Here is a 288,358-nt window from a genome sequence, read left to right on the forward strand (position 1 = left end):
ACAACATATTTTTTTAATTGATCACGGCCGTTGTTGCAGTTTGCAAGAACGGCCGTGATTAATTCAAAAAATACTTTCAATTAAAAGTGAATGGGATCCTGGCTGAAGTGTATTCACATAGTATACACTCCAGCCGGGATCCCTAGCGGCCGCAGCGAAAACTGACATGTCAGTTTTGTGTGGTTGCTAATTGGAGAATGCGGCTCCGGCCGCACGCTCCGTTGTGTGCAATGGTGAATTGGGATGTGGGCACACATGGATGAACCCGCATCCTAATTCACCAGAAAAAAAATGTACCCGGCCGGTACTGCAGTACCAGCTGGGATAAGATTCACTGACACTGGCCGTTCTGTGACAAGGCTGGGTCACAGAACGGCCGGTGTCTTACGATGTGTGAACCCGGCCTTAAAGTATACCTGTCACAAAAAATCAGGTCATCAGGCATGTAAAAAGTTATTGATCACAGCGGGTGTCAATGCCGAGACCTTCTCTGATCAGAAGATATAGCCGGAGTGAGATTGCAGGAGCACAAACAACTCCCTGACCAGCTGCTCATTCTGTCAATATTTTCTCAATGTAAGTCTATAAGAAAATATTTACGGAATGAACGTCCAGCTGGGGAAAGGATCGCGCTTCCACAATCGCTCCCTGGCCATATCTTCTGATCAGAGAGGGTCTCGGCAGTGATACCCACTGTGATCAATAACTTTTTACATGTCTGACGACCTGTCAAAAGTTATTTTTAGTGACACTGCCAATTTAAGGCTGTGTTCACACATAGTAAAATAAAAGCAAATAACAATAGTAAAAGGCGACCACACAATGTCTTCATTTGGCTGTTTGACGGCCTTTTGTATGGCCGCAAAATGACGGCTGTCCCAAAAAAGGGTCCGTTAAACGATGAAAAAAGACGTTGTGTGGGCGTGGGTCTTAATATATGTCACAATCACCAGTCTCACAGGAAGAATTCATCATCTAAAATGAATAATCTAAGCAAACTGAATAATAAAAACACGATCCACAATGATCTAGTTTACGGGCTATGAACCAATCTGGTTCAAAGTGATGTGATCGGTGTGATCGCTAGCTAAAAGACTGACAATAGCCTCTCCTACATGTTTCCCCGCGACAGCAGCGTCCTCAGGGAGAATTGCTATCCTTGGCCAATAGGTATAAAATGAGGCCGTATTTTTCATGTAATAATGTGCTAAATTCTGGAATGGAAAGTTATACAAATCCCACTATTCTATCTGTATAAATTCTGCATGGGTTTTCAAGGTCTCCACTTGCAGTGATTATGGTCTCTGACCTTTGCAAAAACTTTTGACATGTCACAGAGACCTGTTAAACGTTTTTATCGCTGAGCATATGGGTGTTCTGAGCCCCACCGATAGCTAGAATTAACTGGGAGAAGTGCCTGGCTAAGTACTTCATTACGTAGATGGCTGCAATCTCGGTTTGGACTCCTAGACCTACAATGGAGTCTGTCACCTGCTGCCAGACAGAGATTGCAGTGAGCCAGGTAATGAAGAGCTTAGTTGTGAGCAGGGGCGTAGCTAAAGGCTGATGGGCCCTGGTGCAAAATGTTAGCTTGGGGCCCCCCATCTCACCCGATCAGGCAAAGTCCTATCTAACATTATATCCAATTACTCTAATGTGCCACCATGTTCTAATGCCCTGTCACTGCCTCCACCTCATGTACTGCACTACTGCCCTCTATAATTAATGGACTGTACTGTGTCATTGTCTAATCATTGTATTCCAATCTTTGACTCTACAGCTGGAAAACTACAACTCTCATCATAAACTGCCAGTTGGAAACAATGGGGGTTGTAGTGCTGCAACCTGAAGAGCCACATGCTGCAAAACTACAACTCCCATTATAAACTGTCAGCAGGGCATGATGAAGTTTGAACTTCTGCAACCTGGAGAAGTCACCTGATATCACCTGCAGTCCTATGTAACACCACAGATAACAGTGATATCCCTCTGAGTACAGATAATGTAGTAGTCATCTGCAGTCCTATGTAACACCACAGATAACGCAGTGATATCTCTAAGTACAGATAATGTAGTAGATGTCACCTGCAGTCCTATGTAACACCACAGATAACACAGTGATATCTCTGAGTACAGATCATGTAGTAGATGTCCCCTGCAGTCCTATGTAACACCACAGATAACACAGTGATATCTCTGAGTACAGATAATGTAGTAGTCACCTGCAGTCCTATGTAACAGCACAGATAACACAGTGATATCTCTGAGTACAGATAATGTAGATGCAGCACAAGCTGGAGCTCAACGCGGTAAAGATACGGCCATAGGACACAGCTTGGGCCGTCAAGGCAGATGTCTGGAGGAGGGGGCGCTGGTACTTGCTGTCATCTGATTAGGTAAGAGGCCCAATCAGATGACAGCATGTGCCAGCGGGTGCAGCGGGACAGATTAGCGCAGTGCTTCCCAACCTTTTCCACCTCGGGGCGCCCCTACTAAATGATGTTCTACAAAATAAGAAAACCGTCATACAGTGACTCACAGGTGACGTCTTCTTTGATCTGAGGCGTCACTTTCCCTTTTCCTCTTCATCCGGCCCAGACCTCCAAGATGATTCCTTCCAGATACGTTTCATCCCCTTAGAACCTGCGAGACAAACAATTTAGGCTCCGCACATTTCTAGCAACTTCCTTCCCTTCCTCCCTCCTGTAGGCTCCCATAGTAACTGCGCTGTCTGGTGTAATGTGCAGTAAAGCGTGTAGGAATGTGGGATGCCTCCTGTATGTAGGATTCCCTGCTGTGCCCCCATGAGCTAATAATGCCCCCAGAGGTGCCCCCATACAATAATAATGCCCCCAGAGGTGCCCTCATGAGCTAATTATGCCCCCAGAGGTGCCCCCATGAACAAATAATGGCCCCAGAGGTGCCCTCATGAGCTAATAATGCCCCCAGAGGTGCCCTCATGAGCTAATAATGCCCCCAGAGGTGCCCCCATGGACTAATAATGCCCCCAGAGGTGCCCACATAAACTAATAATGCCCCCAGAGGTGCCCCCATCAACTAATAATGCCCCCAGAGGTGCCCCCATGAGCTAATAATGCCCCCAGAGGTGCCCCCATGAGCTAAAAATGCCCCCAGAGGTGCCCCCATGAACTAATATTTCCCCCAGAGGTGCCCCCATGAACTAATAATGCCTCCAGAGGTGCCCCCATGAACTAATAATGCCCCCAGAGTTGCCCCCTATGAACTAATAACGCCCCCAGAGGTGCCCCCATGAGCTAATAGTGCCCCCAGAGGTGCCCCCATGATCTAATAATGCCCCCAGAGGTGCCCCCATGAACTAATAATGCCCCCAGAGGTGCCCCCATATACTAATAATGCCCCCAAAGGTGCCCCCATGAGCTAATAATGCCCCCAGAGTTGCCCCCATCAACTAATAATGCCCCCAGAGGTGCCCCCATGAGCTAATAATGCCCCCAGAGGTGCCCCCATGAGCTATTAATGCCCCCAGAGGTGCCCCCATGAGCTAATAATGCCCCCAGAGGTGCCCCCATGAACTAATAACGACCACAGAGTTGCCCCCATGAACTAATAATGCCCCCAGAGGTGCCCCCATATACTAATAATGCCCCCAGAGGTGCCCACATGAGCTAATAGTGCCCCCAGAGGTGCCCTCATGAGCTAATAATGCCCCCAGAGTTGCCCCCATCAACTAATAATGCCCCCAGAGGTGCCCCCATGAGCTAATAATGCCCCCAGAGGTGCCCCCATGAGCTGATAATGCCCCCAGAGGTGCCCCCATGAACTAATAACGACCACAGAGTTGCCCCCATGAACTAATAATGCCCCCAGAGGTGCCCCCATATACTAATAATGCCCCCAGAGGTGCCCTCATGAGCTAATAATGCCCCCAGAGTTGCCCCCATCAACTAATAATGCCCCCAGAGGTGCCCCCATGAGCTAATAATGCCCCCAGAGGTGCCCCCATGAACTAATAACGACCACAGAGTTGCCCCCATGAACTAATAATGCCCCCAGAGGTGCCCCCATATATTAATAATGCCCCCAGAGGTGCCCTCATGAGCTAATAATGCCCCCAGAGTTGCCCCCATCAACTAATAATGCCCCCAGAGGTGCCCCCATGAGCTAATAATGCCCCCAGAGGTGCCCCCATGAGCTAATAATGCCCCCAGAGGTGCCCCTATGAACTAATAACGACCACAGAGTTGCCCACATGAACTAATAATGCCCCCAGAGGTGCCCCCATATACTAATAATGCCCCCAGAGGTGCCCCCATGAGCTAATAATGCCCCCAGAGGTGCCCCCATGAGCTAATAATGCCCCCAGAGGTGCCCCCATGAACTAATAACGACCACAGAGTTGCCCCCATGAACTAATAATGCCCCCAGAGGTGCCCCCATATACTAATAATGCCCCCAGAGGTGCCCACATGAGCTATTAGTGCCCCCAGAGGTGCCCCCAAGAACTAATAATGCCCCCAGAGGTGCCCCCATACAATAATAATGCCCCCAGAGGTGCCCCCATGAACTAATAATGCCCCCAGAGGTGCCCCCATACAATAATAATGCCCCCAGAGGTGCCCCCATACACTAATAATGCCCCCAGAGGTGCCCCCAAGAACTAATAATGCCCTCAGAGGTGCCCCCATATACTAATAATGCCCCCAGAGGTGCCCCCATATACTAATAATGCCCCCAGAGGTGCCCCCCATACATTAATAATGCCCCAAGAGGTGCCCCTAAAAAAACAAACATCCTACTCACCTAATCTGCGCTGTGGCTGCAGGCAGCAGCTCTCCTCCTCCTCTTCGGGCTTCATCTTGCGAGCCGCAGGGACGGGACTTCCGGCAGATGTGATGACGTCACATCCTCACGCCTGCCGGAGAGGTCACGTCTCGGCCTCCCATAGGCTGCTGGTATGAAGTGACGGCAGCCTATAGGAGAGAATACAGGAGGAGGACGCTGACAGGTCCTTCTCCTGTATTCTGATCGCTTTAATGTTCCGCCCACTCAATGTGCGGGCGGAACATCAAAGCGATCAGTGCATCCCGAGAAGCTGCGCGGCCGCAGCTTCTCGGGATGCTTAAAGTGACACTGTCACAAGTGGCAAGGGGGGCTGTGCGGGCTCCACTAGCGTAGGGGCCCGGTCGCCATGGCGACCCCGGCAACCCCTATAGCTACGCCACTGGTTGTGAGCTTCTCCCAGCTTGTGTCAACAATTGGTGAGGTCTCACTACTCAGACCCTGACCAATCAAAACTTTTCACATGTCTCACTGAAAGGGGTACTCCATAAATAAAATAGTTTTCAAATCAAGTGGTGTCAGTAAACTGTACAGATGCCCTGGACAGAGGTAGCAGCAGGGATCACTTTGTCAGAAAGGAGAGTAAACACTGCTTCCTGCAGGACATACAGCATCTGATAAGTACTAGAAGACTGCTCAGTTCTCGTGCTGTTTATTCTGAAATCCTCTGTTGTCCTCCTCCCAAGCACCAATTGGCCCCCTACGGCCCCCCAATGATCATGAGATTGGTGCTCAGGGGTGCTCCTAACAGCCTACCGGGCAGAGGATTTCAGAATAAACAGCATGGGAATGGTGCTGAGGATGAAGGTAACAAACATAGCTTCATCCTCAGCGCCAACTAGGGAACTATCAGTAGGTTATCTTTCTCTAATTTGCTCATATTTCCTCTTTAAAAACTATTTTATTTCTCTGGAGTACCCCTTTACATTTTTCTTTTTCCTTTTACTGCGTAACTTTTCTGGTTTATTCCTGTTTTCTTTCCAGTTGGAGCTTATAACTGAGGACATAGACACTGACTAAAGTCATAGATCAGTCGTACAAAACAAACCCTCTGGGCCAGAATAAATAAGCATATAGTTTAATAACGCCAGCAGAATGAGGTATAAAGAGTATTGTTTTCTTTGCAGCATCTGCTATAGTCATCAGTGTAGGGCATGGATTACCTTCCATAGTATACGGGTTTCACCTGGAATTACCTTCCATAGTATACGGGTTTCACCTGGAATTACCTTCCATAGGATACGGTTTCACCTGAAATTACCTTACATAGGATACGGGTTTCACCTGGAATTACCTTACATAGGATACGGGTTTCACATGGGATTACCTTCCATACGATATGGGTTTCACATGGGATTACCTTCCATAGGATACAGGTTTTACCTGGGATTACCTTCCATAGGATACAGGTTTTACCTGGGATTACCATTCATAGGATACAGGTTTTACCTGGGATTCCCTTTCATAGGATATGGGTTTCACCTGGGATTACCTTCCACTTCCATAGGATACGGTTTTACCTAGGATTACCTTCCATAGGATGCGGGTTTTACCTAGGATTACCTACCATAGGATATGGGTTTCACCTGGGATTACCTTCCATAGGATCCGAGTTTCACCCGGGATTACCTTCCATAGGATACAGGTTTTACTTGGGATTACCTTTCATAGGATATGGGTTTCACCTGGGATTACCTTCCACTTCCATAGGATACGGGTTTTACCTAGGATTACCTTCCATAGGATACATGTTTTACCTGGGATTACCTTCCATAGGATACGGGTTTTACCTGGGATTACCTTCCATAGGATACGGGTTTTACTTGGGATTAACTTTCATAGGATATGGGTTTCACCTGGGATTACCTTCCATAGGGTATGGGTTTCACCTGGGATTACCTTCCATAGGATACGGGTTTTACCTGGGATTACCTTTCATAGAATATGGGTTTCACCTGGGATTACCTTCCACTTCCATAGGATACGGGTTTTACCTAGAATTACCTTCCATAGGATACTTGTTTTACCTGGGATTACCTTCCATAGGATACAGGTTTTACCTGGGATTACCTTCCATAGGATACAGGTTTTACTTGGGATTAACTTTCATAGGATATGGGTTTCACCTGGGATTACCTTCCATAGGGTATGGGTTTCACCTGGGATTACCTTTCATAGGATATGGGTTTCACCTGGGATTACCTTCCATAGGATACGGGTTTTACCTAGGATTACCTTTCATAGGATACGTGTTTTACCTGGGATTACCTTCCATAGGATACAGGTTTTACCTGGGATTACCTTCCATAGGATACGGGTTTTACTTGGGATTAATTTTCATAGGATATGGGTTTCACCTGGGATTACCTTCCATAGGGTATGGGTTTCACCTGGGATTACCGTTCATAGGATATGGATTTCACCTGGGATTACCTTTCATAGGATATGGGTTTCACCTGGGATTACCTTTCATAGGATATGGATTTCACCTGGGATTACCTTTCATAGGATATGGGTTTCACCTTGGATTACTTGGGATTAATGGGATGCCAACACAAAGGAGAAGTCCAGCGATCTGAAAAATTTCACAGTCGGCAGGGGCTGGTTAGAACATAATAAACAATCATTACGTACCTCTGCCCATCCAGTGAAGCTCTGGTTTACAGGCTCCAGGACCCCTGCCGAAAGGCATTTTCCCCCGAGTCCCGATGACTTTATGACTGAAGGGGAAAACCCCCATCCTGGGTTTATAGATTGGCGCTTAGCCAATCAGTGACTGCAGTGGTGTCCCGCCTCAGTCACTGACTGGCTGAGCGGGCAGTCCTTCAATCAGGTTGTGACATTGGCTGCGCAAGAGATCCCAGAGACCGACGGGTGTCCTGAAGCAGCAATCCAGTGCTGGAGAGGCAAGGGGAGAGAAGAGTTGGGGTTGTTTGTTATGTGCCCCCCTGCCCCTGCTGGATGAAAAAAAATTCTAATCTCAAAAGTCAGTTTTTCTCAATAATGTAAATCAATGGGAAAGAAACTTAGTGCAGTATGGTATATACATTAAGTCACTAGCTAAAAGTATGTTTACTCTATGGCATAGAATAAGGACAAGATGACGTTTTGCATATGTTACAACGTACTATTTTGTCAAATTGTACATTGAGCTTAATGACATCAATAACAAATGTATCAGATACTAGACCAGCTCTACTGACTTGCATATATCTCTTCGTCATCCAAATATTTCCTTAAAGGGGTTATCCAGCGAAAATCTTTTTTGTTCAAATCAACTGATATCAGAAAGTTATATAGATTTGTAATTTACTTCTATTAAAAAATCCCTGACACAGTGCTCTCTGCTGACATCTCTGAATCCCCATAGAAAACCTCTCTCATCCGGTGACCGGAAGTGCTGATGAGAGGCAGCACTTAGGGAGAGCTCCGGGACTGGCCAGAAGACCGGGGATAATAAGCCGAGATGTCAGCCCAGCAGAAGAACTCGAAGAAGGAGAGGAAAGAGGAAGCCTCCAGGACCACAACGAGAGCGCAGCTGAAGGAATCGACGCTGCAGAAGAGGAGAGAAGAGGGAAAGGAGCCCAGCAGCGCCGCGCGTATAGAGACCGCGGCCATCTTGGAGGAGGCAGCGCTGCACCCGACACTCGGAAGTGGCCCGCCGCTGCGAACAAATGTCCAGATTAGCAACGGAACCGTGAGTGCCGGGCTCGTAAGACCCCGATCTCCCCCAGCAGCCCCTCAGCTAACACATAAATCAAAAGGGGACAGCGGGACAGGTTACATTGAAGCGTGCCGAGCTGCCATATTGGATGGGGTAGCGCAGCTACCGGCACCCGGAAGTGGCCCGCAGCAGCGAACAGCTGACCAAATAACAGCAGGAACACCGAATACCGGGCTCATAATACCCCGATCTCCCCCTGCAACCCCTCAGCTACCATATAATCCAAAAGGGGACATCAGTTCAGAGTGCATTAGTGTGGGCCGAGCGGCCATATTGGATGAGGCAATAATGCTGCAGGGGACAGGAGGCAGCCACATACAGACTCCAGACTCCAAATCATTGCAAATAAACATGAGCAGCATAAAAGAAAATACATATCTAAACCAGACAACTGCTATAATACCCCACAAAACGAATAAGGGGCAGATAGTGAGTCACAATACAGAGCACTCGGCTGCCATCTTGGAGGTGGCATCACAGACAGCCACAAGGAAGAAAGTTCAGCCCCATACACATACACAGGGGACCTATGATCTAACAACTGCCTCAGGTCATGAGCTATCCTGCCTCCACACAGACCCTCTCTCTCAATCGACTGACCATATTGAAGCTATCCATCTGATAAAACAAAGAAGTTCAATAGCTTCAACAACTGTGATGATGCATGAGAACGCAATTAAAAACAAGTCACAAACGTATAATGAAACTACATATGCCACCATGGTTAGAGATGGAAGACAAGCAAGCGCAGACCACAGCATTAACATCACACTCCGTCAGAACTCCGATCTCTCACATATTACTCATCAAGACCGTCTGTTTTACCCAGAACACTCTGACAACATTCTACAGAAGCCCATACAACAGAAAAGATTGTCAAGAGATTTTGATAATGAGGATGACTCATCCACACCCATTGACTCTGATATTGATGAAGAACCACCAATTAAAAAGACACTCAATAAAACGCCAAAAAAAAGAGACCTAAACAAATCCATGCACCCCAGCTACTACAGCTCCTCAGACGATTCATACGCATCCTCTACTCAGTCAGTGATACATAACCGGTCACATGTCAACACAAAAGATGCCCTTTCTAAAGAGAACGCCATTAGAACTCTACAGGGCCATCCAGAACTCCAGGCCCTTCTGGCGCTGATCCCCACAAAACAAGATCTTCAAGCTCTGGCGCAAGATATGAAATCACTATGGCGCAAAGACCTCACACAAGTGCAAGAGAAAGTCACCAACGTAGAGAAAAAAACATCCACAATAGAAAGCAAGCAACACAAGCAGGAAAACCAAATACAAGAGTTAATCTGTACTACGCAAGCTCTTCAAACCTCCCAAAAAATGATAATATTACTGATGGATGATATTGAAAATCGCAATAGGCGAAACAATATCAGAATAAGAGGTCTGCCAGAAGAGATAAAATCAATTGATTTGAACAGAGTTCTGATTTCAATATTTTAAAAAATCCTAGACAGACCGGTTGATACCCACATTGAATTAGACAGGGCCCATAGGGCACTGAAACCCAGAGGGAGTGATCCAAGACGACCACGCGATGTTATATGCAGAGTTCACTTCTATACTCTGAAAGAAGAGATTATGAAAAAAGCGAAAACATTGGCTGACATAGACTTTAACGGTAACAAAATCCAATTCTTCACAGATCTTTCCCTGCTGACACTACGACAGAGATCAACTCTAAAGCCACTAACACAAGCCCTTCAAGAAAGAAACCTACAATACAAATGGGGCTTCCCCTTCTCCCTGACTGTCAGAGCCGCTAATGGATTGGTAACGCTCAGAGAACCGAAGGACATCCCAGGATTTCTGAAGACGCTCAATCTTCCCAACATGAACTTGCACGAATGGGTAGAACTACATCACACCATGGTACTACTACCCTCAACTTATATCTCACAAAGAAGATATGATCCCGGCTTCAACTCATCCAGCATCCCGCAAGACATGGCCCCGTCTTCCCAGAGACAGATGAAGAAATGATCATTCAAGATCTCATCTTTCTTTCTCTCTTATTCTATCTCTCCTCGTTGAGCAGCTTACATTGTTATGGTGCGTTCACACCTACAGGATCTGTAGCTGATTTTCTGCAGCAGATTTCATTTAAATAACTGAACACAGCATCAAATCTGCTGCAGATCCTGTAGGTGTAAACGCACCCTTAAAGTTGATATTGTGTCTCATGTTAGGAGAAGAATAGCAATATCAGTAATCCTTTCCTAATCAGTTTTCCTAGTGAAAACATTAAAAGAACTGCATGATTTTGCCAATGGACATGTAATTATAGGCGGGGACTTCAATACCCCCCTCAACCCCCTCCTTGATACATCGTTGGGAAAAACCCGTCTCTCGTTCAAAAAAATTAGAATATTACAGAAAACTCTGAGGGAGCTCAAAATCTATGATGCCTGGAGGATGTACAATCCAAATATGAAAGACTACACACATTACTCCCCGACAAATAGCTACAGCAGGATTGACATGATTCTCGCATCACACAGTGCTTTGAGCTCCCTCAGAAATTCCCATATCGGTAACATTCTATTGACAGATCATGCCCCAGTCTTCTCAGCGTTCAGCTTCACAACAAAAAAAACCCATACATACAACTGGAAATTAAATGAATCCCTACTGGGGGACATGATCTGCGTCTCCGCAATAAAAGATTCTGTAGAGGTATTCAAAAACTGCCCCCACAATAAAATGGGAAGCTTTGAAAGCTACTTTGAGAGGGACACTGATTTCACAGGGCTCTAGAATCAAGAAAGACAGAACAAGACAAATAGATACACTCCTAGAAAAAATACATTCTTTGGAAACTTCTCATAAAAAAACTCTTTTGGAAAGTACATTGCTTGAACTTAATGCCTCCAGATCCAAACTTAAAGACCTTCTCTTTAAGCAATATCAAAAAACGATACAAATCTGCGGAAAAAACTTCTACATCTGGGGCAATAAGCCTAGCAAGCTACTTGCCAATGCTCTAAAAAATAAAAGAACGTCACTCACAATTCCCTCCATCAAAACCACAAATGGAACTTTGTCCTACAACTCGGAAGTGATAGCGGATACCTTTAAAAACTATTACAAAGAGCTATACCAATTGCCAGCCCCCAATAAAGTCAACTCACCCCTACTTTTCCCACTTAATCTAGAACAGTACATAGAGAAAACCAAGCTACCCACCGTTAATAGAGAAATCAAACAGCAACTAGAAGAAAACTTTACCATTGAAGAATTAAAAATCATCATAAAAGAACTACCAAACGGGAAAAGTCCAGGCCCAGACGGATACACCACCAAATTCTACAAACAATATGCAGATTTGATCGCCCCCCTTATAGCAGAGTCCTTTAACTTCGTCTCGGATTCCAACCCCTCCCCCCCCGCATTCCTAGATGCGTTCATCACAGTAATACCGAAAGAGGGCAAGGATCATAATATTTGCGCAAATTACAGGCCGATATCTTTACTTAATATTGACACGAAAATATACGCAAAAGCAATAGCCAAAAGATTAGCACCTCTCCTTGAATCTCTAGTCCACCCAGATCAAGTAGGCTTCGTCCCGTGCAGGGAAGCAAAAGTCAATACATTACGAGCTTTTACTTTAGCCAGATATATACATAACTCCAAAAAAAGATCTCTTCTCCTTTCTCTTGATGCCGAAAAGGCATTCGATCGCGTGGACTGGAGATTCATGGAGGCAACGCTGCGTCAAATAGGTCTGGGCCCTAATATACTTTCCAAAATAATGTCACTATACACCCTTCCCAGCGCCAAATGGCATCACATCCAACAAATTTGCCATTAGAAATGGAACCAGACAGGGATGCCCTCTATCCCCGTTGATATATGTTTTATGCATTGAGCACCTTCTGATAGCTATCAGAAACAATCCAGACATAACTGGCGTCACAGTAGGAAGTAGGGAACATCTTTGCTCTGCATACGCAGACGACCTCCTGCTTTTCCTTACAAAGCCACACATATCTCTTCCATCACTAATGGCCACCATAAAAGAGTTTGCACATTTCAGCAATTACAAATTGAATATAACCAAAAGCGAGGCCTGGGGCATCAATTTCACTGTAAAGGAACTGAGAGACCTTAAAACTAATTTCCACTTTAATTGGCGTAACAAATCTCTAAATTATCTAGGCACCCGCATCACCATTTCAGAAAAGGACATCATAGAAGAAAATTTCGGCCCCCTTTTGAAAAAAATTAAAGAGGACTTACATAGCTGGGAGGAGAGGAATTTTTCTTGGTCAGGGAGAATTAACATAATTAAAATGAATGTCCTACCGAGACTTCTATATCTCTTTCAAGCGGTCCCAGCTATGCTACAACGAAACTACCTGGCCAGGATAAATTCACTTCTCTGCAAATTCATTTGGTCCAATAAACCCGCCCGTCTACAAACTAATGTACTAATTAGGCCCAAAGCTGAGGGTGGCTTAGCGCTCCCCAGTATAAAGCACTATTACTATTCTGCCATCTTAGGGAGGGTTCTAGAAGCATTTCATCAGAGACATAAGAAATTGTGGATTAACTTAGAAGCGGCAGTCACAAATTTTGATCCAACAGCCATACTTTGGACCCCCAGAGATATCTTAAAAGACATTATATCACTTCCACAATCCCCAGTTAGCTTTTCAATCTTAACATTGACTAAATCCCATTCCCAGGATCTTCTAGGCCTATTCAAATCCGACGGACCCTTGGTACCACTAGGGAAAAACCCAAGATTTATACCAGCCCTTCACACTGATTTTTTCATGGGTATTCCTACAGACGAAGGTGTTACCTTCAGGGATGTCATGAAAGGAGGAGAAGTGCTTCCCTTTGACAAATTGCCTTATGACTCTAACAGAAACGAAGACTCATATATAAAAGACACTAAACAGTACCAACAGCTATCAGACTTCATACTTAGACAGAACTCTAACCTTCATTTAGCTAGGAAACTCCTACCTTTTGAGCAGCTATGTTCCTCAAAAAACCAAACCCACAAAATCATATCAAAAATTTACATGATACTTTTAGCTAATCTAGGTGACGCACGTCCTGAGTACTTCCAGAAATGGGAAAAAGAATTAAGCGTCACGTTCACAGAAGAAGAGGTTACAAAAGCCCTTTATGTGACACACAAAACCTCCTTGTCTTGTAATCTGCAAGAGAGGAACTATAAGGTCCTAACCAGATGGTACCTAGTACCAACCAAGCTGAATACTATCTTCCCTAATTATAAAGATGAATGCTGGAGATGCGGAAATGAAAAAGGGAACATGCTGCACATTTGGTGGAGCTGCCCCAAATTACGACCTTTTTGGGACAAAATCCTAGACACCATCAATAAAATCACTGATATTCCAATTACAAACTCCCCAGAACAAGCATTGCTGTTGATGATACCTGTTCCCCTACATCAATGTAAGCACTCATTGACAGGTTTCCTGTTGGTGGCTGCAAAAGCTATTATAGCAAGACTTTGGAAAACCTCCACTATACCTTCGATCTTGAAATGGATGGAGGAAGTAGACAGTTATCATAGATTGGAGGAGCTGGTATCTGAAGACAGGACTGCTAATAATAAAACATTCTACACAAAATGGTTGCCATGGACCTCATTCAGAGAGAATACTCTATTATCAGATACACCACCCAACTCAGATACTTCAGATGAACAAGAGAATGCAGGCACTACAGACCGATAGAATATATGGAGACTCTGTAACGCCAACGTAAATTTCTATTAGGTAAGATTACTTGCTTTCGTGGTTCGTTCTTAAACACATTTCTGTCTAATGGGATTTTTGCTCTTCTCTTTAGCAATCCATAACTGAGTATCCATACACCTCCCTTACCCATCCTCCCCCTCCCTCCTTCCCTCACCTAACCCCCCCCCCCCCATCTTGTTGGTATCTTCAACTGTGATATGATTAGCTGATATTTTGACTTCCTTTATCTGATATTTGAATTTTTCTTATACTGTTTAAAAAAATTTCTCCCCTTAATAAAAACTAAATTTGCTAGAAAACCTCTCCTGTTCTGGACAGTTCCTGCCTCGGCCACAGATGTCAGCGGAGAGCACTGTGTCAGAGTGAAAATAAAACATTTCCTGCATGACATACAGCAGCTGATACGTATGGGAAGACTTGAGATTTTTTAATCGAAGTAAATTACAAATCTATATAACTTTCTTGATTTGAAAGCAAAAGATTTTCGCTGGACAACCCCTTTAACAAAAAAAAAAAAATAGAGGGAGGGAAAAAAATAAATGAGCAATGAAACATAACAAAAACATGAATGCAATGACAATCAACTTTTTAGGTTGGTGACAAACAAAAAGAAGCAGCAAAATCAGGTTTTTCTACGTGTCGAGTCCAAGCTGCCTATACCTTTCTGTAAGCTTTCATGCCTCCGTGTGCCTCGGCCACTGACTCCTCAGCACGTTGGATAGATTGAAGTTCAACAAACCAGGGGCGTAACTAGAAAGGGCTTCATAGAAAACTTTTCATTGGGACACCCCTCTTCCCTACCGGTAAGCTGCAAGTGTAGTCATAACTGTAGGCGCTTGTCAGGAGTAGTGATGAGCGAAGTATTCGATCAAATAACTATTTTGAATAAAACGCAGAAAATATTAGATTCGCCCTAGCAAACATGCAGGTGGGAGGGACAGGCACTAGAAATAAGCAGGACTTTAAAAAAAACTCTAAATGTGACTGGCTGGCTAAACTACGTCACCTCCAAAATATAAGAATAGTGATTTCCGATTCGTGTCACTTGCTGGTTGGAGCTAGAAAGGGACAGACTGTATACCAGGGAGAGAAAGTTTTTAGGTGAAGTTAGGTAGGAAGGGACCCCCAAAAGCCCTTGTTAGGGCTAAAAGTATAAAAAAACTTATATTTAGAAGCTGTTGTGAGACAGGCAGTGTGTTCAGATATCTACTTAGCTCATCTACTTAGCTCATCTCTAATCAGGAGTGCTTGCAGTTAAAGGGACAATTCACAGAACCCAGGAGGCCTTCTCAACCACTGGGTGCTAAAAATTATGACAGCTTAGGGGGCCCAGTGTATTGTATGAGTAGGCATTGGGGCCCCCTTATGTGGTGGTATAGTGGTAGTGGTGCTATAGTGGTAGTTACACCCCTGCAACAAATTATTCCCGCAAGTAAGGTGGTTGAGTAGCCTTCCCGTGTCAGGGTATTACCGCTGGTCTCAGTGCACCCTTCTTATGAGACACCAATGTGCTCAGCAACAAAGATAGCAATGTCACTAGGTAAAAGCAATGGGACCTTGTCTGACCATGCAAAACATGCAAAATAACGTCTGTTATTTTTAAATTACGGACGTTATTTGCGCTATGAGGACCATTGTTATAAAAGGTAGCCGTCATTTTTACAAGGTTCACACCTAACTTAGCTCTGCTAGATCTGTATAGTGGTAATAAAAAAAAAACTGCTGCAAGGTTTAGGATCTTAGTTATATGTGTGTACCATGGGGAAAAGACATATCTGAAATTCCTACAGAAACAGATGAATAAGAATAAGACAAGTCTGGCCACAGTCCAACCATTATCAGGAGCACACATGTGTAAGCAGCCACCCCTTGATTGGGCTGCTATCTGGCTGGTAAACCAATGGCCGGGCTGCTATCACTATCAGGAGGCCAGGGTGGTTTTGATTACTCAGTGCAGATCAGCCCAGGGAGGAATGAGCTGCTGGCTGCTGGGTGGCCCATGTGATCAAAAAGGGACCAAAGAAGCTTAAGAGAAAATCTATTGAGACGTGGACCATCTACTGACATCCCCGGGCAAGGGTGGTCACCTGCCTAGGGAGCCATGGCTCTCCAGCCTGTGGGGGCACAAGTGTTGGTGATTGCTAGTATTGGGGTATAAAGGGCACTTGCCTCGGAGACCTGGACGAGCATGCACCACTTTTAACTGCATGACAACAAAAATTGTGACAGAGCAGAGAGCCATGATGGGGAAGGGAGGGGGGGTCATTTTGGTTCAATGGGAAATTATTATTGGCGGAGGGGGGGGGGACAGATCTACCAACCAATCGGTAGACCTACGAACCCAATGGGAACCCCCTACCTACATACCAAATAATGGAGTGACCCACCTAACGAGGAACCAACTTACTTAAGAGGAGAACCTACCTAATGGGGGGCCCTACCTGCTTACCTCATTGGGGGGGGGCTACCAACTGGGTTTACCTACCTAATAGAGGAAATTTACCTGCTACTGTCTACCTGCTTGGATCTACCAACCTAAGTGAGTGGATTGACATATGCACATGCCCCCCCAACCATCCCAATGATGCACCTGCAAAGCCTACACTGTGTAATATGTTTCTCTACATTGCTTCCATCTAATGGTAGAACTGTAAAGTGCTTGTGTTTCCATAGGCTTCAATTAACCCTTACAATCTAATGGTTGAGCTTCTCAGAACCTGTAGAGTAGTTGTCTACTTACATGGAGCGGTAAAAAATCGTGGCTGGACCGGGTACAGACACTTGAACACATTGCAGAAATGAAAGGAATCACGGCCAGGCCAGGTACAGAAGCTTGAACTGTTACAGCATACATAAGTGTAGGGCCAACAGGGCCCAGTCTCCTGAGTGAGACATCTTAGCTGGTCAGCAGAGCGTCCTTAGTTGCAGCATCAGCCACTTACATCTTATGTGGCTGCTCGATAGCAGCTCGACGCCAGGCTTGTAGAATAGCGGTCTTGCGGACCTCTTCCGGGTCTGGGGCCCCCTCCGGGGTGACTAGAACAGTATCCGCCTCATCAGAGGAATCCTTCCTGGCATGGGACAGCTACAGGTCCTGAGGTGGGGATGAGGCGGGATAGGTGGGGGCGGAGTCATCACTTCTGGTGAAGCGCAGGGGACCTACGTGGGCACCGGCCTCCTCCAAAATGGCCACGCCGGACACGGGAACAAAAGTGTGCAACATTGTCCCCCTCGGACCTGGTGTTTTGTGCCTGTAGGTGGCGCTGAGACTTTGGCTGGCTTTTGTTGAGTTTTTCCGCACTTGTGCAGGCAGGCTTGTGCGGGCAGACTGTTGTGATCCGCTTTGGTGGGAGAGAGTACACAGTTCTTTGCATGTTGCAATACACTTCAAAAATAGGCTGCAACAAGGTTTGAATCCTGTTGTAATGCCACTTCTGTGGTGCGCTACTATAGTACTGGCCCAGTGATAGTGGTTGTCGTGACGCCTGTGCTTGTTGAGCACACAGGTGTGGTGTTGGTACCTGGTTTAGATATGGCCAGTTTAAGCGGTTCCCCAATGGTCGGTGCCCTGCCGGGCTGTGATGGGTCCCTTGGGCTCCTGTCACAGTGGTCCGGTGTGGGGAGATGACACACCTGGACTGTCGATAATGCCACCCAAGGGGACAGTGACCCAAGGTATATAGCTAATGTGTATAGGTGCTGGTGCAATAATGAGTCCCAGTAGAATAAATATAATGGTTTACTAAACAGTCTCTTGCAATACAGAATACTCTGGTAGTGAATAACTTCCTTTGGTACAGACTGAGTTTCGCTGGATCGGTGCTGGGAGATATTTTAAGTGCTGATGCAGAATAGAGGTAGATGTAGCGGTACTCGTGTAGCTTAGCGTAGAGCAGTGAAGAGAAGAGGAGTTTGTTGTGAGGGTTCCAACCCAGGGTAGTAATGTGCTGTGCTGGAATTCTTAAAAGAAGAACACTTGAGAGAGAGAGATACTTGTGCCTGTTTTTCGACTATACTGTCGCTGACCACCTTTTGCCCTGCAGTGTCGGGGTACCCGTCCTACCAGGGTGACACAAGCCCCAGCCTTGGTTACCTGGGGGTAGCTAAGTGTCCGAAATTATCCGGTGTCACCCACGCTGTGAGATAGAATAAGTAGACCTTTGTTACGGTAACTTTGCTCTATCAGTTCCTATGTCTGAGGATACTGTCATGCACTGTATAAAGAGGTTCTCGGCGTGGGCTGGGATGATCCCCGACTAATCCTCCTTAGAGTGTCTAGCACTGCATAGTGACTTGGATAGATAAGCTAAGAAAACTGAGTGTCTCTGGTTCCTCCATACACGTGTGTCTTGATTCACTTCACACTAGATTGTCTGGACTGTCCCGGACAGGGGTCCTGACAGAGCCAGGTTCTGGCTAACTTCAGCAGGGATGCCTACTCTGTGTGTGTCCTCCTCCCCAGAGAATCAGAGGGAAACTGATGCTACACTTACTCCCACCAAGTGACTACTTCCTATAAGAGTGTGTAAGAGCCCCTGTGAGTGGTGGAAAAGAAAGTGTTCAGAGAAAGAAGCTTAGGGATAGGTAGAAGAGAAAAAAGTACCTCCATTGGGCCACAAGATCACACAATACAGAAAAACAGTAACCCTGGGTTCACTACAGCTGTGCAACAAATACAAGTTCACATACAAAATACTGACATCTGGTGGTGAAACCAATAAATACCTTCATTACCACCTGACTTTGAGTGAAGGGCTTTTGCAACAGGTGCGGTACAAGGAACACCCGAGGTGGGACACCACATAGTGCCATATGGGCACTCCATAGATCAGTGTAGATTAGGTAGTAGATTACTGTCAGTTTTTATTTTGTCTATACTACAATTCGGACTCCCTGAATTTTGTTCTTAATTTGAACATGAAGTCCTCTGTATTTTCCTTGCATCCATGTTAAGTTTAGTTGGGAATACCATTTGATTGTGTCGGCTTTAGCTCTAAAAAAGGCTGAGAAGAGGGTTTTAGATTGGTTGCTGTTGCAAGGTAGTAGATTGATGCCGTTTGACACAACTACCTATTTTTGTCAGTCTTCTAGATTCTCGTCCTCAAGTAGAGCATCATCATTACTGTTGAGCGGACTTGCCGAACTGTTCGACTTCTGCAACGTCCTCCCCTCCTGAACCCTCAGCATTTGACTTCTGGAAGTTAGATGTTACCCTAGGGCTGCCAGGAAAGCATGGATACAGTCTATGGCCATATCCAAGTTTTCCTGGATTCCCTAGGGCTGTATCCAACTTCTCCAGCTGCCGCTAACCAAATGCCGAGTGTTCAGGCTCAGAGAAAACGTTGCCGAACCTGAACAAGTTCAACTAGTCCGCTCAACAGTTATCATGGTTGAGAAATGGGACCAAACTGTGACAATATTTGTGTCTGCTATGCCCATGCCCTAGGGGCCACTCCGCAGTATAGATAGTGCTAACAGGCAGGAACCGGGGCAGCTATAGGATAATGTGGTCATGGTGTAGGCACGAGGGTGATACAGCTGGAAACCGGGCTCCTGACCATGCAGGAATACTGGGCATGCGATTCTTTGTTGTCCTTAGTCAGGGCACCAATTATCACACCAATGCCAAGGTTCAGAAACAACGGTAGTTGTATATTTATTGTAACGGTGGTAACTAGTAGTAACAGTCTCTCCGGATGCAACCGGGAATAAGGCAATCTTGAATAAAGCAGAGTAATGGGCGATGCTGCAATAGGCTGTGAGAGTAGCGTGCTGAATGATGGGAGTAGTAGTGACGTTGAGATGCTGAGTGGAATGAGACTTGAATGAAATACTTGCTGTTGATGATTAGAGAAGATGATGAGAGGAATGACTGAAGAATCGACACCCAGATGAGAATCTTGAGACTTGAGACAGGAACACAGCCAGTGGCCTGGAGCAGCAGAGCACACGCAGGCCTTTCTCTTAGCAGGGAGAGAGGACGGACAGAACTTGTCTCCTGAAGGTGGAGAACAAGACTAGACTGCACAGGAACAGCAGAGCAACACACCCTATCCCCTCTGGGACAGGAGATAGACTCTGGTAGAACAGGAAGTCACATGGTAACCCCAGCCAAAAGCTCGATGACCATTGGTGTTACCATGGAAGCAGGGCACAGTCACTTGACATCCAGCCATTGCATCATCACACCATTAGGTATATACAAAGAAATATACATGAGAAGTACCATACTTGAACACTGGGAGGCGGCATAATACCATTAGGCACTGATACCTGAATATACATGTAATAAATGAATGAAATAGCAGACCTGAATACTGCAGGGGTGACACAATACACGCAGTTTGCAGTGGACCATAGCTTTCCAGAACAGAACTGGTTATAATAAAAGTATGAGAATACGAAGGGCTGTTCTGGGACACTGCATGTCCACCTCTCAATAAATCCAGTAAATCCCCCTATTTGAGTCTATAATCTTGCCCTGCTTGAGGAGATCAGGGAGTATACTGCAAAAAAAGATAAAAGAACAAATACACAGCACATCATTGGGTGAGGTCCGTGGAGTGCAAGGTTCTTTAACCCCTTAACGACATCGGGCGTAAGTATACGCCCCCGCAGGGTGGGGTTTAATGCAAACGGGCGTATACTTACACCCGATGTTTCCCCGATCGCTGTGTGTTCACACACAGCGGTCGGGGAAGATGGCCTGCTATAATGTATAGCAGGCCATCTCTGCTCGTCGGCACGGGGGGTGATTAACCCCTCCCGTGCCGACGATCGCTGCTATATGCTGATCTATACAGATCAGCATATAGCAGCTGAAAACAGCTTTCCGGGTCATCGGTGACCCGGTGACCCGGAAAGCAATGGCGATTGGTGCTGTCCGAGACAGCACCAATCGCCATTAGTGTCCCCACCAAAGATGGCGCCGGTGCCACCCCCACAATCGCCGTGATAGGACGGCCAGTACTGGCCGGCCCATCATGGCGATCAAACTGTAAAAAAAACAGTTTTGTCGCGTTCTGCACCCCTCAGCTAGGTAGCTGAGGGGTGCAGAACAGGTGTGTGGGGTGCAGGTGTATCATACTCACCTGATCTGGGCGTCCGGAGCGACGATCTGCGGTCCGCGTCGTCCTCGCGTCTTCTTCGGGTCACTTCCGGGTTCGGTCGTCCAGCGTCGGAAATCTTCGTAATCGCTCGGGTCCTCGTGTTCGGCGGGCCTCGGTAATCTCCGGCAGCGTCGCTCTACCGCCCCCTAGCGGCTGATCAGTGAATATCATTCACTGATCAGTTGCTTTGGGTTAAAAAGATTTTTTTTTTTTCCAATTTTGATCAGCAACTCCTCCTTTTTGGCGTAGGGGCGTTTTCCCCCCCTATATCCTACCGCCACTGGCTGCTGATAAGTGCCGCACATAAGTGCGGCATTTATCAGCAGCTCCTTTCTTTGGCGAAGGGATATTTTTTCTTACTGTCAAAAAAACACGTAAAAAACACTACACTACACCACACTACATGGAATAAAGTTTTACACTACACCACTACACATTTACATACCCCATATAGGTGTTTTCGGTGTCGGACGCATACGTTATTATTGCCTCCGACACCGAAACAGCCAGTGAGGATGAATGGGGGGATCCTTCTTTCCTCCATTCATCCTCATCATCCAGTGACGTGTCTGGGGGTAGCGTAGCGTATGCTGCCCCCCAGACACGTCTTTTCCGCCAGTACCGTCCCAATAAGAGATGACGGTATGGTGTGAAATTCTACAAACTCTGTGAGAGTACCTCAGGGTACACTTACAGATCCAGGGTACGTGCACACTACGGAATGGAGAAGGATAACCCTTTGTGCATTCCGCAGCTGGCACCCGCTGGCGGACTGATGGAGGCGAGCGTCTCCACCAGTGTCATAGACTCCATTCTATGCACGGGCGGATTCCGTCGTCTGTCCAAAGAATGAACACATTGGACAGAGGGCAGAATCCGCCCGTGCATATAATGGAGTGTGACACGAGCGGAGACGTGCGCCTCCATCAGTCCGCCGGCGGGTACCAGCTGCGGAATGCACAAAGGGTTATCCTTCGCCATTCCGCAGTGTGTACGTACCCTTAGAGTGTATGAAGGAAGGGACACCCGAATCCAGCCCCAGATGCCACCCCCCCCCCCCGCCCCCCATCCTCCGAGTTAGTGGGAAGATAGTTTGGGAACTTATCTTCCCACTGCTGGATAAAGGTTACCACCTGTACAGGGATAACTTTTATACCAGCACCCCCTCTTCTGGTCCCTCACTGCCCGAGCTACTGTAGCTTGCGACACGATCCGTAAATATCAGAAGCAGTAATAGAGCCCTAATATTTAGCAGCCATGGAGCGGACCCAGCGCTTCTGGATATGAAGGACCCCGTATCGCACCAGGGAAACATTTTCCAGGTGACGTCCCCCACACTGGAAAACAGGGGACCCCAGAAGAAGTGCAGAGTGTGGCGTAACAGGGGGATCAGGAAGGACACCATTTTCCAGTGTGACACCTGTCCTGATCCCCCCGGCCTCTGCATACTGGATCGCTTCAAGGCGCACCACACGTCACTGGAGTTCTACATTATCTAAATTCTGTCCCTTATTCCTATTTCAGGGGTCACGTTGATCCAGGGATTATTCTGATCGCCATTATGGAGTCGGGAAGGAATTTTTCCCCTGTGATGAGGCTACTGTCGTCTGCCTCACGAGGGGTTTTTGCCTTCTTCTGGATCAACACAGGTTGAATTTGATGGACAACTGTCATTTTCAACCTTATAAACTAATAATTGGCCTAATATCCCCAAATAAATTAGAATGGTCCCTTTTCCCCAGCTAAATAGGTATGGCCGCCATTCCCATTAGAGGATGCCATGATGCAATTACAAAGCCTCTGTGCGGCCAGGACAGTAGAAACCCCCCACAAGTGACCCCATTCTGGAAACTATACCCGATAAGGAATCTAACGAGGGGGGCAGCGGGGATATGGCCCCCTGGTGACGGCCACATTTGGGCCGTGAAAATGAAAAAATTGTACTCAGGGGAAATTACCCTACACGTTTTGTGTTCACTTTCTTTTTTAACCCCTTGTGGAAAAGGAAAAAATCAAGGCTAGACCAACATTTAGTGTAAAAAATGTTTAATTTTTACACTAAATCGTTGATCTTGTCTTGATTTTTTCATTTTCACAAGGGGCTAAAAGATAAAAAAAAATACTAAATGTGTAGAGCAATTTCCCCTGAGTGCGGAAATACCCCACATGTGGACATAAAGCGCCATGCGGGTGCAGGGTAAGCCTCCAAAGGGAAGGAGCGCCATTTGGCTTTTTGAGGCTGGATTTGGCTGGAATGGATTTCGAGGGGCCATGTTGCATTTAAAAGGCCCCTGTGTTGCCAAGACAGTTGAAACCCCCCACAAGTGACCCCATTATGGAAACAACACCCCTTAGGGAATGTAACAAGGGGTGTAGTGAGCATATGGACCCCACTGGTGACGGGCACAAATGTGGAACAATATGGCGTGAAAATGAAATATTACATTTTTTACACTATAATGTTGGTTTAGCCTTAAATTTTTCATTTTCACAAGGGGTTAAAAGAGAAAAAAACACACAAAATGTGTAGACAAATTCCCCCTGAGTCCGTAAATACCCCACATGTGGACATAAAGCGCCATGTGGGCGCAGGGCAAGCCTCCGAAGGGAAGGAGCGCCATTTGGATTTTGGAGGTTGGATTTGGCTAGAATGGATGATGAACGCCATGTCACATTTACAGAGCCCTCGTGCTGCCAAAACACTGGAAACCCCCCACAAGTGACCCCATTCTGGAAACTACACCCCTCAAGGAATCTAACAAGGGGTGCAGTGAGGATATGGACCCCTTGATGACGGGCACATTTGTGCCGTGAAAGTGAAAAAATTAAATTTTTCCCTTTCACGTCACATTGTTCCACATTTGTGCCCGTCACCAGTGGGGTCCATATGCTCACTGAACCCCTTGTTAGATTCCTTGAGGGGTGTAGTTTCCAGAATGGGGTCACTTGTGGGGGGTTTCCAGTGTTTTGGCAGCACGAGGGCTCTGTGAATGCGACGTGGCCCTTGAAATCCATTCCAGTAAAATCCAGCTTGCAAAGGCCAATTGCCGCTCCTTCCCTTTGGAGGCTCGTCCTGCGCCCGCTTGGCACTTTATATCCGCATGTGGGGTATTTCCGTACTTGGGAGAAACTGCGCTACATGTTTGGTGTTTATTTTTTTCATTTATCCCCTTGTAAAAATGAAAAATGAAGGCTAGAACAACATTTTAGTGTAAAAAATAGAATTTTTCCTTTTTTACACCACATTGTTCTGAAAATCTGTGAAGCACCTGTGGGGTCCAAATGCTCACCGCACCCCTTGTTACATTCCTTGAGGGGTGTTGTTTTCTAAATGGTGTCCCTTTAGGGGTGTTTTTTAGGTTTTGGCACCCCAGAGCCTCTGCCAACCTGAAGTGGTACGGTCAAAAATGACCAAATATAACGGAGGCGTTGAAATTCACTAGGCGCTCCCTTATATCTGAGGCTTGTGGTTGCGTCAAATAGCACAATAGGGCCACATATGGGGTATTTCTATAAACTGCAGAAACGGGGCAATCAATATTGGGGTGCATTTCTCTGCTAATAGGTTTATCATTATGAAAGATATTGGATTACAATAAAATCTCTGCACAGAAAATAAAAATTTTCAAATTTCTTACACACTTCGCTTTTATTTCTGTGACTCCCCTAAAGGGTTAAAAAACTTTCTGGATGTGCTTTTGCAGAGTTTGGGGGGTGCAGTTTCTGAAATGGGGTGCTTTGTGGGGCTTTCTAACATACAGGCCCCTCAAATACACTTTGAACCTGAACAGGTCCCTACAAAAATCAGATTTTGAAATTTTACAGAAAATTTGGAAAATTGCTGCTAATGTTTTAAGCTTCCTATTGTCTAAAAAAAATGAAATATAGTTTAATAAATGCCGCCAACATAAAGTAGACATGTTGCTAATGCTATTTAATATATAATTTATGTGGCATAACCATTTTCTGTATAAGCAGAAAGGTTTCAAAGTTTGAAAAATGCATTTTTTCACAATTTTTCACGTTATTTTGGTGTTTTTCATAAAGATTCGTTATGAGTATCGACTCCATTTTACCAGAAATGTAAAGTACAATATGTCACGAGAAAACATTCTCAGAATCAGCCGGATAGGTAAAAGCATCCCGAAGTTATTAATGAATAAAGTGACACTGGTCATATTTATAACATTTGTCTCTGTCCTTAAGGCCATTTCAGGCTCTGTCCTTAAGGGGTTAAGGCAGTCCAAGGCTCAACACTGACATGTATTTTTTGTGCGGAGGGGCTGCAGCATGCGCAGTACTTTGATAACATGCTGAGGCTTTAGAAAATTCAATCTGTTTTCCACACATCAGTACTTGTAGAAAGATGATCTTTAAATGGGATAATTCAAGTGGCATCTTCTTTATTGAAATAGGACAACACATTTTGAGAACAAAATGTTCTTTATAGGTCCATACAAACAATTTTACAACAAATAAAAATATAAATACAAATCGTCACCCGGAGCTAGAGGGAGATATAAAGTTTAATAAAAATACCAGTATGTATAAAAACAAGGGGAAACTCTGCTTATACATGTATGACATACATTGAGGGTAATGGAATACATTAGATTTAATATGTCCTTAGTGGCCTCACAATGACTCATTGACGGAGTACAAATCTTCATGAATGAGGCCATACGGGGCTAATAAAACTAATAAGATGAGTTTATATAAAGCTACTTGTATATTTTATCAGTTTTATTAGCCTTGTATGACCGCATGTCTTGTAACCTGGTGTTTTTTTTTATCCTGCATTCTATTTGGTACAATAACACAATGCCTGTGTACAATGTGTATACATCACTATATGATTACTGGATAGCAGTAATATTGGTCTTGGTATAGCGGTTTTTAATAGTTAACAGCAAAAATAGTTTACTTTCAAATCAACTGGTTTCAGAAAGTTATATAGATTTGTAATTTACTTCTATTTAAAAATCTATAAAAAAAAGTTTTTTAGTACTTCCCAGCTGTCCTACAGGAAGTGGTATATTCTTCCCAGTCTGACACACTCCTCTGCTGCCACATAAAAAAAAACCTTCTCCTCCTCTGGAACGTTCCTGTCTCGGACAGAGGTGGCAGCAGAGAGCACTGTGTCAGACTGAAAAGAATACACCACTTCTTGCAGGACATACAGCAGCTGATAAGTACTGCAAGACTTGGGGTTTTTAAATTGAAGTAAATTACAAATCTGTATAACATTCTGAAACCAGTTGATTTAAAAGAAAAATATTTTCGCTGGATAACCTCTTTAACAGTATGTTAATATCCTGTATTCCTATGTGTTGGTAATAGTAGTAGACGTATTGTGGCGGTATTATTTGAGCCTTGTGTGGTTGTTTCATTGGTCTGTGTATAGTGTTTTTTTCAGTAATTGTATAGAGGTAATATTTAATTCATAATATCTGGTCCATGAAGAGTGGAATCTTTTAATAAGTTATGTTCAAGGCCTCCATCACAGAATCCATTTGAATTACTGTAAAAAAAAAAAATAAATAACATAGTCAACAACATTTTTTGTCCAAGTAAAATCCATTGAAATGATGTACACCAGATGGAAACTCAGCGAATCCCATTAAAATCAATGAGGTTCGTTGAGATATGTTGGTGTACATTCTGAAGCGGACAAGCCAGCTCTGCTCACTACTATTATACAGAATCTGCTATAGGGGTCCTGAAGGAAGCCTCAGATGCAGATGTGAACCCTGCCATACAGAGCAGAAGAGAAAACATGAATTAAAGCTAGAGCTGGACTGGGAAAAATCAGCACTGGAGTGCTGCAGGGTCTGACATTGGCCCTCCGTTGGCCGTTCCCATCGTCTTCCTGGGCTGGCAACTCCCACTTCCCTGTGGAGGGAGTCGCCAGACCAGGAGGAAGACAGAATCAGCCAGCAGAGGGTACAGGCCCAAAATGCCAGATGGCCAGTCTGAATTATGTTCTATTCCAGCTAGTGTTTTACATTATATATATATATATATATATATATATATATATATATATATATATATATATATATTTATTTATTTATTTTTTATTTTTTTTATGTATTTTTACATCTTGTTATGTATGCTATTGTATGGATCATGCTTTATATGAATTTTTATACCTATGTTTTATTTATATGTTTGGCTAAAGCATGGTAAGGGTTAAAGCTGATTGTTGTTGGAAGCTCCGCCCATTTTACCTACATCATTACTTCCATTCAGTATAAATTGTGGTGTTTTTCTGTTATGTAGTATGACTCTTGAAAAAGGAAGCGGTACGGTTCCGAAATGCGTTCGGTCTTTTTAAGAATAAACATTCCTTGGTTGGACACCTACCTTGTCACCATCTGTGTCGGACCTGCGCCCTATTACCTGTGTTGTGTGGTCAAGCAGATCAGTGCTTGTTTACTGTTATTATCGGGCCCCCATCGGCCCGTGTAATACTACCCTTAGTTTACTTTAGTAATCATTGCCCATCTAGGATTTAATAGGATATCTAGTAATGGTTTTAAAGTCAGCTTCTGCTTAATCCTTGGGCCTTTTATTAGGGGTACCTTACTGTGTAATAGCTTGGGCCCATCTGAGAATCCTCTGGTACTCTAGTGGGCCAGCCTGACCTTGAGCAGTAGGGTAACGTTAAAAAGCTTTCCAATGTGCTACTATAATACTAGTATCTTCTTATGTAGCAGAGGCGGACCTATCACTTGTGCAGCCTGTTCAGCTGCACGGGGGCCCAGGCCATTAGAGGGGCCCACCAGGCTCAGACTCTAAAGTGTCAGCTAAGCATGGCACATGTCTGCAGTGGGTCCCCCAGGCGGCATCAGCACCCGGGAAGTGCGGGCCCCATGGGGGGGCCCCTTTAGTGACTGGATGTTGTGCCCGGTCCGGGATTGTTCTCCTCCTGCACACTGTTGCTGACCCCCCCCCCCCCCCCCCCCCCTCCTGTACTCCAGTGTCCGGCATACCTTGTATGAGGAGGAGAGAGCATGTGATGACAGGGGCTGGAGGGATCCTGCAGGGTTATGGCTGCCAGGGACAGGATTGTAAAGAGGAGCAACAGCTCTGACAGTGAGTGGTTATTGTCAGTGTGTCTGTCAGGCTGCTGGAAGTTGTAAGATAGAGGATGGACGGTGTAAGAGAAAGCACAGAGCCCCCCCACCCGCCTCTGAGGCTGATTGTAAATTTAAGCCTTTTTTTGCCAATAAATGTGCGTGCCCCTCTCCCCCCTGCAGCATGGTTTTGTATTTCATCTCCCCTCTAAGCTGCCACATACAGTACGTTTCCCATCTGTGCAGCCACATACAGTACATGTATCCCACCTGTGCAGCCACATACAGTACATGTCTCCCATCTGTGTAGCCACATACAGTACATGTCTCCCACCTGTGCAGCCACATACAGTACATGTCTCCCACCTGTGCAGCCACATACAGTACATGTCTCCCACCTGTGTAGCCACATACAGTACATGTCTCCCACCTGTGTAGCCACATACAGTACATGTATCCCACCTGTGCAGCCACATACAGTACATGTCTCCCACCTGTGTAGCCACATACAGTACATGTCTCCCACCTGTGCAGCCACATACAGTACATGTCTCCCACCTGTGTAGCCACATACAGTACATGTCTCCCACCTGTGCAGCCACATACAGTACATGTCTCCCACCTGTGCAGCCACATACAGTACATGTATCCCACCTGTGCAGCCACATACAGTACATGTATCCCACCTGTGCAGCGACATACAGTACATGTATCCCACCTGTGCAGCTACATACAGTACATGTCTCCCACCTGTGCAGCCACATACAGTACATGTATCCCACCTGTGCAGCCACATACAGTACATGTATCCCACCTGTGCCCCAGCATTGATTAAGGGCCCATTAGTTCTATCCCCTATTAGTGCTGTTCTGGGGTCGCATCCACACTCTGAGCTATATACTCTTACCCCCCCTTACCCCCGCACAGCATCCAGTGTACAATGCACCCAGGACCCTCCAAGTACAACAACTGCAAACACTACAACTCCCAGCATTTACTGCAGTTTGCAGTCCTCAGGATATGCTGGGATTAGAAGCAGGCCCGCTTCTGCCATGAGGCGGAATGAGTATTTCGCCTCAGGCGGCAGATTTTGCGGTCCTGCAGGGGGCGGCATGCCGGCTGATAATCTGGCGGACCGGGCAAATGCCCACTGGGCCGCCCAGATTATCAGTTGTAGGGCCGCCTGCCGGGCCCCTCCAGAACATACACTACCGCCCCCACCTCCCTGGAACACCCAGGGGACGCGGCCGCCGGAGCTCTTCAAGGCGGATCTGCCGCTTTAAAAGTAGGGGGCTCCGCTACCACTACCTGTTCTAACCAGTCCATTGAGCTTCCGGGACAGGTCACCTGATGCACGCCGGCCCCGTAAGCTCACAGCTCCAGCCCCGTGCGCCGCACCTCTCCCGCGGTCCTGAGCAGTCAGCTGTTACATGTATGCCACTGAGCAGGAGACTAGAGAGGTGCGGCGCGCGGGGCTGGAGCTGTGAGCTTACGGGGCCGGCGTGCATCAGGTGACCTGTCCCGGAAGCTCAATGGACTGGTTAGAACAGGTAGTGGTAGCGGAGCCCCCTACTTTTAAAGCGGCAGATCCGCCTTGAAGAGCTCCGGCGGCCGCGGCCCCTGGCTGTTCCAGTGAGGTGGGGGCGGTAGTGTATGTTGGTGGTGGGCTTGCCGCGGGCGGGCGCGCGGGGGGGGGGGGGGGGGGGGGGGGGGGGGCGGGGGGGGGTTTCGAGTGCCAGTGAGGGGGGCGGCAGCCTGAGGTTTGCCTCAGGCGGCACAGACCCCAGAATCGGCCCTGATTAGAAGTACAAATAAACAGACAACTCAAGGGGTTGTCCCCTCGGAAACTACAACTCCCAGCATTCTCTGAGAGCTTCATAGGTGTAAGGCATTCTTAGAGTTGTAGTTATTGTTATTCCGGGAGTTGTAGTCACAGATACATCAGTGCAGGATGGGACCAGGTCTGCCTGTCGTTTCTGACTGGTTCTTTATTTGGGTGCCCCCCATGATCAGTTCTATTGGTGGACACAGGTACCCCAGTCCTACACTGGGGCCTGCACAGACTAGAGTACAGTCTTTTAGTGAGCCCTGGCATCTGTGCTGTAGGGCCCTCCCGAGACACCAGGACACATGTACCAGATACTCGGGCGGACATATGTGAGCGCCTTCAAGGCAGAAAGGTGGCGAAACGAATGGGTTATTGGGGCACAAACACATTGTTTGCACAGGGGCCCTCTGCAGTCTGTGTCCGCCCCTGGGATGTAGCATAAGGATTTACTACTAGGCCCCAGTGAAAAAGCTGTAATAGGCCCCCAACTACATCGTGCCATTATAATACTCACGTGACAGAAGGGCCTTCGGACCCCCTTAATATTTTTTTAAAGCGAGTGTACTAGCAGTACAATCGCTTAAAGTTAAAGCAAATGTAGTGCTGGTACACTGGCTTTAAGACTAGGTTCATCTGCTACTTCTATCGCTATCCTGAGGTCATCAATACGTTCAGGCATAGTTCAGCACCAGCCACTTCCTCAGCTTTCTAAATCCTTAAGACAATAGAAATATACATTGCTGTATGTAGCTATTTTGTCATATGACTTGAAATTCTTTCAGTAATATTAAGTGACCCTCACTATGAGCAAATAGCGTATTATTTATATTTCCAATGCGTGTTTGGTTACGTCGTGTGTATGAGACTTGCAGACTGGCTCCACACTGGGATTAATCCGGCTTGTGCTACAGGCTCACAACCTGCTCACTTAATGATAACCTTTTACAGTGAAGTAATTACTAGTTTGGTTCACTTAAAAGGTTTCCTAAACAATTCAATTACAATATATTACTAGGTCGTCACTTGCCAGTCAGCGGTGGGTCAACTGCTGGGGCTCCCGTGATTGGCCAGAATAAAAAGACTACAGTGCTCTGTAACCTGACCACTGCATCGGTGAGGGTCCTGCTTATTATTACATTGTAAAGAGTCCTTTAAAGCCTTCATTCAGATTGAATAATATTACCTCCTTCTCAGTGGCGGTCTTTGGCACCAAGCACCCCAAGCGATCGCTTGGGGCCCCCAACATCCAGGGGGGCCCCCACGCCCCACTCTTGTGCTCAAGACCGCTGGACAGGGCCGCTGCTCCACTCGCTGCTGCCATCTGAACTGTAACTATGAGCACTCGTAATGAGCGCTCACAGTTACATGCAGCAGCAGCACTGACAGGGCGGGAGCCATTGGCTCCCTTCCTGTCAGTCACTCTTGTGGCCGCAGGAAGGGTTTTCCCTGCAATCACAAGTGGCAGCTTTGTCCGCATCGGCGCCAGGACAAGGGGAGTGCGGCCTCTTGTGATCGCAGGGAAAACCCTTCCTGCGGCCACAAGAGTGAAGAGAAGAGGAGACGCCCGGACCCAGGTGAGTATAAGTGTTTGTTTTATTGTGTTATATACTATATGGGAGGGGGAGCACACAGGGGTCTGTTTAACTGGGGGAGTGCACATCGGGGGCCTATATAAATGGGGGGGAGGACACAGGGGGGCTATATAACAGGGGGAGCACACAGGGGGCTATAGACTACTGGGGCTTCACAGAGGGGTCTATATACTACTGGGGGCAGCACACAGGGGGTCTATATACTACTTGGGGCAGCAGAATGGGGTCTATATACAACTTGGAGAGCACACAGGTCTATATACTACTGGGGGAGCACACAGGGGTCTATATACTACTGGTGGCGCACACAGGGGGTCTATATACTACTGGGGGAACATACAGGGGGTCTATATACTACTTGTGAGGCAGCAGAATGGGGTCTATATACAACTTGGAGAGCACACAGGGGGGCTATATACTACTGGGGGAGCACACAGGGGTCTATATACTACTTGTGAGGCACACAGGTGGTCTATATATAACTGGGGGAGCACACAGGGGTCTGTATACTACTGGGGCAGCACACAAGGGGTCTATATAATACTGGTGGGGCACACAGGGGGTCCATATACTACTGTGGGAACCACACAGGGGGTTTATATACTACTGGAGGAGCACACAGGGGTCTATATCCAAGTGGGGGAGCACACAGGAGGTCTATATCCAAGTGGGGGAGCACACAGGGGGGCTAAATACCCCTGAGGGAGCGCACAGGGGGGCTATATACTTGTGGGGGAGCACATATTATAAGTGTTTGTTTTATTGTGTTATATACTATATGGGAGGGGGAGCACACAGGGGTCTGTTTAACTGGGGGAGCGCACATCGGGGGTCTATATAAATGGGGGAGCACACAGGGGGGCTATATAACAGGGGGAGCACACAGGGGGGCTATAGACTACTGGGGCTTCACAGAGGGGTCTATATACTACTGGGGGCAGCACACAGGGGGTCTATATACTACTTGGGGCAGCAGAATGGGGTCTATATACAACTTGGAGAGCACACAGGAGGTCTATATCCAAGTGGGGGAGCACACAGGGGGGCTATATACTACTGGGGGAGCACACAGGGGTCTATATACTACTGGGGGATCATACAGGGGGTCTATATACTACTTGTGAGGCACACAGGTGGTCTATATATAACTGGGGCAGCACACAGGAGGTCTATATACTTCTGTGGGAGCACACGGGGGGCTATATATAACTGGGGGAACACACACAGGGGTCTATATACTACTGGGGGAAGCAAACAAGGGGTATATATTACTGGGGGCAGGACACAAGGGGTATATACTATTGGGGGCAGCACACAAGGAGTATATATTACTGGCGGTAGCGCACAAAGGGTTTATACTACTGGGGGCAACACACAGAGGTCTATTGTTTTGGAACGCGTGTCGAGGGGGGGGCCCCAGACATAACTTTGCTTGGGGCCCCAGAAATGCCAAGACCGCCCCTGCCCCTTCTGAATATTCCTGCAATTTATCATAGAGTAAATTTAATTGAAATGTATGCAAATTACTAAACAACTCTTGGGGGGGGGGGCGGAGGGGGCGAAAACTCAAGTTTAAGCCATCTTCACATTTTTTTTCAGCATTTTTTTTCATTATAAAAAAAGCCAACAATTTCTAGAATTTTTTCATTGTGTGCATTACATTATGGAAAAAGTCTTATTGGTTTTTTATAACATGGTTTCCCAAGTGCTAAAAAGAAGCCAAGAGGAGGCATTCCAGGAATAACCTGTAATATTATATTCTTTTCCACCCGGTACATCCTCTTTAACCTGAACCCACGGATCGATCTGCGCCGGCACGGGGAAGCCGGTGCTGCGGTCCGTTTTTCGGAGCGACGCCCGGTTCCCGTGCACGGCCCCGTTTGATCCAGCGGTACCGGCCGGTGCTGAAGCACTGGAGGTCAGCCGGCCCGCCCCCAGTGGGAGGGAATTCCCTCCCCTGCATGATTCGGCTCCATTCATTCTAAGCGAGCCGCATCATACAGGGGAGGGAATTCATCCGTGGGTTCAGGTTAAAGAGGATGTACCGGGTGGTATATCTTCTTTAAAGGGGAACTATCAGCAGGTTAGACGAATCTAACCTGCTGATAGCCTCTTATAGCGCTGGGGACACTGTGGATGTGTATGTGTGCTATCTTGCTCCTTGGCGCTGATCTCGTGCTGTTAGTCGGGGTAAACTCTGCTCCGGAGCGCCCTTAGGAGCACTGCCGCGTCACCCAGCCCAGCCCTTCTAATGATTATCAATGAAGTGGGCGGGCCAGATGACGTGGCAGTGCTTCTAATGGTACTTTTACACGGTGCGAAAATTCGCCCGATCGCACGATTAATGATTTTGAATGAACGATGTTTTTTTTTATAATGATCAGCGTTCAGACGGAACGATACATGGTACAGAAGATTCGCTATGCGATCGTTTAAGCCTATCTCACACATAGGGGAAATCGTTGAAAGAATGTTTACACTGAACGATCTGCGAATTTTTTGCGAACGATCAACGATGATTTAAAAACATGTTGAAAGATCAAAATGAACGATTTCTCACTCGTCGTTTGATCGTTTGCAGCGTTTACACGTACGATTATCGTTCGAATTTGACCGTTATCGTGCAAAAACGAACGATAATCGTCCCGTGTAAAAGGACCATAACGGTGCTCGGAGCAGAGTTTTTATCTACAGGAAATATGTTTGTGAGCTGGTTTGGGGCACTGGGGAGCGTTCCCCGGCTCCTCACCTGATATTTTGCTTGTACTACACCTCTTTTTTTTGTAATGATGTCTTCCTCCCTGGTCCAGATCTCGCACTTGTGCTGTAACAGCAGCCTGCTGCCATATTGGGGATGTTACAGCACGAGACCTGGGGAGGCATTGCACAAGCCAACAATTGGGCGGGATAGTGGGGAGGGGCCGGGGAACACCCCCAGTGTACCAAACCAGCTCATTAGCATATTCCCTTTAGATAAAAATACAAAAAGACTGCGCCATGGACAAAGATGGTAAAGCAGCTCTGGAATCTGCTCGGCTTTCTCTACAGGTATATAACAGCAGGTTTGAATGCACGGACTTGATGATAGATTTCCTTTAAGCCCTTAAGGACAATGCCAATTTTAGATTTTCCATTTTTAACCCATAAAACATATTGTGAATCGGAAAAAAAATTATTGAAAAAAGAAATTATGGGTAGGGGTTCTAGTAGTTGGACCGCCAGAAACCATAAGGTTAACCAATATCCTATACACAGAGGAATACCAGAAGTCTGTAGTACACTTGTATAAATGCGCAATTTATTGTCACACATATTTTGCTTCTACCATAGTCATGTGACTTTATTATTATCTCCCATGGGATAATAATACACATTTGAATGTCACCTGTTTCATACATGAATTATCTATAATAATCACCCGACAGGTTTTGATGATAAAATATTTATTATTCATGATGGGAGTATGATATTTCCCATGTGACCTCATTATGGTAGTATTTAAATATTTTATGCCGCTCTCAATGACATAAGTTTGGGTCATCACCTGGAACAGTCACCTAAATTTACTAATGTGTCTCCGTCAGAATTTCTCATGAAAAAGTGGTACAGGGGACTTTTCTCCACATTTTTTATACATTTTAGACACTTTTCCGCCTGGTATGAAAAAGTGCCATGGCTTATAGAAAAAAATGGGTGTGGGCTACTTTGTATAAAAAAAAAAAAAAGCACCTGAATGTGGAAAATTAAGTAATAGTAAAAGTAATAGCTGATGAATACTCGCTTACTAAGCCAATTACATGGCTTAACCACCGACATTTGCCTGCCGGAAGGTGTGCCGCTCTGCACACCGTCCGCCTCCGGTCCCATCCGCTTCGCCCTGCAAAATGCCTTCTGCTCTGCTCCCCCCCCCCAATATGCCTGCTGGGAGGTGTGCCGCTCTGCTTCCTGTCCGCCTCCGGTCCCGTCTGCCCTGCCACCATATACCTGCCGGAAGGTGTGTCCCGCTCTGCCCCCTGTCCGCCTGCGGTCCCGTCCGCTCCGCCCTGCAACATGCCTCCTGCTCCCTCAGCCTGTCTGCTCTGCTTCCCCGTCCCCCCACCATATGCCTGCCGGAAGGTGTGCCGCTCTGCTCCCTGTCCGACTCCGGTCCCATCCGCCCCGCCGCCATTTGCCTGCCGGGAAGTGTGCCGCTATGCTCCCCCATCCGTTTCTGGTCCCATCCGCCCCGCTGCCATATGCCTGACGGGAGGTGTGCCGCTCTGGTTCCCCGTCTGACTCCGCCCCCATATACCTGGCGTTCATTCCATAATTTCCCTGAAAGGGGTCAGGGATTTAATCAAATCACTGACTTTCTTCAGGAAAATGATGGAAGGACGCTGTTATTTCATTATTTCCCGGGATTTGATCAAATCCCTGGATTCTATAATTTCACTGCATAATATATGTATCTCTCCACGCTCTCCGATGTCTTCCTGGCTTCTGCCCGCAGCCCCCAGAAGAACTGCAGAGCCAGGCCCTGAAGTGACAGGCTGCTCAGCCAATCACTGGCCATGGTACTGTCCCATCTTGGCCAGTGATTGGCTGAGCGGCCTCTCATTCCAGAGACCTGATGTGAAGTTTCACTGGCGGCTGCAAGCAGAAGCCAGGAAGAGAAGGCAGGAACATTGTGGAGCGTGGACAGGTATGTATAAATTAATTATTTTCTTTCCACATTCATCAGCTGGCAATTGTGCATCACTATTGCACGTAGCGATGAGCATCAGGACTAAGAGACATGATCGTTGTAATTGTCTTTATTACACAAAGTGATAATCTGCAAAATCGGCCTGATTCAGCAGATCATCGCTCCATGTACTAAAGCCCTAAGGCTGCACTTTGGGGGAGAGTTATCAAACTTGGTGCAAAGTAGTATTGTCTTAGTTGCCCCAGGTAACCAATCAGATCCCATCTTTCATTTTTCAAAGAGTCTGTGAGGAATGAAAGGTGGAATCTGATTGGTTGCTAGGGGCAACTGGGCCAGTTTCACTTTACACCAGTTGGATAAATCTCCCCCTTAGTTTTAGTAAATGTGGCCCAGTGTCCCTATTTTTTGTACATGGCATCCGGCCTGCGAACCTCAAGGCTTTGATATCCATCTAGTCTTCCATTCAGACCACGATCCTGACATGTTATACTTCACTTTCAGGAGCGGATAGTACATTTGTACTTACACACTAGATATTCTTGCACTTATTTAGTTTCTACCGTAGTAACAGGCTACATTATTATTATTTTATATTGGATAATTATGCAAATATAAATATCACTTGTTTCATACACGAGTTACCCATAATTATTACCTGCCACATTTTGTATTTTATGATACCTGCGTCATATTTCCCATGTGACCTCAATATGGCTGTATTTTAATATTTAATGTCTGTCGTTTCTATGGTAACTCTCTTGGTGGGATGCCACTTCTAATGTCACCAGTTTGGGTCCCTATCCTATACATTTAGTGTCTGGACTCTAAACCCAGTACTCACCTGACATGTTACTCTTAGGGCCCTTTTCCACGGGACGATTATCGTTCAGATTATCGTTAAATCGTTCAAATCTAAACGATAATCGTTCTTTTAAATAGCAGTTAATGATTAATGACCGAACGAGAAATCGTTGATCGTTTAATAAGACCTGGACCTATTTTTATTGTTTCTCGTTCGCAAATCGTTCGCATTGAATAAGAAGTCGTTTGATCATTTGCCGTAGTGACGAACGCAATAGCGACGACAAGACGACCGCAAGAACAGGCTTGGTCTGGGTACTAAACTTGGTTCTGGTATTTACCGTGTTTCTCTGAATATGACGCAGGATCTTATATTTTTTTCACCGTTTCAGAGAAACATGGTATGCCCCTACCTTGTAGCCACACTCTATACAGTAGTCAGCCGCCATACTGTATGTACTCAGTGGCGTAACTACCAGGGTAACTACCTGGCACCCGCCCCCCCCCCCCCCCCCCCCCCCCAGTCAATCATTCTGTTTTGCTTGTGGTCACAAGAGGCTGACTCCGTCTTCCCCCCGGCTGATGTGGGGCTGTCGGGGGTGTCCCGTCCTATCCCCGACAGCGCGCATCAATGAACTCCCTGTGCCTCTATTGAGAGGGGGCTATCTATGAGGGGAGAGGGGGCCATCTATAAGGGGGGGGATCTATGGGGGGGAGAGGGGGTTATCTATGAGGGGAGAGGGGGTTATCTATGAGGGGAGAGGGGGCCATCTATAGAGGGGGGAGGGGGCTATCTATGAGGGGAGAGGGGGCCATCTATAGAGAGGGAGGGAAAGGGGTTATCTTTGAGGGGAGAGGGGGCCATCTAAAAGGAGGGCATCTATGGGGGGATAGGGGGCTATCTGTAAGGGGGAAAGGGGCCATCTATGAAGGGGAGAGGGGGCTATCTATAGAGGGGGGAGAGGGGGCTATCTATGAGGGGAGAGGGGGCCATCTATAGAGGGGGGAGAGGGGGCTATCTATGAGGGGAGAGGGGGCCATCTATAGAGAGGGGGGAGAGGGGGCCATCTATAAGGGGGGATAACATAGGTGGCCATTTATAAGATGGACAACATAGGTGGCCATTTATAAGGGGGGCAACATAGGTGGCCATTTATAAGGGGGACAACATGGGGGGCCTTCTATGAGGGGGACAACACAGGGGGGCCATCTATAAGATAGAATACACAGGGGGGGAATATAGTATATGGCATACACAGAGGGGGACCATCTATATGGAGGCTACACAGAGGGGGGCATATACTATAAGGGGGATCACATAGAGTCAGCCTACCCACTAAATGAGGGTGTAAAGGGACCAGTACAGATGTGCAGTTAGTATAGAGATGAGGATGGTGCCAGACTGAGAAGCCTAATATGTCTATCTGGCAGATTCTGTGGATTCATGGCTCGGAGAAGTTCTTATGATGGCCCACGACAGATGGAGAAGACGAAAAGGGAAGAACTCCGATCAGAGAAGACGTCCCCGGTGAGTCACCTGATGTAACTGCACTCTAATTTATATGGTGTATACAACCTGTGTAGAGCTGGGTCTGCCTCTATTTGCCTGGATGAGGTGATAGTGATCTGTGTACAGTGTATCTTATGCAGTAGCAGCGGTGGTGGTATCAGTCAGTAGGTGGTAGTGTTAGTCAGTATGTGGTGGTATTAGTCAGTAGCAGCGGTGGTGTTAGTCAGTATGTGGTGATGTTTGTTATTTGTGATCTGGTACTGTGTTTTATTGGATTTAGTATACAGGATTTGGTCAGTAACAATATGGTGGTGATGGTAGTGGTTGTGGTGTGGCGGTAATATTTCCTTCCTATATGCTGGTAATATTGATAATATTGGTCTCAGTATACAGGATTTGGTCAGTAACAATATGGTGGTGATGGTAGTGGTTGTGGTTTGGCGGTAATATTTCCTTCCTATATACTGGTAATATTGGTCTCAGTGTACAGGATTTGGTCAGTAACAGTATGGCGGTAATATGTATGTTGATAATATCTTCTCTTCCTATATGCTGGTGGTAGGGTGGGGGAGGGCCAAGTTGACCAGGGCACCAGGAGACATTAGCTACGCCCCTGTATCTACTGTATGTTGTTAGGCCCCTATACTGTAAGTTGCTCGGTAGTTAGGCCTCCATACTGTGTACCTCCCTCTCCACTTTAGTTCTTCCCCCATACTGTATATATTCCCCCTCTGCAGTAATGCCTCCTCCTATACTGTATACCTCTCTCATACTGTATACACCCCCTTCTGCAGGTAGTCCTAATACTTCATCCCTCCGCTTTCTTTAGTTCTTCCCCCTATACTGTATACATACCCCCTCTGCAGGTAGTCCTAATACTTCATCCCTCCGCCCCCCTCTATAGTTGTTCCCCCATACTGTATATATTCCCCCTCTGCAGTAATGCCCCCACCCCCAAACTGTTTCCTTGTTATGAGCTTAGTTCTAGTACTATGATCTTGTTTCTGATTATGCATTTATATACTTTTGTGCACATCCTAGATCTTACCTGACCTCTCACACTATACAACCTGACAACTACTCTTTTTCTCCAAATGCATATAGCATGGGGTGCTCTGACCATAACAAGCTGCGGATGAGAAGAGGAGTGCAGAACGGCGAGGCTGAGCAATGCGTGACCTGGTGAGCAGTGACAGCATGTTGGCATGATAGTATCAGCTGGCAACCCTGCAAAATAACAGCTAAAAGTTTTCTCACCCCCGGCTACTTATGTTCTCCCCATATGCTGCAAATGTGGTCCCACCTAAAACATGAGACCATTGCAGGATTTTTCCCAAGGACCATTTAAAGTTCTTAAAGGGGTACTCCAGCAAAAATCTTTATCTTTCAACTCAAATGGTTTCAGAAAGTAATACAGATTTGTAAATTACTTCTATTTAAAAATCTCCAGTCTTCCAGTACTTATCAGCTGCTGTATGTCCTGCATGAAATGGAGTTTTCTTTTCAGTCTGACACAGCGCTCTCTGCTGCCACCTCTGTCCAGAGCAGTAACAAATCCCCATAGAAAACCCCTCCTGACATGGACAGGGGTGGCAGCAGAGAGCTCTGTATCAGACTCAAAGGAATACACCATTTCCTGCAGGACATACAGCAGCTGATAAGTACTGGAAGACTTGAGATTTTTATTAGAAGTGAATTACAAATCTATATTACTTTCTGATATCGGTTGATTTAAAAGAAAAAGAGTACCCCTTTAATATGTCCCTTTTACCCTTTTTTTGTAATAAGTACAATGTAATATGCGTGTTCATTCAAACACATAAATCCAGCTAAACACACAGGAATAAGGCTTGCAAAATATTTTATTAGAAATAATAAGAAAGTTAAGTTAAAGAAGAAACCTTTGAATTGTCTGCACAGCCTGGAAAACATCCTAGTCCCATATGAAGAGAAGCACATACTCCATTCATTTCATACAGTAAAGACTATGTCTACCCCATCAGGTCTCTATGAGCACGGGTCTAAAACTGTGTAAGCTTAAACCCAACATAAAGTCACTGAAGGAAAAAAAAAAAAAGACAACCGTATATAGATTTAATACCAAATATCAGGATATATACATAAAAATCACCTTAATTACACAGCAGTAGTGATATAAAGCACAAAATACTATTGCTTGGGACAGTTGAAACACTGTGTTTTGAGCTGGGTGATTCATTGGGAGAAGGCATGCAGTGGGTGGTGTATACATGTATACTATTTATTGCTGCTCTCGATGAATTCTCTATTAATGCAAGCATAAAAAGTGATAAAAAAAAAGGTTTGACCAAAATTTGAAAAACAACTAAATGGCGCCACTTTGCCTATAGGCTGTGTCTGGTATTGCAGTTTGTCCTCATTATAATAAAAAGGAGCTGAGATGCAATACAGGGCACAGCCCATGGGTAAGAATAGAACCTAATTTTAATAATTCAGTAATTTAGTCCCCAAAAGATCTATTAGACCATGGCTATAGGGATCACATTATGTATATACTGTGCATCCGTGCATAGAGTTTGACCATGTGATCCATGAAATTTATTCTTGGTTACCAAATTACTTTGCTTTAAAGCTATAAGAACAGATTTTCATTGTGTTTTACTCATTGAGCAGCCTTATTTGTCTCTCAATGAAGCTACAGTTAAAGGGGGGTTCCATTAAAACATAATTTTCCATATGTTGCTGCCCATAGTGAGACTAACAATTCATTCCATACTTGTTATTATCTATTCAGTCTCCTTCCCCCGGTTCTCAGCTGCTGCTTTGTGCTAAAACACAATAATCTGTGTGTGAGCTTTGTTCTCTGTCTCCCCTTCTTCCCCGCTCCCTTCTGAGACGGCTGATGTAAACAAGTCTCTGGGAGGCTTTATCTGCAACATTGTAGCTTCTTTGTAATGCTGGGAGGATTAATCAGTAACTTGACCTCAGATTAACCCTCCCAGCATTAGAAAGAAGCTACAATGTTGCAGAAAAAGCCTGCCAGGGACTTGTTTACATCAGCCGTCTCAGAAGGGAGAAGGGGAGGAGGGGGAGACAAAGAGAAAGGTTCACACACAGATTTTGTGTCTTCAGCAGAAAGCAGCAGCTCAGAACTGGAGGAAGGAGACTAACCAGATGATGACAAGTATGGAACGAATTGTTAGTCTCACCATGGGCAGCAACATATGAAAAGTTATGTTTGAGTGGAATACCCCTTGAAAGGTTTTGAGGAGCAGAGTGACAGCGACATCATGATATATATGACTTTATAATGACTGGAAAGTGGAGATATTGCACTGTGCATCTAATGTACCATCCCTCCCTTTGCTGACTGCATCACATTGTGGGAAGTATCACGGCATCCTGTAAAATCTTACTCAGCTACTGTAAGTGAGCGTCCCGCTCTAGTTTAACCACCATGTCTAAAACTTCACGACACTCTCTATTACAGCCGGTCTGGGGACATGTCATATATGTCATATTGTTTGACCCAACACAGGACACTACATGTTGTACAGTTTCAGCTGCTCCTTCAAGTCTCCGTCTGACATCATTCCAAAGGTTTCTTGGTTGTTTTCCATCATCTTAAAGATGGCACCCAGTTGTTCCCTCTGTACCCTGGCAAGGAAAACACATGATGTAGCTCAGTCCTATGGGAAAAACTACCACTTCAACCTGCAGAGCTTGCAATCTAACTTTGACTGGAAATCTATCCGATTTAAAGGGGTTATCCAGCGCTACAAAAACATGGCCACTTTTCCCCCTACTGTTGTCTCCAGTTCAGGTGCGGTTTGCAATTAAGCTCCATTTACTTCAATGGAACTGAGTTTCAAAACCCCGCCCAAACTGGAGACAACAGTAGGGGGAAAGTGGCCATGTTTTTGTAGCGCTGGATAACCCCTTTAAAGGGAATCTGTCAGGTCCACATCACGTTATGATGTGCAGACGGCTTTTATGGAAATAATATACATGGTACCTTCAATAGTGCTACCCTGCTTCAAAAAAATAGTGTCATAGAGGCGGGCCCTGGGCCCCAGAAGTGCCATGAGCCGGCATGTCTCCTCCCTTCCCCAGTCTGTATATCCCTCCTTGATAAATAGTCAGGGATTGGATTCCAGCGACAAGCCTTGTCTGAAAGCCTTGTGCTTGTGTCATGGATATGTATGTGGCCTACTACACACTGTGAGTTTCCTTGCTGTGAACAGTGGACAATCAACATGCATCTGCCGTCATTTGTATTAATGACTCCTGCAGGGCTTGGCTTCCAAAACCAAGCCTTGTTTATAAAAACAGGGCTCGGTTCTGGAAGCCAAGCCCTGTCTTTCAATCAAGTAGAAGGGGGGGGGGCTTAGCAGTACTTGGCACTTTAAGGGGTCAGGATCGCCCCTTTTACTCTTGGCTCTAGACACAAAGAAGCAAGGACAGCACCAGTGAAGACTCTGCGTCTTATTGCTATACCATCTAACATAACATGACCCGCAACTGACAGATTCCCTATATTGTATAAACCGGTGGCCAACATAGTGTCATGTTAACTGTGCTACTGTAAGCAGAGAACATTGTACACTGAAGAGGTGGTCATTTTGGCTCGTTAAAACACAAAACTCTTATACTTTATCAATTGTAGTAGCGACTATAACAGTACAAGTGCCATGTAGGCGGCATATACTCTCATGCAAGACTTGTTCTTCACTAAGGAGACACGTACTGGAGACTTTGAGCAAGACTTTACTCCTTTCATTGAGTCGGTAATGATGACGGGTTACCACAGCTATGGAGCAATAATTACGTATAGACATTAGACAATCTAATGCATATGGGACGAATAAGATGTTTTCATGTTGGATATTTTTAGTGGAATGGTGTAGAAAACATCTATTGCACCTAGTGTCAGTCACTTTTTCAGGAGGGTACCTGTAGCAAAATTCAGCGCGGTCATGCAGCATTGTATAGTGAGTTGTATAGGGCAGTATAAAGGTGTGGAAAATAACATGTGTGAGGAGCTGAGGACATGTGGAAGCCAATGGAACTGCCTGGTCATGGCTTTCTAAGTCCTAAACGTTACATAGACTAGCTAGCCCATCGACTTGTATGGTAAGATTATCAATGACAGGGGCTAGCACTGCAATCTGTTCACATTATGCCTATCTTTCTCCATGAAGCTATATGTCATTATAAGGCATGGCTTGCATAGTTTTACAACAGATATTGCACTCAAAGTTTCTTTTTTTTTTTAAAGCAGAAATACAATGTAATCCCCTCTCAGTGAGTTATGGATGCCGGGCAGGCAGTCGTGCAAATCCCCTTGAGCCAAGGCAACTCTTCTCTATACCGAGCTAGGGAATACTGCTGGAATCAGGTAGGACAAGCCTCTGTCCCTTTAGGACTGGATGAGACCATGCATTGTATTTAGCCATATCATCTTATCTCATCACTTATTTTCCATTTTTCTCCCTAAAAAAAAGTTGTGTTTTTTTTTTGTTTTTTTTTGCTGATATAATAGTGTTGGATTGGGCAGATCTGATCTTTTTCTGTAAATCTCTTTAGCTGGACTGTAAGGATAACTTCTTATCATCTTCATCTCTGTAGAAAAACAAAAACAAGAGGGAATGACTCGATATCGCCACCATCACTGGAAAAGTAGGGCGGTCTCCCGCATTACACAAGGCCTCATGCACATGACGGAGCCACGTCCATGGAGGCACACAGAGTCCCTGCAGCTCTGTACTACTGTGCTGCCATATGGTGTCTCTGTACATTGGAGTTATTCTTATATATAAGATGGTATTCATGTACAAAGGCACTGCAGGGTCCCATAAACTCCTATGGGTGCTGTATCAGAGGTTGATACTGATGCATGCAAGAAACCTTACGTTAGGCATAGGCTGAGAGGTTTACCCTGGATTAAATGACCATTCATCACCCTGTCATCCTAAACCACCTACATGCAGAGATCCTTGCTGCAATGCCTGGAAAACCTTTCACATTGTTTGGGAATTTCTTATTTCCATTGGTCATTGGCACAAACACTTATCTATGATCAGCTTTATATTCAATTCTACATAAGACCTACATAGGTAAAACTGGAAATATATACAGATTAAAGTGTAACTGTCATTCCATTTTTTTTTCTTTCAGAAATCAACCAATTTTAAGAAACTGTAATAGGTTTCATTAGGCAAAAAAAAAGCCTCTTTCCGTACTCAAAAAGCTGTTTTGCCGCCCCCCTCACGTCTTATCTGTGCATTATCAGGCAAAGTCTTCTACATTACAGAGGAGCAAAGTGAAGACGGATTTGCTGAGTCTCATTATAACCTATAGAGGGTGGAGGGGCCGAGGGGGATGGGTGAACAGGAAGAGGAGACAAGCAGCTGTATAGTTTGGAGACTGTCTGGGCACATAAAACGCTGGATTCAGAAGTCAGAAAGGTCACTGCTTATCTGGGAGCTTGGTGAGAGAAGATTGCAGGATGTTGTTTTGTACAGCCCTGCTTTTCTCCTCACCGTGCTCAGTCATCCCCAATCTCTATAGAGCATAATGGATACAGAAATCCTGCTTCTGAAGTGAGGGGGAGAGGTAGAAAAACTTCTTTTTGAGTACAGAAGGAAACTATATTGATATTTATTGATTTTGGAAAAATTACATTTAAATCGCAGTTACACTATAATTAAATTTTGTCCTGATCATCACTAACTAGTGTTGCACAAACTCTCGGCATGGAGATGTTGGATGCCGCTCTAGGGAGGTCTGGAAAATATGGGTACAGCCATAGGCCTAGGGCCGCATCAAAATTCTCCAAACGCCGGGAGTCAATTGTAGAGGGTTTTCATTCAGACGAACGTTGCCGAACCTGATCATTTGGCAAGTTGACTCAACACTACTCATGATTAGAGATGAGCGAAGTTACAGTAATAGCAGAGCACTTTGTTATCTCCGCAAACTCATCAGCCGGCTGCCTTATAACTGACGCCGCTCCATGCCGCTCCTCCCCGGGTGCTGGGAAAAGCTGGATCCAGTCCTGGGAAACCTCTCCCAGGCAGCTGGATGATGAGCGGAGTGTAGAGATAACAAAGTGCTTCTTTATTACTGTAAATTCACTCATCTATACTTATGATCCTCTACAACATGGAGACTCTGTTCTCCCATCATAAAATATCGCTAATAACAACTAAACTCTGCTAATGATCACATGACAAAGACAAGTAAGAAAAAAAATTAATATAGATTAAAGGGATAGTTCAGCAAAAAATCTTAAGTCTTCCAGTACTTATCAGCTGCTGTATGTCCTGTAGGAAGTGGTGCTGACACAGTGCTCTCTACTGCCACCTCTGTCCATGTCAGGAACTGTCCAGAGCAGCAGCAAATCCCCTAGAAAACCTCTCCTGCTCTGGACAGTTCCTGTCACAGACAGAGGCAACAGCAGAGAGCACCGTGTCAGACTGGAAACAATCCACCACTTCCTGCAGGACACACAGCAGCTGATAAGTACTGGAAGACTAGAGTTATTTTTTTTTTTTTTTTATAAAAGTAATCTACAAATCTATATGAATTTCTGGTGCCAGTTGATTTGAAAGAAACCATTTTTGCGAAACTACCCCTTTAATTGTAAATGAAAGTAAATCTCTATGGCAGTGTCCCCCAGCCTGCGGCTCTCCGGCTGTTGAAAAACGTTGTAACATCCTTGGGCTATCAGGGCCTGATGAGAGTTGTAGTTATTCAACAGATTGTAATCTATAGGTTGGAGAACAATGCTCTATAGTTCTGTAATGACATAGATCTACAGTATACATTACAAGTCTAGCACTGTGGGAACGACTATGGGGATTACAGTCAGACCTTCATTACAGACAGGCGTTCTGCTCTCTCAGATAGTGGACATGGGGTGGGGGGATTCTTGTAGCATAACTAACATAGGCTAAAGAAAGAGAAGCAAGCCCACCCAAGGGGAGGGGAGGGTGGTCATACAGGTTATGCAGTAAGCACAAAGAGAATAAAGCTGACACTGGAAACTGCAGAGATTGTAGAAGCAAAGGCAAATTTTTAATAAAGACCTAGAAAAAGTTTTTTGTTTTTTTTTTTACATATAATAAGTAAGAAAAAAAAACACCTTTTTTTTAAAGTGTAACTGTAATTTTTTTTTTTTTTTGCAGAACTCAATAGTACAAGCAATTTTAAGAAACTGTGTAATATGTTTTATTGGGCAAAAAAACAACAACATATTTCTGTACTCAAAAAGCTGTTTTCCTATCTCCCCTCACTTATCGGTGCATTATCAGGCAAAGCCTAAAGAGCTGGAGGGGGAGAGGTCAAGGGGGATGAGTGAGCAGGGAGAGCAGACAAGCAGCTGTGCAGTTTGGAGACTGTCTGGGCACATAAAACGCTTGATTCACAGGTCAGAAAGATCAGTGCTTGTCTGGGAGCTTGGTGAGAGAAGATTGCAGGATGTAGTGCTTTGCAGGGCTGCTTTTCCCTCAGCCACTCCCCTTTACATACAGCATAATGGACACAAATACTGCTTCTTCTGAAGTAAGGGGGAAGGTAGAAAAACAGCTTTTTGAGTACAGAAGGAAACTCTTTTGCTTAGTAAAACCTATTACAGAGTTTCTTAAAATCACTTTTACTATTGATATGTATTGATTTCTGAAAAATGACATTTAAATGACAGTTACACTTTAAGTCTAGGAAGCCTGTGCCTAGCTGCGGCCCTATAGAGATGGGTGTTGCTTCTTGACTCTCAAAACATCTTTTTGTATTAATATATACATGTAAAGCAGCTTTATGCATTGAGCATGGAGAGGAATATTATGGTTCTGTACGCATATTATCCAACAAGGTCTAAGCACAAGCACAGTAAATAGACTCCAAATCCCTACCCAACCCCCATGGGGCACCACTGTGGATCACACTACCAGGCAATAGTGTGAATTTTGACGTGTCAGTGCTGTTGTTTTCTCCATGCAATGCTTTAGTTCACACAGTGCATTATGGTTAATGACCCGATGGTATTTTTTTTCCTCTGCTAGGATTTTTTATATATTCAATTTAAAAACAGAATAAACTATAATAATTCAGAATCACTACAATACCTCGTTCATCAGGATGGGTTGCATGGGTATTTGGCACTGGAGTGGTAAAGGTTCTCTATATTTTCTTTATAGATATTGGAATTTTTAGATTTATAGCTCAGTGTAGTGATACATAGTGACCACTTGAGGGCGATAAAGCTCCATGTATTTAGCCTAAAGTAAGCTGTAAAATGTAAAAGGTTGGCACCAAGTAGTCCCAATGCATTATATGGCTGCCAACCCTTGTTTACAGCACCCGGGGTTGGTCGATTTCTGCACCAGACATGGTTATTTATCCATGTGAGTGTTCTGTTCACTAAATAAGGAATCTATTATATAGGGAGGCAGAAAGTACAATAATTCAAAGCAAATGATTTCCATGATAACAATAGAATAGGGAACCGCAAGTAACAAAACGTATTTGTCTTGTCTGAAGGCGTCCGCTCTAGGAAATGAGAACCTTTAGCATTCCCAGTGCAGGAGGTATATAGTAGTGATGGGCATCAATGGAGGGTGAGGGGAGATAGGGTTATGTAACAGACACGTTAATGAGTTTTACTGGAGTCTAAGTACTAACACATGGGTTGTAACATCTTACCACATGTAACAGTGCGTGGGCACTGTACGTGTTACAGGGATGTGAGATCAGAGGTCAACTCAATCCTGAAAGGCAAATGCACGATGCTTACCACAGAGCGGGGCATCCCAGGGGGTGCACATATTATACATCATAATCATAATGCTAGCAGGCCCGGGTCACAGTATTACAGTGGAAGTAGTCACAGTATTACAGGAAGGATTACCCGCCGCAGTATATAGAGAGTGTAAGGGGGAACCTCTCCTACAACATCCTACATTATAAGTAATGAGTGCATCTGAGGAAAGCCTTGCCCTCCAGTATATATATATATATATATATATATATATATATATATACTACCATATATACTAGGTATACTGTTACTTAGGGCCTGTACACACAGCAATACCCTGTATAGTCGGGAATCCATAGAGGCCTACTTTATGCTTCAATATAATTAAAGGGGTATACCGTTTAAACATAACTTTCCATATGTTGCTGCCTATGGTGAGACTAACAATTCCTTCCATACTTGTTTTTATCTATTTAGTCTCTTTCTCTCAGTTTTCAGCTGCTTTTCTTGCTACAGACACAAAAATCTGTGTGTGAACTTTTCTCTTATGGCCCTATTCCACGGAACGATTATCGTTCGTTTTCGGACGATATTGACCGCTAAGGACGATAATCGTTCCGTGGAATAGAGTGCAACGATCAGCCGACATCGTTCATGTCGGCTGATCGTTGCAGTCGCTTGTTTTTCAACATGTTGAAAAACAAGCGACTGATATAGCAGCGATCTGCTGCCGTCGCTCCGTTGAATAGGAGCATCGGCAGCAGACGCTGCTGTATCCTATGGGCTGCTTGGACGATCAGCGATCCTCCGAGCAGCCCCCCCGCAGCTCCCCGCCGCCCCTCCCGCACTCACCCGCTCGCTACAGCCGCGTTGAATAGCGGCGGCAGCGAGCGGCGAACGAGGAGCAAACGAGCGCTAATAGCGCTCGTTTGCTCCTCTAAAACGACCCGTGGAATAGGGCCATTACCCTCCCTTCTGAGACGGCTGATGTAAACAAGTCCCTATCTGCAACTTTTTTAATGCCGAGAGGGTTAATCACAGTGAGTTTATAAGAAACTTGACCTCAGATTATTCCTCCCAGCATTGCAAAGTAGCTGCAGAGTTGCAGATACAGCCAGATACACAAATTGTTTACATCAGCTGTCCCAGAAGGGAGGGGGGAAGAGGGGGAGACATAGAGAAAAGCTCACACACAGATTTTTGTGTCTTCAGCAGAAACCAGAAGCTCAGAATTGGGGGAAGGTGACTGAATAGATAATGACAATTATGGAAGAAATTGTTAGTCTCACCATGGGCAGCAACATATGGAAAGTTATGTTTGAGTGAAATATCCCTTTAAGTGCCCATATAAGTCTACTGATATACAACACACATCATGACCTCTGTGTGCCTGGATAGGCCTACCGCAGTCTATGGCCTTTATATTGCATATCCATCTAATACCGCTATGTTCATGGGTCCTCCTATTGTATTATTGTACTTATAGCTCAATTTGGTGTTGGGATACCCGTACTCATCCATATGGGACTACTTTTTTCATATGTAAGATAATTTCTACATAAGAGAATATGGTTTTATCCCTGGAAATATGATGCACAGAAAGACAAAGCAGTGGTGGAGTATACGGCTTGTATCTAGTATTTAGCCGGCCAGAGCGTAGCACCTGTACCCTTCAGCGTACACATCTATGGCATGAATATCTGACGTCAACCATTCAGCAGGATATAAGGCAGGGACATATGTGTAGGTGAATAATAACTCAGTCAGTGCTCAAGTTGATTGCAAGCTCTTGTGCAGGGTCACTAGTATAACAGCCTGTTATTCTGTGCTCTATCATACACCAGAGACAAGGACCTACCATGACCAATAAAATGCTTTACGGGCCAGGACATGTAGGGGGTACTGGGAGGGATGGACTTACCTCTGTTCCTCCTCTAGCTCCTCCTTTGTTAGCATTTTCTCAAAATCGCTACCCCGCAGTTTCCCTGGAAAGTATTTAAAGGATAATGCCTCATCGTCTGAAAATAGAAAGACAAAAAGGGAGTGACATGGAAATATCCAAAAATATGACCGTCACTCCCTACCATGTGAGTGGGGATGGGACACCAGAGAACAAATGGTTCCCAGCAGTAATATATATATATAGCCGTGATACACAGAGAACTTTACATCTGACTAAAACTATACATCAATTATCAATCAATTATCAATCATCAATTTGTAATTTACTATAAAAAAAAAAATCTCAAGCCTTCCAGTACGTATCAGCTGCTGTATGTTGTACAGGAAGTGGTGTATTCTTTCTAGTTTGACACAGTGCTCTCTGCAGCCATCACTGTCCATGTCAGTAACTGTCCAGAGCAGGAGCAAACCCCCACAGAAAACCTTTCCTGCTGTCTGACACCCAATGATTAGATTACCCCACCAAGGCCTGCTGGGTGGCTCAGTAAACCTTTATAGATATACTGGCCTTATGATGGGGTGAAGGTAGCATTAAAGAGGTTGTCCAGCAAAAAATCTTTTGCTTTCAAATCAACTGGTTTCAGAAAGTTACATAGATTTGTTATTTACTTTTATTTAAAAATCTCCAGTCTTTCAGTACTTATCAGCTTCTGTATGTCCTGCAGGAAGTGGTGTATTCTTTCCAGTCTGACACAGTGCTCTCTGCTGCCACCTCTGTCCGAGACAGGATCTGTCCAGAGCAGCAGCAAATTCCCATAGAAAACCTTTCTTGCTCTAAAAAGTTCCTGTCTGGGACAGAGGTGGCAGCAGAGAGCACAGACTGGAAAAAATACACTATTTCCTGCAGGACATACAGAAGCTTATAAGTCCTGGAAGACTTGAGATTTTCAAATAACAAATCTATAAAACTTTCTGAAACCAGTTGATTTGAAAGAAAATGATTTTCGCTGGAGTACTTTAAAATCTGAGCTCCTATAAGATATAAGCAGCACTACATGAGTTTCTTATATAGTGATAGTGTAAAGCCTTAGCACTGGGGCCCGGGAGCTTCTATGAGGAATAAAACAAATACTCTGTGGTTTATATTGCTTCACATTCCTTGAAATGCTTCTTCTTTTTGAAGTCTAAGTTAATACCCAGCGCTTTTCCATTAGTCTTTGATTTTACGTCTCAGGAGATATAACACATGATGTTCCATCCCATGCAGCCTCCTGACTACTGGAGTAACACCAAAGCTCCTAGTAGCTCGAGCTGTCTATTATATAAGTAGTCCTGGAATCACAGTCCAGCAGGGTATCTAAGCTCATGGCTTCCCCTATAGCTAAGATATGATGGAACCTGTATGTGGAGATATCGACCTCACACTGTGTTCACTCTTGCATTATTTAATTGTTGTCCAGAAGCCCTTTATTGCGTTAATGCAATGAAACATACCCTTAAAGGAGAAGTCCCATGAAGTAAAAAAATCGGTTGCAGGCAGGGGTGTGTGAGAACATAAATAATGTATACTTACCCGTCCCCATGCCATTGTATCGCCGCTCTCTGTGCAGTCACCGGAAGTAATTTTTGTCCAGGTTCTGTGTACATCACGGCCCTTCTGCTGCTGAAACGTCACAGTCCCGTTGATGGACTGCCCCCTCAACCAGTCAGTAACTGCTGTGTTGTCCCGCCCCTGTCACTGATTGGGCGAGAATGGGTAAGTATACTTCTTTATTATGTTCCTGGCAGTGGTGTAGCTACCATGATGGCAGATCACGCAGGTGCTACTGGGCCCAGGTCAGGCCCTGGCAAAGCATGGTTCCATCATGGTAGGCCACTCTCAGAGCCCTTTCCCAATCTCAACAGCACCACCACCCTGGGAGGCAATAACAGCCCCCCTTATACTTGCAGCACTCACCCCCCAAGGGGAGGGGCGGGAGGTGCTGTTAGTGGCATTTCTTCATTCTCTTTGCCTTCCCGGACCTGTCAGAGCACCTTCTGCCCGGCCCAGGACTGGCAGGGGGGGGCACGCACATGATTCATGGGGTGGCCCTATACAGTTTTTTGCTATGGGGCCTCCTAGCTACACCCTGGTTCCAGTACCTGTCTGTATACCTCTGATTTTTTTTTACTTTCATGGGACTTCTCCTTTTAAATGTATCCCCGCCCCCCCACCGTCAAAAACAATTATTGTCTGACCACAGCTGTCACTCTGCAGTGACAGCCTGCTCAGCCAATCACTGGCCTCAGTGTTGTCTCATCCCAGTCAGTGATTGGCTGAAGTGGCGGCTGCGGTCAGCGGGTGCCCCCTGAGCTCCTTGGTCGATCGTTGTCATTACTATACAGGGGAATATCTGTTTGATTCGGCAGATAATTGCTCCGTGTAATCGGGTATTTACATAGTCACCTATGGCCGTCCCTTCATGGGTAATCTGGGATATATATGGGTGGTTAACCTTGTGGGAGCTGCAATTGCAGGTATATATAATTTTATAAGAATTTGGCAGCAGGGGGCAGTACAAGAGGTCTTCTGATTTTAGAGAGGGGTGAAATGCTTAAAACGCTATTCTATCTTATATATTAGACGGAGTTACCCTTTAGCTGTCGGTGTGTTCGCTATGACTTGTGTACCACAGCAGGTAACTAAATTGCCATTCTCGGGAGCAGGGCCGGACTGGGGCTGAAAAGCAGCCCTGGCACACAAACCCCACCAGCCCACATATATATTCCCCACACATGTTGAGCAGAAATTTTTACATATGTGAAGTATTACTCCCTGCAGACTATAGAAGAGTATACAGCAGTGATATCCCATAGCAGATGTACATAGATGCTGAGAGTATACAGCAGTGGTCAGACAGTCACAGGTAGAATACAGAGCCATTACAGAGGATCTTTCCCCACTCCTGTCATTGTGCTGTTCCCCTATCCGACGCCTAAATAAATTATCTCAGACTGCTGACTAAATGGAATTCACAGACGCTGAAACAAATTCATAACCTGGACCCCCAAAAAATGTATGACACAGGCCTAAAATGCATACCCCAACATGTAACTTCACACCCCAGGCCACATTAACTTATACTGCAAACACCAAAGGAAACACAGATCCAAGACTGCCTCTCCCCACACAGCTCAATCCCCTCAACCTCCAATCTCTCGAGTGCACCTCCTCCGTACTCCTCCATTCTCTATAGTGTGCACCACCTCCGTACTCCTCCATTCTCTATAGTGTGCACCACCTCCGTACTCCTCCAATCTCTCGAGTGCACCTCCTCCGTACTCCTCCATTCTCTATAGTGTGTACCACCTCCGTACTCCTCCATTCTCTATAGTGTGCACCTCCTCCGTACTCCTCCATTCTCCATAGTGTGCACCCCCTCCGTACTCCTCCATTCTCTATAGTGTGCACCCCCTCTGTACTCCTCCATTCTCTATAGTGTGCACCCCCTCCGTACTCCTCCATTCTCCATAGTGTGCACCCCCTCCGTACTCCTCCATTCTCTATAGTGTGCACCTCCTCCAGGTAACACAGAGGGGACACAACCAGAGTGACACTGCCAGGAGCCACACTGTGTGACAATGTGAGTGCGATGTGCTGCATCACCGGCTCTCACACACACCTGTCCTAGCTGATCTGCCTCTTTCTTGCACAGTAAACGCTTAGGGGAAGATTTATGAAAGGGTGTAAATATACACCTGGTGTAAACTGCCCACAGCAACCAATCACAGCTCAGCTTCCAGCTCTAGTAAAATATAAGAGGAGCTGTGATTGGTTGCTGTGGGCAGTTTACACCACGTGTATATTTACATCCTTCTTCTATGCCCCATATTTTTCACTTCAAGTCCGATCTGTGCCCCATATATTTGATTAAAGCCCCTCTATGCTCCAATTACTAGTGTCCCCCCCACAGTGCCCCCACCAGAGAAAAAAACAAACAAACAACAACTCTCCTGTGACCCGTTCCTGCAGCTCCTCTCCCAGCAGCGCGTGTCTTTTCTCTATAAGGCATCAGTGTGACTTCTGGTGCTGCATGGTTTTGCTAATGGCATTGTAGTCCTAGTCCCACACACTACTTACCCCACCTGACCCCCCCCCCCCCACACACACACACACACTACCCCACCTTAAACCCCCCCCCCCCCCCCCCTAGGTAATTTTGACTACAGGGCGAATCTTGATAAAAGCAGTGTGTGTATTATGACATGGAGCAGTGTTACTCAACCTTTTTCAAATTGAGGCAAAAAAGTCATTCAGTGACTCACAGGTGACGTCTTCTTTGTTCTGAGGTGTCACTTTCCCTCTTCCTCTCCATCCGGCCCAGACCTCCATGATGATTTCTTGCAGCTACAATTCATCTCTTCTGAACCTGCCAGACAAACATCTTAGGTTCCGCACTTACAACAACTTCCACTTTTTTGTGTCATGTGCAGTAAAGTAGAGATGAGCGAACCGGCTGAGGTTTGGCTTTGTATGAACCTGAATTATCGGTTTCTGATTCCCGCTGTCTGGACGCTCCGTGGAGAGGATGGATACAGCCTGAGGACCGCCTGGAAAACTGGGATACAGCCATAGCCATAGGCTGTATCCCAGTTTTCCAGACAGTCCTCTGGCTGTATCCACCCGCTCCACGGAGCGTCCAGACAGCGGGAATCAGAAACCGATAATTCAGGTTCTTACAAACCCGAACCTCAGCCGATTTGCTCATCTCTACAGTAAAGTTAGTAGGTATGTGGGTTGCCCCCTGTATATAGAATCCCCTGCTGTGCTCCCATATAATAATAAGGCCACCTGTGCAGTGCCCCAATAGTAATAATCCCCCCTGTGCTGTCACCATAGTAATAATCCCCCCCCGTGCTCTGTCCCATAGTAGTTATCCCCCTGTGCTGTCCCCATAGTACTCCCCCTGTTCTGCACCCCCATAGTAATCCCCCCGTGCTGCACCCCCACAGTAATTCCCCCTGTGCTCTGCTCCATAATACAGCCCCCATTCCCCCCCCCCCCCCCCGCATTGCCAAATACAAACAAAAACATTATACTCACCTTATTCTGAAATACAGCGGGTCCTTCTCTCTTCTGATCTCCTCGCAGGCCGTATCCTCCCAATAAACTTGCGGTCCCGTGGGCTGTGGGTGGGCGGCACTATCGTCAGTCTGAGCATGATGTTTCGGAGGGGCGGCCGCTGACAGGGGCACACTAATTAAGACCCCCCCCCCACACACACACACTCACACACTACCCTACCTGACCCCCACACACACACTCACACATTAGCCCACCTAACAAATCCCCCCCACACTCACTACCCCACCTGACACTCCACACACACTCACACACTACCCCACCTGACAAATCCCCCACACACGCTCACACTACCCCACCTGACAAATCCCCCACTCACGCTCACACTACCCCACCTGACAAATCCCCCACACACGCTCACACTACCCCACCTGACAAATCCCCCACTCACGCTCACACTACCCCACCTGACAAATCCCCCACTCACACTACCCCACCTGACAAATCCCCCACATACGCTCACACTACCCCACTTGACAAATCTCCCACTCACACTATCCCACCTGACAAATCCCCCCACACATACTCACACTATCCCACCTGACAAATCCCCCCACACATACTCACACTATGCCACCTGACAAATCCCCCCCACACACACTCACACTATCCCACCTGACAACCCCCCCCACACACACTCACACTATCCCACCTGACAACCCCCCCCACACACTCACACTATCCCACCTGACAACCCCCCCCCCCCACACACTCACACTATGCCACCTGACAAATCCCCCCACACACACTCACACATTAGCCCACCTAACAAATCCCCCCCACACTCACTACCCCACCTGACACTCCACACACACTCACACACTACCCCACCTGACAAATCCCCCACACACGCTCACACTACCCCACCTGACAAATCCCCCACTCACGCTCACACTACCCCACCTGACAAATCCCCCACACACGCTCACACTACCCCACCTGACAAATCCCCCACTCACGCTCACACTACCCCACCTGACAAATCCCCCACTCACACTACCCCACCTGACAAATCCCCCACATACGCTCACACTATCCCACCTGACAAATCCCCCCACACATACTCACACTATCCCACCTGACAAATCCCCCACTCACACTACCCCACCTGACAAATCCCCCACATACGCTCACACTACCCCACCTGACAAATCCCCCCACACATACTCACACTATCCCACCTGACAAATCCCCCCACACACACTCACACTATCCCACCTGACAACCCCCCCCACACACTCACACTATCCCACCTGACAACCCCCCCCCCCCCCACACACTCACACTATGCCACCTGACAAATCCCCCCACACACACTCACACATTAGCCCACCTAACAAATCCCCCCCACACTCACTACCCCACCTGACACTCCACACACACTCACACACTACCCCACCTGACAAATCCCCCACACACGCTCACACTACCCCACCTGACAAATCCCCCACTCACGCTCACACTACCCCACCTGACAAATCCCCCACATACGCTCACACTATCCCACCTGACAAATCCCCCCACACACACTCACACTATCCCACCTGACAACCCCCCCCACACACTCACACTATCCCACCTGACAACCCCCCCCCCACACACACTCACACTATGCCACCTGACAAATCCCCCCACACACACTCACACTATCCCACCTGACAACCCCCCCCACACACACTCACACTCTCCCACCTGACAAATCCCCCCCTCCCCTCTCCACTCCTCCACCTGACAATCCCGCCCCTGCCACCGCCTCCCCCCGCCTGTCCGAATCGGCGCTTCTGCCACCTCACCCCTCCGTGGCCTGCTCCTTCCACCTCAGCACGCTTTTTTCCGTGCGGCCCGCTCCTTTCACCGCAGCCCGCCCCTGCTCCGGGCGTGCTCAACCAATCAATGTGGAACAGGAGCGTGGGGCCGCTGCGACTGGCTGTTGTGCATGTACAACGCATGCGCCACAGCCAGCTGCAGCGGCCCCACGCTCCTGCTCCGAGTTGATTGGATGAGCACGCCAGGAGCAGGGGCGGGCTGCAGTGGAAGGAGCGGGCCGGAAAGAGAGGAGCGGGCTGCGCGGTGGGAGGAGCGGGCCGCATCGGTGATTTTTTTTTTTTATTGTGCAACCCGGGCGGCCCACGGACTGGTAATCCGGCCAGCCCAGCGGGCATTTGCCCGGCTTGCCAGATTACCAGTCCGGGCCTGCTCGGGAGATCCACTCCAATAATAAGTGTTAGAGCACCTGGTGGCCATACACAGAGAGGAATAGGAGCATTCACACCCAGAATCCCCGGGGATCTCTCTCCATCATCCATTGTAGATAATCTGAGACAGCTCCCCGAGGATGCAGGGTGTGGAGGGGTGTAGATGTGCTCACTGCTACTTCTAGTCTTTGATGCTTTGATTGACACCTAAAAAAATACCGAAGATCAGTGATTCATGTATTGCCCAATAAAGCTGCTCCTGCCCTGGACAGAGGTGGCAGCAGAGAGCACTGTGTCAGACTGCAGAGAAAACACCACTTCCTGCAGGACATACAGAAGCTGATAAGTACTGGTCGACTTGAGATTATTAAATATAAATAATTTGCAAATTTATATAACTTTCTGAATATTTATGGCCCCTCCTTGGACCCGTCATGTCTGCCTCTGGTGATGTGCGGGAAAATGGCACATCATCGGGGTGGGGTAAGGCTGGCATTTGCTCCCCCCCCCCCCTCGCCTTCCACCAGTCATATGCCTAAGGCCACCACTGCGCCTATGCCTTTAACTACAGGCGCTCCTAATGAGCGTTTATAGATCAATGTGGTCCACTGACAGAACGAGGAGCCACTGGCTCCCAACTCTGCCAGCCACTCTTGTGGCAGGCCACTCTTTTTTTAAGGTGGGATGCCTACAGTGGTAGGTGAGGCTTATTACAGGTTGGATGCCTACAGGGGTGGGGAAGGCTTACTACAGGGAGGATGCTACATGAGGGAGGTTACTCTATGGGGAGGTTACCTGCAGGGGGAATTGGGTTGCCTGAATTGAGGGTTTTCCTACATGAAGGGGGATTGCCTTTGGGGGGATTGCCTATAGGGTGGGTATTACCTATACGGGGATTGCCTATAGTGGTGGGGGTGGGGGTGGTGGTTGAAATAGCCTACAACTGGATTGTGGGAGTGGAAGGTTGCTTCATGTGCCAGTGCTGCTTTTTAGCCCCAGTCCGGCCCTGTATGGGTATCAAGTGTATGGGGACCCTTAGGGCCCTATTCCATCGGACGATTATCATTCGCATAATCGTTAACGATAAACGATCCAAACGACCGCTATTACGAAAGACCTGAAATCGTTCACCCATTTACATGGAAAGATAATCGTTACTTATGATCGTTCTTGCGGTCGTCTTGTCGTCGCTATTGCGTTCGTCACTACTGCGAACGACCGAACGACTTCTTATTCAATGCGAACGAACGAGCAACGATAAAAATAGGTCCAGGTCTTATTAAACGATCAAAGATTTCTCGTTCGGTCGTTAGTCGTTAACTGCTATTCAAACGAACGATTATCGTTTAGATTCGAACGATTTAACGATAATCTGAACGATAATCGCCCGGTGGAATAGGGCCCTTAGAGTGTGAATGGGACCAGCAGCAATACTTATCCCAGCTGGGATAAACACAAAAAAAATGCAAGCACAATTGGTGTAAAACCTTTAAGGGCATCACAGGCCCTTAAAGAGCTGGTCTGAAGGGTCTAGAACTATGGAGCCACCGTGGTTCACAGCAAATGTTGTGTTGGAGGGTGAAGTTCTCAGCTGTATGCCCTATATGTAGTAATGCTGACCAGGACAGAGTGGCTTGTTGGTGCCCCCACTTGGCATATGCCCATCTTATGGCCATGCATATCCCATATCTGCCCCTGGTATGTATTGTCCCATTGCAGTGACATCATCTCTGGCTCCGATGCAAGGTAACACTACGAAGCTTATGTCATCACATTTACTTTCTGTGATCATGCACTCTGGCATAGAAATGGTCAGCTAGGTAGAGAACCCGTCTTTGAATTCTCCATAGTTTTTTCTTTTAGGCTGACAACCATGCCATTGTGTGGATCAGAAGGGCTCCATTTATGGGGTCACTGGCTCTACCGACACCTCCGCAATTTTGTACACAAAGCTTCATCTGAGCTTTCTCATTAGTGTCTGCTTGTTAGCAAACAGACTGGCGGTGCCCACTAAGGGAAGCCGTGCCAACGGACCTGTGGGCGTCTACATCTCCGCTCCTCAGAAACAGGAGACGCTCTCTCTGAGCCGCAGTCACTAAACATACATCTGATTATTAAATCCCATTTGCCTTGATACATGTGGCAGCAGACGTGTGTCCAGACTGGGACAACAATTCAGGGATTGCTAGCTTAGTTAGCTGGAGATTATTCTGGCTGATAAACCGTAAACTGTAAACCGTGTCATTGGCGAACATAGGGGGGACATTTATCAAACATGGTGTAAAGTGAAACTGGCTCAGTTGCCCCTAGCAACCAATCAGATTCCACCTTTAATTTTCCAAAGAGTCTGTGAGGAATGAAAAGTGGAATCTGATTGGTTGCTAGGGGCAACTGAGCCAGTTTCTCTTTACACCATGTTTGATAAATCTCCCCCATTGAGTCTGAATAATTTGCTGAGCATTGTGGAGTTGTTGCATGACCTAACTTTAGGGTTACACAGGGATTTTGGAGAAAACGGGTGTTGTACTGGGTGGATTGTTCTGTGTCGCAGCTAAGGGGGTTGTGTTGAGACCCACAAGTGATTTCGACTGCTGGAATGGATTTTCTTGGGACAATTAGGGGTATTCAGGAGCTGGTGTCTCTGGTGTGTGACACGTGGCACCCAGAGTAAATATCTCTTGATCTTCGCCAATTAGGGGTTGTCACATGACCATCTTTACTTATCCAAGCTGCAATGCAACATGGTCACAGACAAATTCTCAGCTGATATCTCCTCATGTTATAGGGCCAGCGATCAGTCATAGTTGGCTGATCCCTCAATTGTGACAATTCAAAAAGTTATCGTCTGTCAGCTGCACATCTCCCTTTGTAATAGGAGATGTGCAACTGACAGCTAAATAAGGCAAAGAGCAGCACAAACAATCTAGCATCTGTAGTTCTGGTCACATGATCATGGAGCTGTGTAATAGGCTCTATAAAACGTGGCCTGGGACATGTAATGCACCCTTAAAGGGAATGTATCACCTACATTTTCTTTTACTGATTAGAGTTAGATACTAAAAAATATTCTTTTATTCCAATCTGTTTCTATTTTCTGACAGTATTTTTTTATTATTTCACTATTTGTACATTGTTATGTTGGGCTGCCATATTGTCTGGGCTGTTCTAAACAGCATTCAGTGATATGCTTTACAGCAAGCCTCATGGACATAGACAATAGACAGAGTCTGTGAGAAAAATGGGAAACATTACTGAACACGCTCTGTGACCTTTGAAGAGGTCATTCCACAGGGAGCTGCTATTGTCTCCTCTATCTACCGGTGTCACATGTCGTTGCAATGCTGTACAGATCACTTTACAGCAGCCTCCTCTTATCAACACAGACACAACAGGAAGTCTCAGCTGAGTTTTAGCCCCAGTGGTGAGAATGGGAACTGCAAGATCTCAGGATAATTTTATAATATAGATAGAATAATGGAAAATTAGAAAAAATGTCAACAAAAAGTCTTTAAAAAAATATTTAACATAAAAACATTATTTAAACAATAAGTCATTTTCTGATGACACATTCCCTTTAAGAGACACCCATAACTGGGATGTACAGGAATGAATAAAGGAGAGATTGCAACATAGGTACAGTATAACGTAGTTTCCAGTGTTGGCCTTTGTGGTGGCAACCTATGCAAGCAAACAGAGTCCATTAGTCACCAATGGTCTAGTAGCCGTGGCTTATTACTGCCATAATTTTCATCATTTATTTTATAGCAGTACTGTTTTAATTGGGCACTGTTTGTACTGTTGTTTGATTGTTTTATATATGGATCTGTCCACTACACAGAACATAAAAACATCAGAAAATAGGCTAATTTAAAACACAGTTGTTATGGCACCATAGAGACCGGAGGGCAGGATGTTCTACATGAAAACAATAGCCTGAGAATCTCGCTCACCTGCGTCATCTGCTTCATTGATCTTTAAAATCTTATCACTTTCTGTTTCAAAGTCTTCTTCCTGCAAGAAAAACATGGACATGAATAAAGTAGTTCCATTCTCGTGGCTCATGTGCAATTCAGGGCTGCTATTTAAACTCAGCCAGGTCTGTCACTCATTGCCTGAGTGTCAATGTTCTTTGTGCATTCCCTGATTACGTTCTGTCTGGCTGCTCTTCCTCTTTCCCACTTTGATCCCTGTCTAATACTTTAAGTTTTTGTGGCTCTAGTCCCAGTCTAGACTTTTAGATACTTCTATGATCTGCTACTAGTACTTATGGTATAACTGCTGGTCCTGGCTACTTCTAAGCAGACTTCTAGGCACTACGTTTGGTACCTGCAATGTTACGCCATATTATGATCCAGCCTGTCTCTAGATTCTGTCTTCTTCTGGTAAGAACCCAACCCCACAGTGGCTTAGCTACCATAAAGGCAGGGTAGGCAGTTGCTATGGTGCCTGTGCAGGAGGGGGGCCTGGGTGAGAAGGTAAGATCATGTGTCCTTCTGCTTAATCCCTTATGTACTGCAGTGTGTAAGTGACCCAATGTTACCTTACATGCTGCAACACAAAAAAGGGTTAACAAGCAGAAGACAAAGATCTCTGCTTTACTGCACTGATAACCTCTGACCTCTGTAGGAAATGAAAATGTGCAGAGGTCAGGGGTTATCAGTGCACCAGCAGTAAAAAATATATATATATATATATATATATATATATATATATATATATATATATATATATTTATATATATATATATATATATTGCTTTGTGTTGTGCGTAGGGGAGGGGGGCCCCTTAAAGATTTTTGCTATGTGGCCCCGTGAATCCTAGCTACGTCCCTGCAACCCCGATCAATTATTTTAGTGGTCAAACACGAACAAACAAGGAAAGAGGTCATCTCCCCCAGCACCTGTATTGTCCAGCTCCAGATCATGTGGGAAAGAGGGTGGGGTGCAGGAGTCCTGGCGTTAGTTAGACGCTGTATTCATGTAGAACGGATAAGGCAAGGTTTAGAAGGTCAGCATTTCCATGTAAGAAGAAAGATTAAAACATAACTTTTAATTCATTAGTGCAATGTTAAAACCAACGTGTTTCGCGCCATATCGCTTCATCATGGTGACCATGATGAATGACCATGGGAGTGCTGACCTTCTAAACCTTGCCTGATCCGTTCTACAGTTATTTTAGTACTTGTGTAATGCGTTTGGATCTAATCATGTTAGGATTTTATGTAATTTGCCATGGGCACACCTAGGTGGAATCAGGCTATAAATACTTTGTACCTCTCATTAACTATGGACATATAGAATGATAATTTTCCTATATAACAATAATTATATCAGATGATAAAGGCTATGTTAGCTAAAACACGTCCACCATGTACCTGCTTTATTTACACTGAATAAATAAGCATTTCTTCATTAGGTGAGTGCCGAGATTCTTTTTTTGTATATGAAAGGTGACCTCAATAGCGACCCTCAATAGCGACCCTAATCTTTCCTGAATCACCCTCAGAGCTCTATGTGCTCACTTCTCCATTCAGATATCCACTAGTTCTTTATTTATAACACATCTCTTGATAGGATCAAAGAATAATGACCCCGGTAGAGTCACAATGCAGTTCGCCCCGTTCTTCTGCTATTGTTCTTGGGTGTTCAGCTGTTACTTGTTCCAATAAATCATTGTATTTATTAGCATGTTAATATAGGGACAGACCATTTTTATGTAATGAAGACATGCACAGGACTAGGTATTGTAGCGTCAGGTCCACAAACCCAAGCCCACAATTGTAACTGAAAATCGGCCAGGCCCACTTACCATACGGGGAAAATTTTATGATTAAATGTCACTGCAGCACAGACACTACTGAAGATCCCCATATACTATATAATGTTGTTGGACATACTACAATTCCCATCAGTTCCTGAATGTCTATAGCTGTCAGGGCATGCTGGGAGTTGTATTTTACAATCTATGGGGTTAGGTGTTATTGTTACAATACCCCAGAACTATGTAATATCCAACCCCCTAGATTGGGAACTACAACTACCATCATGCCCTGACAGCTATAGGCCTTCAGGAACTGTTGGATAATTCTGGGGTATCCATTTTACCTTAATTAAAAAAAAAAGTTCTTTGTTGGGAGAACTACAACTCCCAGCAGTCCCTAAAGGTCTATAGCTGTTAGGGCATGCTGGGAGGTGTAGTTCTGGGAGGTGTAGTTCTCAATCAATGGTGATGCGTGTTACATAGTTCTGGGGTATTCATTTTACATGAATAAAAAATGCAACACCCAACATAGATTGTGAACTACAACTCCCAGCATGCCCAGACAGCTATAGACCTTTAGGAACTGCTAGAAGTTGCAGTTCTCCCTACAAAATAATAATAAAAAAATTTGTAGGGAGAACTACAACTCCCAGCAGTTCCTGAAGGTCTATAGCCGTCAGGGCATGCTGGGAGGTGTAGTTCACAACTTCCTATTTTATGTTATTTTTAAATTCTAGGGCCCCCGGCTTCCCATCTTCGCTTTATTAAAAGGATCATTTTATTTTTAATTTTTAAACATTTCCTTCCTAGTGCGTGCACTCACTGCTCCTCATGAACCGTTACTGCCTGGCGGGCAGTGCCCACTTGTTACAAAACTGTCTGGCGCGAATCAGGAAATGGCACGTCCCCAGGGCTTGCCCTCACTTTCCCAACGCCAATGTTAGGGTAGCGCTGGGGATGTAAGGAGACGTGACGTCACAGCAGGCGGGCCAAAAGAAGAAGAGGAGGCCGAACTGCACGGAGACCGACAGCTGACCTGTTAAATTCCTCCTAATGCTGCAGCACAGCCAATCACGTGAGTTGGGGGGTAGGAAGTAGCCAGGTGGGCATGTAGGGGGTCAGGACCGGGCCGGAGGGGGGAGGCCCCTCTGGCATTTGGCAGAAATGCCCTATGGCCAGTCTGGGCCTGGACTAACCCCTCCTCCCATATTCCCAAGTTAACTACCAACCCACCCCCTTCCTATTGTCCGAAACAAACACAGAAACATTGCTTGGATGAATTTTGCCACAGCAGCCATTTTATTATGACAAACAACAACATTTACATATATATATATATATATATATATATATATATATATATATATATATATATGTAAATTTAAATTATGCAAAATACCAAAGATATCAAAACATGGAAAAACCTCCTCCAACATCCAATTCCCATAAAGAAGGGGAGGTCATTGAAGGCTGACAATTTAGACCAGACAATCCTGAAGGGGGACCGCCTCCCTTCCAAAAACCCCAAATAGTAAACTCCCGCTATAATGAAAAGGTAGGGACCATACCCTTGTCATGAATCCCTCCTGTAACCCAGTTCTTAACACCAACTCCAAGGACCTCCACCTGTCTAGCTGCAATGACCCCACATGGCTGCATGGCCCTAACCAACCTAAGGAATCAACCATCCAAGCCCCAAATCCTCTGCCAATCACCAACCTTTAAGAAGAATTAGAGACATTCAAGAATGTAGTAAATGGGGAAAAGGAAGACGAACTACCCAAAACTATCCGAGGACAAAGGGCGGGAGGGAGGGACAGCTTGCCAGACCGCGTGGACTGGCTTTTCCCGCCTATAGGCAGAATAAATACCCTCTGATTACCCTAACTCCACCCCCTCTTACTCTTCCCGCTGCCTACATCCCCAGTCATGTGGGCCTTCTCCTATTAGCCCCTGGCCCGGCTTTGACCCTTCTGGACTACAAACAGAAGTGCAGAAGTTGTAGGACTCCCTGTCCCCTAAAGTGGCCCAGGCCAGTACTATAATTCATGTATCATTACAGATTTTGTATTGGAGTTCAGGATTCTCTCTAATGGTTCTTCCTGATGTCTAATGTTCATCTATTATTAATAAGAGGGTGAAAATCAATAGAAATGTGATTGCAGATATCGTTGGGACTGATGTCCATGGAGTACATAATGTCTCTTGGTTTATTTAACAGCAAATGGTTTAAACTAATGGTGTGTTTACACAGACAGATTTATCTGACAGATTTTGGGAGCCAAAGCCAGGAATGAATTTGAAAAGAGGAGAAATCTCAGTCTTTCCTTTATGACCTGTTTCCTGTTTATAGTGTGTTCCTGGCTTTGGCTCAAAAAAATCTGTCAGATAAATCTGTCTGTGTAAACGCTCCATAACTAACATAGTTATCACCTGTGGATAACTAGCTGATTGGTGGGGGTCTGATCTAAGGGCCCTATTCCACCGGACGATTATTGTTCGTGTAATCGTTAACGATTAACGATCTCAAACGACCGCTATTGCGAAAGACCTGAAAACGTTGACTCATTTCCATGGAACCATAATCGATACTTATGATCGTATTTGCGATCGTTTTTTCTTCGCTATATCTTCGCTATTGCGTTCGTATCTACTGTGAACGGCTGACCGACGTCTTATTCAATGCAAATGATATGCGAACGTTTTGCGAACGAGGAACGAAAAAATAGGTCCAGGTCTTATAAAGCGATCAACGATTTCTTGTTTGTTCGTTAATCGTTAACTGCATTTCAACCGAACGATTATCGTTTAGATTCGAACGATTTAACGATAATCGTCCGGTGGAATATGGCCCTAAGGGACCACCACCATTCACAAGAAGAGAGAAAACATGCAGCAGCATTCAGGTAACCCTGTCTATGTAACTGGCCCAGGACAAGTCGATGCACACTGGTCAGTCTGGAGAGTAGTCCTTATGCGGCTTTGGCATGGAAGGATTTGGAGGCGTGAGCATTTTGCAATGTTCAATATGTTATCAGGAATCTGCTCAGTCAACACGCGTCAACAACTGTGACAACTGCCTTTATAATATCCAGAGACGGGGGCTATCAGCGGGCCGATCACACATACAGGACTGTATGCCAAAATAGCTGAAGAATGTCCTAATGAGAGAAGAATGCAAAACTGGCACCAGAGCAAACTATAATAACAGAACCCAGCAGGCACCATGGAAATTCCCTTTAAAAGGGTACTCCAGCAAAAAAAAAAAAAAAAAAAAAGATCCTTCAAATTAAAGTTATATAGATTTGTAATTTACTTTTCTTTAAAAATCACCAGTCTTCCAGTACTTATCAGCTTCTGTATGTGCTGCAGGAAGTGGTATATTCGTTCCAGTCTGACACAATGCTCTCTGCTGCCACCTCTGTCCATGTCAGGAACTGTCCAGAGCAGTAGATGTTTTCTATGGGGATTTGCTGCTGCTCTGGACAGTTCCTGACATGGACAGAGGTGGCAGCAGAGCGCGCTGTGTCAGACTGGAAAGAATACACCACTTCCTGCAGCACATACAGAAGCTGATAAGTACTTGAAGACTGGGATTTTTTAAAGAGAAGTAAATGATAAATCTGTATAATTTTCTGACACCAGTTGATTTGAAAGAAAAATATTTTCGCTGAAGAATCCCTTTAACAGCTTTCTTTTTGCAGACAACCAATTTCTTCTCCATCCCTGTTACCACTTATAAGTTTGATCCCTATCTGTCAGCTTGTTGCGTCAAAAGTCTTTCCTAATGCTAGCCCTCCAATCCTATAAAATCATTGGACTACAAAGCAACTTAATGTATGAGCCCAGCTTCATGTAGTGCATGCCCAGATTGCCATGGGCCATCATTAGTAGGCCATGGCATGTCTCCATGTTTGCCTGGTCCAGCCCCACAGATGACTGATGTATCCTCCTCAAAGACACTGACTCACTTTCTGAACTCCAGCCACTAAAGGCAGGGATATTCAATGTGAATATATAATCCGGCTCTTACTCATTGTTGAACAATCTAATCTCACATCTCTTTGCATATTGTGTTATATTTTTGGACTTGATGATAAAAAAAGAAACAATGGTAAGATGGATGCCAGCGTATATTACATCAGGGTGGTAGGGGAGTCAACCTGCAGAACACAATGACATACATACACTGAGGCGGGTGTTATAGACAGATATCAGGCTTATTGTATAGTGTCGCTTGGACCAAATGGCTGGTATCAAGCGAATGGGCAGAGCCTATTTATTAACCCAACATTGTGGCAACGAGCTAATATTAAGACTAAATGCGTACGTATCAGCTGCTGTATGTCCTGCAGGAAGTGGTGTATTCTTTCCAGTCTGACTCAGTGCTCTTTGCTGCCACCAACTGTCCAGAGCAGGAGCAAATCCCTATATAAAACCTCTCCTGTTCTCCAGACTGGAAAGAATACATTATTTCCTGCAGAATATATAGCAGCTGATAAGTATTGTGGGAGCGGGTTAGGTGAGTATTCATTTTTTATTTGGGGGGTTACTTTAGTATATGAAGGCCCCAAGTGGCTTGTGTGAGCCATTAAAGGGGTAGTGCGGCGTTTAACATTTCTTCACTTAATAACACAAATTACAAAGTTATACAACTTTGTAATGTGTGTTATTTAAGTGAATGGCCCCCTTCCCCATGTTCCCCCCACCACGAAGTGTTGGTGCATTATACTTACGTGTTCGCTGTCGCCCCCGGCCACCATCTTGGGTCGACGACTTCATCTTCGGAAGGCCGACCCGACCGCTCCAGCCGTCCCTCATGCCGGCCCCCCTCCACTTCCGGGGTGGGGGGAACACTGGGAAGTTTTATAACTTTGTAATGTGTGTTATTTAGTGAAGAAATGTTAAACGCCACACTACCCCTTTAAGGAGGGACCTCAACTGTGTTTGGCACTACCACTGAGAGGAGGGCACTAAGTTGACACTTTTACTGTGATGAGACAGAAGAGGCACAATTAATTTTAGAGGGTGTTATTAAAGTGGTATTCTTATGACAATTCATATAGTTTATAGGATCAGTCAAGTTTTTGCAGTTAAATTCATTTAGCAAACTTGCCTCCTTCTCCTGATATGCTGCTCTTTCCCTCCCTTTGTTGATAACTCTAGGTTACCAACCACCACTCTGCTCTAAAAGCAGTGGTCTGCCTGGTCACTGTATATAGATATAGTATACATATTATTATATATTATATCATAAATATACACTCTTTCTATACATCTACACTATGGGAAGATTTAAAACACGGTGTAAAGTGAAAAAGGCCCAGTTGCCACTAGCAACCAATCAGATTCCACCTTTCATTTTCCAAAGAGTCTGTGAGGAATGAAAGGTGGAATCTGATTGGTTGCCAGGGGCAACTGAGCCAGTTTCACTTGACACCATGTTTGATAAATCTCCCCCTATATGTATACATATCATCCCCCTCACTGCTTTTAGAGCAGAGTGGTGGTCAGTAACCTAGACAACGAGCTGTCAACAATGGAAGGGAAAGAGCAGCATATCAGGAGAAGGAGGCAACTTTACTAAATGAATGTATTTGCCAAAACATTACATTTTATCCTACAAGTATAACTATATTAGCTGTGGTAAAAATGCTCCTTTATGGACAGTATTGGGTCACTATTACTAGACGGAGAACATCAAGGAGGCACTGCTACTGTGAGGGGGGCACTGAGGGGGCACAAAAAGGTAAGACTACAGGAACAGTATAGGGTTAAGCAGCAGAATAGTACTGTTTAAAGGCCCAATATGGGGCCATCTACGTAAACCAACGAGTGCTGATCAGGGACATGGGCCCTCATTGCAGTTTCTTTACAAGGCATGATTAATCGCTCTGCTGGGCCGCACAAACATAAGCAATCTATAGTATATAGAAGGAAGTAATGTGGCACTCACCCAGAGATAGCAAACGATCCAAAAAGTTTATTCCATGTGAACAGTGGTTATCAGGTGTGTAGAAGCAAACAGGCCCGTTCACTCGTCCACACCTGATGACCACTGTTCACATGGAATAAACTTTTGGGATTTTTTGCTATCTTTGGGTGAGTGCCATGTTACTTCCTTCTATATTCTATTGATTATTCTGGCTTACTTTGTATGACTCTGGGATACATCACCATTCATTAGCTCCATAGCCTCCCATTTGTTTGGGCCCCAATGCTAAACCTGTAACATCTGTACTACTGGTAGGGTCTTATGTGGCTAGTGGGCCTGGTCGGGACTGATATGACTGAACACCCTAAAGCTTTGCCCAATGAGGGAATGGAGTATTGTGGATAGAGTCAGATCTTCTCTATCTGCAGTAGGACCAGATATAGTGACTGCATAGGCATCCATTAGCACTTGCTTCTTGATCTCTAGCAAGGATGGCTTGGGTCTACAGGGGTAGCGGCCATGCGACTACCTGACACATCCAATCTATGGCCGTGGCACTAGACACTATTCTTTGACCTCACATACAGTAACCTCCTGTCATTAGAATTAGCTGGCAGGGAAGATTTAAATGGTTTAATCTTTTCCAGTCCGTAATCTGCTTACTTCCTCTGTCAGGTTCCAGCCATACTTTAGATTGTGCAAGATGCAGATAAGACTAAAGTCTCGGCAATGTGATATCTAACGCTGGAAATGCCTGGGGTTCCCCTGACGGTGCAATTGTACTACGACCCAAACAAGGGCCCAAAGACGGGAAGTACAGAGGCACAATGCAGCCCAGGGGGTCATGAGGCTGGAAAGTCTGGTTCATTCGGGTGGGATCAGGGTTAAAATGGATTTATCATTCGTGGAAAAAGTGAACTTGTGAGATTCTGCGTGATTGTGAGTCAGGACTGAGAGAGGATCTTTGCCTTGTAAGGCTGGAGCTCTGCTGCACTGACTCACATGGGAATGACAAGCATTAACCATTCCAGGGCAGCACAATACTGAAGCCGCTACAACCACGTCCAGTATTAGGCTATGTTCCCACACAGTATTTTTCAACCAAAACCAGGAGTGGATTGAAAACACAGAAAGGCTATGTTCCCACACTGTTAAAAAATTGAGCGGCAAATAATTGCCATTGTTTTAAAATTATGGCTGTTATTTGCCATTCACTCCACTTCTCCATCGTGTCCTATTTTATCTTATGCCAATATAAAAGGAGGTTATCCAGCAAAAATCTTTTTCTTTCAAATCAACTAGTTACAGAAAGTTATAAAGATTTTTAATTTACTTCTCTATAAAAATGTCAAGTCTTCTAGTACTTATCAGCTGCTGCATGTCCTGCAGGAAATGTTGTTTTCTTTTCAGTCTGACACAGTGCTCTCTGCTGACATCTCTGTACCAGACAGGATCCCCATACAAAACCTTTACTGCTCTGTCTTGGACAGAGGTGGCAGCAGAGAGCACTGTGTCAGACTGAAAAAAAAAAAATCCTGCTGGACAGGCAGCAGCTGATAAGTACTGGAAGACAGGAAATTTTTAAATAGAAGTAAATTACAAATCTATATAACTTTCTAAAACCAGTTGATTTGAAAGAAAAAGATTTTCGCTGGAGTACCCCTGGGGCCGAATGATTTATGATGCATATGGTACAATTCTGTCACCCATTGAGTGGAGTGAAATGGTGCAAATATGTTCCAACTTTTTAAAAAGTCACAATAAATATGTCTAGAAACCTTAAAGGGATTGGCCAGGTTTAGAAAAACAATGGCCGCTTTCTTCTAGAAACAATGCTACTCTTGTCCTTAGTTTGGGTGTGGCTTTGCAGCTCAGTTCCATTGAAGTGAATGGAGTTGAAGTGTAATACCGCACACAACCTGAGGACAGGGGTGGCGCTGTTTTTGCTAAAAAAAAGCTGTGTTTTTTTAAATCCTGGTTAACACCTTTAAAGTGGTGGTCTAGGTTTATAACATCGATGGCTTATCCATAACATAGGCCATTAATGTCTCATAAATGGGGTGTTCGGGGGGAGTTGTTGCAGAGACCCCCATATCCAGTATACGCCCTGCTCTGCCCACAGTGTGGTGTTGGTGCAGGTTATTGCTACTCAGCTCCCACTCACTTTAACAGGAGATGAGCTGCAGTTACCTGTGCCACCACTACACAGTAATTCTGAATGCCACCATAGGGTTCTAGGGGGCATCCGTGCCAGATTTCTGGACAAATATAGGACATGTCCTATATTTTCTGGACCTATTTTCCGGGCCATGTACCCTTTAGGAAAAATCTTAAAGGGTATCTGTGCCCAAGAGAACCCTGTGGCTCAGGAAATCTATGCTGATCTGGGAAATCTATCCTGAAAATCCAGATAGATTTTCCAGACATGTGTGGCAATCTTTACCCCAAATGGGCCGTGCCTGTGTGCAGCTGCACCCAAAACATCTTTGCAAAAAAAAAAAAAAAAAACACCCCCCAAACGGAGTGTGCGCGTGGCTGCACCTGAAAATAGAAGGCTGGACGTTGCTAATAAAAGATTGTTTTGGAAACACTTGTTTGGGTCTGTTACCATGGCAACAAACTGACTGCCAAAGTTGTTTACTTGCCTGCCAGGAAAGTGTTGGTGATGTCATCAAGGCCGTGATGTCACCAAGGCTGTGCTGACATATACAACTGCCAGAAAGGCTAGCAGTTCAGATGCAGCCAGGCAGCCAAGCAGGTAGGTAAAAAGGTAGGTTGCTTACAAGGAAGATGTAGGTAGGTGCCGTTGAAACCGTTTAATTTGGATTTCTCAGGGACGATGTGTGCTTCTGCATACCGCTCCAGTTGTAAGAATTTAACATAGTTTTTCTTTAATAAATAGTTAAGAATTTGTAGCTATCCATCTATAGATAAGCAGATAGATAGATAGATAGATAGATAGATAGATAGATAGATAGATAGTAATGCCACCATCAGGGCCTGAGAGACATCCTCCACTGCTACTGCTGTGTGGGTGAGTATATGTATCTGTGTGTGTGTGTGTGTGTGTGTGTGTGTGTGTGTGCTAATGGAGTGTGTGTATGTGTGTGTGTGTGTGTTAGTGCTCATGTGTGACTGAGGTAATACTACAGCTCCCAGCATGCTCATGTATGGCTGTGGTATATCTACAGCTCCCAGCATGCTCCTGTTTAGCTGCGGTAGAACAATTCCTCTCAGCATGCTCCTGTGTGGCTGTGGTAGAGCTACAACTCCCAGCATGCTCCTGTGTGGCTGTGGTAAAACTACAACTCCCAGCATGATTCTGTGTGGCTATGGTAGAACAACGACTCTCAGCATGCTCCTGTGTGGCTGTGGTAGAACTACAACTCCCAGCATGATCCTGTGTGGCTGTGGTAGAACTACAACCCCACCATCCTAATCCAACCCCAATGCTCCTCCCCGGGTCTGAGACAGATGAGCAGTATGATCCACTCCACCTCCTCCTCATGGGCAGAAACAGTGTCATCCTCCAGCGGCAACAGCTCCCCGCGGACCAGATATAGCAGCAGTATATAGTCCGGCCCTCCACCGCTCTGAGGGACAGTGAACTGGCCCCCTGTGTAAAAAGTTTGGGGACCCCTGCTATGAATAATTAAACCAAAATAAGCAAGGCCCACTTAAAAAATGGGGGACATTATTGCATAGTAATAATGTTCTCTTTTGCCCATAGCAACCAATCTCAGCTCAGCGTTCAAATATTTATGAGCCTTGGCTAAATGAAAGCTGAGCTGTAATTGGTTGCTATGGGCAACAGAGAACATTCCATTAATATAGTAGATCTGCCTCCTATCAATTTGTGTCTACAGTGCCTATGCAAACCTATGTGTCTCCATGGTTACAGGCAGGTAGCAATATTTGGTGGGCGGACCATGTATCCCTGCCCTTCCCACCTCTACTAGGTATGCCATTTTACTTTTCACCTTATACAGCAGAAGCACCCACCTAATATACTCTCTCTTTTATGTGATTGTCCAGAAGATGGCCTGAAGAGGTAATGCTTCGGGCGCCAAAAGATGTTTGGAGAATTATAGGCCATACATGCTTCTCTGCGAATTTGGGGATAAAAGATATGTAAAGTAGCTCTCACCAAGAAGGAAAAGAGTTTGCTCTCTGGTGCCACCTATTGGAGGTAGCATGCCTCCACATAAGTGATTCATTCCTTTAAGAAGCCTTAGAACATGACTGGGGATTTTAATAGCCAAGCCAGAATTTCTCCCAAAAGAGAAGTTACCCGTCTGTAGGCAGCTGTTTCCGGGTTGCTGTCCCTTGTCACGGGAATAGTGAGTAGATAATAATCCCACAATCCTGTAGATACTGGAATGACCTAGCAAGTGTGTGTTTATAATAATGGCATGTCATTACGCGGTTGTCGATACCTCAATTTGCCCTATTTGTTGGTTAAGCTGGTGCATGATCATTATGTGGCTGTCGGCTTAAAGTGAAGATCGACTTTTCTAAGCCTTCATGAGTTCACCCAGAGAATAGGTACTAGGGACTATTTATAGTGCAGCCAGCAATGACATATGGCTCCCTACAGCAACGGTATAGCCATTCTCTCCTAGGCTGCAGCAGAAGGCACCATAGGCTCCCCGACACTGCAATAGCTCATTGCTAGGGATGTAATCCCTTCATTATTAAGGCATTATGCAAACAATGGTAATTGGGATCAATAACATATAAATCATGAATACAGCAGTCACTGTATTGTCCCATACTGTGCACAGATCCATAAGTTATTGTACAGTCTTATGCAGACATTAATTCTTGATTTGGTTCAAATAAAGGGATATTCCACTCAAACATAACTTTTCATATGTTGCTGCCCATGGTGAGACTAATAATTCCTTCCATACTTGTTATTATCTATTCAGTCTCCTTCCCCCAGTTCTGAGCTGCTGCTTTCTGCTGAAGACACAAAAATAAACAGTTTGTGAGCTTTTTTCTCCACTTCCCCCTCCCTTACGAATTGGCTGCTGTAAACAAGTCCCTATCTGCAACTTTGTAAAGCTGGGAGGATTAATCACACTGAGGTCATTAGTACGTTTACCTCAGATTAATCCTCCCAGCATTACAAAGAAGATACAGAGGTGCAGATAAAGCCAGCCAGGGACTTGTTTATATCATCTGTTTTTTGAAAGGAGTGGGGAGGAGGGGGCGACAGAGAGAAAAGCTCTCACACAGATTTCTCTATCTTCAGCAGAAAGCAGCAGCTAAGAACTGGGGGAAGGAGACTGAATAGATAATAACAAGTATGGAAGGAATTGTTAGTCTCACCATGGGCAGCAACATATCAAAAGTAATGTTTGAGTGGAATACCCCTTTAACGTTACAATCTCAAGGAAATTAAAATTAGGATTTACATCTAAAACGAATAGGACGGTCAGATTTGCCAATGTCGGGAGAGTCAGTTATCTGTAAACGAATGAGAAGTCCATACAAGTAGAGCTGCTGGAAGTTCTGTCTAAGCTAACAGCTATGACTTAATGTTTAACACCCAACCCCAAATAAGGCATCTCTAACCCTGACGTGGTCATGTAATCCCCCGCGTCCTGCCAAAACATCTGGATTATATACGCCGTATGTGTGCGGCGCGTGGACCTGGGTCAAGCACAGGCGCTTTCTTTTTACCTTTAGATCTGACACCTCCACCCGCTACTTGTGAATTCTGGTGTGGCTCTATGAGCAATATATTCTGTATTATGAGACGATAATTCCAGCCAATTTTATACAGCTGTGGCACTCCAGCTGTTGCAAAACTACAACTCCCATCATGCCCTGACAGCCTTCGGCTGTCAGGGCATGATGGGAGTTGTAGTTTTACAACAGCTGGTGAGGCGCAGATTGAGGAACGCTGCTCTATGGTATATATTTCTTCATGATAGCCATTATAGCGCTCACAGTAGCCATAACGCAGACTTCTATAAAGCAATCTTGACTATTTAGACTGTGATATAGCTATTTCTGTATAGTGCAGTCATTCAGGTGTCCCTTAAAGGGGTACTCCAGCAAAAATCTTTTTCTTTCAAATCATTTAATTTACTTTTATTTAAAAAAAAACTTATCAGCTTCTGTATGTCCTGCAGGAAGTGCTGTATTCTTTCCAGTCTGACACAGTGCTCTCTGCTGCCACCTCTGTCCATGTCAGGAACTGTCCAGATCAGTAGCAAATCCCCATAGAAAACCTCTCCTACTCTGGACACAGGTGGCAACAGAGAGCACTGGAAAAAATACACCACTTCCTGCAGGACATACAGCAGCTGATAAGTACTGGAAGACTTGAGATTTTTAAATAGAAGTAAATTACAAATCTATATAACTATATAAAAGATACAATACAGGCGGAGTAGTGTAGAGGTCTGGGAAGCCTGTAACGCCTAGAAGAGTCCTGCGACCGCAATGGGTTACATGGTAGGAATGTGAACAGGAAATGAGCAGCTCCTGGGTATGAGACCAAAATTCCTAACCCAGAGGGCAGAATGCAATGAAAACAAGGCCAGACAGACTGCAGCTAGCGGCTGTATACACATGGCGCTTTAGAACAACTGTGCCACATTCCAGGGGGTTACAATGGCGCACAGAGAGAAGCAGAAGCATGCTCGCTACAGTCCCGTATACACATGCCGCACATCTGGCACAGCTCACCTTCATATTATGGGAATTTTATGGAAAATCCCATGTGCTATTGTAACTCATAAAGTTATCCCAACTAAGCCCCAGAGAGTTATTGGAAAAAAAATTCAGTCTCGTAACATCTGCACAAAAGTACAAAGAAATAAAATAAGTAATTTGTGACGGGAAAGTCTTAAAGTCATATATATATATATATATATATATATATATATATACGTATCTTCACTGTAAGCGATATAGATATATATATATATATATATATATATACCCGGACAGGAGGACGTAGACTAACACCACTCTGTCCACTAACAATAGGAACGGCCAGCCGGGGCGGGTGTGGGCAGCTGTGCACCGTCTGGATGCCAGTTACACGCTGGCACAGAAAGTTGATCTGCCGCCATGTTGACCTGTCTCAGATACAACGTACTTGGACGTATCCAGAAAAGAAGAAAAGTAAATGGAGCGAAGGCGTTGATGGTGGGAGATGATAGCAGCACTTTGTATAACTTCTTTGGCATTGCGGCGGGCACTGGGCATAGGGAGCCACCACTATGTAAAGTTGTAGATTAGGACTTATAATAGGTAGACTGGACAGGTATAGCGTCTCCCCGTCTTACCTTACTGTCCTCTTCTTCTTGGCTGGAGTGACTGGAAGGGGTCCTCTCTTTGGCTGCGCACTCCTCTACTTCGGCTTCATTTTCCTTGGCTTGTGGCGGCTCCTCAGCCGTGCCAACTTCTTCCACAGAGGTTGCCCCATCGCTCTCCGTCCTCTCACCCACTTCATCCTCTGCTATAAGATCCTCTTTGTCTATCTCTTCAGTCTCGGAGGGTTCTTCTGTCAGCGTCTCCTTCTCCTCCACTTGGGTAGCCTCATCTGGCTTCTTGTCTTTGGCAGCTCGGAGTTTGACTATGAGGGTGGCGAGGATGACTGCTAAAGCTGTGACTATCAGGGGAATGGTCATAGAGAAGTCTCCGGCTTGCTCCATACTGGCTGGGATGAGAAGGCTTTTGTTCTGTCTCCTGGCAGAAGCTGTACTGACTGATCCTCTCTCCTCCCAGCTACCCTGCCACAAAACAGCTGTCACTGTCCTAGCCCTGCCTCTTCCACTAGGATCCATGTCTCTGCATCTCTCCGCCTACCCAGACTGTATACAGCAGACACGCTCCAACTGCATCCTCCTGGGCTCCATTCACGCAGAGTGCTGCAAACACGTTTTTTTTACCATCAAAAAGAGCAAAAGTCTATTTTACTATAAAAATTTGCAGAAAATGTACGCTGCACGAATGCGCTGCACTTACTTTACTGCCATTGCAGATTGTAAATCCCCCTGTAGTCTGATCCCTATGGGATCTTCAAGGGTCTGGGAGAGAATTGTCATTTGTGCCTGTGTGTGATGTGTCATTTATTAAAGAAGTCAGGCGGATTATAAGATCCTGCAGGGACAGGGGGACATTGATTACAAGGACTAATGCTGCGTTTATACGGAACGATTATCGTGTGAATTTTCGCGATAACGATCACATTTGAGCGATAATCGTTCCATGTAAACACAGCAAACGATCAAACGACGAGCGAGAAATCGTTCACTTTGATCTTTCAACATGTTCTTAACTCGTCGTTCGCTGAAAATTCGCGGGTCGCTTTGTGTAAACAGTCTTTCAGCGATTTACCCTATGTAAAAGATGGGCTTAAGCGATCTTAAAAACGATCGCAATAACGATTTTACTTACGAATTTTCAAACGATTTTTCTAACGATTTATTCGTCTAAACGCTGATCGTTATAAAAACCAAATCGTTGCTTCAAAATTGTTAAACGATCGATTGGGCGAATTATCGCTCCGTGTGAACGTAGCATAAGGGCCCTATTACACAGGACGATTATCGTGCGAAAAATCGTTAAATCGTTCGAATTTAAATGATAATCGTTCTGTGTAATTGCTGGCAACGATCGAAAAATCATTCATACGTCGTTGATCTGAACCTAAAATTATCGTTAATCGTTTGCTGTAATTCCACGTTCGCTCAAGTTCGGCATTTTTTCACTAATCGTTCAGTGTAATTGCACATTGTTCATTGTCTTTCTGGGATCAGAAGGAACGAACAATCATAGTAACGATCGCAATAATGATTATAGTAACGATCATAACTAACGATTATCGTTCTGTGTAATATGGTGAACGATTTCAGGTTAACGATAAACAATCTCGTTTGCGATCGTTTATCGTTAGTCGTTAATCGTTAAAAATCGCTCAGTGTAATATGACTCTAACTTACCTCTCCCCTTGCCCACGGTAAGTGGCCTCGGGACCCCCGCCGAGCTCCAGGATCTCCGGAGCTGACACGTCATGACCCGACTCATGGACTGGCCACTCAGCTAGTCAGTGACTGGCGTAGGGCGGCGCTCAAGTCCCTGATTGGCTAAGCGGCCAGTCCATCAGCCAGGACAGGACTCCTCCCCCTTGAGTCTTAACGTTATCACAAATTAGGGGAAAATGCCCTCTCACTCACCCTGGGCACGTGCGTACTTGTAATCAATCCCCCCCCCCCCATATTTTATAATCCACCGGACTTCTCCTTTAATAGGGAGCACGTGCGGTTGTTTCTTTGTACAACAGAAGGTGTGATTTTACAAGGCCACAACCCTATTATAGATCAGGTGTTTTTGTGGGGGGTTTTTTTGTATAAAATGCACCAGGTTTTTCTCCAATTCTTTGTTAGGCTATGTTCACACAAGGTACGGACAACAGCCGTTGTTGGGTTCTCAAAAACAGCATCGAGTGTCATACAACGGACGTTGTTGCATTGAAATCTGCATTGAAATCAATGCACAATGGCCAGAAATAATTGACAAGTTGTCTGTACAACGGCCGTTGTTTGCCTTGATTTCAGTACAACACATTTCAGCATGAAAAGCACGGCCGCTATTTTCACAGAATGAACATTGTGTGAAAATAGCCTTAAAGTGTATTAGAGACATGTCAAATGTTTTGATAAGTCGGGTCTGTAGGGAGAAGAGTGGGGCTCAGTGCTTCTCTCTGTATCCCTTTGTCTTGTACCCAGACACGATTTCTATAGAGGCTCAACTTCTACTGTGAGGACAGAGCAGGGAGATAACATGCTGCCCCCACCCCCTTATTTTTAAAGTGATAGTGCCCATTTAGATGCGTCTAACTAATCACGCCTCTTTGTCAAGTATCCAACAGAGAAGTGTTAAAAACACCATAGTAAATTGTTTTTTTTTAAGCAAAAAAAAAAAAAATGAACTTTTCACATTTTCGAGAAAATGCAACAGAAAAAAAAAAAGTACAACACTCTACAAAAACAGCATTAAAAAAAAAAAAAAAAGATAGAGGAACACTTTTTCTTCTTTAAAAAAGCATTTTTTTTTAGTATGCATAATTCTATGTAAAGGTGGCCATGACAGGTTATTCAGGATTAGGAAAACCTACCTGTTTTTTTTCCCCAAAAACAGCGCCACACCATCCTCAGGTTGTTTGTGGAATTACAGCTTGGCTCCATTCACTTCTCCGGAGCTGAGCTGCGGTACCACATACACACTGAGGACAGGAGTGGCGCTGTTTCTGGAAGAGATATATGCTCTCTAAACCTGGATAACCCCTTACACGTGCAGGTTCCAGTGTTTTCATGTATTTGTAGTGCACCTTCATAGGATAAACTGACCGCAGCTAGCCCTCATTTTGTTGGCTACAGCTGGTTGTCTCGCCTAAGCGAGCGCTAAACCTAAACAGCTGCTAATAACATCACACATATGTAGGTCAGTGTTTGTGGAGGCTCGCGGAGCTATTCCGGATTGCTTCGCTGTAATCCCAATGTTAGCCCACTTCATTTGGCATCTCACCCACATGACGTGGCTGATAACAGAGAACAAAAGTGCCCCTTTAAGCACCACTTTAAACAACTTTATTTATATATTATTATGATATTCCAGAGCACTGCAATTCCCATCATGCCTGGACAGCCAAAGCTAAAGCATGATAGGAATTGTAGTTTTTTTTGATATGACCTACTGAACATTTTAGTTGGAATGTCCCCTAGTGGCTCCTGTAGTTTTCTCTGTTGTACATACATGTCAGTGAGGGTCACACAGCCTGAATTATCCCCATAGTGATCACGCCATAGAAATACGGAATGTTTGCAATGTGTTACCAAGCGATGTCTGTCAGATAGTAAAGGGCCATTGTATCAAGGCTATTAGAGGTTATTACAGAGAGCTATGGTGGTAGGATGGGAGCACTGCTGGCAGTCAGATGTCACCGCCATACGACTGATAACGGCCAGGCCGGAGATGCTTCCTCTTTCCGGAGATTATTGATTAACCTATTGCTGTATACAAAGCACTGTGACTATGGGAGAGAAACATGAGGCGGATAGGGAAAGAAGAGATCTGACAATATAATACTGAGGAAAATGGCCGACCAATCTCCCTATCCCATAAAGCAGGGATGGGGAACCTTCGGCCCTCCAGCTGTTACAAAACTACAATTCCCATCATCCCTGGACAGCCGAAGCGTTAGCTTCGGCTGTCCAGGGATGATGGGAATTGTAGTTTTGTAACAGCTGGAGGGCTGAAGGTTCCCCATCCCTGCCATAAAGCCTAATATTGAGATGTTATTATGGCCGTTATTACAGACCTGAATTTGACTATTTCCTGGACAACTGAGGCCAATGTTTCTAAGGGACAGATTGGAAAACCATATATTATAAAGGTATACGTGTCTATAGCTCTATAAACCATTAGTGTATACCCTGAGCTGTAAAATAATGGTAATACTAATCACAAAGCGCTGCTCTGGCTGTCCAAGCATGATGGGAATTGTGGTTTTGCAACAGCTGAAAGGCAGATGGTTCCCTGTGGAGTTTCTGGATGGTTGGCCGCCCAATCTGACAGCTATCAGCCAGGTCATCAGACCCACGGTAAGGGGCCTATTCCAATAATGGAAATGAGCGTTTAGTAAGTGCTCGTTTACTGGGCCTATTACACGGCCCGATAATCGTTTAGCAAGGGCTGCAGGGACATTGTTACCGATGTCCTTGCAGCCCTTGTTAAAACACCATACATTACCTACACATGTTGCAGGGCTTCTCCTGGGCTTGTTTTTCCCCCCGGTCCCGCATGCAGCAGCATCTTCGGTGCGGCCTGTCTGAGCTGACAGACCGCTCAGCCAATCACTGGCCACGGCGGTCCTGGCCAGTGATTGGCTGAGAGGTCTGTCAGCTAAGACAGGCCGCACCGAAGCTGCTGCTGCGCGCGGGACAGGGAGGAAGAAGGAGCGCAGGAGAAGCCCTGCAACATGTTTAGGTAAAACATGGTTCTTATGAAATCGTCGGTCGCCTGCCGCACATCGATATTCCACGCAGAGATGCGCGGTCGGTGCCCGATGATTTTAGGTTTGAACCTAAATAAACTATCAGTAGATGACACGATCATCGGCTGATCGTTGTCTCTATTGCACGGAGCGATAATCGGCCGAATCGGGCCAATTATCCCTCCGTGAAATAGCGCCGATGCTCGTTTACTGAGCAATTACACGGACCGACTTTCATGCTGCATGGACATGGTTAGATTTTTTAGTATGACAGTTTCCCCTATAAACATAGTGGCCTAGATTTACTACAGCAGTAAAGAAAGCAGAAGCTCTCAACATCATAACTATAACCAGGGCTAGGATTACAGATAGTCTACTGAAAGGTCACCTGCTTAAAGGGGTTTTCCAGCGTTAGAAAAACATGGCCACTTTCTTCCAGAGACAGCACCGCTCTTGTCTCCAGTTTGGATGCAGGTTTACCAACTTGGTTCCATTAAAGTGAATGGGGATAAACTGCAAACCGCAACTGAACTGGAGACAAGAGCGTTGCTGGAGGAAAGTGGCCATGTTTTGTAGCTTTGGATAGCCCCTTTAAGAAAAAGCTTGGCTACTTCTATGCGGCAACTTTGGTTGTATGACAGCAACAACCAAAATAATTGCTGTGATTTGTAGTCACTTTATTACAGATGGAATTTGATGCTTCAAAAAAGGAATAAAAAAAAAAAAGCTCACAACCAGGTTGCAGCTGTATGCTACTTGCCTTGAGGTCAATGGTAAGAGACGTGTGCGACTTAAAACCAAGAATCCATGAAAGATGTCACTTTAGTCACAGTGTTACACTATTCACTAACATTCTGTGTGACGTTGCTGTGTAGCCCTAGCCTTGCACATGAATATACTTAAAGGGGTACTCTTGCAAAAAAATCTTTTTCTTTCAAATCAACTGGTTTCGGAAAGTTATATAGATTTGTAATTTAATTCTATTTAAAAATCTCAAGTCTTCCAGTACTTATCAGCTGCTGTATGTCCTGCAGGAAGTGATGTATTCTTTTTAGTCTGACACAGTGCTCTCTGCTGCCACCTATGTCCAGGTCAGGAACTGCCCAGATCAGTAGCAACTCCCCATAGAAAACCTCTGATACTCTTGACAGTTCCAGACATGGACAGAGATGTCAGCAGAGAGCACTGTGTCAGACTGGAAAGAATACACCACTTCCTGCAGGACATCCAGCAGCTGATAAGTATGGGAAGACTTGAAATTCTTAAATATAAGTAAATTACAAATCTATAAGACTTTCTAAAACCAGTTGGAGTTGGCCCTGTGGAGAAGGAGCAGTGCCATGTCCTGCTAATAGTTTCAGGTGCTATGTAGCAATGAAGGAATCTGACACATATACTAAGCTGATCGTCCACCTCCGATGAAATACCAATGGGCTTTCCCAAAGACTGCTGTGCTGAGTGTGAAATCCGCAGCACGCCGTAGAAAAGCGTGCATGTAATATATGCAGAAAATCTTCGGGTAAATTTGCACGCTATTGAAAGCACATGTTATGCAAATGAAAAGAGAACCCTGTATAACGTGTGGGGAAAATCTGCTTGTATTTTATAGAGATTAACATGCCGCATGCCATAGCCCTAGTGACTATTTCTGGCAAAGTGCTCCATATTAGGGCTCGTTCCCACTGAGCAAAAGCAGCTGAATTTCTGCGCTGAATCAGCGCTGAAATTTCAGCCGTTAAAATAGGTGCAGAGCTAATTTCCATTGTGTTAAATGGAAATTCTGCTCTGCAGTTCACACAGTGGAATTTCCGCACTGAACTAATCCGCTTTCCGCCAGAAGAATGAACATGTTCATTCTTCCGCTAGCGGAAGCCTATACAAATCAATGGGGCTCTGATTTTCTGTTTCAGCGCGGATTCAGCGCGGATTCAGCGCGGAATACAAGCGTAATACAAGCGGAAATTACTCGCTGAATCAGCGCGGAAATGGGGAAAAGGGGGGGGAGGAGGATTCTAGTATATGTTCTGGTATAGTCTAGTTTACTCACCAAATACTCGCTGAATTTCAGCGCTGAATGCATGCGGATTCAGCGCGGATTCCTCGAGTATTCCGCGCTGAATTTGTCAAGAGCTGATTACGAGCTGAACACTTTCCTAGCAGAATACGCAGGGATTCTGCTTGCATTCTGCTTATATTCTGCTCGGAATTCAGCGTCAGTTGATTTCAGGCGGAAATATTTCCTTGCGTAATCCGCTCCTTTTGCTCTGTGTGAACGTAGCCTTAGGCAAGCCTGAAGGATAGTATATACTAGAGTGATCCGCTTGTTATCCTCTATCTCAGGAGTAGGGAACCTTGGCTCTCCAGCTGTTGCAAGACTACAACTCCCTTCATGCCTGGACAGCCAAAGCTTTAGCTGTCCAGGCATGATGGGAGTTGTAGTTTTGCAACAGCTAGAGACCCAAAGTTCCCTACCCCTGCCCTATCCTGGTGGTATATGTTAGGGGTCCTCAACCACGGAGGCCAGCTGTCCGGACCCTGGCTGCAGCTCAGTATACCTGTATACGGAGCTGCGCTCTGCACAGTAACTATGAGCACTCGTAACGAGCGCTCATTATTACCGTAACTCAGCATTGACAGAGAGGGAGCCATCGGCTCCTTCCCTGTCAGTCACTCTTGTGATCGCAGCTGTCACAAGAGGCCGCTCTCTGCTTCTTGTTTCGGTGCTCGACTGACGTCACTGGAGCACAGACAACAGGACAAGGGGAGACCGGCCTCTAGTGGCTGCTGCAGTGCGGCCACAAGAGCGAAAAGAGGAGACGCCCGGACCCAGGTGAGTATAAGTGTGTTTTTTTTTTATGTTATACTTTATTGGAGGGGGAGTGCACGGGGGGCTATATACTACAGGGGAGAGCGCACAGAGGGTTATATACTACTTGGGGAGAGCTCATAGGGGGGTTATATACTACTGGGGGAGAGTGCACAGGGGGGCTATATTGGAGGGGAAGAGCGCACAGGGGGACTATATACTACTAGGGGAGAGCGCACAGGGGGGCTATATACTACTGGGGGAGAGCGCACAGGGGGGCTATATACTACTGGGGGAGAGCGCACAGGGGGGCTATATACTACTGGGGGAGAGCGCACAGGGGGGCTATATACTACTGGGGGAGAGCGCACAGGGGGGCTATATACTACTGGGGGAGAGCGCACAGGGGGGCTATATACTACTGGGGGAGAGCGCACAAGGGGGCTATATACTACTGGGGGAGAGCGCACAGGGGGGTTATATACTACTGGGGGAGCGCACAGGGGGGCTATATACTACTGGGGGAGAGCGCACAGGGGGGCTATATACTACTGGGGGAGCGCACAGGGGGGGCTATATACTACTGGGGGAGAGCGCACAGGGGGGCTATATACTACTGGGGGAGAGCGCACAAGGGGGCTATATACTACTGGGGGAGAGCGCACAGGGGGGTTATATACTACTGGGGGAGCGCACAGGGGGCTATATACTACTGGGGGAGCGCACAGGGAGATATATACTACTGGGGGAGCCATCACCTTTGTACCTAATTTCAAAGTGCTGGTGAGAGAAAAAAAATGCCAGTTTTCCCACTATTTAGCATCAATTCTGTATGTAAATAGTTCAACGTTTGTGAAAAGTAACAAAACACGTTTACTACTGATGTTCAGCTCGGACCTTCACCTGACAATAGACCCCGCTAAGTGGACCTTCACTAAAAGTTGTTGAGTACCTATGGTATATGTTATATACCTATAGACACAACGCGCTCCGTAATGCACCCCCGCTCACCCAGAAACAGAACAAAGACGACGAAGCCTTAAACTCAATTTTTATTTTTTGTTAGAAAACATTATTAAAAAAACGGAATACAAATGATAGAGGGAAGGGACTTAAATTAACAGAGATCACAGACTGGAAGATAAAAATACACATTTCTGGGATGTTGATATAATTAATGAAGACGCCGGCGGCCGCGGTTCATTTAGATTGGGATCAGACTGCCGCTCAGGGACATCTCCCAGACTCTTTCTTTGCTCCTCACTCCTGGAGGGGGAGAGGGTCCCGGCTGCGTATTTAGCGTTCTAGATTTCTAGGGGAATTATTAATTAAATCACTTCAAAGCCGCAGCCACAGAATAAGACGGATCCTGATGAGAGAGGGTTGAATCGCCTGCCGGGGGTTAATTATATAGTGTGAGAGACATAATCCATATTAAGTGCTCAACCAGGTCTACTTCTTCTGTTGGAAAGAGATGGTAAGGCCATGTTCACATCTGCACTGTTGCTGTATACATTAGTGTAGGTATTCATTTACATACTGTACCCATTAACTTTGATGAGAAGCGGTCATCACTTTCATGCTGCCTGAACCGCATGTCATCTGGGCGCTTCTTCCCCTCCCCCCACAAGCCTTTACCCATAGATCTCTCTGTTTGAATATAGGGAAAGCTGAGTTGAGACTAATGGGGTTGAAAGTAACTGCCTGAAACAGTTCTGACAACTCATGGCTCGGGCAGTATGAAAGTGATTAAATATTTATACTTTAAGGGGTTATCCAGCGTTAGAAAAACATGGCCACCTTCTTCAAGAGACAGCCCGACTCTTGTCTCCAGTTTGGGTGCAGGTTTTGCAACTTGGTTCCATTGAAGTGAATGGAGCTTAATTGCAGACCACAACTGAACTGGAGACAAGAGTTGTATTGTCTCTGGAAGAAAGTGGACATGTTTTTCTAATGCTGGATGACACCTTTAATTGTTCCTATTATGATTCCTGAAAAGTAAAATGAAGCAACGTTCTACTTAGTCTTTATAAGAAATTTCCTACCATTTAGCTGCTACTCAGAAAAAAGGCAAGATAAATAATTTAGATGAATTTCCTGCTTACATACAGGCTGGAAAGAGAGAGAGTGGAGAGCAGATATAAGGCAATGTGTAGGGAAGACTCTATATAGGCTGTGTACAAGTACAGAAAGAAAATAAAGCTCATACTGAAAGCTGTAGAAGCAAAAGTAAGCAACATTTTTAATAAAGACCAATAGAGAAAGGGTACATTCAGGAAAAAGGCTGGAGTTAATGGGTCCATATTTTTGATGTAATCCTAGCTGTATGACGTTAGTCTATAGGCTGTGTGCGGTATTATAGCCCTTTCCTATTCGAGAAAACAGGGCTAAGCTACAATTCCAGACAGAGCTCAAGGACAAATGTGGTGCTTTTATTTAAAACATCATTGGTGAAAGATGAATTTAGGTGGTAATAAACCCTAGAGCACTGATCCCGACATATGGCCATCCAGCTCTTTCACGACTATGACTTGGCTGTCAGAGCATGCTGGGAGTTGTGGTTTTGCACAGGTTGCGGACAGTGCCCTAGAGACTCCTCAGGGGCCATTACACATCTAATAACATTGGTCTATATCAGGGTAAGGGAACCTTCAGCCCTCTAGCTGTTGCAAAACTACAATTCCCATCATGCCTGGACAGCCAAAGCGAAGCTTTGGCTGTCCAGGCATGATGGGAATTGTAGTTTTGCAACAGCTAGAGGGCCAAAGGCTCCCCATGCCTGGTCTATACCCATGTATACTTCTGTATGTTCAGGTGAGACCGTAAGTTATAGCAAATTTTGCTGCCAGACGAGTACCTACAGACACATAGTATTGACCACCAAGCAATGAAGTGCTGTCTAAAAACGTTACTAACACATTAAAAAGGAAAATACCCAATGATCTTAAATTTCCGGATAAAATAAAATGTCAATCAGTTTTGCCTATGAATAGACAACAGTACAGCATAAATCCAAGACAAGACAGCGGAGGCCAAATAAGATCAGCAATGTGTTATCTCCATATTTAAAGGGATTTTCACAGAATAAACGTCAATGATAACTCACTGGGAAAATCATGACTATAAGAGCTGTTAGTTTTATATACAGTGATACTAGCCATAAACAGTCTCCAGTACAATCTTTGGTAAACTACAGCAGGTTATGCCCCAAAACGTCATACGGATGGGGTGTAGTTCAAGAGGGGAGATGTAAGGCCACTTGAAAAACTATAAGGGTCGAAAAAAATAACCTCATACAGGTCAGATCAGTAGAGGCCTCTCAAGCTGGTCACCTCAAAAACATATTGGGCCAAGTACTTGTTATAATGGTTTTATCCAGGGTTAGATAAACTGCTAAGAACAGCGACCCCCCTGCCCTCAGGTTGTGTGTGGTATTGCAACTTGCCTCCATTCAGCAAAACTGAACTGCAATGTCACCAACACACTGAGCGTAAGAGTGGCGCCATTTCTGGATGCAAGCAGCTCTATTTTTCTAATCCTAGACAATGGACAGACAAGCGTACAACCGCCACTAAAAAGATAGCCCCAACAAAATGTATATGGGCCGCACCATTTTAAAGTGAATGTACCTGATCGCCCATGTGTAGAACGTCGCCAGAACGGGGAAGCCTGTGCAGCAGTCCTTTTCTTGAACCGCGGCCCGGTTTCCGTGTACGGCGCCATTCTATGCATTGGTATCGGGCTGGAGGAAACTTCTGCCCCTCTATGACGCAGCTCCATTGATTCCAATAGAGCCGTGTCATAGAGGGGCGGGGGTTTCCCCCCAATGGGGAGAGTACCTGTGAATAGAACAGCGCCGTACAAAGGAACCGTGCCATGGTTATATATAAAAAAACAAAAAAAGACACGGCGGCACGGGCGCCGTTCTATACATGGATAATACTTAAAGCGAATGTACCTGATGGTACATTCTCTTTAAATCAGTAAAACAAAGATTCTTTATTAAAACATATGATGAAATACATATATACGATCTAGTTGAATAAATAATTGATCTGTATACAGATGGATGTCAGGAGGTAAAACACACAGGTAGCAGGGGAGAATCACAAGAGGCCAAAGATATTTCAGGTATATAACATATTGCACATAGACCGACTGTACAGACAAAGCGCTAAGTGCAGAGTATGGTACATAGGATCAATGGCAGTATGTGAGTATATAGCATGGATGGGGAACCTGGCTGTCCAGCTGTTGCAAAACTACAATTCCCATCATGCTTGGACAGCCAAAGCTTTATGCATGATGGGAGTTGTAGTTTTGCAACAGCTGGAGGATTATATTATATATATATATATATATATATATATATATATATATATATATATATATATATATATATATTATATATATATATATACTGTGTATTGGCACCCAGGCCCGCTGTAAACAAGGATAAAGTGCCGAGTGCAATGTTTGTACAGAAGGGCCAGGAACAGCGCACAGATACACCTTCACTCAGGACAAGTTATAAAAGTTGCCAAGACACTTACTAACATGCAGTCCATGTGATTCTCACTCCTGTAAACACACTCGTGCTTACAGGAGTGAGAATCACATGGACGGCATGTTAGTAAGCGTCATGGCTCCAATTGGGAAATATTTACAACTTGTCCTGAGTGTAGGTGTATCTGTGCGCTGCTCCCGGCCCTCCAGTACAAACATTGCACTCGCCACTTTATCCTTGTTTACAGTGGGCCTGGGTACAATACACAGTAAAAAAAAAAATATATATATATATATATATATATATATTATATATATATATATTATTTATATTATATATATATATATATATATATATATATATATATATATATATATATAAATAAAACTACCAACTCCCATCATGCCTGGACAGCCAAAGCTTTAGCTTTGGCTGTCCAGGCATGATGGGAGTTGTAGTTTTGCAACAGCTGAAGGGTTGAAGGTTCCCCATCCCTGGTATATATTATGAAAGGTCGCTCAATATCTTAAATAAAATAAACTAGATAGATAGATAAATAGTGTATTGCACCCAGGCATGATGGGAGATCCTATGTACTCTGTATATTCTGCACTTTGTGTGATGTTATATACCTGAAATATCATTCACCCCTTGTGATTCTCCCCTGCTACCTGTGTGTTTTACCTCCTGACATCCATCTGCATACAGATCAATTAATAATTCAAATATCTTTCAAATAGATCATGTATAAAGGTATCTTTGTTTTCCTGGTGTGGCCCATACACATTTTGTAGGGGACATCTATCTAGTCAGCTTATATGAGCCGTCTCTGATAATCTTGTGCTGGTATAAAATGGAAAGTGCTCCACTAAAAAGAGCCTATGAACGCTTCCTACTAAAACCAAGAACCATATTTTTCATCGTGAGGTTCACCACAGATCAGATTCACATACAAGTAGTAGAAAAGGAATCATTTCAACTTAATGGATTAGAGTTAAATCGTAGCTGTCACCTTTTTTTTTTCGACATGTCGACATGGAGAAGCTGGAATGAGCCAGAAGAAGTACCTAGCTGAGCGCTTCTCTCCCCAGCTCTCTGCAGGAGATGGGCTACATAGATTTACTATGGAATCTGCATCCTATAGGCAGCACAGTGAGCCGAGGAGAGAGTCTGAGCATCCAGGCCCCAACCAATCAAAACTTATGACATCTCTCCATAACAGGTCAAAAGTGTTTTTTTTTTGTTTTTTTTTAAAGCAATAGTGACACTTAAAATGTTACTACCAACATTTCTGTGATTATTATTAAAAGATGCAGGATTTTTAGATTTATCCCCATAAGCTGAAGGAGACCATCAAGTGGTAATATGTCTGAAAGAATTAAAGCCTATGAGACAGGCGTAAAGGAATCTTGGCTCTCCAGCTGTGGCAAAACTACAACTCCCATCATGCCTGGACAGCCAAAGCAGCAGTTGTAGTTTTGCCACAGCCGGATAGCCAAGGTTCCCTATCCCTACTATAAGCAAACAAAATTGCAATCTGGGTAGGGTCTTGCATTGGCAACTTATGAATGGTCATAAGAACCGTTTACACTGTACATGTTCTTTCAGTTAAAACATCATTAAAAGTATCATCCCTTAGTATATATGTATTCAGATGCCCCTCAGATTACAGCGAAGTGTTCCCCAAGCTGTGGCTCCTTAGCTGTTAATAAACTGCAGATCCCAGCATACCCTGACTGCCATCAGCTGTCCATGCATGCTGGGAGATGTAGTAGTCCCACAGCTGGGGGGAGTGTGTTGCTCCAGTAAGATGCACCAAAGGCTGTCAGGGCATGCTGGGAGTTGTAGTCTAGGGAGTTGAAAAACCTCAGAACATGAAAGCCAATGATAGATGCCAAGTGGCAGCTTCAACCTACAGGAGCCGGAGTTTAAGCCGCTGATCTATGTAACGAGTGACAGGGTGGACATTGTAAAATCCATGTATTGTATTCTGGTTTAGAACCTATACAGGTATATTTCCCAAGATGCAATGCTTCATCTATGAAGGTCTTGTGGGGGCTTCATAACCATTACCAGGCATGATATCAATGGAGTACAGGAGTTAGTATTCATACCAAAGTCTTTGTATCTGCAATGTACTGTACACAATGGTGGCACTCGGCTCGCTCTGTAGACTCCTAGCAGCAGTTTAGGGTGAATCAGAAGAGGGACCCCGTCCCGTTGAGATCACGTGCAGGAGCCATTGCTGTCTCTGGATGAAAGGCTGTGATACGGCTGTCACCTGGAGGAGCTGCGCTCTTTGCTCACGCAGTCATCCTGTGTGGTGCTGTCTCCATTCCCCATCCCGCTGCACGTTCTCCTCTTCTTCTTCCGATGTGACATTGTCTCTGCTCCAGAGCTGGATTCATCCTGTGGGTAGAAGAAGAATATAAGCCTAGATGATACACTCGTTTATGAAAACGTTTGAAGGAGAAGTCCGGCGAAAATTTTTATTGAAGTATTGTATTGCCCTTTAAAAGTATACAATTTACCAATATACACTTAATACGGGAAATGCTTAGAAAGTGCTTTTTTCCCTGCACTTTCTACTGCATCAAGGCTTCACTTCCTGGATAACATGGTGATGTCACTTCCTGGATAACATGGTGATGTCACTTCCTGGATAAAATGATGATGTCACGACCCGACTCTCAGAGCTGTGCGGGCTGTGGCTGCTGGAGAGGATGATGGCAGGAGGACACTGTGGGACACTGGGCACTGGAGGGACACTGAGCATCCCTCTGCCATCATCCTCCCCAGCAGCCACAGGCCGCACAGCTCCGGGAGTCAGGTCGTGACATCACCATTTGTATAACTTTTCCGGGGCAATACAATTCTTTAATAAAATTTTTGCTGGACTTCTCCTTTACTGTGTCTCTATCTCTAAGAAAACCAAAATTGACATGACCTATAGACTTGAGATTTTTAAATAGTAGTAAATTACAAATCTATATAAAACTTTGTTAAACCAGTTGGTTTGAAAGAAAAAGATTTTCGAGAGTTCATGATCTGATGTGCAAAAATGATCTAAACAAAAGTCTTATCACTAAAACATGGCAACAATGTGACTGGAGGAGCCATGTGACATATCAGATTACTAGGACGGTGGCTGATAAAGTGCCGTGGCTCTTCCTCACCAGTCAGCACTTGGTGACTAATATGGCCGTCCATGTGACCAGCTAAAAAGTCATCGCTGCCTGTTATGAGACAACGGGATTTGTAAGCCATATAATACATTAGTAATATGTAAGTGAATGTCTGAGCCATCCTGGAAACTCATGTCAGGAGCTTCTTCACTCATTGACCGGAAAAATACAAAAACAAAAATCAAAAAAGAAAACAGAAAACAATAATGCCGCCAGACAGAAAAGATGTAGTCCTGTCTCAGGCAGATGTGTGAATGATTATAGGGTGAGGTCCGATTACACACTGGGTCTTACCATAAGGAGGAGTAAAATGCTTCCTGCTGCCCTGTTATATCTGCTCTCAGAGGCTACTTTGGGGTAGTGCACCTCCTACTGAGAGATCAATGACTGATACACATGCCTCGGTAAATATCAAAATATCTGTATTGTAGACTTTAAAAGGTGAAAAATCATCTGGCTGAAGGTAGCAGGATTACCAAGTTCTAGTTGGTGGTGGAAGCAGTGGTGTCATAGCCTATTGCTTTCACAGCAACCACCTTCACCTTCATATGCAGTGGTGGGGTCATACACTGACCCCTGCTGGTGTGATGAAATTGAATGACACACTGCCCCCTGCTGGTGTGAGGATGTGGAGTGACACACTGCCCCCTGTGGGTGTGATGATGTGAAGTGATTCACACCAGCAGGGGGGGGGGGGGCGGTGTTAGGTCAGGGGTAGGGAACCTTGGCTCCCCAGCTGTTGCAAAACTACAACTCCCATCATGCCTGGACAGCCCAAGCTTTAGCTTGGGCTGTCCAGGCATGATGGGAGTTGTAGTTTTGCAACAGCTGGAGAGCCAAGGTTCCCTACCCCTGGCATAGATCACCATTACATACAACAACTTCCATATGATTGGCGCAGTATTCCATCTGATCGTACTTATGGAGACACCTGGTTTTAAGTGGACATCGTGGCTGTAACATTCTTAAAACACAAACCCAGGGATGTATGAAATCCATATTGTAGCTACACGCTTGGTGCGGAAACTCCTAATCATATTACTTCCGCTTGTTGCAGTTTTTAGATGCAGGATTTAGCTTTAGCGGAGAATCTGTCACAACAGATCAGCCCACGGCCCCGGACAGACTTGTAGAGACATCAGGGCGGCTAATGCTTATTACCATGTGCTGCCAAGTATGTGGAAGCTACTCCAGCTACTTATGGAGGCTCCCACAGTACTTTATAACCTCACCTCTGATCCAGATTCTGAAGAGCTGGAGGACGAGGAGCTGGACGAGTCACTGGAGGAGTCAGATGCAATCCCAGTCGACTCCTGTAAATCCACTGTGTCGGCCAGTGCGGCCAGCTCAGGACGCTCCTGCTTCAAGATTCTACAAAGGTAAAATCAAACATAACATAATATATGCATAAAAGCTAATAAAATAGAAAAAACATGAGGTAAAGTAAAACTGGCTCAGTTGCCCGTAGCAACCAATCAGATTCCACCTTTCATTTTCCAAAGAGTCTGTGAGGAATGGAAAGTGGAATCTGATTGGTTGCTAGGGGCAACAGAGCCAGCTTCACTTTACACCATGTTTGAGAAATCTCCCCCAAGATGTGCCGGGATATTGTGCTTCATATTGCAATTAAAACAAACTATATAAGGGTACAAACCCACACACTGTATACACAGCAGATACGCAACAAATACGCAGCAAATACGCAGCAGATTTGTTGGTACAGATTTGATGCTGTGTTCAGTTATTTAGATATAATCTGCTGCGTTTTTGCTGCGTATTTGCTGCGTGTTTGCTGCGTATTTGCTGCGTATCGCAGCAGTAAATACGCTGCTTATACGGTGTGTGGGTTTATACCCTAAAGAAATCTTCTCACTATCCTGTGTCTGCCCAAAAGACTCCCCCATCTGCCCTGTGTACACCCATCCACCTCAGGATTTTCTTTAAAGAGGTAATTCTCTGGTCCCAGCAAGTGCCAGAGATTTGTAATTTACTTTTATTAGTTTTCCAGTACTTATCAACTGCTATATGCCCTGCAGGAAGTGTTGGATTCTTTCCAGTCTGACAAAGTGCTCTCTGCTGCCACCTCTGTCCATGATAAGTACTGTCCAGAGTAGTAGCAAATCCCCATAGAAAACCTCTTCTGCTTTCCACACTGGAGAGAATACACCACTTACTGCAGGACATACAGCAGCTGATAAGTACTGGAAGACTGGAGATTTTTTTTTTTTTTTTTATACAAGTAATTTACAAATCTCTGCCACCAGGTGATTTAAAAGAAACAACCCCTTTTAAAGAGTACCTGTCACTACAAATAACTTTTGACATCTTATCACACCTGACAAAAGTTATTGATCACAGCAGGTCTCGCTCTGATTACAAGATATAAACGAAGAGGGATTGCGGCAGCAAGATCCACTCCCCAGCCGGTCGCTCAATACGCCAATATTCTTCAATGTAAAGCCCCGATTACCTGGGGTGATCTCAGGGAGCATGCGAGTGCCGACCTGTCAGATCAGGGCTCACTCCTTGTTCCCCTGCTCGCTGCTGGTTCTATTACACATGCCGACAATGAGCGGTTAAGTGCGGGGGGCTCCCCGGACGATCTATAGATAGGAAATAGCAGTGGTCTTCTGCTTCCTATTACACGGAGCGAAATAGTGCGAAAAAGTGCTGAAAGACAATGATCAGCTGACATCGTTCATGTCGCCTGATCGTTGCCTTTTATTACACAAAGCGATTATCGGCTGTAATGGCCGATAATTGGCCAGATACGGCCGATAATCACTTAGTGTAATAGGGTCTATGAAGTCTATGAAACAATATTGACGGAATGAGCAGCCAACGGGGGAGTGGATGGCGCTTCCGGCTATATCTTCCTATCAGAGCCGGTCTCAGTAGCGATGACAGGTCCATAAGTTATTTGTAGTGACAGTGCCCATTTAAGTTCTTGAAACAAACACTGGGGGCAGAACTGCTAATTGTCATTCAATTTTAAGTTTAAAGTTCCCTTAAAGGGGTTATCACTTTAATGGAACTGAGCTGTGAAACTCACACCCAAACTGAGAGCAGGAGAGGTGCTGTTTCGGGAAGAAAGTTTGGTTCGACTGCATGAATAAATATACATATACATACATACAGACAGGGTGGTCCAAAATACGCTGTGGATCCAGTGTGTGCGTATATACCTTTATCAAACATGGTGTAAAGTGAAACTGGCTCAGTTGCCCCTAGCAACCAATCAGATTCCACCTTTCATTTTCCAAAGAGTCTGTGAGGAATGAAAGGTGGAATCTGATTGGTTGCTAGGGGCAACTGAGCCAGGTTCACTTTACACCATGTTTGATAAATCTCCCATAGGTATATATATAGACACTCACCGGCCACTTTATTAGGTACACCTGTCCAACTGCACGTTACCACTTAATTTCTAATCAGCCAATCACATGGCGGCAACTCAATGCATTTAGGCATGTAGACATGGTCAAGATAATCTCCTGCAGTTCAAACCGAGCATCAGTATGGGGAAGAAAGGTGATTTGATTGCCTTTGAACGTGGCATGGCTGTTGGTGCCAGAAGGGCTGGTCTGAGTATTTCAGAAACTGCTGATCTACTGGGATTTTCACGCACAACCATCTCTAGGGTTTACAGAGAATGGTCCGAAAAAGAAAAAACATCCAGTGAGCGGCAGTTCTGTGGGCAGAAATGCCTTGTTGATGCCAGAGGTCAGAGGAGAATGGGCAGACTGGTTCGAGCTGATAGAAAGGCAACAGTGACTCAAATAGCCAACCGTTACAACCAAGGTAGGGAGAAGAGCATCTCTGAACGCACAGTACGTCGAACTTTGAGGCAGATGGGCTACAGCAGCAGAAGACCACATCGGGTGCCACTCCTTTCAGCTAAGAACAGGAAACTGAGGCTACAATTTGCACAAGCTCATCGAAATTGGACAGTAGAAGATTGGAAAAAACGTTGCCTGGTCTGATGAGTCTCCATTTCTGCTGCGACATTCGGATGGTAGGGTCAGAATTTGGCGTCAACAACATGAAAGCATGGATCCATCCTGCCTTGTATCAACGGTTCAGGCTGGTGGTGGTGGTGTCATGGTGTGGGGAATATTTTCTTGCCACTCTTTGGGCCCCTTGGTACCAATTGAGCATCGTTGCAACGCCAAAGCCTACCTGAGTATTGTTGCTGACCATGTCCATCCCTTTATGACCACAATGTACCCAACATCTGATGGCTACTTTCAGCAGGATAATGCGCCATGTCATAAAGCTAGAATCATCTCAGACTGGTTTCTTGAACATGACAATGAGTTCACTGTACTCAAATGGCCTCCACAGTCACCAGATCTCAATCCAATAGAGCATCTTTGGGATGTGGTGGAACGGGAGATTCGCATCATGGATGTGCAGCCGACAAATCTGCGGCAACTGTGTGATGCCATCATGTCAATATGGACCAAATCTCTGAGGAAGCTTCCAGCACCTTGTTGTATCTATGCCACGAAGAATTGAGGCAGTTCTGAAGGCAAAAGGGGGTCCAGCCCATTACTAGCATGGTGTACCTAATAAAGTGGCCGGTGAGTGAGTATATATATATATATATATATATATAATTCTAAGCTTGTCAGTGGCGGCCGTGCTGTATACACAGTGCTGAATCTGATTCTTGAAATACCCGAATTGCTATGGCTTATAAACAACACAATCCTGGTAACAGCCATACATTATGGGATAGCATGCATTGGTTATCCTTAGAAAACACTAGTGTCATGTGATGCTGTGAACACTACAACGCCAGCCCCTCTCCAGCATAACAACCACAAAGCCCATGGAACACTTAGAGGTCTTTTTATACCGCTAACCGCATGCATGTAAAATATAGGATTGCTCTCTAAAAAGGAAATTCCAGTAAAATCCAGATTCCTGCCCTGTAATTAGAAGTCGTCTACATTTACCCTAATGGCTTGTTTTATAGCGAGATGTTAGAGCTTAGTAAAAGTGGCACACGGGTTGCAGTAATGAAGCCGTGTCCACATGCACATCGGCAGCTCTTTTCCTGCCCGCTGCCAGGCTGTGGGAGCCGCTGGCTGGGATCCAGCCCTGAATCACTGATGACAGAGTGAGTCATTGTTTTCTTCTATGTAATGCTGCAGCGGGGTGCTGGAAGGTTTGCTGGGTGAATCCACATCATGAAGATGGGAAAAACAAAATTGCTGACATGCTGATGGCCTGGGTCAGATCTGAGGATGTGCTGCTGATCAGCGACTCAGGACTGGGAGGCAGAATAATAATAATTCTATTTGTATAGTGCCAACAGATTCCACAGATGAAAACAGGATGAGAAAAACATGGCTGCTTTCTTCCAGAAACAGCATCACTCCTGTCCTCAGCTTTTGCAGCTCAGTTCTATTGAAGTGAATGGAGCTGAATTGTAATACCGCACACAACCGAAGGTGCCGCTGTTTTGTAAGAAAGTAGCTGTTTTTTTTTTCATCTAATCCTGGAAACCCCCTTCAAGGGTACTATTACATGGAACGATAATCGGGCCTATCCGCCCGATTATTGCGCCGTGTAATAAAGACAACAATCAGCCGATGATCGTTGTCATTGGCTGATCGTTGCTATAGGTTCTGACCTATTATTGTCGGGCTCCATCCGCGCATCGCTACGTCTAAAAGCGGTGCGTGGCCGCCAATGACCATATGCAAAGAAGAATACATTACCTATCTAGGCTGCAAGGCTACTCTTGCGCCGCGGCCAGTGATTGGCTGAGAAGCTGGAGCGCGCGGGACCCAGGGAGAAGCACAGAACAAGAGGAGCCCTGCAGCCAGGACAGGTAATGTATAAAGTTTAAACAAGGGCTGCAATGTCCCTGCAGCAGCCCTTGTTAAACAATTATCGGGCTGTGTAATTATTACTTGTTTATTATTATCGGGCCTTCATTGGCCCGTGTAATAGTACCCTAGGAATACAGAATTAGGTACGAGAGGAGGTGAATTCTAGCACAAATCTCTGGCTCGTCCCTTTTAGTACTACTACATCATTCTCTTACCTATACCACTTCCTGGACAGCTTAGGCCTTCCTCTTACAGTTTTGTGCCAAACCACTGGGAAGTTGGTACAACTAGCGAAGTTCTGGGTAATGGCGATAGCGGTGTCCAAGTTCAATACAACGTGCCACCAACCACCTGCGGGGACAAAAGAAAAAAAAAAAAGTATATATTTTATAGAACTTCAAAGAACCTGAATATAAGAATAATAAAAATATGATTTCCTAAAAAGCTGCCACCAAAGGCGGTGTTGAGAACTGCAGGGTTGCACAAGCCCTGGTCCCACCAGTTACATATCGCTATTACTGCTGCATGCAGGTACTGAGCCTTCTCTTGTGTCTATTATAATACGTTAGCATTAGAACAGACATTACACTTCGGGAAGCTGTTTGTGCCAGTAGCGCTGCAGCTGCGGCACAGTGTAGCAGCATTGGTGGTCTATGACCGTTACCCTTGCACAGTGTAGCAGCCTCGGTGGTCTATGACCAATACCTCTGCACAGTGTAGCAGAGTAGTCGCTCATTGACAGTTACCCCTGCATAGTGTGGCAGAGTCGGCGGTCATTGACAGTTACCCTTGCACAGTGTAACAGAGTCAGAGGTCATTGACAGTTACCCCTGCACAGTGTAGCAGCCTCGGTGGTCTATGACCAATACCTCTGCACAGTGTAGCAGAGTAGTCGCTCATTGACAGTTACCCCTGCACAGTGTAACAGAGTCGGCGGTCATTGACAGTTACCCCTGCCCCTTCCTCTCTGCCCTGGGCACTCTGGCAGGCTATAGCGAGCAGTATACAGAATTGCAAGGAGGTCTCAGACTTGCAGTATACTTCCATATACTGCTGGCTTAACCTTGTCGAGCTGCACAGGGTAGATATTGGGGACACAGTGCTTTTGCCCCCTCAGTCTAGTGATCAGTGGGGTTATGGGCACCTGGTACCCACCCACAGACTCCTGACATGTCACTATGACATTTATAGATACCGCTTTAAAGGAGTTACATGAGATTATAAAAGATAGAAAAAAAATAGCAGAAAATAACAAAACATCCATTACTCACCCATCAGATCCCTACAGCAGAGCGCTGTCACCTGAGTGATCCCTGCAGGTCTTTGTTTACTTGGCATGTCCTTATACCCATATGCCCGCTGCAGCCAATCACCGCCCTTACTGGTGTATAGTGTAGCACGGAGGCCAGTGATTGGCTGTAGCAGTCACATGGGTATACAGGTAACACTGGGTCAGACAAAGGGGTACGCCAGCACCACTGCCCCACACCATATATAATAGGGACCTGCTACCCAGCAACTCCTGAACATCCTCCCTGTGCCTGTAGATGCTTGTTTGGTGAAAAATAAACACATATATGTGAGTGCCGCATTCTCCTGTCATTTTTATATTGGAGTCTTGGAGACATGGGTATACAGGCATATCAGCAGTGCAGGTGCTGGATGTATCGGGGGCCTGTGATTGATTCCTGCTCCCCATTCTTGGTTTATGTTACCTTTATGTTGCTACCTGGAATCTGTCAATGAGCTGCTACTATAATCCTCATTAGAAGTCTGTGGGCTCAGGATGGACTGCTCCTTTAAATGGCTCATAAGAAACAGGACATCCCTCTTCCGGCAGCTCGGTGTATAATCACATAGCGAGCTATGACAGCTAGATCCATCAGCAACTAAACACTGCGGTCATTCCAGATATTACCATTACATTACCTGATCCTAAAATGATGCTATATTTTACATATGGACAATACAAGCACACAAAGGCCAAGCCTCTCCCTCCCAGGATAGAAGAGTCTGCTGTCATATAGAAAGAGGAGGCTGTACTATTAACCTCTAAATGACCGGCCTTTTAAAGCGATCATTAAAGTGTAACTGTTGTTTCTAAAAACTTTTGATGTGTCATAGAGACATGCCAAAAGTTTTGATCGGTCTGGAGTGTTCATAGAATTAGTTTGTTTATTGTTGGTCCATAATATATTTTTAATTAATTTAGTAAAAGTTATCTTTTATTAGTTACACGCACCAAATATTATGCAGTGATATTAAAGCCAATGTACTACCATCAGGTACATTCACTTTAAGCTTTGCACATGAATAGGCTGGCATGAGACACTGGAGGTGGGCTGGACCACCCCCAGTGGAGGGAAACCCCTGCCCATCTATGAGGCTGGCCCGCCTCCAGTGCTTCAGCCGGTGCTCAGTAATAGACTGGCACCATGCGAGGGAACTGGGCCGCGGCACCGTTCTATTCATGTGCAAATGGTGGTACATTCACTTTTTAGTGATTATCATAAGATGCAAAGTAATGCCATACCCACAGGATAACTAGCTTGTGGTGGGCATCCAACAGCTGGGACCCTCACTAAATCACAGGGAAAGAAAATTGTCCCCTGAATGAACAAGGCTTCTATATATTGCCAAGCCGCAATGTCTGGAAGCCCCATAGAGAATGAAGCCAAGCATGATGCCCCTCTGTTTGGGGGGGGGGGCAACTATCCTCTCAGATGGGTGGGAGGGTCTAAGCAACCACTGGGACCCCCAGCAATCAGAGAACAATTGAACCCTGTACATGTGTGACCTGTGCTCCCAAACAATGCCAACCACTGCCAGTACCAATGCCACCCACTCAGCTGGACAATGTTTGGAAGCCGCCATTCATTCGGGGGACAATTCTCCCGCTCTCGGGATAGTGAGGGTCCCAGTTGAGCAGTTACTTCAACCAGTCATCATCAAAAACTGAAGGAATCAGAAAATGTACTTCTAAGGTACCTGGTACAAATACAGTCTCTCCGGGCTTCTGCACAACCTCTAAGGGCTTAAACTCAGCCGGCCAGGTGGGCAGCAGTGTCCGGGGATAGATGACATTAAACCAGGTGATGGCCTCATCCTGCTGGTTGCCGCCTTCATCTCGGGTCACTTTGATCAGCTCCCGCGGGGTGTTGGTGGGAAAGAGGCACCAGCGCTTGTGTCCATGGACGAGAGCATTCCAGGCACTGGTCCCTAACGGATCAATGTGAATCCCTGTCCCAGAGCGAGGGGGTCCCATCACAAACCATCTGGGGTGAGAGAACAGAGTAGAGTTATCTCAATCGCAAAACCAAAATCATTAGTTGTCTATAAGTCGGTGTCCCCAACCTGAAGTGATACTACGACTCCCAGCATGCTCGCAGAGCTGAAGGACCTCTAACCCAGCGGCCCCCAACCTGTGGTGATACTACAACTTCCAGCATGCTAACAGAGCTGAAGGACCGTTATCCGAGCATTCCCCAACCTGTGGTGATACTACAACTCCCAGCATGCTAACAGAGCAGGAGGGCCTCTAACCCAGTGCCCCCCAACCTATGATGATACTACAACTCCCAGCATGCTAACAGAGCTGAAGGACTGTTATCCCAGCGTTCCCCAACCTGTGGTGATACTACAACTCCCAGCATACTAACAGAGCTGAAGGAACCCTAACCCAGCGTTCCCATACCTGAAGTGATACTACAACTCCCAGCATGCTCACAGAGCTGGAGGGCCTCTAACCCAGTGTTCCCCAACCTGTGGTGATACTACAACTCCCAGCATGCTCAGGCATTTCGATCACCCATTAGTCACCCCTACCTGTACGGTGGTCGCCTCTTTTCTCCAGCAAACTGGAACAGGTCGTCCCGGAAATACTTTGGCACCTCATAATCCTCCAGCAGTTTCCTCCTCTTCGGGTGCTCCCCGTAGCTGCTGTCGAAGATGTAGAGGGGGCTGTCGTCCCGTGTGCCCTCCATGTACTCGATGTAATACTTCATCTTCATCTTCACAGAGTAGCCATCGTTGTCCTCCCCGCACTTGAACTTCTGGTTGCGGTACTTGCGTTTGAGTCTTTCCAGGGTCCATTTCTCATGCGCGGGCCAGCCCAGCGTGGCGTTGGTGATCACCACCGGCTTGTAGGGTTTCTCATAGCGCTCAATGAACTCCTCAGGGGTGAGCTGCACGGCATCCACCCGCTCAACGTTATCCTGGGAGGGGACAGAGAGGAACAGGTGAGCATCATAGTATGTGGGGTACCACTGGGATTCCTGCACAGGATGGCGTGTTCCAGGCACTGCTAGGCGAGGGCACAGATCACCTAGGGGTGGAATCAATGCTCTCCGTTGTCCGCTAGCTTGTTACCCCCTTTAACTTGATCTTTAGTACCCCCCCCCCCCCCATATCAACAGTAAGATGGATCAAAGGAGCTTGCTGTAGACCCAGAACACTTCTGGCTCCTGTGGTTGGCACACATTGTTATGGGGGCTCCTGGGGTTGGCACACAGTGTTATGGGGGGCTCCTGGGGTTGGCACACAGTGTTATGGGGGGCTCCTGGGGTTGGCACACAGTGTTATGGGGGGGCTCCTGGGGTTGGCACACATTGTTATGGGGGGGCTCCTGGGGTTGGCACACATTGTTATGGGGGGGCTCCTGGGGTTGGCACACATTGTTATGGGGGGGCTCCTGGGGTTGGCACACATTGTTATGGGGGGGCTCCTGGGGTTGGCACACATTGTTATGGGGGGGCTCCTGGGGTTGGCACACATTGTTATGGGGGGGCTCCTGGGGTTGGCACACATTGTTATGGGGGGGCTCCTGGGGTTGGCACACATTGTTATGGGGGGGCTCCTGGGGTTGGCACACATTGTTATGGGGGGGCTCCTGGGGTTGGCACACATTGTTATGGGGGGGCTCCTGGGGTTGGCACACATTGTTATGGGGGGGCTCCTGGGGTTGGCACACATTGTTATGGGGGGGCTCCTGGGGTTGGCACACATTGTTATGGGGGGGCTCCTGGGGTTGGCACACATTGTTATGGGGGGGCTCCTGGGGTTGGCACACATTGTTATGGGGGGGCTCCTGGGGTTGGCACACATTGTTATGGGGGGGCTCCTGGGGTTGGCACACATTGTTATGGGGGGGCTCCTGGGGTTGGCACACATTGTTATGGGGGGGCTCCTGGGGTTGGCACACATTGTTATGGGGGGCTCCTGGGGTTGGCACACATTGTTATGGGGGGCTCCTGGGGTTGGCACACATTGTTATGGGGGGCTCCTGGGGTTGGCACACATTGTTATGGGGGGCTCCTGGGGTTGGCACACATTGTTATGGGGGGCTCCTGGGGTTGGCACACATTGTTATGGGGGGCTCCTGGGGTTGGCACACATTGTTATGGGGGGCTCCTGGGGTTGGCACACATTGTTATGGGGGGCTCCTGGGGTTGGCACACATTGTTATGGGGGGCTCCTGGGGTTGGCACACATTGTTATGGGGGGCTCCTGGGGTTGGCACACATTGTTATGGGGGGCTCCTGGGGTTGGCACACATTGTTATGGGGGGCTCCTGGGGTTGGCACACATTGTTATGGGGGGCTCCTGGGGTTGGCACACATTGTTATGGGGGGCTCCTGGGGTTGGCACACATTGTTATGGGGGGCTCCTGGGGTTGGCACACATTGTTATGGGGGGCTCCTGGGGTTGGCACACATTGTTATGGGGGGGCTCCTGGGGTTGGCACACATTGTTATGGGGGGCTCCTGGGGTTGGCACACATTGTTATGGGGGGCTCCTGGGGTTGGCACACATTGTTATGGGGGGCTCCTGGGGTTGGCACACATTATGGGGGTCCTGGGGTTGGCACACATTGTTATGGGGGCTCCTGGGGTTGGCACACATTATGGGGGTCCTGGGGTTGGCACACATTGTTATGGGGGCTCCTGGGGTTGGCACACATTATGGGGCTCCTGGGGTTGGCACACATTATGGGGCTCCTGGGGTTGGCACACATTATGGGGGTCCTGACACAGATAAGAGGTCACATGACTGGGGGGCACAGTACACACAGACAGGGCAGCAGAGCAGGTAGCACTATCCCTGGTGCCCACACCTGTCTGTACACCGGGGGCAGCCTGGCACAGACCGCGGTATGCCGGGGAGGCGGGAGAGCTCACCCTGACACTGCTGGGGCTCAGCCCGTACACCTCGGCGTAGTTATGGCGGCTCCAGTCCTGGGAGTCCTTGAGCTCCGGCCGGGCGCTGCGCTTCGCCTCCTTGATCCGCTTCTTACTCTTGTGGTTCATCCCGGTGTGTCCGCCACTGTCCCTCCGCGGTTCCGATCACAGACGTCCCTGCAGCCCTCACGCCCCGCCCACTTCAAAACAGGATGTTCCTATTGGCTGAAAAGGAAGCAGGAAATCGCGCGTCTTGCGGCCCGCGCTGTCTATAGTAAGCGGCCATATTGGGAGTGGCACTGGCTCCCAGCTGTGGTTATTGATCTTGACGGATGCCAGCCCACCATTGCAGCACTAATGGCGATTGCTTACATTATTTTAACATCTTAAAGTTATTTACTCCTATAAAACCATAAGTTCTAACCCTGTACGGGCACATATATGTCACTGACTGCGCCCTTATGTAATAACGCAATGTTGACACATTTGGGCGCCTCTACCAACATGGCCGCCGGCTCCATCCGCTGTCATGCGCGCCATCACTGTGCGACACTATGGCACCCACGTGCAGCACAGGGCGATGTCTGGGGGTGAGGAGACACTGACGAGACGTCCCCGCATCGTGTCCCGGGAGTACGTGTATGTGCGGGATGAGGCGGACGGAGGAGCCGAGCGGTCCCGGGAGCTCCGGATCCGCATCCCTGAGGTGCTGGCTCATGGAGCGGCCGCATGGGGCGCCATGGCGTACGTGCGGGAAGGCAGGCGGCGGGTTAACCATTGCATGACCATTGTGCTGTAGTCTCATCATGAGGGGGAAGACAATCGTTATCATATCCCCTAGAAAAACCGCAGCCGCCTTAAGGTTCTGTTCACACTGCGGTTAGCGCCTCCAGGGTGTATCAGATACTGCGTTATTCTTCCCATCCCAATAGCGGATACTATGCTGGGACACACCCTATTACTTGTCACTTTTGTCAATGTTTTTAGGCAGTCTGTGGTGCAGGTGTGAACAGCGCCCAGAGCCTCCAGCTGTATCACTGGCATATGTGTCTGCTCCCCATATAACTCCTTTAATAGTGTAGGTTTTTTTTCTCTTCTTCGAAATCAACAGGTGCCAGAGATTTGTAATTTAATTCTATTAAAAAAAATTTTTCATTCGCCCCTTTAAATAAATAAATCTCTCCCTGTCCCCGAACAGAGAATGGGGTTGGTTTCTTATTCCGAGGATTTTCCTTTCTCCTGGTTCAGTTATTACAGAAATGTATAATATTCATAACCTGCCTGTAAGGAGGAGCCCTGAGGGGACTGGGGGGGGGAAACCCCGACCCCGCATCACACTGATACTACACAGAGAGGGGGACCCCGCATCACACTATCAGTGTGATGCGGGGTCCCCCCTCTCTGTGTAGTATCAGTGTGATGCAGTGTCCCCCCTCTCTGTGTACTATCAGTGTGATGCGGGGTCCCCCCTCTCTGTGTACTATCAGTGTGATGCGGGGTCCCCCCTCTCTGTGTAGTATCAGTGTGATGCAGTGTCCCCCCTCTCTGTGTACTATCAGTGTGATGCGGGGTCCCCCCTCTCTGTGTAGTATCAGTGTGATGCAGGGTCCCCCCTCTCTGTGTACTATCAGTGTGATGCGGGGTCCCCCCTCTCTGTGTAGTATCAGTGTGATGCAGTGTCCCCCCTCTCTGTGTACTATCAGTGTGATGCGGGGTCCCCCCTCTCTGTGTAGTATCAGTGTGATGCAGTGTCCCCCCTCTCTGTGTAGTATCAGTGTGATGCGGGGTCCCCCCCCAGTCCCCTCAGGGCTCCTCCTTACAGGCAGGTTATGATTATTAGACATTTTCTGTAATAGCTAAAAAAGGAAACAGGAAAATCCTCTGAATAAGAAACCAACCTCATCCTGCTCAGACAGGGAGAGAAGTATCAGTAAGGGACGGGGGGGGGGGGGGGGGGGGGGGGAGGGAAGCGTCCAGGAACCACTCAGTGACTTGTTGTTTGGGTTCCCTTTCGAGTAATGTTTTTATCACTACGCGGTCGGCACTGATGTGGGGAAATCGGTGACGTGGTGAATTTTTCACGGTTCCTGTGATGGTTGCCGGTTTATGTGCCCTTTGGCGGCTCTATATAGTGGATGCGGCCTGGCGCCCCCAATGTAGCAGATGTAAGAAGACGTGTAGCATTGTGCATCTCCTGTCATTCTTCAGGTGCTGGATTCGGAGTATGGGATGTACGTTTGGCCGTGCGCTCCCGTTCTTGCCCAGTTCATCTGGTTTCACCGAGCTTCATTGACCGGAAAAACAATGCTGGAGGTCAGTCTGCCACATAGACTTACATAGTGCGATTTTTAGTCAAGTACATGAGGGGAGTTGCACATCTCACTAGGGCTGGGCGATATAAACGATATGCCAAAATATCGTCATCAATTCGGTTGACGATATAGATTTTTGGCATATCGTCATATCGCGATATACCACGGAGCGGTAGTGAATAAGCTTCTCACTTACCGCTCCGTGGTACCGCGCTGCAGGGCCTTCCGTTCACGCATAGTCAGCGCGCTAGCGCGCTGATGCGTGTGACGTCAGGTCTCCCAGTGCATGCTGGGAAGAAGACGCGGCCCGTCTCGCCTCGCGGACTCCATCAGCCAGCCCTGCAGGAAAGGTAAGTAGCAGAGGGGTCGGGGGCGGCAGATGGCTTGGCATGGGGCTGATGATGGCCCTGGCTGGGGGGACATGATGGCTGGCACATGAAATGGCTGGAAAACTGAGAGGGGAGATGACTGGCACTGGGGGGGGGGCTGATGACTGGCAACGGGGGGCTGATGACTGGCAAGGCGGGTGATAACTGCCACAAGGGAGGGCTGATGACTGGCACAGGGTGGACTGATGGCACAGGGGAAGGCTGATGACTGGCAAGGGGGGCTGATGACTGGCAAGGCGGGTGATAACTGGCACAAGGGAGGGCTGATGACTGGCACAGGGTGGACTGATGGCACAGGGGAAGGCTGATGACTGGCAAGGGGGGCTGATGACTGGCAAGGCGGGTGATAACTGGCACAAGGGAGGGCTGATGACTGGCACAGGGTGGGCTGATGGCACAGGGGAAGGCTGATGACTGGCAAGGGGGGCTGATGACTGGCGCAAGGGGGGCTGATGGCACAGGGTGGGCTGATGGCACAGGGGAAGGCTGATCACTGGCACAGGGTGGGCTGATGGCACAGGGGAAGGCTGATGACTGGCAAGGGGGGTGATAACTGGCACAAAGGGGGCTGAAGGCATAGGGGAGGGCTGATCACTGGCACAGGGGAAGGCTGATGACTGGCAAGGGGGGGGGGGGGTGAGTATACACACAAAAAAAAATTTATATATCGTGATATATCGTTATATCGTGCATGCATCAAATTATATCGTGATATAAATTTTAGGCCATATCGCCCAGCCCTACATCTCACCTCAGGCGGCAGTTTACAGAATAGGATAAGGGATAACTTTAACCCCTTAAAGGGCATGTATCACCTAATTTCAATTTTTCTGGTTAAAGTCAGATAATAAAAGTTGTTCTTTTATTCCAATGTTTTTTTTTCTGCCTCTTTTTTTTATTTGACTTTATTTGTTATGGGGGCTGCCATCTTGCCTGAGCTGTTATTAGCAGCATTTAGTGACGTGCTTTACAGTAAGCCTCATGACAACAATATACAGTCTCCTTTGAGATGAATGTGAAACATTACGAGCGTGCTCTGTTACCTGTGGAGAGGCTGTAATGCTGTACAGATCACTTTACAGCAGCCTCCTCTTATCACCACAGACACAACAGGAAGTCTTAGCTTAGTTTTAGCCCTAGTGGTGAGAACGAAAACTGCAAGATATCAGGGTTATTTTATAATATAGATTAAAAAAATGGAAAATTAGAAAAAAAAATCACCATAAATTCTTAAAAAATGTTTAAAGGGTTAGTTCACTTTTTTTTTTCAAATCAACTGGTGCCAGAGATTTGTAGTTTACTTAAAAAATATCAAGTCTTCCAGTACTTATCAGCCGCTGTATGTCCTACAGGTGGTGTATTCTTTCCAGTCTTGAGAGCAGTTTTTCTATGGGGATTTGCTGCTGCTCTGGACATGGACTAAGGTGGCAGCAGAGAGCACTGTGTCAGACTGGAAAGAATACACCGCTTCTTGCAGGACAAACAGCAGCTGATAAGTACTGGAAGACTCGAGATTTTTTAATAGAAGTAAGTTACAAATCTATATATCTTTCTGGCACCAGTTGACTTGAAATTTTTTGGTAAACAACCCTTTAAACTTAAAAATATAATTTAAATAATAGGTCATTTTCTGGTGACACATTCCCTTTAAGGTGAATGTTTAGCTGAGGGCAATATTTCCCGTTCACCCTGTGGGAGAGTAGGCTGAGTGTCATTGTGTTGTAAATGGAGAAAGATTAAGCCAGACAGCTCCGCCCGTGATGTATCAATATGGTAGAATCTCCTGTCCCCTGCTATGTTGGTAGGGCAGCCCCATACACGAGCTCTCCCTGGTGTCACGGCCTAAGCTGTGGATGTCTTCCTGCTGTTATAGGTTGGCGCGGGTGTGAGCCTCCCTGGCATAGTGGCAGCTAAGTGTGGCGCCAATGTCATCCTGTCCGATTCGGCAGCGCTGCCCCAGTGTTTGGAGAACTGTGTGAGGAGCTGTGCAGAGAACGAGCTCAGCGGGGTGCCAGTCATCGGACTGACCTGGGGCGAGATATCCCCCGATCTGCTCGGCCTCCCGCCTATTGACATCATATTGGGATCGGATGTGTTCTACGAGCCAAAAGGTGATGTAGCGTATAGACAACCGATACACTTAATGTATATACACGCTAACCATTGTCACCACCTTGCAGATTTTGAAGACGTCCTGGTAACCGTGCGCTTCATAATGGAAAGAAACCCCAGCGCTGAATTCTGGACAACATATCAAGTCAGAAGGTATAACCTGCAGTAAAGATGGAGGGATAGAAAGGGTTGTCTGGGATTAAAAATAAAAATTCCTTAAGTAGAAACAGCGCCCCTCTTGTTTGTGGACTGTATCAGGTACTGCAACCCAGTCCCATTGACAAAGGGATTCTGTCCGCTCTATATCGTGCTCAAGGCGTCAAGTGTCAAAGAGGAGGTCCCGAACCTCAGCATGCCTGACTCCTCCCTAGCATCTATGATTGATGGACAGGGCTTTGCCGTCAGTACTGAGTCTTGTAGTCAGTCAAGGGGTGAAGGTTTGGCAACGCCTCCTTGACACTTCAGCTCTAAGCATCATATAGAGCCGACTGATTTTCTATATATAAAGCTGAAATGCTATATGTACAGCCTATGCTTAAAGGGGTACTTCACCAAAAGTTATTTCTTTCACATTAACTGGTGCCAGTGTCAAGTATTTGTAATTTAATTTTATTTAAAAAATCTCAAGTCTTCCAGTACTTATCAGCTGCTGTATGTCCTGCAGGAAATTATGTATTCTTCCAGCCACCAGAGCAGATGAGCTTTTCTATGGGGATTTGCTGCTGCTCTAGACAGTTCCTGACATGGACAGAGGTGGCAGCAGAGAGCACTGTGTCAGACTGGAAAGAATACACCATTCCCTGCAGGACATACAGCAGCTGATAAGTACTGGAAGACTGGAGACTTTTTTTATAGAAGTAAATTACAAATTTCTGACACTTTATGGCAGTAATTGATTTAAAAGAAAAAAAATTGGCAAACAACCCCTTAAAGAGTGATGCTTCTCCTGATACTGTCCCATACATGTAGATATTCAGCTCTCAATAGGGAGAAGGGAATAAGCTGCTGCCAGAGACCTCTGGTGGTGGTTTGTCCTGGGTGTCAGATGTTAGGACACTGTCCTTTATTCCATGTGTAGCCACATTTATTGTAGTGAAGACTAATGAAGAATGCTATGTTTAAGGGAGGTGGTCATCAGTCTCTGTCAGTGGGTGGTTCTTGACCGATTGTCCCTACTCCTCTGGGCTTGATTGATAGATTCATCTCCATTCGCGTATAGGCCAGAGGGGCAGGGAGGAGTGAATGGGGGGATCACTCTGATGACATGGAGACCCACTAGCAGGTAATAGACTACAATACCTCTAAAAGGCTACAGCATGAGCGAATTATATCTACTGGTGCCTACAGGAAGTGGTGTAGTCTCCAGTCTGACACAGTGCTCTCTGCTGCCACCTCTGTCCATGTCAGGAACTGTCCAGAGCAGGAGAGGTTATCTATGGGGATTTGCTACTGCTCTGGATAGAGCAGTAGAAACAACAGTTGGATCCCTGGGATCATCTACCCCTATTCTGTTCATAGGAATTAACTTTACAGACATTCTTTATTTCAGTGTAATTCTGTGACATCCAGTCCTCACCAACAGGCCATGTTTTGGGGATATCCCATACAAAGAACACCTGTGATAATACATGATGCACTGAGTATAATTAGATCACCTGTGAAATACTAAGGAAATCCCCAAAACTTGACCTGTTGGTGAGGCCTGAGGACTTCGAATTGAGAAGCATTACACTTATAAGAGTCCATTTACACAGATTATCTGCCAAAGATTTGAAGCAAAAGCCAGAAAGACTAGAAACAGAGATCAGGTCATAAAGGAAAGCCTGAGATGTCTCCTTTTCAAATCCATTCCTGGCTTTGGCTTCAAAAAAATTGGCAGATAATCTGTGTAAATGGACACTTGCCTCATTACCAGTGGATTTACCTTTATCTCCTTACTAAAGATGGATTTTTTTAATGTTTTTCCCCAGTACAAACTGGTCGATTGAGGCTCTGCTCCACAAATGGGACCTCAGATGTTGTAACATTGCACTGAAGATGTTTGATGGAGACAGAGAACGGCTGGCAGGGTCCCACCTCCCGGGACGGCACAGCATCCAGATGATGATCATCACACTGAAGAGAGATGTCTAAGTGATCGCCTACTACTGTCCCAAGGAAAGACGTCTACAGGCATAATGAGATGCTGCCAGCCTCACCACCTAACTCCATGAGTGTATGTAGGGGGAGGACTCACCTGCTGGGTGCTAGAGCAGGGTCAGAGTGCCGAGGGAGAATTATATTCACTAGTCAGGACTGTGCCTGGGAGGCACCTGACAATGGAGTGTACATGTTGTAGCGATATATTAGGCAGAGACTTCACAGAAGGATTTATCACCTTTGGTGCAGTTGTATATATTTTTTAATTTAAAAAAATAAAATTCCAGATTTGTATTTAGTTGGAGTTAGATTTATACATAAAGCAGACGGGAACAGTAGGGCAGAGTGAATATAACTTCTGCATAGGTACCACATTGCATGTATGTTACATAGTGCAGTTCATACACAGGACTGACCAGAAATAAGTGTGTATGCAACAAGACTTATGAATGAGAAAATAGGACCACAACCGCCACATGGATATTACGTTTTGCTGACTTAGGCTAGGTTCACACTGCGTTTTTTTCCATTATACATTTATCCATTTGTGTACATCCGTTTTTCCATTGTAAAAATAAATAAAGATCGTTTTTTTTTGACGGACACAAACGTAGCTGACACTACTTTTGTCAGTTTAAAAAAGGGATGTTTTGATCCGTTTTTTTTACAATGGAAGTCAATGGAAAAACTGATCAAAATTAATGCACACAAATGCATCCGTTTTTTGAAAAAACAGATTGCAAAAACGCAGTGAACCCAGCCTTAGGAGAATTAAATGCCAAACTTATTCAAGGATGTGGGTTGTCTGTGCACTAGATATGGGTAAACACCATCTTGCTGTAGTCATCCTCCGCTAACAAGGATCTAACATTGTCCATTAGTTGGATATGATGGTCCTCAGGAAGCGGTGGGTGCAGGTAGACCTTTCCTAGTAGCATTTCCTTTGCTGTGGATGTCCATTCCTTAAATCAGTCCATCTCTGGAGGAATGGCAGCACTGAATACATGGGTTCCTGGCTTTATCCAGTAAATCTAATGTATAAACTCACTTACAGGAAAGCCCTGGACCTGTAATTACCCGCTCTCCATTTAGTGCTGTTGAGTGGTTACACCCCAAAGTATACCTGGAAGAAATGCCATATACCTGATCCCATTTTATGCATGTCTCCACCTAACCTCACTGTATACCAGCTGAGGGGGTCTTGGCCTCCATCTATTGATACATTACAGGGCCTTTTACCCTTCATATTAGGGTATGTGCACACTAAGGAATCGGGGCGGATCCCTCAGCTCATGCATCTGTAATACCACAGACTCCATTCTATGGTCGGGCAGATTCCGCTGTCTGCCCGACCATAGAATGGAGCCTATGGTACCAGCAGAGATGTGCGCGAGCTATGGAATCCGCAGTGGGTGATCTGCCCAGATTCCTTAGTGTGCACATACCCCAATATGAAGGGAAAAAGCCCTGTAATGTATGTGCACACTAAGGAATCTGGGCAGATCACCCACTGCAGATTCCATAGCTCACGCACATCTCTGCTGGTACCATAGGCTCCATTGTATGGTCAGGCAGATTCCATCATTCTTCAGGCAGACAGCGGAATCTGCCCAACCATAGAGTCTGTGTTATCAGATGCACAAGCTGAGAAATCCGCAGTGGGTGATCTGCCTTGATTCCTTAGTGTGCACAGGAGGACCCTTATGTGTATGTTGAAGCAGATACTCTGGTATTTTTCCTAGCACGTAATCCAAGTGCAGCTGCCACTAGGTGGCGCTGCATATAACTGTGGTGTCACACCTGCTGCTAAACTACAATTTCCATCACTGTTCTTACACTAACACCTACAACATGTAGATAGGATGTGTATAGATGAACACAGTGTCCTGCCACTCACAGATTATAATAAGTGATGTGGTTTCCCGCAGTTACAGGTAACAAAAGGGTTTTCCAGACTTTTTATAAAGAAAATGTTTATTAACTACATAAACAGTGGTTATAGTACAGAATGTTAGTACATACAAAAGGAATGACACCTGCATGACAGATTTACCATGTTCTATAAGGTGTTTATCATCAGTTAGATGTGCTCACTGTATGCTCCGTTATTTAATGCAAGGCCCGGGCGACTGGACGTGCAGTTGTCAGCAATTCTAACAAACTGGACAGCCATTTGTTTTTCTGCGTTACACAGGAGCAATCAGGAGAAAACAGGAAACAGCCAAGCACTCTGCACTGCAACACGCCACCTTAACAGCTAACCAGCAATACTCAACTGCTACACAACTGCGCCTAGTGCACAAAAATACACAAGAGAAAAGATTAGAGTTGTCGGCAAATAAAAACACTCCCTTGCAATATTGTCACATTAACACTTTGTACAAAATACGTTTCTTTGCATTTCAGTACCTCCCATTAAAATGTAGTTACATACATGAATTTATTCACGGTCAGTAAATGAAGTTATGTCCAAGCAGAGGCAATGACAGTACAGCGACACATTGATATAACCACCTAAGAGCCCACAGCGGAGCCCAGAGACTTTATTAAACAGCAACATTTTACCTCGGACATCCAAAGCCAACAATGAAAATCTTGTCGTTCACTAAATTACAAGAAATTGGAATAGCAACAAAATGGCACATAAAATAGAGTCTGCCACACGAGGCGCAACTTAAACTGGTAAAAAGATAGAAAAGAATCAAAATCATACAGATAACCACCTTTTCGGAAGGCTGTTTTCTTGCTCCATGTACAATTCCACGGGCTGTACATTTACTGTACAGTCATCGTCCTAGACACATCCAGCCGGGCGACTCCTTTAAAACGACTCTGGGGGTTGTGAGAAGAGACATCTATGAGAATCGTGTCAGAGAACATAGCACACGCAAGAGTGGGAAAAATGGCAATTACTAAAGAATCAGTGATCTGGGCTGGGAGACGTCTTATGGCTAAGTGCACACAGGTAAGACTTCCATTGTGTTCTTATACAGAAACTGCACTGGATTCCATGCGGTTAAACCAGATCCCATTGATTTCAATGGAAGACCTGGATAATTCAATGACTGTGGCACAGTGCAGAAGTGGTGATGGCACATCTTTTTCCAAACAGTTCCACTTTAAAGGTGGTTGTCTAGGCTTACAAAAACATGGCTGCCTTCTTTAAAGCACCACTTGTCTTCAAGAGTGCGGGTGTTACAGCTCCACTGACTTCAGTGGAACTAAGCCGTAACTATACCACACAACCTGAGGGCAGGGGTGGTGCTGTTTTTGCCAAAAAGAGGAGCTGTTTTCTCCAAGCCTGGATAACCTCTTTAGGCTCCCATTGAAATTAATGGCTTTAATGAAAACAGTGCTTGAAAAACCACATCAAAACTCAGTGCCAAGACCTGCACGACCAATTGAGATCAGGGACGGTTGAGGTTTTGGTCTGTGTGAACATGCCCTTAGACTAATGCTGAGATCTTCAGAGACTAAGGGTGCCTTTACACATCTGACAGATTTTTAAAGCCAGAGAAAAGACTAAACAGAACAGGTCAAACTACTGAGATTCCCCCCTTTAAATCCATTCCTGGCTTTGGCTTCAAAAATCTGAGATCTAGATCTGTGTAAAGGCACCATTAGGAGCCTCCATCATAGATCACATTTCACAGGAAAACATGTAGCATAAAGCTCTTTTTCCAGTAAAATGAATGACACCATGAGAGACCCCAACAGACCCTCCTGTAGAGCGGAGAGGGTGTCAGGATCTGTCTGGGAGTCACAGCATGGGGTCTGTCTTGCTGATGTGAGCACAACCTGATCTTGGTGTTTAATTTGGTACGGTGAGCTGAATGTAGGCTGGGGGTCTTGTGTGCTGGGAATCTCGGCATATGTGGGTTCTTGGATTTAATAAAAGGATTTGTCAGTACACTTGAAGCACAGCTGAAAGACCAAGGATTAAAGATTAAAGACACACTATCCTTGAAAGAGGCAGCCCTAAACACTCCTCATCCGGGGTAGTCAGTCCGGGGTCCTCCTGTCGGGAGGTGTGTGAAGAATTTACCTGCTTCTAGGTGACTATAAAATGGTGCAATCTAAGAAAGCAGAGTCTGCTGGACGCCCCTCTACCCTCATGGACCTTCCTCAGTACAGCCATGTCTGACAGATTCCAGGATAGTGCATCTTTAACAACAGACACAAACCTGCTCCATTACACGCCCACAGAAACTGCTCTCTGGAGGATCAGGAAAAACCACTTAATATCTGCAATACAGCTCACTACTCCTTAAGCAACTGGAGCCCGCAGCTTTGAGAGGAAAATGCAGATATTGGTTTAAACAGTCAGTTGGATACCCCAAAAACAACAGACATTATAAAGCCAGACAATCCCCATCAACCTAGAGCGAGACCTGGTAAACATACAAACCTTGACGGGTCCGCAGCATCCGCAGCAAACTAACTAGACTTGTGATACCCCCCCTGACTGCAGGCAGCATGTGGTCCGAGCACACCTTACCTGGGGTCTAACTGGAGCCCACTTCTTCTGGAGACTTAGGGGGAGGAGTTGGGGTTCTTGATCTGGACTTTGATTTCTTTGGTGGAGGTGAATTCTTAGATCTAGATCGAGATCTGGAACGAGACCGTGATCTGGACACAGAGGAAGACTTGGACTTTGACCTCCGGGCTGAACGAGACTTGGAACTGGAGCGGGAACGGGATCTGGTGCGGGATCGGGACTTGGATCGACTGTAACGTGAACGGCTACGTGATCTGGATCGACTCTTGCTTCTGGACCGACTGCGCCATCTTCGTCTTGGGCTGGAAGAGATAGAGGCAGATTTTAGAACTAAAAACACTTTATAGGCAGATTTGCCAAAACCTCAAGTCAAATTACAGTGGGTGTTATGAACCTAAGCTGCATTCACTAAGATTCAGAGCTAAAATTCTAAAGCGTGATCTATCAAGCATGCTGTAAAGTGAAACTGGCTCAGTTACCCCTAGCAACCAATCAGATTTCATTTTACAAAGAGTGAGGAATGAAAGGTGGAATCTGATTGGTTGCTAGGGGCAACTGAGCCAGCTTCACTTTACAGCATGTTTGATAAATCTCCCCATGGTCTCCATACAGCTGAATACATATTAGTGGCACAATAAGCATGTAAAGTGTAAACTACATGAGGGCAGCTAAGCCTCCAGTCTATTGTACCCCATGGCTGATGGCGGGTATGCCGGCCTTCACACCTCTATCCACAGCTTAGCCTTCCAGTATACAGGCTGTTTCTCACTACTGTTCCCTCCAAAATAAATCAGTAGAATAGTAATGTTCTAGACCCACACAGAGGACCCTACAGACTCACATGGGAATCAACAGGAGGATGGAAGCCTGTATGGGACACCCAATTATCTAAAGTTTAATGGCCTACAAAGTTAGATGTAAAGAATGCAATGAAGCCCTAGAGCCGGCGGCACCATTGACTTTAATGGAGACAATGAGGTTTGTGGCTGGGGCCTATTACCCCTCATATATGTAACAACCTTACAGCCAGGACCCCCATACTCTATGGTGTGTGCCGCTTCCCTTTGGCCGCCCAGGCATGACGGGAAATGTAGTTTAGCACCGGCTGCAGGGCCGAAGGTTCCCCATCCCCGATAGATAAGCTGCAGACTACATCTCCCAGCATGCCTCGCGTTGTAGTCCTGCGGCAGAGTGGCGCGCTCCGCCACGCGGGAAGCGGCGCCATCTTACCCCTCCCCCTCCCGCGGGCTTGCCTCCCCCGTGCACTCACCTCCTGCTGCGGCGGCCGTAGTCTCCGTATCTCCGGGGAGGGGGTCCTCGGCGGCCGTGGTGAGAGTCCGGTGGGCGGCCGTAGCGCGCCATCTGCACCCGCAGCTCCCGCCCGTCCAGCACGGCCCCGTCCATGGCGTCCATCGCGTCCTCGGCGTCGCGCTTGTCATGGAAGCGAACAAAGGCGAAGCCGCGGCTCTCCTTGGTGTAGCGGTCCCGCGGGATGTAGACGTCGCCCACCCGGCCGTACTTCTCGAACACGCGGCGCAGTGTCTCCGGGGACGTGCGGTACGTCAGGTTATCCACCTTGAGGGAAGTCATCCCCTCCACATCGGGTGGGGGCCGCCCATAGCTCATATCAGCCATGGCAGCGGATCAGTGAGCGATACTAAGGGGAGAACTGGCGCCGAGCACTCGCGGCCGCCCTCCGCCTCACACCGTACGTAACCTGCAGCGCAGTAACCGGCTTAGTACTCTTCCTCTCCTTATAACCGCCTCCGTCTGCTACAAAATGGCGGCAGCAAACTGACTACACCGCTCACTGCCCCGCCTCCTGCTCGGAGCCAATCAGGCACGTAGACGCCCACTGAAAGAATTGTCCTATTGGTTAGGTTTTAGGTGGCCCCGCCCCCTCTATGGCGCGCTCTCCTCAAGATGGCGACTACCGTATATCCTCGTGTATACAGGGCCTGTTGTACTGCGTTTATTTGTTAACGACGCAAGGCGGAACTGTAGAAAGGCGCTCAAAAGGAAAGAAAAATATATAAAGTCATAACAACAATCATTACGTCACGATATAAAGTTATAAGGGATGACTGATCAGTGGGGATCGGGCTGCTGGGAATGAAGGCCAACAGTACAGAACCCCATTCATTGTCTATGACGGGAAGGGAACCCTCTAGCTGTTGCAAAACTACAATTCCCATCATGCCAAGAGAGCCAAAGCTAAAGCTTTGGCTCTCCAGGCATGATGGGAATTGTAGTTTTGCGACAGCTGGAGGGCCGAAGGTTTCCCATCCCTGTTATATGGGGACAGGAGTCAGCAATGCTTAGAAGCCCTATAGAGCATGAGGGACATCTTGTAAAGCATTAATTGTCCAGCCATTTTATAGCTATGGATCCCAAATAGAGATGAGTGAACCTGGAGCATGCTGGAGTCCATCCGAACCCGAACTTTCGGCATGTGATTAGCGGTGGCTGCTGAAGCTGAATAAAGCCCTAAGGCTATGTGGAAATCATGGATATTGTCATTGGCTGTCTCCATGTTTTCCAGACAACCTTAGAGCTTTATCCAAGTTCAGCAGCCACCGCTAATCAAATACCGAACGTTCGGATCGACTCGAACCCGAACCCGGTTCACTCATCTCTAATCCTAAACTTTTCCAGTTGTCAATAACCCAGCTGTTGTATGACCGATGGCTATAGGCTATTTCCACACAAAGTATACTTACGTATAACTACAGCCGTTGTTGCCGATTGCAACAACGGCCGTGATTAATATGAAAATATACGTGCTGTTGCCGCCTATGAAATCCCAGCCGAAGTGTATACACATAGGGGGATGTATCAAGTGGTGAAATGTTTTTGTTTTTTTCTCGGCGGAAAGTGCCGATTTGCGAAAGATTTTATTCGCAAATGGCCGGACTTAATAAATGTCCCCCATAGTATACACTCAGGCCGGGATCCCTAGCAGCGCTACAAACAACTGACATGTCGGTTTTCTGCGGCCGCTATTCAGTGAATAGCAGCCGCAGAAAACCCTGTCAGTGCACACTGTGGAGCGAGGGGCTACGGCCGCTCGCTCCATAGTGTGCAGTGGAGAGTTCTGATGCGGGCGCATCAGAACTCCGTGGCCCTAAAGATGATCCAGCCGGTACTGCAGCACCGGCCGGGATGATCTTTTCTGAGACCGGCCATTACGTGACCCTGCCGGATCACTGAACAGCCAGTCTCATACTGTGTATAAACATGGCCATACACTGTATCCATGTTTTCCAGGACTCCATAGGGTTGGCTGGCTCCAGTTGTGCTCATGTCTCCTCATGGCTGATGGTGGAAGAGTGGAGGCACCTCACACACTGGCTGTAGTGGTGGCTCCTATTCCAGTACCAGGATGGTGTCAGTTCTCTCTGTAGGAGGACCTATCCTTCCAGAAACGTCTGTGTGGGATTTACACGTACAGGATCTGCAGCAAATTTCACGCAGCGATCCTGCGTCCTGTCATTTTCTATGGCTTTACATAGTCGCAGTGGATTTTTTTATTCCACTGCGAGCATTTTAGGCCCCGCCCCCTTAACCCGTCACTGCCCGGCTAATACATTACCTGTCCATGCTCCTCAGGCTCTTGACTCCCTGATGTCCCACTCAGCCAATCAGTGACTACGGTGCCGGCACGGAGATCCCGGTGGGCAGTCTACTTTTCAGAATGCTTCCCACAATTAGCGCCAGTTTATTTACATGCACTTTGGCCTGCTCAGTGAAAACTGCTATTAAAGCGCGAAATCCACTGTGAATGCGCAACATGTGAATCCACCCTAAAGGCTGCCGGCACTGGTAGGGACTGTACACACCTGCAGCAATGGGATGGTATGAGTCAGTAAGTATGTGGTGGTGCCCTATTTGTTCATCCATAGAGTTGTATTATCATGCTCCTACACTATGTTCTGCACCTGGATGGAAGCCCACATCAATCAGATTCTACAGGAAACACTAGATTCACCCGACCAGGCACAGATCATTCCTGTCAGAAATGAAGTCATTCTTGTTTAAAATTTCCATTTTATCAGAGTGAAGGAGAATGTTGCCAGAGATCAATCACCCATCACCTGGGGTCATTGATAATGTATAGCCATTATATGATTGATTGTATTGGCCAATTCTTAATATGTGAGAAAAAGTCGTCCAGTCAGTAATTTAAAGGGGTACTCCAGAGAAAAAAAAAACGTATAGTTGTTTGTAAAAGCCTCAGTATAAATGCTGTATTATAACTCTGTACAACTTGTAGGTGCTGGACCCCTTATTATACAACATCAGGGGGGACTAGAAAACCAGACGGTAGCACTTAAAAGGGGTTGGCCACTTTATAGTAAAATCGTTCAGTTTACAGTATTAGGCTGGGTTCACACTGCGTTTTCAACATCCGTTTAACGGATCCGTTTTTTGTTTTTTTTTAATGGTCAAAAAAGTAGTGTCAACAGAACTTTATTGTGTTTCAAAACGAGTCTGTTTTGATGCGTTTTTTTTTTTATAATGGAAGTTAATGGAAAAATGGATCAAAAACGCATTTTTTTTTTGCAATTCCTTTTTATTTGCAAAAAACGGATCCGTTAAACGGATGCTAAAAACGCAGTGTGAACCTAGCCTTAGGCCATGTTCACACAACGTGAAACACTGGCCTGTGTTAGTGTACACCTGCATCCCAATACACCACTGAATACAATGCAGAGTGTGTCCGAAGCCACACTCTCCACTGTGTGACCTGTCAGGGTTGTGCACTCCTGCCGGCATTACCTCAGACTGCAGCACAATTTAAGTTTAGTATTAGGGTACAAACACACACACCGTATACGCAGCGTATTTACTGCTGCGATACGCAGCAAATACGCAGCAGATTAGATCTAAATAACTGAACACAGCATCAAATCTGTACCACCAAATCTGCTGCAGATCTGCTGTGTATCTGCTGCATATACGGTGTGTGTGTTTGTACCCTTAGGTTACAAACCCACTTGCCGGATCTGCAGCGAGTCTCCATGCTGCGTTTTTGCAGCGAGACTCGCTGTAGATCCCGGCCCTATACTTTTAATGGCAGACAAACACGCAGCAGGGATGTACATCCCTGCTGCGAGTTTGTCTGCAGCCCACCCCATTAACTCCCCGGCCGCCGGAGCTGATACTTCACCTGATCCCGGCGGTTCCCGATGTCTTCAGCAAGCCGGAGCGGGGACCAGGTGAAGTATATGCTCCAGCCAGCCGCCCACAGCCCCGGCCGCCCGATCGCTCCCCCTGCAGCCCCGGCCGCCCGATCGCACGCCCCCCCCCCGCAGCACCGATCGCACGCCCCCCCGAACGAGCGGCCGGGGCTGCGGGGGGGCGTGTGTGCGATCGGGGCTGCGGGGGGGGCGTGTGTGCGATCGGGGGGGCGTGTGTGCGATCGGGGCTGCGGGGGGGGGGGGGGCGATCGGGCGGCCGGGGCTGCGGGCGGCTGGCTGGAGCATATACCTCACCTGGTCCCCGCTCCGGCTTGCTGAAGACATCGGGAACCGCCGGAGCCGGGATCAGGTGAAGTATCAGCTCCGGCGGCCGGGGGGTTAATGGGGTGGGCTGCAGACAAACTCGCAGCAGGGATGTACATCCCTGCTGCGTGTTTGTCTGCCATTAAAAGTATAGGGCCGGGATCTGCAGCGAGTCTCGCTGCAAAAACGCAGCATGGAGACTCGCTGCAGATCCGGCAAGTGGGTTTGTAACCTTAATCACGGCCCTTGTTGCAAATCGGCAACAACAGCCTTAATTAATACTAAACTTACGTTGTGTGAACATGGCCTTTGTAAGTGTACTCACTGTATATACTGACAGCAGATCCCTGTGTACAGTAGCGGATTATAATAGGTCCATTTTGGGCGGTAGCTCGGGGCCCTGAGCTCCTGGGGGGGCCCATGGCCACCCAAAAAAGACTTTTCAAAGTGGTTTATTGTTTCCTGACCACTGTTCTCCCATGATTTGCAAAAAGTTGATGCTTTTTTACTGCAACTTTGCACAAATCAGGGCATCATGACATTTTCTATCCTGTTCTATGAACACCACGCTAGTGCTGCCATAGTTACAGTGGGGTGGGGGGCCCAGGCTTGGTGAACAGCCCGGGGACTATGGTAAAGTTAATCCGCCTCTGCCTGTGTACCTCATAGAGCCAAAACCAGACTCCCCTCCTCCAGGCTGTGCTGTCCTGCTCTGTGGTGTTTCTGTCCATAAGATTGACGACATGGAGGAGCATGTGACCATGCCCCGCCCCCAGTGTCCACCATAGGCATATACATGGTCGGTGGAGGACAATGGGGGCGTGGCATAGTCACATGCTTCTCCATGTCGGCCATCTTATGGACAAACTCATCACAGAACAGGACAGCACAGCCTGGAGGGGAGTCTAGTTTGAGCTCTATGAGGTACACAGGGAGCTGCTGTCAGTATACACAGTGAGTCCACTTACTAATACTTTAGACTGAGCTATATAATTATAAAGTAGCCAACCCCTAAAGCTTTGGCGGCCCTGGCATGATGGGAATTACAGTTTTACACAGCTGAAGGGCTGAAGGTTCCCCATCCCTGCTTTAGGGACTAGGAAATGGTCAGACGCCGCCACACTGTTATGTCTCACACAAAAATCATATGCAAAAATATATATATATTTTTTAATGGAGGTCTATGGGGAACGTATTAAAACGAACGATGAACAAATTTACAGTAATAACCAAGCCAAGCGAAATCAGCTCCTCAGCCGCTGACTGCCGCTCCTCCCCGGGTGCTGGAAAAGCTGGATCCAGTCCTAGGAGACTTCTCCTGGTTTCCCAGAACTGGATCCAGCTTTTCCAGCAACCGGAGTGGAGCTGCACAGAGCGGCAGTCTGCTATAAAGCAGCAGCTGAGGAGCAGATTTCGCTTTGCTTGGTTATTACTGTAAATTCGCTCATCTCTATTTAAAACATACTTTTACATTTCAATGCAAAATATATACGTTTTCTTAAAAAAAACTTCCCCCTAACCTCCAGAGGCCCTCCCCCTCCCCTCATAACCTCCAGAGACCCCCCATAAGCCTTAAAGGAGAAGTCCGGCCAAAATTATTTTTTTATATGTTATTACTGATGGAAAGTTATACAATTTTCTAATGTACATTAATTATGGGAAATGCTCCTGTACTGCTATTTCCCTTAATTTAGTGTATCAGGAAGTGTTAGAATTCTCCCAGAAGCAGTGACGTCACGACGAAAGGTGTAATTCCTATGGAGTGTCCAGCAGGGGGCGCACTATATATAGAAGTCAATGAGTACCATTGACTTCTATATATATAGTGCGCCCCTGCTGGACACTCCATTGGAATTACAATGGATGTGTATGTAATGTAATATACAGTGTTTTTGATTGAATACATTTATGAAACACGTTGGGGAGCAAGTGTCCTTGCTCCCCAAAGTATTCCATAAATGTAAGCAATCAGTACATCACAGTAAGCCCGCCACTACCGAACGCCCGCCGCTGTGGACTACTCTCAACTACTACTCTCCCCACCCGCTCATAGCATGTGCAGGTGATGGGAGAGTAGTAGCCGGGTTATATGGCTGAGATCGCCGCCGCGATGCCGCGCTGGGGAGCCGTTCATCACTGCAGCCATCATCCCCCTCCGCTCCCCCCTCCTGCTGCTTCCTTACTCTATGTGATAGCTGACTTCCTGCCGGGCCGCCGCTCTCCGTTCACACGTGCCGGCGGCCGGGCAGGAAGTCAGCTATAGAGTAAGGAAGCAGCAAGAGGGGGGAGCGGAGGGGGATGATGGCTGCAGTGATGAACGGCTCCCCAGCGCGGCATCGCGGCGGCGATCTCACCCATATAACCCGGCCACTACTCTCCCATCACCTGCACATGCTATGAGCAGGTGGGGAGAGTAGTAGTTGAGAGTAGTCCACAGCGGCGGGCGTTCGGTAGTGGCGGCAGCGGCGGGCGTTCGGTAGTGGCGGGCTTACTGTGATGTACTGATTGCTTACATTTATGGAATACTTTGGGGAGCAAGGACACTTGCTCCCCAACGTATTTCATAAATGTATTCAATCAAAAACACTGTATACTACATTTACATACACATCCATTGTAATTCCAATGGAGTGTCCAGCAGGGGCGCACTATATATAGAAGTCAATGGTACTCATTGACTTCTATATATAGTGCGCCCCCTGCTGGACACTCCATAGGAATTACACCTTTCGTCGTGACGTCACTGCTTCTGGGAGAATTCTAACACTTCCTGGTACACTAAATTAAGGGAAATAGCAGTATAGGAGCATTTCCCATAATTAATGTACATTAGAAAATTGTATAACTTTCCATCAGTAATAACATATAAAAAAAATAATTTTGGCCGGACTTCTCCTTTAAGAGACCCCCTCCCTCCACAACCTCCAGAGACCCTCCCCCTCCCCCCATAACCTCCAGAGATCCTCCATAAACTCCAGAGACCCTCCCCCTCCCCTTTAACCTCGAGACCCCCTCCCTCCCCCATAACCTTGAGACCTCCTCCCTCCCCCATATCCTCCAGACACCCCTCTTCCCCCCATATCCTCCAGAGACCCACTCCCTCCCCCCACAACCTCCAGAAACCCACCCTCTCCCCCCATAACCTCCAGAGACCCCCTTCCCCCATATCCTCCAGAGACCCCCTCCCTCCCCCCACAACCTCCAGAGACCCCCCCATAACCTCCAGAAATCCACCCTCTCCCCCCATAACCTACAGAGACCCCCTCCCCTCCCCCATATCCTCCAGAGACCCCCTCCCCTCCCTCCCCCATATCCTCCAGAGACCCCCTCCCCTATATCCTCCAGAGACCCCCTCCCCCATATCCTCCAGAGACCCACTTCTCCCCCTCATATCCTCTAGAGACCCCCATATCCTCCAGAGACCCCCTCATATCCTCCAGAGATCCCCCTCCCCCACATATCCTCCAGAGACCCCCTCCCTCCCCCCATATCCTCCAGAGACCTCTCTTCCCTCATATCCTCCAGAGACCCCCTCCCTCCCCCATATCCTCCAGAGACCCCCTCCTCCCCCTCATATCCTCCAGAGACCCCCTCCCCTCCCCCATATCCTCCAGAGACCCCTCCTCCCCCTCATATCCTCCAGAGACCCCCTCCCCTATATCCTCCAGAGACCCCCTCCCCCATATCGTCCAGAGACCCACTCCTCCCCCTCATATCCTCCAGAGACCCCCATATCCTCCAGAGACCCCCTCCCCTCCCCCATATCCTCCAGAGACCCCCTCATATCCTCCAGAGACCCCCTCCCCCATATCCTCCAGAGACCCCCTCCCTCCCCCATATCCTCCAGAGACCCCTCCCTCCCCCATATCCTCCAGAGACCCCCTCCCTCCCCCCATATTCTCCAGAGACCCCTCCCTCCCCCCATATCCTCCAGAGACCCCTCTTCCCCCATATCCTCCAGAGACCCCCTCCCCCATATCCTCCAGAGACCCCCTCCTCCCCCTCATATCCTCCAGAGACCCCCTGCCATCCCCCATATCCTCCAGAGACCCCCCTCCCCCCATATCCTCCAGAGACCCCCCCATAACCTCCAGAGACCCCCTCATATCCTCCAGAGACCCCCTCCCCCATATCCTCCAGAGACCCCTCCCTCCCCCATATCCTCCAGAGACCCCCTCCCTCCCCCCATATTCTCCAGAGACCCCTCCCTCCCCCCATATCCTCCAGAGACCCCTCTTCCCCCATATCCTCCAGAGACCCCCTCCCCCATATCCTCCAGAGACCCCCTCCTCCCCCTCATATCCTCCAGAGACCCCCTCCTCCCCCTCATATCCTCCAGAGACCCCCTGCCATCCCCCATATCCTCCAGAGACCCCCCTCCCCCCATATCCTCCAGAGACCCCCCCATAACCTCCAGAGACCCCCTCATATCCTCCAGAGACCCCCTCCCCCATATCCTCCAGAGACCCCCTCCCTCCCCCATATCCTCCAGAGACCCCTCCCTCCCCCTCATATCCTCCAGAGACCCCCTCCTCCCCCCATATCCTCCAGAGACCCCCTCCTCCCCCCATATCCTCCAGAGACCCCTCCCTCCCCCCCATATCCTCCAGAGACCCCTCTTCCCCCATATCCTCCAGAGACCCCCTCCCCCATATCCTCCAGAGACCCCCTCCTCCCCCTCATATCCTCCAGAGACCCCCTCCTCCCCCTCATATCCTCCAGAGACCCCCTGCCATCCCCCATATCCTCCAGAGACCCCCCTCCCCCCATATCCTCCAGAGACCCCCCATAACCTCCAGAGACCCCCCATATCCTCCAGAGATCCCCTCCTCCCCCCATATCCTCCAGAGACCCCCTCCTCCCCCTCATATCCTCCAGAGACCCCCTCCTCCCCCTCATATCCTCCAGAGACCCCCTCCCCTCCCCCATATCCTCCAGAGACCCCTCCTCCCCCTCATATCCTCCAGAGACCCCCTCCCCTATATCCTCCAGAGACCCCCTCCCCCATATCCTCCAGAGACCCACTCCTCCCCCTCATATCCTCCAGAGACTCCCCATATCCTCCAGAGACCCCCTCCCCCATATCCTCCAGAGACCCCTTCCCTCCCCCATATCCTCCAGAGACCCCCTCCCTCCCCCCATATTCTCCAGACCCCCTCCCTCCCCCCATATCCTCCAGAGACCCCTCTTCCCCCATATCCTCCAGAGACCCCCTCCCCCATATCCTCCAGAGACCCCCTCCTCCCCCTCATATCCTCCAGAGACCCCCTGCCACCCCCCATATCCTCCAGAGACCCCCCTCCCCCCATATCCTCCAGAGACCCCCCATATCCTCCAGAGACCCCCTCCTCCCTCCATATCCTCCAGAGACCCCCTCCTCCCTCCATATCCTCCAGAGACCCCCTCCTCCCTCCATATCCTCCAGAGACCCCCTCCTCCCTCCATATCCTCCAGAGACCCTCCCCCCCCATAACTTTCAGAGACCCCCCCCCCCTTCCCCCAGTGTTTGTACTGCAGGTCTCCTGTTTGTACTATAACACTGACAGGGTTAAGCGGAGCTGACAGGGTTAAGCACGTGCAGCCTGTGACGTGGCAGGCCGAGGTGGCTGCTGGGATGTGTAGTCTTAGCGCCACTTCCTGTGCCGGGGATCCTGAGCAGCAAGTAGCGGTACCGCAACGGTTTCTGTATACCACGCTCTTCTAGAGGCGTGTACAGTGCGAAGATTAACCCCGTCATAGCCGCACGGGTGTTCAGCACGGGCTCACATGCCCGGTGTGTACGAGCACATACGGGGTTATCGTGCCGGGAATTGCTTGGTCACCTCTGGACTTCATTTCCCGGCATGCTCGGCGCGTCTCCACCTTAGTCAGCTGACTCGTAAATGTGGAAACAGATGCAGCCTGCGGAGGTCAGGTGACCAGCCTTGTCCCTTGTCTGCTGCCCGGCAAACTTCTCTCAGTGCTGCGGCCGGAGCCAGGTAAGAGGCGGTGACACTACAACTCCCAGCATGCCTCGTCAGCTCCAGCACTGTCCACACGGGATGGAAGCTGTGGGTCTATGGCTGAGTGACTGCTGAGCAGTGTTCTCCAACCTGTGGCTCTCCAGAACTACAACTCCCATCATGCCTGGCCTGTTATTGGCTGTGTGGGCATGATGGGATTTGTAGTTTGCAGCAGTTTGAGCACAGATTCCTCCTCAGTACAGTCTATCTATGTGTTTGTCTGTAGATGGGATCATGTGTAGCTTCCTATTCCTGCTCAGCATTACTCTGTGTTTCTGTAGCAGATATTCCAGTGTCCGGCACAGCGGTCTCTGCTACATAGCCGGCATAGTACCAGATATTCCAGTGTCCGGCACAGTGACCTCTGCTACATAGCCGGCATAGTACCAGATATTCCAGTGTCCAGCGCACAGCGGTCTCTGCTACATAGCCGGCATAGTACCAGATATTCCAGTGTCCGGCACAGCGGTCTCTGCTACATAGGCGGCATAGTACCAGATATTCCAGTGTCCGGCACAGTGACCTCTGCTACATAGGCGGCATAGTACCAGATATTCCAGTGTCCGGCACAGCGACCTCTGCTACATAGCCGGCATAGTACCAGATATTCCAGTGTCCGGCACACAGCGGTCTCTGCTACATAGCCGGCATAGTACCAGATATTCCAGTGTCCGGCACACAGCGGTCTCTGCTACATAGCCGGCATAGTACCAGATATTCCAGTGTCCGGCACAGTGACCTCTGCTACATAGCCGGCATAGTACCAGATATTCCAGTGTCTGGCACACAGCGACCTCTGCTACATAGCCGGCATAGTACCAGATATTCCAGTGTCCGGCACAGTGACCTCAGCTACATAGCCGGCAGGCCCGGACTGGTAATCTGGCAAGCCGGGCAAATGCCCGCTGGGCTGGCCAGATTACCAGTCCGTGGGCCGCCCGGGCTGCATCAAAAAAAAAAATCACCGCCGCGGCCCGTTTCTCTTCCCCGTCCGCTTCTGCCCGCTCCGGTCACCGCAGTCCGCTCGGTCCGCCTCCTGTCACCGGATCACAGCCTCTGCCCCCTCCGGTCACTGCAGCCCGCTCGGCCCGCCCCTGACGTGCGCCGCTAATCCAATCAACGTGGGGCCGCTGCGGCCGGCCGTGGAACGCGTGTTACGTGCACCACAGCGGCCCCACGCTGCTCTACGTTGATTGGATTAGCAGCGCACGTCAGGTAGGGCCGAGCGGGCTGCGGTGACTGTAGCGGGCAGAGGCTGTGATCCGGTGACAGGAGGCGGGCCGAGCGGGCTGCGGTGACCGGAGCGGGCAGAGGCGGGCTCCGGTGACAGGATGCGGACCGAGCGGGCTGCGGTGACCGAGGCGGGCTCCGGTGACAGGAGGCGGACCGAGCGGGCTGTGGTGATAGGAGGTAACAGGAGCGGGCTGCAGAGACCGGGGACCATCTATAAAGGAGGGGGGAGAAGAGAGAGGGGGGCCATCTATAAAGTAGGGGGGAGAAGAGAGAGGGGGCCATCTATAAGGGAGGGGGAGAAGAGAGAGGGGGGCCATCTATAAAGGAGGGGGGAGAAGAGAGAGGGGGGCCATCTATAAAGGAGGGGGGAGAAGAGAGGGGGTCATCTATAAAGGAGGGGGGCCATCTATAAAGGAGGGGGGAGAAGAGAGAGGGGGCCATCTATAAAGGAGGGGGGAGAAGAGAGAGGGGGCCATCTATAAAGGAGGGGGGAGAAGAGAGAGGGGGCCATCTATAACAGAGGGGGGCATCTATAAGGGAGGGGGAGAAGAGAGAGGGGGCCATCTATAAAGGAGGGGGGAGAAGAGAGAGGGGGCCATCTATAAAGTAGGGGGGAGAAGAGAGAGGGGGCCATCTATAAAGGAGGGGGGAGAAGAGAGAGGGGGCCATCTATAAAGTAGGGGGGAGAAGAGAGAGGGGGGCCATCTATAAAGGAGGGGGGAGAAGAGAGAGGGGGCCATCTATAAAGGAGGGGGGAGAAGAGAGAGGGGGCCATCTATAAAGTAGGGGGGAGAAGAGAGAGGGGGCCATCTATAAAGGAGGGGGGTGAAGAGAGAGGGGGCCATCTATAAAGGAGGGGGGAGAAGAGAGAGCGGCATCTATAACAGAGGGGACATCTATAAGGGAGGGGGAGAAGAGAGAGGGGGCCATCTATAAAGGAGGGGGGAGAAGAGAGAGGGGGGCCATCTATAAAGGAGGGGGGAGAAGAGAGAGGGGGCCATCTATAAAGTAGGGGGGAGAAGAGAGAGGGGGCCATCTATAAAGGAGGGGGGAGAAGAGAGAGGGGGCCATCTATAAAGGGGGGGGGAGAAGGGAGAGGGGGCCATCTATAACAGAGGGGCCCATCTATAAGGGAGGGGGAGAAGAGAGAGGGGGCCATCTATAAAGGAGGGGGAAGAAGAGAGAGGGGGGCCATCTATAAAGGAGGGGGGAGAAGAGAGAGGGGGCATCTATAACAGAGGGGGCCATCTATAAGAGAGGGGGCCATCTATAAGGGGGCTACATAGAGAGATGCATATACAATAAGGGGGTCACATAAAGTCAGCCTACCCACTAAATGAGGGTGTAAAGGGGACAGTACAGATGTGCAGTTAGTATAGAGATGAGGATGGTGTCAGAGTGAGGAGCCTAATATGTCTGTCTGCGGTGACATTAGTCAGTATGCGGTGGGATTAGTCAGTGTGTGGTGGTATTAGTATGTGGAGGTGTCAGTCAGTATGCTGTGATATTAGTTAGTATGTGGTGGTATTAGTTAGTATGCGGTGGTATTAGTCAGTATGCAGTGGTATTAGTCAGTATGTGGTGGTATTAGTCAGTATGCGGTTGCATTAGTCAGTATGCGGTGGTATTAATCAGTATGTGGTGGTATTAGTCAGTGTGTGGTGGTATTAGTCAGTATGTGGTGGTGGTGTTAAACTGAGCACAGTGACCGGGCCAGAAGCAGTCTGTCTCTGTACACTGTGTAGTGGTGACGACCTGTAACTGCAGCTCAGCTACATAGTACAGAGACAGAAGCTTCTGACCCCATTTACTGTGTTATTATCTGTAATTCCAGTCATGGCCGTGATGATACATGTAGCCGTGCTGCACTAACAACATCCTCTCATAACTTATCACCGCACGGCGAGTGGGCCTGTGTGCTCGGAAATGCCAGGGCTGATTTTTAGTCCCAGTCCGGCCCTGATAGCCGGCATAGTACCAGATATTCCAGTGTCCGGCACAGTGACCTCTGCTACATAGCCGGCATAGTACCAGATATTCCAGTGTCCGGCACAGTGACCTCAGCTACATAGCCGGCATAGTAACAGATATTCCAGTGTCCGGCACAGCGGCCTCTGCTACATAGCCGGCATAGTACCAGATATTCCAGTGTCCGGCACACAGCGGTCTCTGCTACATAGCCGGCATAGTACCAGATATTCCAGTGTCCGGCACAGTGACCTCAGCTACATAGCCGGCATAGTACCAGATATTCCAGTGTCCGGCACACAGCGCCTCAGCTACATAGCCGGCATAGTACCAGATATTCCAGTGTCTTCACACAGTGACCTCTGCTACATAGCCGGCATAGTACCAGATATTACAGTGTCCGGCACAGTGACCTCTGCTACATAGCCGGCATAGTACCTGATATTCCAGTGTCCGGCACACAGCGGCCTCAGCTACATAGCCGGCATAGTACCAGATATTCCAGTGTCCGGCGCACAGCGGCCTCTGCTACATAGCCGGCATAGTACCAGATATTCCAGTGTCCGGCACACAGCGGCCTCAGCTACATAGCCGGCATAGTACCAGATATTCCAGTGTCCGGCACACAGCGGCCTCTGCTACATAGCCGGCATAGTACCAGATATTCCAGTGTATATGTGTGATTTATGTGCTCTATTCTGGCTTCATATATTAGGTTAGTCTGTATCTTATATGTGTGATTTATGTGTACTATACTGGCTTCATGTATCAGGTTATAATTAGAGATGGGCGAGCCTCGGGCATGCTCGAGTCCATCCGAACCCGATTGTTCGGTATTTGATTAGCGGGGGCTGCTGAACTTGGATAAAGCCCTAAGGTTGTCTGGAAAACATGGATACAGCCAATGACTATATCCATGTTTTCCACATAGCCTTAGGGCTTTATCCAACTTCAGCAGCCCCCGCTAATCAAATGCTGAACGATCAGGTTCGGATGGACTCGAGCATGCTCCAGGTTCGCTCATCTCCAGTTATAATATATGTATGAGTTATGTGCACTATACTGGCTTCATATATCAGGTTGTATTATATACGTGTGATTTATGTGCCCTATACTTAGTCTCCTCTTCTCTCCCTCAGCTGCCCGCTACAGGATTTCATCCACTTTTTTTATTCACTTCCCTAATCTGATAAAACTTAGAATTAACAATGACTCCGGAGCAGAAGAAGCTGTTAAACATCTTCATCCTGGGCTTTGCTTTTATGTTTATGTTCACCGCCTTCCAGACGTGCGGCAATGTAGCGGTAAGGTTCCCATTTCTTTATATACCAGACAGTGTCTTACCATGACAAAGCCTGTATTTATTGTGTGTCTCTCTGAATACAATAGGGGCTGTATATACTGCTATTTACTGGGTGCTTAGAAGGCCTAATGTTTTTGTGACCAGCATATGGACAGAAAATTGGTTTTCCGCTTCCAGTAAATGAGGCCTATTCATCACAGGATTGAAAGACAGACATATACTTTGTATAATAAAGACTTCCAAGATCTCTTCTTGCTGCCATTGAAGGTCCTGTGTAGAGCCATGCACCTAGGGGAGCGTCACATGACTAGGAGAGGTTTTCAGTCAGTGACTGCAAGCAGAGGTCTTTGCACACCATATCGCTAAGTAAGAATATAAGAGACTGGTACATTCAGGAATAACACATGTTCTCATATTTCTGATCTTCTATATATAAGATGTGACCCTGTAAGTGAGTGCCGAATGGTTTATTTATTTCCTGTTTTATAAAGTGCCTCTATATTTCATAGCACTGTATAGATTCTCTATGGTAAAGCCTTACAGTCATTTGTAATAATTTTTAACATGTTGTTCAGAAGTTTCAAAAGTTAAGATTGCACCAGGTCTCAGTCCTGAGACCCACTGGGAAAGAGTATCCAACCGTGCACTTCACTAATTTGTCTGGTAGCAATCGAACTCCATAGACTTATAAAGTCTGACTGCTATCAGTCGGATTGAGCAGCTGGGTGAGGAATGAAGTGCCTCACGCTGTCCCCAGCTGTAACTCACAATTGCAAAGGGTCTCGGGCCTGAATCCCAGTGCAGTTTTTACTCTTGAATATAGAGATGAGCCAATCTCAAGCACACTTGGGTCCATCCGAACCTGAAAGTGCGACATTTGATTACCAGTGGCTGAAGAAGTTGAATGCTCCGTTCACACTGAGCAAAACAGGCAGAAACTCCGAGCGGAACCCACGCTGCAGACTCCCCTCTGAATCCCACCTGCCACACTGTCTTAACGTGACGTCTCGTGCTCCACCAAAGAGCGGGGGTGCGAGAGATATTACATTGAGACAATGAGGCAGGCAGGATTCCGCTCTGAATTTCTGTCTGTTTTGCTCAGTGTGAACAGTCCCTAACGGTGCCTGGAAAACATGGGTACAGCCATAGGCCATATCCATGTTTTTCAGGACCCCCTAGAGCTGCAGCCACTGGTAACCAAATGCTGCACGATTTGGTTCAAAATGACCCTAGCGTGCTAAAGATTTACTATTCTATACTTTTGACACATTAAAATTTTATTTCAAATGATAGTACCGTTTTAAAGAAGTAGTTTACCCAAAGTTTTTTTTTTCTTTTAAATCAACTGGTTCCAGAGATTTGTAATTTATTTTTATTTAAAAAAAAAAAAAAATCCTCAGGTCTTTCAGCACTTATCAGCTGCTGTATGTCCTGCAGGAAGTGGTGTATTCTCTCCAGTCTGACACAGCAGCAAATCCCCATAGAAAACCTCTCCAGACTGGAAAGAATACACCACTTTCTGCAGGACATACAGCAGCTAATAAGCATTGGAATACTTGAGATTTTTTAATAGAAGTAAATTAAAAATCTCTGGCACCAGTTGATTTAATATATATATATATATATATATATATATATATATATATATATACTTTTATTTTATTTTTTTGCTGAACTACCCCTTTTAAAGATAAAAAGCTGTGTGAGCTAGCATGGACCCCAAGTACCTGACATTAGGATCAGTTTAAGGTAAGGGATCAGCAGAACAGCTGGCTGAACAGGTCCTTCCAGAAACTGTCCATATAATGTATGTGGCACATGTCTTATCGCAGTCAGGTATGGTATGACAGTCTCTTCAGGTATGACGTTTCCGCCATGAGGCCCTGTTATCCCTTTACTGCTCTCAGTTGGTCAGAACAGATCATTCCTCTAAATATAGCATATACTCATAGTCCATTAAGCCTTGCCATAAAGTGACCACAGGAAGAGGCTTCATGCCGTATAACCATCCGCTGTGTAAATGAGCATCAAGAATGATCAGCCCTATCCTGGCGGGCAGAGGATGACTGTAGGAGCGTCTATTAGATTAATGGACACAGAGTCCTCACAGTCACAGCTATGTCTGATGTCTCTAATCTATCTCCACTTATGTAGAGCGCAGAGCCTCCCGTCTGAAGAGCTGACCGTAGAAAGCTCTGGAGCAGGAAGCAGTGCGGGCTGGTTACCAAGAAAGCCGTAGGACATATAACCTGCAGAACACCTGCTCAGAGAGTAGTCCTAGCAGTCGGCTCTCCCTGCATTCCCCTTCTGTCATATCTTGTTCTTCAACTTTTAAAGTTACATATATTTTCAAAAGATTTTTTAAAAAAAGTTAACCCTTGAGACTTGTGACAAGGTGAGGATGGTGCTTTTATGGAGTCCCCACTGCTCTTTCTAATCATCTGCATATCATGGGTGGGATTAGAGCTGGTAGTACTTACAGAGGTACTTCCTTACTAGTCTGACTAGTCAGCACCTACTCCTCTCTGCTATGCCAAGACATGGTGCTGGTTGTGCACTGGAGGTAACAGGCAGCAGTCTGCGGGGGGATTACTTATAAATTACTGTAAATGACATGTGGAGGGAGATGGGGTTACTGATACACTGGGTTTGAAAAATGTGTGAGCCGAAAGAAAAGGAACAGCGTCAGAGAGGATCGCTGCCAGGAAGTGCTGCTGCTGATAGTGATGATGGCAAACCTCCAGATAAAAGGAATGGAGAGATTACATTCAGGAGGCATCACTGTGTACATATAGTAGTAGGTACACTGGCATTTATTCAAAGGAGAGCTGAGAAGCAAGCCTTAAAGAGTCACTGTCGTATTTTTTTTTTTTGCAGAAATCAATAGTCCAGGCGATTTTAAGAAACTTTGTAATTGGGTTTATTAGCCAAATCTGCCATTATCTGCATGTAAAAAGCCTTTTCCCAGGTCCCCCCCCTCCTTCCTCTTTTTCATCCACTCTGAAAAATCTGAAAATTGTGACTTGTTGCAGGAGACGTCCCCTGTCTGTTCTAGGGAGAGGGGAGGGGGGAGGAGGAAGGAGGGAGTTAGCCGGCAGCAGAAAGCAGATAACAGAGGATTACAGGCACGGAGCTGGGTGACAGCTGTAATCCGAGCTCAGACAGGTCACTGGTGACTGTCACAGGAGATATCCCATGAGGGATTTGTAGATTAACTCTTTGTTGTCCTGTTTTGGTCTTTTCTTTAGCTCTCTCCATAGGAGAACAATGAAGACAGGGGGGAGAGCTTCAAACTGCTTTTTCATGATAAAAATGCATTTTTCGGATAATAAACCCAATTACAAAGTTTCTTAAAATCGCCTGGACTATTGATTTCTGCAAAAAAAAAATTCACAACAGTGACACTTTAAAGAGGAATATTATGGAGAATTGTTTTCTTTGTTCTAACTCTACACAGGGCACAGTTAAGCGGACAAAAACTATACTTTTCCTTCTCCATGCTCCTTGCTGCTCTGTCTCAGTATTGTTACCTCTGGAGGAGGTCCAGGCTCTCTTGCACACTCTTGTACATAGCACTAGCTAAGCTCCGCCCCAATTCCTATGTTATGTCTTGGTCTTTCTGCTGCTAGACATGTAATTCCCTTAACAACAGGCAGTGGACAGCAGCATGCAGGGTAGGGTGACACCTAGTGGCCAAGACTTCAGAGCTGTTTTTTCTTTCTGGGGTAAGAAGCTATTTTTGTTAACTGAAGTGGTCGACAAATATGTTAGTAATCGCATAAGGGGGAAAATGTTCCATAGGAAAGGACAGATGAGAGCACAGCTGTGCCAGTGGTACATAGGGGGTCCAGCCCTGAGACATATGATTCTGTATGTTCACCTTTAGCATAATCCTAAGTTTCTTAAAAATGTTCTGCTGATCTTGTGGTCATGGTTGTAGTCATTGGTTAGTCCTGTGACCCTCCTAAAGACTTCCTTGTACAAAGTCTTAAATTACCATATGTCAGCTGCATAATGGAGAGGGATCATGAAAGGGTCAGGGTGCAACCTTATATACATGATGGCCATAACATATTATTGGCATTATTATTTATGAAATGGATGTAAAAAAAATAATAATATATATATATATATATATATATATATATATACACACACATACATATGATTTTTAAAAAAAAATATATTGCGCTCAGTTCTGGGTGTACATGACCGATTACATGGAGACCTACAGTGCACAGTAATTTCATACCTGTCAAATGCTTCAGATTGGGTCCCCTCGATCCCTTAGGGCCCTATTCCACTGGACGATTATCGTTTGCATAATCGTTAACGATTTACGATCTCAAACGACCGCTATTGCGAAAGACCTGAAAACGTTCACTCATTTCCATGGAACGATAATCGTTACTTATGATGGTATTTGCGATAGTTTTTTCTTCGCTATTGCGTTCGTATCTATTGCGAACGACCGAACGATGTCTTATTCAATGCGAACGTTTTACGAACGAGCAACGATAAAAATAGGTCCAGGTCTTATAAAGCGATCAACGATTTCTCGTTCGGTCGTTAATCGTTAACTGCATTTCAACCGAACGATTATCGTTTAGATTCGAACGATTTAACGATAATCTGAACGATAATCGTCCGGTGGAATAGGGCCCTTAGGCAGATGTGGCTCCTGAGAGTGCTGAGGGTCCAGCCTGACTAATCTGCCCCCACTGCTGGTGCCACCGGCAGATTATATATAATGTGTTTTCTGTTCTTCTCTGCAGCAAACGGTGATCGCCAGCCTGAATACTACAGAATTCCATGGCACCGGCTATACAAGGTAGAGATACATGAATGCAGACATTCTCAATGTGACTTCACACTTTACATTTACATAAAATGCTGAGTAACCTTGTAATACAGCGGGGTACTCCTGATTACTTTGTTTTGATCAAATCCAGTAGGAAGATGAGGAATATTCATCAAAATTAGGAAATAACATTAAAGGTGTACTCTGGCGAAAATCTTTTTCTTTTAAATCAATTGGTTTCAGAAAGTTTTATAGATTTTGTCATTTTCTTCTATTTAAAAATGTCCACTCTTCCAGTACTTATCAGCTGCTGGATGTCCTGTAGGAAATAGTGATTTCTTTTCAGTCTGACACAGTGCTCTCTGCTGCCACCTCTGTCAATGTCAGGAACTGTCCAGAGCAGTAGCAAATCCCCATAGAAAACCTCTTCTGCTTGTTTGCCAAACTTTACTTTTGTTTGCAAAAAATTTATTGGCAAAAATTCAATAAAATATATTGAAACAGAAAACGATGTCAGCAGAGAGCACTGTGTAAAACTGAAAATAATACACAACTTCCTGCAGGACATACATCAGCTGATAAGTACTGAAAGACTTGAAAATTGGCCCCCTGACCAATCTCTAGATCAAGGTGGGAGAGGTGCATGCTAAGTGTGTTCTCTCCTAGCTCTTAGCCAAGTGACTTATAATGTAAAAAGCCTCTTATATGGGCTGATTATCAAGTGAGGACGGGGACAACGCCTGATACTCAGCTGATCAGGTCTTTTGAGGAAACTTTAAAATTTATCATTGCCTTTTGCACACCTTCCTGTGAAAACAGGTTTATGTGCGTCCGGCAAGGATAGAAGAAACCTGACAGCGCACATATGTATATATTGGGGTCAGGGATATGTATCTTATCTGTGCTGTCAGTTCAAAGATCACAAGCAGCAGTCTATACTTACATCTGCGCTGCTTGTGATCCGGGATCCAGGTCTCCTCTCCTCTGGCCACCGCCTGTAACTTCAGGCCCCGCCTCCTCCAGATTGATTGACCGACTGAGAAGGCGGGCCCTGAAGATGCAGCTGGGAGACCTAGATGCCAGATCACAAGCAGCACTGATAGTAAGTATACACTGCTGCTTGTGATCTTAAAACTGTAGACATATCTGTGCTGTCAGTTTCCTGGGATGCACAAACTATAGAAGGATCAATCTGTGAGCTCAAGCCCCTTGATTTGTTATGCCTTGTAAAACACTGCAAGCGAACGCCAGTCTCGCTGATCGGCCCCCACGGATGACAAATCATTACATCTAAAAGGAACCTTTTCACATAAGAGCAAGACAGTCCCATAGAGTGTGCAGGAAAATAAGCTCTAAGCCAGGCACTTCTCTCCTCACTCGTCCTAGCAATCTGTCAGGGACTAAACAATCAGATCTTGTCTGATCAATACCTTTGTCATGTCTCTGTGATACTTTGTCATTTTACATATTTTTACAGCAGTGTGCTGCAACAACCACATAGCCATCTCCTGCAGTCCTAGGCACAATTGTGGGCCAGGTCCTGCAGTTAAAGAGGTACTCCTGCCTCCAATTGGTATCCCCTATTCATAGGATAGTGAATGGAGCGCTGGCCACACATGCTTACTGCTCTCCATTCATTCTGAGTTACCTTTTGGAATTGGAAATGCCTAATACAGCCCATACTTCACCCTTTCATCATAAGGTTTCACAGTCTTCTGAGGTTATGTTTATGGTGATGCTCAGCACTGGAGATGACCCTTTGACATTACCTGTGATCAAATAGTCTTAAGGTCCTATTATATGGGCCTTAAGATAAGACGGCTAATACGGCCTTTGGAGAAAGCCTGTTATCCTCTCACATCGGACAATGGCTTCTGCACCTTGTACACATTAATAGGTTTGTTGATGAGGTTTTTAAGGAAATGTGTCACCTATTACTGATAAGCGTCAGATACTAAAAATTGTTCCATTATTCCAGTCTGTTTCTATTTTCTGACAATTTTTTTTTTATTTTTATTTTACTTCTTGTACATTGTTATGGGGGCTGCCATCTTGCCTGGACTGTTCTTAACAGCATTTAGTGATATTCTTTACAGCAAGCCTCATGGACATAGACCAATGTAAGGTGTAAAACATCACTGAGCACGCTCTGTGACTTTTCAAGGGGTCATTCCACAGGGAGCTGCTATTGCCTTCTGGTGTCACATGTCGCTGCAATTCTGTACAGATCACTACCTTCCCTTTAAGGCTTAAGAAATCCTGGCAGCCTAGTCATATTATACATCAGGAGGAGCTGAAGGTTCCAGGATAACTTGTCATTTATTCCCATAAATCTCGGCTCATTGTGTGGTTAGGAGTCTTCCCTGTATGAGTGCACATACTGGGCCTGGCCCACCATGACTAGGGCCTGGCCCACCATGACTAGGGCCTGGCCCACCATGACTAGGGCCTGGCCCACCATGACTAGGGCCTGGCCCACCATGACTTCTTACAGGAATAAATGACAAGTTATCCTGGAACATTTACTATAACTATATATTACTTAGGGAGCTAGTTCATTTTGGGGCAGTGTAGTTCACACGGTTTTAACAAAGCTGTTTTTTCTTTCTCCTTTCCAGCATGGCCATTATATATGGGGTGTTCTCTGCCTCCAATCTCATAGCTCCGTCCGTGGTTGCGCTGATTGGTACTCAGTTGTCCATGTTCCTGAGTGGAATATTTTACAGGTAAGTGATATAGATGCGGGGGGATGGCAGGGCTGTATATAGGTGGAGCATGTGTTGTTGTTATGCTGTGGCTGCATATTGTATATCTCATGTATACTGTTTTCCTTCTTTCTTTTCTTAGCGCTTACATTGCGATGTTCATCCAGCCGTTCACCTGGTCTTTTTACACGTTGTCTGTTTTAATTGGAATTGCTGCTGCTGGTGAGTATAATCTGTTTTATATCATTATAGTTAACATGACAACAAAAAGTGCTGCCATCTTGGCTGTTTTCTTTAAAGGGGTTGGCCACTTTATAGTAAAATAGTTCAGTGCACAGTATTAGTAAGTGTACTCACAGTATATACTGACAGCAGCTCCCTGTGTACCTCATAGAGCTAATATCAGACTTCCCTCCTCCAGGCTGTGCTGTCCTGCTCTGTGGTAAGTCTGACATGGAGGAGCATGTGACCTTGCCACTAGTGTCCACCACTGAGCCTGTATATGCCTATGGAGGACACTGGGGGCGGGGCATGGTTACATGCTCCTCCATGTCAGCCATTTTATGGACAGACTCACCACAGAGCAGGACAGCACAGCCTTGAAGAGGGGAGTCTGATTTTAGCTCTGAGGTACACAGGGAGCTGCTGTCAGTATGTACAGTTACTAATACTGTACACGGAACTATTTTACTATAAAGTGGCCAACCCCTTTAAAGGCCTATGTACTTTCATATGATTTTTTAAGAATCTGCACGGGATTTGTGAGATTAAGCGTTCAGGGTGGTGACAAGGTGATTTTTAGCAATTTATGTTATGTACAGGTGCGTGTGACACCTGTACACTATATAATGGTTACACACACACACACACACATCCCTGTATACTCCATATACACGCCTGTAAACTGTATACTACATACACCCTAAGGCTGGGTTCACACTACGTATATTTGAGCCTGTATATTTGAGGCTGTATAGCAACCAAAACGAGGAGTAGATTGAAAACACAGAAAGGCTCTGTTCACACAATGTTGTAATTGAGTGGATGGCCGTCATTTAATGGCAAATATTTGCTGTTATTTTAAAACAACGGCTGTTATATTAAAATAATGGAAGTTATTTACCGTTATATGGCGGCCATCCACTCAATTACAACATTATGTGAACAGATCCTTTCTGTGTTTTCAATCCACTCCTGGTTTTGGTTGCTATGAGGACCTGACTTGAGGACCAAATACTGCCTGAAATGTACGTAGTGTGAACATAGCCCTACACTGTATCGTACACACACACACCTGTATTCTACATACACACACCCCCCTGTATAATACACCTGTAGGCTGTGCAAACACCTGTACACTATATAATAGTTACACACAAACACATGCCTATACACTACATACACATACACACCCTTTATTCTACATACACACACCTGTACACTGGATAATAGATAAACACACCCTGTACTCTATATACATATGCACACACCGGTACTGTAAAATAAATACACACAAACACACCTATACACTACGTACACACACCTGTATACTCCATATACACACCTGTACACTATATACTACATACACTACTACACTGTATCGTAGACACACACCTGTACACTACATACACACACACTTCTGTATAATACGCCTGTATGCTGTGCAAACACCTGTACACTATATAATAGTTACACACACACATGCCTATACACTACATACACACACACCCCTGTATAATACGCCTGTATGCTGTGCAAACACCTGTACACTGTATTATAGATAATAACACAAACACACACACGTACACACACCCCTGTTTACTCCATACACATACCCCTACACTGTATTCTAGACACATGCACACCCCTACGCTGTATACTAGATACACACTCCTACACTGTATAGTAGAGACGCCCTCCCCGCGTTGCTGTATACTAGACCCCACACACACACACTGTACTACTACTAGACACACACACACGCTGCATATGAGACACACCCTTCTGCTGTATACGAGGCGCCCCCCCCCACGCTGTATACTTGAGACAGACACACACAAACCACTACACTGTATACAAGACGCGCGCAGCCCTACACTGTATACAAGACGCGCGCAGCCCTACACTGTATACAAGACGCACGCAGCCCTACACTGTATACAAGACGCGCGCAGCCCTACACTGTATACAAGACGCGCGCAGCCCTACACTGTATACAAGACGCGCGCAGCCCTACACTGTATACAAGACGCGCGCAGCCCTACACTGTATACAAGACGCGCGCAGCCCTACACTGTATACAAGACGCGCGCAGCCCTACACTGTATACAAGACGCGCGCAGCCCTACACTGTATACAAGACGCGCGCAGCCCTACACTGTATACAAGACGCGCGCAGCCCTTCACTGTATACAAGACGCGCGCAGCCCTACACTGTATACAAGACGCGCGCAGCCCTACACTGTATACAAGACGCGCGCAGCCCTACACTGTATACAAGACGCGCGCAGCCCTACACTGTATACAAGACGCGCGCAGCCCTAGAGAAACGCAAAACCCTACACTATATACTAGAGACACATGCGCACACACTCACCACTTCAGTTCATACTAGACAAACATACACACAACACTACAATATATAATCGACACACACACACACACACACACACCATATACTAGAAACACACACACATCCCTACAGTGTATACCAGACCCACACACCAATATTGTATTCTAGACACACACATCTACACTGTATATGTAGTGTACAGGTGTGTGTATAGTGTACAGGTTTGTTTATACAGTATATAGTGTACAGGTGTATGTATGTAGTATACAGTGTACAAATGTGTTTATACAGTATACAGGTGTCTATTTGTCCCCCAATAACCTCAGGTTGTGTCCCCTTGTCGTTATGTTCAGTTTCCCATTCCTGCAGCACAGTCTACCCAGCAAGGAGCGGGAGGAAATTTCTTGGTGGGAATTATCTATAATAAATGTATAGGGGCGGTTCCGGTTACCTCTAAGCTCCTCCCTCTGCCCAGAGTGGCATAAATGTGGGTGGAGTAGCACAAGTCTTTACACCACCTGCCTTATGCTAATGACTGTGCGTTTTCTACTCTGCGTCTGAATAAAGTGCTCCCTACATGTTACATCTGTTTATAATAAGACAACACATTCAAATATGATGATATATATATTTATTATAAAATATATACTTTGGTAAAAAATACAGCAGCTTTCATGTAATGACAGAAAACGGTAGATGGTGTCTCTGTGGCGCTGTCTATGTGCCGGCTGGTGGTCGTGTTCTTTTCTGAGATTCTTGGGAAACTGAGAAAGAAATTAGAGAAATAAATAAATATTTTGTCATTGCGCAGTTGTATTTAGTCACAATTTCTAGATGGAAAGAAAGGTGACAGATACAGAAGGAGATAGATGGATGCATAGGAGAGGAGACTACCCGATCCCGTGTGAGAGGTGGAGCAAAATCAGAAGTGCAATTTGGCTAAAATTTTAATCCTGCATCAGATACTGGGCAAATTATTAGAAAAGTTCTTACCACTGGATGTTAAGAGGTCCAATAGGTGGTCCCAGGTTTCATAGTAGATGCCTGAAGTTGTAGCTAGTAAGATGGTTCTTGGTGGTGCTTTAGTCCTAAAGATGTTTCAGTAGATGGTATAGTAGATGTTTCCTGATGGTCCCTTAGATGTTACTTTATGGTGAATGATGTTACTAGATGTTGTAGTGGTTGCCCGAGGATGTTATAGATGGTAAACTGGTGCTTGATGGTGCTTTAGTCCAGAAGATGTTGTTTGATGGTGAATGGTGGTACTAGGTGGTATAGTAGATGGTAGAAGATGTTATAGATGGTAAACTGGTGCTTGATGGTGCTTTAGTCCAGAAGATGTTGTTTGATGGGGAATGGTGGTACTAGGTGGTATAGTAGATGGTAGAAGATGTTATAGATGGTAAACTGGTGCTTGATGGTGCTTTAGTCCAGAAGATGTTGTTTGATGGTGAATGGTGGTACTAGGTGGTATAGTAGATGGTTGAAGATGTTAAAGATGGTAAACTGGTGCTTGATGGTGCTTTAGTCCAGAAGATGTTGTTTGATGGTGAATGGTGGTACTAGGTGGTATAGTAGATGGTAGAAGATGTTAAAGATGGTAAACTGGTGCTTGATGGTGCTTTTAGTTTTGAAGATGTTGTTTAATGGTGAATGGTGGTACTAGGTGGTATAGTAGATGGTAGAAGATGTTCTATATGGCAAACTAATGCTTGATGGTGCTTTAGTCTTGGAGATGTTTGATGGTGATTGGTGGTACTAGGTGGCATAGTAGATGGTAGAAGATGTTACAGATGGTAAACTGGTGCTTGATGGTGCTTTTAATCTTGAAGATGGTATAGTGGATGTTTCCTGATGGTCCCTTAGATGTTACTTGATGGTACTAGATGTTATAGTAGATGCTGGATGATGTCAAAGATGGTAAATTGGTGCTTTAGTCTTAAAGATGTTACTGTAGGTGGTATAGTAGATGTTTTTTGATGGTATAATTGTCTCTTAGATGTTACTTGGTGGTGAATGATGGTATAATAGATGCCCGAAGATGTTACAGATGGTAAATTGGTGCTTGATGGTGCTTTAGTCCTGAAGATGTTATAATAGATGGTACTATAGGTTTTTCCTGATGGTATTATTGTCTTAGATGTTACTTGATGGTATCAGTGGTAAATGATGGTTGTAGATGTTGCATTAGATGGTACTTGATTGTCCCTGTGATGATGTGTGATCAGTAGCTGAGATCGGCCATGATACAGTCTCCGTCTTGATCGTAGTTAAACCTTGTTTTTTTCTCCTTTGGAGGATCAATTTTAATGTCATCGGGGTACTGTCTCCCTTTGTCCTCCATTTTGTCTATCGTCCGCTTTAGTGGCTGAGCTGGCGCCTTCTCTAGCCGAGATGGCTTGTTTAGACGTGATGGCGGCTTGTCTAGCTGAGCTGTAGGCTTTGTTAGCTGAATTGGTGCTTGTTCTAGCCGAGATGGCTTCACTCGGTGAAATGGCGGCATGTCTAGCTGAGATCTAGGCTTTGGTAGTTGAACTGGCGCCTGTTCTAGCCAAGATGGCTTCACTCGTTGAATTGGCGGCATGTCTAGCTGAGATCTAGGCTTTGGTAGCTGAAGTGGCGCCTGTTCTAGCCAAGATGGCTTCACTCGGTAAATTGGCGGCATGTCTAGCTGAGATCTAGGCTTTGGTAGCTGAAGTGGCGCCTGTTCTAGCCAAGGTGGCTTCACTCGGTAAATTGGCGGCATGTCTAGCTGAGATCTAGGCTTTGCTAGCTGAAGTGGCGCCTGTTCTAGCCAAGATGGCTTCACTCGGTAAATTGGCGGCATGTCTAGCTGAGATCTAGGCTTTGCTAGCTGAAGTGGCGCCTGTTCTAGCCAAGATGGCTTCACTCGGTAAATTGGCGGCATGTCTAGGTGAGATCTAGGCTTTGCTAGCTGAAGTGGCGCCTGTTCTAGCCAAGATGGCTTCACTCTGTAAATTGGCGGCATGTCTAGCTGAAATCTAGGCTTTGGTAGCTGTAGTGGCGCCTGTTCTAGCCAAGATGGCTTCACTCGGTAAATTGGCGGCATGTCTAGCTGAGATCTAGGCTTTGCTAGCTGAAGTGGCGCCTGTTCTAGCCAAGATGGCTTCACTCTGTAAATTGGCGGCATGTCTAGCTGAGATCTAGGCTTTGCTAGCTGAAGTGGCGCCTGTTCTAGCCAAGATGGCTTCACTCTGTAAATTGGCGGCATGTCTAGCTGAGATCTAGGCTTTGGTAGCTGAAGTGGCGCCTGTTCCAGCCAAGATGGCATCACTCGGTGAAATGGCGGCATGTCTAGCTGAGATCTAGGCTTTGCTAGCTGAAGTGGCGCCTGTTCTAGCCAAGATGGCTTCACTCTGTAAATTGGCGGCATGTCTAGCTGAGATCTAGGCTTTGGTAGCTGAAGTGGCGCCTGTTCTAGCCAAGATGGCATCACTCGGTGAAATGGCGGCATGTCTAGCTGAGATCTAGGCTTTGCTAGCTGAAGTGGCGCCTGTTCTAGCTGAGATGGCTTCACTCGGTGAAATGGCGGCATGTCTAGCTGAGATCTAGGTTTTGGTAGCTGAACTGGCGCCTGTCCTAGCCGAGATGGCTTCACTCGGTGAAATGGCGGCTGGGGTTTCTTATCCTTCTTATTAATTACCTGAGATGGGGCGGCAGCGTTCTTCCCTCTCAGAGTCTGCTTTGCTTTTCCAGCCAAAGGCTTTACGGCCATTACCTGTACAGCTGGCAGAGCAGACATGGCCGCCTGGGCCGCCTTCAGGTTGACATTTGGTGTCTTCAATGTCTGTGGCGGCCTGACAGCCGGCTTTGCTGTTTTCTCCTCCTTAGACATCCTAGGTGGCGGCTTCTGCATCGCAGTTGCAGGCCTAGGTGCCTCCTCTCTCTGAATTCTCTTTAGTCTCTGAGCCATTGGTTTCCTCCAACCTCTCTCCTCCAATGTCAGCAGACACTGACGTCTCTATGGAGATGATGACATCATCAGCAGTGGGAGAGTCCATTGTCAGTGTAGCACCCCCTGTTAGTAAATGGACTCTCCCAACTGTCATTTGCCTCACTTCCTGTATTGTGCTGCAGGGAATGCTGGGATTTGTAGTTGTATATACAGCCGGCATCTCCTCTGTGCTTGTATTCTCCCATACAGAGGTTAGGGCAGGTTCACTGATTGCTGTGAATTGACTAAAACCTCGCTTTTATTGATACATATTCGGTATATACTGGGACCAGTGTATATTAGGAACTTTTCAATATAATTTCAGTTTTATTGCTATCACAGCAACTGGTACAATTAGGGTCCGCACAGACAGATCTATTCAGGGGTCGGTGCATTTCATAAATGAAGCATAGAAAATGAGGGGTGTAGTAGTAGCAGTTTTGTAAGTAGTGGTATCAGGAGTGGGGGTAGTGGTAGCAATGGTAGTGGGAGTAGTATTGGGGGTAGTAGTAGAGCAGTATTGGGTAGTAGTAGAACAGCAGCGATCTTATAGGTGGGTGGTTGTTATGGGGCGGGGGCGGCTGTGATCCCGCTCTAACCTGCAGGAGGAGCAGCTTGTCCGGAGCGCCACTGCTCCCCCTGCAGGTCGGAGGGCATTTTTTTCTTTTGAAAATCTCCCAGCCCTAGTATGAAGTATACAAGTGTGTATCTCATATGCAGTATAAAGGTATGTGTATGTATTTTACAGGTCTGTGGATCTAGTATATAGTGTGCAGGGGTGTGTTTACATACATAATGTTGTTGATCTTAGTGTACATGGTACAGTGCCCATGTATGTATACAGTAGTGATGCACCGAAATATCAATACTATCATCGATATTTCGGGCATAAAAACGGTTCGGTACCAGGATTTCCTGGTATCGATACTTTGTTACGTTGCGTAATAGCACAGCTTAACATGAGGTATAGTTCAGAGAGCACAGCCGACGGTTAGCTGAGCGCCAGCCATGTTCTCTGTGTACTGTCCCCTGCCCCCTAGTGTCACCTTCTCCGCCCGCGTGCTCTCAGCTCCCGACTGCGCCAAATTCAAATAGCCGGCACATAGCGATCGCTAGTGTCGGCTATTTGTACATGCCGCTGTCACACCTGACGGCGACATTTAACCCCCTCCCAATTCGCTCCATATGCAGCAGGAGTTTGCTGCATATGGAGCGGCCCCCACTGCTAATAACTGAGGCCCGCGATCCCACGGCCGGCAGTCATTTAACCATTATCAGTCTCCCCACCCCGGGACCTGCCGGTGCAGCGGGGTCCCCCGCACACTCTAGTTCCCCACCTTCCAGGAGCCGCTGGTGCAGCGAGGGTCCCCCGCACCCTCCAGGACCCGCCGATACAGCACCCTCCAGCTCTTCCACCAGGACCTGCCGCTGCAGTGGGGTCCCTCCACAATCCTGTCGCCGTCCCACCTTCCCCCAGGGCCCGCCGACACAGTGGAACAACAACTCCCAGCATATCTTCTTGTGGCGAGTGGTTGTGCACAAGGAGGTACGGTGGGAGTTGTGTCAGGAGGCTTCTGCTGCACTACAACTCCCAGAAGCATACCTCGTGCACTAGTACAACCCACAGCATACCTCTTTGTGCACAAGGAGGTATGCTGGGATTTGTAGTGCACAAGAAGGTATGCTGCTGGGAGTTGTAGTGCACAAGGAGATATGCTGGGAGTTGCAGTTGTGCAGCAGCAATCTCCTTGTGCACTACAACTCCCAGCATACCTCCCTATGCACTAAAACTCCCAGCTTACCACCTTATGCACTACAACTCCCAGCATACATCCTTGTGCACAACTCCCCACAAGAAGGCATGCTGGGACTTATAGTGCAAAAGTCCATAAAATGTCCATGGAAAAATGCATGAAAAGGGCAGCGATGTGGGGGAAGGGAGAAAAGGGCAGCGATGTGGGGGAAGGGAGAAAAGGGCAGCGATGTGGGGGCAGAAGGCAGGGATGTGGGGGCAGGGATGTGGGGACAGAAGGCAGGGAGAAAAGGGCAGCGATGTGGGGGCAGGGAGAAAAGGGCAGCGATGTGGGGGCAGGGAGAAAAGGGCAGCGATGTAGGGGCAGAGAGCAGGGAGAAAAGGGCAGAGATGTAGGGGCAGGGAGAAAAGGGCAGCGATGTAGGGGCAGAGAGCAGGGAGAAAAGGGCAGAGATGTGGGGGCAGAGAGCAGGGAGAAAAGGGCAGAGATGTAGGGGCAGAGAGCAGGGAGAAAAGGGCAGAGATGTGGGGGCAGAGAGCAGGGAGAAAAGGGCAGAGATGTAGGGGCAGAGAGCAGGGAGAAAAGGGCAGAGATGTAGGGGCAGAGAGCAGGGAGAAAAGGGCAGAGATGTGGGGGGAGGCAGCAGGGAGCAGAGAGCAGGGATGTGGGAGCAGAGGGCAGGGAGAAAAGGGCAGCGATGTGGTTGCAGGAAGCAAGAGAGCAGGGATGTGGGCGCAGAGGGCAGAGTTGTGGGCGCAGAGGGCAGAGATGTGGGCACAGGGAGCAGAGGGCAGAGATGTGGGCACAGGGAAGAGATGTGGGCACAGGGAGCAGAGGGCAGAGATGTGGGCACAGGGAGCAGAGGGCAGAGATGTGGGCACAGGGAGGAGAGGGCAGAGATGTGGGCAGAGGGCAGAGATGTGGGCACAGGGAGCAGAGGGCAGAGATGTGGGCACAGGGAAGAGATGTGGGCACAGGGAGCAGAGGGCAGAGATGTGGGCACAGGGAGCAGAGGGCAGAGATGTGGGCACAGGGAGGAGAGGGCAGAGATGTGGGCAGAGGGCAGAGATGTGGGCACAGGGAGCAGAGGGCAGCGATGTGGGCGCAGAGGGCAGAGATGTGGGCGCAGAGGGCAGAGATGTGGGCGCAGAGATGTGGGCGCAGGGATTTAGGGATGTGGGCGCAGGGATTTAGGGATGTGGGAGCAGAGGGCAGAGATGTGGGTACAGGGAGCAGAGGGCAGGGATGTGGGGGCAGAGGGTGCAGGGATGTGGGCACAGGGGGCAGGGACGTGTGAGGTGTGTGTGTCTGCACACATCCCCTGCCCTCACTTACCACCGGACCAGATGACATCCGAAACTTGAGGCTCGTCAGAGCTGAGGGGAGGGGGGATTTGGTAAGGGAGCTTATCAGAGAGCCTGAACCTCGGCCACCAGGAAGATTAACCGTTGCTGCTGGCCGGGGTTCAGGCTGCCTGATCCACTTTAAAGGGAACCAATCACCTCAAAAACGCATATCCAGCTTTTAAAATGTGTTGTTAGACCACACAGCACACTTGCCAGACATGTTTTCATAGCCTCCCTGCCTCCCCCCTATAAGCTGCAAAGTAACTATATAAAACTGGCGCCCTGTATGCAAATTACCTCAGGTAGTCATACGGGCGGTGTGCGGCTAGCAGGTAGTCACGGTCCCCTGGGCGTTCTTCCGCTGTTATCACACCCCTCTGGGCGTGATTCAAATGACCGAGTAGCTGTGACGTCACTTGGGAGCACGCAGTACAGCCGCTTCCATTCCGGATGTACTGCGCCTGCGCAGAATTGACTCGAACTCGGTGATCTCCGGCTTAGGCCCTATTCACACATCCTGTTCCTGTCCGCAATTGCGGATCCGCAGAAAAATAGGACCAATGTATTTCAATGGACCCATACACACATCCGTGTTGTGTACTGGGCTGCAATCCGTTCCGCAAAAAAAAAAGGACAGACCCTAGTACGGACAGTAACTGACACATCCAATACAACTCTATGGGGTCCGTATTTTACGGAAGCAATACGGATGAAAATTTGCGGATTGCTTACGGATTCAAAATTGCGGATTGGAAAATATACTGACGTGTGAATAGACCCTTACACTGAGTTTGAGGCTATTCTGCACATGCGCGGCGGCTTCGGGTACGGGTCGCTCCCAAGTGACGTCACAGCTACTCGGCCATTTGAATCATGCCCAGAGGGGCGTGATAACAGCGGAAGAACGCCCAGGGGACCATGACTACCTGCTAGCCGCACACCGCCCAGATGACTACCTGAGGGAATTTGCATACAGGGCGCCAGTTTTATAAAGTTAATTTGCGGCTTACAGGGGGGAGGCAGGGAGGCTATGAAAACGTGTGACAATTGTGCTGTGTGGTCTAACAACACATTTCAAAAGCTGGATATGCGTTTTTGAGGTGATTGGTTCCCTTTAAATAAGCTCTCTTAACAAATCCCTCCTCCCCTGAGCTCAGGGAAGCTCCCAGCTGACAAGCCTCCTTTCCTCCGTGCATACTCATGTGTGCACACTCAGGCCGGTCAGGAAGTGCAGCCGCTGGCCTGAGAGTGTGCTTACATGAATATGCATAGGAACAGCGATGCGGACTCTGACAGAGCCGGGCGGGTGAGTGGTCGGGCAGTGCAAGCAAGCGGGCATCAGTCAGAACTAGCAAGTATGCCGCTGCCCCACTGCTGACAGGCGCAATATGTTTGGCTAGGGTCCTGCGCCTCACCAACCTGTGACCCTCACACTTTGAGAAGCGCTGATTTAGACCATTAGGAAATGATGTGCCTAACATGAGTATCCAATACCCTTCCCGATTGAGCAGTTTTTGTCTTCTATCTCCTCCTCGGTTTGGCAGGATACTCTTTCTATGGTTAATGCAGACACATCACCTGCGCGTACGGAGGAGAAATGTTTCGAGACATTAGAAGCATTCCTGATATTGCTTTGTGTCGCTCCATAAATATGTTCTCTTAATCTATCCTTCATTTCTCGTTTCGTGCAGCCCACATAGCTAATGTTACATGTACGGCATGTAATGACTTATACAATCCAAGTAGTATTGCAATTGATGAAGCTGCGGATTTTATACTCCTTATGATCCACCTTGCTGTACACATGCTGCGTTTGTTCCACATGGTTACAGCAAGTGCATCTTCTGCCTCCACACTAAGGTTACAAACACACTTGGCGGGTCTGCAGCGAGTCTCCACGCTGCGTTTTTGCAGCGAGACTCGCTGCAGATCCCGGCCCTATACTTTTAATGGCAGACAAACACGCAGCAGGGATGTACATCCCTGCTGCGAGTTTGTCTGCAGCCCACCCCATTAACCCCCCGGCCGCCGGAGCTGATACTTCACCTGATCCCGGCTCCGGCGGTTCCCGATGTCTTCAGCAAGCCGGAGCGGAGACCAGGTGAAGTATATGCTCCAGCCAGCCGCCCGCAGCCCCGGCCGCCCGATCGCCCCCCCGCAGCCCCGGCCGCCCGATCGCGCCCCTCCCGCTGCCCGGCCGCCCGATCGCAGCCCCGGCCGCACGATCGCCCCCCCCCCCGCAGCACCGATCGCACGCCCCCCCGCAGCACCGATCGCACGCCCCCCCGATCGAGCGGGGCTGCAGGGGGGCGTGTAAGCGATCGGTGCTGCGGGGGTGCGTGCGATCGTTGCTGCGGTGGGACGTGCGATCGGGGGGGCGATCGGGCGGCTGGGGCTGCGGGGGGGCGATCGGGCGGCCGGGGCTGCGGGCGGCTGGCTGGAGCATATACTTCACCTGGTCCCCGCTTGCTTGCTGAAGACATCGGGAACCGCCGGAGCCGGGATCAGGTGAAGTATCAGCTCCGGTGGCCGGGGGGTTAATGGGGTGGGCTGCAGACAAACTCGCAGCAGGGATGTACATCCCTGCTGCGTGTTTGTCTGCCATTAAAAGTATAGGGCCGGGATCTGCAGCGAGTCTCGCTGCAAAAACGCAGCATGGAGACTCGCTGCAGACCCGCCAAGTGTGTTTGTAACCTGATGGTGCGTTTACACAGACAGATTTGTCTGATAGATTTTTGAAGCCAAAACCAGGAACAGACTATAAACAGGGATCAGGTCATAAAGGAAAGACTGGGACTTATCCTCTTTTCAAATCCATTCCTGGCTTTGGCTTTCAAAATCAGTCAGATAAATCTGTCTGTGTAAACGCACCATTAGTTACCTTTTGCATCCAGCCTTTTGGCTGCTATTTGTTTCTCACTGACCTCTGAGAGAGACAACATGGAAGCAAGTGTGGGTGGACGTTTAGTGGAAAACTTGCACCCCTTATGTACTAGTCCCCTAAGCTGGTGGTCATGGGATAGTATGGGTAAATGTTTTTTCACAATATTGCATATTTTATGAAATTGTTTGGAATAAGTTGTTACAAATGTATGTAAATCATTATCATTACTTTTATTTTTTTGGATTTTTTTAGGCATTTTGGGGCCATACAATAAATTCTTTCTGTCCTTTTGACCAACCCAATCAATAGCTCTCTGTATATCTTTATTTTTGGAGACGCAAAACAAGAGTTTATACGCCTGTTCAGACAAGCAGTTCCTGCGTATCCTGGTACACTCGCTTACGGGAAGACTTTTAATAGTATGTGTGGGATGACAAGAGTCCGCCCGCAGTATATAGTGTACATTTGTATGTATGTAGTATACAGTGTACAAATGTGTTTATACAGTATACAGGTGTCTATTTGTCCCCCAATAACCTCAGGTTGTGTCCCCTTGTCGTTATGTTCAGTTTCCCATTCCTGCAGCACAGTCTACCCAGCAAGGAGCGGGAGGAAATTTCTTGGTGGGAATTATCTATAATAAATGTATAGGGGCGGTTCCGTTTACCTCTAAGCTCCTCCCTCTGCCCAGAGCGGCATAAATGTGGGTGGAGTAGCACAAGTCTTTACACCACCTGCCTTATGCTAATGACTGTGTGCGTTTTCTACTCTGCGTCTGAATAAAGTGCTCCCTACATGTTACACCTGTTTATAATAAGACAACACATTCAAATATGATGATATATATATTTATTATAAAATATATACTTTGGTAAAAATGCAGCAGCTTTCATGTAATGACAGAAAACGGTAGATGGTGTCTCTGTGGCGCTGTCTATGTGCCGGCTGGTGGTCGTGTTCTTTTCTGAGATTCTTGGGAAACTGAGAAAGAAGTCAAAGAAATGAATAAATATTTTATCATTGCGCAGTTGTATTTAGTCACAATTTCTAGATGGAAAGAAAGGGGAGAGAGGTGGGAGATACAGAAGGAGATAGATAGATAGATAGATGGATAGGGGAGGAGACTACCCGATCCCGTGTGAGAGGTGGAGCAAAATCAGAAGTGCAATTTGGCTAAAATTTTAATCCTGCATCAGACACTGGGCGAATTATTAGAAAAGTTCTTACCTCTGGATGTTAAGAGGTCCAATAGGTGGTCCCAGGTTTCATAGTAGATGCTTGAAGATGTAGCTAGTAAGATGGTTCTTGGTGGTGCTTTAGTCCTAAAGATGTTTCAGTAGATTGTATAGTAGATGTTTCCTGATGGTCCCTTAGATGTTACTTTATGGTGAATGATGTTACTAGATGTTGTAGTGGTTGCCCGAGGATGTTATAGATGGTAAACTGGTGCTTGATGGTGCGTTTAGTCTTGAATATGTTGTTTGATGGGGAATGGTGGTACTAGGTGGTATAGTAGATGGTAGAAGATGTTTCAGATGGTAAACTGGTGCTTGATGGTGCTTTAATCCAGAAGATGTTGTTTGATGGTGAATGGTGGTACTAGGTGGTATAGTAGATGGCAGAAGATGTTATAGATGGTAAACTGGTGCTTGATGGTGCTTTTAATCTTGAAGATGGTATAGTGGATGTTTCCTGATGGTCCCTTAGATGTTACTTGATGGTACTAGATGTTATAGTAGATGCTGGATGATGTCAAAGATGGTAAATTGGTGCTTTAGTCTTAAAGATGTTACTGTAGGTGGTATAGTAGATGTTTTTTGATGGTATAATTGTCTCTTAGATGTTACTTGGTGGTGAATGATGGTATAATAGATGCCCGAAGATGTTACAGATGGTAAATTGGTGCTTGATGGTGCTTTAGTCCTGAAGATGTTATAATAGATGGTACTATAGGTTTTTCCTGATGGTATTATTGTCTTAGATGTTACTTGATGGTATCAGTGGTAAATGATGGTTGTAGATGTTGCATTAGATGGTACTTGATTGTCCCTGTGATGATGTGTGATCAGTAGCTGAGATCGGCCATGATACAGTCACCGTCTTGATCGTAGTTAAACCTTGTTTTTTTCTCCTTTGGAGGATCAATTTCTATGTCATCAGGGTACTGTCTCCCTTTGTCCTCCATTTTGTCTATTGTCCGCTTTAGTGGCTGAGCTGGCGCCTTCTCTAGCCGAGATGGCTTGTTTAGACGTGATGGCGGCTTGTCTAGCTGAGCTGCAGGCTTTGTTAGCTGAATTGGTGCTTGTTCTAGACGAGATGGCTTCTCTCGACGTGATGGCAGCTTGTGTAGCTGACATGTAGGCTTCGCTAGTTGAACTGGCGCCTGTTCTAGCCGAGATGGCTTCACTCGGTAAAATGGCGGCATGTCTAGCTGAGATCTAGGCTTTGCTAGTTGAACTGGTGCCTGTTCTAGCCAAGATGGCATCACTCTGTAATATGGCGGCATGTCTAGCTGAGATCTAGGCTTTGCTAGCTGAAGTGGCGCCTGTTCTAGCCAAGATGGCTTCACTCGGTAAATTGGCGGCATGTCTAGCTGAGATCTAGGCTTTGCTAGCTGAAGTGGCGCCTGTTCTAGCCAAGATGGCTTCACTCTGTAAATTGGCGGCATGTCTAGCTGAGATCTAGGCTTTGGTAGCTGAAGTGGCGCCTGTTCTAGCCTAGATGGCTTCTTTAGTCGTGATGGCGGCTTGTCTAGCTGAGAAGTAGGCTTTGCTAGCTGAACTGGTGCTTGTTCTAGACGTGATGGCAGCTTGTCTAGCTGAAATCTAGGCTTCACTAGTTGAAATGGCGCCTGTTCTAGCCGAGATGGCTTCACTCGGTAAAATGGCGGCATGTCTAGCTGAGATCTAGGCTTTGCTAGTTGAACTGGTGCCTGTTCTAGCCAAGATGGCATCACTCGGTAAAATGGCGGCATGTCTAGCTGAGATCTAGGCTTTGCTAGCTGAAGTGGCGCCTGTTCTAGCCAAGATGGCTTCACTCGGTAAATTGGCGGCATGTCTAGCTGAGATCTAGGCTTTGCTAGCTGAAGTGGCGCCTGTTCTAGCCAAGATGGCTTCACTCGGTAAATTGGCGGCATGTCTAGCTGAGATCTAGGCTTTGCTAGCTGAAGTGGCGCCTGTTCTAGCCAAGATGGCTTCACTCTGTAAATTGGCGGCATGTCTAGCTGAGATCTAGGCTTTGGTAGCTGAAGTGGCGCCTGTTCTAGCCAAGATGGCTTCACTCTGTAAATTGGCGGCATGTCTAGCTGAGATCTAGGCTTTGCTAGCTGAAGTGGCGCCTGTTCTAGCCAAGATGGCTTCACTCGGTAAATTGGCGGCATGTCTAGGTGAGATGTAGGCTTTGCTAGCTGAAGTGGCGCCTGTTCTAGCCAAGATGGCTTCACTCGGTAAATTGGCGGCATGTCTAGCTGAGATCTAGGCTTTGCTAGCTGAAGTGGCGCCTGTCCTAGCCGAGATGGCTTAACTCGGTGAAATGGCGGCTGGGGTTTCTTATCCTCCTTATTCATTACCTGAGATGGGGCAGCAGCTTTCTTCCCTCTCAGAGTCTGCTTTGCTTTCCCAGCCAAAGGCTTTACGGCCATAACCTGTACAGCTGGCAGAGCAGACATGGCCGCCTGGGCCGCCTTCAAGTTGACATTTGGCGTCTTCAATGTCTGTGGCGGCCTGACAGCCGACTTTGCTGTTTTCTCCTCCTTAGACATCCTAGGTGGCGGCTTCTGCATCGCAGTTGCAGGCCTAGGTGCCTCCTCTCTCTGAATTCTCTTTAGTCTCTGAGCCATTGGTTTCCTCCAACCTCTCTCCTCCAATGTCAGCAGACACTGACGTCTCTATGGAGATGATGACATCATCAGCAGTGGGAGAGTCCATTGTCAGTGTAGCGCCCCCTGTTAGTAAATGGACTCTCCCAACTGTCATTTGCCTCACTTCCTGTATTGTGCTGCAGGGAATGCTGGGATTTGTAGTTGTATATACAGCCGGCATCTCCTCTGTGCTTGTATTCTCCCATACAGAGGTTAGGGCAGGTTCACTGATTGCTGTGAATTGACTAAAACCTCGCTTTTATTGATACATATTCGGTATATACTGGGACCAGTGTATATTAGGAACTTTTCAATATAAATTCAGTTTTATTGCTATCACAGCAACTGGTACAATTAGGGTCCGCACAGACAGATCTATTCAGGGGTCGGTGCATTTCATAAATGAAGCATAGAAAATGAGGGGTGTAGTAGTAGCAGTTTTGTAAGTAGTGGTATCAGGAGTGGGGGTAGTGGTAGCAATGGTAGTGGGAGTAGTATTGGGGGTAGTAGTAGAGCAGTATTGGGGGGGTAGTAGTAGAACAGCAGCGATCTTATAGGTGGGTGGTTGTTATGGGGCGGGGGGCGTTGGGGGCGGCTGTGGTCTCGCTCTGCCCTGCCTCTTTTCTTTTGAAAATCTCCCAGCCCTAGTATGAAGTATACAAGTGTGTATCTAGTATGCAGTATACAGGTATGTGTATGTATTTTACAGGTCTGTGGATCTAGTATATAGTGTGCAGGGGTGTGTTTACATACATAATATTGTAGATCTTAGTGTACATGGTACAGTGCCCATGTATGTATACAGTAGTGATGCACCGAAATATCGATACTATCATCGATATTTCGGGCATAAAAACGGTTCGGTACCAGGATTTCCTGGTATCGATACTTTGTTACGTTGCGTACATGCTTGACAAAGACTCATGGCGAGTCGAAACGTCGTATTGCTTGTGAGCACAATAAAGTTTTGAAGACTGACTTGGATTTTTGGATGCTGTTGGATTTACTAATTAAGCCATTTAACCATTATTAGTCTCCCCACCCCGGGACCTGCCGGTGCAGCGGGGTCCCCCGCACACTCCAGTTCCCCACCTTCCAGGAGCCGCTGGTGCAGCGAGGGTCCCCCGCACCCTCCAGGACCCGCCGATACAGCACCCTCCAGCTCTTCCACCAGGACCTGCCGCTGCAGTGGGGTCCCTCCACAATCCTGTCGCCGTCCCACCTTCCCCCAGGGCCCGCCGACACAGTGGAACAATAACTCCCAGCATATCTTCTTGTGGCGAGTTGTTGTGCACAAGGAGGTACGGTGGGAGTTGTCAGGAGGCTGCTGCTGCACTACAACTCCCAGCAGCATACCTCGTGCACTAGTACATCCCACAGCATATCTCTTTGTGCACAAGGAGGTATGCTGGGATTTGTAGTGCACAAGAAGGTATGCTGCTGGGAGTTGTTGTGCCAGGAGGCTGCTGCTGCACAACTGCAACTCCAAGCATATCTCCTTGTGCACTACAACTCCCAGCATACCTCCTTGTGCACAACTCCCCACAAGAAGGTATGCTGGAACTTTTAGTGCATAAGAAGGCATGCTGGGACTTATAGTGCAAAAGTCCATAAAATGTCCATGGAAAAATGCATGCAGGACACAGTCTGAGGCGTTTCTGGCCTTACCGTCCCTGATCATAGATAGTGTGCACCTAGCTCAAACAGAATATATACGTGGAGTGAGGGACCTCCCCTCTCATTCTCACCTGCTAGCTTATTAATGCTTCACATAGACACTAATACAAAACAAACAAACCAATAACAAAAATTCATGAATTTAGTAGTTCAGTAAAAGATCCATTCTATAATTTAGACCAGGGTTTCTCAAACTTTTTCAGTTCGGGACTCACCAACCAAACCACAGTGTTGCTCGGGCCTCACCATTAGTGGACACTGAAGCCAGAAGTGAAAAAGAGATAAAAGATTATCAGGGGCAGCGATGTACGGGCATGGAGAAAAGGGCAGCGATGTAGGGGCATGGAGAAAAGGGCAGGGATGTAGGGGCAGGGAGAAAAGGGCAGCGATGTGGGGGCAGGGAGAAAAGGGCAGCGATGTAGGGGCAGGGAGAAAAGGGCAGCGATGTGGGGGCAGGGAGAAAAGGGCAGCGATGTGGGGGCAGGGAGAAAAGGGCAGCGATGTGGGGGCAGGGAGAAAAGGGCAGCGATGTGGGGGCAGGGAGAAAAGGGCAGCGATGTGGGGGCAGGGAGAAAAGGGCAGCGATGTGGGGGCAGGGAGAAAAGGGCAGCGATGTGGGGGCAGGGAGAAAAGGGCAGCGATGTGGGGGCAGGGAGAAAAGGGCAGCGATGTGGGGGCATGGAGAAAAGGGCAGGGATGTGGGGGCATGGAGAAAAGGGCAGCGATGTGGGGGCAGGGAGAAAAGGGCAGGGATGTGGGGGCAGAGGGCAGGGATGTGGGGGGGGGAGCAGAGGGCAGGGATATGAGGGGAAAGATGTGGGCGTAGAGGGCAGAGATGTGGGCGTAGAGGGCAGAGATGTGGGCGTAGAGGGCAGAGATGTGGGCGTAGAGGGCAGAGATGTGGGCGTAGAGGGCAGAGATGTGGGCGTAGAGGGCAGAGATGTGGGCGTAGAGGGCAGAGATGTGGGCGTAGAGGGCAGAGATGTGGGCGTAGAGGGCAGAGATGTGGGCGTAGAGGGCAGAGATGTGGGCGTAGAGGGCAGAGATGTGGGCGTAGAGGGCAGAGATGTGGGCGTAGAGGGCAGAGATGTGGGCGTAGAGGGCAGAGATGTGGGCGTAGAGGGCAGAGATGTGGGCGTAGAGGGGTGGGCGCAGAGGGAGCAGAGATGTGGGCGCAGAGGGAGCAGAGATGTGGGCGCAGAGGGAGCAGAGATGTGGGCGCAGAGGGAGCAGAGATGTGGGCGCAGAGGGAGCAGAGATGTGGGCGCAGAGGGAGCAGAGATGTGGGCACAGGGGTCAGGGATGTGTGAGGTGTGTGTGTGTGTCTGCACACATCCCCTGCCCTCACTTACCGCCGGACCTGATGACATCCGAAACTTGAGGCTCGTCAGAGCTGAGGGGACGGGGGATTTGTTAAGGGAGCTTATCAGAGAGCCTGAACCTCGGCAGGCCCGGATTGGTAATTTGGCAGGCCAGGCAAATGCCTGATGGGCTGCCCTGATTGCCAATCCGGGGGGCCGCCTGGACTGCATATTAAAATTCTGTATTACTGTAGAGCAGCCCCTAGCGGCTGAGCTGCTTCTGAAAGCCAGTCACTGAGGGCCGCGGCTGCTGAGTGTGTCATCATCATCACACAGTAGTGTGCATTCACACTGCTGGACGCTGCAGTGCTGTCGCTGACGGCCAGGAAGAGGAGGAGGATGGGATAAGCTTTTGAATATATAGTAGGCCACAGGCACAGCTGTCTGCTGCCTCTGTGTCTCCTTACATGTCTGAAGCCAAGCAGGAAAGTAGTGCTGGCTTCCGCTGTAGGACCGAGGACTGAAGCAGTGAACTTCCCTGCAGACAGCTTCCTGTGGGCTTGTTGGAGGGTCTCTGTCTCCTCCGATTCCCCGGCCCAGGTATGTACCAGAAACCGTTTTTCAAACAAGGTCCTGAGCTGGGATGAATTCTATGTGTGCCTATTGGCTCCGCCCCCTGACCTTTAGCCCCGCCCCCGCATGGGCCTGCGATGCAGTGGAGTATATTGCCGAATTACCCATCTTCTAGCAGCAGGTCAGCTCCCTCAGGTGCTCCCAGGCTTCCCAGATGGCGGTGAGTTGGTTGCACTGCAGTTTTCCATGGGAGCATATTGAAAAAAAGCCCAGGTGACAGGAATAGGGGCTGAAATGCTGCCCATCATATCCACACAGAGGATTAGTAACCCTGGGTGGTCATTCCAGTCCCTATTCCTGTCATCCTAGTGACATGACTCTTGTGGAAGCTGAATCAGTCCCTACAGAGGTCCCAACAATAGGAGGTAATGGGAACCCACTGATGTCCCTCTGCAGCTGTGTACCTCATGTCTGTGCTGCTGGACTCTTTTTTTTTTTTTCCTAGGGCCTGTCATTTTGGACAAAAAGCAAATATGCAGATCAGCTAGTTGGGAGCGCTGCGGGTGTTCTTCGGCCCCCCAGAGCACTCCCTCGCCCAATTTGCCGCCTTATTCAGTGACACCTACCTATGCACATTAATTTATGCATAAACAAGCAAGTTATATATATATATAGTTATATAGTGTGTGTGGGGTGCAGTGTGTATATATAGATATAGTGTGTGGGGTGCAGTGTGTATATATAGATATAGTGTGTGGGGTGCAGTGTGTATATATAGATATAGTGTGTGGGGTGCAGTGTGTGTATATATAGATATAGTGTGTGGGGGTGCAGTGTGTGTATATATAGATATAGTGTGTGGGGGTGCAGTGTGTGTATATATAGATATAGTGTGTGGGGTGCAGTGTGTATATATAGATATAGTGTGTGTATATATAGATATAGTGTGTGGGGGTGCAGTGTGTGTATATATAGATATAGTGTGTGGGGTGCAGTGTGTATATATAGATATAGTGTGTGTATATAGATATAGTGTGTGGGGTGCAGTGTGTGTATACAGATATAGTGTGTGGGGTGCAGTGTGTCTATATATAGATATAGTGTGTGGGGGTGCAGTGTGTGTGTATATATAGACATAGTGTGTGGGGGTGCAGTGTGTGTGTATATATAGACATAGTGTGTGGGGGTGCAGTGTGTGTGTATATATAGATATAGTGTGTGGGGGTGCAGAGTGTATATATAGATATAGTGTGTGGGGTGCAGAGTGTATATATAGATATAGTGTGTGGGGGTGCAGTGTGTGTATACAGATATAGTGTGTGGGGGTGCAGTGTGTGTATACAGATATAGTGTGTGGGGTGCAGTGTGTGTATATAGATATAGTGTGTGGGGTGCCGTGTGTCTATATATAGATATAGTGTGTGGGGTGCCGTGTGTCTATATATAGATATAGTGTGTGGGGGTGCAGTGTGTGTGTATATATATAGATATAGTGTGTGGGGGTGCAGAGTGTATATATAGATATAGTGTGTGGGGTGCAGAGTGTATATATAGATATAGTGTGTGGGGGTGCAGTGTGTGTGTGTATACAGATATAGTGTGTGGGGGTGCAGTGTGTGTATATAGATATAGTGCTACGGCTGCAAACACTGCAACTCCCAGCATTTACTGACAGCACACAGTTCTCAGGATATGGTGGGAGTTGTAGTATATCTGAATGGAAAATCCCCTGATAATAGCTGGTGCTGTAAATATATTTATTGATGGATCTTAGGGTCCATTTACACAGAAAGATTATCTGTCAAAGATTTGAAGCCAAAGCCAGAAACAGACTATAAACAGAGATCAGGTCATAAAGGAAAGCCTGAGAATTTTCCTCTTGTCAAATCCATTTCTGGCTTTGGCTTCAAATCTTTGTCAGATAATCTTTCGTGTAAATGGACCCTTAAGGGCTGATGGTTGTTTTAGATTGCAGCCACCAGAAGCTTCTACACAACCATCAGTTTTTAAAGGGAACCTGTCACCCCCTATGTTAGGGTGACAGGCTCCCAACCCCCCGGTAGAGCCCCCTATACTTACCTGATCCCGCCGGGTCCCGAGCTGGTAGGGTCACGGAGATTTCAGCTCCCGAAGCCCGGCATGCGCGCTCAGAGGTGAGTCTGATGCCCATAGAGAATGACGGCGCCGTCATTCTCTATGAGCGTCGGACTCAGCAGAGCAGCGCGGGAGCTGAAATCTCCGTGACCTAACCGGCTCAAGACGCGGGGCCCAGCGGGATCAGGTAAGTATAGGGGGCTCTACCGGGGGGTCGGGAGCCTGTCACCCTGGCACAGGGGGTTGACGGGTCCTTTTTAAAGGATTCTCCTCTCTGGAACCCTGAGAGATTCAAAAGTGAAGGGCATTCTGATAGTTGTAGTTTGACTAGTTGTGGACATGGATCAATCCAGCATAGAATCGGGTCAGCAAGTCGCTCTTTATTGGTGGGCCCCCAGGATCATTTCCCCTGGTGGGCCCCAAGTAGCCAGTCCGACACTGCCTCTGGGCGTGATTCAAATGGCCGAGTAGCTGTGAGGTCACTCAGGAGCGCGCCGTACCCGAAGCCGCCGCGCATGCGCAGTACAGCCGCTTCCATTCCGGATGTACTGCGCCTGCGCAGAATTGCCTCAAACTCAGTGATCTCCGGCTTACACTGAGTTTGAGGCTATTCTGCACAGGCGCAGTACATCTGGAATGGAAGCAGCTGTACTGCACATGCGCGGTGGCTTCGGGTACGGCGCGCTCCCAAGTGACGTCACAGCTACTCGCCCATTTAAATCATGCCCAGAGAGGCGTGATAACAGGGGAAGAACGCCCAGGGGTCCGTGACTACCTGCTAGCCGCACACCGCCCGGATGACTACCTGAGGTAATTTGCATACAGGGCGCCATTTTATAAAGTTACTTTGCGGCTTACAGGGGGGTGAGGCAGGGAGGCTATGAAAACGTGCGGCAAGTGTGCTGTGTGGTCTAACAACACATTTCAAAAGCTGGATATTCGTTTTTGAGGTGATTGGTTCCCTTTAAATAAGCTCTCTTAACAAATCCCTCCTCCCCTGAGCTCAGGGAAGCTCCCAGCTGACAAGCCTCCTTTCCTCCGTGCATATTCATGTGTGCACACTCAGGCCGGTCAGGAAGTGCAGCCGCTGGCCTGAGAGTGTGCTTACATGAATATGCATAGGAACAGCGATGCGGACTCTGAGCCGGGCGGGTGAGTGGTTGGGCAGTGCAAGCAAGCGGGCATCAGTCAGAACTAGCAAATATGCCGCTGCCCCACTGCTGACAGGCGCAATATGTTTGGCTAGGGTCCTGCGCCTCACCAACCTGTGACCCTCACACTTTGAGAAGCGCTGATTTAGACCATTAGGAAGTGATGTGACTAACATGAGTATCCAATACCCTTCCCGATTGAGCGGTTTTTGTCTTCTATCTCCTCCTCGGTTTGGGCAGGATACTCTTTCTATGGTTAATGCAGACACATCACCTGCGCGTACGGAGGAGAAATGTTTAGAGACATTAGAAGCATTCCTGATATTGCTTTGTGTCGCTCCATAAATATGTTCTCTTAATCTATCCTTCATTTCACCTTTCGTGCAGCCCACATAGCTAATGTTACATGTACGGCATGTAATGACATATACAATCCAAGTAGTATTGCAATTGATGAAGCTGCGGATTTTATACTCCTTATGATCCACATTGCTGTACACATGCTGCGTTTGTTCCACATGGTTACAGCAAGTGCATCTTCTGCCTCCACACTTCGTTACCTTTTGCATCCAGCCTTGTGGCTGCTATTTGTTTCTCACTGACCTCTGAGAGAGACAACATGGAACCAAGTGTGGGTGGACGTTTAGTGGAAAACTTGCACCCCTTATGTACTAGTCCCCTAAGCTGGTGGTCATGGGATAGTATGGGTAAATGTTTTTCCACAATATTGCATATTTTATGAAATTATTTGGAATAAGTTGTTACAAATGTATGTAAATCATTATCATTACTTTTATTTTTTTGGATTTTTTCAGGCATTTTGGGGCCATACAATAAATTCTTTCTGTCCTTTGGACCAACCCAATCAATAGCTCTCTGTATATCTTTATTTTTGGAGCCTCTATCTTTGAGACGCAAAACAAGAGTTTATACGCCTGTTCAGACAAGCAGTTCCTGCGTATCCTGGTACACTCGCTTACGGGAAGATCTCTAATAGTATGTGTGGGATGACAAGAGTCCGCCCGCAGTATATAGTGTACATTTGTATGTATGTAGTATACAGTATACAGATGTGTTTATACAGTATATAGGTGTGTATTTGTCCCCCAATAACCTCAGGTTGTGTCCCCTTGTCCTTATGTTCAGTTTCCCATTCCTGCAGCACAGTCTACCCAGCAAGGAGCGGGAGGAAATTTCTTGGTGGCAATTATCTGTAATAAATGTATAGGGGCGGTTTCGGTTACCTCAAAGCTCCTCCCTCTGCCCAGAGCGGCATAAATGTGGGTGGAGTAGCACAAGTCTTTACACCACCTGCCTTATGCTAATGACGTTTTCTACTCTGCGTCTGAATAAAGTGCTCCCTACATGTTACACCTGTTTATAATAAGACAACACATTCAAATATGATGATATATATATTTATTATAAAATATATACTTTGGTAAAAAATGCAGCAGCTTTCATGTAATGACAGAAAACGGTAGATGGTGTCTCTGTGGCGCTGTCTATGTGCCGGCTGGTGGTCGTGTTCTTTTCTGAGATTCTTGGGAAACTGAGAAAGAAGTCAAAGAAATGAATAAATATTTTATCATTGCGCAGTTGTATTTAGTCACAATTTCTAGATGGAAAGAAAGGGGAGAGAGGTGGGAGATACAGAAGGAGATAGATAGATAGATAGATAGATGGATAGAGGAGGAGAGTACCCGATCCCGTGTGAGAGGTGGAGCAAAATCAGAAGTGCAATTTGGCTAAAATTTTAATCCTGCATCAGACACTGGGCAAATTATTAGAAAAGTTCTTACCTCTGGATGTTAAGAGGTCAAATAGGTGGTCCCAGGTTTCATAGTAGATGCCTGAAGTTGTAGCTAGTAAGATGGTTCTTGGTGGTGCTTTAGTCCTAAAGATGTTTCAGTAGATTGTATAGTAGATGTTTCCTGATGGTCCCTTAGATGTTACTTTATGGTGAATGATGTTACTAGATGTTGTAGTGGTTGCCCGAGGATGTTATAGATGGTAAACTGGTGCTTGATGGTGCTTTAGTCCAGAAGATGTTGTTTGATGGTACTAGGTGGTATAGTAGATGGTAGAAGATGTTATAGATGGTAAACTGGTGCTAGATGGTGCTTTTAGTCTTGAAGATGTTGTTTGATGCTGAATGGTGGTTCTAGGTGGTATAGTAGATGGCAGAAGATGTTATAGATGGTAAACTGGTGCTTGATGGTGCTTTAGTCCAGAAGATGTTGTTTGATGGTGAATGGTGGTACTAGGTGGTATAGTAGATGGTAGAAGATGTTATAGATGGTAAACTGGTGCTTGATGGTGCTTTTAGTCTTGAAGATGTTGTTTGATGGTGAATGGTGGTACTAGGTGGTATAGTAGATGGCAGAAGATGTTATAGATGGTAAACTGGTGCTTGATGGTGCTTTAGTCCAGAAGATGTTGTTTGATGCTGAATGGTGGTTCTAGGTGGTATAGTAGATGGCAAAAGATGTTATAGATGGTAAACTGGTGCTTGATGGTGCTTTAGTCTTGAAGATGTTACGGTAGATGGTATAGTGGATGTTTCCTGATGGTCCCTTAGATGTTACTTGATGGTATTAGATGTTATAGTAGATGCCGGATGATGTCAAAGATGATAAATTGGTGCTTTAGTCCTAAAGATGTTACTGTAGGTGGTATAGTAGATGTTTTTTGATGGTATAATTGTCTTAGATGTTACTTGGTGGTGAATGATGGTATAATAGATGCCCGAAGATGTTACAGATGGTAAATTGGTGCTTGATGGTGCTTTAGTCCTGAAGATGTTATAATAGATGGTACTATAGGTTTTTCTCTTTTCGCCCTATGACGGCACCCCCCCAGGAGAGGTCCACCTCCTTTCCCCATTGGACAGGAAACAGGATGCAGGGAATCCCTGGATCTTTAAAAGAAGTAACCTTCCCTCCTCTCGTCAGTTTCTGTTTCCTGTCCCAAGGGAGCAGGAGCTGGAAGGGGCTCTCCCTTCCCTACCCTGGATTAAAAGAGAGGTGACTGGGGGTTACCGGGTTAAAACTTACCGGCTTCCCGGCGGCGTCAGGCTCCGTCATGGAGCAGCCTCCTAGTCTGGCTTCCCCCCGACACCTCCGGAAGACGGGTCCCCGGACCTCCCCTGGCCCTCCTCGGTGCGGCTGGTGCTCCAGTCTGCAGCGCTGCGCCCGCGCGCGCTGCGGCATGAGTAGCCGGAAGTACGGGGGAGGGGGTAGCTCTGCCGGCCGTGTTCGGCAACTTCCGGGGTCTGTGCCTGCTCAGGTGGAGCGCCGGGAGGGTGACGCCGGGTCAGCGCACGGCGTGGGGGCGGAGTCAGCCGGTCACATGGGATTTCGGCGCCAGATTTAAAAAGGTGCCATGATGGACGCCAGGTCAGTACTCAATCCTGGGTGCTTGAGCTGCTCTCCCTTGTGAAGCAGCTACCTGGTGCTATAACGGAAGTTCTGACCTCCTGGATCTTGGACGATCATCATGGAGGGTGAGAGCGCTGAAATCACTGAATCTACTCCTCCTGCAACTCAGGTTCCAAAGGTATGGAGTGGGTAAGAGGGGAAGTTTCCCAATCGATTTTATGTTTTTCTCTAAAGTTTTGATGTCTTGTCAATTTTAGGAAGGGTCATCCAGTAAGACTCGCTCTAAGAGTAAAGAATGTCCAACCTGTAGAAAACGATTAAGTAGCTCCTACAATAAGCTTCTTTGTGGTAGCTGTATGAATAGAGTTCTGGAAGACCAGGGACCATCTTTTGTTCGTAACATGAAGAACATCATAAAAAAGGAAATTAGGGTAGGTTTAAAAAAAATAAAAAAAAAAAAAAAAAAAAAAAAAAAAAGTTTTTTTTTTTTAAGATATATAGATATATTTTTCTTTTTCTGCTTATTTTCAGGCTTCTATGCCTTTTCAGGCTCAGCCTCCTACAACACCAACCCCTCCGTTAGCCCCTATACTGGCTCCAGCTCTGCCTCTTCCTATGTCAGCTCCAGCCGTTTTTCCAATTATTGATCTTGAACAACCTGAACCTAGTAGATCTGTGTCTCATCCTCCGTCCTCTTTAGGAGAAGAGGAGGACCAGAGTCTCGGCACAGAGGCAGAGGATATGGGGCAGTCGGGCTTGGAGGTTGAGGAAGTAGTGTCTGAGCCATCACCTGCGGTAGATTTTGTGGATACCTTAATCAAGGCCGTAAGAGAGACTATGGGCATAGAGGAGACTCCAAGAATTGTTACATGGCCACGTTAGATTTGAGGGACGCTTATTACCATATCCCCATTTACCCAGACCATCAGAGGTTCTTAAGGGTGGCCGTAAAAATGCTGGATTCAGTATGTCATTTTCAGTACCGGGCGTTACCCTTTGGTATCTCACAGGCCCCTAGAGTGTTTACTAAAGTAATGGCAGAAGTGATGGCACACATAAGGGAACAAGACATAATAATCATTCCCTATCTAGATGATTTTTTGCTGGTGAGTAACTCCGCTGATTCACTACAGACCCAGATCAAAGTAGTAGAGGACATCCTGGTTAAATTAGGTTGGGAAATCAATGATGACAAATCCAACAAAATACCCTCTCAGTATTGCCAGTTCTTGGGGATCTGTCTGGATTCTAGATCCAAGAGATCCTTTTTACCCGAAAACAAAATTTCCAACATTTGCGCTAAAACTCAGGAACTTTTGGATAACCCTCAGACTACTTTCAGGAAGGCTATGTCACTTTTGGGTCTATTTACTTCCTGTATTCCTGCGGTTCCCTGGGCACAATATCACTCTAGGGTGTTCCAGTCTCAAATCCTTGGTGAATGGGACGGTGCGGTTGAATCTCTTGATTTGCCCCTCCTTCTATCTCCACAGACACTCAGATCTCTTTCCTGGTGGACACAAAGGAATCATCTCTCCAAGGGACTTCCTTGGAACTTAGAAGAGGTTGTGACAATCACCACGGACGCCAGTCCTCGGGGATGGGGAGCCCATGCAGATTCCCAGGTCTTCCAGGGCCAATGGTCTCCAGAGGAAGCCAGGGACCCACAAAACGTGAGAGAGTTGAGAGCAATATTCTTCTCCTTATCCCAGGCTCTTCCACTAATAAGAAACAAAAATGTGAGAATCTTATCAGACAACAGGGCGGCAGTGGCATATGTCAACCACCAGGGAGGCACAAGGTCACCACAGCTCATGAGGGTAACTCATTTTCTTTTCAGATTAATAGAACCACATTGCCTATCCCTGTCAGCACTTCACTTAAGAGGGGTAGACAATGTAAAAGCAGATTTCCTCAGCCGACACTCTCTAAATCAGGGAGAGTGGGAACTTTCACAGGAAGTTTTTTACCAGATCTCCAGACTGTGGGGAACACCAGAAATAGACCTGTTTGCCTCTCGAGCGAACAGGAAGATTCCCAAGTTCTTCTCCCTCTGCCCTGCCGACAAGCCCTTAGCACTGGATGCGTTAGCCCAACCGTGGAACAGGGGCCTTCTTTATGCGTTCCCTCCCATCAGACTAATTCCGAGAGTAGTCAGGAAGATCAGACAGGACAGGGCCCATGTCATACTGATAGCACCCTTTTGGCCAAGAAGGGTCTGGTTTACCTGGCTCAGAAAGATGTCCCTGACGGATCCTTGGATACTACCAGACAGAGCAGATCTCCTCAGCCAGGGCCCAGTCTTCCATCCACAAGCTCACAATCTTCACATGACTGCCTGGCATTTGAAAGGCAACTGCTGATAGATAGAGGCCTTTCTTCTGAAGTCATCACTACCTTGCTTGCCAGCAGAAAGAGAGTTACCTCGATGATATACTTACGCACTTGGAAAACATTTTGCAGATTTGTAAATAAACCGATAAACGTACTGGCTGCCCCGGACATTCCTTTAATTCTACAGTTTCTTCAGGAAGGTCTAAATAAAAACCTTAGACCCAGCACTCTTAAAGTACAGATCTCGGCACTCTCTGCCCTCTACGATTATAAACTGGCGGACCATCCATGGATTAAGAGGTTCATTAAAGCAGCCAGCAGGTTGTGTCCCACTGTCAAGTCTAAGATTCCTCCCTGGGATCTCAATCTAGTGTTAAATGGTCTCACCACTAAGCCTTTTGAACCATTAGTTGAAAGCCATATTAAATTCCTATCATATAAGTTAGCCTTTCTCCTAGCCATAACGTCAGCCAGAAGAGTTAGCGAGATTAGGGCTTTCTCTATTCAGACTCCCTACATGACCATTAGAGATGACAGGGTGGTCCTATCACCTGACCCGGCCTTCTTACCAAAGGTAGTCACTGATTTTCATAGATCTCAGGAGGTAGTGTTACCATCATTTTGCAGCACACCAGCTAATGAACAAGAGATATCTTTTCATAGTCTTGACGTTAGAAGAGCTATTCTACATTATTTAAAAGTCACAGAAGAATGGCGCTTAAGTAATAACTTACTGATATCCTTCCAAGGGAAATATAGGGGTAGAGCAGCCTCTACACAAACAATAGCCAGATGGGTCAAACAAGCGATTGGAGAGTGTTACAGGGCTAAAGACATGATAACGCCAGTGGGGTTTGGAGCTCATTCAACTAGAGCAGTAGCTACCTCTTGGGCGGAGAGGGCAGCAGTTTCCATTGACCAAATTTGCAGAGCAGCAACATGGAGCACCCCACATACTTTTTTCAGACATTACAGATTACAACTATCATCTACTGAGGATCTGACCTTTGGTCGCAGAGTTCTACAAGCTGTAGTCCCCCCCTAGGCGGCCATATTCCTATTCTATTCTCCAGGGGTGCCGTCATAGGGCGAAAAGAGAAAATTAAAAATTACTAACCGGTAATTTCTTTTCTTTGAGCCCATGACGGCACCCCGCCTAAATCCCGCCCTTGTATATATAAAAAAAAAAAAAAAAAAAAAAGACATACAAAACACAAAAAAAAAAAAAAAAAATGTGTGCATTTCTATATTTTTTTGTGTGTGTTGTGAGCTTCGCTCCTAGGTCCTTGCTAAATACTGACGAGAGGAGGGAAGGTTACTTCTTTTAAAGATCCAGGGATTCCCTGCATCCTGTTTCCTGTCCAATGGGGAAAGGAGGTGGACCTCTCCTGGGGGGGTGCCGTCATGGGCTCAAAGAAAAGAAATTACCGGTTAGTAATTTTTAATTTTCCTGATGGTATTATTGTCTTAGATGTTACTTGATGGTATCAGTGGTAAATGATGGTTGTAGATGTTGCATTAGATGGTACTTGATTGTCCCTGTGATGTTGTCTGATCAGTAGCTGAGATCGGCCATGATACAGTCGCCGTCTTGATCGTAGTTAAACCTTGTTTTTTTCTCCTTTGGAGGATCAATTTCAATGTCATCGGGGTACTGTCTCCCTTTGTCCTCCATTTTGTCTATCGTCCGCTTTAGTGGCTGAGCTGGCGCCTTTTCTAGCAGAGATGGCTTTACTAGACGTGATGGCGGCTTGTCCAGCTGAGATCTAGGCTTTGCTAGCTGAAATGGTGCATGTTCTAGCCAAGATGGCTTCTTTAAACGCAATGGCGCCTTGTCCAGCTGAGATCTAGGCTTTGGTAGCTGAACTGGCGCCTGTTCTAGCCAAGATGGCTTCACTAGACGTGATGGCGGCTTGTCTAGCTGAAATCTAGGCTTTGCTAGCTGAAGTGGCGCCTGTTCTAGCCAAGATGGCTTCTCTCGGTGAAATGGCGGCATGTCTAGCTGAGATCTAGGCTTTGCTAGTTGAACTGGTGCCTGTTCTAGCCAAGATGGCTTGACTCTGTGAAATGGCGGCATGTATAGCTGAAATCTAGGCTTTGCTAGCTGAAGTGGCGCCTGTTCTAGCCAAGATGGCTTCTCTCGGTGAAATGGCGGCATGTCTAGCTGAGATCTAGGCTTTGGTAGCTGAAGTGGCGCCTGTTCTAGCCAAGATGGCTTCACTCGGTAAATTGGCGGCATGTCTAGCTGAGATCTAGGCTTTGGTAGCTGAAGTGGCGCCTGTTCTAGCCAAGATGGCTTCACTCGGTAAATTGGCGGCATGTCTAGCTGAGATCTAGGCTTTGGTAGCTGAACTGGCGCCTGTCCTAGCCAAGATGGCTTGACTCTGTGAAATGGCGGCATGTATAGCTGATATCTAGGCTTTGCTAGCTGAAGTGGCGCCTGTTCTAGCCAAGATGGCTTCACTCGGTAAATTGGCGGCTTGTCTAGCTGAGATCTAGGCTTTGGTAGCTGAACTGGCGCCTGTCCTAGCCGAGATGGCTTCACTCGGTGAAATGGCGGCTGGGGTTTCTTATCCTCCTTATTCATTACCTGAGATGGGGCGGCAGCTTTCTTCCCTCTCAGAGTCTGCTTTGCTTTCCCAGCCAAAGGCTTTACGGCCATAACCTGTACAGCTGGCAGAGCAGACATGGCCGTCTGGGCCGCCTTCAAGTTGACATTTGGCGTCTTCAATGTCTGTGGCGGCCTGACAGCCGACTTTGCTGTTTTCTCCTCCTTAGACATCCTAGGTGGCGGCTTCTGCATCGCAGTTGCAGGCCTAGGTGCCTCCTCTCTCTGAATTCTCTTTAGTCTCTGAGCCATTGGTTTCCTCCAACCTCTCTCCTCCAATGTCAGCAGACACTGACGTCTCTATGGAGATGATGACATCATCAGCAGTGGGAGAGTCCATTGCCAGTGTAGCACCCCCTGTTAGTAAATGGACTTTCCCACCAACTGTCATTTGCCTCACTTCCTGTATTGTGCTGCAGGGAATGCTGGGATTTGTAGTTGTATATACAGCCGGCATCTCTTCTGTGCTTGTAGTCTCTCATACAGAGGTTAGGGCAGCTTCACAAGGCAAATATACTGATTGCTGTGAATGAAATAAAACGTAACACTTATTGATAATATCCAGTATATACTGGGACCACTATATATTAGGAATTTTTCACTTTTATTGATATCGCAGCATTTGGTACAATTCAGGTCCACACAGACAGATCTATTCAGGGGTCAGGGGACTTTTAATCTATCAAAATGAGGGCAGCAGGATTTTTTTTGAGACTTTATGTAGTGTACAGGTGTGTGTATCTAGGGGGGGATTTATAAAGACCGTACTTATACACCGGTCCTAAATTAGGCCCCGCCCCCTCTTCCATGGCTGAAGGCGCATGTCTCTTTAGTGAATCCGGACGCCGGGTGCCCAAACCTGCACCGGGCGTACCAAGTCTGCTTTCAGTAGATTTGGATAATGATAAATGAGGTGCAGGAGGAGGCCACGCTTCCTCCTCGTCTTGCCAGGCGGATGCCAGGGAGAAGGAGGAATCTGCGCCATTTCCCTATCAGACTTTCATAAATGTCCCACCTAGTGTATAGTGTACAGGTCTGTAATGTAGTGTACAGGTGTGTATGTAGTATGCTGTGTACGGATGTGTGTACGTGTTCTGTTCAGGTGTGTGATGTAGTATGCTGTGTACGGATGTGTGTACGTGTACTGTACAGGTGTGTATGTAGTATGCTGTGTACGGATGTGTGTACGTGTACTGTTCAGGTGTGTGATGTAGTATGCTGTGTACGGATGTGTGTACGTGTACTGTTCAGGTGTGTGATGTAGTATGCTGTGTACGGATGTGTGTACATGTACTGCACAGGTGTGTATGTAGTATGCTGTGTACGGATGTGTGTACGTGTACTGTACAGGTGTGTGTATGTAGTATTCTGTGTACGGATGTGTGTACATGTACTGCACAGGTGTGTATGTAGTATGCTGTGTACGGATGTGTGTACGTGTACTGTTCAGGTGTGTATGTAGATGCGGAAAAGAAACGAGTCCAGCTCCCGGCAAGGTGAAATCAGGTGCGTTGTTTATTGTATCTCCGTCACCGTACACACGTGCGGCATGCCCCCAACTGAAGCCTACGCGTTTCGGCTGCTACACTGCAGCCTTAATCATGGCCATGTGCCATGATTAAGGCTGCTGTGTAGCAGCCGAAACGCGTAGGCTTCAGTTGGGGGCATGCCGCACGTGTGTACGGTGACGGAGATACAATAAACAACGCACCTGATTCCACCTTGCCGGGAGCTGGACTCGTTTCTTTTCCGCATCTACTCAGGACACCTGTTGGAGTGTGAGCCCGTGCTGTGAAGCTCGGTGGATGGGGTAAGCTGGCTTTTTTCCGTTCATGACAGGTGTGTATGTAGTATGCTGTGTACGGATGTGTGTACGTGTACTGTTCAGGTGTGTATGTAGTATGCGGTGTACGGATGTGTGTACGTGTACTGTACAGGTGTGTATGTAGTGTACCGGCGTGTGTATGTAGTATGCTGTGTACAGATGTGTGTACGTGTAGTGTACAGGTGTGTATGTGGTATGCTGTGTACGGATGTGTGTATGTAGTATGCTGTGTACGGATGTGTGTACTGTACAGGTGTGTATGTAGTATGCTGTGTACGGATGTGTGTACTTGTACTGTTCAGGTGTGTATGTAGTATGCTGTGTACGGATGTGTGTACGTGTACTGTTCAGATGTGTATGTAGTATGCGGTGTACGGATGTGTGTACGTGTACTGTACAGGTGTGTATGTAGTGTACAGGTGTGTGTATGTAGTATGCTGTGTACGGATGTGTGAACGTGTACTGCACAGGTGTGTAATGTAGTATGCTGTGTATGTGTAGTGTACAGGTGTGTGTAGGGCTGGGCGAAATAAAATCTTGATTTTTAAAATTTTGTGGACGATTCTTGATTTAAATCTTGATTTTTTTTCTTTTTTATTAAATAAACAAAACATTTTGCTCCTTGCAGCATCAGATACTACTTTAATGACGTTTGACACAACTGTATTGTTTCCCACTGTAACAGTGCTCCCCCTGTAGTAGACAAGCCCATTGTGTGCCCCCATATAAGTGATTTTACCAAATATGTGCCCTATGTACTCTGTGCCCCCATATAGTGTAGGAGATCTTCTTTGTGCCTCCATCTAGGTAGGGTGTAGTAGTACAGGTAAAAATGGGGGATGTAGTAGTAGTACAGATGAGGGGATTTGTAAAAGTAGTAGTACAGGAATAGGATGAGGGATGTGGTGGTAGTACAGGTATAGAATGAGGGGTGTAGTAGTACAGGTATAGGATGAGGGGTGTAGTAGTAGTACTGGTATAGGATGAGGGGTGTAGTAGTAGTACTGGTATAGGATGAGGGGTGTAGTAGTACATGTATAGATGAGGGGTGTAGTAGTAGTACAGGTACAGGTATAGGATGAGGGGTGTAGTAATACATGTATAGGATGAGGGGTGTAGTAGTACAGGTATAGGATGAGGGGTGTAGTAGTACAGGTATAGGATGAGGGATGTAGTAGTAGTACTACTACAGGTCCACGGTCTCTGGAGGAGGCTGCAGGTACTGTACAATAGGGTGATAGCGCCCAAGCATCCTATCGTACAGTCCCTGTAGCCTCAACCAGAGACCGGGGACCTGCATGTGTGGCCAAGAGGGGAGCGGGACGCTGTGTGTAAGGGGCGGGGGCAGGTCAGTCCCTCACTGCTCTTTTAAGTGGACTGCCCGCTCGCCACCGCCCGCCCGACAGACACTCAGCGCCGCAGTTCCCGGCCGCCCCGATACTCCCGGCACCTCGCCGCAGGTCCTGCCTGCCCGACACTGAGCCACACTGCCCGCCCGACACTCAGCGCCACACCAACCGCCAGACACTCGGCACCGCACCGCCCGCCCGCTCCTCAGCGCTGCAGTTCCTGGCCGCCCTGATACTCCCAGTACCTCACCGCAGCTCCCGCCTGCCTTGAACCTTGACGCACCGCCCGACACTCAGTGACGCGTCGCCGCACACTCCCAGCCGCACCACCCGTCCTGCTGGAATGATTTTTTGTGAAAATCGAATTTACGATTTTCACAAAAAATCTAATCGATTTTAATTCGATTAATCTCCCAGCCCTAGGTGTGTGTATGTAGTATGCTGTGTACGGATGTGTGTACTGCACAGGTGTGTATGTAGTATGCTGTGTACGGATGTGTGTACTGTACAGGTGTGTATGTAGTATGCTGTGTACGGATGTGTGTACTTGTACTGCACAGGTGTGTATGTAGTATGCTGTGTACGGATGTGTGTACTGTACAGGTGTGTATGTAGTATGCTGTGTACGGATGTGTGTACTTGTACTGCACAGGTGTGTATGTAGTATGCTGTGTACGGATGTGTGTACTTGTACTGCACAGGTGTGTATGTAGTATGCTGTGTACGGATGTGTGTACTGTACAGGTGTGTATGTAGTATGCTTTGTACGGATCTGTGTACGTGTAGTGTACAGGTGTGTATGTAGTATGCTGTGTACGGATGTGTGTACTGTACAGGTGTGAATGTAGTATGCTGTGTACGGATGTGTGTACTTGTACTGCACAGGTGTGTATGTAGTATGCTGTGTACGGATGTGTGTACGTGTACTGTACAGGTGTGTATGTAGTATGCTGTGTACGGATGTGTGTACGTGTACTGTAAAGGTGTGTATGTAGTATGCTGTGTACGGATGTGTGTATGTGTACTGTACAGGTGTGTATGTAGTATGCTGTGTACGGATGTGTGTACTTGTGCTGTACAGGTGTGTATGTAGTATGCTGTGTACGGATGTGTGTACGTGTAATGTATAGGTGTGTATGTAGTATGCTGTGTACGGATGTGTGTATGTTTACTGTACAGGTGTGTATGTAGGGTACAGTTGTATGTATTCAGGGTACAGGTATGTGTATCTAGTGTGTACGTAGTATACAAGTCTGTATCTAATATGCAGTATACAGGTATGTGTGTGTATATTACAGGTCTGTGGATCTAGTTTATAGTCTACAGGTGTGTGTGTATATATATGTGTGTGTGTGTGTATATATATATGTATATATATATATATGAGAGAGATTTGTGTAGATCTTAGTATATTGTACAGTGTCCATGTATGTATGTAGTCTACAGGTTGCTTATGTCCTATACAGTGTACAGGTGTATGTGTAGTAGATGTCTTTGATCTGTGTATATTCTATAGACTAATACGATACACAGGACCAGCGGGTTGCAGGCGAATTATACTTGTTTAATTGGACCCATAAGACCCCAGATACATCAGCAGACTTCACACATAGATGTCAACGCGTTTCTGATGCTGTTGCATCCTTAATCATGACAAGTAAGTTTCCTACGAGAACTGGCTTATAAGCCATAATCTCCACCTCTTACTGACGTCAGAACATAATTTGTTACATGTTATGGGAAAAGTGACTTAGAACCAACATAATCAGTTAAACACAATGCTGCTGGGACTAAAATGGACAATAATACCATTAAATGTATTTAGCTAGAAGAAGTATAGATCTCATTTTTTGCGTTTTTGACAACATTTATAACAACATTTCATACAATGCGCGGTATGAGCATGAGGGATCGTTTTATTTGCACATCTAATCAGTAATGCAACAACAATTCCCGACGTTGATTTAACCCATTGGGGAAATAGGTTTCCAGCTGGAATATCCAGAAAGCCTCTTTCTTGCAGCCTACTTCTCCTATCTCCCCCTCTGAATAGTGGAGGGACCTTTTCTATGGCATGAAATCGCATGGAATCCATTTTTCCCCATGGTTTTCAGCAACATGTCGGGAAGCACCAGATAAACCTCTAGTACTACTATGGCGGGCATCATATATATATATATGCTCAAGTATGTGTTCGGAGTCGCCTGGAGATGCTTCCCACATACACAACATCGCTGTACAATATATTATGTATACCACACAATACTTACTGTCACAATTTAGAAAGCTTTTTATTACAAATCTTTGTGTATTTTTGCTGTCATTGTAATATTTACTTTGTGTAGTATACCGACATACACTGCATTTGCCCCACCTGTAAAACCCCTTGCATGAGAGCCATGTTGGTGGTGGAATGTTAGTTCTAGGAGCTGAAGGAGATAGCATGGCCCCCAAGGTTCCTGCACGTCGTGAGACAATATCGCACCCTTCTTTTAAGATCTCACCCAGCACTGGATCCCCTTGTAAGATATAAAGATTTTTCTGGATAATATTTTTTATGTTCTTAAATTGTGGGCTGAACCTTGTGACAAGTAGTGGTTTGCTGTTCATTCTGTCCTTTTGTTTGTCTTTTCTCTTATGTATCATGTCTTCCCTGTTTCTCTTCTCTACTTTCGCCCTTGCCCTCCGTATCATCCATTCTGGCTAGCCCCGCTTACGGAGCCTATCATGGCTAATGTCACACTCCAGAGATGGGCTTTCTGTGGGTCTTAGTGACTACAATATCATTTGGAATTGCTTCCAGTACCAGGTCTAAGAAGATGATTATCATGACTCACGTGTGTAAATTTAAGTGACCGGGGGTTGGAGTTGGAGTTACTTCTTCTAGCTAAATGCATTTAATGGTATTATTGTCCATTTTAGTCCCAGCAGCATTGTTTTTAACTGATTATGTTGGTTCTAAGTCACTTTTCCCATAACATGTAACAAATTATGTTCTGACGTCAGTAAGAGGTGGAGATTATGGCTTATAAGCCAGTTCTCGTAGGAAACTTACTTGTCATGATTAAGGATGCGACAGCATCAGAAACGCGTTGACATCTATGTGTGAAGTCTGCTGATGTATCTGTGCTCTTATGGGTCCAAATAAACAAGTATAATTCACCTGCAACCCGCTGGTCCTGTGTATCGTATTGGACTATAGAATATACACAGATCAAAGACATCTAATAATAATAATAATTATTATTTTTATTGATATAGCGCCAACAGATTCCGCAGACATTACAGAGATATAATATAATTATCAGCCATATATGAGGAGTGAGGGCCCTGCTCGCATGCATGAGCTTACACACAGAATGGTAGGGGGGCAAAGTGCTTCATTGTTCTTATGGTCCGGCCATCTTTATAAATAAGGCAGTGCAGGTAAGGGTGGGTGAACCTGTCGCCAGCCAATGCAGGGCTAAGTGCTTAAATGCTTGGCGTGTGTGCGTGGTGGAGGTGTGTGTGTGGGGGGGGGGGGGGAGGCTGAGGGTAGCAGTCAAAATTAGGGAACCTGGTAAGCCTCCTTGAACAGATGTGTTTTGAGGGCACGTTTGAAGCTTTGTGTATTGGAGGTGAGTCTGACAGTCTTGGGTAATGTATTCCATAGAACTGGTGCAGCTCGGGTGAAGTCCTGGAGACGGGAGTGAGAGGTGCGGATCAAGGGGGATGTTAGTCTTAAGTCATAAGAGGAGCATAAGGCACGGGTAGGACGGTAGAGAGAGATGAGGGAGGAGAGATAGGGAGGTGCAGCACTGTGGAGAGCCTTGTGGGTGAGCAGGAGGACTTTGTGTTGTATCCTGTGTTTAATAAGGAACAAGTGTAGTGACTGGCACAGGGGGGAGGCATCGGTATAGCGGCTGGACATGGAGATGAGCCTGGCCGCTGTATTGAGAATGGACTGGAGAGAGGAGAGTTTAGAGGAAGGAAGGCCGATTAGTAGGGAATTGCAGTAGTCTAGACTAGGGATGCACGATGCACCGAAATATCGATACTACTATCGATATTTCGGGCAAAAATACGGTTCGGTGCCAGGATTTCCTGGTATCGAAAGCAGAGAACATGGCCGGCGGCTAACTGAGCGCTGGCCATGTTCTCTGGGTGCTGCCCCCTGGTGTCACCTCCTCCGTCCCTCCGCTCACAGCAGTGATAAGCTATAGCCGGCACATAGCGATCGCATGTGCCGCCTATGTAGCTGTAGCTGCCGCTGTCACACTGACAGCAGCATCTGACCCGTTCCAGAAGCAGTGGGGGTCGGCTACTATGTGTAGCAGATCCCCTCCGCTAATGACTGCAGCCTGCCGCAGGGTGAGGGGGTCCACGGGTGGAGGGACAGTCTTGTTGTAGTGATGACCCTCGGACACACACACACCAGGGTCCCGCAGCTTCCCGGCAGCCTCAGAATGGAGGTCGGAGGTTATCAGTGCAGGGGATGATAAGGCACACATGTCTTGTGTTGTGGTCTTTAACCCTATCGGCTCCTGTAATGATAGCCTCCTTTCTCCATTCTGCCGGCAAGGACTCTGGTGTGTGTGTCCAAGGTTCATCGGAGCAGGAAGACGGGCCAGGGCCATCCTGACAGCATTATGCCACCCCTGCCACCTCCCCTATATATGATCTCTCCTACCTGATAAAAGCAATTAAAATGGTATGAACGGCATCCGCCTCATAATGCAGGCTGTGCTACACTACTACAAGTCTTGCCACATGCAAGCCTTTACCTAAGAGGACGATAGAGCAAATCGTCAGAAAATGCATAATGGTATATAACAAAAAAAATCAAATGATATCACATGCAATACTGACAAAATCCCACCTGCTAAGTCTATGTCCCCATGTAGTAGTGGAGGAAAAACTCTAGGGTATCGCCACCATATTATGGCTTCGTCAGGACGTGGTGGCGATACCCGTGCAGTTTTTTTCTTGCATGTGGCAAGACTTGTAGTAGTGTAGCACAGCCTGCATTATGAGGCTGCTGCCGTTCAGACCATTTTAATAGCTTTTATCATTTCTTTTGTAATGGTGCCTGCACACAGAGAGATTTATCTGACAGATTCTGGAAGCCAAAGCCAGGAATGGATTTGAAAAGAGGAGAAATCTTAGTCTTTCCTTTATGACCCGTCTCCTGTTTATAGTCTGTTTCTGGCTTTGGCTTCAAAAATCTGTCAGATAAATCTGTCTGTGTAAACGCACCATTAGCCGGCTTAATAAAGCTATTTTAGGATATAAACCCACACACCGTATATGCAGCGTATTTACTGCTGCGATACGCAGCAAATACGCAGCAAATACGCAGCAGATTAGATCTAAATAACTAAACACAGCATCAAATCTTCACCATCAAATCTGCTGCATATTTGCTGCGTATACGGTGTGTGGGTTTGTACCCTTAATTACATTTCATTGGTGTGCACTGTGATTTATATATCCTATATTTCTCTGTCATTTTTTGTTTTGTTCCATTGGTATTAGTCTATAGGGTACATGGTAGCACCCTTTCTTATTATTGTGTATACCTGTGGGGCCCACTTTGTTCTTCTTTTTCTCTTTTTTTTTAACCTCTTCTACCTGACATGTTATTAAAGGGGTCTCCTCTGCTGGGGGCACCACAAGTCTCAGCAGATAATCAGTCCTGCTTGGGACACTAACATTCCCACCATAATGTTTCCTGTTTGGGGCACACTAACCTGTAGACATCTGGATCTTAACGAACAGAATATTACAAGCACCATCACTCCCAGCATTGTGAATACTTCCTGTCTGATGTACTACAACCCTCAGCAGAATCACCTCTCCAGTCTGCAGCACTACAGGGAGATTGATTATAGAGGGGGTGCTTACTACAGGGAGTTGACTACTCTGTGGGCTACCTATGAGAGGGATAGCTACATATAGGTTACTATATTTTTACTATGTTTCTTGGTCACATCACACCCCCCAAAAAAATTCATTAAGTGATCAAAAGGTCACATATATACAAACATGATACCAAATAAAACTGCAGATCACAGTGCAGAAAATAATCCCGCACACCACAGCCATACAGGGCAAAACATGAAAGGTTAGAGTAGTCACAGTAGTCAGAGTAGGACAACTTTTTAAGCTCTTTTATTTAAAAAAAAATGTTAACTATTTCTAAGATAGTAAAATAAAAAGCCCATAACCTGATGTCACCATAATAGTGCAGACCTGAAGACCTTAACGGCGTAAAACCAGTTGGGGGTGTAGCATTGGTATCGAGTATCGAAATAAAAAATTAAGTATTGGTATCGAACTCAAAATTCTGGTATCGTGACATCACTAGTCTAGACTGGAATGAATCAAAGCAACAATGAGAGTTTTAGCGGATTCGACAGTAAGGAAGGGACGGATTTTAGAGATGTTTTTTAGATGCAGATTACAGGAATGTGAAAGAGATTTAATACAAGAAGTGAAGGACAGATCTGAGTCAAACATAACCCCAAGGCAGCGGGCTTGTTGTGTAGGGGTTATGGTTGCACCACAGACAGAGATGTCAGGTGGGGGGTGGTTAGCAGAGGAAGGAAAGACATGAAGCTCAGTCTTAGCAAGGTTGAGTTTTAGGAATAGGGAGGACATAGCGTTAGGGCCCTATTCCACCGGACGATTATCGTTTGCATAATCGTTAACGATCTCAAACGACCGCTATTGCGAAAGACCTGAAAACGTTCACTAATTTCCATGGAACGATAATCGTTACTTATGATCGTAATTGCGATAGTTTTTTTCTTCGCTATTTATTCGCTATTGCATTCGTATCTATTGCGAACGACCGAACGATGTCTTATTCAATGCGAATGATTTGCGAACGTTTTCCGAACGAGCAACGATAAAAATAGGTCCAGGTCTTATAAAGCGATCAACGATTTCTCGTTCGGTCGTTAATCGTTAACTGCATTTCAACCAAACGATTATTGTTTAGATTCGAACGATTTAACGATAATCTGAACGATAATCGTCCGGTGGAATAGGGCCCTTAGAGACGGCAGACAGACAGTTACTGGTGGAGAGAGTTGTCAGAGAGATAGCCGGTTAGGCGGGGATAGACCAAACGTTCCAACAGTTTAGAGATAAAAGGAAGATTAAAGACAGGTCGATAGTTGGCAGCACAGGATGGGTCTAGAGAGGGTTTTTTCAGTAATGGAGTGATGACGGAGTGTTTGGAAGCCGAGGGGAAGATGCCAGAGGAGAGGGAGAGGTTGAAGATTTTAGTAAGGTAAGTAGTGACAACAGGAGAGAGAGACTGGACAAGGTGTGAGGGAATAGGGTCACTAGGGCAGGTGGTGGGGCGAGAGGAGGAGAGGAGTCTGGAGACTTCCTCCTCTGTCACTGGCTCAATGGCTGAGAGGGATGAGGAGGAACAGTAAGAGGGAATACGATTAATATTACTGGGGACTGTGAGATGATCTCCTGACGGATTGTGTCTATTTTGTCCTTGAAGTATTTGGCTAGGTCTTCAGCACAGAGGTTAGTGATGGGTGTCTGAAGTTTGGGTTTAAGGAGAGAGTTGGGGGTATCAAAGAGGTGTTTTGGGTTATGGGAAAGAGAAGAGTTCAGAGTGGTAAAGTAGGATTGCTTAGAGTGAAGAGCAGAGTAGTAGCTTCTTAGCACATACACCTACACATACACCTGTACACTATATAGTACATAAGCACACCTGTAGACTACATACATACATGGACACTATACAATATACACTAAGATCTACACAAACCTCTCTCTATAATAAATATATAAATATACACACACACCTGTACACTATATACTAGATCCACAGACCTATAAAATACACACACATACCTGTATACTGCATATTAGATACACACTTGTATGCTACATGCACACTCTTATGATTACAAACATGAGCAAGTATATGAGTGGGGAAGGTGGGACCGGGAGAAGCCCAAGCCAAGGCCAATTCTGAAGAAGAAAAAAAAGCACAGGTGTACCCACAACCCACACTCGCTCACAGGCTCATGTTAATTTCACATCTACTGAATTAGATACTACTGATGAGCAAATGGACACTGACTGCACGTACGCCACGCCTACTTCCTACTACTACAAGAAGCCAAAAAAACGTAAGACGGCAAAAAACGCTGTGGGGGGGGGGGGGGTGTAAGCACAAGAGCCGCACTGCAGAAGCAGACCAGGAGCCAGAAGGGACATCCAAAGTAGGAGCTGTGAGTGTCCTCAATCTCTCCAGCACTGAACTTTCCCTGGAGCAATCGCAAGTACTAACGCTGGGTCTGAACTTTGCCCCTGTCCCCCCTTTGATTTGTTTTAAACTGTTCTAGATGTGAACAGGTTCATACGGGACTTAATGGTAAAAAAATGGTGCAAATATGCATGTTGAAAATGAATTTTGTGACAATTAGCACTAATGGATTTGTTAGATCTACATAGTAATGATGATAATGCACATAAGATTGGGCGCCATGATTGCTACCAAATGCGTAATCCCGAGTATTACCCTGTCCAAGATAGAACTCCACCTATGGAGCACTTTCAGGACAGAGTCATACATGAACTCAAATTCCTGTCTGATACTCCACCTGCTCACCATCGCAACAACCTTACCACCAAGCAAAAAATTGCTATACAGGAACGTAAAGCTATGGACCAAGTGGTCATAAAAAATTCAGACAAAGGCGGTATGATTGTTGTGATGGACGAAGTCCTGTATAGACAACAAATGCTTGCGCTTGTTGCCGATACTTACACATATTTACCTCTGGCTGAAAATCCAGCAAAAAGGTTTGAGGATGAGTTGAAAAAACTATTACTAGAAGGGGCAGCATTGGGAGTATTGAATAACAGGTTGAATTTTTGTGTCCATGCGTTCCGATTACCCCCGTATTGTACGGTCTCCCTAAGACATATAAGGGTCTCAATCCACCACCCATGAGACCCATTGTGTCAGCCAGAGGATCGCTGGGTCAGCGGATATCATCATGGCTGGATGATTTTTTGCAGCCACTAGTCCAGCGTACCCCAGGATACCTCAAGGACACTTGAGCCGTACTCAAGGCATTTGCAGGATTCAAATGGAACTCCCCTCCACCAGGCTGTACTGCCCTGCTCTGTGGTGAGTCTGTCCATAAGATGGCCAACATGGAGGAGCATGTGACCATCCCCCCCCAGTGTCCACCACTGAGCCTGTATATGCCTATGGAGGATACTGGGGGCGGGGCATGGTTACATGCTCCTCCATGTCGGCCATCTTATGGACAGAATCACCACAGGGCAGCCCAGCCTGGAGGAGGGGAGTCTGGTTTTAGCTCTATGAGGTACACAGGGAGCTGCTGTCAGTATATACAGTGAGTACACTTACTAATACTGTACACTGAACTATTTTACTATAACGTAGCCAACCCCTTTAAAGACTTATGTACTTTCATATGATTTTTAAGAATCTGCACGGGATTTGTTAGATTAAGTGTTCAGGTTGGCGACGAGGTTATTTTAAGTAATTTATGTAATGTACAGGTGTGTGTGACTCCTGTACACTATATAATAGTTACACACAAACACATGCCTATACACCACACACACACACACACACACACACACACACACACACACACACACACACACACACACACGTATACTACATACACACACCTGTACACTGTATAATAGATACACACACACACACACACACACACACACACACCCTGTACTCTACATACATACGCACACCCCTGTATACTGTAATAAAATAAAACACACAAACACACACATCCCTGTATACTCCATACACACACACATACACCTGTACACTGTATACTACATAAACCCTACACTGTATCTTTGACACACACACACCTGTACACTACACACACCCCTGTATAATACACCTGTATGCTGTACAAACACCTGTACACTGTATAATATATAATAACACACACATGTACACACACAGACCTTTGTTTACGCCATACCCACACATGTACACTGTATACTACATACACATACACCTTTTATACACAATAGTTCCAATGGACACTAATATAAAATATAGTATTTTATATTATATAGTATTTAATATAGCGGTTTCCATCTAACGGAATTGATGACCCTTAATTTTTTATTTTATGGTCCATAAATACTATTACAAATAGCCCATAAATACTGTCATTTACACATACAAAAAAGGCTATGATACAAAATATTGCATAAAGTTTATTAGCATGATTTAAAATCTACACCCAAAATTTACATATAGTGCACGGAGAATCCAATAGAAAAAAGCAACTCATTGCCACAGTACTTAAAAAATCATATTAGTGTACATCAATAATGGTAAGCATGAAGATCACTGTTAATACCTATGTAGTGTACCCACATAGCCTCCCAGGCTTCCTAGGCATAAATATACCCAACCTATAATAGGTTATCAGCCTGAATCAAGACACGTGCTTACCCATGGCAATGATGTCGCAAACCCCGACGTACGTTTTGCGTACTTCCGCTTTCTCAAGGGGCGTGTCTTAACTCCCGTCACTTCCACTATTTATAGTAGGCTATGGGATTCCTTTTGGGGGATGACGCAGATCGAAGGAGGAGCCAGGAATCACGTCTATTCCTTCCGGCCTACGTCACTGGAACGCACGCCCGCCGGTGGAACGCAAGCGGACATGCGCACAGCGAACCTTGAGGCTGTTCCGGAAAGACGCCTGTGCCCAATTCTCCCGCGATCTGCGTACACAGAAGGTATCGAGTACTCACTACTGGGAGGCTATATGTTTACAAAAACAGTAGAAAAATTGGACATATTTTGACCTTCAGACACAAAATAGAAAAATTTGAAAAAAGTGCAATATAGATAATGTAAACATGTAGGTTAGTCATTGTGTAATATCATACCAAAATCTAAATAAAGTGCATATAGTGCAAAACCTTTATCACTGCATATATCATAAACATGAAAATTATGAACTAGTTCTATATTGCACTTTTTTCAAATTTTTCTATTTTGTGTCTGAAGGTCAAAATATGTCCAATTTTTCTACTGTTTTTGTAAACATATAGCCTCCCAGTAGTGAGTACTCTATACCTTCTGTGTACGCAGATCGCGGGAGAATTGGGCACAGGCGTCTTTCCGGAACAGCCTCAAGGTTCGCTGTGCGCATGCCCGCTTGCGTTCCACCGGCGGGCGTGTGTTCCAGTGACGTAGGCCGGAAGGAATAGACGTGATTTCTGGCTCCTCCTTCGATCTGCGTCATCCCCCGGAAGGAATCCCATAGCCTACTATAAATAGTGGAAGTGACGGGAGTTAAGACACGCCCTTTGAGAAAGCGGAAGTACGCGAAACGTACGTCGGGGTTTGCGACATCATTGCCATGGGTAAGCACGTGTCTTGATTCAGGCTGATAACCTATTATAGGTTGGGTATATTTATGCCTAGGAAGCCTGGGAGGCTATGTGGGTACACTACATAGGTGTTAACAGTGATCTTCATGCTTACCATTATTGATGTACACTAATATGATTTTTTAAGTACTGTGGCAATGAGTTGCTTTTTTCTATTGGATTTTCCTTGCACTATATGTAAATTTTGGGTGTAGATTTTAAATCATGCTAATAAACTTTATGCAATATTTTTTTATCATAGCATTTTTTGTATGTGTAAAATACACATACACCTATACTGTATTTTAGACACACACCCCTACTCTGTATACTAGACACAAATCCCTACACTGTATACTAGAAACGCCCTCCCCCTGTCTCTGTATACTAGAGCCCCCCCCCCCACACTGTATACTAGACACACACCTACGCTGCATATGAGACACACCCTTCCGCTGTATACGAGGCACACACACCCTTATGTTGTATCAGAGGACCCCCCCCCCCCCCGCAATGCTGTATACTCGACAGACACACACACAAACCACTACACTGTATACTAGAGACACACAAACCACTACACTGTATACTAGAAACACACACATCTCTACAGTGTATACTAGACACACACACCAGTATTGTATTCTAGACACACACATCTACACTGTATATGTAGTGTACAGATGTGTGTGTATAGTATACAGTATATAGTGTACAGGTGTATGTATAGTATACTGTGTACAGGTGTGTTTATGCAGTATACAGGTTTGTGTATACAGTATATAGTGTACAGGTGTATGTATGTAGTATACAGTGTACAAATGTGTTTATACAGTATACAGGTGTCTATTTGTCCCCCAATAACCTCAGGTTGTGTCCCCTTGTCGTTATGTTCAGTTTTCCATTCCTGCAGCACAGTCTACACCAGCAAGGAGCGGGAGGAAATTTCTTGGTGGGAATTATCTATAATAAATGTATAGGGGCGGTTCCAGTTACCTCTAAGCTCCTCCCTCTGCCCAGAGCGGCATAAATGTGGGTGGAATAGCACAAGTCTTTACACCACCTGCCTTATGCTAATGACTGTGCGTTTTCTACTCTGCGTCTGAATAAAGTGCTCTCTACATGTTACACCTGTTTATAATAAGACAACACATTCAAATATGATGATATATATATTTATTATAAAATATATACTTTGGTAAAAATGCAGCAGCTTTCATGTAATGACAGAAAACGGTAGATGGTGTCTCTGTGGCGCTGTCTATGTGCCGGCTGGTGGTCGTCTTCTTTTCTTCGATTCTTGGGAAACTGAGAAAGAAATCAGAGAAATAAATAAATATTTTATCATTGCGCAGTTGTATTTAGTCACAATTTCTAGATGGAAAGAAAAAGGAGAGAGACGTGGGAGATACAGAAGGAGATAGATAGATGGATGCATAGGGGAGGAGACTACCCGATCCCGTGTGAGAGGTGGAGCAAAATCAGAAGTGCAATTTGGCTAAAATTTTAATCCTGCATCAGACACTGGGCGAATTATTAGAAAAGTTCTTACCTCTGGATGTTAAGAGGTCAAATAGGTGGTCCCAGGTTTCATAGTAGATGCCTGAAGTTGTAGCTAGTAAGATGGTTCTTGGTGGTGCTTTAGTCCTAAAGATGTTTCAGTAGATTGTATAGTAGATGTTTCCTGATGGTCCCTTAGATGTTACTTTATGGTGAATGATGTTACTAGATGTTGTAGTGGTTGCCCGAGGATGTTATAGATGGTAAACTGGTGCTTGATGGTGCTTTAGTCCAGAAGATGTTGTTTGATGGTGAATGATGGTACTAGGTGGTATAGTAGATGGCAGATGATCTTATTGGTGGTAAACTGGTGCTTGATGGTGCTTTAGACCAGAAGATTTTGTTTAATGGTGAATGGTGGTATAGTAGATGGCAGAAGATGTTATAGATGGTAAACTGGTGCTTGATGGTGCGTTTAGTCTTGAAGATGTTGTTTGATGGTGAATGGTGGTACTAGGTGGTATAGTAGATGGTAGAAGATGTTATAGATGGTAAACTGGTGCTTGATGGTGCTTTAATCCAGAAGATGTTGTTTGATGGGGAATGGTGGTACTAGGTGGTATAGTAGATGGTAGAAGATGTTATAGATGGTAAACTGGTGCGTGATGGTGCTTTTAGTCTTGAAGATGTTGTTTGATGGTGAATGATGGTACTAGGTGGTATAGTAGATGGCAGATGATCTTATTGGTGGTAAACTGGTGCTTGATGGTGCGTTTAGTCTTGAAGATGTTGTTTGATGGTGAATGGTGGTACTAGGTGGTATAGTAGATGGTAGAAGATGTTATAGATGGTAAACTGGTGCTTGATGGTGCTTTAATCCAGAAGATGTTGTTTGATGGTGAATGGTGGTACTAGGTGGCATAGTAGATGGTAGAAGATGTTACAGATGGTAAACTGGTGCTTGATGGTGCTTTAGTCTTGAAGATGTTACGGTAGATGGTATAGTGGATGTTTCCTGATGGTCCCTTAAATGTTACTTGATGGTACTAGATGTTATAGTAAATGCTGGATGATGTCAAAGATGGTAAATTGGTGCTTTAGTCCTGAAGATGTTACTGTAGGTGGTATAGTAGATGTTTTCTGATGGTATTATTGTCTCTTAGATGTTACTTAGTGGTGAAAGATGGTATAATAGATGCCCGAAGATGTTACAGATGGTAAATTGGTGCTTGATGGTGCTTTAGTCCTAAAGATGGTACTATAGGTTTTTCCTGATGGTATTATTATCTTAGATGTTACTTGATGGTATCAGTGGTAAATTATGGTTGTAGATGTTGCATTAGATGGTACTTGATTGTCTCTGTGATGTTGTCTGATCAGTAGCCGAGATCGGCCATGATGTAGTCGCTGTCTTGATCGTAGTTAAACCTTGTTTTTTTCTCCTTTGGAGGATCAATCTCAATGTCATCGGGGTACTGTCTCCCGTTGAGCTCCATGTCCTCCATTTCTTCTCTTGTCCGCTTTAGTTGCTGAGCTGGCGCCTTTTCTAGCCGAGATGGTTTCTTTAGACGTGATGGCGGCTTGTCTAGCTGAGATGTAGGCTTTGCTAGCTGAATTGGTGCTTGGTCTAGACGAGATGGCTTCTCTAGACGTGATGGCGGCTTGTCTAGCTGAGACGTAAGCTTTGCTAGCTGAATTGGTGCTTGGTCTAGACGAGATGGCTTCTCTAGACGTGATGGCGGCTTGTCTAGCTGAGACGTAGGCTTTGCTAGCTGAACTGGCGCCATGATGTAGTCGCTGTCTTGATCGTAGTTAAACCTTGTTTTTTTCTCCCCTGGAGGATCCATTTCAATGTCATCGGGGTACTGTCTCCCCTTGATCTCCATGTCCTCTATTTCTTCTCTCGTCCGCTTTTTTGGCTGAGCTGGTGCCTTTTCTAGCTGAGATGGCTTCTTTAGACGTGCTGGAGGCTTGTCTAGCTGAGACGTAGGCTTCTCTAGCTGAACTGGCGCCTGTTCTAGCTGAGATGGCGGCTTGTCCAGCTGAGATGTAGGCTTGGCTAGCTTAATTGGTGCCTGTTCTAGCCGAGATGGCTTCACTAGACGTGATGGCGGCTTGTCTAGCTGAGAACTAGGCTTTGCTAGCTGAACTAGTGCCTGTTTTAGCCGAGATGGCTTCTCTAGACGTGATGGCGGCTTATCTAGCTGAGATCTAGGCTTTGCTAGCTGAACTGGCGCCTGTTCTAGCCGAGATGGCTTCACTAGACGTGATGGCGGCTTGTCTAGCTGAGATCTAGGCTTTGCTAGCTGAACTGTCGCCTGTTCTAGCCGAGATGGCTTCACTAGACATAATGGCGGCTTGTCTAGCTGAGATCTAGGCTTTGCTAGCTGAACTGGTGCCTGTTCTAGCCGAGATGGCTTCACTAGACGTGATGGCGGCTTGTCTAGCTGAGATCTAGGCTTCACTAGCTGAACTGGTGCCTGTTCTAGCCGAGATGGCTTCACTAGACGTGATGGCGGCTTGTCTAGCTGAGAACTAGGCTTTGCTAGCTGAACTGGTGCCTGTTCTAGCCGAGATGGCTTCACTAGACGTGATGGCGGCTTGTCTAGCTGAGATCTAGGCTTTGCTAGCTGAACTGGTGCCTGTTCTAGCCGAGATGTCTTCACTAGACGTAATAGCGGCTTGTCTAGCTGAGAACTAGGCTTTGCTAGCTTAACTGGTGCCTGTTCTAGCCGAGATGGCTTCACTAGACGTGATGGCGGCTTGTCTAGCTGAGAACTAGGCTTTGCTAGCTGAACTGGTGCCTGTTCTAGCCGAGATGGCTTCACTAGACGTGATGGCGGCTTGTCTAGCTGAGATCTAGGCTTTGCTAGCTGAACTGGTGCCTGTTCTAGCCGAGATGGCTTCACTAGACGTGATGGCGGCTTGTTTAGCTGAGATCTAGGCTTCACTAGCTGAACTGGTGCCTGTTCTAGCCGAGATGGCTTCACTAGACGTGATGGCGGCTTGTCTAGCTGAGAACTAGGCTTTGCTAGCTGAACTGGAGCCTGTTCTAGCCGAGATGGCTTCACTAGACGTGATGGCGGCTTGTCTAGCTGAGATCTAGGCTTTGCTAGCTGAACTGGTGCCTGTTCTAGCCGAGATGGCTTCACTAGACGTGATGGCGGCTTGTTTAGCTGAGATCTAGGCTTCACTAGCTGAACTGGCGCCTGTTCTAGCCGAGATGGCTTCACTAGACGTGATGGCGGCTTGTCTAGCTGAGAACTAGGCTTTGCTAGCTGAACTGGTGCCTGTTCTAGCCGAGATGGCTTCACTAGACGTGATGGCGGCTTGTCTAGCTGAGATCTAGGCTTTGCTAGCTGAACTGGTGCCTGTTCTAGCCGAGATGGCTTCACTAGACGTGATGGCGGCTTGTCTAGCTGAGAACTAGGCTTTGCTAGCTGAACTGGTGCCTGTTCTAGCCGAGATGGCTTCACTAGACGTGATGGCGGCTTGTCTAGCTGAGAACTAGGCTTTGCTAGCTGAACTGGTGCCTGTTCTAGCCGAGATGGCTTCACTAGACGTGATGGCGGCTTGTCTAGCTGAGATCTAGGCTTTGCTAGCTGAAGTGGCGCCTGTTCTAGCCGAGATGGCTTCACTAGACGTGATGGCGGCTTGTCTAGCTGAGATCTAGGCTTTGCTAGCTGAACTGGCGCCTGTCCTAGCAGAGATGGCTTCACTAGACGTGATGGCGGCTTGTCTAGCTGAGAACTAGGCTTTGGTAGCTGAACTGGCGCCTGTTCTAGCTGAGATGGCTTCACTCTGTGAAATGGCGGCTGGGGTTTCTTATCCTCCTTATTCATTACCTGAGATGAGGCAGCAGCGTTCTTCCCTCTCAGAGTCTGCTTTGCTTTTCCAGCCAAAGGCTTTACGGCCATTACCTGTACAGCTGGCAGAGCAGACATGGCCGCCTGGGCCGCCTTCAAGTTGACATTTGGTGTCTTCAATGTCTGTGGCGGCCTGACAGCCGACTTTGCTGTTTTCTCCTCCTTAGACATCCTAGGTGGCGGCTTCTGCATCGCAGTTGCAGGCCTAGGTGCCTCCTCTCTCTGAATTCTCTTTAGTCTCTGAGCCATTGGTTTCCTCCAACCTCTCTCCTCCAATGTCAGCAGACACTGACGTCTCTATGGAGATGATGACATCATCAGCAGTGGGAAAGTCCATTGCCAGTGTAGCACCCCCTGTTAGTAAATGGACTCTCCCAACTGTCATTTGCCTCACTTCCTGTATTGTGCTGCAGGGAATGCTGGGATTTGTAGTTGTATATACAGCCGGCATCTCCTCTGTGCTTGTAGTCTCCCATACAGAGGTTAGGGCAGGTTCACTGATTGCTGTGAATTGACTAAAACCTCACTTTTATTGATACATATTCGGTATATACTGGGACCAGTGTATATTAGGAACTTTTCAATATAATTTCAGTTTTATTGCTATCACAGCAACTGGTACAATTAGGGTCCGCACAGACAGATCTATTCAGGGGTCGGTGCATTTTAATCCATCAAAATGAGGGCAGCAGGATTTTATGTAGTGTACAGGTGGGTGTATGTAGGGGGGATTTATGAAGAGCGGCGTACTCAGAAGCCCGTCCATAATTAGGCTCAGTCTCCTTTTACACGGCCGGATTCACTAAGAGGTGCGCGGCTCTGGCGGCCTCTGGCGGGACATTCATAAATGTGTATAGTGTACAGGTGTGTATGTAGTGTGCAGTGTGCGGATGTGTGTATGTAGTGTACAGGTCTGTAATGTAGTGTACAGGTCTGTAATGTGGTGTGCAGTGTGCGGATGTGTGTATGTAGTGTACAGGTGTGTGTATGTAGTGTACAGGTCTGTAATGTATGCAGTGTAATTGTGTATGCAGTGTGCGGATGTGTGTACGTTTACTGTACAGGTGTGTATGTAGTGTGCAGTGTGCGGATGTGTGTATGTAGTGTACAGGTCTGTAATGTAGTGTACAGGTGTGTGTATGTAGTGTACAGGTCTGTAATGTAGTGTACAGGTCTGTAATGTGGTGTGCAGTGTGCGGATGTGTGTATGTAGTGTACAGGTGTGTGTATGTAGTGTACAGGTGTGTGTATGTAGTGTACAGGTCTGTAATGTATGCAGTGTAATTGTGTATGCAGTGTGCGGATGTGTGTACGTTTACTGTACAGGTGTGTATGTAGTGTGCAGTGTGCGGATGTGTGTATGTAGTGTACAGGTCTGTAATGTAGTGTACAGGTGTGTGTATGTAGTGTACAGGTCTGTAATGTAGTGTACAGGTCTGTAATGTGGTGTGCAGTGTGTGGATGTGTGTATGTAGTGTACAGGTGTGTGTATGTAGTGTACAGGTGTGTGTATGTAGTGTACAGGTCTGTAATGTATGCAGTGTAATTGTGTATGCAGTGTGCGGATGTGTGTACGTTTACTGTACAGGTGTGTATGTAGTGTGCAGTGTGCGGATGTGTGTATGTAGTGTACAGGTCTGTAATGTAGTGTACAGGTGTGTGTATGTAGTGTACAGGTCTGTAATGTAGTGTACAGGTCTGTAATGTGGTGTGCAGTGTGCGGATGTGTGTATGTAGTGTACAGGTGTGTGTATGTAGTGTACAGGTGTGTGTATGTAGTGTACAGGTGTGTGTATGTAGTGTACAGGTCTGTAATGTATGCAGTGTAATTGTTTATGCAGTGTGCGGATGTGTGTACGTTTACTGAGCAGGTGTGTATGTAGTGTACAGATGTATGTATTCAGGGTACAGGTATGTGTATCTAGTCTGTAGCCTACAGGTGTGTGTATGTAGTAGGGCTGAACGATACGGCAGTAGAAGCATAAAAAAAGAGGGGTGTAGTAGTAGCAGTTTTGGGAGTAGTGGTATCAGGAGTGGGGATAGTGGTAGCAATGGTAGTGGGAGTAGTATTGGGGGTAGTAGTAGAGCAGTATTGGGGGTAGTAGTAGAGCTGCAGCGATCTTATAGGTGGGTGGTTGTTATGGGGGCGGGGGCGGCTGTGGTCCTGTTCTGACTGCTCCCCCTGCATGTCGTAGGGCTTTTTTTTTCTTTTCTTTTGAAATTGATTCTCAAAATCTAGGCAAATTAATTGAATTAATTTGATTAATCGCCCAGCCCACGTATGTAGCATACAAGTGTGTATCTAGTACGCAGTATACAGATATGTGTATGTATTTTACAGGTCTGTGGATCTAGTATATAGTGTACAGGGGTGTGTGTACATACATAATATGTTGTAGATCTTAGTGTATATTGTACAATGTCCATGTATGTATATAGTGTACAGGTGTGTGTATGTGTGTGTGTATATATACTGTGTGTCCATGTATGTATGTAGTGTACAGGTGTGTGTGTGTGTGTGTGTGTGTGTGTGTCCATGTATGTAGTGTACAGGTTTGCTTATGTACTATATAGTGTACAGGTGTCTGTGTAGTAGATGTCTATAGTGTCCATTTATATTGAAATACACCTGTTTATTATCCAATTCAGTGAAGTAACCAAAGTCCCTATTTGTGTTCCTCTTCAGTTCTCTGGACGGCTCAGGGGACGTGCCTGACTGTCAATTCTGATGACAAGTCCATTGGGAGGAACAGCGGCATATTCTGGGCCCTGTTACAGTTCAGGTAACACTGTTGGGGTATATATCATATATCCTCCTTATACAGATACATTTTGCTGATTGTGTCTCTCCTCCTGTAGCATGCTGTTTGGAAACCTCTATATCTATGTTGCGTGGAAAGGAGAGATTATTATATCAGGTACGTTGTATTTAACATGTAGAGGTTTGATAGTAATGCAGTTTATATATTTGCTGCGTGGTCTGTGCGAACTTAATATATGATCAGTAATCCCATGTTGAGACACTTCTATTATTTTTCATGGTGTGTCCTGTCACTTCAAAAATTTTGCCATGACTTTAGGACTTGCCAAAAGTTTTAATCAGTAGAGGTCTGAGTGTCAGATTGTGAGAGCAAGAAGTGTTCAGTGAAGCTCTTCACACCCCAGCTCGCTGCAGGATCTGGTCCCCACTGTGGAGAGAAACACTAAGCCAAGTGCTTCCCCCCACTCTAGTGACTGCTAGGAGCCTGAACACCCCGACCTTATCAAAACTTTTTTTTTTTTTTTAAGGGACAGGGATACTTAAAATTTCCATTGCTCATTGGATAATAGGAGCTGGTTGACCAGTAAACCTGACAGTCTTGTAGTGTACCCATAGTGTTTGTTTAAATCCAGTGCAAGATGCAACGTATAATTTATGATTGTAATGCTTGAGACATGACACAAGTGTGCACAGAGCCTCATACAGGCAGCCTTATATACCTATATACAGTTTATACCACTAGGTGTCATAGTAGTATAGCGCTTGTCCTCTTGTCATTATTTATAACGCAAGTTTTTGTTTTTTTCCGAACCAGAGAGAGACCGCAGGACGGTGTTCATCGCTCTGACAGTCATCAGCTTGGTGGGAACGGTCCTATTTTTCCTCATCAGGACACCAAAGCCAAATGTATCCCAGCTGACTGAAGAGGAGGATGGAAATTCAGAAGTCCTGGAGGAGAGCGCGTAAGTAAATCACAATCTGCATAAAAGTGACTTTACTTTTGTGCTGCCTGATCTGACATTGGGGAGCCCCCCACTCCCGTGGCTTCTGCCTGCCCTGCTGACCTTGAATGATGTTCAGGTATAGGGAGAAATCCATCAGTCAAAGCTGGTGGCACTGGGAGAAATCGCTGGGGACTTCCCTGATCCCTCTTGGTGCAGGCAGCATTAAAGGGATGACAGGTTTCCTTTTAAAGGGGTTATCCAGCGCTACAAAAACATGGCCACTTTCTTCCAGCCAGAGACAGCCCCACTCTTCTCTCCAGCTTGGGCGGGGTTTTGCTGCTCAGTTCTATTGAAGTGAGTGGAGCTTAATTGCAAACCGCACCTGAACTGGAGACAAGAGTGGTGCTGTCTCTGAAAGAAAGTGACCATGTTTTTGTAGTGCTGGATAACCCTTTTAATGGTCTGCATGGTCAACCTAAAAAACCTATGGTACAGTACACTGTGCACTGGAACAGATGATGGTCACAGACCATGTCCTCCCCCTTCCTGCTGGGTGACCTGTACACAGAGCATGCCTGAATGCTTAAAGGGGACCAAAACTTTCCACAACTTGATATGAAATGTTAGAAGTTGTATTAGGCGGGGGTCTGGCAGCCGGGACCTCCACCTATTACTAGAGAGAAGGGATAGAGGCGCTTTGTCCCCTCTTTTCTGTCGGCTTTCCTTGGAGTACGGGAGTCGGGAGATACAGAGACTCTTATGGCAACCAAATTATGTTTGTTCGGCTTTATGAGGAAAGCTGAGCCCAAACAAAGGGACAAAGCAATCAGAAAATATAAAACATATAAGAACAAAAATCATGTATCTGGTTTTATTTGGTGGATTTTTTTTTTTATCTGTGATATGCATAGTGTAAAGGGTTTCTATCGTGTTTTTTCAGAAATAAGACAGTGTCTTTCCCCCCCCCCCCCCCCCCCCCCCCTCCAAAAAAGGACTAGGGCTAAGTTAGGTCTTATTTTTGGAAAAACACAATGTACCCCTACACTTTAACCCTGTACAGTAGTTAGCCACCATACTGTATTCCTCTCTTCCCACACTCCATGCTCTATGTAACCCCCCCCCCCCTTTGCAGGTAATTCCCATACTGTATACCCCCCTTCCCGCTTGTAGTTATTCCCACATACTTTATACATCCCCTCTCTGCAGGTATTTCCCCTTAGTATATTCACTGTCCCCTACTGTGCTTACTTACCCCTCCTGCCTCCCCTGCAGCTTGTGTTGAGCAGGTGAGGGCAGTCTGCCACTGATTGGCAAAATTAAAGTGTCACTGTCGTGAAATTTTTTTTTGCAGAAATCAATAGTCCAGGCGATTTTAAGAAACTTTGTAATTGGGTTTATTATCTGAAAAATGCATTTTTATCATTAAAAAGCAGTTTGAAGCTCTCCCCCCTGTCTTCATTGTTCTCCTATGGAGAGAGCTAAAGAAAAGACCAAAACAGGACAACAAAGAGTTAATCTACAAATCCCTCACCCGTTATCTGTTCTGACCATCACCAGTGACCTGTCTGAGCTCGGATTACAGCTGTCACCCAGCTCCGTGCCTGTAATCCTCTGTTATCTGCTTTCTGCTGCCGGCTAACTCCCTCCTTCCTCCTCCCCCCTCCCCTCTCCCTAGAGCAGACAGGGGACGTCTCCTGCAACAAGTCACAATTTTCAGATTTTTTGGAGTGGATGAAAAAGAGGAAGGAGGGGGGGACCTGGGAAAAGGCTTTTTACATGCAGATAATGGCAGATTTGGCTAATAAACCCAATTACAAAGTTTCTTAAAATCGCCTGGACTATTGATTTCTGCAAAAAAAAAAAATACGACAGTGACTCTTTAAGCTAGATCTCATTTTTAGAGAAACATGGTAGCTACAGCACTAATCCTGTATTTGTCCCTATTTAAAACATTACTTGTCAACAATACATTTTCTTTTTTTTTTTTTTTTTTAAAGAATTTATTTAAACATTTTTAAAAGACATACAAAACAAAACCGGGCACAATCCGCCCATCACATGTTATATAATGACATAACAGCAGGGAGCTCAACATGCTACTGCCGACCGCAGCGACAGCAATACAGCAATCAAGGGCAGCAGCAAAAGCGTATCCCGAATACCTAAGCTGTCAGGCAACAGTAATCCTGATCAATTAGGAAAGGACGGAACAAAAAAGACTCCACACACACTCAAGCACACTCATACCTGGACAGCGCCGCATTCCCCCTTCCCCCAGCCAGAGAACCAACAGAAACGATCAAACGTCGGCCGTCTCATCTAGCATGAGCCAGTGAATCCATATTTTCTTAAATTTCTGGGGGCATTTGCGATGTTCATATAGAGCTTCATATAACGGGACGTATTTGTTAACTAGCTGCTTCCAGTGAGCCAGGGAAGGGGTATCCACACACTTCCACTCTATGGCTATAATTTTTTTTAGCACAAAATAAAAGGAATCTAATGAATACCCTATAATATTTGTTGCGTGTGATTCCATTAATTAGTCCTAGGAGACAGACAGAGGGGGTACAGACAAAGGGGAAGTCAAAGTGATCGGACAGAAATTGCAAGACTGAACGCCAGAAGATCTGTATTTTAGGGCATGACCATACAGCGTGCATGAAAGTGCCGACATCCGACATACATTTAAAGCAGGTATCCGATGGGGATACCCCCATCCTCCTGAGCCTCTCCGGGGTATAGTATGTTCGCATCAGGAAGCGAAACTGAATCAATCGGTCTCTAGCACTTACCACCGTAGGATAATACGTGTGCACCACCTCCTTCCACTGCTGTTCCCCCAGTGAGGGGACATCTATCACCCATTTCTCGTATGCCTTTTGGAAAGGGGATGAGTCGTCTGGGCTCAATAGTAGATAACTATGTGTCAGGGGTTTATCAAGGTCAGGGGAGCCTAAGAGCTTCTCAGCCAGTGTGAACTCCAGGGGAACCGTGAGGCTGCCAAACTGAGAATGAACAGCGTGACGCAGCTGCAGGTAATGAAAAAACGCTGTGCGAGGTATCCCATAGAGTTCACACATGGCCGAGAAGGAGCGGAACACATTGTCGGATGCAAATATATGTGATAGATAACGGACACCATGTTTACCCCAAAGAGAAGCACCCTGCAGGTCCAGGAGTTCTGGGAGATGAGGATTAAGCCACAGGGGAGTACGGGGGGAGAAGGGGGGTGAGGACATCTGCCTATGCACAACTCTCCACACCCTCTGCACCGTAGCCAGAGGAGGGGCCCAAGAAGAAGATGGAGTGTATCTATAAAGGGTATTCGTCAGACCCTCGTAGGAGCCCACCAACGCCCCGGCCAACGCCACCGCTGCATTGCTAAGGTCCAGGTCTAACCACCAGTTAGCATATACCAATTGTGAGGCTAGAAAATAGTGATACATATCAGGAGCTGCAAGGCCCCCCTGATGCTTGGGCGCAAGGAGGTGAGAGTAGCCAATCCTAGGTGACCCGCCCTGCCAGTAGAAGGATCTCAGAATCTTGGCCAAATCCGTAAAGAACTGTTTAGGGGGAAAGACAGGGGAAGCGTGAAACAGATAGAGGAATTTAGGAAGAAAGATCATTTTAAAGATGTTAATCCTACCTAGTAGGGAGAGCGGAAGAGGCCCCCATTTCTGCAAACGGAGGTTGGTAGTTGACAGGAGAGGCACTAGGTTCAGGGACATATAGCTGTTGATGGAGGCCGTGACCTCCACGCCCAAGTAACGGAATTGACGAGTCACCAACAATCTATCTGGGAGGGTAGTAGGTAGGGGGAGAGAAGGTGACAGGGGCATAAGGACCGACTTAGGCCAGTTCACCGTCAGACCGGAAATGGCACCGAAGTCGTGGATAAGCGACATTAGAGCCACCAGGGAGGGACCCACGTCTGCCAGATACACCAGAGTATCGTCTGCATATAGCGACACTTTCTCAACGATGGACCCCCTCTGGAGGCCCCTGATCAAGGGCGAGGCACGGACCGCCGCCGCCAACGGCTCGATGGCAATAGCGAAAAGTAAGGGCGACAGAGGGCAGCCCTGCCTCGTTCCCCGCCCGAGAGAGAAAGAGGGGGAGATATCAAGGTTGGTACGTATTTTGGCAGTGGGCTCCGCATATAACAACCGAACCCAGGCTCGGAACCGCGGGCCAAACCGCATCCCGCCGAGCAGAGACCACAGATACGGCCACTCTACAGAGTCAAAGGCCTTATGAATGTCAAGACTGAGTACGTACCCTGGAACAGCGTCCGACTCACTAGCAGAGATGTTCATAAATAAGCGAGAGATGTTGATATCCGTGGCTCTACCCGGCATGAACCCGGTCTGGTCAGGGTGTATCACCGAGTGTATGACCCCGTTAAGCCGTGTCGCAAGTATCTTAGCCAAGATTTTCACATCAATTGTAAGGAGAGAGATAGGTCTGTATGAGGAGGGGGATAGTGGGTCCTTGCCCAGCTTCAGGAGCAGCACGATCAGGGCCTCACGAAGTGATTGCGGGAGGCGGCCCACTTCTAGGGATTCCCCGTACATAGTAAGGAGGCGGGGGGCTATAGCCTCAGCATTATTTTTGTACCAGTCTATGACTAACCCGTCCATACCCGGCGTTTTCCCCAGAGGCATGGATTTAATGGCCTCCACTATCTCCTCCACCGTAAGAGGGGAGTCAAGAGCTTCGGACTGTGAAGGGGACAGGGACTGTAAGGGAGTCTGGTCCAAGAAGGTCGTAGAAGCCAAGGGATCAGAGGCGCAGTGGGGGGAGTAGAGGTCTTGGTAGAAGGCCCGAAAGATCGAGTTAATCTGGGCAGCTTCAGTCACCAGAACCCCTTGGTCATCAACGACCCCGGGGATGGAAACCGTGGGGCGCTCTGCCCTCGCCAGATAAGCCAGCAGCTTGCCGTTTTTGTCCCCAAACTCGAAGAGAGCCGCCTCAGTGGCAAAGAGTTTTTTCCTTGTGCGCTCCTTTTGTAAAATTAGCAAGTCCCTCTGGGCCCTAGACCATTTTTTCCTCTTTTCCTCCCCCCCGGTGCGTGCCACCTCCACCTCCAGTGAGTCAATAAGGGCCATTAAAGAAGCCTCCTGTCGTCTATGCACATTCTTTTGCGTGGTAACCCCTGTGACATATGCTCCCCGGATGGTTGCCTTATACGTGTCCCACTTAATCAGCGGATCCGGAAAGTCTGAGTTGTGCTCCCAATAGGAGGCGTGAGCAGTTGACAGAGCCTCCTGCACCACCTCGGAGGTCAACCATCCGGGTTGCATACGCCACAGCTTAGAGGAAGAAGGGCCAGATATTTTGAGGGAGACTAGTAGGGCGGAGTGATCTGAGATCCCTCTACTGGTATAGGATATCTCCCCAATACGGGGCAATAAGTCAGGAGAAGCAAGGGCCAGGTCTATCCTAGAAAAGGTACCATGTACCTGCGAGAAGTATGAGTACTTCACCGTTTGCGGGAACCTCCAGCGCCAAACATCTTGCAAGTGTAGAGCAGCACACCAGGCGTTGAACCGGGCGGAGGCCGGGTCCACCCCACTCGTCCGGTCCAGAGAGGGGTCGGGAACCACATTGAAATCACCAACCACCAAGACAGGGTCTACAGGGAAAGAGGATAAATGCACAGAGATTATGTCCAGGAGAGACTCAGAGAAGGGGGGGGGGACATAGAGGGAGACCAGGGTAAATGACAATGACTGACATGCACAGTGCAGGATCACAAAGCGACCAAACTGGTCACATGCCACCTGGGAGACCACTACCGGCAGAGCTTTAGAGATGAGTACAGAGACACCTCTGGAGGATGTAGAGTAGGTAGCATGGTATCCCTTGGCTATCCAGGCCCTCTTCAGAGTCAGGGTTTTCTGTCCGATCACATGAGTCTCCTGCAAACAGATAATGTGGGGAGAGTGGCGTTTCACAAAGTCCAACACCAAGGACCTCTTAAATTTGGAGTTAAGGCCCCTCACATTCCAACTAAGAACTTTAAGGGACGCCATCATACTGACCAGAAGATAGGAATAGATCCATCAGGACCAGCAGCCAAGGGGGGGGAAATGCGCAGCCACACACACCACCAAACACACCACACAACGAACTGGACAAACAAGGAACAAACATCAAACATATGACGGACAAAAAGCAAGAACATCCTAGTCAACTGGACTGGGTACCCAACTCCCTGTCTAACACTTCCTAACTACGAGTGCAGACCTTAGACCCTAACTGAACACTAATCGACAGAGCTAGTCACTGCCGAGGCAATTACTCTAAGCTTGAGCTAAATAATCTCCAACTCACCCCCGCCCTCCTTGATCTATGAAGTATAGACCCCCCCCCCCAAACCCCCCCCCCCCCCCCAAACCCAACCAGGTGAACCCAGGATCTTTGACCCCCAGCTAAAGACTTAGTAAATGTCCGTTGAAGACAAACAGTCCCAGGTTGTACAGCGGCTGGAACACCGTAAGTAGGAACACCGTCATGTGTCTCTTCAATCAGCCGGTGGAGCACGCGGCGCCGCCTCCACCCACTCCAGGGCAGCCGAGGGGGACGTGAAGAATTTCGTGGTATTCCCAACTACCACTCGCAGGCGAGCAGGGTACAGCATGGAATATTGGTATCCTTTGGCACGAAGTTTATTACGGACTTCTGTAAATTGCGTGCGCTGCTTCCGTAGTTCCACAGAAAAATCAGGGTAGAAGGACACTCTGTTGTTGTCAATCATGACTTCCCCCTTGACCCGAACCGCTCTCAGGATGCCATCTCGATCACGGAAATGCAATAGCCGAAACAGGAAAGGCCTGGGGGGGGGCCCCCGGCGGCGGGGGTTTAGCAGGAACACGGTGGGCTCGCTCAATGGTGAAGTAAGCAGAGAAGGTCCCAGCAGGCAGAATTTGGCGAAGCCAGCGTTCGGTGAATCCCACCGGGTCGTCACCCTCCGTTTTTTCCGGCAGCCCCACAATGCGGACATTATTCCGTCTCAGTCTATTTTCAAAATCGTCCGCGCGGGCCACGACTGCTTTCATCTGCCGCTGCAAATCCACAATCTGAGCAGGAATAGGATGGACAGTATCCTCCATCTCCGAAACCCTCCTCTCCACCTCCGTGGTGCGCTCTCGGATCTTTTGGGTTTCATGCCCCAGAATGACAAAGTCCTGGCGGAGTTCGTCCACCTTAGTGACGAGCATTGATTGACAGGTGTTTATGGCAGCCAGGATTTCTGAGAATTTCCCATCAATAGCAGAGGCTGAATATTGGGACCGTTCAGGAGAATTCAGTCTGGGTGGGCTAGGAGAGCCCTCAAAGCAGGAGACGTGACTGTCTCTAGAAGCGTCCCTGCGGCGTGCCATGGATCTGGAGAAGCGTTCTAGTTGTTTGGCCGCTTGAGCCTGCACTTTCGTGGGGAGAGGGCTGCGCCCTGCAGGGGTCTCCTCAACGCCTTCAGGCCCAGAGTCTATGTCCGATGGGGGACGAGAGGGAGCCGCTGGGGTCCCCTTGTTCCTCTTGGTCTTATTAGGGTTGTGCCCTCCCTTGGACCCTCCCATAACACCTGGGAGGGGGGCGAACAGCACAGGTAACACAGCCGCCAATGAGGGTACAGTAGGATACAGTCTCCAGGGGGCAAGGCAGGCGGGCGTATAGATAGCAGTAGGGAACAGCAGCAGAGGCCCCGGCAGGTCTGTGACAGAAGGGTGCACAGTGAAAGTCACAGTCGTCTATAGCCCCAACCTCAGTATCTAGATGAAGGTCCACTCCTTACCCCACACTGCAGGTCCGAGGAGCTGTATATGCAGCTTGTATCTGTAAGAGGGGACCAGGGCCGTCCTCCACGCCGGGTCTGCGTCCGCAGGGTAGTGGAGGGAGGGCTGCCCTCAGCTAAGATGGCGGCCGCAGGCAGACGGATCCGGCGGGAAGACGCAGCGCGCGGGCCTCCACTCAGGTAGTACCAGTGCCCACCTAGGGCCGCATCCAGCCGCTCGCCCGGAGAGGACTGGAGGACGGGCGCAGATGACCACCGCCGACTGTCCTCAGACCAGAGAGAGGAGAGGAGGGGAAGCGCCGGAGCGTAATGGCGGCCGCCGGAAGTGGAGTCAGGGCTGGGCGCACTCACCACCCGTCACACCACCGGAGCTCGGAGGGGACCACCGGAGAATGCGCTGCTCCCGGGAGACGGCAGGGAGGACCGGAGGACTGTGCAGATATCGCTGCCTCCCGCGGTGAGTTTCTTGTGCGGCGCGCACGCTACTGCCGCCCCGTCCGTCACACTAGGCCGCGGGGTCAGAGGATCCACCGCAGGGCACCGCCAGCCTCCGGGATTGTCGGGAGGAGTACGGGGGTCTCCGGACACCACAGGGGGGTGAGCTGGGGCCGAGGGGGGGAGCCCGTTCAGGATATTTTCAGGAGAATGAGTCAGGGAAAGCAGGAGCTCTCAGAAAGCACGTCTGCCTCAGGCAGCCATCAGACCACGCCCCTAACAATACATTTTCTTAAATTTCTCTTAATCACTTGTGGTTTACAGCCGAACCTTTCCATGTCAGGAGTTGTCAGCACCATTCTTAAGCTCGTTTCTGCACATTTCATATCTTACTGTAAAAAAGATTTCTTGGTGGTCTCTTCCCTCAAAAATGCATGTTATTGTTGATGGACAGTGACGTATGGGCTGGGCCTCACAGCTGCCGAGCCCCATATCGCCGCCCATATTGCCGTCGTAGACCTCACCCTCCGTGACGTCATCGTCGCATAGGTCCCGCCTTTCTGTGACTGCAGAGGAAGTGGAGCCTAGGCCTCTAGGTCGGCCTTGATGTAGGCTGGGATATGGGGCGAAGACCCGCCCATACGGCACTGTCCACCAACAATAACATGCATTTTTGAGGGGAGAGACCGCCAAGAAATCCTTTATACAGTAAGATATAAAATGTCCAGGATATAAGCTTGTGAAGGGTGCTGAGAACTCCTGACATGGAAAGGGGAGGGGGGGGGGGGGGGGGGGGCATTATCGATCACTTTAAGCTGCGTTAACATTGTAATTAGGAGGATTACCATTTGTTGTCTCTTATCCCTTTAGACTAGAAATATATTTATATATCTCTCCTGAGACCTTTTATTAATTTTTTTTTTGTTCTTTTCAGCTCTGTACAAAGTAATATGACTAAAGCCCTGTATGCCTTCAGTAAGTTTCTGCTTTTCTACATGGAAATAAGTGTTGTTTTTTTTTTGTAAAATTTATATAGTACAAAATCATTTCTTTTTCTTACAGCAAAGTCTTTGAAATTGTCTATAACCAAAGAAATGTTGCTGCTGAGTGTATCAATGGCCTATACAGGTAATACATCAATACTTTTTCTTTTTTAATACTATAATGTTCTTTATTATAATTCTATGTACGTCTTTGCACTGAACTTTTAATTGTTCATTTTTATTTCTTGACTGCACATTGAGGAGACTTCCTAAGCTCTCTCTATTAAAAAGTTTCTGCCATTTAGCTGCTACTTAGAAGATGTTTCCACCCAATAGACTTTCTGATCTCTCACTATTACAGATAGCAACAGAAAGGGGGTTACACACCAGCTCAAACAGGAAGGGGGTGACAATCCTTGGAGGGCAGCATACATAGGTTTTAGATGGGGAGGGAAGCATGCAAATAAGTTTGCAGGGGGAATCCTTTAGGCTGTGTATAAGTGTAGAGAGAAAGCAGAGCACGTACAGTGCAGTGGCTGTAGATGAGAAAGTAAGCTAAATTATTAATAAAGACCTGTAAAGAAAGTGTTTTGATGTCTTGGTAAGTAGAAAATAGGAATAGAATAATATTCCATAGGTGTTATTTCATGAACTTTCATGGTGATTTCTTTCTTTTCTTTTCTCTTTCTTTTGTTCTTTCTTTCTTTCTTTCTTTCTTCCACGAACATTGGCACACACCGCTTGTACCGCCAGATAGCTGCTTTTAATCCAAGATCTGTCCTGTGGTTCCTTCGGCAGGTGATGCAGTTATTGTCCTAAAAAAAAACCTTTTAAACTTGCAGCCCTGTGTCAAATTGGCGTGGCCTAGAGTGTCTGTGCCCTAGGATTGCGACACCCCTCAGTCCCTCCTCCCACCTTTTTTTTTATTTTAATTCTTTATTTTCACCAAAATAATGAACAGTGTACAGAAGAAGCCAACACCAGCCGTCAACTTACATAGTAAAAGGAACATGTATAAACATATTTTTGTACAGAAGTGTATATATAAAAGTAAGTCAAAGCTATATATTCCGCTCAGCGGCAGGAAAGGCCCACCGACCCTGCTCAAAATTTACTTAAATCATTATAGGATAAGAAGTCAATAGTGATGAGGAGAGAGAAAACAAAAGAGAATAAGAAGAACAAAACAAAATAAGGAGAGTAGCATTGGGACAAGAAGAAGTCAGCAGAAAAAAAAGGGTAGAGGAGGCAGGGAAAGGTGAGGAAGCACTTGCTCAGCTTCCAACACCAACCGTGTCGTCAAGAGTTTGAGAGTTTTAGGTAGGAGATCTCAAAAGATTCCTGTAGGCATCTGTTTCTTGGAAGTACAACCTCCCGCCCTCTTCGCCATTAGGAATACCCCTAGAATAATTTCTCCTATTCATCACCTGTGTGAACACTGCACATGTGTTGGATCGTTAAGGCCCATGTGCAGTGTTCAGACTGGTGAGGAATAAAAAAAATCCTACCTGGGGCATTCCCAATGGTGAGGAGGGACGAAGGGTAGTCGCTATCTTAGGGCACAGACACTCTAGGCCACGCCAATTTGATACAGTGCTGCAAGTTTTAAAGTATTTTTTTAGGACAATAACTGCATTACCTGCCGAAAGGACCCCAGGACAGATCCTGGATTAAAAGCAGCTATCTGACAGTACAAGCGGTTTGGGGGAGTCAGATTTTGGGTACAGTCACTTTAACCCCAGAAAAACAGCTGTATATTCTTGGCCACTAGGTGTCTCCCTTCCCTGCAGTCTGCTACCTACTACCTACCAAAACGTCTCTAGTTACATTTGTAGCAAGACAACACAGATAGTATTCCCTGATGTCTGCAGGTCATCCTGCCGCCCGGTTGCTCTGTTTTCCATGGTCTTTCCTCCAGCTCATCAGCCATGTTCCGGCATCTACTGTTGTGGATGTAGGGCTGCATCTGGGAAAGAATGAAAAATAGCTGTGCACTATGGTGGGTACTCTCAGGAGCTCAGTAACAGTAGTGCGAGGGTTAATCCTATAAAACTATACAGGTTTTTAGAAATCTTTGGAATAGACAGGTCTGTTTTGATCTTTGTTTGGCTCCCTTTATTCCTCCTATATGTTGCCTGGTTGTTGTTTGGTTAATGTGCCGCGCAGGGTACAGCAGCTCCTGTAATTTCTAATGATTTCTCTATGTGGGTGGATGGAAGGCATTCTTTTAGTTTACACAATAGTTAATCTTTTCTTCCATAATGTGTAAGTTTTTTTTTCTACTACAAAGCAGCACAAAGCAGTTTGCTCATCCAATTTGATTAGATGTTTTGACATTTCCCTGCGTATTCTGCTGAGCCGCACAGTTACAGGAGCCGCTCTTCTGTTCCCCAATAGCAATATAACTTAATAAGGCTGAAATCTCTGTGTGTGTGAACAGTTATTCAGAGGTTAAAGGGCTAGCGTATGGAAATGTCATTTCACTGCAGCTCCGCTTTCCTTCCAACATCTCAGCAGGTATTCAAGCTGGTACGGGGAAATCCAGGCCTTGGTGGTCTGCTGATAAGTCACAAATAAGGGTGGGTTCACACTACGGAATTCGCATGGATAAGTTCAGGCAGACTCCGTCGCTAGTACCCGCTCACTGCGGCGCACCTTTCCGCCGGCTCCATAGACACCATTCTATGGGCGGGCCAATTCCACATTCCGCTGAAAAAATTGATATGTCAATTTTTTCAGCGGAATGCGCAATCCGCCCGTGCATAGAATGGTGTTAATGGCACTGGCAGAGAGGCGCGCGGCCATGAGCGGGTTCTAGCGACGGAATCCACCTGAACTTATTCACGCAGATTCCGTAGGGTGAACCCAGCAGATGTTATTGGGAGAATCTGTGAGCTTCGACCACCAGTGGCTTGTGCTTTGCAAAGTGTCCAGGGGCCATATTGCAATGTCCAGCTATTGGTCAAAACAATACAATATTAAAGGGGCATTCCTGTGAAAGAAACTTGCACTATGTTGCTCCACTGGCCCAGGACATAACATACAGCCTATTCTTACCCTTCCCCCGTTGCCCCACTGCATCTTCTTCAGGTCCCAACTAAACGACAGACTTGTCTCGGCAGTGACTGCCCGCTCAACCAATCACTGAGGCGGAACAGACCCACGTGCAGGCTCTTGCTGCCGAGATGAGTCCATTCTCGGAAGTGGAGGTGGGAGGTTTGCTGAAAAAATAGCCTATTATGTTCTTTGCCTTGGCAGCAACATATTAAAAGTTTAATGCATTCTGAACAAGGTCTGAACCACACTCCTGTCTGATCGAGATGGGAACCACACTTCTGTTTGTCCCCCAATAGCCGGGATTATTGAATTTTACCCAAGATAAAACATGCACCAAATGTACAGAATATGTGCAACAAAATTTCGTCCAAAGTTTCTCTTAGCTCAGCAGGTGCACAGGCTGGCCCACGGCCATGGTGGCTGCATCGGCTGAACCCCGGTCATGGAGCTAGCCATCTTCCTATGCTTCACCACATTGTCTCCTGCTCTTATGACCCCTGACCTCTGCACTGGAGTCCTGGTTTCCTACTGGGTATGAAGGGTAGGGGTCCTCAGAAGGAAACTTAGAGCAGGAGTCAATGTGGTAAAGCACACAGTTTTCTGCTGTTAACCCTTTCTGTGCTGTAGCAAGTGCTGCAAAGCTTAATTACTGTGTGTCACCTACAGGATGGAGCACAGAAAGGGTTATAGAGGAAGAGGGGGCCATTCAGCTACTGAGTGCTGTGCCTATGCTTTTTAACTATAAAGGCTCCTAATGATCCCTTTATAATTAAATACCGAGCGAGGAGCCATTGGCTTCCACCTTTGACAGTCACTAGCCTCCCCCCCCCCCCCCCCCCCCCCCCCCCCACGGGGACTGACTACAGAGAAGTCCTTACTACAGGGGGATTGCCTACAGAGAGGGGGGCTCAAACACCTTGAAAATAGTATCTAAAGCGTAAATGTGCTAATTATTTAGCCAAAAAAAAAAAGAGAAAATTGAGAAATGGCCCTGAAGTTGAGATTTTATTTTTTGGCCTTATTGCCTAACCCTGTATGTAACAGTAATGTGTAATAGTTGCTATGGACAACTCCCCCTGTGTATTACCATTAACAGGTACCCCCCTCCCTCCTTCCCCCTGCTGTGTGGTGGTTCATGTCGCCTTCCATTATCCTGTGTGAATATAAATCCCAGCTGGCACAGGGTAGGCGGTAATCAGATGTCGATGCAGCTTTTGTATATCTGTCGGTGGCGCCAGCACTTTTATCTTTTATGTAACATGGTAGAAAAAAAAAAAGAGCCGCGGACTTGCTGTACAATTACATTTTAATGCTCCTTTCTTCCCTGCGAATGATTGTAGAGGAGAAAGTCACAGCAGGCGGCAGGTTATTGATTATCGCCCCCTACAGGGCGGCCGCCCCCCCTCAGTAACATCACAAATACTCCCAAGGATTGAAGCCGCAGGACGGAGAGAGATTAGCTCAGCGGCAGGTAAATTAAATGGCGGCCGCTCTATCACGGATTCTCTCACATGGTAATGGACACCTGAGAGGTTGTGGTGGGCTCCAGCTGTAACCTTTCTCATAGGACCAGCTGCTAACAAGATATTTAATGCAACAGACAGAGGCCAATAGGCTAATAGAAAAAGCCTGCGAGCCAGTAGGATGGGAGGGCAGGCTTCTCTGCGGTAAATGGTCAGCTTCACAATCCATTACTCACTGCTCATAATGAGAAGGCAGATTACAAGGAAGACGCCACATCTTCTCGCCTTGGAGGCGTCTAATACTGACGGCCTGAAATTGCATTTTCCTCCCAAATAGTTGTATTTATAGTTGCCGACGCTGTCCTCCGCGTTATATCATTTATTGGGTGATTCAATCTTCATCTGGTTATTGGCGCAGGTAAAGGCCCTATTCCACGGAAAGATTATTGGCCGTATTTGGCCGATAATCGTCCTGTGGAATATAAGGCAAAGACCTGTCGGCTGATCGTTGCGGTCGTTTGTCTTTCAACCATGTTGAAAGACAAATGACTGTGATAGCAGGAGCAAACGACTGTGAAACAGGAGCGGCGGTAGCAGACCGCCACTGTCCTCTATGGGCAGCCCGGATGATCTATCGATCTCCCGGGCGGCCCCCTGCAGCTCCCCGCGACCCCTCCCACACTCACCCGCGTAATAGCGGTGGCAGCGAGTGGGGAACGAGGAGCAAACAAGCACTGACGGCGCTCATTTGCTCCTCACCGTCAGCCCGTGGAATAGGACCTTAAGGGCCCATTTACACAGAAAGATTATGTGCCAAAGATTTGAAGCCAAAGCCAGAAACAGACTATAAACACAGATCAGGTTATAAAGGAAAGCCTAAGATTTCTCTTATTTTTAAATCCATTCCTGGCTTTGGCAGATAATCTTTCTGTGTAAATGGACCCTATAGATAGTGAATCAAAATTGATAAAACAAGGTGCAGAATGGTGAGAACATTAAGAATTCGGGTTTTTATGGGTTACAGTAGGGGTTCATACGGGACTGAAAGGCTGGAGAACCAGCGCCACACCTGTCTTCAGGTTGTGTGTGGTATTACAGCTTGGCTCCATTCTCTTCAATGGAACTGATTTGCAATACCGCACACAAACTGAGGACAAGGGAGGCGCTTTTTATTCTAAATAATTGCTGTAATCCCTGAAGAATACTTACTCTTTTTTGCTTGATATTACAGTAATGCCTAGATATGATGGCTAGCCCTACTCCACCTCAGTAACTACTGCATATAACATTTCTATTAATATTAAATACCTCTGAAGAATCCGTTTAAAGGCACAACTTCCCGGAGTATAAGATCACCAGTGTTTTGCAAGGCTGTGAACTCTGCCTATCTACTTTGGGGGAACAGTGGCAGGGTGTGCTCCGTAACCCCCAGGGATGTATGAACAATCCACCGATCGTCTGAGCCATGAAAAAGCTCATGGAACAAGAGCCGACCTTCTAGATCAGCATGGATCTACCCCCTTATTACACAGTATAGATTTAGAGGGGTGCTCAGGTGGGGAAAAAATGTTTTCAAACCAACTGGTGTCAGAAAGGTATACAGATTTTTAAATGATTTCTGTTAAAGTTAATCCCTTCAAATACTTATCAGCTGCTGTATGTCCTGCAGGAAGTGGTGTATTCTCTCCAGTCTGACACAGTGCTCTCTGCTGCCACCTCTGTCCATCTCAGGAACTGTCCAGAGCAGGAGAGGTTTCCTATGGTGAGTTGGACAGTTCCTGTCACAGACAGAGGTGGCAGCAGAAAGCGCTGTGTCAGACTGAAGAGAATACACTTCCTGTGGGACATACAGCAGCTGGTAAGTGCTTAAAGGAATAACATTTTCTTCATAGGTGTAATTTACCAACTTGTATAACTTTCACCACTTGATTTGAATACCTCACTGGCACTGGTTTGTTTGCATTCAGCGGCACTTATAGTGTACACCGTAGGGATGCTGTCTTTAGCAGAAAGCAGCAGGCTCGGAACTGAGGGAAGGAGACAGATAATGTAATGACATGTATGGAATGAACTGATTGCCTCCTGGAGATGGGATGGGGATGATTCAACACATATTTCACCTAACCAGACAACCACTTTATAGTGTACACCATAGAGATGTCATGCTCTCTCCCCCCCCCCCCCCCCACCATTTTTTTTAATTAGCTTTTGTTTTTCTCTTTTATAACCATCAGTCTCTCCATGCCCTGCAGTGTATATAACAAGTTCTCTCTCCCTCTCTCACTTCCAGGTTTTGAGCTCACCTTTTACTCCGGTGTGTTCGGCACATGTATAGGAGCTGTTAATTGGTTCGGAGCTGATGCCAAGAGCCTCATTGGTCTATCAGGAATATTTGTTGGACTCGGAGAGGTTTTAGGTTCGTTCTGCACAAACACACACACACACACACGCATATATTATTGTTTGGTAGTAGCATTCCCCATTGTCCCTTTATTATTTCCAGGTGGAGCGGTCTTTGGATTGCTCAGTAAGAACAGTCGGTTTGGAAGGAATCCAGTCTTTCTCCTGGGCCTTGTGGTTCATTTCTTGGCTTTTTACTTGATATTCCTCAGTATTCCAAACGACGCCCCTATTGCCTCCCGTGAAGGAACTTACAGTCGTGCTTTTGTAGACCCAAGGTATTAAATTGCTCATGCGTCCATCTATATACATCTATCTGTGTGTATGCTTTCTAAAGAGTATTCTATAAAATCAGTCTCCACTTCCATTTTTTATTTGCCATATACGTTTTTATGAGCAATTGAGAAAAAAATTAGCATAATAAGAACAATAGCATCTGCATTTCATAGGGTGATGTGTTAATCCTACATCCCACTTGGGACAGGGGCCGTATTTACAATGCAGCTCGGGCATCTAATAGGGCTTTAAATCTTTCCTTGTGCTGCACCATTTCTCTGGAGATTGTTACATCCTCACTTTAAGCATGCCCTAGAATCACATCTCTTTTTAAGAAAAAAAAAAAGTGGTCATTTATTTGTCGGCTGTTCACTGGAATTGTGCGTCATTGGTGGCCGTTTTTTTTAACATCTCTATGAAAAAGCAGTCCAGCAGTCTGCTAGTGTGACATCATATCAGGGAAGAGTCTCTCCGTCTTAAAGGACTTATTCCCTGCCTTGGTATTGTAAAGCACTGCTAAATATGTTGGTGCTAGATATTGGGTTATTTCTATTATATAGCCGATAGATTCTTGGTGCCACACAGAATTCAGGCTGGACGCATGTACCACTTTTCCTTAGGTTAAAGGGGTTATCCAGCTCTACAAAAACATGGCCACTTCCCCCCCCCCTCTTGTCTCCAGTTCAGGTGTAGTTTGCAGTTAAGCTCCGTTTACTTCAATGGAACTGAGTTTGAAACTGCACCCAATCTAGAGACAAGAGAGGGGGAAAAGTGGCCATGTTTTTGTAGCACTAAATAACCCCTTTTAGGGTGCGTTCACACATACAGGATCCCCAGCAAATTTGATGTTGCAAATATTAATGTAACTAAATAACTGAACACAGCATCCAATTTGCTGCGGATCCTGTACGTGTGAATGCACCCATAGGCTAAGTTCACACAACGTATATATTCATTAAACGACAGCCATTGTTGCATACACGTGTCAATATACACATGCACGGGATTGACAGTTCACACAATGTAAAGTGCAGCTCCGGCGGGCAACCCAATGTGCCCGCAATCCTATTAAAAAAAAAAATTAAGTTCATCCAGCCGGTACTGCAGTACCGGCTGGATGAACTTCACAGACAGCAGCCATTCTGTAACACGGCCATTTCACAGAACGGCCGCTGTCTTACAGCATGTGAACTCAGCTTTAGGCTGCGTTCACACTATGTATATTTCAGTCAGTATATTTCAGTCAGTATATGTATATTTCAGTCAGTATATTTCAGTCAGTATTGCAACCAAAACCAGGAGTGGATTAAAAACACAGAAAGGATCTGTTCACACAATGTTGAAATTGAGTGGATGGCCGCCATATAACAGTAAATAACGGCCATTATTTCAATATAACAGCCGTTGTTCTAAAATTACAGCAAATATTTGCCATTAAATGGCGGCCATCCACTCAATTTCAACATTGTGTGAACAGATCCTTTCTGTGTTTTTAATCCACTCCTGGTTTTGGTTGCAATACTGACTGAAATATACATATACTGACTGAAATATACGTAGTGTGAACGCAGCCTTAAAGTAAAAAAAATATTTAAAACACTGTAAATTGTTATGTTGAATCCTTTATCCACTTGTTGTGGATGTTATAGGTCCCAGTGTAGTACCACCATACAGACAGCAGGGGTCACTATTTCACTTACAGAAAACACTAAAGGGATGACTGAAGACGTTCTTTATAGACGTCTCTTGGAGGACAATGACAGCATAGGCTTTCAGCCAGAATCCTGAATAGAATGAGCTGCAAAACAACATAATTATAGCCGTGTCTGTAATGAACCTATAAAAGCTCCAAACTGTGGAAACTATTAAACATTATATCATAAAAAGCTTCCTTTTTCTCTTATTATTAGAGGATGATCAAGGTTATGTGTAATCATATGGCTGTCAACATTGCATCTTCTTGTCTTCTCAGCAAAGCCCTGGCGATCTTCTGCAGCTTTCTGCTCGGCTTAGGAGACAGCTGCTTCAACACCCAGCTCCTCAGCATCCTGGGGACGCTATATGCAGATGACAGCGCGCCCGCCTTTGCAATCTTCAAATTCGTACAGGTAAAAATGTGCTGAAAAACATTGCTGGTCCAATGTGTAATATGTGATGTAGTATGGGATGTGCAGCCGACCAACAGGAATTTTCTAGCAAGAAGAAAACAAAACAATGAGCCGATCACTGACCCTGTTACATAGGGTGATGGCGGCCTGCTCAGTGCAATAGGGTGTTACGAAGACCTAGCCTGTCATTGAGGTTACATGAGCGGCTTATGAGTAAATCAAACTATTCCAGGTCCAGGTGGACACGTCTCAGGCATTGGTGGGGAGGGACCATCTTGTATTCTTACTGTATTCAAGGCCATGTTAGCAGTTTTAGGGTATGTTCACACAGCATATTCACATGACACTTATTCCACTTGCCAGGATGCAGATTGAATGGGGATAATCTTTGTCCAAATCTACAGCTATAGAGAGTGAAATACATGGCATTATTCCAATGGTGTGCCTTGTGCGGACAGAAAAATTTGTCCTTGAGGGGTGGGAGGAGGTGATAGGTTCCCTTTAGGAGGCCTTGTAGAAAACTCACAGATCTTGGGCTTCCCCATGTTATTAGGCTGACCAGGGCTACATGTGGCTTTGGCCGTATAACATGTCTTGGCCCAAAATTGGCATGTCACACTGCCTGCACTCTGAATGGGGTTGTGCCAACACGTGAGTCACAGCAGGCCACGTCAGCCTTCATTTCCCGCATGTGACCCTAGTCTTTTTCTTTACTCATCTGCCATTCACTACTGTAGCCAGGGATGTCAAACTCAGGCCCCTCCAGCTGTTGCAAAACTACAATTCCAATCATACCTGGGACTGAAGTTTGACACCTGTGACTCTAGCCATTCACTGTAGCAAGGCTTGTGGCCTCCAGTCCTGACCAGCAGAGAGAAATAGATGGAGTCCAGGACCCAGTGCTGAATCATGGATCTCCTGGGGGTTTATGTCATTCACGGTTTTGCAGAGCTGGATGTGGGATTGTCAGGAGATGTGGAAATGAAAACAAAATAGATGAACTCATCGTTGCCCTATTGTGTTACGCTGTCCATGATATCACATGCCATTGCTTGTAGAAGCTTCTCCCTAGCTTTTATTAGTTATTATTTGTTAGATATGTGTGGTCCACACTTAGAGTTCTATAGGAAAAAAATGAACGCCGTTCAACTTATGACATAACCGTTATCTATTACTAGCCCAAAAGTGACTCTTGATTCTCAGGGAAAAGAATTAACATAGTATAAGGAATGTAAAGTTAAAGGGGTACTCCGGGCAAACACTAAATATTGTGACCATCACCTTAACATATACAACTTTGTAATCTACATGCATTTGAACTTTGGTATCCTTACCCACATTTTTTTTATGTGGCTTCCCCACCAGAAGTCCTGTAGTCCAGAAGAAATCATTGCTGTGACATAAAGGGGGTACGAATACTAAACTTGAAATGCATGTAGATTACAAAGCTGTATATCTTCAGGCAATGGTAACAATCCTTGTAGTGTTTGCTTGGAGTACCCCTTTTAGGTATCTGGTGTCCTCCTGTTAGTCCTTGTGCCACAGAACAGAAGATTCCTGGTACCCTCTAGATTATTTTTAAAGAGGGTATCCAGCATTAGACAAACATGGCCACTTTGTTTCATAGAAAACACCACTCTTGTCTCTAGTTCAGGTGCGGTTTGCAATTAAGCTTAATTCGCTTTAATGGAACGGAGTTACAAAACCTGCACCCAAACCGGGAGACAAGAGTGGCGCTGTATCTGGAAGAAAGTGACCATGATTTTCTGATAATGGATAACCCTTTTACATGGCTGTCAGATTATCCTATGCACAATTACATGACAAGCAAACCAGCACTGCTGTCCTACACCCGGTGTCCGGTCCATAGAGGGGCTTATTACATATGGAATCACGGAAAACCTCCAGACCAACACAGTAGATACATGGCAACACGGTAGATACATGGAGAAGGATGATCGAGTTCCTTGACAAATTAAAATCTTTGCCTTATCGATCCCTCTGGCCCCTGGATGGATGCAGGCACCTTTAGTCAACTATATATATAGTTTTTTGCAGAAAATGGGAATGTAAAGTGAAGAAGGATTGTTTTTTAGTTTTTAGAGAGGTTGGAGAAATAAAATTTTTTCTTTTCAATCTACTTGTCACTTTTAGGCTGTGTTTCCACAACATGTGGAAACCATAAAAATGTGACCACCATAATGGCCAACAAAAGACGTAGCGGGAACATATCAGATCACTACTGTAATACACCTCTAGTGCAGTGAATTCAGCCTTGACAGAGACTGCTCCAGACACAGCCAGCTATCTGGACATCCGTGCCGGACCTTCACAAGGTCCCCTGACTGCCCTGGAGACCCATTTGCACTGGAAATTGAGGTTTCTCCATTCCTGGTAGATACAGGGGGGGGGACCTGGCTGTTGTACTGTCAGCCAAGCTTCGGGGAGACCCACACTGCCTTATTTTGGGCCCAGGTATGGTCATTAAGGGGGAAATTTATAAAAGGATGTAGAAAGGTGTAAACTGCCCACCGCAACCAATCACAGCTCCGCTTTCAGCTCTGGTAAAATGAAAGAGGAGATGTGATTGGTTGCCGTGGGCAGTTTACACCAGACCATATTTAACGTCCTATGATAAATTTGGGCCTAAGAGTTTAAGCGGGGGCTTGCATGTGTCCGAAACGCATTAGCAACATACTGGCTTTTTTAAAACTGATGAAGCATCAAGGAATTTATTTTGTCCAGAAGCTGGTTTTCTTTTTTTTTTTTCCATGTATCTACCCTGTGCACAGCACGCTTCAGCACATGTCCCCTTCTCTTTATAACCATCACCACCCATCATAGCATATCACAAAGTTTCTTCTAGTTATCCTTGAAGTGCCAGTGATCTCTCATTGCCGTACACCCATTCATACACGCCAATCACTGTGTGCCGCCAGCTGCAGGAGTTAACTGAAGTGCCAGGGACGGACTATATCCGGCTTGTCATTCCCACATTCTACGTTGTGAACTTAGTAATCAGCAAGTCGCTATTTAATTCTGATTATCATGTATCTGCTAATGATTTTTTTGCTGCCGAGTGCTCGTATTTATAGACTTTATAAGTGATTCAAGGCAAACAGATGCCTGTTAACAATCCGCGAGTATAATCCGCTCTTCTCTCCTCTCTCTTTTTTTCCAGTCCATCAGCGCAGCTGTCGCCTTCTTCTATAGTAACTACCTCCTCCTGCAATGGCAGCTGTTAATCATGGTGATATTCGGATTCTTTGGCACCATCTCCTTCTTCTTTGTGGAATGGGGAGTGGTCAGTTTAGATTCTCAAGAGACCCGCTACGGCAGTATATGATTCTGCTGCTCCTGTTCCACAGCTGCTGGTTCACAAGGTGCCAACATCTATCCGGAACAATGAGGTCTGCGCTGGTCGCAGGGCATTCCCTGGAGCCGCTCTGTGTTCATCACGACATGTTTGGACAACTTGACCACAATGCACTTTCTCTCAAGTGACATTTGGGGGCAGAGAGAAGCCCTGGTGGACGTGCTTGTTCGACATAGCCAGTACAATAGCTGCTGAATTTCTTGGCCTGCTGTCCTCCATGCTCATTACTGTTGCATGACAATTACCAAATCGGGAAGGTTCACCAGACATGCAGATTTACAATTCTCCGGCTGATGGCCGCCATTCACTTCTTCACACTCCGAATCCTTTACGTTGTGACATTTTAAATTTTTCTGTTTTTAAGAAATCTACACAGCAGTTTTTACTTTGGGAATTATTATAAAGGGTCTGTCATTCGCTCGTGACTAATTTCGAGTACTGTGCACAGAAAAGATTGGCGTTTTTTTGCTTTTGCGTTTAGTGCCAAATCAGCATTGCTACATAAACACTCAAGGCTTTTAGCCTGTACAGAACGCTTCACTCCGTCACTTGTCCTCTCCTGCCAAGATTGAAAAAAATATCCTATGGGGATGTATGTAAATGTAGCTGTCTCACCCAGGCCTTGTGGCCTTTCAGGGAATTTCTGCCGCATAGGAAGGTACAATATTGAGTATGGCGCTTTGTAGCTGAGGGGCCGCCTTATAGATTTTGCTTTGAGTCCAGGAGCTCTGCAGAAAAACAAGGGAGCGATCCATACAATAGGCCGAGGTGCACTCACCTGTCAGTGTTTTACTTCACATGGGTACAACAATATTACACTTTTTTTTTTTTTTTCAGATGCCATTCTGCCGCTTCAAGGTTTAAAGGGGTTATCCAGCGCTACAAAAACATGGCCACTTTTTCCCCTCTCTTGTCTCCAGATTGGGTGGGGGTTTGGAACTCAGTTCCATTGAAGTAAATGGAGTTTAAATGCAAACCACACCTGACCTGGAGACAAGAGAGGGGAAAAGTGGCCTTGCGCCACGCGTCCCCCCCACATCTACCTAACTAAAACTAGTACTCCCAGTACTATTGCTATTACCATCCCCACCCCCCACTCCTGATACTACTACTCCCATTGCTATGGCTTCTACTACCCCAATTCCTGATAACATTACTCTCACTACTGCTACTCCCTTTATCTACTACTCCACCCCTCATCATCTATACCTCTACTACCACATCCATCGTTATTGGCAAAAAAAAAGAGATTTAAATTAAAAATGAAGAAAGTTTAAAAATTCACATTTTATCACCTAGCCCTATCTGCACCTTCATCAGATCATCTCTGTAGTAATCCATATATAGGTTATATCTTCTACTTGTTACTGGGATGTTGCCACCATTACAGCTGCCTTACACTCATGCAGATCTGTCTGACTGTGTTATAATGTGGGAAAGGTGATACGCAACTTCGCATTAGAGTTGTAACACATTGCAACACTAATCCTGTCCCATCACAGTGGCTCGTGCTGCATGCTAAGTTTGGTGCATTTTAAGACCCTGATGTCTACCTTTTCTACCTCCTGTTTGTTGGCTGACTTTAGGTCTAGATTTGGCGCTAAAATTCTGGCATACAGAAGCCTTGCCCCATCCTGCTGAACAATGGGCATCAGCTGTAAAGCCACAATCCCACTGTCCAGCAAAATTATTAAGATATGGTGATATATGGAAATATATAATATAAGGTGGAAATTACAAGACAAAGACAAGTGCTTAATGTGTGAAACCTGAGGTGAGGTGGGGGGGGGGCACCTACCTAGAATAAGTATTGTACTCACCTTGGTGCATTGTGTAGTCAGGCCCAACTATCACTGCAGGTGTATCGCTCCAAGAAAAGAAAAAAAAACCTCTTGTAGCCATTGATTTTTCCCTAGAGACTGCATTGATTATATAGGCTTTATAGTTGCAGAACTGCCATCTCATAGCTACTAATAGGGACCCAGATACAGGCCGAGCTGGATTGAGCTGAATTCACAAGTATCTCAATGATATTTCCCCAGAGCACAGGTGTCAAATGTGTTCCTAAGCTTTGGCTGTCCATGAATTGTGGGAAATGTAGTTTTTTCTGCTGGAGGGCTGCAGGTTTGACATGTGGTATAGAACCTTTCTGCACAGCTACTTCATTGATTAAAAAAAAATACAACATGTTTTAAGGGCTAGTGCTGCCGCCTTCATCAGGTCTCATCATCGCACTCTCATCATTGAGACCCTGGTGGATTGCACTCTATCCAGCTCAGCCTGCGCTTGGATCCCTATCAGTATCTATGGGTTTGCAGCCACTTTAATGCCATGCAGAAAACTGTACAAGGCATGTATCCCAGTGTTTTGAGCCAGAATTCGGACAAATTTCGGTTAGTAAATCTGCTCCACTGTATACTGCTCATTTTCCTCAGAAATTACTGAAATGAAACGTTTGCCAACCTGCCAGGAGAGGACATTGTTTACATTATTGCATTTGTAGAAGTGTAATTTTATTTTTTGAAGGAACACTTCATGCAAAATAATTTTTGTCCCTAATGTAGGCCCTGTAGGGGTGGAGCAAGGCCCGAAAACCAAACAGTTGTTATGCCTAATGCAGGGCCTGAATAGGTATGAAATCCAAGACCAGTGGAAAAAGTACGCCATGTGTCACCACCTCATTCCTGCAGTAACACGGCGTCAGTTTTGCCAGGAAATTTTCCTTTAAAGGAGAAGTCCGGTGAAAATTTTTATTGAAGTGTTGTATTGCCCCCCAAAAGTTTATACAAATCCCCAATATACACTTATTACTGGAAATGCTTATAAAGTGCTTTTTTTCCCCCTGTACTTACTACTGCATCAAGGCTTCACTTCCTGGATAACATGGTGATGTCACTTCCTGGATAACATGGTGATGTCACGACGCAACTCCCAGAGCTGTGCGGGCTGTGTCTGCTGGAGAGGATGATGGCAGAGGGACACTGAGGGACACAGGGCACTGGAGGGACACTGAGAATCCCTCTGTCATCATCCTCTCCAGCAGCCACAGCCCGCACAGCTCTGGGAATCGGGTCATAACATCACCATTTTATCCAGGAAGTGACATCACCATGTTATCCAGGAAGTGACATCACCATGTTATCCAAGAAGTGAAGCCTTGATGCAGTAGTAAGTGCAGGGAAAAAGCAATTAATGTGCATTTCCCGTAATAAGTGTATATTGGGAGAAGGCATCGGTAATTTAATGCTGCACGTTCAAAATTGTTCGAGTTCGATCGACCCAAGATTCCCTGATGTTCGATCATCTCTAACAGTCAGTCCTTTGTATGCACTCAGGTCTTTGCAAACTGCTGATGATCTAACTTTCTTTCCTCCTTTAATGCATCGGGACTAGAGTCCAGGTTTGTGTAGTTACGCACAGTTGAGCTGTATGCGACTCTGATGGTCCGTGACATGGCCACGTAAGTAGGCAGAGCAGAGAAAGTGGCGCTTTTCCTGTTCTTCAGAAGCTTCACGATGCCCTGTAGGCTCCTCAAGCCATTTGACAGGTGTTTACCTCTCGTCCATTTTACTTGCTGGAGGTGGTTCCTTTGAAAGCCGCATCGGATCCATAACATTGCTTATCTCCCATCGGCGCCATGGGCAAAATATAGAAAACAGCTCAACACCTGAGGAGATCAACCTCGTCATTCTTGAAGCTGAAGCCATCATCTCTGGGACGTGACGGGGAAATAAGACTCGGTAATAGCTAATGACACCGTCTACAGATGAATAATGTATTAAACAACCTTCTTGTTTGGCATCTTTATCACAATGAGAAAAATTAAAGCATATTTTTATTTACCGGGAAGTAAACTATTGTCTTCTGTAACCTCTCCGTGGAGATCACTTACCCGACACAGTAAGATGCCCACTTCACCACAACAACAGTCTCTAATTACAACCTGAAGAGTCCTCAACGCAATGAAAATAAAGATAATTGTCATCAGATTTACAGTAGTGGAGGAATTTTACAGATTTACTTCATGCTATGGCTGGCAGTGAGGATCTGCAGCTTATATGAGGTTGTTCCCAGTACCTGGCACTGTCAGCATGGGGCCAGCACTATTTAACGGGTTTCCAGAGATTCCATTTTTTTTTTTTTTTTTTGGTTAATATAGTGCCTTAATAAAGTTTTATTACTTTCTAATATAACTTAATTAAAATAAATGTATGCAGCCTCCCCCCTGGGTACTGTATATTCTAACAGCAGGCAGTTTGGATACCCTGCTGTCTATCACTAGCGCTGGATTAGAATAGGCGACCGGGAACTGTAAGGAGGAACAGGGGTAAATGGGTATTCTGGCAAATAAACTTTGCCGCATTACCAGACCCAAAATGACCCATATTTATGAACTATTGCGAGGGTCCAAACTTCCACTCAGTCCCAGGGTTCTTAGTTGCTGAATCCACAGAAGACAGTGCTGTCCAATTGACATTTTTTGAAGACCACTCAGTCACATGAATAGGAATGCGTCCCGGTGAGCGCCGTCAACTTAGTGTCTTCTATTCATTTGCAAAATGTTTCATATGTTGCTGGGCATGATGTATAACAAACAAGCGATACTTATCTACCCTGGTCCCCCGCAACTTATGTCCCATAGATTTCCAGCTCAGCCAATCGGTGGCTATGATAGAACAATGCTGTGTCCAATGATTGGCTGAGACTTGGAAGAAAGCAAAAGCTGTGTATCACAGGGGACTCGGGTGGGTGAGTATCCCTTGGTTTTTTTTTCCATAATCCCCAGCAACACTTAAAACATTTTAAATCATCTGAATACCCTTTTAAAATTCAACATGCTTAAAAAATGTGGCAAAATCCTGGTGCCTTTCAAAGGGCACATGTCGCCTTGTTCTTTTATGTACATTATTATGGGGACAGCCATCTTGCCTGAGCTATTTGTAACAGTATTAAAAGATTTGCTGTACATTAAGCCACAAGGATGTAGACAGCAACAACAGACAGGAGCTTTCCATTTGACATGAATGGGAATGTTATCGGGTATGCTGTGTGACCTGTGCAGAGGACATTCACATACATTTGCAGTCACTAAGTCCACTTGCAGAGGTCATTTCTATGTGTACAGTCACACAGTTTTCTGAATATTACAGAGTATCACATCCAAGGCCTGATTTATCGGGATTGTCCATGGGGGCCATAGCACAGTAACCAGACATCTCATGGCATTGTGGACATGTTGGTAGATTCCCCCCTTAATGATAAAGGAATCAGTCCTCCCTATATTACTCCACATTTTACAGTTCATCTAGAAGTCTTTTTAAGCTAAACTAAGATTTTCATAAATCTACACAAAGAACAGCAAACACTGGGAAGCGGAAAATGTAATTCACTGCGTACAGAGCTGAAATCCGGAATGTTCTTCGGCCCGGCAGATTGCTGAACACTGTGGTTAATGAGAAGCAGCAGAATATAAATTATGAATGATCAATGTCCTTTCATGTTCCCTTTTTTTTCTGTTCCTACACAATTTTAAGTTTTCGGAGGGGATGGAGGTGGAGGAGCCACTTATTACCTTTCGTAAGAACAGAGCAGAACCTATAGCCAGAAGCTATGAAGAACACTTATGACTTTATTTCAAAGTATCCAATGTCTTATTCTGGGACCTATCAGATATGTTTATATAGTTTTACTTCTATCAGATTAGCTCAGGTTGGGGTCCGTTCTGTTTCACCACCAGATGACTACCTTGTAGGACCTCCACCTACAATGTGCTAGCTCCTGGGTGTGACTCCCAATCTTCAGGCTGTCAATGACAGGACTTGGGAAATATTGTTTTGGGGGATTTGCCCCTCATCAATGTGGAGTAGGATTCTAGTGGGAGCAAAGCCTAGTAAGTGCCGGAATCATACTCTACACTGATGAGGGGAAAATACCCTGAAACAGCTGCCTGTGGATGGATACCTTACTGGGGTATTTCCCAAGCCCTGTCATATTGACTCTTAACTTGTAGGAAGGTGGTTTCCTTGACTGGAGCCCCCCCCCCCCCCCCTTGGCTTGGTGGTTCCTTACCGGTAGAAGGTCTAGCTAATTCACTGACATTGAGAAACGCGTTATGGTGTTTTGGTTGATCTCTCTGAGGTTAACCATCATTCTCCAGGCTGTCTATTAACGATGAGCTAATCTACAGTAGGAACGAAGTCAAACACTGTGTTCCTATAAGGATTCTGCTTATCAGGCTGTGGGGCTTTGTGCTTGCATGTAGAAATCATGGCAGAAATCTACATCTGTAAATCTACATCCCATAAACAGGGAATAGGTCATAAAGAAAAGACTCGACTACCATAGAGGCAGGGTAGGCAGTTGCTATGGGGCCCGTGCAGGAGGGGGGCCCGGGGGGAGAAGGTAAGAGTGTGTGTCCTTCTGCTTAAAGGGAACCAGCCCGGCACGCGCGCTGAGAGATGAGTCCAACGCTCATAGAGAATGACGGAGCGCTGGACTCTCCTGTCATTCTTTATGGGTGTTGGACTCATCTCTCAGCGCGCGTGCCGGGCTGCAGCGGCTGAGATCTCCGTCACCCGACCATCTCCAGAAGCGGGACCCGGCGGGATTAGGTAAGTATATGGGGCTCTAACGGGGGTCGGGAGCCTGTCACCCTGGCACGGGGGGTGACAGGTTCCCTTTAACCTCTCATGTACTGTAGTGTGTACGTGACCCAATGTTTACTTACATTCTGCGACACAAAAAAGGGTTAACAAGCAGAAGACAAGGAGATCTCCTCTGACCTCTGCAGTCAAGTTGGAAAATGTGCAGGGCTCTGTACAGAGGTCAGGGGTTATCAGTGCAGGAGCAGTAAAGCAGATATCTCCTTGTCTTTTGAACATTGGGTCACTTAGACACTGCAGTACATATGGCGTTAAGCAGAACATAGCCTGCTCCTGCACCTATGTATTTAACCATAAGGTGTGTGTGTATATATATATGTGCGCAGTGCTTTGTGCGTAGGGGAGGGGGGCCCCTTCAAATTTTTTGAATCATAGCTATGCCCCTGATTGGACCCTAAGAAAATGGCCGTTGTGTGACATGCCTGTGTCAAATAACGGACGTTGTCTTACCTCGTGTGAACATGACCTAAATAATCATGGGAGAGTACAAGTCAAACCGGCAGCAAGAAACAATTAAACTCCACTATGGATCTTTTCTTCAAATACTAAAACCTGCTGCCAGAAACTAATAAAAAAAAAACAATTAAAAAAACCCCACAGGAGATAAGGACGTGGCGGGTGTCAATCCACCCTACGTAATAGATGTGAATAAAGCCCAAGAACTAGGAAGCTGGTTGACAACTCCTGTAGTAGCATCCTTTCTGGCTGTCATGCTTTAAGGAAGAGCTGAGAATTTTTGACAGATAAAGACGACTGCGGATATCTTACTTAATGGTGTTTTATTTTTCAAGAGGAGAAGTCCTTTAAATAATGCCGTCTAAGCCCTCATCCATATCTGTGCCTCGGCATGGTCCAGTAAATAATAATGTGATCTCTATATGTAATCGTTCTGATCTCGCAGAATGGGCTGCAGTTTTCTTGAAGCAGCAGTCATGATAAGTGAATCTTTTTTTTTTTTTTCCTCGCTGTATCAGACATTCGAGTTCTCATTTTTCCCTTTGAGGTTAGAGGCTGCAATCGTGTTGATTTATGAGAGTTTGAAATGCTTCACAATTATAAGTGTGAAGAGAAAAAGTAATCTCTGGTGGGTTAGAGATGAAAGCGCCAGTCTACGCTCTCGAGCTAATACCGTGAACGTTTTCAGGGTGCTGCTGCCTAAAGGGTAACCCTATGAGGGTGGGCGAGGTGGTAGAACGGCATCACATAGAGGTGGCACGGGCTCATTAACTGGTAGAATGAAGAAACCGCCTGTCAAAAAGGCTTCATTTGGTTGCAAGATTGTTTCGATAGGAAATATGCTGACATTTCTTAAGGAATATAGGTTTCATTGTCAAGGAGACATTCTGTTCTATTGTTATTGAAGGAGAACAAAAAAAGTTTGCAATATTTTTTTTGGGCTGATGGGGTGGGGGCAGCAACTGTGTGTGTGTGTGTGTGTATATGTATATATATATATATATATATATATATATACAGAGCCGTTTTAATACATTGGTGGGCCCAGTGCACAGCCCTCAAGAGTGGGCCCCCCCTTCCCTTTCGGCACATTGTATAATGTACTGAATTTGCCCCCACACTGTATCAAGAGCCCCAATACATACAGTAGTTACCTTATAACACTATTTCCACAATACAGTGATTACATATTACATAAAAACTGCACTAAACAAAACAGAAAGATATCACCAATGATACCATTACATAATACCGCCACATCATGACCCCTAACACTACAATCCTATAACAGAGTGCAGTTACATCCAGTGACTCACCGGGGGCGTTTTCTCCAATCAGAGTCTGTCACCTTTTCTTTTTCTCTCCATCCAGCCTGGGCCACCTTGAAGTCTTCTCCTGGCTGTGAATCTTCTCTCCAGAATCTGCCAGACAAATATTTTAGGCTCCAACACATCCAGTAGTTAGGTCCCTTGTACCCCTATACAGTAGTTACACCCCTCTGTACTCCTACATAGTTACACCCCTCTGTGCCTCCATAGTTTTAAGGTGTCCCTGTAGTATATAGACCCTCATGTGCTCCTCCAGTTATATACAGCCCTCCTGTGCGCTCCCCCATTAGTATATAGCCCCCCTGTGCACTCTCCCCAGTAGTATATAGCCCCCCTGTGCTCTCCCACAATAGTATATAGCCCCCCTGTGCTCTCCCACAATAGTATATAGCCCCCCTGTGCTCTCCCCCAATAGTATATAGTCCCCCTGTGCTCTCCAATAGTATATAGACCCCTATGCTCTCCCACAATAGTATATAGCCCCCCTGTGCTCTCCCCCAATAGTATATAGCCCCCCTGTGCTCCCCCCAATAGTATATAGCCCCCTGTGCTCCCCCCAATAGTATATAGCCCCCTGTGCTCTCCCCAATAGTATATAGCCCCCCTGTGCTCTCCATAATATATAGCCCCCCTGTGCTCTCCCCCATAGTATATAGACCCCTGTGCTCCTCAATATGATATAGCTCCCTGTGCTCACCAATAGTATATACCTCCCCTGTGCTCCCCAATAGTATATAGTCCCCTGTGCTCCCCAATAGTATATAGCTCCCCAGTGCTCCCCCATAGTATATATTCCCCTGTGCTCCCCCATAGTATATAGCCCCTCTGTGCTTCCCAGTAGTATATAGCCCCCTGTGCTCCCCAGTAGTATATAGCCCCCTGTGCTCCCCAGTAGTATATAGCTCCCCTGTGCTCCCCAGTAGTATATAGCTCCCCTGTGCTCCCCAGTAGTATATAGCTCCCCTGTGCTCCCCCATAGTATATAGCTCCCCTGTGCTCCCCCATAGTATATAGCCCCCCTGTGCTCCCCCATAGTATATAGCCCCCTGTGCTCCCCCATAGTATATAGATTCCCTGTGCTCCCCATAGTATATAGACCCCTGTGCTCCCCAGTAGTATATAGTCCCCTGTGCTCTCCCATAGTATATAGGTCCCCTGTGCTCCCCCATAGTATATAGCTCCCCTGTGCTCCCCCATAGTATATAGCCCCCTGTGCTCCCCCATAGTATATAGCTCCCCTGTGCTCCCCCATAGTATATAGCCCCCTGTGCTCCCCCATAGTATATAGATTCCCTGTGCTCCCCAATAGTATATAGCCCCCTGTGCTCCCCAATAGTATATAGGTCCCCTGTGCTCCCCCATAGTATATAGCTCCCCTGTGCTCCCCCATAGTATATAGCCCCCTGTGCTCCCCCATAGTATATAGCTCCCCTGTGCTCCCCCATAGTATATAGCCCCCTGTGCTCCCCCATAGTATATAGCTCCCCTGTGCTCCCCCATAGTATATAGCCCCCTGTGCTCCCCCATAGTATATAGCTCCCCTGTGCTCCCCCATAGTATATAGCCCCCTAAGCTCCCCCATTGTATAAAGCTCCCTGTGCTCCCCAGTAGTATATAGCCCCCTGTGCTCCCCAGTAGTATATAGCTCCCTGTGCTCCCCCACAGTATATAGCTCCCCTGTGCTCCCCCATAGTATATAGCCCCCTGTGCTCCCCCATAGTATATAGCCCCCTGTCCTCCCCTATAGTATATAGCCCCCTGTGCTCCCCCATAGTATATAGCCCCCTGTCCTCCCCCATAGTATATAGTCCCCTGTGCCCCCCCATAGTATATAGCTCCCCCTCCCATATAACATTGAAAAAAACAAACACTGTTACTCACCTAGGTCCACGCGTTCCTCTTCTCTTCCCTCCTGTGGCCGCACTTCCTGCGGTCACAAGAGGCTGCACTCCCCTTACCCTCGCGCCGACGCTCCAGTGACGTCGGGTGCTAGAGGGAGAGTGCGGCCTCTTGTGACCGCAGGAAGTGCGGCCACAAGAGTGACTGACAGGGAGGGAGCCAATGGCTCTCTCTCTGTCAGTGTCGCTGCTGCTGCAGCGCTGAAGCGCCGCAGCAGCAGCGGGCGGGGGCAGCGGTGATCGCCGGGGGGGCCCTGCAGGGGGCGCCATGGAGGGGTAAGTAGATTACCCATCCATGGCGCTCCCCCCTGACAGGCTGGTGGCCGGAGCCCTGTGCGACCGCATTGGTCGCACATAGCAACGGCCGGCCTGCTCGGGGGGGCCCCTTTAACCAGTGGGCCCGGTGCACGTGCACCATGTGCCCTCTGGTTAAAGCGGCCCTGTATATATATATATATATATATATATATATATAAATACCAATTTCCCAATGATCTTGCATTAACTAGGACCATTTGTCCTGTTTGGCTAGTATTGATGCCTAGGATAATTTGCCGTGTGTGTGTATATAAGGAGCAGAATCATCAAATAAATTATGTATGCATTGTCCATCTGTCATTTTTAGTTAACGGGTCGAGTGTAGCCACTATGATAGTTCCCAAACACAGAACACATACCTAAAAGGGGATCCTGCTCACTTTTATCTCTGTACACACCCTAGGAAGGAGCAGCAGCATGGGTGGCATTATAGAGCAGTAGTGGACAGTCTAAGGGCCCTATTCCACCAGACTATTATCATTCAGATTATCGTTAAATCGTTCGATTAACGACCAAACTAGAAATCGTTGATCGCTTTATAAGACCTGGACCAATTTTTATCGTTGCTCGTTCGCAAAACGTTCACAAATCGTTTGCATTGAATAAGACATCGTTCGATCGTTCGCAGTAGATACGAACGCAATAGCGAAGAAAAAACGATCGCAAATACGATCATAAGTAACGATTATCGTTCCATGGAAATGAGTGAACGTTTTCAGGTCTTTCGCAATAGCAGTCGTTTGAGATTGTTAACGATTATGCAAACGATTATCGTCCGGTGGAATAGGGCCCTAAGTTGTGAATCAAGCCCTGGGATGAGACATGATACAGTTAGCTCTTGTGTAGTGTTCAGCGGACTTACTCGACTGTTCGGGTTCTGCAACGGTCTCTGATCCCGACCACTTAGCATTTTAACCCCCGGCGGCTGGAGAAGTTGGATGCCGTCCTAGGGCATCCTGGAAAATATGCATAAAGCCGTATGCATATATCCATGTTTTCCTGACAGCCCCAGGGTAGCATCTAACTTCTCCAGCTGTTGAGAGTGAAGTGCCAAACTAAACAGTATAGCAAGTCCACTCAACACTACTCTTGTGAAGTCTTTCTGCTGTCTCTCATCTTCTGCTCTTGGAAGTCACTTTCCATTCCAACTCTCTCCTCCTCCATTGGGTGATGCACATTTATTCCTTTTTTTTTTTTTTATTGTAAATTTTTTACTCTGTTATTGGGGGGGGGGGGGGGGGGGTAGCCATCTTGCTTAAGCTGTTTTTTAACGGATATACATTACCGCAGCCACTCGGCCCATAGTAAACAATAGTCTTATTCCCTGACTTTTGAGGCTATTTCTGTGACCTGTGCTGAGGTCAGTTGAGCAGGGAGTTAGAGGAGTAAGGCTGTGACTATCACCGATGCTGGGATGTACATGTAAGTGCCACCTGCCATTGTAATCCTATATGCGATAATGGAAGATAAAGAGAAGCTTTCTTCAGAGAACAAAAAAGTGTCAGCATATTGTTAGGCTTAGTGGCCAGACTGAAAACTGCAAGATTGTTTTTCTAAAGTAGATAATAAAAAATATATTGAACATAAAAACTTGATTTAAACAACAGGTCAAGTCCCTTTAAAAGAGACATGGCTGTAGTGTTTTCAAAGGAAATTGGGCAATAGCAGAAAATAAAATACATACAGTACATACAATTCAAGGGCATTTACATATAATGTACACCTCATTCTATTACTTGATGCCAGGTATCTTGGCCATATGTAGTAGTGCCACAAAAGTCTATACCGCCATAAAATACTAAAATAGTGGTAACATAAAGTGATATTGCTATATATAAAGTTATGTTATAATAGTTCTATACAAGTGCTATATAATACCACTTGACTGGCTATTGGTGAGTCCCTCCCGTGAACCCCAATAATGAGACACGACACCAGCATGGAATGCATCGGCCACAGCAGCCGTTTTCTTAACAAAATTAATAATAACAATAATAAACCAATAGGCACATTAAAACCTAACCTCAACACTTTGAGATAACCCAACCTTTTTAGCCCTGAAGGAGGTCCTCGAAGCCCCATAAACAGGCGGTCCCTTTTCCAATCTGAACCACTCCCGACTTGCCCACAGGTTCTACCTCCAGCCGAGGCGCACCTGACTCGGAGGCATGTAACTGAACCCCTGTGTGCCCTTCAATTCCACAAGATGCCTCCGGGGCCGAAGCCCCCCACCAGACCCCCTGGTTGCCACTAAAGACCGCCATGCCCTCCTAAATTAGGGAGTCCCGAACCACCTATTGGTTCCCCCCCTAATCTCCAGTGCCAATGTACTACACCGACTTCGAGGACCCCCCGCATCACTCCCCCCCCCCATCAACTGCTGCGACAAGAGAAACCCAAAACTCCACTGCTGCACCACCAATGCCCCATGCTCATCCCCCCGACTGATCCCCGTCCATCATACCAGGGAGGGTAAGTGGGAGATTGTTAGCTCCTTTCACTCCGGCAGTAAAACTGGCTATGCCCTCCTTTAACCCCTTTTTCCCTTAAATACTGCCTCCCCCCGCCCCTAGCAACCTACCTAGCACCCAATCCCCTACCTGCCATACCCCCTAGCCCCCCAATCCCTTAGCCCCTATACCCTATCTTGCCCCCACCCCTCTCCGCCCCCACCCTTCTTCCTTACACCTCCCACCTCCCCCTCCAACGTTAGTAACTCCCCCCTCCCCCCTTAACTGAACTCTACCTCCTTCTCTCTGTCCCCCCAAAGTCCAGTCATGCAGGCCTCCCCTAAGCTGCGCCCCCAGTCCGGCCTGTACTATACAATGGATACAGATACGATTGTGAATGGTGGTCAGTGAATATCCAGGTGCTGTATACTGTGGATACCCGGGTCTGTTAGAAGAAGAAATTAGTCAGTGATAGAAGAGATCAAACTGAGGATGTCCTTGGAGGCTCGGATGACCAAGCTTTAATACTTTACACATATCAAGACTAAAGAAAGATTGTTAGACAGAGACGTCAAGCTGGGAAAGACAGAGGGAAATTACAAGAAAGGACCTGTCACACATTGCTGTAACACTATAAGAACCACTGCAAGTATAAAGCTATCAATGCTCACTCATCTGGCCTCAGATAGAAAACGCTACAACAGGGGTCTTTAGCTGGTGCAAAACTACAATTCCCATCATGCCTGGGCAGCCGAAGCTTTATCTGTCTAGGCATGATGGGAATTGTAATTTTGCATGAGCTTGAGGACAGTTAATGCAGGAGGAGTGTGATTGGCAGAAGGCACCAGCGGGTGGAGACAGAGCGGCCCTATAAATGCAAAGCAGGTGGCGGCACCCACACCCTAGTGGCCAGAGCTGTCATTGCAGCAGGGATCAGGAGAAAGCAGATGCTGGGAGACGCGTGGACGCTGGTGGAGACAAACAGCCCTAGGACGAGCATCGAGCACTGGTGGCCAACAGTGAGTATCATCCAACCGCATAACAAGAGAAGATCCTTTCCTAATCCAAAGAGAAACCAACAGCATCCCACAGCAGGATCGGGGTCAGCACAGGGCTTACCTAGGCAAGTGCCAGGGGGCCCAGAGAGGGAGAGGGGCCCAGTGCTCTAATGTTTAGCCTTCTCACTGTAGTGTAGGGTGATCACTGAACATCAGAAGACACAGGAGACGGAGCAGGACCTGCACAGAGGGAGAAAAGGGTGAAGGACCTGATCACATGACCTAATGGTCCTCAATAGGGATGGTCCGAACCTGCCGAGGTTTGGGTTTGTATGAACCCGAACGCTCGTTAGCAGATTCCCGCTGTCTGCCCACTCCGTGGAGCGGGCAGACAGCGGGAATCATTACCAAGGGTTCGGGTTCGGACCATCCCTAGTCCTCAACCTTAAAAGTGTGGAGAGCAGCCGAAGAGAAAGAGGAAGAAGACCGAGCTGTAAGTGCTGTGTATGTGCCTGAGTGTGTCAGTCAGTCATTGTGAGTCAGTGTGTGTGTCAGTAATGTGTGTTTGCGTATGTTAGTGGTCTTAGTGATTGTGCATAGTGTGTGGATGATGGGTGCATAGTGGATGGATGGTCACCTGAGAGCCCACAAAAACCTAGAACGGGCCCTGTCCCACAGTGACACCCCCAATATTAAAAGAAATTATATAATTCTCAGATCTGATGTTCTCAGTGCATTATATATTTAGCCACCTTGGCTCTAATACTGGCTGGGTCAATGGTCCTTTGGGTATTCGGTTTAGTAAAGATTTGTTACCTTTTATAAGTATAACTAGAGCTTTAGATGTGGGATTGTGTTGGTTAATACTTTGATTATTTCAGATAGAAGAAGGGTTTGCGTTGTAGCTATATACATTGTGGAGGGTAAGGGTCCTATTACACGGAACGATTTTTAACGACTAACGATAAACGATCGCAAACGAGATTGTTTATTGTTAACCTGCAATTGTTCACCATATTACACAGAATGATAATCGTTAGTTACGATCATTACTACGATCGTTACTGTGATCGTTTACTCCTTCTGATCCCAGCAAAACAATGCACAATGTGCAATTACACAAATGCGGAACCTGAGCGAACGAATGTGGAATTACAGCGAACGATTAACGATAATTTTAGGTTCAGATCTAAATCAATGATCGACATACGAACGATTTTTCCATCTATGCCTGAAATTACACAGAACGATTATCGTTTAGATTCGAACAATGTAAGGATTTTTCTCCCGATAATTGTCCCGTGTAATAGGACCCTAAATCAACGATCAACGACATATGAACGATTTTTCGATCATTGCCTGAAATTACACAGAGCGATTATCATTTAAATTTGAACAACGTAACGATTTTTCGCCCGATAATCGTCCCGTGTAAGTATAAGAGGGGCTGAGGTTGCAGTCACATCCGGGCTCTGGTGTAAGAGAGGCTTAGTTTTCGCTTCTTTTCTATGAGCGTAGCTGTAGTATAAATGATGCATCATAGATAGGGGCCCTTTTGTATTCCGGCCCAGGAGCTTTAATTTACCCCTGTCAGCTACATGCCGACAGCATTGATGAAAAATAAGGACCCGACTAATAGAGAACATGTTGTCTTTCAATGCATCATGGTCGTCTTGAGCAGGAAAAGCGCATGCATCATAAAGCCAAGGAAGTAATTGTAGCCATAGCAGCCTCCGAATACTGTGGATCCCAGATCAACGGGGGCCATGCTTCACGGAAAATAAATGTCTCTGAAAAATCCGGCTCATCCAGGCCCCCCCGCTGATCGATCTGAGCAATTAGGTGTAAACTAATAAGTATGTAATGATTGTACGTGTAATTTCACATTATGGCGGCTGATTACTACTAATACAACCACAATCCGGGGCTCTGGGGGTGGGGTAGAACCCATGCTAATGCGACTATATAATGATGCTTGGAAGACAAAGGACCCTATTAGAATGTTGATGTAAGGGTCTATGTCCATGAAGGAGACACGCTGGAAGACATTGCCATTATTTCTATAAGCCCCGTGCACCAGTGCTGCTCATATTAGTGACCCATACAGGGGTGTAGCTACGATTCATGGGGCCCTATAGCAAAAAAAAAAAAAAATTACTTGGGACCTTTTTTTTTTTTTTTTAACATACACAAAAGCACATAGGGGGAGAGTTATTAAACATGGTGTAAAGTGAAACTGGCTCAGTTGCCCCTAGCAACCAATCAGATTCCACCTTTCATTTTCCAAAGAGTCTGTGAGGAATGAAAGGTGGAATCTGATTGGTTGCTAGGGGCAACTGAGCCAGTTTCACTTTACACCATGTTTGATTAATCTCCCCCATAGTATACACTCCGGTCAGGATCTCTAGCGGTGCCGCAAAAAACTGACATGTCAGTTTTCTGCGGCCGCAGTGAAAACCTGTCAGTGCACGCAATAAAGCATGTGAATCTGGCCACACGCTCCACTGTGTGCAGCGGCGCATCCCAATTCATCAGGAGTGAAGATCATCCGGCCGGTACTACGGTCACGGAACGGCCGGTGTGTTACGCCATGTGAACACTAATAGCACACTACCTATACACAGTATATTTCTTAGCTGCTTCACATTGCGTATCTCTGGCAGGTGCTTTGTGGAGTTTACATATGACTAAGGAGACATCCTTATTGCCATCTACTATTAGCAGGGCTCCACTATGAATGTGTCCACATCTCCCGATTCTATAGTAATGTGTTGTAAAGTGCAGCGTTCTTTTTGCAGAAATGTATTGAAAACCAGAACCTGTGTCCATAAGTCCTGCCTGACTCTCCTCCACTAAATCACCCCAGTAATACTGACGGCAGCAGCAGGACCTCTGGAAAAACCAGGAAACTTGCTACTTCTTATCTATAGATATGGAAGGGAGCCGGAGAATAGGTCACCAGGTCATCTACACACAGAGGGGAGCAGCACATTCAGGCCCCCTGACATCTGGTATGTGTTGTTATATACTGCTCTCAGCATCTGCATGGGCTGTTATCAGAAGTGGAATCGTTCAGTAGTTTTATGCCTCCCTGGGAGCCCGGGCCCTATAGCAGCTGCCTGGTCTGCCTACATTGTAGCTACACCACTGGACCCATAGGCACAATGCTTTAACATTGAGTGGGACATGTTTCATATAACTAATAAAAAGTCTGAATGCCTTTACACAGTATGAGCCCATAGGAAGAGCTTGACGCAGCACAAATCTGTAATACATAAATAGTGGTTGAAGTGGTATGCCTGCCATATGGTGAATTTTAAGGGTAGGGTGATTATTCAGGCAATTGTACTAGGGCTGTAGGGATCCCCCAACCCTTAATGTAGAAATTTTACCACAACTCTTTCTTAGGATCTTAGCCATTTTTGTACCTATACAAAAATCTAAATGATTTGGTTTCCATCCATAACCTAGGCTCTTTAAACAAACAACAGCTCTAAAGTATTGGCCACTAGGTGTCTCACTTCCCTCAAAACTGCTGTCCACTGTCTGTTGCCAGGGGAAATCCCTCCAGAGGAAAAAAGGAGTCAGCCTAAGACAGAACACAGAAAGTGGGGACAGGGCTTAGTTCTGTTAGGGGGGAGAAAGCCTGGTCTGTGTGCATGCAAGATGAGACAGTCTGTTTCCTGGAGGAGTTGTAGACTTTGCTCATTTACCTTATTTATAGGGGTATTACACTCAAACAAAACTTTTCATATGTTGCTGCCCATTTTGAAACTAACAATTCCTTCCATACTTATTTTTGTCTATTCAGTCTCCTTCCCTCAGTTATGAGTTGCTGCTTTCTGCTGAAGACACAAAAACTGTCTTTCTGAGGTAGCTGATGTAAACAAGTCCCTATCTGCAACTTTGTTGCTTTATAAGGCTGGGTTCACACACAGTATATTTCAGGCAGTATTTGGTCCTCATGGCAACCAAAACCAGGAGTGGATTGAAAATACAGAAAGGCCATATTCACACAATGTTGAAATTGAGTGGATGGCCGCCATATAATGGTAAATAACTGCCATTATTTCAATACAACGGCCATTGTTTCAAAATAACAGCAAATATTTGCCATTAAATGATGGCCATCCACTTTATTACAACATTATGTGATCATAGCCTTTCTGTGTTTTCAATCCACTCCTGGTTTTGGTTGCTATGAGGACCTGACATGAGGACCAAATACTGCTTGAAATATACTGTGTGTGAACCCAGCCTAATGCTGCGAGGGATAATTTGAGGTCAAGTTGCTGATGAACTCACTGTGATTAATCGCCGCCGACATTACAAAGTTGCAGATAGGGACTTGTTTACATCAGCCGTCTCAGAAGGAAGGGGGGGAGGAGGAGGAGACGGAGAGAAAAGCTCACGTATGGAAGGAATTGTTAGTTTCCCCATGGGCAGCAACATATGAAAAGTTATGTTTGAGTGAAATACACCTTTAGGCCAGGTTCACACTATGTAAAAACAACGGCCGTCATTATGTTTTTACATAGTGTGAACCAGGCCTTAAACTGTCAATAAAAATATGTTAAAAAAAAATTACAGTGGGGGATGACTTTAGGTGTCCCTCATTATATTTTTGGCTGCTGTAAAGCTATAAGACTGTGTGACACATACCTATCACAGCTGCAGTGTGCAGAACCAGCCTGGAAGTTTGGCATCGTTGCCGTATTTCCATTGAGTAAAGTGCACTGTGTCACCTATCTGGGCAAAAATATTTCCTAGTTCTCGGTACAATCAGTCTAGTCTTTACAGTAAGCATAGCCATGTCTGGGCAGCAGATGGTTAAAAAACAATATGAAAACAGCTTGTTATATCTGAGTAATTGCCGTCTGTAGCTCCATCTGACTTCCTGGGAATCTATCAATAGGATCCTATTTCTAAAGTACAGGAAGTTTAGAAGAAAGTCAGTGAAGGTTACACAAGGAGAGCAAGTTGTCTTCTTACATAAATCTTTGAAATAAAAATTTTATGTGGCAGCAGATGCGCACATATCATAGCACAGAGTCCTCTCTATACAGAACAGGTAGCGGCTGATACCGCCAATCCTGGCCCTTTAACCCCATGTTGCTGCTATCAGTCGTGACCACAGCGGTCAGTTTCCACATGCTGACCTCCGATTGCCTCCTCCCCTACAATACCACCATGCAGTGCTGTACAGTTGTCTTGACAACCTAGAGGCGGCCTCCCAGATGGCAGTGAATGTACTGCTATTACACCCTGCTGGAGTTACATACATACAGGATCTGCTGCAGAATGATGCATTTAGCTACATTGATATCTATCTACAGCAGATCCTGTATGTGTGACTGCATCCTTAGGTCCCATTCACACATCTGTAATTAGGGACCCACAATGGCGGACCAGATTACAAATGTTTCAGTAACTGTCCACATTTGCAGGGACCCACGGTCATATAGGTGACATGGTCGCACAATGGCTTAATCATTTTTTGCGTCACGGATCTTGTCCCCAAAAAGAATCCGTAACACCTACAGATGTGTGTATGGGGTCATAATGTCACACGAGTCATCTGAATATAAAAATGTTTAGGATCCAACTTACACCACATGACGGTATAATATGCAGGTCTGGGTCAATTATACAGTAAGAAACCAGACACTTTCTAGAGGAACATAAAAAGTTTATTAACCCCTTAACGACACAGGGCGTATATTTACGCCCTGTGGCCGTCTCTGGGAGTTCAGAGGGGGGGCCACGCGGCAACCCGGATGCCGTATGTAGCCCGGGACCGCGGCTATTAGCAGGCACGGTCCGATCGCAGTGCCCGCTAATAAAGTAATAAGATGCAGCTGTCAAAGTTGACAGCTGCATCTGATTACTTATGCAGCCCGAACTCTGGTGGTCTCCCGGGAGGAGCGATCTCCCTGTCTGCTGCCGGACGGGGTCTGCGCCGTAATGGAGCTGATACCAGCTCGGCACTCAGTTGCTTCCGGCTGCAGCAGCCGGAAGCAATCGAGTGCCTATCTCATTGATCTATGCTGTATTACTATATACAGCATAAATCAATGAGAGATCAGAGTGCATATACTAGAAGTCCCCCAGGGGGAATAACCCTAACCCCAGGAGGGCTTCTAGTATATGTGTAAAAGTAAAAAAAAAAATGTTAATATTAGTTAAAAAAAAACCTCCCCTAATAAAAGTTTGAATCACCCCCCTTTTCCCATGTTATAAATAAAAATAAATAAATAAACATGTTTGGTATCGCCGCATGCATAATCGCCCAAACTATTAATTAATCACATTCCTGATCTCGCACGGTAAATGCGTAAGCGGAAAAAAATCCCATAGTGCAAATGTGTGTATTTTTTTGGTCGCATCAAATCCAGAAAAATTGTAATAAAAAGCGATCAAAAAGTCGCATATGCGCAATCAAGGTACCAATAGAAAGAACACACCATGGCGCAAAAAATGACACCTCACACAGCCCCATAGATCAAAGGATAAAAGCGCTATAAGCCTGGGAATGGAGCGATTTTAAGGAACATATATTTGTTAACAATGGTTTGAATTTTTTAAAAATAATAAACCTTATATATACCTGTCCACGCTTCATGGGCTTCTACCCGCTGCCGCCACTGGAACTTCAGAGCCGGTCTCTGAAGTGATAGGCCGCTCAGCCAATCACTGGCCGAGACGGGACAGGAGCATGGCCAGTGATTGGCTGAGCGGACTGTCACTTCAAAGACCGGTGTAAATGTTTCAGCAGGGGAGGGGCAAGCGGGCCGAAGTAAGAAGAACACCGGGGAGCGTGTACAGGTTCGTATAAGGTTTATTATTTTCTCTTACACGGTCATCAGCTGTTACATGTAGCGATGTGCGCCCGGTGGACAATGATTTTTAGGCAGGACCAAAAGACTCGGTCAGCCTACGACCGTTTTCATCGGCTGATCGTTGTCTTTATTATAGGCCTGATTCGGCAGATTATCGCTCAGTGTAATAGGGTATCTATCTGACATCACTGAGTTCCGGTGGGTTCCATTGTGGTTGTTGTTGTCGCAGCACCTCTTTGCACGTGTTACCTTTGGATTTGGCTGCGTCTACCCTGACCGATATGGTGGGTATAAAAAGATTTTACTTGCATAAAGCTGCAGGTAAAATCTTCTGCGTTTCTTCCTTTTGCACATTTGTTCTTGATGTTATCGGGTTCCGTACCCGCTCCTTGCAGTAATTAAATCTCTTCTTTCACACAATCCCCACATTGACAGGCTCGGAGGGCAGAAGTCAAATCAATTTGTTACTGAAACTCCCTGGGCTCCCCGGGTCGGATGGAAGCGTACAACCAAACACATCTAATGTACTTACGTCTTCACTTTACTTCCCCATATTGGGTTAATTTTCTATTCTTGCTATACGATGAAAAACTCCAGAAAGGCAACAAAAATTCCCTTATGTTCTCCCCCTGCCTTATATCTAACCTCTGTACTAAAAAAAACCCCTCAATTCCTCCCTTAGGAAGGCGCTGGGTCGGGAAATGCTGGTGCTGCATCTCATTGCTTGCCATCAATCCTTCTTCCTGGAGAAATTGCTTGATTTCAATAGTGATGTATGGAGCAGGGTAGGACCAGCTCCCCTCCCCGCACCTTTGGATCTTGCATGATATCTGCCATAGACAGCCAGCTGACATCTATAAGCCCAGATTCCCTTTATTGCATGTGTATTGTTTTTTTTCTAAACATGCATGTTATGTCTATGCGTGTATCATTCATTTATGATGTTTTATATGGAAGTATTGGTATTGTTACTAATAGCTTACAGCATTCATCACTGTAAACCAGGGATAAGGAACCTGTAGCTCTCCAACTGTTGCACAATTACAATTAGCATCATGCCTGGACATCCAAAGCTTTGGCTGTGAAGTCCTGATGGGAATTATTGTTTGGACCAGGGCTGGACTGGCTATCTGGGAAATGCCAGATGGGCCGGTCCCCTCTGCGGGCCAGTCATTTCTGCCTCTGGTGATGTGTGGGAAAACAGCATATCACCAGGAATGGGCCAGCCTGGGGTAAGGCTGGAATTTGCCCTCCCCCCCCCCCCAGCCAGATGCTTCAGGCCGCCGCTACACCTATGCCTTTAAATATAGGTGCTTCTAATGAGCATTTAGAGTTAAATATAGTCCACCAACAGAACGATAAGCCACTGGCTCCCAACTTTTGTGGCTACAGGCATCATTATGGCTCTGGTCACAGGAGGCCACTCTCTCCCCCAGAGTGATGTCATGAGAGATGGGAGAAAGAGGAGGTGGCGGTGGGCAGGCCAAGGAGATGTGGATTTTTTTTTCAGGTGGGATGCCTAAAGGGTTGGGGAAGGCTTACTACAGATTGGAATCCTACAGGGATGGGAAAGGCTTACTACAGGGGGCATGCCTACATGAGTGTGGGGGGGGTCATTCTATGGGGGAGGGGTTATCTACAGGGGGATTGGATTGCCTACAAGTGAGGGCTTTCCTACATGAGGTGGGATTGCCTACAGGGGTACTGCCAATAGGGTGGGTATTACCTAAAGGGGAATTGCCTATGGAAGGGGGTTAGATTTGTTACAGCTAGATTGTCTACGGGGGTTGGATGATATTTTATGTGGGCATGGAAGGGTGGTTCATTTGCCAGGGCTGCTTTTTAGTCCCAGTCCGGCCCTGGTTTGGACAATCTTTTAGATATGGTTACGTAACCCAGCCTTATATCCTGACATGAGAAGTCTAGTTGCCAAATATACTTAGGGTGGATTGACAAGAAGCAGATTTTCTTCAACCATCCCATTCTTCAAAAAAAATTGCACCAACCCATGTGTTTCCACCAAAACAACCCCAACGAGACCAGAAGGAGCTGATCTTCAGTTGTGTAATTTCATGCAATGACCTTTCGGTCACGGCAAAGATGAAGGACAATGTTTTTTTTTTCTTGTAATTAAAAATCCATTGGTGGAAGTAATGGATGTAGTAATCTCTAAATCTGCGGATCTGCAGGCACCAGCGGTAAAGTCACATGACTATATCTTTATTAGGAAGTAGATTTGCTTTGCCTCGCCGTCTTAACATAATTTAATTTTGTCTGTTCCTGGTAGCGCACAATTACATGACACGTTTCATTCCGTCATGCTCAGCGGTTAAAAATCACCATCTGGAAATAATACGCCTTAATGTATTTTTCTGCTGCTGCTATTTCGGTGGTGTCAGAAACTGAAACGGGTGAAGAATGTGTACTCTGGATGAATGCCTCTACATGGCCGGTTGTCGCCTCCGATAGCTAAAGAACATTACTTAGTTCTGCTTTAATGCATCATACCATCTGGTTGGTGCAAAAGAGTTAACTGAGAACACTGTGTGTGTTGTATGTATATATATATATATATATATATATATAATATATAATTTTTATTTCCCCTTTTTAATTCATTACAGTCAAACATAACTTTTTATATGTTGCTGCCCATGGTGAGACTAACACTTCATTCCATACTTGTTATTATCTATTCAGTCTCCTACCCTCAGTTCTGAGCTGCTGCTTTCTGCTAAAGACACAAAAATCTGTGTGTGAACTTTTCTCTCTGTCTCCCCCTCCTCCCCCCTCCCTTCTGAGACAACTGATGTAATCAAGTCCCTGACTGGCTTTATCTGCAACTTTGTAGTTACTTTGTAATGCTGGAAGGGTTATTCTGAGGTCCGATGAACTCATTGTGATAAACATTACCTGAAAAGTTTTTGTTTGGAAGCATGCCCACCAAACCAGGACATGATGCTGCAATTCTTTTTAGCCCACCACCATTGTCCCCTAGCTTCACCATCCATTGCTGAGAAACTGCATGCAGGACATGAAGACCGTCACCTGCCATCAACCCCGATGTTCCCTTCCGCAGCCGTCACTTGTAAATGTGCAGGCAAGGTACCAAGAGCCCCGTCGCCTGCTGCCATTCCAGTTGTCTACTACCACCACATGTAGAGCTGCACACAGTCTGTCGTTATCCCATCGCCTGTCGCCATACAGTATACTGTCCCTGCTGTGCTGTACAAGTGTGTTGTGGTGAACTCCCCCTAGTGGCCTGAAAATTTTGAATTTTTCTTCATGGAAAAAAAGACCTAATGCATCTTTGTGAGCAGAAATTAATATAAGACACCATCTTATTTTTGAGGAAATATGGTATGGGGGGTCCGACATCCAGCAGCCACATGTTGATGGCCTGTAAAAGAAAAAGGTAGCAAAGGGTATTAAGCATATCTGATTCTCAGATAAGTATTGTTCTTTCTGCATATTGCAGGATTTGATTTATCTTTTTATTGGGATATGGTCATGAAGAAGCCTCGGTCCAATGGTCAAATGCAATGGCAATGCACCTAGGACTTCAAGGCATTGAGCGCTTTCACTAGCAGCCGGCAGTGTTATCGTTTGGCTGGTCTCCCTGAGATCAGCGATCTGTTTCTCTTATGTCTCTACTGGGCATTGCTCCCAGCTAGCCAGAATCCTGCTCCACACTGATGAGGGGCAACACCCCGAAACAGCTGTATGTGGATGGTTTCCTAGCCTTGGTTTATCCCTTGTCATTACATTGACTTATAGGGCCACTTAATATGGTGGTTTTTGTGGTTTCCTAACAGGAGCTGCCCCTTTGCTGGGTCCTTCCCGGGGGGATATCTGGCTAGTCCTGTGTTTTGAGACTCTTCAATGAGGCTCCACGGGCTCCTCTTTTGCATATTCATGTTTCCCAGTGGGCAATGCACCTAGGACTTCACTGCATTGAGCGCTTTTTACTAGCAGCCAGCAGTGTTGTTGTTTGGCTGGTCTCTCTGAGTTCAGCAATCTGTTTCTCTTATGTCTCTACTAGGCATTTCTCCCACCTAGCCAGAATCCTGCTCCACACTGATGAGGGGCAACACCCCGAAACAGTTGTCTGTGGATGGTTACCTAGCCTTGGTTTATCCCTTGTCGTTACATTGACTTATAGGGCCACTTAATATGGTGGTTTTGGTGGTTTCCTAACAGGAGCTGCCCCTTGGAATATTCCCGGAGGAATATCTGGCTAGTCCTGTGTTTTGAGACTCTTCAATGAGGCTCCATGGGCTCTTCTTTTGCATATTTAATGGTCAAATAGGCTGTGATGTTTTTTTTAAAACCAATACAGATCAGCATGTTTGTACACTGTATTATATTTGTATCTGTACAGATCTTGTCTCCATCTTTAGCGTGACTTGTTATTCTTCCCTGCCGCCCTATTCTATATGTCTCCTATCCTCCTCCTGTAGTTTGGGCTTGTCTTACAGAAGACGGAGATGTCAGACATCTGACTCCTGGTGACATTATCAGTAAATTGCGGCCTTTCCCTCCAGCAGGGTGCACTGTCATATAACCCATCGCCACACTGCAGGCTCTGTCCATAATTCTTTATAACATTCTAATGTCTTCAGGCTGAAAGCTCTAGGAAAGGGTTAAAGTTTATTTTTTTTCATGGCGAGAATGTGATAAATGGTCTGTGCTTCATAGGAGCGGCACATTTAGAAGTGATTCCGGTGCTCACGCTTATAACACAATCAGAGAGACCTGTCAGCCATGTGTTTTAAAGTGACACTGCCACACTGGTGCCGTAATCTGTCACTGCTTTCCCCGCAGAATACAAGACTTATAGACCTGGGTCAAGTCTTACACCATCATTACCTGAACATAAGTGCAGAGAATTACACGTGGACTCGATGACAACTGTAGAAGTCATACACTCCCATCTTCTTCCTTTTCCATTAAATTTTTATTTTGTGATATTTGGGGAAAAAAGAAGAAAAAAAAAAAATACAAAAGTACAAATCAGAAATATATATATATATATATATATATATATATATATATATATATATATAATTAAAGGGATATTCTGATTTGTACTTTTTTTTAAAAATGTGCTTAGCATTGTGGATACATAAAAACGATACTTACCTTCCTCCACCACTGCTGTTCTCCCAGAGCCAGTCCCACTGCACAGCACTTCTTTTACCCGCACAGTGGTTGGGGTGGACGGAGCGGGCAATACGCTGACCCCAAACTCAAAATGTGCTCAGAATACTCTTGTTGTAGCGAAAAATTGTGCCCCCTTTCTGTTACAGCAATTTAAGGGGATGTGTTTTCCCCATTTACAGGGGGATATAGCCCTTGACATTCACTACAGGGTCTTAATAAATCACATGGTCACCAGGTTAGAAGGGGGAAGCTTCATAGCGTCTACTGAGCTGTATACATTTGGGGGAGATTTATCAAACACGGTGTAAAGTGAAACTGGCTCAGTTGCCCCTAGAAACCAATCAGATTCCACCTTTCATTTTCCAAAGAGTCTGTGAGAAATGAAAGGTGGAATCTGATTGGTTGCTAGGGGCAACTCAGCCAGTTTCACTTTACACCATGTTTGTTAAATCTCCCCCAAAGTTCTTTGAATGTTCTGTATACAGCGATTGGGAAGGCAGGGATATGGTAATAAGCCATCTCTGTTCTCTCTCTGGAATAGTTGTCTCTTGTTTCTTGCAGCTGCACGATTTCCATGGAGACACCTTTAAGGGGGTCATCCCATTAAAAATATTATGTGTGTTCCAATAGTATGTATTAGAGATGAGCTAATTTACAAATTAGATGAGCTAATCAGCCGTCTGCCTTTAAACTCCATGCCGCTCTGCTCTGGATGCCTGGAAAAGCTGGATCCAGTCCTGGGAAACTGGGAGAAGTGTTCCAGGACTGGATCCAGTTTTTTCCAGGCACCAGGGGATGAGCGGCATGGAGTTCAAAGCATAATGAGAGTAGTTTGAACGTAACGAAGTGCTTCACTTTGTTAATATTGTAAATTTGCTCACTATTTAAAGAGACTATGTTAGTAGGTTTATACTGCCCTATTTAAAGGGTAGCATAAAGTAGCAGAAGAGAAACTAAACAGAATGATGTATCAGCAGCTGATTTCGACATATCCTACTGAATAACATGGACAATAAGTAATCCTCTCCAGTATATGCATGTGCTCAGTAGTTCTGGATATTCATGAGCTCCAGCAAACTCTGCCCACTAGCTGCAGTTACCTATCCATGCTGTATATAGACAGTCAACGGTCAAGCAGCAGCTGGAGGGCGGGTCGAGTGGCACAGAACAAAGCTCATTCTCCTGCATATTAGGAGAATGGTTGAATAGTGTGAAGTAAGTAATACACTGATCTATTCAGCATTTCTGGCACTAGTTTATGATGCACTCATTTAAGGCAGCATAAATCTAGTGACAGATTCCCTTTAAGTAATAAAAATGCAATCTATTAAAAAAAAATCTGTTTCTGTTCTCAATTTATGTCAATGGTAGCACCCTCTGCTGCTTCTTGTCCTGGTTATTTCTGTGTGCACTTTCTGGTGGATCAACAAGTTCTGTTTCTGCCCATCATCCCTGGTGTGACATCATCATAGCCTTGTATGAAGCAATCAGGGAGGGCTGTCAATCATTAGGCGTGCCATACATTAGGAGGCGTGCTTGCAGCAGGGGAAGAACTGAAAGCAGAGAGATGACGTCTTGTGTAATGTCTCAATGATGCCTGGAACTTTATTTACATACAGCACAGTCAGCAAATGAAACACATTTATTCAGGTCCATATTTAATAAAACATTTTTACAGACATTTCTATACTTTTTAATTCAAGGATGCAATCACAGATACAGGATCTGCTTCAGATTGATGCCTGCATTTAGTTACACTGATATCTGCAGATCCTGTATGTGTAGATACATCCTTAGGTCCCAGTCACACATCAGTAACCCTGTCTGTAATTGGGGACCCACAACTGCGGACGGGGTTACAGATGTGTGTCACTCAAACATAACTTTTGATATGTTGCTGCTCACGGTAAGACTTACAATTAATTCCATATTTGTAATTATCTATTCAGTCTCCTTCCCCCAGTTCTGAGCTGCTGCTTTCTGCTGAAGACACAAAAATCTGTGTGTGAGCTTTTCTCTCTGTCTCCCCCTCCCTTCTGAGACAGTTGAGATGTATACAATTCCCTGGCTGGCTTTATCTGCAACACTGTAGCTTCTTTGTAATCCTGGGAAGTTTAATAACAGTGAGTTTATCAGCAACTTGATCTCAGAATAACCCTCCCAGCATTACAAAGAATCTACAAAGTTGCAGATAAAGCCAGACACAGACTTGTTTATATTAGCCGTCTCAGAAGGGAGGAGGGGGAGACAGATTTTTGTGTCTTCAGCAGAAAGTAGGAGCTCAGAACTGGGGGAAGGAGACTGAACAGGTAATAACAATATGGAAGGAATTGTTAGTCTCAACATGGGCAGCAACATATGAAAAGTTATATTTGAGTGGAATACCCCTTTAATCAGTTTTTATTGTGTGGCACAGATCATGTCCCCAAGACGGAGGGGCCATAATGTCACATGATTCATCTTAATATAACAATTTTTAGGATCCAATTTGCACCGCATGACACCAAAGCAAAATAGAAAGTTTGTTCATGCAAATCTAATTTCTATAATTTCTAGGTCACAAAGAGAGATATGTAAGGGGCAAAGAAGGAAAGAGAGACGTGGGTCAAAAGTAGTGACTGTGCCTCCAAAAGAAGGAAAAAGAAAGCAGAAAAAAAGAGGGGGTACAGGCGCCTCGTGTGTTATCCTAGGAGAACCAAGTAGGGAATAAACAAAATGGCCGCTCACCTGGTGGCCACATTAGAGAGAAAAAAACACATATGAAAATGTGAAATCGGGTACTCACAGTGCCAGCGCTGACCATAAGGGATGATAAAATAATATACCAAACGCCCCAAATATTAAGGAGCAATGATGAATTTAATGAAAAATTAAGAAATATAAGTATAAAAGAACAAATAGGCACTGTATAACGCGTTTCAGGAGCATACGACCTCCTTTCGTCAGATAAAAATAAGTGCATTTATTTGTATTTGACAAAAGGAGGTCGTATGCTCCTGAAACGCGTTATACAGTGCCTATTTGTTCTTTTATACTTATATTTCTTAATTTTTCATTAAATTCATCATTGCTCCTTAATATTTGGGGCGTTTGGTATATTATTTTATCATCCCTTATGGTCAGTGCTGGCACTGTACCAGATTTCACATTTTCATATGTGTTTTTTTCTCTCTAATGTTTATTGTTCCAAAAGAAGGACACTTGGGAGGTGTGGTCTAAGGGTAGTGTATGTAAGCCCCTCCCCCCAATAGTGCTCAGAGTGGCTCTCTCAGACCAACCCTCCCCTTCGGGGCGAAATTCAGAGTGGCTCTCCCAGTGCAGCACCCCCTAGAGTCCTTCCCCCTGGGTGTCACTTACAGACCACCCCTCCCTTCCCAGTGCAGCACTCTGAACATCTCTCTCAGGAAGCACTTAGTATATATATATATATATATATATATATATATATATATATAGTTGAAGGGATATTCTAATTTATACCTTTTTTATGTGCTCTCTGAGACCAACCCTTGCCCTCGGGCGGAGCTCAGAGTGGCTCTCACAGTGCAGCACCCCCCTCCCCCTGGGTGGCACTCACAGACCCTCCCTCCCTCCCTGGTGTGGCACTCTGAACATCTCTCTCAGGAAGCTCTGAGTTTCCCTGAGTTGACCTGCCGCATGGGCCTCATAGCAGTTGCGTGGTCTGCCTCCATGGTAGCTATGCCAATGGTTATAGGCAAACCTCTATTTTACCTGTTACACACTAATTACTATTAATACTAAACTCTGCCGTGGGGGGGGGGGGGGGGCTGCCGCATGGGCCTCATAGCAGTTGTGTGGTCTGCCTCCATGGTAGCTAGGCCACTGGTTATAGGGGAATCTCCTTTTTACCTGTTACACACTAATTACTATTAATACATAGAACATCAGGGTGAGCTTAGTTTGATAGGTTGCTTTGCCGCCTCAGGGTATGGACACCATCTGCATGAATTGTGCATGTTTTCCAAGTGTTGAAACCACCATGTGGGTTATCGCTCATAGCTGGTGGAACAAGCCATGGTCCACCATCCGACATAACCTTCCCCCTACCCATTGGCAGCTTACCTAGGAATCGACATGGGAGCAATCTCTGGACAGCGCTACAGATTATGTCAGCAACATCTTTATAAATTGTATTTTGCACAAGTGTCAAACCATATAGTCCTTCATTTCTCTCTCATCTGCATTTGAAGGTGGTTTGGATTTGCATTAAAAGTCAGATGTTAACCTCATGGAGCTTAGGAAAGACGCAGTCACACAGAGAGTTTACATGCTGACAGCCTTATCGCTGGCAGGGCCTTGGCACAGATGCTTAGACCCATTAATGTTACCACTACATTTTGCATGCAAACCTAATCAGCAGCCATTTAAATGTGAGCAGCCTGCAGGGTGCTTAGGAGCCGCTTCTGTCGGTGGATGACACTTACTGAACTAACTGCTATTCATGCACTGAGCTTCTCAATGTGGCTTGTCCCTGAACTATATCATTTGCTATTAATATCTTCCTTAATCCTCTTGCAGTTATGTTGTGACTCCTTCATGGTCAAGATCCCTACCAAATAGCAATGTCATTTTTCTTCTAATAATATTCATTGTATTGTTTTAGTATGTAAAGGCGGGCATGAATTGAAAGGGAATGATCTATAAAAATGGTCATTGTGGTCATTGTCATTATAACAGGCTTTATTTATCCCCCCCCCCCCCCCCCCCATGTAGATTCTTACGCCCCTGCAAAACTTTCATCATGTGCGCAATTCCAGAAATTAATTTCATGATGCCCATACAAGTCTATGGAGAGGGGCAGTAAAAGGTAGACTAGAAGCGCACTAAGAGATCAGATTTCATGCTGCCTTTACAAGTCTATGGAGAGGGGCAGTAAAAGGTAAACTAGAAGCTCACTGAGAGATCAGATTTTATGCTGCCCATACAAGTCTATGGAGAGGGGCAGTAAAAGGTAGACTAGAAGCTCACTGAGAGATCAGTTTTCATGCTGCTCATACAAGTCTATGGAGAGGGGCAGTAAAAGGTAGACTAGAAGCTCACTGAGAGATCAGATTTCTTACTGCCCATACAAGTCTATAGAGAGGGGCAGTAAAAGGTAGACTAAAAGCTCACTGACATATAAGGTTTCATGCTGCTCATAGAAGACTATGGAGAGGGGCAGTAAAAGGTAGACTAGAAGCTCACTGAGAGATCAGATTTCTTACTGCCCATACAAGTCTATGAAGAGGGGCAGGGTGAGGAGTGCGATGGGAGGGGTAGTAAGCTTAAAGAGTACATGCAGACACACACAAACTGCAAAGAGACAACTGTAGATATTAGATCTCATCCCAGGACAGCTTAGACTCTTCACCACTGCTATATAATGTTCTCTTTGCTGCTGCTGATTCTTAGGATGTACCATGAAGAGACAGAAGTGTTGGATCCTCTCACCTGTGTGTATACAGTGTATGGGAGCAATAATAGAGCAGTTTGTCCTCTTATTATGAAAAGTTATCTAGACAAGGCCTCGGTCACATGTTATTTATGGTATTATTTTATGGTACACTGATGGTATTTGTGTCAGCTCAGCCAGTGATGTTATAGCCGTGACACCAGTGCTTGTCCAGCACACAGGTGTGATGTTGATGCCTGCTTGTTTGTGTGGCTGTCTGTGTCCCCCAAATGGTCAGTAATCTGCCGGTTTGTTACAGGTCCCTTGGGCTCTTGTCTCGGCAGTCCTGAGTGGCAACTGACCCACCCGGAACATCGTTACCGCTACCCACAGAAAGGGGGAAAATGACCCAAGGTGTACGGTGCTGTGTGTATAGGTGCTTGTGCGGATAGAAGATGATAGAGTCGCAGTAGTATAAAAATAATAGAACAACTTTACCATCAGACTTTTCAGGGTAACAGTACATCAGTACAACAGTACAGTAAATCTTTACTCACTAGAGTGCTTCACTTTTGTGCTGGAGGAGATGCTTGAGAGTAGCAAGAGAGAGAGGTGTGTAGCGGTGCTTGTAGAGTAGAGTGGAGTAGAGGAGTTGGCCAGAGGAGCCCCAAACCCAATGTAGCAATGTACTCTTCCGGAACTTGGAGATATCTTCAATAGGGAAGTGTTACTTGTACTTGTGTATAATACTTTCTGCCCCCTGGTATCGTTGAACCCATCCCAGTAGGATAGTACAAGCCCCAGCCATTGTTATCTGCGTGTAGCTAGGTGTCCGAGGTGTCCCAGTTACCTGCACTGCGCGTCAGGATATGTAGGCCTTCAGTACCGGCTGCTTTGTCCCATCAAGGCTAGTTCCTCTGTTATCAGGATACTGCCCTGCTCATTGTAGACGCGTTCCTGGGTTAGGGTGTTCCTTGGTTACCTCTCTCTTTAATGTGCTTAGCACTGCATAATAGGTATAGTAGTAGTGATAAAAGAATTGGTTGTCTCTTGCTGCATCTGTTCACTTAGGTGACTAGACTCAACTAACCTTGAACAACTCTGTCCCTGACAGGGGTCCTGGCATCAGCCAGACCCTGGCTTAACTACAGCAGGAACAGTGTTTTTTGTGTCCTTCCTCTGTGAGAATCTGGATAAGACTAGGACTACTCTGCACTTCCTCCACCAGTGTAAACTCCTCCTACAGGGGCTTGTAGTGTGCTTCTCTGTGAGTGGTGGGGATAAGTGTGTGAAAATGAAAAAAAAAAGAGGCTTTTACACAGGAGAGACACCACAATTATCATATAAAGCAGATCACACATAGTCACATGTAGGCTACATATTGTCTGTTGAAGCCTATGGGCTGTGTCACAGTAGACGTAGTAATACCTTTTGATAGTATTCTGAAGTACTCCCCAGGCCGACATCATATAAGTGGTGAAGAAAACTGTAAAGCTATTAGTTAGTATACACTAAGAATGTAAAAGCCGTGTATTAGTGTCAGTTCTACACTGCAACATGATAACTTGAAGCCACAAGCCTCAGGAGACAATCTGTTGACAACATCTGGTTCCTGTCATGTGTAATTTTGCCATGGAGGCCTCATGTATACTTTGTCACAGCGGTGTGCATGGTCCTACTGAGAAGCATGATGGCCATATCGGGATCCGTGTAATATGGATTCCAATCCTGGTCTCTCAGGGAGCCAGGAAGTTCTTCCACCACATAAAAACACACCAGTAATATTAGGCTGGGTTCACACTACGTTTTTGCAATCCGTTTTTTTTTAAACGGATGAAAAACAAATTGCAAAAAACGGATGCATCTGTGTGCATCCGTTTTTCTATTGACTTCCATTATAAAAAAAGACGGATCAAGACGGATCAGTTTTTTTGGGACGGACACAAAAAAAAACCCCTGTTGCAGTGCACTGATTGGCTGAGCGGGACGTGAAGACACCGGCAGCCTCGAAGCAAGCCGGAGCGGGGACCAGGTGAAGTATAGGCTTTGCTGGCCGGGGGGTTAACAGGGCGGGCTGCGGATAAACTCGCAGCGGGATGTGCATCAGGTCTTGCTGCGAATTCACAGCGAGAAATCTGCTGCGGATCCGGTACGGACCCGTAAAATGAATCTGTCAGCTCTAATTCATGTATCAAACTGGAGACACTTAGATAGCCGTGAATCAGTGAGACATATGCTACCTTTCATATATGTGTCTCTCCCCCCCCCCCCCTCGCTTTATTGACACCTGGAAGCTGAGTCCCAGGCAGGGTCAGGTATGGGGGTGGGGGGGATGTACGGAGGTGTTACAGCATGCTGCACTTCACATACTTTTGTACAGTCAGATACACTCGTTTTTCTGACTTCCTTAAATTCCTTTTTTTTAATTTAAAATTTTTAGTACAATCGCCGCCTGGATACATACAATTGTGTACAACAGCATGTATAGTGCAATGATCTAAAGCCTATCGATTAAAACATCACATACGGGAGTCACATAGTACAATAGTCGCTGTGGGAAAAAGAGATCTAAAACAATAACCAACGACTACAGTAACAAAAGTAACAAAAGAAGAAATAGTTACAGGGTACACGTGCAGTATCCATGAAAGAGGGGATCAGCATGCTCCTTTATGTACTAGACAATGACTGCCTCTCCGGAGAAATATAGCCATGCCACCATACGGTACAGCATGTATAAACAGGGGTCTCTAATATTACTGACTTTGTGTTTCTGTCCGTACTTTGTTTATTTTATACATTTTCCTGCTATGAGGTCAGTATATAATACTATTATATTATATACTAATATATATTATATATTATCACACACTCCACCGACTTCTCTCCCCACATACAGCGTCTAAGAGACCCTATTGCCTGAGGAAGGTCCATAGCGGACCGAAACGTTGCACCTGGTCTCAGCTCTTATATTTTCTATGTATGTTCGGAGTAAAATACTGTATATCATTTTGCTACAAATAAACTCTTCACTTATTCTTGCAATATCGAGTGCCGTGGTTTTCTCCTATGCAAGTATATAATACTATGCCCAAAACACTACCACTGTACCTCCCAAGTGACCCTCTTTTGGACAGACAGTCCCTACTTTTGAGCCAAGTCCCTCTGTCCCTCTTTTACCAATTATATGTCCTTTTTTTGTCTTAAAATGAGATTGGCATTAATAAACTTTCTATGTTCCTCTAGAAAGTGTCTGTTTTCTTACTGTATAATAGACCCAGACCTGCACATTATACCGTCATGTGGTGCAAATTGGATCCTAAAAAATGTTATATTCAGATGAATCATGTGACATTATGGCCTCTTTCATACATCATTTCACACATGCAGACTTATTGATTTCTATGGCCCCATACACACATCTGTAGGTGTTATGGATCCGTCTTGGAGACATGATCCGTGCCGCCAAAAAATAATTAAGACATTGTGCAGTCCGTGTCACCTGCTTGAATCAGTGGGTCCCTGCAAAGGCAGACAGTTACTGAAACACATTTGTAGTGTCCCACTACGTGTGGTTCTTCTGTCCTTACACACCCAGGTAAAACTAGTTCACTCAGGTGCCACAGTTAGTTGCTGTGCCCTACTCCAGCCACTAGATGTCTCAACCCCCCTGTGCACAGCTGCAGTTTAGATAGTAAGGTTAAGAGTCCTATTACACCAATAGATTATCTGACAGATTTTTTTAAGCCAAAACCAGGAATGGTTTTGAAAAGAGGAGAAATCTCAGTCTTTCCTTTATTACCTGTTCTCTGTTTATAGTCCATTCCTGGCTTTGGCTCAAAAAAATCTGTCAGATAATCTATTGGTGTAATAGGGCCCTAAGCCTTGTTTGTTTTCTCTTCACTACCACACTATACGTGCCCCCTTTTACTTCCAACATTGTCGGCAACACATTCCACATTTACATGGAGAAATGGGTGACCGACAAAAAAATGAAAGAAATTCGGCCTGTCTATTCCTGGATAACCCCTTTGATGCAACCAGGTGATAAATGAGCATTTGTTCTATCATCAGATGATCGCTGGGCCTATTACACTGGAGACTATCCTATTAGTCAGATGCATTGCTGCATTCACCTGTATATAACCCCCCAGCACATCCCGTATATAGACAGAACACACAATTCTTCTCAGATAGCAGACACTTGATGAAAGACCTCACTGAATTGTCATGCAAAGCTAGATCGGATCCAGTGCGGCACGGCTCTATGAAGAATGGCAATTATTAGCAAAAGACATTTTTACCGCTCTCCCTCTGCCGGGGTTTCTCCGCTTTTACTGCACCTCGTAGATGACACTGCATTTAGATTAAAGATGGGTGAATAAAGGGAAGGCCTGCTGGGATTGTTTAGAAGCTGCTTTCCTATGTGATATGGAAAATAGAAGGGGAAGATTAAGGAAAAATCACAGGAGCAGCCAATGCCGGAACACAGAAAATAATATCAGACAAATCCTGCAGCCCCCCCCCCCCATCTCGGAGTCTCAGCTGGAGCCGGCACAATCTTGTCTTGTGTATTAAACTGCAAGGCATCAATAACAGCGACGTTAACTATTTCGCTCAGCAAGGTCTAGCTAATAAGCCTGACTGCTCCACACACCTGCAGTTCTGCTTCCCCGCTCCTGGATACAGAGATGAGCAGCATCCCTGCTCATTGACCCTGGTGTTATTTTTTCACTCTATTCTGGAGCACACTGCTGTTTCCAGCTGGGCCCCAGATTAACTCTTTCACCATCAGCTTTTTTTTTCCCCGTAAGAGGATACGTTGCGATCAGCAAAGGACTAATAAAAGCCATTTTCCAGGAGTCTGGTGTGAGAATAAGCTGTATTGTGGTAGGATAAAAGAAGCTGTTCCTCGGATGGTAAAAAAAAAAAAATGTTTTAGAATAATGAAATGTTATTGCCAACGATCCTACACCACCAAATGTCTTGTCTCCAAATTTAATGGGAAGTTCCATTAAAACATAGCTGCTTTCTTACAGCAAGAGCGACACTTTTGCCTTTAGTTTGGGTTTAGTATTGCAGCTCGGTTCCATTGAAGTGAGTGGTGCAGCATTGTAATACCACACACAAAATGAGGACAGGGAAAATTCGGGATAATCTCTCCACAAATCTGTATTTCTTCTAGGTGAGGAGAGGAGTATTTTTTGTGTTTGCGTTTTATAGCTCTGTTGATAATTGTATTTTATTTTAATGCACACTTTATATTATCCACATTGCTGTGGCAGGTACTTGCTGGCCGGAGGGTGGCAGTCGTGTAGGTCCTTTGTGATAAGGCAGAGGGTGAGACCCAGAAGTGATCCCAGGTCTAGTAACATTACGTAGGTCTTAGAAGAGACACACGAGAACAGTCACTTAACAATCCAATACTTGGGCTACTTGTACATTCAACACTTTGACGGGAAACCATAGCCATAACCAAACTCCTACATACAAATGACCATGAATGATTGGATGATCATGCCAAACACTGGGTAAAAATCTAGCATAGAGGATCAGACGTTAAGTGGACATGACTTAGAGATGACCAAATGACGAAATGACCAAAAGTGTAACCATTATCTTAGGTGTATGGCCAGGCCTGTAACATGTATAAGTAAGAAATGTGGCACAAACTCTTTCCCAGAATGGTTTTGAAAAGATTTTAAAAGCCCAACGTATAGCTGCTGCTGTCCATTTAACTTACATCTTCTAAGTTGGGCCAATGCTTTCCAACCAATCAGTCTCTTTGCTAGCCAAAGTCGTTTCTTCCAAGTCATTACTGTGATTCCTATGAAGAAGCTTAAAGAATCTACCTCCATTTCCAGACCCCACTTCCCATGAGAAAGAGCGCACTGCAAAACACCCTTACCTGCAGAAGAGTCCATTGGTGAGGTCTTGCCCTTGAACACACTCGCCCAAGTAGGGCCAGTAGTTCACACCAATCAGAACTCAACTGAATGACAGCCGCAGTGTGTTAGTCATACTTTCCACAAACAAGCCACATCACAGTATCGTCAATTAGCCCTAGTGTGAACTCAGAACACTACAGGTGGTGCTTACATGTAACTTACTGTTCTTGTACTGGCAAAATACAGAAAAGAAAACTGAGCTGCCATGTATTGCTGGCATTCGAAGGATTTAGCTGTCTACTGACAACCACTGCGTGAGTATGGCTGCAGATGTGGTGTTAGGGTAATGGGAGTAGCAAAAACCCTTAGGAGTAGCAGATAGTTTGAACGTGAAATTAGAGTCATGTATTTTCAATCAATGGGATTACAATCAGGTGTTAGTGGGCGATCTGCTTTATTTAAGGAACAGGGATGTATAAAAGTGGTATCTGGAAGTGTATCGTGTCAAGAATAAAGAAGAATTCTGAGGACCTCAGAAGACGAGTTGTTGATGCTCATCAGGATGGAAAAACTTGCTAAACCTCTAATCTCTAAAGAGTTTGGAGTCCACCAATCCACAACCAGATTGTGTACAAATGGTTAATATTCAAGACCATTAAAGGGGTTATCCAGCGCTACAAAAACATGGCCACTTTCCCCCTACTGTTGTCTCCAGATTGGGTGGGGTTTTGAAACTCAGTTCCATTGAAGTAAATGGAGCTTAATTGCAAACCGCACCTGAACTGGAGACAACAGTAGGGGGGAAAGTGGCCATGTTTTTGTAGCGCTGGATAACCCCTTTAATGGTGCTCACCCAACAAAAATCCTACCTACAGCAGGGCATGTAATAGTCTGTGAGGTAATAATAATAATATTTATTTGTATAGCGCCAACAGATTCACAAAGAAACCTCTAAGCAACTAAAGGCCTTTCTTATATTGGCTACTGGTAACATTCATGAGTCCAGCATCAGGAGGACCATGAACAACAATGGTGTGCATACCAGGACTGCAGGACTCTTCAAAAAGACCATTGCTGACCATCTGCAGATCAGTTAGACAACCTGGAAAGCTGTTGATACAATAATTTGTTGAGGGTCGAGACCAAAATAGAACTATTTGGTTTAGAGAAGTTCCATTATGTTTCGAGAAGGGAAAAGACTGCATTCCAGCATAAAAACTTCATACCATCTGTAAAACATGGACGTTTCAAGATTTTTCTTCATCCAGGCCAGGATGACTCTAAGGGTACAAACACACACGGCTTATATGCTGCGTATTTACTGCTGCGATACGCAGCAGATTAGATCTAAATAACTGAACACAGTATCAAATCTGCTGCGTATCTGCTGCGCATCTGCTGTGTGTGTTTGTACCCTAAAGGAAAATATCAGGACATCTGTCTCAAGGGAACCCTGCAAAAAAGAGCCTGTGGAGACTCATTTAAAATGAGTCTCAAGCACACGACTAGCCAGATATCCCTCCGGGAAGGGCCCAGCCAAGGGGTGGCTCCTGTAGGTAAACCACCATATTAAGTGGCCTTATAAGTCAATATAATGACAAGGGAGAAAACAAGGCCAGGTATCCATCCACAGACAGCTGTTTCGAGATGTTGCCCCTCATCAGTGTGGAACACGATTCTCTATAGGTGGGAGCAATGCCTAGTAGAACCATACGGGAAACAGATCACTGATCTCAGGGAGATCAGCCAAAGATAACACTGTCGGCTGCCGGCTAAAACGCTCAATACAGTGAAATCCTAGGTGCATTGCTCATGGGGAAATATGAATATGTAAAAAAGAGCCCATGGAGCCTTATTAAAAAGTCTCAAAACACAGAACTAAGCAGATATCCCTCCGGGAAGGGCCCAGCGACCCTGGAGATATAGAAAGAGAATGACCCCCAAAAAAAAGAAAAGTTAAAGAACACTTAAAGTTTTGGAATGACCAAGTAAAAGTCCCAACCCTAATCCAATAGAAATGTTGTGGAAGGACTTAAAGTGAGCATCTCATGGGTGGAAACAGAAGTGAAGCTGTTTTGTATGGAGAAATGAGCTAAAAAAAATTAAATATAGAAAATTCACAAACTTTTAAGCACCGCTGTATGAGATGTTTAGAAGCAGTAAATTATTCCTGAATGTTATTATTAAATGGCGGCATCTATGGGATTTACCATGCACTTGAATGCATCCTCATGAATATTCATCTATCCACAAAAGGTCTTCCTCCACTCTAGCGGGCTGACTTATGTAAACTTATACTGTTCTCTGCTTTAATTACCATGTTAGAAACAGAACTTTGCACTTAACCGGGTATGAGCCCTGCTTTTAATTACCATCTTAGAAGTAGTTTCTTGCACTTTGCCCTTGGGAGGAGTCCTTCTTCTGCCATTGGAGCGCATTATATGCTTAACATATATTAACAGTATTCATACTGTATATACTCCTTGAGCAATCCCGTCCTTATCAGATTTATAGCCGGGAACATGGTACGTGTATGGTAGAACACCTCGAAGTGTGAAATGACAATGACTTCACGCTCCACCGATTCCCTCGTCAGTCCGCAAAGAGTTAATGTGAGATAATTACACCGCTCAGAGGTGCGCTGTGATGAAACCGAGCACATCTAGCATACAGCAATAAACGTGAGACACTGGAGACTCCGTGTACAGTAATTACAGCAGTCTACAACACAAATCTACTGAGAGTCGCTAAACAGCCAGGCTGGAATCTACAATGTTTACATAGGAACATAATAACACTATACAATTTCAGTTTCCACTACTTTCACGTAATTTCCAGGGACGATCCGCTGTTTAGCAGCTGTATGTAAAGCTTGTCAACTATGGGCACCGATGGAGCGTTCAGCATATTCAGTGGCTGAGAAGCATCTGAGTAATTGTCAGTGATGTAATAATATAGGGCTCTAGCCATCACTCCATAGGATAGGCTATTTCTGATTGTTATATCTTTTTTGGAATTATAGAAAGCCATGTTGTCTTTAAAGTGTCACAGTCGTTTAAATTTTTTTTTTTTTTTTGCAGAAATCAATAGTCCAGGCGATTTTAAGAAACTTTTATAATTGGGTTTATTAGCCGAAAAATGCATTTTTATAATGAAAAAGCAGTTTGAAGCTTTTCCCCCCTGTTATCATGGTTCTCTATGGAGAGGGGAGGGGTGGAGAGAGATGAGGCACCAAAACAGGACAACAAAGAGTTCATTTACAGCTACATCACTTGGCTATCTTCTCTGAAGTCAGTACTGACCTCTCTGACCTCTGAATATCAGCTTCGCACAGCTCCCACTGTGTAATCCTTTGTTCTCTGCTGGCGACTAATCTCCCTCCTCCCCCCTACCCACTCTATAGAAAAGACAGGGCTCGACTGATGTAAAAGAGTCGAGATTTCCTGATAATGAGCAGTGAATGAGAGAGGAGAGAGGGGGGGGGGACCTGGGGAAAGTCTTTTTGAATGCAGATAAGGCATATTTGCCTAATAAACCCAATTACAAAGTTTCTTAAAATCGCCTGTACTATTGATTTCTAAAAAAAAAAAAAAAAACGACAGTGACACTTAAAGTCAATAGTTTAGCTTGGACAAACAATATCTATCATATTTCTCGGTAGCATATACGCAATTGGCCAGGATATTGGGGACTTAGCACTATTGAAATAGAACACTGAATTCTTGCTTGAGGTCGGACATTGTAATTCTTCCTATATACTTTCTATATACATTCTTCCTATTCTTCCTATATACTGATCTGTAGAGCTGTGAGCGCTATGTAACAAACAGTGGTGGATTAAAGCGACTCTGTACCCACAATCTCCCCCCCCCCCCCCATACTGCTGCTTTTAATCCAAGATCTGTCCTGGGGTCCGCTCCATAGGTGATGCAGTTATTGTCCTAAAAAGCAATTTTTAAACTTGCAGCCCTGTGTCTGTGCCCAAGCCTCTGTCGGCTCTCTGTTCCTCCTCCCCACCCTCTTCACCATTAGGAATTCCCCAGGCAGGTTTTCTCCTACTCGTCTCCTATTCGAACACTGCACATGTGCCTTAACGATCCAACACATGTGCAGTATTCAGACAAGTGATGAATAGAAGAAAACCTTCTAGGGGCAGTCCTAATGGTGAAGAGGGTGGGGAGGAGGGACGGAGAGGCGTCGCAGGTCTAGGGCACAAACAGGCCACTCTAATGTGACACACGCCTATCTACTATAGGGTGACCTACACAGAGGGCCATATACTAAAAATACTAAAGGCGGCCTACACAGGGGGCCATCTGATATAGAGGGACTACACAGGGGGCCATCATGGGGGTGTACAGCCCAGGGCCCAGGGTACATTTAATCCACCACTGGTCTTGACCTACTGGATGTAGCAATTTTGAGGAACTACCTTGAATCCCTAAAAGAAATTGTGTCACCTTAATCTGGTCTCACTTTTACCTTTACTATGAAGCCCAGGCACTGTTCCTCTGAGCTTGTGTTGCCCCCATATGTACAAGGATATGTAATGGGGTCAATTGTATGTTTTTCTTTACAGGAACGGTATCCCTTAAATAGTCGCCTATCACTATGCATCTGGGAGAGGTGGATACCATATTACTAAGACTGGCAAGAGGTATGGTATATTATAGAAGTAACAGTGCCACCTAGCGTGAATGTAACCAGTAAGCGTTTGTGCCTCAGGTGAAGACTATGACCATCAAGGTTGTGGCACCATTCTATGTGAAGAAGTGTTAAGTATATCCGAACTGTTTAAATGACTGACATTGGCTCGCAATTGTCTTCTATTGAAGAAGAACCACTTGAGAAGAAAAAAGAAAGCAACGTTACAAGCTCCATAGTGCAAAGCTGCTCCATGACTCCAAAAGCATATTCATATCACACAATAATGGTTGATTTCACTGGAACGTTAGCTAATACCGTTATTGTACTCAGCCGTAGCAATACCCTGCACGGCTACCACACTATGAATATATGGGAACATAAATGGAAAGTATTAGAAAGACTAGCAAGTCTGAAGGTTGCCCCTGAGAGCTGCCTTTATAAGAACAGCCCCGGCAGAAGTATTGCTTCATCTAACCTGAATACATAGTGCACAAAAAGAAACTGCCAGAAGAAAAGCGTACAGCGTGTCTGCATACGTAATAACCCCATACACCACCGGGAAAAAACTATTGTCCTATTTTTTTTTCTGCTATTGATTTTGTCATTTCCACCTCCTACGGTGGGCGAGGAGCACGGAATATTTTCTAGGCTTTGAAAAAAAGGAAGGAAAAGAGCATAAATACGGTTATTGTTATTGAAAGGGGCCGTCAGCTGTCAGTTCAGGTCATCGGGACTTGTGGCTGTAATCGCTCTCCACTTCAAAAAGATAAGCAAAAAGTCTGTTTCCTTAAAGGCGTTGTTCACTCAAAAAATTTTCTTTCAAATTTAGTGCCAGAGATTTATAATTTACTTCTAATAAAAAAAAATCTCAAGTCTTCCATTACTTATCAGCTGCTGTATGTCCTGCAGGAAGTGATGTATTCTTTCCAGTTTGGAGAGCAAGGAAGGTTTTCTATGGGGATTTGCTACTGCTCTGGACAGTTCTTGACATGGACAGAGTGGGCAGCAGAGAGCACTGTCAGATTGAAAAGAATACATCACTTCCTGCAGGACATAAAGCTGATAAGTACTGGAAGACTTGAGATTTTTTAATAGAAGTAAATTACAAATCTCTTCCACTTGCTGGGACCAGTTGATTTGAAAGATTTTTTGTGTGAACTACCCCTTTAAATATAGAGTTACATTGAACTTAAAGAGGTACTCTGGACTATGTGTATTTTCAGTGTATGGCCGGGAGGGGGTGGATATAGATGCCGCCGGTCACTTACCTACCCGTTTCTCAAGGCTCAAGGCTGGTGTCTCAAGGCTGCTCAGCGATTCAGCGGCCGAGGCGGGACTCCGCTCCAACCGCTGAATGGCTGAGCTGCCTTGAGATGTCATGTCTCAAGCCGCAGCTCAGACCAGGAAGCGGCAGCCGGACAGGAGAACGGGGCGGCGCGATCGGGACCCGGCGCTAGAAACCAGGGTGGTAAGTGACCGGCGGCCTCTATATCCACCCACTCCTCCGGCCATACACTGAAAATACACCTAGCCTGGAGTACCCCTTTAACCTCTCAACAATATATAATATAGTACAGATATGTCATGGCTGCATTGGCCCTAACAAAACATCACATACACGTACGTCATGGTTCTGTGAAGCAATATAAAGTAAGCTGAGGAGCTGAGCTTGCTTCATAGATGGTTACTACCATCTGCTATGGGTGGACATTAGCGATCATGCTGATGTCCATTTTTTAATTTTTTAGGTGCCGTGATAAAAAATGATCATGACACTTAGAAGGTTCAGTGACAGGTGCCGCGGCTGTCAGTGTTCTGATCAGCACCCTGCAGTGTTCAGGGGGTGCCAGTCTGTTTCCATGGCAGCAGGAGGCCATAGTCGTAAAGGAAATACAAGGACCTTCTTTTTCCCCCCATCCATTTACATATCTAAAGTTGCCAGGGTTTTTCTGCAATATTTATGGCTGTTTTTTTGGTCCAATTTTGCAAATTTCATAGACGCATTTTCTGTGGAAGAATATAAATATCTGAAAAAACAGTCAGAAAATGCTTAACAAAAATGACCTGAAAAAACAACATTGAATCTAATGGAGCCGCGTCATAGAGGGGTGAGGGTTTCCTCCCACTTGGGGTGGGCTGGCCCGCCTCCACGCTCCACCCACGGCCGGTGCCCGGAAATAGAATGGTGCCATATGTGGGAACTGGGCCGTGGTTCAAAAAAAGGACCATGGCACTGGCTTCCCCGCACCAGCACCGTTCTATTCATGTGCAACACTTAAAAAGGTTATCCAACGCTACAAAAACATGGCCACTTTCTTCCAGAGACAGCACCACTCTTGTTTCCAGTTTGGGTGCAGGTTTTGCTGCTCAGTTCTATTGAAGTGAATGGAGCTTAATTGCAAACCGCACCTGAACTGAAGACAAGAGTCGTGTTGTTTCTGAAAGAAAGTGGCCATGTTTTTGTAGCACTGCATAACCCCTTTAAGGTGAATGTACTGATGGTACTTTCACTTTAAAAGCAGACAAATGCATGTTCTGCATTTCTTTCAGGTCAGAACTTTTGTGATGTACCAGTATGTGGACACAAGACTACTGGCAAATTTGTACTTTGTCTGCGTTCCTTGTTCAGTCCATCTGTTGTGTCTTTGCCTTGTTCCATCTGTTTAGCTCCATTTGACTTCTCTCAGCTTAGTCCTGGTTCTGTCACTCACTACATATCAGATGATATAGGACAAATGTATTGCCGTGCCAATTCATTTTATTCAAGTAAAATTATAAGCACATGAGCCACAGTAAGGGCATGAAACACCGGACCCATACAATTCTGGGACCCCCACTTTACTTTATCTTATACACATAGGGGGAGATTTATCAAACATGGTCAGTTGCCCCTAGCAACCAATCAGATTCCACCTTTCATTCCTCACAGACTCTTTGGAAAATGAAAGGTGGAATCTGATTGGTTGCTAGGAGCAACTGAGCCAGTTTCACTTTACACCATGTTTGATAAATCTCCCCTATAGTCACATATAAGATCTTTGTTCCATAAATTCTGCCATCGTGCTGCACTATTGAGGTTCCACTCTATGGGCTTGTTCACACTATGGAAAACAGGCGGAAATTCTGAGCGGAACCCCCGTCCGCGAACATGTCAATTGTTTAATCGGAGGGGCGTGGAGAGCGGAGAGGCACAAGGCACTCCATTGAAACAGATAGCAGGTTGGATTCTGAGCGGAGTCCATAGGCAGGAGTTCCGCTCAGAGTTTCCACCTGTTTTCTGTAGTGTGAACAGGCCCTAAAGCTCTATACAGTAGCAGATGAGCAGCCTTGGGATCTAGGTTCTCAGGACTAAATGTAGAACTGCATGTGCCATGAGGCAAGATGAGCATTTCACCTCACGTGCAACTGACTCAGTATTGTGCTGCTGTTTTGTGTAAGTGACTGCGAATAGTCTGACAGCTCTTTTCCATCTTGGGAAAAGTACAGGCGCTCGCAACATGACGTCAGTCACCATGTCCTGCCTGCATCGTACGTAGAAATTTTATTATTATATTCCGACTAAAATCAGACCAGACGGGATAGCACATACTCCCCCCATGCATCAGTCCTGATGACCCTGTCTCTGGTTCACTGATTGTCTTCTCTTGGACCAAAATAAATAGTCTGACTTATCCGAAATATGAATAGATGTCATCGTCCTTAATTATATAAATGACCATTTATGTAAGAATATAGTCTGCAATTTGGACTATAAGATGTCGTAAAACAGTCAATGATCAATGGCTGGCAGATAGAAAAGAAGGTAATGTACTTCACTGCTGTACTTGGGACCGATTTATGCAATTTCCTAATAGCTTGGATATCTTTTAATCTTTTATAGACACAGCAGAAGTATTGGTCATGTTCTTATGATATTACAGCAAAAGCAAAAAAACACACTCAATCTCCTTACGTTAAGCTACAACTTGGAGACCATACAAGAGACATTACTAAAAACAACATAGCTACAACCATTTTCTATACAAAATAAACATTATCACTGTACTATTTTAATCAGAAGCGAGTATACGAAGACTAACATTACTGATGCTGTAATACCACTAATACAAGAGCCAAATAACATTGCACATACCATTACCACTGACCACTATAATAACCTCCATGTATTGACTAAATAATGTCCCATACTGATACTTAATAATAAAAAAAAAATCTGTGCAAAGACCAATAGTATCCCTACAGTATATGTAAGTGATTATAGTGCAGTTACATCCAGTGGCTACAGATAAAATCATGTTGTTCACTTTCTGGCCCATGATGACTTTCCCTGAGCTTCTTTCTGGCCTAAAAGCCCAGATTGGTGAAGGCTCCAGTGATGGTTGACCTTCTGGAAGTTTCTCCCATCTGCATACAGGATCTTTGGAGTTGATCCAGGGTGACCATTGGGTTTTTAGTAACTTCTCTTAGCCCTTCTCCCCCATTTACTTAATTTGGTGGGGTTCTAGGAAGAGCCTTGGTTGTTCCAAACTTCTTCCATTTTACAATTATGGAGGCCTCTCCTCTTGGGAATTTTCAGAACAGAATTTTTTGTCCCCTACTGTAACGCCTGGAGTAGTGGATCCACTGGGCCGTCACCAGCGATGGCACTAACCTCACCAGGGAGCGGAGTCTAAGGGGCCGCTGTTTTTCACCAGAGCCCGCCGCAAGGCGGGATGGACTTGCTGCGGCAGGTGACCCCCAGGTCGCTACCCCTGGCTTGGTTGCTAGTGACGGCAGGCGAGGCATGGCAGGAGCAGTAGGCAGGAGATGGTGCTGGCAGCGGTCTGTAGACGTAACTGCAGGTGACAGGCTGAACACAGGAGCAATGAAGAGACAGGGGAGCAGGAACCAGGAACAAGGACTAGGGACCAGGTAGCGGATAGGAATCAGGAACAACAGGGAGCTGGGCCAAACGCTATGGGAAGCATGTAGAGGCTCCAACACCTGGAAGGGGGCAGGGCTGGAACTTATAGGGGAGTGATTGACAACCAGACCAATTAGAAGCGCACTGCCCCTTTAAATCTGAGACAGCCGGCGTGCGCGCGCCCTAGGAGGCGGGGACGCGCGCGCCGGCCGGCACAGTGAGGGACAGGAGCGGAGGAGAGGTGAGGCGCCCCCAGGGGCCGAACTAGCAGCAGCGCCGGGTCCCTGCACAAGGACCCCGGCGGCTGCATGGGGCAGGAGGAGGTCGCGGCGGCGGCACGGAACACGGGACGCCGCCGCGGCTGTGACAGCACCCCCCCCCCTTTGGCCTCCCCCTCTTTCTTGCCTGCAGATGGAGGCATCAGGCAAGTCTTGGTATTCCGCCGGTAGGCCGGATAAAGGCTTGGCGGGCTCGGGTGACAACATAGAGTACTTGGGCTGAGGTGACCTCAGACACTGGTTGGAACAGTCCTGACCCCAACTAAGCATCTTCCCGGTTCTCCAGTCCAGCTTAGGGGCATGTAATTGCAGCCAAGGGAGTCCCAGGAGGATGGTGGAAGAAGAATGGGGCAGGACGTAGAAGGAGATCTTTTCCAGATGTGAAGTGCCCACCTGGAGGACTAGAGGTGCGGTCTGGTAGTGCACATGGTCGGTAAGAATCTCGCCCGTGACCGAGGAGATAGTCAGGGGTTTGGCTAGTGGGGTCACGGGTAGCCGCCATCTCTGGACCAATGTAGCTGCAATAAAATTGCCTGCTGACCCAGAATCAAGAAAGGCAGTAGTCTGGTGAGTTTGTCCTGAGGGTGTCTGGATGGAAACTGGCACAGACAATCTTGGAGAGGTGGCATTCACACTTAGGGAGACCTCTCCCACCGGGCCTAGGTGCTGGCGTTTCCCGGACGTTGGGGACATCTCAGCCGAAAGTGATCCGAACCACCGCAGTAGAGGCAGAGATTCAGCTCCAGATGACGAATTCTTTCATCAGGCGTCAGGTGAACCCGTTCCACCTGCATAGGAATCTCAGGAGTCGACTGGGACACCGGAACGTCAGGATTCTGGAAGACCGGCGCCAGCTGGTGATGGCGACTGGACAGGCTTAGTCGCCGTTCATGCCAGACCTCCTCCTCTCTCTCAGAAAAACGAGTATCGACCCTGGTGGCCAGTAGGATGAGTCCGTTCAGGGAGGTAGGTAGGTCTCGTGCGGAAAGCACGTCTCTCATCCGACTGGACAGGCCCCTCTTGAAAGTGGCTATTAGAGCGGCTTCATTCCAGTCTAATTCTGCCGCCAGAATGCGGAACTGGATGGCGTAGTCACCAACAGATAAGCTCCCTTGAGAGAGGTTGAGGAGAGCAGTTTCAGCTGAAGAGGCACGGGCAGGTTCCTCAAAGACGGAGCGAAACTCGACTAGGAAGGTTCGGAGATTGGCAGCAACAGGATCATCTCGGTCCCACAGCGGCGTGGCCCAGGCCAGAGCTCTACCCTCCAATAGGCTGATGATGAAAGCCACTTTAGAGCGCTCGGTGGGAAACTGACTACTTAAAAGTTCAATATGCATGGTGCACTGAGTCAGGAATCCTCTGCACAACTTGGAGTCACCAGAGTATTTGCTTCGAGCCAGTCGAAGTGTAGAAAAAGCAGCAGGAGGTGGTGTGCGCTGGGCTGTAGTATGCTGCTGTAAGGCGGCAGTGAGTTGCTGGATCTGCTGCGACTGTTTCTGGATTTGTTACGCCTGTAGGGCGACCACTCGGGCTACTTCGCAGATATCAGGCACCTCGCCGGGATCCATGGTTGGAGCCTACTGTAATGCCTGGAGTAGTGGATCCACTGGGCTGTCACCAGCGATGGCACTAACCTCACCAGGGAGCGGAGTCTAAGGGGCCGCTGGTTTTCACCAGAGCCCGCCGCAAGGAGCAGTAGGCAGGAGATGGTGCTGGCAGAGGTCTATAGACGTAACTGCAGGTGACAGGCTGAACACAGGAGCAATGGTGTGACAGGGGAGCAGGAACCAGGAACAAGGACTTGGGACCAGGTAGCGGATAGGAATCAGGAACAACAGGGAGCTGGGCCAAACGCTATGGGAAGCATGTAGAGGCTCCAACACCTGGAAGGGGGCAGGGCTGGAACTTATAGGGGAGTGATTGACAACCAGACCAATTAGGAGGGCACTGCCCCTTTAAATCTGAGACAGCCGGCGCGCGCGCGCCCTAGGAGGCGGGGACGCGCGCGCCGGCCGGCACAGTGAGAGACAGGAGCGGAGGAGAGGTGAGGCGCCCCCAGGGGCCGAACTAGCAGCAGCACAAGGACCCCGGCGGCTGCATGGGGCAGGAGGAGGTTGCGGCGGCGGCCCGGAACATGGGACGCCGCCGCGGCCGTGACACCTACCAAAGACCTATGCAGCCTGCACAAAATCCTGTCCTAGACCTCTAAAGGCAGCTCCCAACCCCCCCCCCCCCCCCGCCAAGGAGTAGAGCCACTACTTCTTCTTAAGAATCTCGTCTTCCAGTACGTATCAGCTGATGTATGTCCTGCAACTGTATTCTTTCCACTCTGACACAGTGCTCTCTGCTGACGCCTCTTTTCATGTCAGGAACTGTCCACAGAAGGAGAGGTTTTCTATGAGGATTTGCTACTGCTCTGGACAGTTCCTGACATGGACAGAGGTGTCAGTAGAGAGCACTGTGTCACACTGGGAAAAATCCACCACTTTCTGCAGAACACACAGCAGCTGCTAAGTACTGGAAGAATTGAGATTTTTTTAATAGAAGTAATTTACAAATCAATATAATTTTCTGAAAACAGTTGATTTGAAAGAGAAAAAAAAACATTTTGCTGGCGTACCCCTTTAAGTGCAGATTGATGGGGGAAATCTTAATTTGTTATTTATTATTTTAGCACAGGGACGCAACGTAAAATAAAAAATAGGAACGGTTGTGAAGACTTTTCGACTGCTCTGCACTTCTGCACCCCCTATAGCTACCACCCCTTGCTGATCGGCTTTACATAACCAATTTATGAACCCTCTCGACTTACAACGCCGAGTCTACCGGGAGGTATAAATATTTGAATACAAACATAAAGCAGGAAATAGTTTTCTATATATCCAGATTAATTTCTCTTTCCTACTATATTAAAGATTTGATGGAGACAAGCCTTTAAGCCGACTGCTCCCTCAAGGCACATATACATATGGGTAAGTGCTCATCTATAGGCAATAAATACACTTTCCACGCTATAAACTGCCCTCATATCTATTTATTGCCTGTATAAGAGGAAAATAAACGCTACAATAAATGGTAAAACCAATATATTCTCTCATGTAAAGTAGAACAAAGGTAGCTAACATAGCCACAAATCATGGGTGCTGCCGAGGGTGGTATTGACCCCGCTGTGAGGGTTCCTCCTATCCCTCTGATATAAAGCTTACGGAGCGTGCTCTCAGATCAATAGGCATGTTTATTCACATTGTATAAGAAACGGCGCACTTTTTATTCCCCAATTACATGTATGTCTGGAGTCGACTTATCTTTGCCTCCATTGCTGGGGAGATTTTAATTATTAAGAGCATCCGATGAAGAATGTTATCAATATATCTCGTTTCCTGGAGTCTTTGTTCGGAGTCAACGATTCTCTTTAGCGATCAATGTTAACTAGCGGTGGCTTGATTCATGTTGTTGCTAAGGATTATGCTAATTGTTATAAAACACTCAAGGAGTCGGAAAGAAAAGCTGCCCCCCCCCTTCAGCGAGTGACAGCGATGCCGCCGAAGAACCTGAAAGACGTGCGGGAGAATTAAATAGATCTACTAGGTGGTTGGTTAATCTAGACTGACAGAGAGGTTCTGCTGGGCAACATGTCTTTTTCCCGTCCTGGTTTGTACTCGTGCGGCTGGATTTAATGGCCGACCGTCCATATGTCAGGTTGTCACCCGGCATTCGGAGACACGTCGTTGATTGATTTTGTGTCTATTCTGTTTATAAAAAGGACAAAGTCATTGTAACGTATGTCCCTTTCCCCTTCCGTTGGTGGGTCTTTCCATCCAGACTGTCTATCATTGTGTCAGTTCTGGGTGGAGGGACTTTATTTCATGAACCAAAGGTCATTCCCAGAATGATTTTGCATTTGTCCATCTCAGGAGACTGTCACGAGACTGTTATTTCCATCACTAGTTTAACCTATACTATAAATGATTTGACTACAGTGTTAGGTATTACATGAAACCGAGCAACTGCAGTGATTAGAAAAGGAGGAAAGTATCCATTCCGGTAGACTGGAGCCACATTTGCAATACTTTACCTAGAAGTATGCCCTATAGTTTTTTATAAAAAACAAAAAGAGAGGAAAGGTCATGTGACAAGAAAGGATGACACCTAAGAAAATATAACCAGGACGTATTCAGACTAATGCATTGGTACCAGACTTTCCATCTCTTCTTAAAGCGAATGTACCACCAGGTACATTGCTTTGTATTTTTACCATTGACAGACTGGCACCAGAGTGGGGTTGCCAGTGGCACGGTTCTTTGTTTGAACCACCTCTTGGTTTCTGCATACAGCACTGGTCTATTCCCGAGCACCGGCCCAAGCACTGGAGGCAGGCCCGCTGGACCCCAGTGTGACGATCTCCCTTTCCCTCTGTGACGTGGCTCCATTGACTCCATTGGTGGGTTTCATCATACTTGGGGGTGGTGGGCCCGCCCCCAGTGCTTCATGCTAGGCTGGTGCTCAGGAATGGACAATTACCGTGTGCGGGAACCGGGCGGCGGTTCAAAAAAACTCATGTCAGTGCCGGTCTGTATATGTGAAAAACACAAAACGTTGTACCAAGTGGAACATAGGCTTTAAAGTTGCCTTAAAGAGGCACTCTTTGCTCTTTTTTTCTCAAAAAGATGTCCGTCATTACAATGATGGCTGTTTGTACATTATTCTAGTTCAGGCCCTTTCGAGTGTAGTTCTTTTTTGATGGTCTATTGAATTTAGAAATAAAGAAATGCTTGTGAACAACTGAAAAAAACTTCAGCAAATAATTGTCATGAATATTAATTTTACGTCTGCGCAAACAACGTCCATAATTTAATACACTATTGGGGTTATTTATTAAGCCCGTCGTTTTTTACACCGGGCTTAAAAATGTTGGTACGCAGATTTATGTAGAGGCGCAGTGCCTCTACATAAATCCTGTGCGCAGTGTGCGCACTGAGGGAAACCTACGCCAGCTCTGAGGTTTCCTTATTTTTCAGATGAAAAAATTATGAATTCAGCGGACCCAGAGCCCGTGTCCCCCATTACGCCCCCTCCCCACCTGCCCCCATGTGTATTGGGCGGCTGTCATTCCATTGACTTCAGTGCATTCCATTTTCAATTATAAATTGGTAACAACAGACTTTTTTTTTTTAAGCGGACGCCTTTGGGTTTGGAAAACGTTGCCGAACCCGAACAGTTCTGTAAGCCCACTCAATACTACCATGTTTCTCCAAAAATAAGACAGTGGCTTATATTAATTTTTGCTCACAAAAAGGCACTATGTCTTATTTTCGAGGGATGTCTTATTTCTCTCTCCCCCCAGCCCCCAACCCCCCCAGCCAGCATACTCACCAACATCCTCAGTGTGACAGCAGCGTGCTGCGGGACATGCGGCAGGTGACCTCCAGTGTGCGTCTTAACATGCAGCAGGATGTGGGGGCCATAGACCAGTATGCCTGCGGTGCCAGCTGTGTAAGTCCCAGTGGGTGGTGGTGAGTGGCAGTCGGCGGGCAGCCTTATTTTCAGAGGAGTGCCTTATTTTCAGTGAAAGCCTTACTTTAGGGCTAGTTGGGGTGTTTTTTTTAGGAGAATGTCTTATTTTGGGGGAAACACTGTACTTGTAACACGTCCAGATCATGTTTAGGGATGGCCAGATTGGAGGACACGGCATTGGTTTCCCAGATTTCTATACTTAAAAACATGTTTTACTTTGGTTTCCTTGGCCGCTTTATTCTTTCCGGGGAGATAAAATGAATAGGAAGACATTTGTGTTTGCCGACAATACTGATGACTGTTCTGAGCCTTTGCATCCCATATACCACATAAGTTTATTTTAGACATAGAGATGTTTCCAGCCTGGCAAGATAAATAACTTACCTCAAATATATATTCTATGTGGTGATCATGAACCGTGCCCGATATAATGTCCATTGCTGACTGTATGACCCCAATATTCATCATCAAAAAACTGCACCATCACAACAAAGCTATAAACTTTCTTTTAGGCCTGAACGCCAGCTCTGAAGGCTTATGTACAAATCAAACAACTGTCACCTATTCACGTGCACGGAATATCTGCAAGAAAATAGCAAGAATGGTTTATGTTGTCAGAAGAGCCGGCAATGCAGTTTTTGACTCTGTTACTGTGGAAACAAGGACCATCATTTCTGCAACCCGCAGCAGGTACAAGGAGACGGAAGTCTCTGCAGAAATACTTTAAGGATGAGTATATCTCAGCACAAAGGAGACGGAATGGTTGTGTTTTCCTCCTCTAGCCAACCATATACACATTCGATGGTTTAGTGTACCTCCTCTCCTCTCTGTCCCAGCGGTCATGCTTGTCTTCACTATCACAAAGATTAATGCGAGCAGGAGAGACCGAGATCAACCATTCTAATCAGAGAGTTCTTTTAAGGATACGGAAAAAATATATTCTGTATATATCCAGTCTATTCTGACAAGACACCAAGCTTTATCTTATACTGTCTATACAGTTATGCCTCACAGGCTTAAGGGAAGAAAAAAACAAAAATGGACACTATCACCGGAATTGTGACGACACCATAGAAAACCCAGAGGGCCTAAAAAGATTAGATTCTAAAGAGAAACGGTTTGCAATGTTTCCGGGAGGCTCAACTGACTTACTAGCTTTTAAAGTGACTCTGTACCCACAATCTGACCCCCCCAAACCGCTTGTACCTTCAGATAGCTGCTTTTAATCCAAGATCTGTCCTGGGGTCCGTTTAGCAGGTGATGCAGTTAATGTCATAAAAAACAACTTTTAAACTGGCAGCCCCGTGCCCTTTAGCCGTGGCTTACATTGTGTATGCATTAGGCTAGCACAACCTCTCTGTCCCTCCTCCCCACCCTCCTCATCATTAGGAATGCTCCAGGCAGATTGCCTCCTATTCATCAGCTGTGTCAGCCCGGGACATGGGCTGGGTCGTTAAGGCACCTGTGTAGTTTTCACTGCAGAGGAATAGGAAAAATGGTGAAGAGGGCAAGGAGGAGGGACGGAGAGGTTGTGCTAGCCTAATGCATACACAAACTAAGTCACGACCAAAGGGCATGGGGCTGCCAGTTTAAAAGTTGTTTTTTAGGACAATAACTGCATCACCTGCTGAACGGACCCCAGGACAAATCTGGGATTAAAAGCAGCTATCCGAAGGTACAAGTGGTTTGGGGAGGTCAGATTGTGGGTACAGAGTCGCTTTAATAAGAAACATCTTATGCATAATCTTATGCATTGCTTGGCCTTCAGGCTGAAGTAGGTGACTCATATTGTTGTACCCATGGTTACCAAATTCCAATAATTTTTAAACAATCTAAATGAAAACAGCATAGGATCTGGGACAGATTATGGGGACTGCGATGATCTTGATTTAAAAGAGAATTCCGGGCAGGAACATTCTTCTCAAAACTGCCGGAGAGGGGGTGAGTGAAAAAAACAACCAATATTTACCTCCCCGGCTCCAGCGCTTGGTGTCTGCTGTCCTCCATTATGGTTCCCCGGTCTCTAACTGCTTCCTGGTCTAGAGAGGGGACTTGGGAATTGACATTTCAAGCCTGCTTAGACATTCAGCGGCTATCTGCCGCTTACTGGCTGAGCGGGCCTGACTCATGACTTCTCAGGTCCCCACTCTGCCCAGGACGTGGCCGAGGATATGACCAGAGCACATTGGACACCAAGCACTGGAGCCAGGGAGGTAAGTGCTGGTTGTTTTTTCCCACCTACCCCATCTGGGATACTACTACTGGGATGACTAGGACCGAACTGGAGCCTAATAGGTCCTAAAATGCAATGAGACATTGGTATAACTTACTTTACTGACTGTAGATCTCTAGGTCTTTCAGCTAGGTGGCTAGAAAGTATACTCCTCTAAGCTACTGATACTCTAATGAGGCTTTGGCTCCAGAGTGGTCTTAAGTAGTGTTGAGGGAACTTTCCGAACTGTTTGGGTTTGGCAACGTTCTCCAAACCCAAATGCTCAGCATTTGACTTCTGGCGGCTGGAAAAGTTGGATGCAGCCCTGGGACTTCCAGGAAAACATGGATACAGCCTATGACTATGTTCACACTACGTAAGATTTTTATATTAATCATGGCCATTGTTGCCGATCTGCAACAACGGCCGTGATTAATATGAAAATTACATTGTGCTGCTGTCTATGGAATCACGGCCGGAGTGTATACACATAGAATATGCTCCGGCCGGGATCGCATCTGAATTCAGCAGAAGTGAAGATCATCGGTCAGTGTTACTGAAGATCATCCCGGCCGCTACTGCAGTCACAGAACGGCCAGTACTGCAGATCACAGAATGGTCGATGTTATACATAGTGTGAACATGGCCTATAGCTGTATCCTACCTTTGCTGTGGAGGGACACACTGTCCCCTGCTGGTGTGAGGATCTGGGTAGCCATTGTATACAGTCAGTGACCCCTAGTAGTGATACGAGGGGCACTAACAGCTCAGTGATATATACAGGACATCCTGCAGCCACATGTGTTGCCTCTCATACAGTCCAGCTGGTATTTTTCAGCAGGATAATGCTGCCCACACAAGGCAAGGGTTTCCCAGGAATGTTTCCACCATAACTGGGTCTAGTAATGCAGGCCAATGCCATTAAAGCTGCAGTGCTATATACAATACTTGACGTCATGACTTTCCAGTTATGTCTGACCATTCCCAGCATACATGGAAGGGTAAATGTAGCATAAGCCCTTGTCAGCATGGCAGCATGACTGTCACAAAGGCTGTAAGTACATGACAGTGGACAGATTATTGACACAGCTTGTTGAGATTTTTATCCATCTGCCATTTCTTAGTACTGATGAGATGTAAGACGCAGCCCAATTATATTCTTCTAATAGAACAATGTTTGGTGATGGGAACAATCATGATGATCTGATGTCAGGACGGAAGCTCAATGGTTGGGGAATTAACTAAGAAGGTTAAAAGAGGACCAAAAAATTCTATCAGTATCAATGGTCCAAGCCAACAACCCTTCTACCGACCCGTCTTTGAGACATAGGGGGAGATTTATCAAACATGGTGTAAAGTGAAACTGGCTCAGTTGCCCCTAGCAACCAATCAGATTCCGCCTTCCATTTTCTAAAGAGTCTGTGAGGAATGAAAGGTGGAATCTGATTGGTTGCTAGGGGCAACTGAGCCAGTTTTACTTTACACCATGTTTGATAAAACTCCCCCATAGTTTCCATGTACTTAAGGCCTCAACTAATATAGTCTCTCGTTGGACTCATCAAGTTATATATTTTTGCAAATTTATTTAGCAAACTTGCCTCCTTGTACTGATATGCCGCTCTTTTCCTCCCATTGTTGACAGCTCACAGGTCAGGGACGGCTCCAGATTTTTGCAGGCCCTCGGGTGACAGAGCCTCAGCGGGCCCCTCATCCATCCACTATGCACCCATCATCCACACACTATGCAAAATCCCTTAAAACACCACTAACATACACAAACACACATTACTGACACTGACTGACACTGATTGACTCGCACAGACACTGACTGACACACTAACACAGACACTGACTGACATGACATGAACACTTACTGCCTGACACTGACTGACTGACACTGCCTGACACTGACACACTCAGACACTGACAAACATCACTTAGAGCTCAGTCTTCTTCCTCTTCCTCTCTGTTGGGCTGATCTCCACACTGTGAGGTTGAGGACCTTCGGGTCATGTCATTAGGTCCTTCATCCTTTTCTCTCTGTGCAGGTCCCGTTTCGTTTGCTGTGTCTTCTCACTATAATGAGCAGGCTGAACATTAGAACACCGGGCCCCTCTCCCTCTCTTGGCCCATAGAGGTGCTGTGAGCCCTGGGTAAGCCCTGTGCTGAAACCGGCCCTGGTCTAGGTTACAGACCACCACTCTACTCTAAAAGCAGTGATCTGGCTGTTTTATATAAAAATATAACTTACATAGCGACAAAGTGGAGATAAAATGTAATGTGAACATTGTCTTAGATTGTAGACCAATAGAAGTGCTTTATTAGTTAGGCCATTAAGTCTACAATGCGGGGATAGCTACCTCTATCTCAGCATCCTGGATATCTGTACATTCGCTGTGTAATGGATGGGACGTACCTGCTCTTACACCTATATTTTCCGCTTCACCACCTTCACATATAAATCCAGTCACCTTGAACAATTATGTCAAGAGCTTTGCTTAAAATGATTGTGTTCCCCCCATGCATTAGGGCCCGGCGGCCAGCCTACTGATCAGGCCGAAAGCTTTTCCTCTTCTATAGTCTTTTATTCAGGCATAGCTGGAAAATCAATGTAACTCACGCCTGTTCTTAAAAGCCGCTGCCATCATCCACATCTTGTCATCCAATGATCAGGATGAATTACATGCAGCACCGTGTGACATGTGTGGCTTTTATGCACTATGGAGCACAGTTCTATTCATATTCTGTTTGCAAATACTTTACATCTGTATATTGGATTGTTTCCATGGGGGTAATTGGTTCATAGATTTATTCCTGCTGTCAAGAATGACTTGTCCCTTTACATGAAGACAAATTGGCAACTCGCAAAAGTTCAGTTTTACCTTCCTCTGAAACAACACTACATAGCACTAAGACTCTGTTCACATTTTGTCAGAGCCGTATACACCTTATTCCTCATGTATATCCTAGACTGAAGGCCCATTGTACAACCATAGTGTGTGATGCATCACTCATTGGCTGCAATGTTGAAAAAAAAATATGTTTTTTTTTATAGTTTATTTTTTGTTCACTGTATTTCCTTTGTGGTAACAAAAAGGAATGGCAATGCATAGCAACCTGGTGGTGACCAAAAGAACTGGTGGGGACTAAAAATACTCCCATTTGTCCCCCATTAGGGGAATATTGGACTATACATCCTTTGATACAGCCCAATATGATGCAGATAAGTACCAACTTGCAGTGTTGGCCCACACAAATGATCTCTGCATCATTTGTGTGGCCATTTAAATATATGACTATGGGATGGACATCCCCTGTTTACACATGGAGATGTGAGGCCGAGCACTGACACTTTTAAATGGCGCTCCATTTATTAACATTAGAAAGAGGTGGGACGGCCGGGGGTGGATTTTCGCTATGGGGGCGGGCAGTGCTCGAAACAAGTGCCCCAGTGCTCCTAACGATCTTACCATACTGACTAACACGACTAACTGCACCAGAACATCGCCGACAGTGAAGGTAAGAGACATACCTTCCTCCTCGGCGTCTCCTGTGCAATAGGGGGCAGTTTAGATTTGTCTAACCTGCTGATCATTCCCCCTTTAAAGGGTTTGTCACATCTTAACTAATATAGTAGGACTCGTCAAGTTAAATATTTTTGCAAATAAATTAATTTAGCAAACTTAATATTATTTTTTTTAATTAGTTCATTATTATTATTTTCCTACATCTGGTCCTCAGAGATACCCCACGAGCATGCATTATAAACATTACATCCCGCGCTAACACACAGAGCAGGAGATTATAATGTGTGGAATGTTCCATTAGCAATATCCACATCCCTTCAGCTGAATTCCTATTGGATTAATTAAGAGAAATGGTTGGAAAGCAGCTGAATTAGTCATGATCGGCTAGGTGAGAGTACAAGAGGAAAGGAAATAGTACCATCGGGAAAGCAGATGTGAGGGAAGGAGCTGGGATATGGCGGAACCTCTTTATACTTGGGGATACCATAGATGAGGCGGAGAATAGGAGAGGGTAAGGGTGCGTTTTGGCTGTTCGTTTAACGGATCAGTTTTATTAAAAAAATGGTTGAAAAAACTGGCACAAAAACGTGGTCAACCACTAAAAAAATGGATGCATTTTGATCTGTTCATTTCTATAATGGAAGTCACTGGAAAAACGGATCCATAGAACGCACACAAATAGATCTATTTTTTCCATTAAACGGATCCAAACGCAGTGTGAACCCAGCCTAACAGGGATATGTAGTTCTTGATATTCTACCTGGTTGTTGGCTTACCTCTCATCACCATGGCACAGCCTAAGCCTCCTTCTTCTGGACTCTATTCCATGGGTCTCCAAACTGCGGTCCTCCAGCTGTTGCAAAACCAGAATTCCCATCATGCCCAGACAGCTGCAGCTTTGGATTTGGCAGTCCAGGCATGATGGGAAATGTAGTATTGAAACAGCTGGAGGGCCGCAGTTTGGAGACCCATGCTCTACTCTCTCCTCACTCATTTAAAGCAGCCACACCTTTGCCTTAAAAATTAGTTTCCTGGTCTTCCATAGTGAAGGTGTTCCTGTGCAATGTCCAGTTGACCGCTGCCTGTGTTCCTGATTCAGCCTCTGCCTGATCCTTTGTAACTTGTTGCCTTTCTAGTATATAATCTAGATTGTTGACTACAAATCTGAACTGCCCCCCACGACTATTTTACTTGATTCCAACAATGCTACTATCCTACCAGCCTTTGAACTTTGGCCAGGACCAGACTTGCTTCTGCCTGACATCTTGGTGCCTACCACCAATGTCTCCTGGGCTAGCTTCCACCCACACTGGATCAGAGGCAACCACCTGGTAGTCCCTAGCAGTGAAATCCACATGCCCATACCGAGGTTAAATCATAAACAATGCTACCTGGATAGTTCCCTTCAGAGTGGCCGAAAGCCAATCCAGTAGAGCTGCCAGTCTTTCAATATCCACTGGTTTATGTACACAAACTAGGCTGGCACCTCAAACAGTGATAGAAGGAGTGCTAGTTTCCACAACCTTAACAACATGCAAAATTACCAACAAAAATAGCTGGAAAAAGTAAACTGCACCTCCTGATAGTATATACAATCTTTATTATTTATTCACATATATGCAAGGGACAAACATTTAAAACCATTTAAAAACATACAAAATACTATTCACCTGTTCCAATCCAACACGGCAAAAACTGACCTATCATAGGCAAATGCAAGGAGCAGCAGCATAGATGAAAGAGAAATAACCCAAATGAAATACAACTCAAACCATAAGTACCAATACCCCAATATCCAAAGGAAATATAAGGTGTTAAATACAAATGACCAAATGATACAAAATAATCGTGCAGAGTATAAAGTGATGGCTGCCACCCCAGATACGGTCAGACCTGAACACCCCACGCGTTCCGTCACTAGGACTTTCTCAAGGCTGAGGTTAAGGTCCCTCTTTGCAAGTATTTATATTGTTAATTAACTGGTAATGAAAATCAAATGTGTGGTGTTCAAAAGGATTACTCACACAGGAGAGGAGGCTCTGAATCAAGCATCCCACGCCGGCGCGGCGACTGCGCCATTACACCCTGCTCATGTGTGTAGTCACGTGATCGCACAATGAACACATGATGATAACACAAGCTGCGATCCTGTGCACATGCGCAATAGTTAACACACACAATGCTGATGGCATTGTTGTGTTAGTAGTGGCCACTACTGGTATTGCAATAGCTAAAGTGGGGTATCCTAATGCAGCGAAATATTAGATAATAGATTCGTAAGAGAACACCCCAGGTATTCCTTGTATTCCAACCAAAAAATAAGGAACATGTAGGCTCCTATTGGAACATGCGTTCTCATAATAGAGAGTGCATAAGAGTCAGAATAGAAAACGCATGTGTGTGGTATAAACCTGACTCACACAGTAAATGTCTTTTAAACTAATGTGCAGCCACCACCATATGTCCATGTGCCCCAAGTCTGATAAGAGATACAATACATAATACATAATGCAAAAATCATGTTAATATGATTAACAATTACTGCTTGATTGGCAAAATATGATAATTGTGAAGCTATATTTTGTGCAAAAAGATAGTTATCTATCAGACCAAGTTCATAAAAGTCCATATTCTTCCGTAGAAGTGAAGGAGTGCAGAAGTAGTCCCATTTCTGGGTGGGCTCTTTATATATCTCTTCAGCTATGCACTTGCTTCTGACACATCCATAATTCACACAGGTCCAACGAAAAAGCTCTCCCCTATGAGTAATTATCCCATTACTCCGGACAGTAGAAGGTCAAAGGTTACACGGGTCCCCACAAGCGTCAATCATCATACAAAAAAAGGGGCAAAAAGAATAACAAAAAGATATGCCTAGAAAAAATAACAAATGCATTTAATTCCAAGTATTAAATAATGAATAAGGCAGAATTGACCTTGCCCATGTTCCTCCCCCACCAAAAATACATCCACCCACCCATCCGCCCCAGCCCGCCCCAGCCCCCCTCCCAACCTCACCCTTGAGAAAGTCCTGGTGAAGGAACGCGTGGGGTGTTCTGGTCTGACCATATCTGGGGTGGCAGCCATCACTTTATACTCTGCACGATTATTTTGTATCATTTGGTCATTTGTATTTAACACCTTATATTTCCTTTGGATATTGGGGTATTGGTACTTATGGTTTGAGTTGTATTTCATTTGGGTTATTTCTCTTTCATCTATCCTTCTCCTCCTTGCATTTGCCTATGATAGGTCAGTTTTTGCCGTGTTGGATTGGAATCAGTGAATAGTATTTTGTATGTTTTTAAATGCTTTTAAATGTTTGTCCCTTGCATATATGTGAATAAATAATAAAGATTATATACACTATCAGGAGGTGCAGTTTACTTTTTCCAGCCATTTTTGTTGGTAATTTTGCATATCCACTGGTTCATAGCCAACCTTTCCTAAACTCTCCACGCCTCTCTAGCCCTTAACTAACGCCTCTTAGGCCCAAAAAGTGTCTCACAACTTGTACTAGACATCACCAATTTTATTCTTTACCAGCTCACAGTTTGACTGTCCTTCCAACTTACAACCTTAGGGACGTATTACACGGCCCGATCACCAATGTAAACAAGCCCTGATCTACGAGCCTATTACATGGCTTGGTAATTGTGCAGCAATTTGGCACCTTTGGCATTCTAGCTATTAATCTGTTGAGGTAAGCTAGAGAAACTGCACCCCACACTTCTAGAAGCAGCTCCCACAAGTTGGATTGGTTGGATGGGCACTTCTGGCGTACCATACGGTCAAGCTGCTCCCACAACAGCCCAATAGGTTTCAGATCTGGTGACTGCGCTGGGCACTCCATTACCTATGATAGAATACCAGCTGCCGCTTCTGCTGTAAATAGTTCTTGCACAATTTGGAGGTGTGTTTAGGGTCATTGTCCTGTTGTAGGATGAAATTGGCTCCAATCAAGCGCTGTCCACTGGGTATGGCATGGCGGTGCAAAATTGAGTGATAGCCTTCCTTATTCAGAATCCCTTTTACCCTGTACAAATCTCCCACCTTACCAGCACCAAAGCAACCCCAGACCATCACATTACCTCCACCATGCTTAACAGATGGCGTCAGGCATTCTTCCAGCATCTTTTTATTTGTTCTGCGTCTCACAAACGTTCTTCTTTGTGATCCAAACACCTCAAACTTGGATTCATCCGTCCACAATACTTTTTTCCAGTCTTCCTCTGTCCAATGTCTGTGTTCTTTTGCCCATCTTAATCTTTTTCTTTTATTGGCCAGTCTCAGATATGTCTTTCTTTGCCAGTCTGCCCTGAAGCCCAAAATCCCGCAGCCGCCTCTTCACTGTAGATGTTGACACTGGTGTTTTGCGGGTACTATTTAATGAAGATGCCAGTTGGGGACCTGTGAGGCGTCTGTTTCTCAAACTAGAGACTCTAATGTGCTTATCTTCTTGCTTAGTTGTGCAATGCGGCCTCCCACTTCTTTTTCTACTCTGGTTAGAGCCTGTTTGTGCTGTCCTCTGAAGGGAGTAGTACACACCGTTGTAGGAAATCTTCAATTTCTTAGCAATTTCTTGCATGGAATAGCCTTCATTTCTAAGAACAAGAATAGACTGTCGAGTTTCAGATGAAAGTTCTCTTTTTCTGGCCATTTTGAGTGTTTAATTGACCCCACAAATGTGATGCTCCAGAAACACAATCTGCTCAAAGGAAGGTCAGTTTTGTAGCTTCTGTAACGAGCTAGACTGTTTTCAGATGTGTGAACATGATTGCACAAGGGTTTTCTAATCATCAATTAGCCTTCTGAGCCAATGAGCAAACACATTGTACCATTAGAACACTGGAGTGATAGTTGCTGGAAATGGGCCTCTATACACCTATGTAGATATTGCACCAAAAACCAGACATGTGCAGCTAGAATAGTCATTTACCACATTAGCAATGTATAGAGTGTATTTGTTTAAAGTTAGGACTAGTTTAAAGTTATCTTCATTGAAAAGTACAGTGCTTTTCCTTCAAAAATAAGGACATTTCAATGTGACCCCAAACTTTTGAACGGTAGTGTATATATATATATATATATCTGTACATATGTATATGTACGGTAATACATATGTATATATATGCACATATGTATATGTACAGTAATGGAGAGGATGGGAAACACAAGGGCTGACAGAGACTGCAGGGAGCATGAAGGAATGAGCAGGACAGATGTGGGCACATACATGCAGTGCTCTCTGTCCGGGGAGAGAGGAGTTACAGCTATGGAGAGATTACCTCCACAGTCCTGTCCCCTGATGTAAGCCCCAGCCTGACGTCGATCTGCTATGATTTGGAAGGTGAGGGAGACTTCCTGGGTCAGAATAGAGTGCTGTAGACCCCGCTATGCAGACCATGCCCCTCCCTCACTCCCCCTCCCACCCAGTACAAGGAGCTCTTAAGCCAAAACAATGCTCTTAAACCAAGTCACAATTTTGAAAAACTGTGAGCTCTTAAACCAAAACACTCTTAAACCAAGTTACTCTTAAACCAAGGTATCACTGTATATATCTATCTATCTCATTAATAATGTCCGTGCAGCCCTTGCTGTATATAGTACATAATTAAGAATATGTGTTACCTCTCTGCACTTTCGTTGTCCTTCTCGCTTCTGCCTACTCTCCGCAGCCACCACTGAAACTTCAGAGCTGATCTCTGAAGTAATAGACTGCTCAGCCAATCACTGGCTGAGATGGAACAGTGCAACAGCCATTGATTGGCTGAGTGGTCTGTTACTTCAGAGACCGTCTCTGAAGTTCCAGCGGCAGCTGCGGGGAGCGGGCAGGAGCAAGAAGGACACAGTGGAGCGTGGACAGGTATGTATAAGGTAGATTTTTTTTTCATTTTTGTTTACATAGTCCACAGCCATCGGCCGCACATCGCTTTTACACATATCTATGTGTGCCCGACGGCCGATAATTTTTAGGCTGGAATAAACGACAATGATCAGACAATGATCGTTTAATCAGCTGATCGTTGTGTTTATAATAATCCGCCAAATGTAATAGGGCCCTTAGGCCCATCCATGCTCCTCAGTGACTTCATCTGGGCCTACTCACAATATGTGAGAATTACTTTTTAAAACTCGAAGGAGGAGAAGACGTCATGGTGATTTTTTTTTTTCATGCTTTGGTCCAGGTTGCATTCCCTTACACAGTTGAAGGAGAAATCACATATTAATAAGCAAAAATCTAATTAGACTTCGTCACACTTGGGCGCTAAAGCAGAAGGACAGACACCCACACAGCTATAAATATTCAAGCGCACAGACAGACAGGGCTCTAAATACACCCACATAGACCTGACATAGGCATATGAGATAAAAGGGAGACACACACATATATTAGCTATGGTTTTTGTGTTGTTTTCCTTGCATTGTGCTCTGTTTTTTAACTAATCCTCAGGTTATCTCTCCCCAAAGCCTCTACAATGTACCTGCCTGTAATGGACTGATCAGTCTCGGCAAATGTTAGAATATCTCTCCATTCGCTACCATCTCTGAGTGGAAAAAGGAAATCACAGTCATTTATATCTCCGTGCTTCCTACCTTATCTGAGATCTAAATTGCTTTCTCGAGTTTATCGGTCACACGCCCTTTTGATGTTATGAAAAAGAACATGAGAAATTGTATTCATTGAAAAAACCCTCCATACGGCTCTTCAGTTGCTTCGACTCTTTTACTTTGTTATATTAATCGTCTCCGACGAGTTTGCCCGTATTGTGACTTTAGCTATAGATCTGCAGAGTAATGTCCAGCTGCGGAGAACATGCATCGCTCCCTTTCACGATGAAATATGGCTCCCCTCTCCTTTCTATTTATGAGATCCAGAAGGTCCTATGATTTAACGACTGGTATTGTGACCATGATGCAATGCTCAGTGTCTGGTGCCAGAGTCTATCCGAATTTCCCAGACTAGTTCTTGACCTCAAAGTTTCTAACTCCACAATTGTATCAGTAATCTCAAAGCTTCAAGTTCCGCTCCCCCAATTTGCTATTTTAGCAGTTTCATTGTCTTGAATAAAGAATATACTATACCAGGTAGTAGTGTCATTGTTATGGTGACATCAGAGATTGGCTTTGGTGTATGGGCTGTGCTTGGCTAGGAAATAATTAGGAGATTGTAAAGGTACTGGCATGATAGCTACTAAAATTAGAGGAGGAAACAAGGAGACAAGTGGAAAGCAGAGAAGGAAAACAGAGACGTCCAAATATAAGACGTCCAATAACACAATTGTTTAAAAGTCTGTGAGTTCTCATAGAAGGTTGGATGCATGCCAGTTAGCTAACCAGCCCAGATGAAGGCTCTGAAAATTTTGAAGATAGTCAAACAGCATCCAGTAGAAAAAAAATCTTCAAGGTTTATTTAGATTCTCAAATACATGTTACGTTTCCTTTGTCGAGACCCTTAGGGGTTGAAACGTAGCTCATATGTATAGTGACATAATGAAGACTATGGGGGAGATACATCAGATCATGTGCAAATGAACATAGAAACATATCAGATTTCAGCTTTCAGGGACCTATTACTAAATAGGGGATGCACAGAGAGCCATTTACTATATGGGAGCTGGACAGAGGGGCCTATTACTATATGGGAAATACAAGTAGGGGCCATCTACTATATGAGGGCTGCACAGAGGGGCCTAAAACTATATAAGAGCTGTACAGAAAAGCCTCTTACTATACAAGGTCTAATGCTATATAGGGTCCACAGTTGGGTCCAACCTCTATATGAGGACACAGAGGGTGCAGTACCGATGTGGAAGTTGTAAAGAGATGAGGATGGTGTGAGACTGAGAAGCTTAAAATGTAAAATCCTCATGCTTGAGCCAGGTAGAGAAGAAAAGCGAGAGACTCCAAACAGAGAAAACACCCCCTGTGATTGTGTCAAAGAAGATGTCCGCTATAAGACACTGGATGTAACTGCACTATAATCACTTCTATGATTTGCAGAACCTGTGTGGAGCTGATATCTATCTCCTATACAGTCACTTATGAAGTGATACTGGTCTCTTTACACTGAATTTTACTCAGTAGCAGTGTGGTGTTAGTATGTGGTCTTAAGGTTTGTTGGCGTTAAGGTAGAGATATATGAGGATATATGACGGACTGAAGTGAAATTAAATTTCTCCTTAAGGCTAGGTTCACACTGCGTTTTCAGCATCCGTTTAACGCATCCGTTTTTTCAAAAAACGCATGAAAAACGGATTGCAAAAAACGGATTCATTTGTGTGCATCCGTTTTTCCATTGACTTCCATTATAAAAAAAAACGGATCCGTTTTTTTTGGCGGACCAAAACGGACCAAAAAACGTTGCTGACCCTATTTTTCTGGACGTTAAAAAAAACGGATCCGTTAAACGAATGCTGAAAACGCAGTGTGAACCTAGCCTAACCAGACCCCAATTTTCTATGATTTTCTGGGAGCCAAGAAATCAGTTCCAGACCAGAATAGGATACGTAGCTGTGTTTCTCTGTTTGCAAATGACTCCAAGCTGTGTAATGTAACACGGCCTATGGAAGATGTTTCTACATTACAATCTGACTTGGCCACATTGAGCATTTGAGCATTCACTTGGCACATGTGAATAAATGTAAAGTTATGCGTCTGAGTACTAATAATCTGCACACAGCATATGTCCTATGATTAGCAAAGCTTGGAGAGTTCTAGAGAAGGATCTTGGTGTACTTGTAGATATTAGACTACATACGCCTCCATCTGGTAAATAATAGATTCGGTCCCCATAGTCTTCCTTACCATACGGGCTGTGAATCCCTGGACTAGTCACCTACTATCAGCTACCGATAACAGGTTTGATCATCAAGAAACATCGGAAATATATTTCCTTTTTACAGCAAATTGGCTCATGCTTTATGTTTGTTTCTTTTTTCCCCCTGAATCGATAGGGGACACAAAGTTCTGGATTGGCACCTCTTTTTATCATCTCCCTCCTCTCCACTTCAAGGACATATGTATTTTTCTCCTCCATACTATGTGTGGATGTAATTTCCACTCCATCAGTAACCGGCAGTGTAGAGGAACAATGTGGTGCTTCGCTGTCATTGCTTTTATATAACTGGGTAAGCCAAGTTCTTTATCCGTGATTACTGGAGACACATTTGATCGATACCATAAATCTATATGTAATAACTTTACTAAGAAGCAATGAGTTTCCTTATTTCAAACAACTATTATGACAAGTTTTGCTGTAGACACCAACATGCTCCTTCCTCTGATTGTCAAAATTATTGTGATCCAACCCTTCAACTCTTGATCCTTCAGCCCCAGTGGTCTCTACAGAGTTGTCTGTCCAAATATAGTGGACTCAATTTTCGATCATCCTCCTCCTCCTACAAGATGGAGGACAAGTAAGAGATTGCGGGGGTCCGACCTCCATGCACTCCGGCTCTTTTGTTTTGAATAGAGCCACCCATTGGCACATGACCCACAGCTCTATTCATTCTCAATGTGACCGCCGGAAAGACTGCAGTACTTGGCTCTCTCTGGTGGCTCCTTAGAGAATCAATTGATTCACAGGTCACGTGCTGTACCTTCGGCTCTATTCAAAGAAAAGGAACTGGGGGCCGATCTGGAGATCGCCGGTCGGCACGGAGGTTAGATCCCCTGCGATCTTTTTCTTGTCCCCTATCCACCCCTTTGATACAAACTCCCCATCATGGTACTCTTAGTATCTACCTGCTGGTGCAAATACATTACTGCATAAATAATGGTGGCATAATTATTTTCACCCACAAATTATATTACTATACAGACCAAAAGTAGTGTCAAGACAGAAACAAAAGGACAGCACTCTAGGGCGAGGATCAGTGTGTACTGGGTAAGAGAAAAACAAGGGCAGGTAACTCTCACCTGTGCAAGTTGTGCATACAACAGAGTAGAGATGATCGAACATCAGGATTTTGCAGGTTTGATCGAATCCGAACCCTCTCATACCTGCGGCATTTGATTCCCGATGCCTTCCCGTTCCGTGGGGAAGGAGGAGACAGCCCGGGTACCGCCTGGAAAACAGGGATGCAGCCTATTACCTAGGCTGTATCCCGGAATTCCAGGCGGTTCCCGGGCTTTCTCCTCCTTCCCCACGGAACGGGAAGGCATCGGGAATCAAATGCCGCAGGTTCGAGATGGTTCGAGCTTGCTCGAACCTGCAAAATCCCGATGTTCGATCCATCAGGTCCAAGGAAGGAAATAGATACATAGTGCCCCAAAATAATAGTTTCAAGCAGTGACTCAATAGTAATAATAACCAAGTTTGCCCCGAATAACCATTGTGCCCCATAGTGGCATAGTCTCACTCACTATCCCACAGTGGTTTGACAAGCCCCACTCAGGCTTCAGTTACTCTTCTGGCTTTCTTTTGCTCCCTTTCAGACTTGCACCTCCTCCTCCTGCAGGAAGACACCCCAAAATGACGTCCACCAGGGGTTCCAGGGGTAAAATAAAATAAACAATACTCCATGGCCTGGGGTGCTTAGATGGCAACAGCAAAAGGGCTCTGGTACTTTCTCTGGGGCACTTGTCAAATTGGCCAGGAGTGGTGTTACCCACCTACGGGACACACTGGCAATAGGATTTATAAAGGGTAGCACAATGTGTGGATGGAGTCCAGCACTTAAACAGAAGAAGACTTTACTTAGGAACTTCATTGCAATACAAGTTAAAAGCTTGGTAGGTGCAGGTGCAGGAGCTTGAGTGCTTGAGGTAGTAACTGAGAGTAGAAGGTAGAAGTAGAAGAAGTGTTGCTTGAGAGAAGTTCAGGGACTGTCTTGGGGACTTTGCCGAGGAAGAGCAGCACTATGCCAGGATAGTGTGAAAAGCGACTTAGTGTTAAGGAAGAAGAAATCCTTGTACTCATGGTTAGAATAAGTAAACTGATTAAGAAGACCATCTTTTACCAAAGAGTCCAGAGACTGTCAGGTTTGATAGCATGAGTCCCAGACTTGAAGTACTGGGTGAAACTAGCATCTCAATAGCTGGACGAGTAGGTACCAGTGGAATACTCCAGCTTAGACCATTGTTTCCACTGAGGATCAATCCTTGACTTTGTAGATTATCTTGACTTGTTTAGAAGGTTCCTAGGTGACAGTTACCCCACCATTGGGCTTAGTAGGGCATCTTGGCTTGAAAGTACAGTAGCTGTGGTTCCTGACAAGGGTTCTGGCCTAGGGCCAGGCCCCAGTATATGCTGCGGCAGGAACTCTCTGTCTGTGTCTTGCTATCTCCACCATCCACTAAAGAAGACCCTCCCACCAGGAACTAACTCTGTTATATTGGGGTGACCGGGTCTAACCTCCTATCGGTGGGGAACATACTGGAAAGAGGAGAGGGAAGGAAAGTGTAATAGGTTGTGGTGTGTGTGGTACCTGCACCAGTGATTGGTCAGAGCAGAACAGTGAACAAGGCAAAGTTAACCCTTTTCCTTCAGCTGTACATAGGATCAAACAGGGGAGAGTGAGACACCAAGTGGTGATCCCAGAGTGTGGCACCAGACAGAATTCCCTGTGAACAGGTGATAGACAAGACATAGTGGCACACTTGTACTGAGAAAGTGCAAAACTGAGCAAAATAACTCAATAACACAATAACAACAGTAAAATAAATTAGAACATGTATAAGCTCATGCAGTTTTTGCATTGTTATTAGAAAGGGCAAATAAAATTGTCACTTACCATATAATAAAATGAACGTTCTCATGTCCATGGAATATAAATGTGGAAATATTTGTCACTTTTCCATTTTTACGCATACTTCATTATACAGTACATGGAAACACACAATTATTAAGTCAAGATCTAATTATACACAGTCACGCTTGAGCACCTTATAGAGATGCAGCAGCTTCTGAACACTCGACTCGACTCCGCCAGTGGCAGGTGGCATCGTAAACACATAAACACATATGCTCTGTATTCTCAGCAAGGCCTTAAGGTCTGTGTATATAGGAAGGTATAAAATGTGATATTTGTAGGATGGGGTAGGAGATTACGTGAGCAAATTCAGTGCTTTACAAAGTGGCCCTCATCTTCCTAGAAGCAGTGGCCATCGCAATACAGTCTCGGCAGTGAGTAACACTTTAAGAGGCCCTCCAGGATTGCTATGTACAGCTTCATAGCTATAAAAAAGCATCTGGCCTTCATAGGAAACGTTTTATAACCATACATCTAACCCAGGAAAGGGATTATGTATTGGCTACGTAAATGTTATTTAATAAATCTATGGTTTAGATTGAAAATGAGACCCTTTAAAAATATTATTCTCTAAATAAGTCTCTGTTCACTTTAGCATCATGTTTTATGTTCCCGATGAAGCCATGACAGCTATGATGGAGTGGTTTTCAAATGGAACCTTGACTGACTCCATCAACTATAATGGAATTTGTTAGGGTGCACATATTTTTGACATCCAGAATAGAATTGCAGGCTACACTGTCATTGCCATAGACTTTCGTAAGTTTGGTGCCCTCTAGATCCTAGCATCCAGGTGGTGTTAAATAGCAGGTGGGCTTGGTGTTTCTTTCTGGTTCACTTGTTATGGTGACCAGGAGTAGTGATACCTACCCCAGGATGCATGGGCACTGGCATTTCAAAGGGGAGAACAAGGTGTAGGTGTGGGTTTGACGACACAAAAATAGGATAGAGTCCAGCACCAAAACCAAGTGTAGGTATAGGGACCAAGTCTTGTCCAATGTAGACCTTCACTCTGCCAGGATTAGCGTAGAAAAAGGAGAATACTCATACTCATTCTTATTTTCTCTAAGTCTCTATCTCCTGACATGGGCCCTGGCCTGGGCCAGGCCCGGCTTTACTGCAGCAGGAGCTCTCTCTCTCTCTTGTCTGTGCCTCCTTCCACCATCAACTAACTGAAGCCCTCCCACCAGGAACTAACTGTGCTTAAAAAGGAGTGACCAGGTCCAACTCCCATTGGTGGGACTGTTTAAGAAAGAGGAAGTGTGAGTGGCTGGAAGCTGTGTGAAGCACCTGTACTGGGGATTGGACAGAACAGTAAACAAACAGTACAACACTTAACCCATTACCTTCAGCTGTGCTTATACAAAAAGTTGTACAAAAGAGTGAGACATCTAGTGGGGAAAACACAAATAACACCTTCATCCCCTCAATGAGATACCTGGTATAGATTGAGAGGTGGAATAAAGACCTAATGGTCCACCCATATCGGGACACTACACAGTCACATCTATTGATTAAAGTGATAGGGGAAAACTTGGACAGTTGTTAGTACACAGTATTGTGGATGTTATTGCTCTTCTATAGACTGGAGAATTCTTTGGTTAGAACCTGGAGACCAACCTGTTATGCTGGAATTAGATTCTTCTGCTCTTTGTGATACCGGTATGATACCAAGTATGTTGCAGATTTTGTATTGAAGCCCCAGTACTTCGATTGAGAAGAACACACTGTCCAGAAGTTCAGAATAAGAGTATTAAATCCTCAAGCTGACATGCAGCATGCAATATCTTGTGTGCTATGCACTGTCCTATTTTTCTCCTGACAAGTAAACCTTCATCCCCTCCAGTATGTGGAGATGCCTCAGAGGACCAGAGAAATAACACGCATCCGGCAGGTAGATAGACACGTCTCACCAGCATGAAGCCGGCTGCTAAAGAGCGGCAGCAAACCAGAACTGACATTTCCAGCAACTGTGAGTCAAAGCTGGCATGAGGCGCCGTGCCTAGA

At 46.0% G+C, this 288,358-nt stretch overlaps 8 protein-coding genes across 14 annotated transcripts; 2 read left to right on the forward strand and 6 right to left on the reverse strand.

Annotated features, from left to right (window-relative positions):
• Positions 1-41,902: 41,902 nt before the first annotated feature.
• MXRA7 (matrix remodeling associated 7) lies at positions 41,903-77,327 on the reverse strand. Its single transcript, XM_069951550.1, has 4 exons — positions 76,884-77,327; positions 61,831-61,891; positions 50,583-50,679; positions 41,903-42,561 (listed from the first exon to the last, which is right to left on the reverse strand). The coding sequence occupies exons 1-4, from the start codon at positions 77,250-77,252 to the stop codon at positions 42,447-42,449; spliced, it is 642 nt and encodes a 213-aa protein (XP_069807651.1). The 5' UTR covers positions 77,253-77,327; the 3' UTR covers positions 41,903-42,446.
• A 12,613-nt stretch (positions 77,328-89,940) lies between these two features.
• JMJD6 (jumonji domain containing 6, arginine demethylase and lysine hydroxylase) lies at positions 89,941-104,305 on the reverse strand. The gene is made up of 6 exons (XM_069952043.1): positions 104,113-104,305; positions 101,762-102,150; positions 100,925-101,211; positions 98,152-98,287; positions 93,326-93,464; positions 89,941-91,317 (listed from the first exon to the last, which is right to left on the reverse strand). The coding sequence occupies exons 1-6, from the start codon at positions 104,239-104,241 to the stop codon at positions 91,186-91,188; spliced, it is 1,212 nt and encodes a 403-aa protein (XP_069808144.1). The 5' UTR covers positions 104,242-104,305; the 3' UTR covers positions 89,941-91,185.
• A 344-nt stretch (positions 104,306-104,649) lies between these two features.
• METTL23 (methyltransferase 23, arginine) lies at positions 104,650-111,362 on the forward strand. Of its 4 annotated transcripts, XM_069952710.1 has the most exons (5): positions 104,650-104,818; positions 106,321-106,425; positions 108,687-108,924; positions 108,994-109,078; positions 110,896-111,362. In XM_069952710.1, exons 1-5 carry the CDS (start codon positions 104,693-104,695, stop codon positions 111,056-111,058), a joined length of 717 nt encoding a protein of 238 aa, XP_069808811.1. In that variant the 5' UTR covers positions 104,650-104,692; the 3' UTR covers positions 111,059-111,362. The 4 variants fall into 4 exon arrangements, with proteins under 4 accessions (XP_069808811.1, XP_069808810.1, XP_069808812.1 ...); XM_069952709.1 differs by having other exon boundaries at positions 108,687-109,078; XM_069952712.1 differs by having other exon boundaries at positions 104,669-104,702; positions 108,687-109,078.
• A 1,658-nt stretch (positions 111,363-113,020) lies between these two features.
• On the reverse strand, positions 113,021-117,362 carry SRSF2 (serine and arginine rich splicing factor 2). 3 transcript variants are annotated; one of them, XR_011359753.1, is made up of 4 exons: positions 116,833-117,362; positions 115,563-115,864; positions 115,249-115,352; positions 113,021-113,896 (listed from the first exon to the last, which is right to left on the reverse strand). XR_011359753.1 is itself a non-coding variant. In XM_069952723.1 (3 exons), the coding sequence occupies exons 1-2, from the start codon at positions 117,195-117,197 to the stop codon at positions 115,570-115,572; spliced, it is 660 nt and encodes a 219-aa protein (XP_069808824.1). In that variant the 5' UTR covers positions 117,198-117,361; the 3' UTR covers positions 113,021-113,896; positions 115,563-115,569. The 3 variants fall into 3 exon arrangements, 1 of the variants encoding a protein (XP_069808824.1); XR_011359754.1 differs by lacking the exon at positions 115,249-115,352 and having other exon boundaries at positions 113,021-113,356; positions 113,788-113,896; positions 116,833-117,361; XM_069952723.1 differs by lacking the exon at positions 115,249-115,352 and having other exon boundaries at positions 116,833-117,361.
• A 1,414-nt stretch (positions 117,363-118,776) lies between these two features.
• Positions 118,777-219,161, forward strand: MFSD11 (major facilitator superfamily domain containing 11). Of its 2 annotated transcripts, none has more exons than XM_069953949.1 (14): positions 118,777-119,427; positions 131,409-131,573; positions 136,348-136,403; positions 138,992-139,099; positions 139,221-139,300; positions 193,208-193,304; positions 193,381-193,439; positions 194,097-194,244; positions 203,394-203,434; positions 203,522-203,587; positions 210,253-210,378; positions 210,466-210,640; positions 212,611-212,746; positions 215,928-219,161. In XM_069953949.1, exons 2-14 carry the CDS (start codon positions 131,478-131,480, stop codon positions 216,090-216,092), a joined length of 1,353 nt encoding a protein of 450 aa, XP_069810050.1. In that variant the 5' UTR covers positions 118,777-119,427; positions 131,409-131,477; the 3' UTR covers positions 216,093-219,161. The 2 variants fall into 2 exon arrangements, with proteins under 2 accessions (XP_069810050.1, XP_069810049.1); XM_069953948.1 differs by lacking the exon at positions 118,777-119,427 and adding an exon at positions 126,734-127,044.
• On the reverse strand, positions 142,304-145,773 carry LOC138772201 (adhesive plaque matrix protein-like). The gene is made up of 2 exons (XM_069952440.1): positions 142,644-145,773; positions 142,304-142,414 (listed from the first exon to the last, which is right to left on the reverse strand). The coding sequence occupies exon 1, from the start codon at positions 145,582-145,584 to the stop codon at positions 143,875-143,877; it is 1,710 nt and encodes a 569-aa protein (XP_069808541.1). The 5' UTR covers positions 145,585-145,773; the 3' UTR covers positions 142,304-142,414; positions 142,644-143,874.
• Positions 152,430-155,562, reverse strand: LOC138773045 (adhesive plaque matrix protein-like). Its single transcript, XM_069953947.1, has 2 exons — positions 152,817-155,562; positions 152,430-152,570 (listed from the first exon to the last, which is right to left on the reverse strand). The coding sequence occupies exon 1, from the start codon at positions 155,425-155,427 to the stop codon at positions 153,655-153,657; it is 1,773 nt and encodes a 590-aa protein (XP_069810048.1). The 5' UTR covers positions 155,428-155,562; the 3' UTR covers positions 152,430-152,570; positions 152,817-153,654.
• LOC138772708 (neurofilament heavy polypeptide-like) lies at positions 186,330-190,845 on the reverse strand. The gene is made up of 2 exons (XM_069953298.1): positions 186,708-190,845; positions 186,330-186,463 (listed from the first exon to the last, which is right to left on the reverse strand). Exon 1 carries the CDS (start codon positions 190,768-190,770, stop codon positions 188,032-188,034), a length of 2,739 nt encoding a protein of 912 aa, XP_069809399.1. The 5' UTR covers positions 190,771-190,845; the 3' UTR covers positions 186,330-186,463; positions 186,708-188,031.
• Positions 219,162-288,358: the final 69,197 nt, after the last annotated feature.

Source organism: Dendropsophus ebraccatus, chromosome 14 (genome assembly GCF_027789765.1).
Source record: "Dendropsophus ebraccatus isolate aDenEbr1 chromosome 14, aDenEbr1.pat, whole genome shotgun sequence".
NCBI lineage: Eukaryota > Metazoa > Chordata > Amphibia > Anura > Hylidae > Dendropsophus > Dendropsophus ebraccatus.

What these genes read in the sequence shown, in the direction of transcription:
- MXRA7 (XM_069951550.1), bottom strand. Translation starts at nt 77,252, where the DNA reads ATGGAGCAAGCCGGAGACTTCTCTATGACCATTCCCCTGATAGTCACA. An exon ending in CAATGAAGCAGATGACGCAG is followed by an intron (nt 50,680 to 61,830) that starts GTGAGCGAGATT and finishes TTCTATTTTCAG; the next exon opens with ACGATGAGGCATTATCCTTT. An exon ending in GAGCTAGAGGAGGAACAGAG is followed by an intron (nt 42,562 to 50,582) that starts GTAAGTCCATCC and finishes TTTCCTTGCCAG; the next exon opens with GGTACAGAGGGAACAACTGG.
- JMJD6 (XM_069952043.1), bottom strand. Translation starts at nt 104,241, where the DNA reads ATGAACCACAAGAGTAAGAAGCGGATCAAGGAGGCGAAGCGCAGCGCC. An exon ending in AAGAGGCGACCACCGTACAG is followed by an intron (nt 101,212 to 101,761) that starts GTAGGGGTGACT and finishes CTCTCACCCCAG; the next exon opens with ATGGTTTGTGATGGGACCCC. An exon ending in CTGTCCAGGAAGTGGTATAG is followed by an intron (nt 93,465 to 98,151) that starts GTAAGAGAATGA and finishes TTACCTTTGTAG; the next exon opens with AATCTTGAAGCAGGAGCGTC.
- METTL23 (XM_069952709.1), top strand. Translation starts at nt 104,693, where the DNA reads ATGTCTGGGGGTGAGGAGACACTGACGAGACGTCCCCGCATCGTGTCC. An exon ending in TCCGGATCCGCATCCCTGAG is followed by an intron (nt 104,819 to 106,320) that starts GTGCTGGCTCAT and finishes GTCATTCTTCAG; the next exon opens with GTGCTGGATTCGGAGTATGG. An exon ending in CCGGAAAAACAATGCTGGAG is followed by an intron (nt 106,426 to 108,686) that starts GTCAGTCTGCCA and finishes CTGCTGTTATAG; the next exon opens with GTTGGCGCGGGTGTGAGCCT.
- SRSF2 (XM_069952723.1), bottom strand. Translation starts at nt 117,197, where the DNA reads ATGGCTGATATGAGCTATGGGCGGCCCCCACCCGATGTGGAGGGGATG. An exon ending in TACGGCCGCCGCAGCAGGAG is followed by an intron (nt 115,865 to 116,832) that starts GTGAGTGCACGG and finishes TATCTCTTCCAG; the next exon opens with CCCAAGACGAAGATGGCGCA.
- MFSD11 (XM_069953949.1), top strand. Translation starts at nt 131,478, where the DNA reads ATGACTCCGGAGCAGAAGAAGCTGTTAAACATCTTCATCCTGGGCTTT. An exon ending in CATGGCACCGGCTATACAAG is followed by an intron (nt 136,404 to 138,991) that starts GTAGAGATACAT and finishes TCTCCTTTCCAG; the next exon opens with CATGGCCATTATATATGGGG. An exon ending in CGTGCTTTTGTAGACCCAAG is followed by an intron (nt 210,641 to 212,610) that starts GTATTAAATTGC and finishes TTGTCTTCTCAG; the next exon opens with CAAAGCCCTGGCGATCTTCT.
- LOC138772201 (XM_069952440.1), bottom strand. Translation starts at nt 145,584, where the DNA reads ATGGCTCAGAGACTAAAGAGAATTCAGAGAGAGGAGGCACCTAGGCCT.
- LOC138773045 (XM_069953947.1), bottom strand. Translation starts at nt 155,427, where the DNA reads ATGGCTCAGAGACTAAAGAGAATTCAGAGAGAGGAGGCACCTAGGCCT.
- LOC138772708 (XM_069953298.1), bottom strand. Translation starts at nt 190,770, where the DNA reads ATGGCTCAGAGACTAAAGAGAATTCAGAGAGAGGAGGCACCTAGGCCT.